Genomic DNA, 288,358 nt, shown 5'->3' on the forward strand with positions numbered 1-288,358 from the left:
AGGAGCATTATAAAAACAAAGTATGTCACCGAGTCACATAAGGAGATATTAGGTTAGTGGTCAAAGAGGTAGATTTTAAGGTGTACCTCAAAAGAAAAAAAATTAAAGGAAAAGATAATCAATTGCCCGCCTGATTTGGATTTAGGCTCTAAATGAGGAAAATTCCTCCCACTGACAATTTTAGTGAAAAAGTAACCAAGAGCCATGCTGTGAAGGCAGCCCACGTCACAGGGGAAGATGCATTGTCAGTCAATTTAACGTCAGAGTCTACAACTCGGGGGCAAAGTCTCAGGACAAGGGGCTGGCCATTCAGGATTGAGATGAGAATAAATCTCTTCACTTAGAGGGTTGTGAATCTTTGGAATTCTCTACCCCAGAGAGCTGTTGTTGCTCAGCCATTGAGTATACTCAGGACTGAGATTGACATTTTTGTTGGGGGGGGAGGGGAGGGGGAAGGTACTAATTGAATCAAGGGATATGGGATAAGGCGGGAAAGTGGAGTTGATACAAAAATTGAGACACGATCTTACTGAATGCCAGAGCTGGCATGATGGGTGGTTTATCCTCCACCTGCTCCTATTTCTTATACAGCAAAAGTTGCATTTGAGTTGTTTTAGTGACTAAAAAATCTATTTGTAAACAATGTGCCACATCCTTCTTAACCAATTAGAGAGGGAGAGAATTTGAAAGCAGAGCAATTGCCTCCCCCAAAACTGACAGATTGACCTGTTCCCACCATTGCCATGGCCACTGAAATCTTTCCCTGGATGAAAGGAGCCCAAATTAATAGGCCCATTTTTATAGATTACTTTTTCACTAGAATTGTCATTGCAAAGTATTAGGGTTTATTTTTATTCATTCAATGTGGGCATTGCTGGCCTAGGCCAGCACTTATTACCCTTGAGAGCATTTTGTTTGAGAGTCATCATATGTCCTTTGCCAAAGGACATTAGTGAACCAGCTGGGTTCTTAACAACAACCATTTCAAGGTTATCATAATTCCAGATATTTATTAAATTCAAATTCCACCACCTACCACAGTGGGACTTGAACCTGGGTCCCCAGAGCATTACCCTAGGTCTCTAGATTACCAGGCCAGTGACAGTACCACTACACCACCACCTCCCCATATGGAACTATACAAATAGCACCTCACATAATGATGATGTAAGAGAATATGTGACTGAGAGAGAAAGGGGTTGCAGAGTGTTTATGGCTCCAGCAGTGCAACACTTAGTCACGTATAGCTGTACATAGTTCAGTTGTATAAAATAAAGCACTTGTTTGAACTTACCAACATCTCAGTATCATCCTGAAGCTAGGCTAACCAACATGCATACGCTTTAATGTCCTCAGACATTTCCCATCCAATGAATCGTGTCTGAGGTGTACTAACTGTTGTTTTTCAGACAATTGCTGGAGCCAGTTTTCACAAAGCAAAAATCCCACGAACAACAGGAAGAGTGGCCGAATAATCTATTTTGATCTTGGTGGTTCAGGGAATAATTTTGGGTAAGAGAGAGAGATGGAGAGACAGACAGAGAGAGAGGGAGACAGCAGGTTAACGCATAATAATTCAAGTGAAACAGTGTTACAGGAAGTTAAAATGAACCAATGCCTCCAACCATACCAGCTGGTCAGAACTTCCACTGACAATAAAACACAGAAAAAATAAATAGCTTGTAACATTTTTAATTTTAGGCATATTCTTTTTAATAATGAAGCTGTGGCTCATCAGTAGGATGTAACCGACGGCATCTGTTACACTGCAAGATAATCGGTCCTCCATCAAGTGGTCTATCCTCAATTGCAATTTTTCCTGTTCACTCTTGGGATGTAGGAGTCCAGCATTTATTGTCCAAACCCTAATTTTCCTTGAACCGCACAGTTTGATGCAACTGAGGGCCATTTCAGAGAGCTGTTAAGAATCAACTGCATTGCTGTTGGTCTGGAGTTACATATAGGCCAGAGGAGGTGAGGATGGCAGATTTCCTCATCTGAAGGACATTAATGACCCAGATGAATTTTTAGGACAATCTGGTGCTTTCAGGGGCTGATATTTAACAGAGGCGATGGGGGTCTCGCCCACCAGCTGGAGAGCCAGTGAGACCCCGACATCACCTCTTTTTGGAAAGGCCCACCAATCAGGCCATGATCATTATTAATGGTAAAAATATTTTATTCCATATTTTTAAAATAATTAAATTCTCCCTCATACAACAGTGTAAATAATGAGCACCTCCCAAGTTCCATACCACTTGAGATTCCTACTGCGAGGCATCAAATAAAACAGCAGATAGAGAAACAGACAGTACAATTTACAATATTTCCAGCATGGTGGACAGTAATTAAGTATTTCTTATTTCAAATCAATAGACTTATTATTGATTAGATACAGCTATGAATATTCCAGTCACATATACAGGATAGATGCATCTCGAAACATTGATCTTCAATGCTCGTCATTTACCATCAAGCATAAACTGTATTAAACAGATCAACAAATGCTCATTACTCACTCTCAACTCAATGTGACCTCCCTATCAAAATCTATCCAAAAATAAGAATCCCTTTTTTTTGCCAACCAAAATGAAAAGAGTAATAATGTAGTGGAAGAGCAAAGAATTATAGATAAACAGTTCGAATTAAGGACAAGCTGATGGTCTTATCAATCAGTCAAAATGTTTTTTCTCATTTACTTCTACAGCCATTATAACTGAAGATTACAGAGTATGCCTGCAAATAATACACACAAGTGGTCCATAGCTACATTGATGGATAGGTTATTAAACAATTTCACATAATTTAGACAGCAAGGCAACATATTATAATCAGAACACACTATAATTTAGATGGACATGTTTGTTTGCTTGGGGAGATATGTTGCTGTAGCTACACCACATTTTCAATTAAAAATTGCTGCTCTTAACGACAATTTAATTGTATTCTTCCCGTATAGATGTGGTTGTAAACTGATTGACTCGGGGAAAATAAAGCACAACATATGTTGCTGATTTATCAGAAATAATTTAATATCCCATTACAAAGAGATTAAAATTATTTTTTCAATAAACGTGGGGAAAGGTAAACTAACTCTCTCTCATATTCAATGTCCAAGAGGGTAGATTATTGTAGAATAATTGTTTGATTAAATTATAGAACATCTTATGATTAAACTTGTACTCAGTAGAAGTGCGACTTGGATCACTGGACAGAATCTTCCGTTCTGGAGTTCATGTTCAGTGGTGGGCAAGGGAATAGGATTGATTCCCAGTGGGAGGTGGGATGGCTGACCACGTGTGATCTTGCGCTGGTTGGGTCATTGTCTATGCATCCGTGTGGAGCACGGGGAATCTCGTGGTGGGGTGGGCAGGAAGTCACCGTTCCTACTGTTGCCTTTTGGGGGCAAAGGTCTGGGCACCATATTTAAAGGGAACCCGGACAGCCGTTCACTCACTGAGGCCAGGAGCTTCAATCTGACTGTCCTTAATATCCCAGAGAAGAAAACAATGTGCAGCCTCACGATTCAGCAAAGCCTCCCTGGAAACTCTCCTCTAGGCCATCCCAGGAAGTCAAGAGGTCCTGTTTCCCCAGGATGGCAGCAGGTGGCTCTCCTGTCTGATCATGACAACTTGGACAGAGGTCACAGTGGAGGTTAGCGCCCATGGGGCCAAGCACAGAAATGGCCAGCAGTGTCGGAAGAGGGTGAATGATCTGCTGCGCACCACCAGGATAAGTGCACCATTTACTCTCACTGCAAGCTGACACTCATAAGGACGTCAGGCAGTCTAAGTGTGTGAGTGCATAGGGATGTCACACAGGAGTTTGGGTTGCAGCACTCACCAGCAGATGGAACATCTGCAATGAATGTGTGCCAGCCACTTTATATTCTCAATCTTATATCAGTTGCAAGCCATTCTGCTTCTTGATCACTTACTGGGGAGGGCTCAGCAGCTGTCATAGGCATGCATGTTCCTGAACTGCTCATGCAACCATTGGATGACAATCAATCCTTCTGTCTTTCTGTAGGACAAGAGCAACAACAACAAGCAGGAGCACTCCCAAACTGGAGGCGGAATTCCAGACATTCGAGTCTTCACCCCTTTTGGGGAGCAGGCCCCCAAGATAGCGGGACAGGAGCAGGACTGTGCCTATGCTGAAGGTGAGATGGGATTCCACCAGGAAGCCACTGAGGATACCTCCAGTCTGCAGTTGTCAGCTGCACCCACAGACTAACACATTGGCCTGAATCTTACGCTTGTTGGGTGCAAGCAATTAGTGGGCCCGGAAGTGGATGTGAAATGCACTTCCAGTCGCGATCAGCATTACCTTCAACTGTAGGGCAGTCCTTACTCCCCCCCACCCAGCAACGTGCCTCAACCCCAGGGCAGCCCTTGCCCCCACCCCCAAGTCTCCTCAACCTTGAAGCCCAACAGACGACCTAGGCGAGCGCTGTGCAACGTTACTGTCAAGTACCGCTGAGTTCCCCTCGAAGTGCAGCCCATCGAGTGCACGCTTTATATATGCTTTTGTGAAATATGTCAGCGCGATTGTGTGGGCAGATGATCCAGCCGGGCCGGGTGGGTGATTGGGAATGATTCCGGTGGGCTGGCCTTATAATGATATGCTGATGTATTACAATAAGGTTCCCGACATCCGATGGCCGGGGACGCGGTCCACCATCGACGGGCTGACTGGACGATCGCGGACTGGTTTCACAACATCGTGAAACCAATTTCTGGCCTTCTCACCATATTGTCCTCTCATGCCGCCAAGCATGCCCAACACCAGCGGGCACGGACGATTCCGCCCTAGATTTGACTTCCATCTGTCAGCAACAGCCTGGAAAAATCGTGTTCACAATGTGAAAATACTCCCAGGAAGGGGAAAGTCAGAAATAAACCTGAAACAGGTTTCCTGTTGGCATTGTTCTTACAAAACCCATTGCTTTCCGATACAGAACTATCACTTTAACAATCTACTTAATTTCCACTACCCATTACCTTTTCAGGAATTGGCACCACATTTATGAAGAATGATCATTGAAACTAAGTTATCTGTCTTCAAGGTATGTAAAGATTTTTTAATTTAAAAATTCTAACCTTGACAGTAGATGATCAATCATGATTGGATTCCATTATCGAGCTCAATATTATTGTCCCTTAATACTCAATGTTCAGTTTTCACATTCTTGAAAAAATATTTCTGAATTTCACTAACTACTCCTCTGTTTATAAAGTGTTAGGAAAAGGTATGTGATTGCTTGAGACATCCAAGGGGTGTTCCATCTCGTCTTTGATGTCTAAGCAATGCCCAGTTCCATCAGCTTCATTTGGATTGTTCCTTTAGAGATATTTATGTCTGTTCTAGGAGTTAATGCCCAGGATTTCCCGATCGGTGAGCGGGGGATGGGGCCCGCTCGCCAACGCGTAAAATGATGTGGGGTGACTTTGGGTGGAACTCCCAATGTCACTGCGCCCCATTTAAATTTTCAGGTAGGCGGGGGTTCAGCAGAATCAGCTGTGCGCCCGTCAACCTGTCAATGGCCAATTGAAGCCATTAACGAAGTCATTAAAGTCATTAGCGGACCTGCCCGTCCAACCTTAAGGTTAGCAGGCAGGCTAGGAGCCCTGGCGGGAATTAGAAAAAGCATGAAACCTCATCCACGGGCGGGATGAGGTTTCGTGTAGGTTTTTAAAAATGTAATGAAAGTTTGATTAAAAAAGGACATGTCCCAACTCATGTGACAGTGTCACATGAAGGGACATGTCAGGGAAATTTTATTTTTGTACATTGACCATTTTTGAATTTGGCGCCAATCTCCCTGGGGCAGCGCTTAGCCTCGGAGAGATCCATGTGCTCTTTCATGCGCATGCGCGAAAGAGCACACTCTCAGCTCAGGGAATCCACCTCCCCCCCCCGCCCCCCGTCTGCACAGGGAGTGCATAGGCTTAATTGGCCCGCCCATGTAAAATGGCGGAGCGCCCCCAATCAGGGGCACCGATCAGAGGCGCAACTTCACGTGCCCGCTCTTAAACTTCCCTCCAACGAGGGGAAAATTCTGCTCAATGATCCTGTTCACAAGATCTGGAGCCTGTTCACTATTCTCTCAGGTTCCTGGCCCTACAAAACCCATTATTTTCTGATAAAGAACTATCCCTTTAACTATCTTCACAGTACCAAATTATTACTTAATTTTCCACTTATTGTGCATTTTAATTAAAACAGTTTTTGCTACTTCCTTGATGTCTCTTGCAGTTGACTTTCCCATTTTTCTCTTTTTTTTGCATTCTCTAATACTGGATTTCTTTTTGTCTTTATCTTGATTTTATCCCTTTCAATTCTTTCCATAATTTAAAAAAAAGTTTCCATTTTGCATCTCTTGACCTGACAATTCAGCTATTTAGATATTAATTTCTTACTTCTGCCTACAGTGTATTTTAACTTCAAACCTTTAATTTTTCCTTGAAACATGTATTTTCACTCTATGTTATTAAAATAACATAGCTTTCTGATAGTTGATTAATAGTTGATTAACATTTAGGTGCCCTCCTATAGGAAGCATGACAAAGGTCATGGAGAGTGTACAGAACAGATTTTCTGAGATGACACAAGGGATGTAAAAGAAATAAATACTTGCATTTATGTAGCACCTTTCACGACCAGCAGATGTCTCGACGTGCTTTACAGCCAATGAAGTAATTTAGAAATGTAGGCCGGGGTTTTCCAGCTCCCCTGTGGCGGGTTCCCCCGTGGTGGGGTCAACGAGCCATTGAAATCTCCATTCGACATCGGCGGAAACAGAAGCTGGGGTGAGGGGCTGGAAAATTCCGGCCGTAGCCTCTGTTGGAATGTAGGAAATGTGGCATCTAACTCTCACCAACAGCAATATGATAGTGACCAGATCTGGTTTTTTGGGTGCTGTTATTTGAGGGATAACATTGGCCAGGACATTGGGGACCACTACCCCCCCCTGCTCTTCTTCAAAATAGTACCGTGGAATCTTTTGAATCCACTAGAACAGGCCTCAATTCAAGGCCCCATCCGAAAGGCAGCACCCCTGTCAATCCAGTGCCCCTCAGTACCACACTGGAGTGTCAGCCTTGATTTTTGTGCTCAAGCCCTGTGATTCAGAGGTAAGTGCGCTACCAACTCAGCCATGGCTGACAGGCAGCTGAGGGTAAGACAAAAGAAACTGGTGGTCATCAGAACTGAGAAAGTGAAGAGGAAGTGTGATATAGCTCTATCACATTTCAGCATCCAAAATATTAAGAGTTTGAGCAGTCAGCAGGGAAAATTATCTTCTACTGGTTGGTGAATTGGTAGCCAGAGGGCAGAAATTTTAGATCATTATACTGAAAGAATAAACTGAGATGATTTTTATGCTGAATCTTGTTCAGACAAAATACCCTATCAGAAACAGTGGTGGAAGCAGAATCCATTGTAGTTTTTTTAAAAAGGGAAATACCTTCTCCAGGACAATTAGGGACGGACAACAAATGCTGACTATCCCAGTGACACCCGCATCCCGTAAACTAATAAAAATAATTTTATAAGATATGAAGAAAAGATCGTGGAGCACTAACTACTATGTGGCTTGATGGGTCAGATGATTTCCTTCTGCACTGTCAAACTCTATGATTTTATAAATAAAGCATTCTTCTTTCCTCTATAATGCTTCTTCAGTTACATCACAAATCATGAGAACAACATCCCACTGGTTCACAATGATCCCCTGGTCCAGGGCTTAACATCAAATGAGTATACTTGATGAAGTGAATTTCCTGTTGGCTTGTCCATGTGTGAAACAATCTAATTTAAAGTGCAAAACTCATTTAAAAAATGCAAATATTTTTAATTTAAAAATTCTAACCAATTATCTTAATTTGAAACTGAATTATCATTATTGCAGACAGATCCCAATCTGCTATTATTTCATTACAAATTACCATCTGCTATCAGTTTATTAAAAATTGCAAACTAGATGTTGGTACTGTAGAGTCAGAATGTTGTCCTGTTAGCTCTTGGCCCAAATTAAAGAGCAGATTAGAACAAAGGGATAAACGGTTATTCTCTCTGAATGATGTTCTAATTAAAATGAGCCTTGTCAGTCTCAGCCCGGTGTCCAGCAGATAGATATCATAGAAAATACTAGATAATTTTAATGAACAGAACTCCCTATAACTCTGCACTATTCATCAACCTTGCTCAGAAAAACTGAGTGTAATTACCAGTTTGACCCACAAGGGGACTTTAGCATAAAAGTAAGGATGCTATGCTTCAGTTATATAGGGCATTGGTGAGACCACAGCTCAAATCTTGTGTGCAGTTTTGGTCTCCTTACTTAAGGAAGGATATAAATGCATTGGAGGCGATTCAGAGAATGTTTACTAGATTGATACCTGGAAGGAGTGGGTTGTCTTATGAAGAAAAGTTGGACAGACTGGGCTTGTTTCCACTGGAGTTTAGAAGAGTGAGCGGTGACATGATTGAAGATCCTGAACGGTATTGACAAGGTGGATGTGGAAAGGATATTTCCTCTTGTGGATGAGTCCAGAACTTGGGAGCACTGTTTTAAAATTAGGGGTCACCTTTCTAGGGCAGAGATGAGGAGAGATTTTTTCTCTCTGCGGGTTGTGCAACTTTGGAATTCTCTGCCTCAGAAGGTGGTGAAGGTGGAGTCATTGAATATTTTTAAGGCAGAGGTAGACAGATTCTTGTTAGGCAAGGAAATCAAAGGTTATTGGAGATAGATGGGGATGTGGAACTCGAAACACAAACACATCAGCCATGATCTTATTGAATGGCGGAGCAGGCTCAAGGGGCCAAATGCTCCTATTTCGTATGTTTGTATGTTCAGTGTGTGTGCTGGGTATCACGCCTGTTTGTTATTTTCAGGTGAAGGAGATAGTGTGAACAATCAAATCTATCGCAGAAGTAAATATAGAATTGCGTTTGGCCAATGTAGCAACAGAGAGATATTGGATTATTTAGAAAAGTTCAAACGCAGAGGTAATAATGATTAGCGAATCAGGTTCTCCAGACCATGTGCCAGCCTGTGTGACCCAGTGACTAGTTTGCTTGGTTATTTAGCCAGTACAATTCCTCCAAGTCTTTTTCTATCGGCAGCAACCGCAAGAATAATAAATGAGACAAGGGGCGGAACTTTCCGTGCCTGCTGGCGGTAGGTGTGTTCAGCGGCGTGAGCAGTCAATATGGCGAGAAGCCCAAAAATCGTTTTCACAACATCATGAAACGAGTTTGCAATCATCCGCTCTGCCCATCAATGGTGGCGCCCGTTTCCCGGCGTTGGATGTTGGGAACTTCATTGTAATACATCTGCATACCATTATAAGCCCAGCTCGCCGTAATCACCCCCTCACAAATAAAGAAGTGTACTAACTTGTTCTGCTTCAGGGTTTTAATTGAGACCTGCAGCTATGCCGTATCTTAAAAATCTTCCCTTCCAAAGACTCCAATTGTCTGGGACATGGGTGAATGCCAGTGGAGCTGAAAGTGTGGAATTGCAATCCATTTGTGATGATTTTAAGAAGCGTGTGTAGATCTTTAAGAATAGACAAGCTTCCAAGATGGAGGTGTTGGTTTTACAGTGCTTGCTGGTTTATGGTGAGCTTTTCAAAATGGTGGCAGCGCACTTCTGCCTGCAGGAGAAAGGACGGTGATGGCGATGGAGGTCGGCTTAATTAATATGCCAGTATCACGTCATGCGTTGGCTATCTTGGAAAAGAACTGCGGGCTTGCCACTTCCGAACCTGGATGGCCGCGAGGTACCCAGAGAGGATGAAATGAATTATTAATGATGACTTTTCTTTTCCTTCGAGACCCGGACTCTGGAATTGGGTTTAACAATGAGTTGCTTTCAAATGGCACTTATGACTGAACAACTTAAAGGGGTTTCTCAGGGCCAGCTGGCCTGGAATTTAATTTTTTTTATCTCAGCCTTGCAGACTGTGACTGCAGCTTGCTGAGGCTGGACTTCCAAGGGGAAGGCAATGGCATCTTCTGCATGAGTAAAACCTCGCACTTTCTTGTCTACTTCCAGGCTCTTCTGTCTCTGGAGCTTATTCTTTCCGGTGAATTTTCTCTGAGTCTGTAGCTTTAGTTAGGAGTTAGGCTCAGTGCAGAACCTGTTGAAGGTGTCCATTTTCATAATTTCTCAGCATTCTTGTGAGGATGGGGGTTTTTTGCCCGAGGCTGCCACCATGAAGAATCCTGCTTGAGACACCGTGAAGTAGACTTCCAGTCTGGAGTATGTTAACAACAAGTCTTTATTAACAATTCCTAACTATATACATACTTACGGGTAGAAGGTACAAGTATGGAGCTGACCCCATTCTAGGTCTTAACCCGTCTTCAGACTGACCCTGGCTCTGGGTCAGGTGTATTCTTACATCACTGTGTGGGCAGTACTGTACTCAGTCCCATATTAACCCTTTATGTATCAGACCCTTCTTCTACAGGCATGTCTTCAGTTCATGAGAAAAAGAAGGCGTGGCTTTGTTCTATTGCACTTCACCACAAGGCCTCCTGACTCAGCTCTTCACTGGATTCTAGCCATGGTCAGGACAGGAAGATCCTAAGACTCCAGTGTAAAAGTGTAAGCGGACAGTTTTAAGTGGGGCCAGCGGTGTGTTCCAACACTGACCGTGAGATCTGGGCGACTAATTCTGAGAATGTAATCCCATAGCATTGCGCTGGAGTGTTTGCCTTGTTCATCTATTCAAATCCCAGAGTGGGACTTGAACCCACAACGTTCTTGACATATGGGCAAAATTGCTATCCAATGGGGCAAAGCCAGCACTTTGCAGGTGTGGTATCACCCATTCCATTGGTGTAATTAGATCAGGTTGGCAAGTTGTTGATGTAAGAACATAAGAACATAGGACTTAGGAGCGGGAGTAGGCCATTCGGCCCTTCAGCTTGCTCCACCATTCAATAATATCACGGCTGATCTGGCTGTGGTCTCAACTCCACTTTCTTGTCTGCCTCCATGACCCTTGGCTCCATTGTCTATCAACAATCTGTCTTGCCTTGATTAAATTCAATGATCCAGCTTCCACTGCTATCTGAGGAAGAGGCTTCCACAGATCAATGACCCAAATTTCTCCTCATCTCAGTCTTAAAAGGGAGACCTCTTATTCTTAAACTGTGTCCCCCTAGTTCTAGTCTCCCCCACAATGTTCTCCCGGGTATCTACCCTAACAAATCCTCTCAGGAGCATGTTTCAATAAGATCACCTCTCATTCTTCTAAACTCCAATGGGTATAGGCCCAACCTGTTCAATCTTTCCTCAGAAGATAAGCCCCTCGTTCCAGGAACGAGTCGAGTAAACCTTCTCTGCACTGCTTCTAATTGAATTATATCTTTTTTTTTTAAATAAGGAGACCAAAACTGTACACAGTACTTCAGATGTGGTCTCACCAATGCCTTGTAAAACTGCAGTAAAGCTTCCCTACTTTTATATTCCAAATGTATTCACATGACCACTCCCAAAACACTCTATCAAGGCTCACAAATGATTGATAGTCATCTGTGTAGGGTTAGAGAGGATAAACAAAACCATAGCCCTAATTGGGAGTTGACGCCTTGAGGAAGAGTGTGGAAAATGTAGTTCAAAGGACGAAAATAAAATGTTCCATTCTCAACATTGACATTCCACAAAAAGTCAGGCAAATTAACTTAAAAACATGTAAATCCTTCAAAGAAACAAATTTCACCACATATTCAATCTCTTGGATCTCAATCCAACAGACGCTGTTGGATCGCATTTAAATTGTAGCTCATGGACTGCCAACATTCAAAAGGGAGGCTCACCACTGCCTTCTCAAGGGCAAGTAGGGGTGGGTCATAAATGCTGGTCTAGCCACATCCTGTGAAATAAAAAACAAGTGCAGTTGTTTATCAATACGTTATCTATCTGTAATTTGAAGTTTTCTTCACTGACAAGTACGTATGTCGGTTATTAAATTACAAAGGTCTGAATAATAAAAAAGCCTAAAGGATTATATTCATTCTATTGTTGCCATTTCAATAGTTCTTTTTGGTGCTTTGACATTACATCACACGTCTCCCAAGTTCTGCTGTTTCTATACTTCAGGTTGTATTACATTGAACTTACTTAACAGCTTGAAGATTAATATTTGACATTTGAATGAGTCTTTTGCTCATGAAGTAAAATAACAGAAGCTTACCACAGCTTACTTCTAAACATTCTTTTAATTTTCATGTGTGTATAAATATTTCAACAAATGTATGAATTAGGCCTTAAATTTAAACTCATTTTGAAATGGAATTTTAAAAACGCTGTACTTCATAAGTGAGAAATAACATAGAATGCATCTTTAATGGCTTGTAATTATGGCTTGAGGGGGGTGGTAACATGGTATTATATGGGACATAAAGAGTATTTATGGTACGTCGTGCCTTTACTTTGAATGCAGTATTTTGTCTCTGCACAACCTTGCATTACCGATCCTTCTGCTTATCCTTTGATCTCACTAGGGCTCTTACTCTGGATGGAACAGAAAAAAGGAAACAGTGGCTCCAAAATTTACAATAATTGCGGCCTAAAATTAATTAATTGAACTGTTGGCCAAAACGAATTAAAATAGTTATTACACAAACCATCTAACCAACCCTTTTGGGCATGTTGGTGCCATATTAATTGAAGTAATTAGGCGAGATCAGCTATTCTGTGGCCTGAAGGGTGTCCTGCTAGCGTTTGATCATCATTTTCAGTGTTGATGTCTCTTAATGATAGTGAAGAAAGTTTAAGATTTTTGCGGTCATACAAAAAAATGAATTTTTCAATCATGCCTCTTTGGTGTACGTGCAGAATTATACCCATTTTTCACAATGATGTTTTAAAATATTAAATTAGTTTTCCACAGGAATTAGCATTTTAAAGATCAACAAAATGGATGAAGTCTTTCATTATCAAGTCTAACATGATAGTACAATACTAATTGTCACTGAGGATGAGCTGAAAGATTGCTAATCATTTTGTTAGATTGTTTTCTTTTTGTTTGAACAGAGCTGAACTAGTGTCACAGATTCTTGGCAGCTTAAGCAAATTGCTTTAGAGTTTTCAATTCTACCCCAGAAGGCAGTTTGAGAATAGATGGTATCATTACCTCGGTGTCAAAAGTTTGCAGATTCAAGCGTTAATTGGACTTAAGCACATAATCTCAGTTGAGTGCTGCATTGGTGGTGGGAGTGGGGGTTGGGTCTAGGTGTGGAGTCTTTTAGCTTACAACACCACCAATTTATATGGCGCCTTTAACATTAATATGTTCCGACTTCTCAGGTAAAGTTCAATATTGATTAGATTTGATGTCAGACTCTTCCAGGTTAAGATGTTTTGTGTGTGTTCCTCCCTCAAACATTACCACCAAAAAATAGATTAATTAGTCATACATCTGATTTGTTTCTGGTGAGATTTTGCCGTGTTAACATAGCTGTCTGCGTAACAGTGACTACACTTCAGAAAGTAATTCATTTTGTGACATCCTGAGGACTTGAAAGACATTATCTAACTGCAAGCTCATTCTTCTTTTTGTGCCCAGGACCAGTTTGCTTTTTAGGCGTTGGTGACCTTACCAAAACAGCTTACGTGCTGACAAGTGGCAGCAATGTGTTTAGACTGCTATCTCTGATCCTCCATGTTCTTTTTTCTTCCTGCCTCTGATTCATGGTGACCTGTTGTGCTATCTCCCTATCCTAGCACTACGTCAATACACTATATCTTATACACCATATCACCACTTTAATGAAATGTGTTTTGAGACAGTCACTTCTTTATTGTTTTCAGCTTAGTGAGCAATATGACTGAGACTGTGGTATTCCAAACGTTGTATAAAGAGGAATTATCTTGTGTTAGCTCTTATAACAGCATATTTATTCAAGAATTCACTTGGAATGTATTCTAATAATGCTAACAAAGTATTAGGAAAATGTGGAGCGAATCTATGGGGGAAGTTTTATTCCTCTGCTGTCCAGTTGGGAATGGGATGGGCATGCAGATAGAAAAGCAAATACAAAGAATTAATGCCCCACTCCTGCTTGATTTACTATCTTTGGGCACCTTACTGGGCAGCCTCCAGGACATGTGATTTTGCCTTCTCCACAGCCACCCACCTGCCTGCCTCCCACTGCCTGTTTCGGGCAGGCAGCTGGCCTGCAGAATGCAATTGGAGCCCAGGAGTGAAAATAGCTCGGGACTCAAACAGACACGGTCTGGTGGATTTGAGGCCCACCCTGCACACCCACCCAAAACTGCTCCTCATTAAAATCGTCCTCCCCAATCCCCCCCCACAAGAATATCGGAAATGTTGGCTGTGAGGAAATAAAATGTAATAAACTGGATGCAGACAGGCAAAGAGAATTTGTAAGAATTTAGCTTAATGGGCATCCACCGCCCATGTCTTTATTTCATACCCCGGCCGTTCCATCAACTCTTAATGATCTTAAACCAGCTCTTTTTGATGAAGCTTCACACAGTCCTCAGAAATCCACAGCTGAACATCTTTAATGAACCTGCCAGCTTTGGAACTTCAACGGGGATTCCAGTATCTCAGACGGCCTTCCTATCAGGCAGCCAATTCTGTGTTTCTCTTTCGTCTTGCAGCCTTGCATTTGAGTCTCAAAACCTTTCACAGTATGTAATATAGGCAGTCTAAATCTGGTTATCTGGACTGAGCTTAAACTTCCTTGAAAGCCTGTCTTTGCAAGCATTCTGCAACAGGGTAGTTCACCTCCTGAAGCTCGTTAATATGCTTCACAATAGTGTTAGGCACAAGTGAAGCCTTTCATCCTTAAGACTGAAAACACAGAATTCCTGATTAAACTGGTCTACATGTGGTCTGATGGAATCTTTTCTGCTGTGACCACAAAGTTCAAATGTTGGAGCAAGTGCTTTGGGAAGTCTGAGTATCTATGCCAAGATCTCAGTTAATGGCAGCAGCAGCAGAGTTCTGATGGACCAATTATGTTAAGCTCTTGAGTGCTCCATTTGTTGCCTAGAAGCAGATCTGACAGTGTGTAAGAAATGTTATTGTTTGAATGCTAAAAACAACACTCTTTCCACACTGCCCTTTAACCCTTTGAGTATTGAAGATTTCCATGTCAAACTAATACAATAAGATTAAAGCATTCCAGTTTATTATGAATTGTACACAATTTATATTTTAGTTCCTCAATATAGAAAGTCCTGATGGACATTAACACTGCTATGAAATGAACTTCTTGTCTTATTAGCAGTAGTTTAAATCAGATATGGAACCAGAATTTATATTAAATAGTAACATCTAACCTGTCAAGAACCTCCTCTCAATGAAAATAACGGCTGTTGAGGTGTATAGTTCATATTACCAGGCTGAATCACTTCATGAATTTCTGCTATCATGAAGTGAAAACCAATTTGTAGCAAAGCACATTCCATTCAAGAAAATAATAGTTCTCTGAGATAATTTTAGCTAGGTATTTTACGCTGTTGCATAATGCTGGCTTTTCCAGTGACACTGAATGAATTGAAAAAAGGAAGCTACAGACATTGCCCACACCAAATTCTGTGACATTTGTAATGCTACATTCATGTGTGAGAATTTATTATAGTAGGCCTTTCCAATGTACACTTCATAACAGTATAACCTTGGTACTGAGTTTGCACCATGCATTTTAAGTAAAGATATTTCTTTGTTGGTACATCAGTATAAAAATCCTAGCAAACATACTCTTATGGAATGAGTGAGAGCTCAGGAGCACCATGATAGTATGTTTTTTTGCAGGACCATTTTGACAAACGTGAAGTGTGTCACATGGCCTAGGAGCAGGCTCTTGCTACTTGAATTTCTCTTCTTCAGAACCTCTGTAATAAAGACAATCTAATACTTAAAATAAATAAAAGCAAAATACTGCAGAAGCTGGAAATCTGAAACAAAAACAAAAATAGCTGGAAAAACTCAGATTCTGATGAAGAGTCATACGGACTCGAAACGTTAACTGTATTGCTCTCCGCAGATGCTGTCGGACCTGCTGAGTTTTTCCAGCTATTTTTGTTTTTGTTACTGCAAATAAATACACAGGAAAAGTCAATCATATGAAACCACTTAAAGCCTAGCTCCGAGATTTAGGCTGATCCTTGTTTACAAGAATCACAGTCAGCTACTAGCACTTTAACAGAATGAATCCACCACATGGTATCCTCACACGGTGATACGGCATAATGTATATCGTTCAACTCTTTAGGTTTTTCTCAAAGCCAACATTTAAGGGGAAAAAACAGAATTATTTACAAACTGTATAAATCTTTGCCTTTTATAGTGGAAACATGTTTTCAGAATCACTATCAACATCCTGGGGGGTTACCATTGACCAGAAACTGAACAACAAGTATAATTACTACATTCCTCCCCTTTAACTTTTCTGTACATTTTGTATTTACAAAGATATTTATCTCATGACATTACAATATTTACACAGGTCATGAACTTGCAAGTTCAGTCTTTCCGTGTGGAATGTCGCAGCTCCACAACTTCTGATTCTTTACCAGGAAACACATTAACATCAGGTACCTCATTAGGCACATGCAGTTCAGTGTCTTCCACTCTGACAAAGACATCGGGTATGTCTGTCCTTGATTAAGCAGTTTCAACAGGAACCACAGGTTCAGTAATGGTTACAGGTGGAACATTATTCTGTCGGGGTATCTCCCTTTCTCTTAAATGATCCACATGCTCACGGGTGATCCAGCCCTCCACTTCCACGTCGTCTGACAATGGTCTCGTCACAGAGCTTCTTTTACCAGGTAACCACTTCAGTCTGCCACCAAAATTCTTTACATATACTGCTTCTCCAACAGTAAATTGTCACTCATGACTATGCAAATCATGAGTCACGTTTTGGTTCCCCCTTGACTTTTCTCCACCTTCCCCTCCAAATTGGGAAGTATCAGGCTTAGTCTTGTTCGAATATGGTGCCTTGGTAAAAAGATAGAGGCATTTTTGGAACTCTTGGGTAAGCAAATGATACAAAGTGGTACTTGTACATCTGGAATGACTTGTGACTGACCAGTGTTCATGTATGGTAATTCTAGTAGTTTCAAGTGAACAAATGGCACAGTCATGGGTTGCCTCTGATCCAGAGTTCTAGAATGATTCACAAAATCAGGGGCAAAAGGGACAGAAGTCTGTTCAGGCTTATTAATGGATGGAACCTTGAACCTTGAGTTCAGGTCCAGCACATTTATCATAATGGCTTATCTGAGGTACCAAGTGCTGCTCAGATAGGTGCTTTGTTATAGTAGAAACAAGAGACCATCCTTTTTACAACTGATACTCCTCTAATTGCTTCCTATTTCTTCCACTGATTTTTTAATAATTCTTCTCCAGGGTGTTCACTGTTGTTGTATCAGTTCCTTCAGATGGCTTTGCCTGTGGATGAATTCCTCTTGTAACCTGTATGTTGCAACAAGGTCCTCCCTCTGTCTATACAGCTGTTGCTGCAAATCTTTCAAATGTTTTTGTTAAACCCAAATACCTCCTGATGAAGCACGCAATCTTTCTTAATCCCTCAAAGTTTCAGTATGTTTTGTCAAGGGTTGTGGAAAGCATCAAGTGTTTCAAAGCTCCCCCAGAAATTTCCGATGTTCCCAGCTGTCCTCCTTGGGACTTTGATTGATCCAGCAATATCTCCATGAACCTTGTGTCAGCCCTTGCTGGGGCTCAACTATACAGAAGTCCGAATGCAAGGTTCTGATACTTCTGGATCATTCACTTCAAGTACACTATAGGGGATTGCATGTCTTTCAGATTTTGATGAATCACGTTGTCTATTGCTTACATTGTACACAACAGACTGGTTTTGATTAAGATCGTCAGGGTCTCTAGAACTACTTAATCAATCAACAGGTATTCTGGTTATTTGTCGTTGTGCCATTGCATTCTCAGCAGTGGCAGCATGTTGCTGGGAAGTTTTGAGCAATGCTGAATCCAACACAGTATGAGTTGTTAAAAGTTGGTGCCTTATCAGTAATTCTGCATCCTCTTTCTATGTGTCTTCTTCTTTCTATCGTTGAATTTAGTCTCTGTCTTCTTTTTGCCCTCATTGTCAGCCAGACTTCTCTCAGATGCCATCTCAACTTGTCTTAGTTCAGTGGTTGAGCTACCCATGACCTCATTATCTGCTCACATCTTGGAAAGTTCTACGACTTTTGCTTTCAAAGCCTCTTTAGCTTCATTCAGCTGATTCTTCAGCTCTTCTGCCTCCTTCTTGTATCTGTTGGCTTCCTCCTGGAAACTTGAACATTGCTGCATCTTCTCTGTCAACTGATTCTTCAGTTTGTTCAGAGTGATGCTAAATTCTTCCTGTTTCTCTTCATAGTTTTTCAGAGGCACAAACATTGACCTGAGGGATCTTTGTAGTGTGTGAAGGTCTTTCAACAGGTTTTCCTTTTCTCAGTGTGAAGTTCACTCACTTTATCTTGAACTCTGTCATTCAGCAGAGTCCCCTTGGGTTTCTTCTGCTGTTCTTCCATGTCGTTGTTTAAGACAGTCTTCATTTTTTCAGGTTGCTGAATGGCTTACACACTCCTTTTTCATCCAGCTCTAGTCCTTGAACTCCCCAGGCTCTTTCTGAAGTACCTTGCCTTGTTCCTTTTTCAACTCAGGAACTCTTCCTGTTACCTTTTGAAATCTCACTGACCAATTAAGGTTAATTTCCCTCAACCAATTTCAACCTAGAAGGCTTGGTCCTCTACCTTCTAATACCATCACAGGTAGTTGTGCTGTTTGGTGCCAAAATGAACTGTTACCCTGGTGATACCTTTTACCTAGATTTCTTCGCTGTGTATGTTTTCAACTTGGCAAATGTTTGTTCCAAATTTTATTGTTGGTCACCTTTATTTAAATATCTGAAAGAGTGTTCTCCTATTAGAGTGGTAGAAGCACCCATGTTTACTTCCATTTTTAATGGTTTACCATTCACTTGCATTGTGAAAATAATTGGCTTTGTCTTCCCATCTTTCATGTTGTATAATGAATAAATGTAAGAATTGGTTGTTTCTGGCTCTTCTACACTATAGACTTCATTGGACTTCAATTGTTGCCTGGAAGCCTATTTAAATCTTGCTTTGCAATGTTTCAATATATGTCCACTTCTGTGACAGTAATAACACTCTACCTTTATAAATTGCCAATCATTAGGAGAATGATAGTTTCCAAGTCGATAAAAATTAGTTTTCAATTTTGCTGCTAAGCTGTTTCCTCTAAATTTTCAGTTAGCGGGGGTTGTTTCCCGTTTTGCAGTGGAGTCCCGTCTTTTTGCGCCACTTTCAACTGACTGTTCCTGCCCAACTAGAAGAACGGTGCCATTTTGCGCCACTTGACTAATTTGTGAATCCCTTACAGCCAGTCCATCGCAAGCACTATTTCTAACGCCTTCTTAAAATCAAGATCCACGTCAGCCAGCAACCTTCACTGAATAGCACCCTCCTGCACACCACGTACCAAATGATCCCTGGGCATGTCATTCAAGGTTTCACCAAAATCACAATATTCCATTAGTTATTTTAATTTTGCCGCATAGATAGCAGTGGTCTCTCCTGGGACTCTGTTCTGTGAATTGAACCTGAGCCTTTGCATTGTGACTGAGGGCTTGGGTTGGAAATGTCCCTTAACGAGGTCTACTAATTCACTCGAGGTCTTCAAATTTGGGGCACTGGGGGCCGTCAAGCTTCGAATTAAACTGTAGGTTTTGCTCCCACAAATACTCAGGAGAATCACTCTCCTCTTTTCCTCCCCTGTGATTTTGTTGGCTTGAAAGAAGAATGCAAGACGTTTGTGGCTGGTTCAAAGGGATCGATTCGGTCAAACTGTGGCATCCCGGATGAGTATATCTTCCTTTCTTTTTAATTATCTTAGATACTCACAATCACTGGGCGAGGTACAGCACCGGATCTGATCTATCCTTGTTGCCAATTTGTTATAGAGTTGATTTTACAGGCAACTTTTCTTAGTGGACATATTTAACTATATTTACAAGATAACAGCAGCAACTGCATCTGCGCATCAAACTCTATAACTAAAGTTAGCCTCGTCTAGAGGTTCCCCGTGCTGCTAACTCATTGGTTTTCACAGATCATGTGATCTTACAACACGGGGTTATTCTTAAAGCTAAAGTCCTACGTTTATCAAAACTATAATTACTTGTAGAAGAAATACTATATACTGCATCACAGCTATTACTATATTTTAATAGGATCATTTATGGATTTACATCAGCTCACAGCTGAGGCACGCAGATGTTGAAGAAGTATTACAGACAACTGCATACAAAGAGTGCGCCTAGCTTTTGTAACATATATTATCGGAGAAAAATGAGATATGTTTTGTAAATAAATCAACTGCACTCACTGACAGAAGAAAGGTAATTCATCCAGAACTTATGCTGGGGGTACAGCTCTGCAGGTGCTCCCGGCCTTTCAGTATTTCCCGTGGGTGGCCAGTCTTTGCATGACTGCCTTATAGTGAAGTGTCTTACTTTGCTCTACAGCTCCTGTCTCTCAGGATATGACTGTACACTGCTGGTGGTCATGGAGAAACTGATAAGAATGAACCCCTTCCCTTGCTGGGTTGCACACCAGCATCTTTGGAAGCTTTAAAGCACTAAAATTCTGAGTGGCAGGAATTTATAAAACAAATATTATAGATTCTATTATTGAACCATGAAATATATTCTTATTGCCTCTTGCTGAAGCTTTATGTTTTTAGACATTTTGTTGAGTTGAGTACTTGGTCATTAGAATGATTGGAACTGAAAAGTAAGCCAAGTTGAAGTATATTATTTTACATGATTAATCTTATTGAATACATTTGTAGATGCTGAAAGAATATTGAAAATTGTAAATACAAGGATTTGTCACAATAGTCAGGGTGGAGAAAAGTAGCATTAGCTTATTTGGTCTTTGGCATATTTGCTGCAATCCTGAAATAATGGGCTGAATTCTTACCCCCACCGGGGCCAGGGCATGAACAGAGGAATGGCACATGGGTTCTTGTGCCTCCGGCCTCTATGCCAGCTCCTCATCTACCCCCTTGCCCTCCCTCCCTGCCCCTTTCCCTCCCTTCCTCTTCCCCCTTTCCCCTCTTCCCTCCACCCCATGGAAGGTAAAATTCTTGAAACATCAGATTTACTCAAATGATTGGCAACACCTCAGTGTGTGGCAAGATGAGATATATTTAGAATGTAAAGGAGAGTGAGAAACTACCATCAGGAAGCTGGCTCCCTGTAATAAGTCTTTCTGTACCCCTTGTTATATGACCTGTAATTCCATGATTATCATTTTGTTTTTTGAGTAGATCTCTTAAGAAATAAAATGAGTGCCTTGTTACCTAAGGGCTTAAGAAAAATAGAAATTCTAGAAACATGCGTGAGACCTTCAAGTCAAACAAGTTTATCCCTTCTGAGAGATCGTAACCCCATGAGCCCCCTTCTCCTTCTCTAGAATTGCATCTAATTGCCTCTATTTATGCTATCTGCTTCAGTGGCCATCCCTGGTAACTTATTCCACAACTCTATTACTTTCTGTGCAAAAGAGTTTCACTTTACTTCCCTTCTTATTCCTAACTTCTTAATGTTTAACTTGAATCCCCTGGTATTTGAACCATTGCTGCAGTGCACAATTTGCCTGCATCTCTCAGATAACATTATAAATTTCAATTAGGGAACCTCAAAGCCTCCTCTCTTCCAAAGAGAACAAACCTAACGGATCTGTCCTTATAGGTTAAATTTCTGGAATATTTTTTTGTTGCTTGCCTCTGTGCCTTCTCAGCAGCAATAAAAAGCCTTTCATGTAATAGGTGCCTGGAACTGCCACAATATTCCCAATAGTGCGTGCTCAATGCTTCATACATCATGTCATTGCTCTTTTCATTTGTTTTGGATACAAAGGATGATTTTAAGTGTCTCACCCAAACAATGTAAATGAAATCTTCCAAAATCAGTACATTAAGTATTGACCATTTTGATTATACTTTATTTTATAGGTTTATTTATTTCTGACTTTTGAAAAAAGCTGCAACTGATTACAGACAGTTGTCCAAATGGCTATTTTAATTTACTTTCCTGTATTAAAAAAGGCTATTGTGCTTGTTTCTGTTGGAATGGTGTTGATTACAGAACATGCCTGTCAAAGAAGTATGTAAAGAGAAAAAGATTAGTGAAGACAAATGTAAGTCCCTTACAGTCCAAAATGAGAGAATTTATAATAGGGAACAAGGAAATAGTGGAGCAATTAAACAACGGCTTTAGTTCTGTCTTCACGGAGGAAACACAAATAACTTCCTAGAAATACTAGGGAACCAAGGGTCTAGTGAGAAGGAGGAATTGAAGGAAATTAGTATTACTATAAAAATAGTGCTGGAGAAATTAATGGGACTGTAAGCCAATAAATCCCCAGGGGCCAATAAGCTATATCCCAGGGTACTACAGGAGGTGGCCATGGAAATAATGGATGTGTTGGTTGTCATCAGGAGCAGGGATGTCTTGCTGCAATTATACAGGGCCTTGGTGAGACACACCTGGAATACAGTGTGCAGTTTTGGTCTCCTTATCTGAGAAAGGATGTTCTTGCTATAGAGAGAGTGCAGTGAAGGTTTACCAGACTGATACCTGGGATGGCGGGACTGACATATGAGGAGAGGATTAGGATTATATTTGCTGGAGTTCAGAAGAATGAGGGGGGATCTCATAGAAACCTATGAAATTCTAACAGGACTAGACAGGGTAGATGCAGGAAGGATGTTCCCGATGGTGGGGGAGTCCAGAACCAGGGGTCACAGTCTGATGATACGGGGTAGACCATTTAGGACTGAGGTGAGGAGAAATTTCTTCACCCAGAGAGTGGTGAGCCTGTGGAATTCGCTACCACAGAAAGTAGTTGAGGCCAAAACATTGTATGTTTTCAAGAAGGAGTTAGATATAACTCTTGGGGCGAAAGGGATCAAAGGATATGGGGAGAAAGCGGGAGCAGGCTATTGAGCTGGATGATCATCCATGATTATAATGAATGGCAGAGCAGGCTTGAAGGGCCAAATGGCCTGCTCCTGCTCCTATTTTCTATATATCTATATGTATCTATCTTCCAAAATCTGTGGATTCTGGAACAGTCTGGGCAGATTGGAGGGTGGCAACTGTAACCCCGCTATTTAAAAAAATGAGGGAGGGAGAAAACAGGAACAGGAAAAACAGGGAAACAGACCAGTTAGTCTAACATCAGTAGTGGGAAATAAAAACAGAAAATGCTGGAAAAAACTCAGCAGGTCCGGCAGCATCTGTGGGCAGAGAAACGGAGTTAATGTCTCGAGTCCAAATGACTCTTCTTCAGAGCTAAAGAGAAGCAGAAATGTGATGGATTTTATACTGTTTACGAGGGGTTAGAGCAGATGGAATGAGATAGAAGGACGGGGATAGGTGACAGCTAAGGAGAGATTGACAAAGATGTCATAGACACAAGACAAAGGGAGTGTTAATGGTAGTGGTAAAGAATAAAGAAGGTGCTGATAGTGGCATAAGGTTCTTATTCTGTGAAAACACACCATAGAAACAAGTGACAGATGGCCCTGTGGGAGAGAGAAGGGTTTGGGGAAAATGGATAAAAAATGAACAAATAAATAAAAGAATAAAATAAAGAAAATTATAAATAAATAAGAATAAATAAATAAATATTGGATTAAAAAAGGTGTGAAGATGGAGGAGAGTGTTCATGGTCTGAAGTTGTTGAACTCAATGTTAAGTTTGGAAGGCTGTAAAGTGCCTAATTGGAAGATGAGGTGCTGTTCCTCCAGTTTGTATTGGGCTTCACTGGAACATTAGTCTTAGGATATGGGGCAGGCCATTCAGGACTGAGATGAGGAAAAACTTCTTCACTCAGAGGGTGGTCAATCAGTGGAATTCTCTACCACAGAAGGCTGTGGAGGCAGGGTCATTGAATATATTTAAGAAAGAAATAGATAGATTTCTGGACTCTAAAGATGTTAAATGGTATGCGGAGAGAGCAGGAGTATAGCGTTAAGATAGAGGATCAGCCATGATCATATTGAATGGTGGAGCAGGCTTGAAGGGCCAAATGATCCACCCTCGCTTCTATTTTCTATGTTTCTTTGTAGTCCTCTGTATGTTAACAGCAAGCCTTTATTAATTGCTTGTAACTATATACAAATATACAGTAAAGGGTACAGTCAAGGAGCTATCTCCATGTCCAGGTCTTAACACAACTCTGCTGAACAACACACTGACCCTCAGTCTAGCTCATGTGCCCTCTTACATCACTGTGTGGACAGTACTGTACTCAGTCCCACATTAACCCTGTATATACCAGACCCTTATACTACAGTCTCCTGGACAGAAAATGGCCAAATTTTCAGGTCACTAATAGCAAGACTAGCTTTTTAATTCCAGATTTATTAATTGAATTTAAATTCCAGCATGGTGGGATTTGAACTCGTGTCACCATAAGGGATAAGTTTGTTCTTAAAGATGAATCTGTTTATTAAATAAACACTGCATTAAGTGGAATTCATGCAATTATGGTAGCACATTTAAAAAGTATATCTGTAGTGGGGGTTCTGCTTGTATTCCAAGAATCGTGTGTGTGAAAGGACCAAAGAGCTTCTGTAACATCTTTGCATTCAAGAAGTAGGCTGTTCTAATATTGGCAACACCATCCCACTTATAGATTTAATTAGTGAAGAATATGAAAAATTTTGACTTTGTTGCTCAATTGCAAGATTGAACTCTGTCCCTTGTAATAAAAAATAGATATTTGGGAAATTCTAGAAATGATGGATCTCTGACCTGTGGATGACTAGAAGAGAGAAATTGGTCAGATTTGCTGCTGTTGACTTCTAATTAGTGGTGCTAGTGGGAGGTGTTTGTGTGTTTGAATATTAATTGATTAAAGGGCTGGGATGCTCCCCAATGGACAAACACAGTGATATTCAGGAGGTGTCAGCATTGACTCAGTTGGTAGTGCTCTCGCTCTGAGTCAGAAGGTTGTGGTTTCAAAAACCCAACCTAGAGACTTGGGCATAGGATCAAGGTGTTAACCTTCGTGCAGTACTGCTGGAGAGCAGCACTGTTGGAGATACCGTGTTTGGATGAAACATTAAACTGAAGTCCTGTCTGTCCCGAGGTTGTGAAAAGTGTTAACTATAAAGACAAGTCTCCTCCTCTACTTTGTTGCGACTCAAAAATGAAGAATGGCTACTTGCTGGGTAAAGAACCACAGTGCCGACCCACACCTTCTTTAATGAGAAGTCAATTAAGAGAGGGAGAACGAAAGTGATATTTTAATAGTTTTGCATCAATGATTACCTTGGAAAGGAACCAAATCAGCATGAAGTTGGAAAATAAAAATGCCTAAACCACAGGCTTTTCACTGTCATGAGCCAACACGAAATGCTATTGTTCTTGCAAACTATGCCTAACTTTTCCTTTAAAGCTACAGGCTGGAACATCTCATCACTGCATTCAACTAGTGAGATTCATCTAACTAGACCAAGAAAGATGGTGAAAGCTAAATCATTCACTGTTCATTTACTAAGTGTGGAATGATCTATTTCTAACAGCTGCCTTTATTTAATTTTAATGTGTTGAGTCCCTGTATTACTCCCATGCCATCCAATGTTGTAATTGTTATTGTACATTGAAAGGAAGCAACAAAAATAATGTTTTCCAATCTGAATAGGAATTCTTTTGGGACTAATGTGAACATGAATGAAGATGAATGAAGTTATTATCAAACTAACACCATTTAATATCATCCAGATGCAAGTTGATTTTGTAATATTAATTGGTGTACACTCCAGAGTATATCACAGTGGCTCATTGACAGTAAAGAGTGCACTAAAACAATCTTCTGTTTCAGAGGGGAAAATGCAACCCGTACTTCAGAGATGAAGAAATTTCAGGTCAGTTACTGCTGTCTGCAGGCAATAATTTATATAGCCCTGACTCCTTCTCTGAGAACATTAGCACCATGGACTTCCAGTGGATTTGTCCATGATGATGCTTGGCAAAGCACTGCGGTGGTTTGCCGTTGCCTTCTGCAGTATGGGTGACCAGGAAATTCTCCCACTCTTACCGCCTGCCATCAAGCATATTGGAAGGATTTACAGGCTGAGAATCAACCTGTTTGGTCACATTGGGCAGGATTTTCAGCTTGGTGCGCAAGCATGTGCCCCACACGCCCAAGCGTGAAATAACGTGCGATGATGTCAGGCGAGTGTCCCGATGTCATCGCGCACTCACGTGATATTTCGGTCGGCAGGTGCATGCGAGAGTCGGCAGCGCGCCTACTGACAATTAAGAGGCCTATTAAGGCCCATGAGCTGGCAATTATGTTGAATTTTTCACTGCCTGCCCAACCTTACGGTTGGCGGGCGGGCAAATTGGCTAGGCGGCCTTTGCATTTTTTGCGAAACCTCACCCACGGGAGGGATGAGGTTTCCAACAGTGAATAAAAAAAAACAATAAAAACATTTTTAAACTCATTTTCAACATGTCCCTGTTCAAGTGACAGAGTCACGTGTGGAGACATGTTTCCCTTATCTTTCAAATCTTTATTTTTAATTTTTAAATCCTTCAGCTCCCTGAGGCAGCTCTGTGCCTTCAGGGAGCTTTCAATGAGCGCACTCACGCCCATGTGCAAACTTCAGCGCTCGCACTCCTCCCGCCCCCACCCTGGCAGCGTTGAGGTTATCAGCGCGCGTTTCATGGCCAGCCGATCGGGGGCATCGGACCGTTTCTTGGCCTCTCCCCGGCCCGCCCACCGCGCCAGCCCAACAAGGGGAAATCCTCCCCATTATGAACTCACCTTCCATGCCCATCAAGTCCTGAGGTGGGGCTTGAACCTGAGCTTCTGGCATAAAGGTAGGGATGCCACCCACTGCACCACAAGATCGCCTATAGCTCTGAATACATTTTAAAATGGCTGAGACCACTTTAGCTGGGGATATTTGGATACTAAGAAGTAAGTGATCAATTTAGGGGATGGGGAAGTGAAAGACATGGTCAAAGAGTTAGGGATGGATTTTGTTGACCCTCACCCTTGGGGAAGTGCCCAGTCCTGGATTGCTGAGTCTCCACTCCTTTTAGTATTGCCTCAGGACTTCTGAGCCATTCCTGGGAAACAGCATCAATGAGAGACAGATTGGGGTGGGGGTAGGGAGGGGGAGAGCTTGGCCTGTTGTAGGCATAATCAGGTTGGATGCACTTTCCCATTTCTAATGGAACATTGGCTAGTTGTCCCAGCACAAAGCTTTCCAGAAAATATGGCACTGTGGTCTACCCTCGCCGACCGGCATGTCGAAGCAGTCCTGACAACAAGGCAAAGCCTTTGTTCTTCACCACACATCTACCCTGACCCAGGATGATTCAGTCAATTTGGTATCTTTTGGTTGCCAATAGGTGGCATTTAATGGCCCAGATCAGAAAATCCCAACAATTCAGGAGCTGGACCAGGTAACTGTCTGCTGTCCAACACCAGGATGGCAGGAGAAGAAACTGAAAAATCTGCCCCGGGTTTTGGGTTTTGGGGAACCTTTTAAGTCAAGGGCGGTAACAAAGTGGTTTAGAGGACACTGTAAGGGGAGGAACATAATGGTGGTGGAGAAACTGGCAAGGGGACAACTTGTGTGAGGGAAGGGGATCCATTTTCCCACATGAATGGTGTTTGCAGAATTCCTGTTCACAGTCAGGTTTATGTAATGCTCACTGCGATTATGTTGGACAGTGCTTGTGTAGGAAGGTAGTGTATAGGCATCAACAGAGTGTGAAAGGTGGTCATGTTTTGCTGATTCAATGTTTGGAGATTGTGGGTCATTTGCCAAAGCTCTCACTCTGCCAGCCTGTCATTAGCTTATTTTTTTTGCCATCATATTTTCTTATCCATCTCTAAAATTCTTGCATCTCATCCTGAGGAAATTCTGAATCTCAGGCTAAGCCCACAGAGATTCCCAGTTGTGCTAGTGGCTGTTAAGAGTTTCATCGCTGGTCTAATGTATTCCTTAATCAATCTGAAATGAAGCTGTTAAACTTGATTTTAATCGAAATTGATGTCTACTGACATCATTTGCCCAAATAAACCTGCAACAAAACACTGGCATTGACTTCATTTCCCATGGTTCTCCCCTGGAGGACAACCTTCTATTGAGCACAGCAAACAGCCTTGACACAATGACAGCACCATAACACCAACTGAGGTCCAATCATTTCTTGGTCTGAAAAAGTCTCTCAGATAGTGGGTGCACTTCAATGCTTGTTCAAATATTGTATCCAGATATCCAATATTGTGTCCAAAGGAAATGGGCAAATTGTGGATTGTGCTGAGCAACAAAAATGTCAATAGACAGGGAGTCAAAAAAAATCTTGGACACACTAATTGTTTAACATAAAAGTTTAAAGTTCACTCTAACCTTGTTTTAAATGTATCAGCACCTACACTGTGACCATAGCGAAGCAATAAAGATTCATGATATATATCACCAACAACAGATGTATTGTTTGACATCTATCAGAAAACTGGAATATCATACAGTAAAACAGATGTTTTCTTCGCACTTCATTACCACATCAAAGGCCTAATGTTTTCTGTTCTCAGACTAATTGAAGCAGCACTCGATCTGCAGGTGGGATTAAATGATGTGATATTCTTCTGACCTTTCTGCTCCTTCAACTATCTGGCTCTTTTCACTGAGAACCACATTACACAGAGGAAAAATCAGCAGAGTGTTCACACACCGGCTAGCAAACAAATGTCAACTTAACTTTTGAGCTCGGACTCTTAATTGCAGAACTTCCTTTGTGGGCCAATGTTTGTAATTTTCCAATAAGATATTACAACCCAGCAGAGTATCAATATGTTATCCTAGGATTCATAGTTTTGTAATTTTACTGTGAATGATGTTTGGTGAATTACAAGGTAGTTGCAGTATTGAGACATGTGCATCTTTAAACTGCTGACTGAATCCAGGAATGGATATCACGGAATGATGCATACAGCACAGAAGGAGGCTATTTGGCCCATTATGCCTGTCTCAGATATAATGTGTGATTATATTTCCACCATTATATTATTGCTTATCAAGGTGAGGATGCTAGTGCTTGAGGTAATTTTTACTTCTGGTGATAGGGGATCGACTGCCTATTATATGCCCCACCCCATTGACTCCAATGAAATGGAATCAGGGAGCGTGTTTCATGAGTGGCTGATCTGCTATTGCTATTTCTGCCATCACATAAGTGAAGATTTCCTTTCTCGCTTCAGGCAGCAATATGCAGTTAAGTGCCTTCCGCTCAAGGAATAGTGCAGCCAGTTGCAGAGTAGAACTCCTCCTGTCCTGCCTCACCAGTGTGCTTAATTAGCCCCAGCATTAGTACAGAACCTCTGCTGCGCCATAGTAACATTTTCTTCAGCTACAGCAGTCATCCTGTGTGAAATTGCCAATTCCTTTTCAGTTTAGCAGTCAAAAGTTGTGTGCTATGAGGTCTTGTCTGAAATTAATTTATTGTAGAAATCTTACAACTTCAAAATAATTCCTAAATTGTAATCATGGGTGGGCACTTCCTACATCCACATATCCAAGATATAAACTTTTGGTGAAGAATACTCGCAATGCATTGGATACAGAAACAGGCCATTGAACCAAACCAGTCCATACCACCTTTTATCCTCCACTCGAGCCTCCTCCCATCTTTCTTCATCTAAATCTATCATCATAACTCTCTATTCTCTTCTCCCTCATATGCTTGCCTTGTTTCCCCTTAAATGTGTCTACACTTTTCACTTCAACCACTCCCTGTGGTAATGAGTTTCACATTCTCACCACACTCTGGGTAAAGGAGTTTCTCCTGAATTCCCTATTGGATTTCTTGGTGACTGTCTCATATCGATGGCCTCTAGTTATGGCTTTCCCCACAAGAGGAAACATTCTCTCTGTATCCACTCTATCAAAACGTTTCATAATTTTGAACTCCTCTGTTAGGTTACCCTTCAGTCTTCTTTATTCAAGAGAGAAGAGGCCCAGCCTGTCAATCCTTTCCTGATGTGTAAACCGGCACATTTCTGGTATCATCCTTGTAAGTCTTCTTGCAGCCTCTCCAGTGCCTCTGTATCCTTTTTACAAAATGGCGACCAGAACTGCATGCTGTACTCTAGGTATGCATTTCCCACAGAGAGAATGGCTATGTAGCATTTAAGCATTTTTCTTCCTTTTGTCTATATATCTCTTTTCTATCATCTGTTTATTATATTTTTCAGTCTATTTTCACACCTGAACCGAAGCCTGCTGTTGAAATTTGTGAGCGAGTTCTCCTCCCTTGTGTTGCTGGGACAAGAGAAAATGAGAGATAGCTACGGAGACAGGATTATCCCAGTACTTATAATGGTAGTAAATGTCTCGATTAAAACTATAGGGCTTTTATTTATGTTGTGAATGCTGAGGTAGTTCTACTGGTGAACAAAGCAAGAGAAATCCTGGCAGTCACTTGTAAAGTTTCACCATGATTGCAATTACCTACATAACAGTGACTATACTTCAAAAAGAATTTAATTGAATATGAGGTATTGGGAGGCCTCTTGTAGAAGTGATACATTTAACAGAGCTTTTTTGAAGTAACAAATTGGGTAGATAATGGTAGATGCAAGAGATACAGTGTGCTTGGATCTTTAGAAGGCATTTGGTTGTTTCACAAGAGGTGTTTTAGAAAAAGATCAGGCATCTTGGAAATTTAGAAAGCTGGTTAATGGGTCAGAAACAGGAATGAGGGTAAGTGGGTATTGAAAGTGGTGTAGCTCAGATCTCAGTGTTTTCAGCAAATATCGAAAGATTGCACTTGAGCCTTAGCATAGTCTTGAAATTTGGTGCTGAGGGAATGTTTGAGGGGCAGCATTGCTTCTTTTGAAAGAAAATTAGATAACTATTTGAAACCGAGCGAGAAGCAATGAAATGCAATAGGGAGAGTGTGAAGAAGCAGAATGAGTTATGGATTCCTCTAGCAAAGAGCTGGCAAAGACATGATGGGCTGAATGGCCTCCATCTGTACTGTTAATGTTTTTTTGCGATGTGACATCTTATTGACAAAGTTGGGTTGATAAAATCCTCAAACAGACACGGGTAAGCTTCCTGCCCTGCAGCTGCTCTCTACTGCTGACCTCCTTGGGGGGTCTGGTATTAGGGCAGGGCCAAGTATTTCAAATGCTTCCATTGTCAATATGGTCATATCTTGGGCATCTTAGAGGGAGGCAGTGGAGGGGTTGGATATAGGAGGATGCGGTACCATTTGACCACTTGTGAATGCCACTGGTGGCTTCTCACCAAAGCTTCCTGCCCTCCGAGTGATTAATTAACTTTCATCGTAGGAGAGTTGATGCACAAACTGTTCCTACCAGACCTTGTCCATGCAAACCTCAGGTCACCCATGTCTTCTTCTCTACCCCAAGATTTGTGGTGATAAATAATTTCTTGAAACTGTATCACCCACCCCAACTCTAATTATTTCATTACACATGCTGCTGGTATACTACTACTGGCTCAGAATCTTCTCTGCCACATTTAACATGAAATACAAACTTCAGCAGGGCCTTGTGTGTCCACATTTCTGAGAGATTTTTTGGTGAACAATATGAACAGCAACTGTGTCTGAAATACTCTTCTTTGAAGCGTGGCGTAGAACTGGGAACACACGTTTTAACTACACGAGACTCAAAAAGGTGAGATTGCAGCCTGTAACAAAGTAAAAATTACCATGAGTTGGAATTTGTGTTTCTCAGTGGGGTGGAGGTGGGGGAATGGAAACTGATTGGTCAGCTCACGCCCGCCCCCACTGTGTCACCTCGTCCAATCAAGCATCGAATTGCCAATTAGTGGCCGCCCAGTGGGAAAGAGGCCAATTAGAGGAGCAAAAGCGGGCTCCGTGCCCAAACAGGAGTCTAGGCCGGACGTCATCCAGTCACGGGGTATTGCCGCAAACAGGAAGTTGGCCAGAATTGTAAAGGCCCCCTGCTCTCCAAATCAGACTTGATTTTTTTACTGAAGGCTCAAAAGAAATGAATGATTTGAGAAAACATACAGATGCTGCCACCTTCCCCGGCAGATTCTGCTGTTACCTTCAACCACGCTCCTGGTGGCAAGCCTTTTCTTCCACCCTTGTGCCGCATCATCATCCCCGGCATCATTTAAATATTCAGCCTCGGGCTCTCAGCTGCACCTGGCAGGAACCATTGCCTGGCCGGTGGGCAGGGGGAAGGATTCAGGGGGGAGGATTTCAGCCCAGTCACATAGGTGATGTGTGTGTGTCAGGGGGCTTCAGAGGTTTGTGATCGTGGAAGGGGCAGAAATCGAGGCCCAGGCTTTTCCTGCAGTAAAACTTCTAAAAATAAGTTATTGTTACCTTGGCAACCCCTCCTGACCTTGGATCCCAGCAAGTTTTAACTGGCTGACACACGCCTCAGGTTCAAATTTCAGATTGGGGAGCACCTGCAGCTCCGTTAGGATACATTCAGCCTAGGGTTAGAGAGAAGCAATGGAGCTCACTTCCCCTTCCTGCGAAGGAGCCTCGGCCAAAGGCAAGGCAGTGAGAGAATGAGCGGAGACAAGCTCAGCACCAGCACTCAGCAGCAGCAGCGTCACACAGCTGAGGTGACCACCTCCAGCTCAGAATCATAAAAGAATGATTACAGCACAGAAGGAAGCCATTTGGACCATCGTGTCTGTGCTGGCTCTGTGCAAGAGCCCAGTGCCACACCCCCTGTCTTTTCCCCGTAGCCCTGCCAATTTTCCTTTTCAGATAATAATCTAATTCCATTTTGAAAGCCATGACTGAACCTGCCTCCACCACACTCTCATTCCAGTTCAGTACATTCCAGATCCTAGCCACTCGCTGCGTAAAGAAGTTTTTCCTCATGTCACCATCGCTGCTTTTGCCTGTAACCTTAAATTGGTGTCCCCTGGTTCTCGATCCTACCACCAATCAGAATATTTTCTCCCTTTCTACTCCATCCAAACCCCTCATGATTTTGAATCCTGTTATCAAATCTTCTCTCAACCTTCTCTGCTCCAAGGAGAACAGTCCCAGCTTCTCCCATTCATCTATGTAACTAAAGTTCCTCATTCCTGGAACCATTCTAGTGAATCTTTTCTGCACCCTCTCCTTCACATCCTTCCTAAAGTGTTGCTACCCTTTGCCATCTACTTTGTGCTGACCGGCATCAACATGGACAGTGGACTACAACCTGATGAGCTCCTGGGTAAGTGAGCAGGGTAGTGGTTGGGGAGCGATGGGGATTTGGAAGCCAAGCCTCATTATGCATTCTTGGCCGAGAGCCCGGAATTCCATTAGGGTACTGAAACACCTGAGCCTCGGGGAAAACATTGCTTGATTGACAACTCTGGCTCTCTGATCTCTTCTGTCAATTTCACAATGTTTATTTACACAAGATAAAGAGGTTTCAAGTGCTTGCAGTTTCAGTATTGATACTTTAAAGGGTCCAGGTGATTGACACTTTTATTGGCCTGTAGTAAAATGTTTTTTTTTAAGAAGGTGGAAAGTTGTCAATGAATGACAGCTTTTTAATTTTTTTTACACACATCCTATTGTCACTATATGGTTCATTGGTTCTATAAAGTGTATAGTTGGCGAACGGGCATGGAAGTGCCATACCTTGGCATGAGGGGTCATACGGGTAAGTGGGGAGGCATGCGTTGGCATGGATGGGGCACAGGGAGCGTGTGGGGTGAGGGGGTGTGTGGGGTGAGGGCTAGAGGGCCTTATTCTTTCCATTATGACTGGGGCGAAGTTCCAAAGCACTGAGCCTTTTGAATAGCCTGCGTTAGCGCTGAGCCTCTTCTCCTGGGTCGAATGGCCCGACTGCAGCCTGCACCCGCCATCTCACAATGAAAATCATTTCTTTCCTGGCACTTTCTCCCAAAGCGGGAAGGCCAAGCCCGGAATTTTCCCAACTCCTACTACCCACCTCGAGGACGAAAATCCAGCCCAAGGAGCTAAATGGCATGCTCCCATTCAAGATTTCCTACTGAGATTCACCAAGGATGAAGTTATTGAAATGGATGCCAGTTACACAGTGTCTCATGTCTCCAACTTATACCTGATGTCACCTCAGATCCCTAATGGGCTAGAGAGTGAATGAGATCTATGGATTCGGAACGTTCTAGACTGGTCCATGCAGAGTTGGCACAAGTTGGCTGGGTGGTAGTAAGTGGCATTTTAACTGCTCAGGGCTTCACTCCTGGTAGCTATTGGTCAATTCTTACCGGAAAGCCCATGTTTAGAGGATGTAGGGTGAGCACAGGATTGGCTGAAGTTGTGACGCCTTTCGTGACTGAATAGGCCACCAGCAATCACGTGTTAGCCAAGAAGATTAGGTACTGAGGTAAGATATCAGACAGGATGTAACAATCCATGGAACAGCATTAATGCCAAGGCAAAGACAGAAAGTTGTCTTAAAATGCTCCAGTAGCTCCTGCCCACATAAACCAGTATTAATCAGTTGACATCCTACACAAATAAGTTGTGCTGTACAAGTAACAAAGTCTTAAGTTTAATTATCCAGTGTACGACAGGTTAGAACTAATTAGATTGTTCAGTTTTGCCTTAGACACCGAGACAAATATATAGATTGTGGTATGTATCCACTGTATTTTCAGACATACCAGGATGTTCCTCTTAGTTAATGTTGCCATTCAGACTGAGCAAGATGCTAAACTAATAACTTGGAATGTCAGGCTGGATATTGTCTCCTATCTCTCAGAGGATCTCCCTGGTGATGCAGTATAAAAGTTACAAATCCTTTTGGGAGTGCAATCATCAGTTGGTGTCACTAGTGTCTTGTGCATGGAACTTAATTCTTTAATTGAGCGGGTTATTATCCAGGAACACCCCTCCCACTGTCTCCAGAATTTCCCCCAGCCCATCCATTCAAGTGTCCCTTCATTTATTTTCTCAGAATTGGTCACCCTGCAGTGGCACCAAGATGCCGAGAATGAATTCTTAAAAGTAACTTAGAATGTGTACACTACCACATGATGCAGGAAAACACACAACAAGTCTCACTGACAGTCCCATCAGTCTCACCTGAGTAAGCTGATGCCAGTTTGCAGTCAGTCCACCAGCCCATTGTCAACCAAGCCAAATATCTCTCAGGCCTGCTGCAAGTTTCTGCCTGCTCCCAGCCAGTTGACTGAGCTGCAGAATGCACCTCCCCTTTGTAGAATAATGGGTGAATAGTTATAGTAATGAGTTAGTGATGTATATCATGATGTAACAGTGACATCAGCAGTCATGTATAAGAGACTAGAAAGAAAGATAGAATAGTCTATACAAGAGAGAGATGTGCTTACCCCGAAGAAAGTACTGTAGTGTAAATAAAGGAGTTTTTGAAGAAACCTACTTGAGTTAAACCTTGGTTACTTATAGGTAATGTGTAGTAACTATGATTATATTTGATGTGTAGTATACCTTTAAGAAGGATGTATAATAGAAGATCACATGATCTTGTTTAACCAATGGTAGAGTAGCGTGGGCTTACTCTGTAGTCAGTTGGAAGTCTGTAGTCTATAAGTGGGCAGCAGAAGTATGTAGGTAGAGTTTGGTGTAAAAATTGAAACTAATGCATCTACTATTTCAGCAGCTATTTCTTTTAAGACTCTAGGATGAAGCACACAGTTGTAGCTGCTGAGTATCATGTAAATAAACAGTATGTGTTTCACCTAAGTCGTGTCCGCAGAACTACTCCAACTCGGCAACAAGTGTGATTCACAAGTTACCATAATTTGCCAAATACTCCAAAACATAGTGGGAAACCTTCCCAATCTAGATCAGCCCATAAGTTACCTGAAGAGAAACCAAATAGTATTCATAATGGAAACCAAACCACAAACCACCCTTTAAGAGGTGCTGGCTAGCTTTAAATGGTGCTGGACTCGCTCGAATGTTGCCCCAACCAGCACTGCATTTAGCACTGGGTTGCATGTCACAATCATGGAAATGAGGATGCAGCAGGAAGATTGTGAACTGCCTGCATTACTTTCAACAGGCACAGGTTAACCATCTATTATGATCCCTGCACCCATTATGGTGCCTTATCAAATTTTTAGCCCTTGGTGCATAACCATGTATGCATTAGATCCACCCTTGGCTTGTGTCTCCTCACCTGCACAGGAATTGTAGCACTCTCACACCATGCGTATTAAGATACAGAGACATTATAAAACAGTCCATTCAGCCCAACCTTTCAGCTTCAGTATATACTCCCCACATGAGCAAATTATTTTAACCACATTTACTCACTCTGTTCCCTTATCCCTTCAAACTGTTTTTCTTTCATCCACCTATCCGATCTAATCTTGAATGTTGATCCAGTTTCTGACTAAAAGGTACAAAGTGTAATCAAAAATGCTAATGGGACGTTGGCCTTTATTTCAAAGTGGTTGAAATACAAACGTGAGGAAATGATGCTTCAGTTGCACAGAGTTTTAATCAGATCCCATCTGGTGCACAGAGTTTTAATCAGATCCCAAATCAGATCCCATCTGGAATACTGCAGTCAGTATCCAGGCACCACTTCACAGGAAGGATATACTAGCATTGGATTCACCAGAATGATACCAGGACTTGAAATGTAGCTTGTATTTCCTTAAGTTTAGAAGGTTGAGAGGTGACCTAATTGAGGTGTTTAAAATGCTAAAGGGATTTGACAGCTTAAGTACAGAGAAACTGACCCGATTTTAACTGCTCTGTATTTTTTCATACAACAGGTCATTAAAAAGCCTGAACTCTCTCTCGCGAAAGACTGTGAATGTTGAACCAATTGAAAACTGAAGCAGGTTAGACAGCACTCATCCCCAAAATCATTTGACTCTGAAATTCCAGTCAGCGGTGATGACTGGCGCTGACAGCAATTGAAACTGCGGCCTTACCCTTTTACAATAAGGGCACAACCATCCGTGAGTGAAACTACGAGAAGTAGTTGTGAGGTGCTGAAGCGCTGAGGCCATGTCTCCTTTGATGGCAGCAGCACAAGGAATCCCCTTTAAGGTATAGAAGTGTTATGGTCCATTTTTAAAAGTTTTGAAATGAATTAAAATATACTTAGAATGAAATAACTGGTAAAGTACATTTTACAGTTTTATAAGTGTAGCCTACAAGATAAGGTACAGATCTAGATTTTTAAAAACACTTTTTAATTGCTTTTGTATATTTTCAGTTTAGGCAGCTCCTGAGAATCATAGAATTATTACAGCACAGAAGGAGGCCATTCGGCCTGTCATGTCTGTGCTGGCTCTCTGAATGAGCAATGCGCCTAGTGCCATTCCCCCCCGCCTTCTCCCCATAACCATGCGCATTCTTCCTTCTCAGATAATAATCCAATTCCTTCTTGAATGTCTCAGTTGAATCTGCCTCCAGCACACTCTCAGGCAGTACATTCCAAATCCTAACCATTCGTTGTGTGAATAAGTTTCTCCTCATGTCGCTATTACTTCTTTTGCCAATTACCATAAATCTGTGCCCTCTTGTTCTCAATACTTCCATTAGTAGGAACAGTTTCTCTCTATCTGTCCAGGCTCCCCATGATTTTGAACACCTCTATCAAATCTCTTCTCAACCTCCTCTTCTCCAAGGAAATCAATCCTAACTTCTCCAATCTATCTACATAACTGAGGTTCCTCATCCCTGGAACCATTCTTGTGAGTATTTTCCGCACTCTCTCCAATACCTTTGTACCTTTCCTAAAGAGTGGCGCCCACAACTGGAGGCAACACTCCAGTTCAGGTCGGACCAGTGTCTTATACAAGTTTAGCATAACCTCCTTGCTCTTGTACTCTATGCCCCTGTTAATAAAGCCCAGGATACTGTACGCTTCATGGTAGCAGTTCTGAGGTCAAGTTGATTATTGGGGGATTAGAGGGTTCTTGGATACATTCCAGCTTTAAATGGTTTTATAAATATTGAGCTGAGTTTACACAGCTAATGGTATTAGTGAAATTTTTTCTTTGAGGGATTAAAGGGCTCTGGGATGCATTCCAGCTTTTCTAATAAGTCTTGTGAATAATGTTTATAAAATGGTTAATGGTTGGAGGTGGGTAGGAGATTGGAGGTGGGTGGGGTATGGGGAGGCATGCGGGGGGTGGATGGAGAGGGAGGGTGGGATGGAGGAGGGCAGGTGGAGAGGTGGTGGAGAAATGGGTGAGGTGCAGGGAGGGTGGTGAGGGGGTTTAGGTTGGAAGGGGAGTTAATTGTTCAGCAAATTTATTTTTAAATGCATATTAAAGCATTTTCGATACAACTTCTGTTGTTGAGCACTTTCAACCCAGGTCCCACACCTGTGATTAACAGGCATGTATAACCTGGAGTAAATTTCTGGGCAAGCTCAGGTCATCTACTCTACAATGGCTGGGTCAGTGTCGGAGGCATCCACACAGAGTCCTTGGCAGTGTATCTCTGCCCAGTGGAAATGTGAAATTCCCGGGTAAGTGCTGTGCATGTGTGCTCGTCAGGACTTCCTCTGGATCTCAATGTACAAAGGCAGAGACCGTTGAGATATTCACCACTAATTCCTTCAGAAGATCCGGGCCAGTTTCTTAGCTTACCCAACAACAATGGCCACGTGAGCAAGACAATGGATGGCACCATTGCTCAGTGGGTAACGTTCTTGCCTCTGAATTGGAAGGCTTTGGGTTCAAGTCACATTCTAGAGACCTGAGCACAAAAATCCAGGCTGACACTCCAATGCAGTACTGAGGGAGTGCTGCATTGTTAGGGGTGCCATCTCTTAGATGGACATGAAAGATCCCCAGGGCACTGTTTTGAAGGAGAGCATTCTGTTGGCAAATATATATTCTGCAATCAATCTCACTAAAAGAAATGAACATCTGCTCATTATCACATTGCTGTTTGTGAGTTCTTGCTGTGTACAAATTGGCTGCTGCATTTTCTACATTCCAAAAGCATTTTCTTGGTTATAAATTGCTTGGGAAGTCCTGAGGCTGTGAAAGGAGCTGCATAAAATGCAATTCTTTTATTCTTTCACCTAGGGAGCCGCATCATAGCATGAAATCAATATCTTGTTACCAATGCAGCACTTTACAAAATGGTTACATCTTAAAATGTCTCTTTTAACTTCGCTTTAACAGAATGTCCTGGATAGGGGGGATGGTGATCATACTAACTCTGCTCAGAGACAGGACCCTGTGATCTGTAACTGAAACCTACTGAAAATCAAGTGACAGGTTTCACACCTGGGACAGCTATTTTGCGAAAGACAGAGGCACGGAGCCACAGCGGCATGGAAGGAGAGAGAGAGATAGAAGCAGCTGCTGCTGTGAAGAGCAGAGAAGAAAACAGTTTTTGTGCCAGCAATCAAGCTGGATGCTGGTGGAACCTGGTTCCCTGTTTGAAGAGAAAGAACTTTTGGAGATTTAAGAAATGATGAGTCGCAGAAGTGGGCCTTGCTGGTAGAAATCGGTTTGAGGATGCCCAGAAAGCTAAGTGGAATAATTTTCAAAGGGCACAAGAAGATTCAACCTGGCATGACAGGGAGAATGGGGCCTGTGGAAAAGCTGGGAGGAACTTGGAATTTAATTTTGTGTTGCTACCCATCTGCTGGAAGCGTGTTGTGAAGTAAAAATGTGTCATCTGGCATATTTTGATTCAGTTAGGTGGTGAATACAAAAGTACTTTTGCTTTAGTTGGGTGCATTAGTTGCCTGTTAATTAATGTTGATTTTAATTTATTTGTTACAGTAAAAGTCTTAAAAGGTGAAATCTTGTCCTTTGGTTTTTTTTTCCATTGGTCACTGGGGAATTCATCTCATTTAAAGTTATCCATCTCTATGGGGATTATAACAATCTCCAGAAGAAAATTGATGTTAAAAAAAAGGATAAAGAAATGGCCTTCTTTCAGCATCATTATGTTGTTAGTATGGGTGGAAACCTGCCGGCTACAGTGGCGGCTTTTCATGCCGTATCATTACAAACCCACCGTATTAATTATGCATTCCCGGGAAACACGCCGTTTCCATGGTGGGCGGGCTCTCATTCGCCCACTGCTCCATCACAGCGGATGCAACATTTAAAAGTGCCGCCATGCGCACACCTCTCAGTGCTTCCAGCCCAGGACTGCCAAGTGGAAGATAGGATAACTCCGAAAGACAAAAAGACTGCAGCCCCCCTGCTTCAATGTCACATCCCTTGAGCACCTTTTGAATGCCGTGGAGGCCTGCCGTGATGTCCTCTACCCCTGCTCTGGCTGCAGGATGGGCAGCGGCATCACCAATCCAGCACGGGAGGGGGTGGCAGCAGTGGTCAGCGCCAATCCCGTGCAAAAGAGGACAGCCACCCATTGCTGCTGCTGGATGAATGGTCTCATCTGTTCCACCAGAGTAACTCACTCTTCTCATCACTCTCAACTCACACACTCACAAACCCATCACACACCCACAGGGATCTCACACCTCAAGGGACAACATCACTAACTCTCACACACACCCTCACATCTCCATCAGGCTCATATACTCTGGAGCTCATGTCCTCATCCCATCCATGGCTCCGCTCACCACACAAACATTCCACTCAGTGTCATGTGTCCTCTCACACCCTCTCCATCTGTTTTCATGCAGGAGAAGCCTGCTCACAACAGCAGGGAGAGGTCCTAGACCGGGAGTGGAATGGCCCACATTAGGCTCCTCACTTTGAGGAATGTGCCATCGCACTGACTAGTGAGGATGTGGATCAAGCCTGCGATGACAATGGTGGCAAGGATCCTGCACCACATCATCCCTCTCTCAACACAACTGTGAGTGCTCTCTCTCCTGCTTTTGATTCTGCTGCCATGCACTAATTACCTCTAATCTGGTTCACAGGGAGCTCTGCCAAGTGACCAACATCCTCAGCCAGCCAGTCCCTCAGCTCCATCCAGTTCCTCACCTCCAGCCAAGAGGACACCTCCTCCATTGAAGAGCTGGAAATAAGCAGCCTGGAAGACCCGTCACAGCGCTTACCCACACCCTCCACCAGCGCAGAGACACACACCTCAGTGGGACCTAGATCTAGAGCAGGCTCAGGTTCACAATCTGGTGGTCACCACACGGACACGTGTCTGCAGCAGGAGGAGGCAGGTTCAGCCAAGCTCCTCGGTACTCGGAGGACTGCTGGGGAAGCGGCACCTGTGAGGTCCGAGTCAGATGTCAAGCCTCTAGATCTGGCCTTCCAGCTCATCGTGGAGAGTCAGCAGAAGGCAGGCGAATATCACACAGAGTGGCACACGAGTCAGAACAGTGCTTCTGCCTGCTCTCTGATGAAGTGGTGCCCATATATGTGCATGTGGAGGTCTTCAAGGGGAAGATGGCAGACACCATGGAGACTCTGGTCCAGCAGAAGATGGAGATGTGTGCAGGCCTCCACTCCATCGCGGAGCCATGGGTGAGTTCCTGCAGTGGCAGCATGAGAGGGAAATGATGTCCCTCCTGATGCTCCTTCCCCTCAAGGAGTCAGGCCAGGGCCCTCAGGCACCTGAAGGGAGGAGGAGCGGCAGCTGGACACCCCTGGGTCATCCACTCAGGAATCTCAGAGGCTGTCCTCTCCCTCCGAGTCCATTTTGCCTGTGACTCCCTCAATCTCGTCGTCTGTCACTGCAGAGGGAGCAGCTGGCCAACGAGTGATTCTGGAGGGATAAGTGTGTGTATGGCAGGGCCTTTCAGAGCCTCGTGCAAGCACTCTCCCACACACACGGATCCTTCATGTATCACACTCACCTCAATGTCCTGAGCATTTTGAATGTTGTCTGCTGGGGTTCACTTTCAGTTTTCCACCTGAACTGACCTGCATCTCCGCCCACCCAATGATCGCACTCCCATGCTGCACCTGATCTCGCCCACCATGACTGTCATTTCACTTTCAATTTAGACAGCATGGTCTTGATTCGGTTTTCTGTGCACTCTCCCATCTTTTCCCCTCCCTCAGTTATCCCTTTCCTTTCTCCCATCACAGTTTACCCCTGGCAACATCTTTCACCTCCCCTCCGTGACCTACCAGACATAGCCCTTTTCCCAGGGATGTCCAGGTCAACATGCATGTTCCCTTCCTTCCTGAAAATCCCACCCCCATCCATCTTCACATCCCCGACCTCCTCCTTCCCACCCCCAGGGTCCGTGTTTGCCTCCAAGTCTCCACCAACCACCCTTGCCATCCCTTTTACCGCTACTGTTGAACCCTCACCCTCCCACCCTACTGCCTCACTCTGCCCTCGGCCATTCTCACCATTCCGTCGTTCCATGCCCACCCAGAGCCCTCCCTTGCACGTCCACCTGGACACCACCCCCTCTGGACCCCTTCACCCCTTGGAACCCCTTCCCCTCTTTGGAGCCCCTTCCCCTCCCTGGGACTCCCCCCGCTTGGCCCTCCCCACCCCGCCCCGGACTCCACCCCTGCTTAGTTCTTCCCCCTTCCTGACTCCCTCAGACACCCTTACTTCATCCACCACCCTTAGTCCTTCCCCCCTCCCGACATTTACCTCAAGCATTACTTCTTCCTCCATCATTACTCCTTCCCCCTTCCTGACTCTTCAGACACCCTTACTTCTTCCCTCAGCCTTATTCCCTCCCCTCTCTGCACTCCTTCCCCCCTCCAAACTCCTTCCTTTACACCTTCCGCCCCCTTATACCTACCTCCCCAGTTACCGTCTTCTTCCCGTTACCCCTCCTCCTTCCCCCACATCAACCTCCCCAACCCTGACACCTTCATTTCCCCCCACAACTTGACACCTTCATTAGTCCCCTCCCATCTTCTCCCCCCTCCCAACCTCACCCCATCCAGACACCTTCATTCCCCCTCCCAACCTCACCCCATCCCGACACCTTCATTCCCCCCCGCCTCTCAAGCTCACCCCACCTTGATATATTCGTTACTCCCCTCCCAACCTCACCCCATCTGACACCCCTTCCTCTCCCAGTCGATCCATGACCTTCCTCTCCCACCCCCGGTATGTCCTTCTCTCTCAAACACAGCTGGACCTTGCTCTCCACCCCTTCAACCTTCCTCTCCACCCCTTCGACCTTCCTCCCCACCCCCTCGGCCTTCCTCCCCACCCCCTCGGCCTTCCTCCCCACCCCCTCAGCCATCATCCATTGTGAGCAGATCCTCAAAGGTGACTTTCCACCTTCCATGAGCTGCTTTGCAGCAGAGCCAAGTCCATAGTTACACAATATAATCAATTATGATGAATTTAATACCATTCTGCATTACTGCCTTCGAAACAGATGCTTTCAGTTGACAATCACTTCCGCACAAAGTTATAAGAGAACTGAATCTTCATAAACTGTCTCCACTGTCTCCAAAATATTATTATGCCATTGAAATATTTTGCCGGTCTTACTCAAATACTATTCCAATGCAGGTTTTTGGCTGGATTAACTATTTCTAGATGTTTGTACAAGCAACAAGAATTTAGTGAACTTACTTTTGGAACATTCAGCACTTAAAGTGGAACCATGAATTGGAGTTTGATTTGCAGTGTTTCTGCTCTGCCATTTGATTAAAGGAGAGCCCAATCTTTTTAAAGGAAAGTTATACATTTGCATAGTTTCGTCAACCCAGTGCCGGAGTTCAGGGCCTCTGAGTTGGGGAGGCATTCAGTCCTGTGCTTCTCTCCAGTTAAGGGTAAGGCAAGGGACCAGTTGTAATCCTGTTCTATGCAAAAATGCTAAATATAGGGTAGTACTGTAACAGAAGAGGCAAGGGAGAATTGGGGCTCCCTTTCGATAGATTTGCTGCAGTTCTCAAACATATAACACTGCAGTTTTCAATGAGTGCAGTTTTCTCTTTTTGTTTGCCTATTAACTTCAGTGCAGGCAAATTTCACAATAGTTATGGTCCCAGGTGGGACACATTATGCAGTGCACCAGACTGCAAAAGTATTTTGCAACCCAGTATGCTAGTTAATATGGCCCACCTGTGTCCAGTTTCACTGGAAAACCTACACACCAATTAAGTCAGTAAAAACGTCAGCACCCATGCATTGAGAAGTATGGGGATGATACCAGCTGGACTTCTCCACTCTGTAGCTCCAAGCGAAGGATTACTAATGAAATGAAACATTTTTACAACAGGACTGAGTTTCCATTTAAATTTATTAAACTCTATTCATTGATTTTGATTTAAATGTTTATTAGAATTTATGGCAGCTTTAAAGCCGCCCACGGTTGTATTAATGAGCTCACGAAAGAGTAAGGGAAATCATTTGCCCTTAGAGGCTCAGTTATGTATATTTGTCTGTATTCATTTACACATTTACATTTGTTGCTGTCTTACAACATTTTATGACTGAGGCATGTGAGTAATTTGCGAACTGAACACAATTTGAGACATTAGGGTTAGAGATCAATTTCCAGAACTCACATCAATCAGTTCAAAAACTCTGGTTCCACTATTTTGGGGAATGTAAAATTCTGCCTCCCCTCCCCAGTTTTGGGACAATGTTGGCTCACACAGTTACAGAATATGAACGGATTAAATCTGTGTTCCAGCAGCTTTATGTATGAGATCGAAGAAACAATTCACCATCAGGTTAATTGTCAATCCCTTTGTAATAAAGTCAGATAGCTCACTGGTTGAAACTCAGCCATACCTCTCCAGTGATGCCTGAACTTAACAATTCAAATAATGCAAAGCTGTGCAAAAACTAACTACATGGCCCTGTACACTACATCTCCAATTTAAATACTGAATACTACATATGCATCTTCTACACAGGTATAGCCAATATCATTTGATGGTGTCCACTAGCCTTAGATGAAGCTTTCTCTGAGATTCCAAATCATTGCATTTGCATTCACTAATATATTTTTTGAGACAATGCAATCCACTGCTTGGTGCTGGACATTTATTACTGAGGGTAGGTAGTTCATAGTGTTTACCAGTATAGAATATACTCTACAAAAACAAAATAGGCATGTACATTGTGACATTACACCAGTTAGAGGCTCACATGTTTGGGAAACTTTTTGAAACCACCTGGATGTTCAGAAGTGCTATCGGTCCCTGGCTTGTTGGGTATGGAAAAGCACTAAGTCAGGAATATCAATACATTGAAAATAAGATTGAAAAACTAGATAACACACAAATGGAGATACAGTAATATTAAAAAAACACTAAAGATGGCAATGCCAATAAAATAAATGCAAAAGAACAGAGCACAAAACACACTCAGTAAAAAGATGGTGATATTGTTAAAGGTATAATACATCAAGTTTTACAGCAAAGATCATTGCCACCTTATTCACCTACTGAACAATTTTGGTGGTCTGTTAAAGATTAAATTATTAAAAGAATGAAATATGAATTATGATCCATATCATTCAGTAATGAATGCTGCCTTTTAGTCTGAAGAAGGAGTATGTTAAGGAGCTTTTTCATCCATGGTGGTGCGAAGGGAGGTTGAGGGGGCACAAAAGGTTAGCATCAGAACACTGAAAGCTGTGGGAGGGCTGGACAGTTGTAGCGGTTTTATGGAGCTTGACTATCGAGACATTTGAAGGTGAGAATGAGAACCTTAGGTTTAAAGCTTTAGGAAACAGGGAGTCAGGTCAATGGAGGTCAGTGAAGACTGGTGTGATGGTTGAGTGGGCTTGGTGCAGGACAGGATACGGCTGGTTGAGTTTTGACAAGTTGGAGTTTATGGAAGGTGAAAGGTGAGAGGTCAGCATAGAAGACATGGGAGAAATTAAGTCTAAAGATGAGCAGAGTGGGGTGTAATATTTGCACATACCAGACATATCAAGGCTGTTTTAACTTTTAGCAATGGTGGGAAATGGGTGGTCACAAATCAGTTACCTATTATACACTCTGTCTGGTTTTCCTTTCTAAAAGAAACTAATTGTGTGCCTTTCTTCCACTCTTTCTCTGTCTGCCTCATTGTTGTTAGAAATTAAGACTTTTTGACTCTAACTCATCAGACAGGAGACTCATGCAATGCTAACTTTACATCCCATTGAATATTGCTCTCCCTTGACTTCATTGAAAATAAAATCTGGGTGGGGACATGAAACCACTGTTTCCTAATGGGCAGGTTAGGGTAAAATCTCCCCCTCCCCTCCACCCTCGCCTCACAAGTGCAAGTGATTAACATTGACCTTATCCGTCAACAAAAACATGTTGGCTTCAAAATTAAAAATGTTGCAGCCGGATTTTCACTACCAAGGCATGTAACTCGAGTCCCATTAGATGCAATTTTTGGTCCAGGGTGCCAGGATCAAGACAGGCCTGCCAACTCCGGAAGCAGATCATAGGTGATCACAGCGGTGGGAGAGTGCTGAGGGGGCAGGTTAGAAGGCCTGCTTCAGTTCTCTGGGATATTATCCCAGTTGCCATGCTACCTCAATGCCAACTCATTCTGCCAACCACCCTCCATGCCATCTCCATAGCCACTCACCCAGTATCCACCATAGGCATACCTCAGGAGCCATGTAGAAATGAAAAAATAAACTTTGAACAATCTAATACAGCTCTCACTCCTACACACTTGACAGTGAAAAACTCCCATTTGTGAACTCCATTCAAAGATTTTAAATCTCAAGCGGTAATCCCTTATAAAAACTTCTAGAAAGTTTTTCTAGAAACTTCCATTCTGATCCAATGTCAAGACAGCTAATCCTTTAATAGCATCTTTAAACTGTCAACCAAACTGTGAACTCAGAAGCCCCTGATGAGATAATTGTAGCTTTTGAAATGCAGCCAAGCATTCATAATGACATAATAATAGCCCGTGGGAAATGTCAACAAAGACATCTATTGGAACTGCATGAACAGATGGTAATTCTTTTTTAACCTACACCAGATGGCCTGTCAATCAAACAAGCAGGGTTTTCTTTTAACTCGCATTGACAGCATAAGCCTTTTTCACCATGTTTAAAGTGTGGGGGATTTAAAGGACTTCAGATAACAACACTTGGACGGACCTTATTCACCCTTCAAGAGGTTTTATATCTACTCCATCAATTCGTGACTCCCATGCTGCAGGTTAAGGCCATTGGACCAGTCAAAATAGGGTCTGTTTGAACTCAGCACTGAGTTTGGGTTTCCCGTCCATGTGATTCACCCCGCTCCCTTCCTCCCAATGGCAAAAATTCGATCTATTGGAAATGGGGCGGGACTTCCACATCTGGGTCCTGCCCACCATTTTTAAAGGTCCACAGTCCTCTGAACTCCTTGAAAATCCAGCCCACTCTCTCCTCTTGAACCCCAATTATCTCCCTCAGCTTGTAAAGTTTATAGAAAATAAAACCAAAGATACAATAGCTATATCATCAAAAGATAGTTTCTTTTCTCTCTCACTCACACAGCCTGTTTTATCATTTTTAAACTCAATGGCTGGGATTTTCTGGCCCCGCTTTGGTGGGGCCTGCTGCGGGGGATTTGGTGGGGCCTGCTGCGGGGGATTTGGTGGGGCCTGCTGCGGGGGATTTGGTGGGGCCTGCTGCGGGGGATTTGGTGGGGCCTGCTGCGGGGGATTTGGTGGCTCAGCCAAAAGTCCATCGACTTCCGGCGGGACCAGATGATCCCAGGGCCTGGCGGGGACAGGGGCGGAAAATCCAGTCCCATACACATTTGACTGCAATAATACTTTGAAAATTCATCCACTTGCTTTTCAAATATTTTGTGATATTGGGGGTCAGGGGGGAAGAAAGAAGACATAAAATATCCCCCAGCACTACCTCAAAGGAGAGCAGGAGAGTTATCCCCTGTATCCTGGCTAGTATTTATCCCTCAAATAACATCATGTCTGGTCCACATTACCACATTGCTGCTTGTGGGAATGTGCAAATTGGCTACAGTATTCCCTACATTATGGCTACACTGCCACAGCGATCAGTGCTGGGGCCTCAACTTTTTACAATTTATATAAATGACTTGAAGGGGCCGAAGGAATGGTGGCTAAATTTGCTGATGACACAAAGATAGGTAGGAAAGTAAATTGTGAAGAGGATGTAAGGAGGCTACAAAATGACATAGATAGGTTAAGTGAGTGGGCAAAGGTCTGGCAAATGGAGTATAATGTGGGCAAATGTGAAATTGTTCATTCTGGCAGGAAGAATAAAAAAGCTTATTATCTAAATGAGAGATTGCAGAGCTCTGAAATTCAGAGGGATCTGGGTGTCCTAGTGCATGAATCACAAAAGTATGCAGGGACAGCAAGTAATTAAGAAAACTAATAGAATGTTATCATTTATTGTGAGGGGAATTGATTACAAAAGTAGGGAGGTTATGCTTCAGTTGTACAGGGCACTAGTGAGAACATGCCTGGAGTACTGTGTACAGTACTGATCTCCTTACTTAAAGAAAGATGTAAATGAGTTAGCAGTTCAGAGAAGGTTCACTAGACTAATACCAGGAATGGGTGGGATGTCTTATGAGGAAAGGCTGGACAGGTTAGGTTTGTATCCACTGGAATTTAGAAGAGTAAGAGGTGACTTAATTGAAACCTTTAAGATCCTGAGGGGCCTTGACAGGGTGGATTTGGAGAGGATGTTTCCTCTTGTGGGAGAATCTAGAACTAGGGGTCACTGTTTAAAAATAAGGGGTTGCTCATTTAAGACAGAGATGAGGAGAATTTTTTTTTCTCTCAGAGGGCTGAGTCTTTGGAACTCTCTTCCTCAAAAGGTGTTGGAAGCAGAGTCTTTGAATATTTTTAAGGCAGAGGTAAATAGATTTTTGATTAACAAGGGGGTGAAAGGTTATCGGGGGTAGGCAGGAATGTGGGGTTGAGGTTACATTCAGATCAGCCATGATCTTATTGAGGCTCGAAGGGCCAAGTGGCCTACTCCTGCTCCTAATTCGTATGTTCGTACACATGAGATTACTTCATTAACTGTAAAGTACTTTGATATAATCTGAGTTTGTGCCAGTCTTTTTAATCTTTATCGCAAAGAAAGCTAAAGAACAAATCCCATCTACACACCTATTGAACAGTACTGAGACATCCTTGGAGCAAATGCTCAGACCACACAGTCCAAATTCATAGACCAGGATTTTATGGACCCTCCCACCCGGCAGGATTTTACAGCCCTGTTGAACTTAATGGGGATTTAAGTAGTTTGCTGCATCCACAGGGGAGAGATATGCTGCACTGGGGCTGTAAAACCCTGGCCATAGAGTTATAGCACATCACAAAACTATTGGCCTCAAAATTGTTTTCTGGTTGTCCTGCCAACTTGAACTGGCCACAGAAAATGATCCCTAAACCACAATGGGTGGCACACCTGGCTTTGGGCCTCAGGCCTCATCTATATGAGTCTGGTGCAATTTACATGAATTGGATTTGCCTTTGACTATCAGGTATGTCTCAAGATAGGGGGCCAGAAGCATGGTGGGATGGTGGTGCAGTTGTACTGTCTTTGGGCTAGTAATTCAGAGGCCCGGGCTAATACTGCTGGGACATGGGTTCAAATCCCACCACAGTAGCTGGTGGAATTTAAATTCAATTAATAACTCTGGAATATTAGAGACTAGTCTCAGTAATGGTGCTCAAGAAATTAATTTTGATTGTTGTAAAACCCCCCCTGGTTCATTAATGTCCTTCAGGGAAGGAAATCTGCTGTCCTTACCTGGCCCGGCCTACATGTGACTCCAGACCCAATGTGATTGACTCTTAATTGCCCTCAGTTCAAAGGCAATCAGGGATGGGTAAAAATACTGGCTTTGCCAGCGGTCCCCACATCCCATGAAAGAATAAAGGAGTCTGGCAGAGAGGAGGACAGCGCGATTCTTCTGCACTTTTGTGGGTCTGCTTCTCCTGCTTCCTGGATCCATATTCAGGGAAGTGTTTTGGTGGCACCCTCAAACATTCCCTTGATGTATTGCATATTAAATTGCATGTAGACATGATTTCCCTGAACGTAGCCAGCCTGGCACCAGCAGCATCAGAGCAAAGCAATTTTGGGAAGGGGATCAGAAACAGGTATAATGCCTCTTATTTGCAAGGAGTCCAACACCTGTTTCAGGCACAGGCTTTGGATGTTGGATTTGCGTTCACCAATATGGCAGCAGATTATCATATCATTCCAAACCCAGATTTATGGGAGGCGCTGAGGCCTTCAAGTTAAATCTTTCATGAAGCCGTTAAAAGGCACAAAAGACAATTCAATGAATAAATACATTCACCTTACTGTTGAATGTTTAACTATTTGAATATTTTAAATTTTGTTTAAACTATTATTTTGGACATTGGGCACCAATTGTTGAGGGGATAAGGGCAAATGAAAATATATATTCAGAAAGCATGTGGAATAATTTGTGATAATTCAGTGGTTAGATTGCATAATCAGAGTGATGAGTTTATTTGGGCAAAATCTACTATAAATGTGGACATAGGAATTCTTAAATGGTTAACCATGAGACAGAAAGTGTGACCAAAATGTTACGACGACACATCAAGATAGGAAATGCACTCAAATGTAAATTTTTAAACGTATTAGAAGTTTTTCAGAGAATTTAAAGGACTATCCGAGGGAGAAGAGAGAAATAGAAAGGCTTCCCTTGAGATTGTATTATTAGAATTCAAACCTCCCAAACCCACAGCTGCTACCACCTAGAAGAAGGGAAGAAGACATGAGAACACCACCACCTGAAAATTCCCCTCCAAACCACTCACCATCCTGACTTGGAAATATATCGCCATTCCTTCACTGTCGCTGGGTCAAATCCTGGAACTCCCTCCGTAACAGCACTGTGGATGTACCTACACCACATGGACTGCAGCGGTTCAAGAAAGCAGCTCACCACCACTTTCTCAAGGGCAATTAGGGATAGGCAATAAATGCTGGCCTAGCCAGTAATGCCCACAGCCCATGAATGAAGAAAAAGAATGAATGTTCTTGACTTTAATGAGGGACCCAAATTGTTTTCTGACTGGCAATTGTGAAAAAGAATACATAGTATGACTTGTTCATCCCTCAGTTCTCGTAACTAAGAAACTTCCTTCCTTGTAGCAGGAACATTCCGAAATTCAGGAATGCGAATCTAAAACTAGGACAACAGGTCTAGATTCAAATTCAGTCGCAATATTTGGAGAGTTTGTATAGCTTGTTGACATCAGACAGAGTTCCTCCAACATGAGGGGGGTTGACATTACAGCCATTTTTAGTTTAGCTGCTTTATGGTGCCTTTTGTTTCCTCAACAATTTATGCATTATGAGTCAAAATCTTCACGATGGTTTATCAGAGCTGGGTTATACAAGTTTCCCATTGAAACCGCTTCACTCACTAATTAAAAAAAGACTTTGCTTTAATAGGGATCACCTCCAGTGAGTTCCAAGGCCACTTAAGATAAAACTAGACAAAATCCTTTTTTCCACTGGAATGTTCTGTGGAAATGTGCTGATGTACAACATACGGTGCTGCAAAACATGAAAATAATTTCACAACCCCCATGTTCACTCTGCCCAGATTGGTGCTTCCCCACAGGCTGGGAGGGAAGGTTAATGCCTAAGTCATGCTGGTCACTTTTAAACACTTCCCAACAGCTTGCTGATGTTCAGGGGCTTGGGAGATGGAAATACTAATGCTTATAGACAACTGAACAGAATAAAGAGTGCAAACTTTACATTTTAAATATAAAATGTAACACATACTTTAAACATGTTTGTTACAATTAAATTTGGATGTTTAGTGTTTTGATCATGCTAGTTTAATGTAATAAACAGTGAAATATAATTGCAGTTTTTTAGTACAACATTACCACCAAGTGGCCATTAACAGTATTGCTACAACAAATTAAAATATACATATAAGTAATTTATATTAAGATATGGCAGAGTAGGTTGTGTATCTGGTGTTTGTGGACAGTGAGACTGTCCCGAGTGAACACATCTGCAGTCAATGTCTCCACCTCACAGTGTTTGAGCAGAGTGCAGGTTGGAGACACTCTGACACATAAGGGAGGGGGAGCACTATCTGCACAGTTTGTTCCAGACTTCAGTGACATCTTGTACAGAGGTGCAGGTTCAAAATGAGAATGGCATGACTGACATTAGATTCACCCTGACCAGACCTGCACTGTGCCAGGCAGGAAGATCTCTGACAGCCTCGCGCTGCTCAGGGATACGATTGCCTATGTACAGGACAGGGGTGTGGATACCTGCCTCATCAGCTTGGATCAGGAGAAGGCCTTTGACAGAATATCGCACACCTACATGGTGGATGTGCTCTCCCAAATGGGGTTTGGGGAGGGAATTCGAAATTGGATCCAACTGCTCTACACTAACATCAGTAGCGCAGTCTCAATCAATGGGTGGGAAACAGATAGCTTTCCGATTAAATCTGGAGTCAGGCAGGGCTGTCCTCTCTCGCCTGTTCTTTTCGTGTGTTGCATAGAACCCTTCGCCGAGTCCATCAGGAAGGATCCGGGCATAAGAGGAGTGATGATCCCAGGCAGTGGAGGCACTCAGGTAAAAGCCTCCCTGTACATGGATGATGTCGCCGTCTTCTGCTCGGATCCGCTGTCGGTGCGCAGACTGATCCACATCTGCGACCAGTTCGAACTGGCCTCGGGAGCCAAGGTAAATCGTGGGAAGAGCAAGGCCATGTTCTTTGGGAACTGGGCTGACCGATCCTTTGTGCCCTTCACTGTCAAAGCTGACGGCCTGAAGGTGCTGGGGATATGGTTCGGAGGGACCAGGGCATGCGTTAGAAACTGGAAGGAGCGAGTGTGTCTATGGTGAAAAGGAAACTGGGCATGTGGGAGCGACGCTCCCTCTCCATTGCGGGTAAGAACCTGGTCATCAGGTGTGAGGCACTCTCGCTGTTGCTGTACGTGGCGCAGGTCTGGCCCATTCCACACTCCTGCGTGGTGGCAATCATTCGAGCCATCTTCCGCTTTATCTGGAGGTCAAAAATGGATCGTGTCCGCAGGGACACGATGTACAAGCCTCTAGATAAAGGGGGAAAAAACGTGCCCAACATCGCCCTCATACTGATGGCCACCTTTGTGTGTGGCTGCATCAAGCGGTGCGTAGACCCTCAGTACGCAAACACCAAGTGTCACTACGTGCTGAGGTTCTACCTGTCCCCAGTGTTGCGAAGGATGGGTCTGGCCACGCTGCCGCGGAACGCTCCAAGTAGTTGGACCGTGCCGTACCACCTGTCCCTCGTGGAAAAATTTATGCAGAAAAACACCTTTGACCACAAGTCCATCAGGCAGTGGTCAGCACGTAACGTCTTAGAGGCCCTGAGGGAAAAGGAGAGGGTGGATCCTGTGGGATGGTTCCCCGAGCAGACTGTCAAAGTCATTTGGCAGAATGCCTCATCGCCAGAACTTTCCAACAAGCACCAAGACGTGGCTTGGCTGGTGGTGAGAAAGGCCCTCCCTGTCAGATCCTTCCTACACGCCAGGAGTCTCACCCCCTCTGCACGTTGCCCTCGAGGTGGCTGTGGTGGGGAAGAGACCGTTGTTCACCTCCTTGTGGATTGTGCCTTTGCAAAGAAGGTCTGGAGAGAGATGCAGTGGTTGCTGTCGAGGTTCATCCCGAGCAGTTCTGTGACACAGGACTCTGTGCTCTACGGGCTGTTCCCAGGGACACACACCGAGACAAACATCAACTGCAGCTGGAGGATCATCAACTCGGTGAAAGACGCGCTTTGGTCTGCCCGAAACTTGTTGGTCTTCCAGCACAAAGAGTTGTCCCCGACCGAGTGTTGCGGACTGGCACAATCCAAAGTCCAGGACTACGTGCTGAGGGACGCACTAAAGCTTGGGGCAGCTGCCGCAAAGGCACAATGGGGAAGGGTCGCTGTCTAGGACCTTTCTGCCACAGCGCACCGAGGGGCTGGGAACTGTTTAAACCCCCTCGGGCTGTACAGCTCAAAATGAAAGGCTGTAAATGACTGTAATATTGTTTGTACTGATGCACCTGGTGATACATTTTGTAAAAGTTGAACCGGATTGTACCCTTGTAATGGTGTTTTTGAAATGGTTTGGAATGTGGTTCAAGATATTTTATGAATAAAGTATATTTTTGCAAAAAAAAAGGCATGACTGACATTATACAGAGTATGGGGAACCAGGTGAGATTGGGAACAAAGAACCACAGAAACTGATCCTATCCTAGGTACAATGTACTTAGTACCTGTGAGGATAAAGATAAAAACTGTTGAAAGGACAGCCAAAATACAGACAATGGCATCTTCGAGCAGGTGGGTGTCCAAAGGGGTGAGAGGAAGGATGAGGGGAAGGATAATGTTGTAGTTGGAGGGAATTCAAGAATTAGAGGAACTGATAGCATCCTTAGTAAGAAGAATCAAGTCCTTCATGAGTTGTTGTCTACCTGGTGCCAGGGTGAGGGACACAGCAAACTAACTTGAAAGGATTTGGAGAGGGAGGGAGGGAGGGAGGGGGAGGGTCCATCCAGTCATTGTGGTCTATGTTGGGGCCAACAACATAGGGAAAAGTAGGTGTGAGGTCATGTTTGGATAGCACCAGGAATTCGGAGCTAAATTAAAGTACAGTATCTTGAGGGTAATATTCTCTGGATTATTACCTAAGTCACATGCAAACTGGCATAGAGATAAACAGATTTGGGAGTTAAACACGTGGCTGAAGGAGAGATGTGGGAAAGAGGGGTTTCATTTCATGGAAAACAAGCACCAAACACAAAGGAATTGTACCGTTGGGATGGGCTTCACCTGAACTGGGCTGAGACCAGAGTCCCAACAGAAAGGATAAGTAGGGCAGTCAGAAGGATTTTAAAACTGCTAAGTGGAGGGGGAGGGGATATTAATAATTGCTAAAAAAAATGAAACGGAAGCGATTAGAGTATCGGTCAGAAATTGTGCTTTAGGCAACACAGGTAAAAGAAAAACTAAAAGATATAAAGTATTTAAAAGAAGAGAGAGGAATAAGAAATTTGTGAGTAAAACATTGGAGCAGAAATCCAGATTAGGGTGTGTGACACAAATAAGCATCCTTTCAACAAACATTCGGAGTGTAAGGAACAAATTAAATTGCAGACGCAAATTCAACTTGGAGGGAATGACATGGTAGTCATTATGAAGCAATAGCTGCAAAACTGTTAGGGTTAGAGACTAAATATACCAGATCTACAGGAAAGAGAGGCAAAATGGTACAGGGGAAGGAGTAGCTTTAGTGACTAAGCATGGAGGAACGTTGATGAGAGGTAAGAATTCAGTGGAGACATTATGGGAAGAATTAAGAAATAGAAAGGATTTAAGACAGTGTTGTTTAAGTGGTAGATTGTATAAATGCAAAGATTAGACAAGCATGTAGCAAAGGAAGAGTGGTTTTAATGGGAGATTTTAACTAGCATCTAGATTGGGATAAGCAGACTCTAAAGGCACTGTGTGTCCTTGAGTGTGCCCAGGGTAATTTTCTGCAGCAGTATGTTCTAGACCCAACAAGGGGGCAGGCCATATTAGATTTAGCATGAGTAATGAGTTAGGTACGGTTAACAGCCAAACAGTACATGAACATGTATCAAGTAGCAATTATAGCCGAATCTTCCAGTCTCTGGAATGCCGGAGACTGGACACACAACTGAAGCAACGGACCTTGCAGAAGTCCTGATGCGCAGACCTATGTGGGGTTGCTGAGGAAGTTTAAACTTCCAATGGGCAATTCCCCTGTTCCCTGGGACCTTCTATAAATGGACTTCGGACAGTTCCGGTGTACTTACCTGGATAATTACCCAAGAAATGTTAGACAGAAAAATCCTAGTCTAACATCTGGGTAACTCTCAACTAACCTCCCAATCACCTCCCGCCCTGAACCCTGACATCCCCCTGACCAATTGACAAGCCCACCTCAACTACCCACCTGGCCACCCAACTACCCACTGACCCGACCCAACTACCCCCAACTTGACCTGATTACTCCCTACCAGATCCAGCCCGACTACCCCCCAACCCGACTACCCCTCTGACCACCCGACTATGTCCTACCCGACCCAACCCAACTACACCCGTGACCAGACATGACTAACCTCGACCACCACCCCCAATCTGACCAACTCTCTAACCATCCAACTACCACCCTGACCACTCGACAATCTCCTACCCAACCCAACCACACCCTCGACCAGACATGACTAACCTCGACTACCTAACCCTCCCACCTGACTAACCGTCCCACCCAACTAACCCCTGATCACCCAATAACCCCCCGAGACAACCACCAACTAACCCTTCAACCACCTATCCTCCTGACCAGACCTGACTACCCCTCCCAACCACCTGAATACCCCCTGATCCAACCAATTCCCCAACCCCACTACCCACTCACCCACCCACCTATTCACTTCACCCAACCTACTCACCCATTCATTAACATTCAAAGGCTGGACCATACAACAGTTAGCACTGTAAAAAGGGGGCATGTCCTGTCTTCCTCCAACCCTACTCCACTCTGACAGATTCCTTGAGGGACGCTATGCTGCACAATTCTACAACAGCCAGGATCAGAAGATCTCAGAAGACATGCATAGCAGTGTTGAGCCAGTGGGAATTTTCGAGGATCTGCAGCGATCTGCTCATTATTGCCATTGCTTGGAAGATTTGGGCAAATATGATCAAGTTCAATGTAGAGTTTGAAAGAGAGTAACACAGAATAGCTATCAGATTTAGGTGAGGCTGATTCAAATGGGATGAGACAGAGACTTCACAGGAAACTGGGCAAATCTGTTCATGGGTAAAATGACAGAACATAAGTGAGAGTTGTTGAAAAGAAATTGTGAAAGAGAACCAGCTTATACACCTTAGGGGCAAGAACTCTTATTTGCCAAAAAAGACAGCCATTGACAACTAAAGAGTTAAGAACAACATGAAACTAAAAGAAAAACATTAAAAAATACAAAAAATAGCACAGATCCTGGCAAATGGGAGAGATATAAAGATATAAAAGAGCAGCAACGGTTGACTAAGCAATAGTAAGATCTACAAAAAGGAAATATGGAAACATGCAATGGTTATCAAAAGTCAACACAGAAGTTATAATTACATTAGGAAGAAGGTGGTGATCAGGAACAATAGGGCCCCCTCGAAAACTGAGAACAATGATATTGGCAATAAAAATAAGGAAATGCAGACATGCTGAATAATTACTTTGTGTCAGTATTTGGAGGACGAGGTCAGCATGCCAGGCATTCCAAGGAAACTAATATTGAATCAGTGACAGGGACTCATCAAATTGACAGAAGCAAAGTAATGAAGAAATTAATGGGTCTGTAATGAAGGATAGGGTGGCTGAACACCTTTAAAATGCTCAGCATGGATTTGTAAAGGCTAAGTCACGCCTTGTGAATCTGATTATATTTTTTAAAGAGATGACTAAAGTATTGGATAGGGAAATGTCTATGGGTGTTATATATATGTGGATTTTCAGAAACTATTTGATAAAGATCTTCATAAGAGACCATTAGCGAAAGTTGAACATCACGGAATTTAAAAAATAAAATTTGGATACGATACAAAACTTAGGAAAGGAGTGGATAGTGATGGTAATAGTTTTGGTATCAGGATAACATGGGCACATAGCTGGATGGTGAAAGAGGCAGATGTAGTTCAAAACTGAGAAGTATGAAGTGATGCACTCTAAGAGAATCAATGTGGCAGTGGTTCTAAAACTGGAGTCCGCAGAGATCTTTCAGGGTCTATTAGTCAGGGTTGGTGGGTGACCAACCAGGGAACAAGATGATGCTAGTAAAACAAGGCTGGAAGGGTGCTGTACCCTGTACCTCACCAGCACTACTGCACCCCCACCACATCCCCAATGTGCTCCTGCTTTCTCCCTGCTCACCCAGCACTTTCTTTGTGCTCTGATCTTTCAGGGCTGCTGCTTCCTCTGTGCTCCTGCCAGGGGTAGGCAGCCTCTGTAGTGAGAATAAGGCACATCCAACTGATATCTGCAAATAAGTATCCGTTTTCTTAGAAGCATTATTAAAACACTCTTTACATGCAGCATTTTTATGAGCATTACGTAGTATTATAATTTAGCCTGGGGTGATCTGTGATTATTAATCCGTTTGAAAAGAGGTCTTTCAACCAAAAATGCTTGAGAAGCACTGTAATTAAGGAAGACAGTACACTATAAATGCCATAATTTTGAAAAAGTTATGAATAGAGACCTTAGTGTCTATGTAAACACAAGTTCTTAAAAGCAGTAGAACAAGTTGATAAAATGGTTAGAAGAACATTTGGGTTGCTTGGGTTTATAAATAGAGGAATAGAATATAAAAGCAGACAGATCATGCCCAAACTTATAAAGCATTGGTTAGGTCTCAGCAGGGAGAATATTGTGGATTCTTCTGGGCACCAAACTTTAGGAAAAATGTAAAGGCCTTTAAAAAGGTACAGAGGAGGTCCCTCTGGTGAGTGGGTCATTAATTCAAGGTCATAGATTTAAAATCATGAGCAAAAATCTAGGGGGAAGAGGTGAAGAATTTTTTCAGTCCACATTCAATGGGTTATCTGCGAGTTCTGAAACCTCCAAAAAGATGCCATCGCCGACTACATCTTCCTCTCTCCTCCCATTTCAGTATTCTGATGGGGCCAGACCCTCCTTGACACACTGGTCCACACCGCAATCATTTCAGCATCCCCTCCCCTTCCCGTGACATTTCCATGCAAGTGCAGGAAGTGCAACGTCTGCCTTTTACCTCCTCCTCCTCCTCACTGTCCAAGACCTCAATCACTTCTTCCAGGTGAAACAGGGATTTACATGCACTTTTTTCAATTTAGTGTACTGCATTTGTTGCTTACGATGTTAGTCTCCTCTGCGTGGAGAAGATCAAACACAGGTTAGGTGACCACTTGGCGGAACAACTTCGCTCAATCTGCAAGATTGACCCTGAGCTTCAGGTGGCCTGTCATTTTAAATCTTTGTTCTTGACCTCCTACCTTATTCTTCATGCAGCAGTGCCCCAAGTTTAAACTAGGCCAGGGATCTGCAACCTGCGGCTCCAGAGCCACATGCAGCTCATTAAAGACTCATGCGGCTTCCAACCTTATCAAACAAATTCATTTTGATGTTAATTAAATAGCTTATTTTATTAAACTTTTATTAACATTATACTTGTAAGGAAGTATCATTCAATTAACGACGTTTTTGTAAACAACTTTAAAACGTTGCTTTTTGACTAATTTTTTGAAGGTTTGCCTTGTTAATGCAGTTGGTGACTTCTGAGTCAGGCACTTTATAGCCTTTCAGAATCAACATCAAGTTCAGTAATTTCAGCTCATAACCTTTACCCATTTTGTTCTTTTAGTGCTTTGTTTTTTTTTTGTTGTTTCTGGACAGCAGCAATTGATGATTCTGCTATTTACATTTACACCTTCTCTGGATGCATCTTTTGTTTACTTGTTCCATCACCTGGTAATAAACTCTACTGCGGAGTGGTGGTGAAAGCAGGAGAGAAGAACCCTGGCTCAAGAACCCCATTTCCTTATGACAACTCTTGTCCTCTCTGCTCTCTGAGGGTCCAGGACTGACCCGAGGACAAACAGATCATGAAGCCTGGCAGGCACTAACCCTGTTTTGAGGGACTGGCAACAACATTCCCGCACCATTTCTTTTTGCCTTATATTATTTCTTTTGTCTCTCATGCTCCCACTCTATCACAGACTTCTCCTTTTGTTCTTTCCCAGCTTTGTTTAAAAACTGTTACACCTTGAATTACTCCCAGTTCTGATGAAGGGGCATTGGCCTGAAACATTAACTCTGTTTTTCTCTCTTTACAGGTGCTGCCAGACCTCCTGGGTATTGACAGCACTTTATTTTTATTCCAGATTTCCAGCATCCAGAGTATTTTGCTTGTTTGTAAATTAATAAGTACCTCTCTTGGGTACATTTTACTTTATCATTTATCCTCGTGCTACTTGTGGGAACTTGTGTGTAAAATTGGATGCAGTTCCTTACACTGCAAGAGTGACGAGACTTCAAAAGTTATGTCACTAATGGAAGTGCTTTGAGTCAAAGTCATAGTGTCATTTTGGCACAGATCATCATCATTTGGCCTATTGAGTCCATGTTGGCTCTCTGTAGAGCAATTCAGTCAGTCCCATTCCCCTATACCCATAGCCCTGCAAGTTTATTTCCCTCGTGCCCATCCAATTTCCTTTGGAAATCATTAATTGTCTCCACTTCTACCACCCTCGGAGGTAGAGAGCTCGACCCTTGGAGGCAGAGCGCTCTAGGTCACTACTATTCGCTGTAATAAAGTTCTTCCTCACATTCCCCCACCTCCTCTCACAGCTCTTGCCCAAAACTTTAATTGTGTCCCCTAGTCCTTGTGCCATCAACTAACGGGAACAGCTTTTCTTTGTCTACCTTAACCAAACCTGTCATAATCTTATGCACCTCTATCAAATTTCACCTCAATCTCCTTTGTTCCAAGGAGAACAACCCCAGCATCTCCAACCTAACCTTGCTGCTAAAATCCCTCATCCCTGGAACCATGCTGGTAAGCCTCCTCTGCAACCTCTTAAGGGCCCTCTCATCCTTCCAAAAGCGTGGTAATTGGAACAAGACACAATACTCTGGTTATGACCTAACCAGAGTTTTATAAAGGTTTGGCATAACTTACTTGTTTTTGTACTAGTACTTCTATTTATGAAACCAAAGATCTTCATATACTTTGTTAACTATTCTCTCAATATGTCTACCAACTTCAAAGGTCTATGCACATGCACTTTCACGTCTCTCTGTCACTGCACATGCTTTAGAACTGAGCTATTAAGTCTATTTGCCTCTCCTTGGTGAAAACTTCTTCCAAAATACATCACCTCATACTTCTACGACTTGTCTGCCCATTCTGCTAGCCTATCTGCCCAGTTGCAGTTGATTGGTATCACCCTCACTGTCTGCCACACCTCCAAGTTTGGTATTATTGGCAAATTTTGAAATCTTACTCTGTATTCAATATCCAAGTTATTTATATATATCAAAAAAGTGATCCTAGCAGCGACCCTTGGGAAACACCACTTTCTACAATCCTCCTTTCTGAAAAACCACCATTTACCATGACTTGCTGCTTTCTGTCCTGAAGCAAGTTTTTATCCAAGCTGACACTGATGCTCTTTCTCCATGAGCTTCAATTTCGTTGACTAGCCTTTTATGTGGCACTTTGTCAAATGCTTTCTTAAAATCCATTTGGATAACATCCATTGCATTCCCTTCATAAACATTGTCATTACTTCATCAAAAAATTCAACTGGATAGTCAAGCACAATCTGCCTTTTACAAATCTGTGCTGGCTCTCCTTAATTTACTCAAACTCTCCAAGTGCCCGTTGATTTCTTTCCGCTGATTATTATTTTTAAACCCTTCCCCACACTGACTTAAACTGACCGGCCTGTAATTATTAGGAATGTCCTTACACCCTTTCTTGAAAAAGGGTGTCACATTTACCACTCTCCGATTCTTTGGTACTTCCCCTTACATCCTGCCTATCAATTTTCACCCCATGCATTACCTCTACCATCACCGCTTCTACCAATATATTGTCAGCATCCTCTTTCTTCGTGACCACAGATACAAAGCACTTAAGTGTTCTTGCACTGTGCCTCTAAAGCATTTATCACATTCTTTTAATACTCCACACCCCACCTCCTGTTACCTGCTTACTATTTACATGCTGAGTCAGTGAAAGAAACTCTATAATAGTTCTCAGTTTGATGTTACATATCTGGTCCTTAGTCTTAGACATTTCTGACTTCCAGATCATGTTAAACTTTATATGGTCTGTGGACACTGTTCCCCAGCGACACTATGACTTCCTGATCTTATATACTTCTGAGTTTTCAGTCGTTAACTAATACCGGGTGAAGATGAGCTTTGCCTCTTGTAGTTTTGATTGAAAAATTGATGTTGCGTATAATTTGATTGTTCCATTCCTTATAGGTCACCTCCCTGCCTCAATTTTTTTCACCTTTTCCTGAACTCATGCTACTGTATGGTTCCATAAGTGCATGTAGTCTAGTACCTCAACACATGGTCACTTTTCACAGGCAATGCGCACTGGCAGACCTTATCCTCACCAATAGTGCATACAGAGATCAGCATAGAATGGGGAATGGGACCGTGATGCTAATAAAGCTCAATTGTACGCAATGTACCTTCTGAACCATCAGGCAAGTGCATTTCCTCATGTCTACAGTATTGAATTATTTCCTTCCCATTCTCATTAAAGTTACTTCAAATTAAAAAGGCCAAATGTTAAAGCTTGGAAAGAAAGCCAAACTGTTGGCGAAATAAATGACCTGTAACTGTTAGCAGCAGGATTCAAAATATTTTTTAATTTAGAAAAATCAACAGTATATATGTTGTGCATTTAAAATCTAACCAGAAACGTTTGTCCCAAGCAAAGTGTACATAGTGTTAAAAGATTCAGGAAAAGATAAACTTCGATCTTTAATTTCAGTCCTCTCACGCACCTCCCCAAAAGATTTTTCATTATCTTGCACAATAATCTGCGACTGATTCTGCATACCTTTAAGTAAAGCAGGAGGGGTGGACAGAGAAGAAGGGATCCATTGGCCATATGACCGACCACAGAAACTACTAATGATACTTAGTGACTAATGCCGAATAGTGTAATAAAAAGTTGCCTACAGAGGTGAAAAGTTGCTGCCTAAACTACAATACCCCATTGCAATGAGTTCCCTACTTATTTGTCAGCAATGACACCAAAGTTGGTCACAAAGCCAGGATTTAAGCAATAATCCCCTGTCAACTACTGTGATTCTTTTTCCTTTTCTATAACATTTTCTATTTCTAACAGTACTTAAACAATATTTTAATACACTACATAAATGTATCACTTTGGTGTCATATTGCAAAATTTGTTGTCACAGCCACTATTTGCTTAGGATCATAAGTACAGTTTGCTTTAACTGACAAGGCAACGTTTTAGTTTAATATTTTGTCCTCATATACCTTAGATAGCTTTGTTACCCAAAACATTATTTGAACAAATGATTAAGACTGTTTTCTGTTGCAAAATCCCAGAGAAAAACGAGCCGCTGCAAATATTACCCTACTCCCATATTGTGCTTTCCATGACATTTTCAAAAGATTAGATAACATTTAAAAATCAAATTCAACTTCCTTCATACAGTAAGTATTTTTGTCAGTGTAATCATGCAAGTATCGATTTTCTGGACATTCAAGGAAGAGTTTATCCAGAAAACTTCATGTAATGACTAAACACCGAAAAAAATACCAAGGACTCCTTTGTTGCTATTTCCAGATGAAACAGTAATTCTTCTATATGTTTAGATTCTTGGTATTTTAAACATTACAACTTTCAGTTGATTAATAAAAAAGTTCCATAGTTCCATGCTCGCCTTATTTTTCCTCAAGAGGTCCATTGACTGCAAATGAAAAAAAGACAATTAACATTTGCACATTAACAGCTTTTTTCCATTATCTGCACTCTGTTGATAACTAGTTTATTCTGAAGTATTATAAATCTATTAGAATTAAGTTCAATAAAAGTGTTGCATCCTAAATCCAGTCAGTTTGGAAAGAAAAAGAAACAATTTGCCAAACAGTTTTGCATAATTCCTATTTCCATCCACACAATGACTACAAGTTTATTAATTACTGTACGTACCACGCAAAATAATGGTTTTATACATGAACACAGAATGAAATCTCAATGAATCGGTCTTCGCTGGTTTGAGTTTTTCTGATGTTTGAAAAATATTAGCAGTACTATTTAAACTTAAACGCTCAATGAAATTAAGCCAAAACACAAAAGGTTAAAAATTGCACATTAAGCTTTGATTCTATTCCTTGCCTTATACCCCGATCCAGTAAAAGCTCAATGTTCTGTATTAAATTAAAATGATGAGTTTAAGACTACTGTAGAAATGCTAACACTGGACTGACTATTGGCGATAAGGATCTCGATCAAAATGCTTATTTAAAAAAAATACTATGCTCAGTTGCACTGAAACAACTGCTGGAGTTCATCAGAATGAATGAGCTTTTGCTGTACCTTTACGCAATTTTACATCTTTCTAAGGCTGAAAAGCGAGATTTCTCCAGTCATTCCATATAACTCAGTATTCCTACACTCGGGGGTTCAGTCAACAAAAGAACATAATAGGATCAGGGGAAGGACAGACAACACCTCGAGCTTGCTCCGGCAATCAATAAGGTCATGGCTAATCTTTAACCTCAACTCCACTTTCCCTCTTTCCCAAAAATCTATCCATTTCAGCCTTGAGTATACACAAAGACTGAGCCTCCACAGCTCTGCCGGGTAAAGAATTCTAAACGTTCACAACTCTTAGTAAAGGAATGCCTCTCATTTCAGTCCAAATGTTCATTCCGAGACTAGGACACCAGGTCTCGATTCTCCAGCTAGGAGAACCTCTCAGCATCTAACCTGTCAAGCCCTCTCAGAATCTTATACGATTTAATGAGATCCCCTATTATTCTAAACTCCAAGGAATATAGGTCCATTCTACTCAACCTCATCACAGGCCGACCCACTCAGCCCAGGAATCAATCTAGTGAACCTTTGCTGCATTGTCTCCAAGGTAAGTATATCCTTCCTTAGATACGGAGATCCAAATTGTAAACAGTTTTCCAGGTGTGGGCTCACCAAAGCTGAGTTCAATTGTAGCAACACTTCTTTCCTCTGGTACTCCAACCCCTTGCAAAAAAGGCCAACATGCTATTTGCCTTCCTAATTGCTTTCTGCACCTAGATGCTAACCTTCTGTGTTTCTTGTATGAGAACACCCAAATCTCTCTGCACACCAACAGTCAAAAGTTTCTCATTATTTAAAAATAAAAATTGGATTTTCTATTCCTCTACCAAAGTGAATAACTTCACATTTCCCAAATTACACTCCATTTACATAGAGGTGTCATACCATCAATTGACTGCAGCATGACATAGATAGATAGTACATGGGGCAGATGGAAGTTAATAGAGAAATCGGACATAATACATTTTGGCAGAAGGGAATGGGGAGAGGCAACATAGACTTATTGACAAAGTTCTAAAGACTGCAGGCACAAAGACACCTAGGGGTTCATGTGCTTAGACCTTTGAAGGTGGGTGGACCTACTGAGAGAGTAATTAGAAAAGCATATGGGCCTCATAAATAGAGGTATTGAGCACAAAAGCAGGGAAGTGATGCTGAGTTTTTATAAAACTCCAGCTAGGGCACAACCAGAGAACTGCATCCAGTTCTAGTCATCACACTTTGGGAAAGATATGATGGTCCTTGAAAGGGTGCAAAGGAGATTTAACAGAATGGCTGCAGGGATGAGGAACGTTAGCTACAAGGTTAGGCTGGAGAAACTGAAGCAATGGAGGTTGAGGTAACATTTGATAGAGGTTTATAAAATTATGATAGGTTTAGGCACGGTAGACAAAAGAAAAGCTGTTCCCATTAGCTGATGGTCCAAGGACTAGGGGACACAGATTTAAGGTTTTGGGTAAGATAATACAGGGGAGATGTGAGGAAGAATTTTTTTACCCAGCAAGTTTTAATGATCTGGAATTTGCTGTCTACAAGGGTGGTGGAAGCAGGGATGTTCAATAATTTCAAAAGAAAATTGGATGGGCAATTGAGAGTAATAAACTTGCAGGACTAAGGGGCTAGAGTAGGGAAATAGGACTGGATGGATTCCTCTATGGAGAGCAGGCAATGATCTGATGGGCCAAATGGCTTCCTTTAGCATCATTATGACTCTATGATCTGCCACATTATTGTCCACTTACTTAACCTGTCTATATCCTTTTGCAGACTTTTTTTCCTCCACCCTGCTTACTGTCCTGTCTAGCCTTTGTATCAGCAGCAGACATGGATACATTACTCTTGGTCCCTTATCCGAGTCATAATATAGATTGTAAATAGTTGAGGACCCAGCATTTATCTTTGTGGCACCCCACTAGTTACATCTTGCCAACTTGATGATGCCTCTTTTATCCCTGCTCTGTTTTCCGCCGTTAACCGATTCTCTATCCATTAACCTCAACCTCGTGTCCTTATCTTGTGTAATAACCATCTATACAATGAGACTTACATGTACTTTAGTGCCTGTAAAGTAGGAATGGTGTATTGGTTTGTAATTTTAACTCAGCTTTATCCTTCTATTAAATGCCCATTCAGCGCTTCCCTGTTCCATGTTGAATTTGTTTATTTTTGTTACTACACAATTATTACATGTTTGAATGTTTTTAACCTGATTACTTAGCCTTTAATGAACTTTTCAATGTAAGTTACACTGCAATTCAGCCTTCGGGCTGTGCAAGTGTTTCTTGAGCAAAATACCATAATAATCTGGCACCTTACAAACACTTTTTGGAAATCCCAATATATTACATTCACTAGTTCACCTCCATTTACCCAGCTGGTTACATCTTTAAAACTAATAAAATTTGTGAAGCACAATTTCCCTTTCATAAAGCCATATTAACTCAGAAAATCATAATATGATTAGGCAGAGTGCCTTATAATATCTTCATAATGGATTCAGGCATTTTCCCAAAGATATAGTTCCCTATTTTTTCTCTCCTTCCATTCTTGACTAGCAGTGCTATATTTGCTACTTTCCAATCTGCTGGGACTGTTCTAGGATTGAGGGAATTTTGGATGATCACAAACAATCACTATCTCTGCAGCTATCCCTTTTCAAACTCTAGAATGTAAGCCATTAAGTCCTGGGGATCTGTCAGCTTTTAGTCCCATTCGTTTTCCTACTTTTGTTATCAACCTCTGGTTCCCCACTATTTTTGGGATGCTTTTTATATCTTCGACTGTGAAGACAGGTGTTAAATACTTGTGTAGTGTCTCTGTCATTTCCTTATTCTCACACTAGCTTTTCTCTGGTTCATTTCCAAGATTTTAAATGTCTTTGTAACAAAACCTAGGATTAGTACCCTGTAGGTGCAGTATGACTTGTGCACTGTACAGTTTAAGTAATAACTTCACCTGACGTGCATGCTTGTTTTGTCTAAAAGTTCAGCATACTATTTGCTCTATCATATAGTCAAAAGGATAGATGGTCACAGGACTGTAAATGTACTGAAACTGTAGCTGGCATTCTGTCCATAATACTTTGTGACATAACCTTCTGTGACAGGGCTATCTAAAGCACAGATAAGTTCGCAGCTCAGAATTCACATACAAGGGTATAAAAAGTGGTACAGTGTTCTGAGGGAATAGAGAGAAGTCTCCTCTTGTATTCTTCTCTGCTTGGTCCTCAGCCCAACCCTCACTGCCATTCCCTCCATTTTTTTATTCAACCAAAAGTGTTAATTTTATTATAAAATTATGTGCAACAGTCCGATTATACACATATGTTTAACATGGATTTTTTGATGATTTATTTTGTTACACAATACTGATTGAGATATCTTGTTCTCTATAAACCAACAAGTCATATTTCCACTTCTAACCCTTACCCTCTCTCGTGATTCAGCAAAACACAGGAGCTCCACCTGATAAATGTAACAGGCGTGTTAATTTATCAGGAAACTAAGCAGAATAGATTGTGTGCTGAAATGTCAACATTAACCGCAGCAGAAAATAAAGTGACTATCGAAAACTACTGAAAACAGAGAGATGTTATAAAATTTGAGATTGCAAATAATTGATCTAGTGACACAAGGACTTTATTAAGCACAATAATTTATGCTTATCTTATTGCTCCTTACTGCAGGTTTCACTTTCAAAACTGCTTTAGGTGGACTGGATTCAAATTTAAATGGAAATTTAAACAAGACCACATGAACAAAGCTACTTTTCTTCAGGCATTTATGGAGCTGTTAAAAACTGAATCGGTCACAACACACGTACCCATGGGAACAAACTTCAACGAGCTGCTGAATATTCAGAAACGTGACTGGCCTTGCTTGGGCCCGTCATTGAGGAACTCGTGACCAAGTCCATTCCCACACTTTCCACAAGAAATCTGAAATAAAGAGATTTTACAAGTGTTTGACTTAGGCACCTAATACCAACAGAAACACAGGAAATAATCTTACATTTTCAATTTAATACCACATTTGACTTCCTACCTTTAGGGCATTTCTATCTTCCTTTCTCTTCGATAGGCTGTCTGGATGAATAGTTCGAGTAAAAGCAGGCCATGGTGAGGAATGGTTGTATTTAGCTTGGCTGGAAAACAATTCATGTCCACACTTTGAACAGACGTATATCCCTATGTTGAAAAGAAACAATGTTTGCAAAACATTGTAAGACAAAATAACACGGTCAGTTTTTCCTGCATCCTAATGCACACTTACACATTTTTACATTTGCAGTATAAAGTTTAACCAGGCCAAATCTCCTTCAAGATTTCCCCTACCCTAGCTCAAAACTTGCATCTTTCTCTAGTTTCTCCCCTCCTGCCCTCCCCGAGATCAACTTGCTCATGAGACCCACCTTTTGCTCCCTCAACCCTATTCCAACTAAACTGCTGATCGCTCAAAGATTCCCAGTTAAAGTGTTTCACTGCTACTTCTTTCAACTTAGCATATTGTATTCGTTGCTCACAACATGGTCTCCCCTACATTGCGGGGGGACTAAACGCAGATTGACTGATCACTTTACCTCTAGTCTTGCAAGACCCTGAGCTTCCAGTTGCTTGTCATTTAAATCTCTGTTCCACTTCCATTATGACTTCTCTCTTCCTCAGCTTCCTGCTACTAATGCAACTCAATGGAAGCCTGAGGAATGGTATGTCAGGCACAGTAGCATCGCAGTTCTGCTGCTGCACTAGTAATGCAGAGGCCTGGATTAATGGTCCAAAGACATGAATTCAAATCCCACCACAGCAGCTGTGGAATTTAAATTAAATTAATTACATAAATTTGGAATAAAAAGCTACACGACTCCAGAGCCTTGCTGCATTCCAAAGGGAGCATTCCCTCCGTGACTGCCTGGTCCACTCAATAACTCCGTCCCCTTCCCATGGCACCTTCCCATGCAAGTGCAGGAGGTGCAAACCTCCCTTTTACCTCCTCACTGCCCACATGCCAATAGACTCCTTTCAACTAAACTGGGATTTACCTGTACTTCCTTCAATTTACCATTCCTAACAACGTGGTCTCCTCTATACTGGGAAACTAAACAAAGATCGGGTGGTCGATTTGTGGGATTGGGGAATAGGGACTTGGGGATAGGGAATGAGGATTTTGGACAGGGGGATTGGGAATGATGATTTGAGACAGGGGGGTTGGGAATGAGGAGTTGGGAAGAGAGGGATCGAGAATTGGCAATGAGGATTTGGGACAAGGGGGTTGGGATTTGGGAATGAGGATGGGGGATTGGGGAATGAGGAATTGGGAATAAGGGCAGAGGGATTTGGGATGGGGGATTGGAAATAAGGATTCGGAAGAGGGAATTGGGGTTAAGGACGCGGGATTAATAATAAGGATTTGGGACAGGGGAGCCAGGAGCAAGGACGGGGGGGACCGGGAGCAAGGACGGGGGGGACTGGGAGCAAGGATTTGGGACGGGGGATTGGGAAGAAGGATTTGGGAAAAGTGGATTGGCAATGAGGATTTGGGACGGGGGATTGGGAAGAAGGATATGGGACGGGGGATTGGGAAGAAGGATATGGGACGGGGGATTGGGAAGAAGGATATGGGACGGGGGATTGGGAAGAAGGATATGGGACGGGGGATTGGGAAGAAGGATATGGGACGGGGGATTGGGAAGAAGGATATGGGACGGGGGATTGGGAAGAAGGATATGGGACGGGGGATTGGGAAGAAGGATTTGGGACAGGGGTGGTGTTGGGGACTGGATGGGGTGGGGGGGGGGGAGTTGGGGATTTGGGGCGGGGGGGGCGGGTGGTTGAGGATTTGGGGCGGGGGGGGTTGGGGATTTGGGACTGGGGGGTGGTGTTGGGGATTTGGGACGGGAGGGGGGGGTGTTGGGATTTGGGACGGGGGGGTGGTGTTGGGGATTTGGGACGGGAGGGGGGGTGGTGTTGGGGATTTGGGACGGGGGGGGTGGTGTTGGGGATTTGGGACGGGGGGGTGGTGTTGGGGATTTGGGACGGGGGGGTGGTGTTGGGGATTTGGGACGGGGGGGGGGGTGTTGGGGATTTGGGACGGGGGGGTGGTGTTGGGGATTTGGGACGGGGGGGTGGTGTTGGGGATTTGGGACGGGGGGGTGGTGTTGGGGATTTGGGACGGGGGGGGGGTGGTGTTGGGGATTTGGGACGGGGGGGGTGTTGGGGATTTGGGGCGGGGGTTGGGGATTTGGGGCGGGGCGGGGGGAAAGGGGTTAAGGGGGTTGAGGGGGGGAGGGGGTTGAGGGGGGGAGGGGGTTGAGGGGGGAGGGGGTTGGGGGGGGAGGGGGTTGAGGGGGGGGTGGTTGAGTGGTGGGGGAGGGGGTTGAGTGGTGGGGGGTGGTGGTTGAGGGGGGGGTGGTTGGGGGGTCGGGATTTCGGGCTCCGGGACTCCGAGTTTTTACCGGTCGGTCCAGATTCCGCCACTTCCACCAAACTCGACTTTTCCCCAAAACTCAAACCCGTTTTTAGAAAGAAAAGTGAAGTTAAAACCAAATCTCGTTCATTCCCAGGACAGCGATATCCAAACTCACCCACTTCAAAGTGATCTTTATAAACCTCTCCGCCGAAAAAGGAGCAAAACGCCATCGTCCACCTCCCTGTGAGAATAAAAGGCAGTTAGAATGGGCGCATGCGCCGGAGGCCGGAGGCCGGCGTGACCGGGCCAGCTGCAGCTACGGGGGGAGGCCTGGCGAGGGCGATATTGAGCCAGGAGTAGGAGAAGCTGAAGTAGCAGCTGATAAATAGCAAAATGCACATTTTTGCAAGTTTTCTTTCCTCTTTCAAAACATTTGTTCTTAGGATGACAGTTAAGACTTAGCAAGTGCCCATATAACAATTTGCATTTAAATACTACCTTTAAAGCAATAAAATATCACAAGACGTCTCAGCATCAGCAGAAGGAATTTGAAAGCAAACCACAAATGGAGATGTTAGAACAGATGAACAAAAGTTTGGGTAAAGATGTAGGTTTTAAAGAGCATCTTAAAGAAAATTGAAGAGGTGATAGATGTTCTGAGCTTCGGGTCCAGGAGGCTGAAGATTTTGCAGCTAATGTTTGAGTGATTAAAATCAGGAATGCTCGGTCAAGAGGCCAGAGTTCGAGGAGTGCAGACATCTCGGAGGGTTGTAGGGCTGGAGAAGATTACAGAGATAGGGAGGAGCGAGGCCATAGTGGGAATTGGAAGCAAAGATGATGGTTTTAAAATCAAGGTATTGCTGGACCGGCAGCCAATGTAAGTCAGTGAGCACCAGGATAATGGGTGAATGCTGGGACTATGTGCAAGTAAGGTCGCTGCACACAGCAGAGTTTTGGGTGAGTTCGAGTTTATGGAGAGTGGGAAATGGGAGGCTGGTCAGAAGAGTATTGGAATACTCAGATCTAGTGGTAACAAAGGCATGGATGAAGGTTCCAGCAGCAGATGAGCTGAGATGGAGCAAGTCGGGTGGTTATGGAGGTAGGAAGCCTTAGTGAAGAGCAGGAAGCGCATCTCAGGGTCAAGTATGACACCGAGATTGCAAACAGTCTGGTTCAGCCTCAGACAGTTGCCATGCAGGAAGAGGGATGGAGTCAGTGGCTAGGGAGTGATGTTTGCAATGGGGACCAAAGGCAATGGCTTCAGTCTTTAGCTGAAGGAAATTTCTGCTCATCCAGTACTGGATATTGTTATAGGGTGTCAGATACAGTTCGGTAGGTCTGAAGAAGCCTTCATAGTCACACGTAGCTGTAAATCTTTAATGACTCTTGGAACTATTTACAAATATACAGTAAAGGGTACAATTAGGAACTGTCTCCATGCTGGCTGGTACACATGGCTCTGTCCAACACTAGACTCACCCCGGGTGTGGGTCATGTGCTCCCTTACATCACTATGTCATACAAGCAGTCTGGTAACTTAGACACAGTGGAGGGGTTGCAAGAGGTGGTGGTGAATTAACTGGGGTGTCACCAGTGTACATGTGGAAACTGTTGCTGTGTTTTCAGATGATGTCACCAAGGGGCAGCATGTCTTTGAGTAAAATTAGGTGGCCAAAGATAAGTCCTTGGTAGTCACCAGAAGTAATGATGCGGGAGCAGGAAGCGAGAGTAATCCTCTGGCTATGATCAGATAGATAAAAATGGAACCAAGTGAAAGCGGCCCCAACCAGCTGGACAACTAACAAGAAGCATTGAAGGAGGATAGTGGGGTCAACCATGTCAAAGGCTGCTGACAGGTCGAGAAGGACAGGGAGGGACAATCTATCCTTGTCACAGACACTTGTGACTTTGTTAAGAGCTGTTTCGGCAGATTTATGATTGGAGGGATTCAAACATGGAGTTCTGTGAGAAATGGACATGGAAAAGATACAAATGTTAAATGTATATTCTGTATATACATGTATGGATCCACTGAAGTACTCTTGAATTCAGATCACTGAGATTTTTGGCATCAAACAGCAAAATGAGAATTAAGAGAAACAAACAGAAAATGCTGTAAATACTTTCAGATTTCCAGCATCTGGAGTGTTTTGCTTTGGTTTTTGCATGAATTAGGGGATGTTGGCCCGAGAACCCACAAATTAAATGTTTGCAACATATCAAAAACCACCACAAGGGGACTCTAAATTAAAACTCAGACCTTTCTCTGCTGAGAATTTTCTTATACCTTCCTCAGAATTTGGCATTGAGGAAGCTGATAACTGAGGTTACACTATCGAGAGGATAGGTTAAGCTATTTTAAGCCTAATGACCTTTTCTTACCATTCTTTTTGTGTGTTCCTAGAATTAGGAAAGATTAACTACTTCAAATTGCAATTGGTTGAAGGCCATCCAACCATTTACTGAGATGGCATCAAACTGCCCCTCCCCCCACCACCCTCATGACGTCTCTCTCCAAGGACAAGAACAGCAATCCTATGGGAACACCATAATTTACAATTAATCGTTGTTCCTTCACTGTCGCTGGGTAAGTATTCTGGGATGTCCTCTCTAGTGGCGGGTACCAGAAGGTCAAAACAAAGACTCACCACCACATTCCAAGGGCAATAAATGAGATTTTGTCATTATTACCCACACCCCAAGAACAAATTGTTACAAACTTCCTCAGTAAACTCTGTTTAAGCCTGAAGAATAACAAGGTGCCAAGGCAGTGCACGGTCTGTTTTGATAGAATAAAGCTTCATGGTTTTTGGTGGCGACGTCTATTGATATTTCTGATTTATACAATTTACTGGGTGAGTAGTACAGGCAGCAAATGATTAATAGTCACTGACTGACTCCATTAGATGTGTATAATCTTCTGGTTGAAGAGTATTAGCTGTGGCTCCGTTGGCAGCACCAATGCCTCCAAGTCATGGGGACTTGAGCACAAAATCCAGGATGAATCTCCAGTGCAATACCAAGGGAGTGCTGCACTGTTGAAGGTACCGTCTTTTGTTAAACTTAGGCCCCCCATCTGCCTGCTCAGGTGGATATAAAAGATCCCATGGCACTGTTTTGAAAAAGAGCTGGGGAGTTCTCCCCTGTGCCCTGGTCAATATTTACCCTTCAATCAGCATCACAAAAAGCAATTTTTAAAGAAATCTTTCATGGGATGTGGGTACCACTGGCATTTGTTGCCTATTCCTAATTGCCCCTAAACTGAGCAGCTTGCTCAGCCATTTCAGAGGGCAGTTACGGGTCAACCACATTACTATGGGTCTGGAGTCACATGTAGGCCAGACCAGGTAAAGATGGCAGATTTCCTTCCCTAAATGGCATTAGTGAATCAGATGGATTTTTACAACAATCAATGATAGTTTTACAGTCACCATTACTGAGACTAGCTTTCAATTCCAGATTTTATTAATTGAATTTAAACTCCACTAACTGCTGTGGTGGAGATTTAAACCTATATCCCCACAGCGTTAGCCTAGGCCTCTGGATTACTAGACCAGAAGCTTTACCACAACGCCACAGTCTGGTCAATATCACATTATTGTTTGTGGGAGCTTGCTGTCCGCAAATTGGCTGCCATGTTTTCTACATTACAACAGTGGCTGCACTTCGAAACTGAGTTCATTGACTGGAAAAGGCTATGAGACGTTCGGTGGTCCTGAAAAATTGCTATGTAAATGTAAGTATTTCTTTCAGCAGTATTGACAGCTTAACTGAAATATTGAAGGGTAGCACAGACCTAGCCTTTACAGACAAAACTTGGGTCTTAAATGAGTTTAGTTTATTTGCATAGTCCATGATGACTGAAGCACCTTCTTTTAACCCATGGGTTTCCCAGTGTCATCAATCCAGATAAAAGAAATCTAACAGAGCTCCCTCTCTCTTCAGGTACCATGTCCTGAAGAGGGCATTGGCGACCATGGACTTTCATTGGGTTGGTCCATGCTGGTGCTTGACAAGGTACTGCAATGACTTGCTGTTGCCTTCTGCAGGTTCTAGCGGACTAGGAAACTCTCCTGCTCTTACCACCTGCCATAGGCATATTGGAAGGATTTATGAGTTGATCATCAATCTGTCTGGCCACATCGCAAACACACCTTCCATGGCCTTCAAATTGCAGAGTGGGGCTCCAACCAGGAGCTTCTGGCTCAGAGGTAGGGACACGACCCACTGCATCAGAAAACACCTTTTCTCTATTTGTCCATGGAACGTGGGCGTCGCTGGCTGGGCCACCATTTATTGCCCATCCCTAATTACCCTTGAGAAAGTGGTGATGAGCTGCCTTCTTGAACCGCTGCAGTCCATGTGGTGTAGGTACACCCATAGTGCTGTTAGGAAGGGAGTTCCAGGATTTTGACCCATCAAAAGTGAAGGAACGGTAATATATTTCCAAGTCAGGATGGTGAGTGGCTTGGAAGGGAACTTCCAGGTGGTGGTGTTCCCATCTGTCTGCTGCCCTTGTCCTTCTAGATGGTAGCAGTTGTGGGTTTAGAAGGTGCTGCCTAAGAGGCTTGGTGAGTTGCTGCAGTGCATCTTGTAGATGGTACACACTGCTGCCACTGTTCGTCGGTGATGGAGGGAGTGAATGTTTGTGGATGTAGTGCCAGTCAAGCGGGCTGTTTTGTCCTGGACGGTGGCCAGCTTCTTGAGTGTTGTGGGAGCTGCACTCATCCAAGCAAGTGGGGAGTATTCCAGCACACTCCTGGCTTGTGCCTTGTAGATGGTGGACGGGCTTTGGGGAGTCAGGAGGTGAGTTATTTGCCACAGGATTCCTAGCCTCTGACCTGCTCTTGTAGCCACAGTATTTATATGTCAATGGTAACCCCCAGGATGTTGTTGTGGGGGATTCAGTGATGGAAATGCCATTGAATGTCAAGGAGCAATGGCTTGATTCTCTCTTGTTGGAGATGGTCATTGCCTGGCACTTGTGTGGCACGAACATCACTTGCCACTTGTCAGCCCAAACCTGGATATTGTCCAGGTCTTGCTGCATATGGACATGGACTGTTTCAGTATCTGAGGATTCGTGAATGGTGCTGAACATTGTGCAATCATCAGTGAACATCCCCACTTCTGACTTTATGATGGAAGGAAGGTCATTGATGAAGCAGCTGAAGATGGCTGGGCCAAGGACACTACCCTGAGGAACTCCTGCAGTGATTCCCTGGAGCCGAGATGATTGACCTTCAACAATCACAACCTTTGTGCTAGGTATGACTCCAACCAGTGGAGAGTTTTCCCCTGATTCCCATTGACTCCAGTTTTGCTAGGGCTCCTTGATGCCACACTCGGTCAGATGCTGCCTTGATGTCAAGGGCAGTCACTCTCACCTCACCTTGCCCTTAACAGAACTGGGAGTTATAAATATAAAATAGTCATTAATAAATCCAATGGGGAATTGAAGAGAAGCTTCTTTATCCACACAATGGTGAGAATTTGAAACTTGCAATCATAAGAAGTAGTTCAGGCGGATAGAATGATAGGATGGTAACAGCACAGAAGGAGGCTATTTGGCCCACCTTGTTTGTGCCAGAATAACAGATGAATTTAAGGGGGCGCTAGATAAGAACAGGAGGGAAACAGGAAATGAAGTATATGTTGATGGGACTTGATAAGGAAGGGTGGGTGGAGACTTTCGTAAAGCATAAATGGACAAGGGCAGGTTGGCCGGAATGGGCTTTGTAACAGAGTTATAATCAATCAAACCCAAATCACAAAAAGACAAAGGAAATTTATTAAATTGAATGCTAGTTTCCCTATATCCACTACCCAATCCAGGCATTAGAGGCCTCCCAGGGCCTCCAGCATACAAGACTTGTATTTATATAGTGCCTTTCACAACATCAGGATGGCCAAAATGCCTTACAGCCAGTGAAAAGTAGTCCCTGTGGGAAATGGGGCAACCAGTTTACACACAGCAAACTCCCACAAACCAGTAAAATCCGAGCTCCAGGGCGTTGTATCTGTGCCGTAACCCAAAAAAGCGCTGGGGAACTCCCGACCCCCGGAGGTTCCCAGGTAAGGTTTGCATGGCAATTGCCTGGGAAGCGCAAACTTCCCCTGAGCAATTGCCCTATGCTGGGAACCATGTGAAAATGCGATTTAAATTGCAAACTTTTGATGGTTCTGGCTGGGTTACATCAATTGTCACCCAAAAAAGTTAGAAGAATTAAAACCACTTCTAACTTCTAGGTAACTATTGTACAGACCCACATAAACCCCCATGGGACTCCTACCAGATCCCCAAACCCCTACGTGACTCCCTCCAACCCCTGACTACATTCCCATGGGGACTCCCCACCCCCATGTAGGCTCCCCCAACCCCCATGGGATTCTCCACTCATGAGATTTCCCCCCAACATGTTCCCCTTTCCCACAGGATTCCCACCCCTCAATGGACTCTCTCTCCCCTCTCCACTACGGGACATTTCCTGCTCTCCCCGCTCCCGATCAGGACTTCCCCACCACCCACCAAGGCCCAACTCCCAACTTTCACAGTACCTCCCAGCGAGGCTCGAGCCAACCCAACACCTTTCCCCAAGCCCCGACCCGAATCGCCCCTCATCCCTAGGCCCACCCCGAGGCCTGACCCGACCCTCCACCCCCGAGGCCCGACGAGACCTGATTACCCCCAACCCCCTAAGGCCGGGCCAGACTACCCCCCACAAGGACTGAACTACCCCCCCACAAGGCCCGATCAAACACCTCCAATGCACAACCCAACCTGACCACCCCCCTCTCCCTCCAAAATCCCCCCACCACCCTAAATCCTACCCACTTACTTTATACACTTACCTGTTCCCTGGCCTGTCGCAGACCTTTAAACGTGACTGGACCTTTATCTTACCTAGCTTATGGCAGCTAGTGCTGTAAAAAATGGGGCGTTGCCTCCTTACATCCGACTGAGCGGCCCTTTGACTCTATGCCCTGGGGACACGCTGAACTGCCCGCATCTCGCCCGGCCTGAGTCAGAAGGTCAAGCGAGATAGGATTGAAAAAAGTTTCAGGTAAGAAAGTAGGAGCAGAGTGGCAATCCGACTCTGACTGTCACCCCGTGGAATTTCAGGCCCAATGTGCTTTTGGTTAATTATTGGCCCGGACACCTGCTCCTTTTTTGAATATTGTAATGGGATCTTTTAAATCCACCTGACAGAGCACCTCTGGCTCAGTATTACACTGGAGAATCCGTTTAGATTTTTGTGCTTAAAGTCTCTGAAGCAGGATATGAACCCACAACTTTCTGGCACAGAGGTGAGAGTGCTACCAACTGAGAGGCTGGCAATTAGGGTGACCTCCATGAACCATACGTTAACCTGGAATGTGGGGGAGCATCTTGACCAGGCCCAGCAGCAATGTGACTGCAGCATAGTGGTGAGCTTTTGCTCATGCAATGATATTTCAATCCAAATATCTTTGTTTGCTTCTTTGCTTTCAACTTTGCAATCAAATGATGCTAATAAGGACAGGCAACAATAGTGAAATATAATTCTACACATGAACAAGCAAAACACCACTTAGCTTCTTTAACTGCTCTTTGTGGATTCATAATCTAAGACCTGGTTGCAGTCTTGCTTCTATTTTTGAATCTGTTCCACCTTCTTTGTCTTTTCATATGTCCTGCGATAAAATATTAAATTAATTAAATGCTTAATTATTGACCTGTGTTAGGTGACAAAATATGCAAGTGGGAATTCCAACTCTTGAGTGGAAAGATGCTCATGAGCTGCAGCTGTTAGTCTGAAGCATTTTATTAACTGGGCCTCATTAACATTTCATCTGTCAACTATGTAGTATGGTGTTGAATCCCATTTGGTGGGTCTTAATGATGTTTTTGTAATCTGAAATAGGTTTATCCCCTGCCCAGTGTGTATTTATTAACTGCAAGAACTCTGAACATGCACAGCAAAGGGTTTAAGCTAAGAGCTGTCTCCATGCTTGCTTGTGCACATGGCTCTGTCCAACATTAGAATGACCGCTTGGTGCAGGTCATCTGTTCCCTTACATCACTGTGTGGGCAGTAATATACTCAGTCCCACATTAACTCTCAAGTGCCAGGCCCTTATACTACACCTCCTCCAAGTCTTTATCCAATGCATTTTAAGTTATTCTGTTTTATCCCATTTATTTACAGCATTATTACTATACCACTTGCCCCTTCAAGCCTCTGAGTTCAGAGGTGGTCTGGAGGCCTTAACCCTTCCACATCTTGTTCACCCTACTATTGGAGGAGTGGCAGACTCTGTCATTGTGGGTAAGCTCCGTTGATTTGGAGGCTGTTCTGTTATCCGGGTATCTTTTCATCCTCTTTGTTCTATCCCTTGGTATTGAAATGTTCTTTGTCGATTCGGCAGTTATGGTGATGGATGGTTGTTGTTCCATTGGGCTGGACGAATGCTGAGCTCATCTCCATGTTGTTTTTCCCTTTTTGTTTCATCATGTGGGTCACCGTGATGTCCTCTGTGACAGAAGATGTCCATTCTCGCTATGAGGATGTGTTTTCTTAGTAATCTCACTTTTGGGTTTGGCCTTGTGATGTAATGCGGCAATGGACACCTGCTACTTGGTTCCAGCATCGTCTGTGGCTCTGTCATACTGGCCGGGAGTTGCAGTGTTTGCTCTGTGGTCAAGGTGTTGACCTCATCAACAGTCATCAGAGCCGGAGGCTGAGGCTCTTCTGGTTGTTGTTGCTCTCTTGTCTGTCCTCCACTGGAGGCGTCGTGGTAACCATCAGAGTGGTTGGGTGCACTTACCAATGAGGGCTTTCCTGCACCTGTAATGAAAATGTACAAAACTGCTCTGCAAAGAGAGAAGACGGTTCAGAGCTGAAGTCCCAGTCAGGACACTCTTTCTTGTCTGAATTCTCAGGAACTTGCAGTTCCATACAACTTATGACAGTGATTGTCTTGACACCTTCTGCCATTTTGAGGAGATTCAGGGCTACACAGGCATCTCTGCTCATGAGAAAATTTCTGGTTATGAATAACGTACATCAGCTTGAAGATTTGCTTGCTGCCACACCTTAGCAGTTCCAGAATCACGGCTATGACTGGAAGTCAGGTTCCTCCAGCCCATAAAATGGTGTGTCTGTTGTTCGAAGCCAGAGGTCTCTCAGTCATGGTTCTTTGTCCGATAGGACTGTAACACTGGCTCCCGTATCCAATTTAAAGTTTGTGAGATGGCCATTAACCAAAATGTCCACATTCAGAAACAAATATCTAGGATCTTTGACCTCACCCAGGAAGCATGGCTGTGTATCCTCTTGGTGTGCAGTCTCGACCTCATGAATCATCTTTGAGTCTTCTGTGTGTTTAGATTTTTGGCCTTGCACAGTCTGCCAAAGTGTCCAATTCTGTTACATTGGAAGCATTGGGCTGAAATTGCAGGACATTGATCTCGCCTGTGGGGGTGCTTTGCTCCACAGAACTGGCATGGTCGGTCTACTGGGCAGTTAGGGTACTGCTTCCTTTGACTCGGTGTGTCCCTGTTTCTGTGTTGTTTAACTAACTGCATTGTGGGGCTTTCTCTGTACCACGATTTACTTTCTCCTTTTAAAATAGACCTGTGCTCCACACAGAGTTCAGACTGCCTAACAACCTGGGTTGTTTGCTCAAGGGTTAGATCTTCCTTCACTTGCAGCATGTCTGAGAGTGCGTCATCCGCTACTCCTACAACTATTTTATCCCTGATAAATTCAGATTTTAGGTCTCTGTATTTACAATGTTCAGCCATCCTGTACAGGTCATTAATGAATGAGTCAACAGGCTGCTGGTCAGACTTATTCTTTTTTTTTCCTGGATTTTGTTGCTTCTTAGGTTAAAATAAACATTGAATGATTTTAGTACTTCTCCAAATTTACCAGATGAATCGTTGATTCCTTGTCTAGCAGTAATGTCATCTGCTATTGGACCTACCAAATAAAGCAGTGTGTTAACTTGTTCAGCTTCTGTCTCTTTATCCAGACCTGAAGCAATCATGTACCTAAGGAATCTTTTTCTCCAAAGTCCACAATTATACGATTGATCTGGAGGAGTGGATTTCTGATCTGTGTTTAAAAAATTTCAAAGTGTAGGCTCACCTTTAAGAAGTTGCTAGAGTTCAAGTTGGTGCCACTGTTTGTTTGACGACAAAGGGTTTTCCTGCGCTTGCAGGTTTTGGCGAGCTCCTGTTACAATGGTGCTCAGGCTAAGCCTTGGAAAAAATTTTAAACGATGGCTATTTGGATCGACAAGCTGCAGACTTCTCCATTTCAGCGCTGTGCTTTAGGGTCACAAAAGCTACAAACTCTGAACTTTGCTGGTCTTTAAAGCTGATTCTTTAGTCATGATTCTTCTAAATTAATTAATTTTTTTTTTCCTCTAGCTCAGACACGATTTGCACAAGTGCGGTAGCAGGTGGGAGAAAGGACGTTTTACCAGCCGGCCGCAATGATGGGTTTTCAAGCCGTATTGTCCCAATCCCGCCTCATTAATCGTTGTTCCCGGGGAACATGCCATTTCACTGGTAGGCGACCTCCAACTCGCCTGCCACGCCGTCACCTCGCCACTTCATCACGCCGGGTGCCATATTTAAAGTGCAGCCGCACACACACCTCTCAGTGCTTCCAGCTCAGGAGGGCACCAGTGAAGACATGGCTCCAAAAGCCAAGAAGAGTACAGCCTCCCCCCACCACCCCCGATTCAGTGATGCATCCCTGGGGCACCTTTTGGACACCGTTGGAAGCCTGCCACAATGTCCTTTACCCCCTCTCTGGCTGCAGGAGGCCCACCAGTGTCACCACTCTGGTTTGGGAGATGGTGGCAGAGGTGGTCAGTGCCAATGCTACACAGAAGAGATTTGCCATCCAGTGCAGAAAGAGGATGAATGATCTCATTCATGCTGCCAGGGTAAGGCAACCATCTCATCACTTTAAACCTACACTCACAAGGCCATCACACATCCACTGGCATCTCACTCACTGCCAGCTCAAGGGACATCACCACTCACTCTCACACACACACCCTCACAACTCCATCTGGCCTCATCTCCTCTGGAGACTGCCTCCTCAGCCCTCACCCTCTTGAGGCCACTTGCATAGATCAACATGTGCCCCCACACACACCCTGGGATACCCCACTTCCCCAGCAATGCCCTAGCCCTGCAGCCTCTTCCCTTGCCTGAGGCCACTCCTCCCCCTTCCCCAAGCAAGACACAGCCCTGCAGCCGTTGAAAAGTCACCCCCACCTTACGGCTGGCCTCGTAAGTAGAGACCTGCCCATGAGCCCCGCTAAAAGTGATGTGGTGCTGCCTGTGAAGCCTGGCTCTGATGACCGCCAGTGCTGCCCGAAGCAAGGTGGGCAAACAAACCTCGAAGTCCTGAGTGAAGTGCAGCTAACCAGGGGCACATCGCTTATGTACAGTTGTGAAACACGTCGGCGTGCTGCTTGGGTGATCCAGCGGTGGGGGGTGGTGATTCCAGTGAGCTGGGCTTATAATGATATGCAGATGTATTGCAATGAGGTTCCCGATGTCCAATGGCAGGAAACGCAGCCTGCCATTGACGGCTCTGTTGACGACATGGTGGGCTGTATCATGCACGTCTGATGACAGCACACTAAGCAGAGAAAAATTACAGAGCTTTTCTGGAGCATATCCCAGCATTTTTCAATGCAAAACTCTGGCCTTTTATAAGGTCAAGCCATTGTAGGGTATGAAGAAATTGCATAAAGATTTTTGCACACATTTAGTGTTTAACTGTGTTTTCATGCAGCATTTGAATCTGTTGGTTTTGACATAGACTGTATTTGTAGGCATATTGGGTCATATAGAGATACATTCATGTGGGAATGGGGCCTTCTCAGCTCTCATGAAGCTCTACTTGACACATATAGGTGGGCAGATCCCCTGGGATTCGACTTATTAGGTTTTACTGTACTTCCTTTTCTACAAATTGTTTACCTTTTAATTTATATTTTGCATTTCCTTCCTTCAACATTATCTTTTCTCTTTTTTTAGTTTTTAAAAACATGCATCTTCTTGTTCAATTCTTGGAGTCACCAAATCCCTTATTTGATTCAGCAGCCATTTTTTTAAACTCATCTCTAGAAGAGCATTAGACATTTTTCTACATTAACCGTGCTGCTTTTGATATTGTTGTCCCTAAAGACACAGAAGAGTGAAAAGATATGAAGAACTGGAGGTCTGATACAGATGACCCATTTTCCTTCTGCTCATCCCCATAATCCTAGTTAAAAGCTAGCTTGCAGCAGTTATATCACTTCAGTTAAAGTGAAAACCATGCCATGATTGATGCCATCTCGTGAGGCACAACCAATACAAAATGTGATCCTTGAGGCCTTTTCAGACCTTGCTTTGATGTTGTGTAACACATTTTCTTCTTCCTGGCCATCCCAGCATAGATTTTCAGTACATGTTTGATACGTGCCCAATTTCCTGTACCAAAAAGAAAATAAAGACAGATTTGCATTTGTACAGCACTTTTCATGATGACTGGATGTTTCAAAATGCTTTACAGTCAATTAAGTACTCTTTGAAGTTTAGTTTACAACTACTGTTGTAGTGCAGGAAATGAGACAGCCAATTTTGTGCACAGCAAGCTCCCATAAACAGCAATGTGATAATAACCAGATAACCTGTCTTCGTAAAGCTGATTGAGGGATAAATATTGGCCAGGACATTGGGAATAGCATCCTGCTGCTCCTCTTCAAAATAGTGCCCTGGAATCTTTTACACCCACCAGAGCAAGTAGATGACATGTTGGTTTGACATCTTGTCCAGAAGATGGCATCTCCAACAGTGTAGCAAACCCCCACTGCTGCATTGGAGTGACAGCCTTGATTGTTGCACTCAAGCCCTGAAGTGAGTCTTGAACCTGGAATCTTATGACTCAGAGGCAAGAGTGTTACCAACTGAGACAATCACAAGAAGTGCCCATTCTAGGGAATCACAGCTGGCAGCTTGGATACTGTTTCACTAAATGTGAAACATCTTTATTAAATCTCAAAGAAGCAATAGTACATGTTCACAATGACACTGTTCGCTCAGGAATGCTGTGAGCAAGGGTCTGTCTCAGGTGGTCAGTCCTTCAACAGATCCCCCAGCGTGACTACCGAATGGTTCACCAGGACATTTGACTGACTGTAGTAACAATGTCCTTGAGCGCTGTGTTTTCATACACTTTCCTGACCCTGGCCCTTGGCATATAAAGTAATGCCTTAAATTGGATCGTCTGATTGGATGGAGGAAAGGATGGAAATTAGAAATTGGTGACCCATTTCACTGTTGAATGTGGACTGTAAATTCTGTCCAAGGTCATTGCCAATTGGGTCAGATCTGCTCTGGAGTTGATAATCCACCCTGACCAGACCTGCACTGTACCAGGCAGGATGATCTCTGACAACCTTGCACGACTCAAGGATACAATTGCCTATAAACGGGACTGGGTCTGGACCAGGAGAAGGCCTTTGATGGAGTATCGCACACCTACATGGTGGATGTTCTCTCCAAAATGGGGTTTGGGGAAGGAATCCGCAACTGGACCCAACTGCTCTACACAAACACCTGTAGCGCTGTTTCAATCAATGGGTGGGAATTAGAAACTTTTCCAATTAAATCTGGAGTCAGGCAGGGCTGCCCTCTCTCCCCTGTCCTGTTCATGTCTTGTATAGAACCCTTTGCTGAGTCCATCACGAAGGATTCAGGCATAAGATGAGTGTTGATCCCAGGCAGTGGGGGCACTCAGGTCAAAGCCTCCCTGTACATGGACGATGTCACCGTCTTCTGCTCAGAGCCACTGACAGTGCACAGGCTGATCAACATCTACGACCAGTTCGAACTGGCCTCGGGTACCGTAGTAATTGAAGGTATAGCCTCTCCTACTGCCTATCAGGGATCATGTGATTGTCCTTGGAGGCTCCGATCAATGCGCCCTAAGCGCAGGTAATCTGGGGGGTAGGGGGGCGTTGGGCTTTCTTGTCAAGGACCTGGTTCAAGCGTGTAGCATCTGAAAAGCTCTCTGTAAAGTGTTATCTGTCTCTAGTTGAAACCTATCCACTACGAATGTACAAACATACGAACATACGAACAAGGTGCAGGAATAGGCCATTCAGCCCCTCGAGCCTGCTCCGTCATTTAATAAGATCATGGCTGATCTGATAATAACCTGAAATCTGCATCCCACCTACCCCCCGATAAGCTATCACCCCCTTGCTTACCAAGAATCTATCCACCTCTGCCTTAAAAATATTCAAAGATTCTGCTTACACTGCCTTTTGAGGAAGAGAGTTCCAGAGACTCACAACCCTCTGAGTGAAAAAATTTCACCTCATCTCTGTTCTAAATGGGCGACCCCTTATTTTTAAACAGTGACCCCTAGTTCTAGATTCTTCCACAAGAGGAAACATCCTCTCCACATCCACCTTATCAAGACCCCTCAGGATCTTAAAGCTTTCAATCAAGTTGCCTCTTAATCTTCTAAACTCCAGCGGATACAAGCCTAGCCTGTCCAACCTTTTCTCATAAGACAACCCACCCATTCCCAGTCTGGTAAACCTTCTCTGAACTGCTTCCAACACATTTACATCCTTCCTTAAATAAGGTGACCAATACGCTACACAGTACTCCAAATGTAGTCTCACTCATGTCTTGTACAACTGAAGAATTCTCTCTCTACTTTTGTATTCAACCCCCTCACAATAAATGATAAGATTCTATTAGCTCTCTTAGTTACTTGCTGTACTTGTGCACTAGCCTTTTGTGATTCATGCACTAGGACACCCAGATCCCTCTGCATCTCAGAGGTCTGCAAACTCTCACCATTTAGATTAAATGCTTCTCTTTTATTCTTCCTGCCAAAATGGACAATTTCACATTTTCCCACATTATACTCCATCTGCCAGATCTTTGCCCATTCATTTCACCAATCTATATCTGCTTGTAGCCTCCTTATGTCTCCTTCACAACTTACTTTCCTACCTATCTTTGTGTCATCAGCAAATTTAGCAAGCATCCCTTCAATCCATTCATCCAAGTCATTTATATAAATTGTAAACAGTTGAGTTCCCAGCACTGATCCCTATGGCACACTACTCATTACATCTTGCCAACTTGAAAAAGACCCATTTATGCCCACTCTCTGTTCCCCGTTAGCTAGCCAATCTTCTATCCATCCCAATAAGTTATCCACTATACCATAAGCTTTTATTTTCCGCAATAACCTTTGATGTGACACTTTATCAAATGCCTTCTGGAAATCTAAGTACAGCACATCCACCGATTCCCCTTTATCCACAGCACATGTTACTTCCTCAAAGAACTCCAATAAGTTGGTTAAACATGATTTCCCTTTCGCAAAACCATGTTGACTCTGCCTGATGACCTTGAGCTTATCCAAGTGCCCTGCTAAATGTTCCCTACGACAGATGTTAAGCTAACTGGCCTGTAGTTTCCCACTTTCTGTCTCCCTCGCTTTTTGAATAATGGAATTACATTTGTTATCTTCCAATCTAATGGGACCTTCCCCAAATTTAGGGAGTTTTGGAAAATTAAAACCAATGCATCAACTATCTCACCAGAAACTTCTTTTAGGCTCTAGGATGAAGTCCATCAGGACCCAGCTCTTGTCAGCCCGCAGATCCAACAATTTACTCAGTACCATTTCTCTGGTGACTGTAATTTTCCTGGCTTCCTTCCGCACTTCCATTTCCTGGTTTATAGCTGCTTCTGGGATGTTACTTGTATCCTCTGTAGTGAAAACTAAAGCAAAATACGTGTTCAATTCATCTGCCATCTCCTTGTTTTCCATCATCAATTCTCCAGATTCACTTTCTATAGGACTCCTTCCTTTTTTAAATGTTTATAAAAACTCTTACTATCTGTTTTTATATTTCTGACTAGCTTTCTCTCATGCTCTAATCTTTCCCCTCCTTAATTAGTCTTTTAGTCATTCTTTGCTGTTCCTTATATTCTGTCCAATCTTCTGACCTTCCACCTATCTTTGCACAATTGTATGCTTTTTCTTTAAGTTTGATACTATCTTTAACCTTTTTAGTTAACCATGTCTGGTGTGTCCATCTCTTAGACTTTTTCTTATTTGTTGGAATATATCTATTCTGCGCATTCTGAAATATCCCTTTAAATGTCTGCCACTGCATCTCTATTGACCTATCCCTTAACCTAATTTGCCAATTGATTTTAGCCAGCTCAACTTTCATGCCCTCTTAATTGCCCTTATTTAAGTTTAAAAACTTAGGGCAGAAATTTTCGCTTGGCAGGCAGGCGCGCATCTGACCCACTCAAGGGTGAAATGACGCATGTTGACATTGGCTGAGTGTGCCGATGTCAACGTGCAGTTGCGCAATAGTTTGGTCGGCGGACATACACCAGAGTCAGCAGCGTGCCCGCTGACAATTAAAAGACCTGTTAAGGCCATTAAATAATCAATTAAATTAATTTTTTCGCTGCCCATCCAATCTAATGGTTGGCGGGAAGGCAAAAAGGCCAAGCGGCCTTCGCATTTTTATGGAAACCTCATCCACGGGCGGGATGTGGTTTCCAAAAGCAAATAATAATAAAACCAAGTTTTAAAATTTAACTAATAACATGCCCCTGCTCATGTGACAAAGTGGGCATGTTTCATTATATTTTTATTTTAAAATTTTTTTTTCCATATCTCTACATCTCCCTGATGCAGCTCCGTGCCCCAGGGAGATTATGCAGCACTCACTCACATGCACGTGCGAAGTTCATGCTCAGCCTTCTCGCTCTCCTCCCCCCACCTGCACAGGCAGTGCTGCCGCTCGTGTTTCACGCTGGGCGGGCCATAATTGGTCGGCTTCCCGACTGCCCCCGCCCTCCCCCACCAAGCACCCCCACCAAGGGCAAAATTCTGCTTGAGTCTCAGACCCGCTCCTCTCTCCCTCAAACTGAATGTAAAATTCAATCATATTATAGTTGCTGCTGCCTAGGGGCGCCTTCACTGAGATCATTAATTAATCCCATCTCATTGCACAATACCAGATCTAGTATAGCCTGCTCTCTGGTTGGCTCCAGAACATGCTGCTCTGAGAAACTATCCTGAAAACATTCAATGTACTCCTCATCTAGGCTATTTTTGCCCATCTGACTTCTCTAATCTATATGTAAATTAAAATCTCCCGTGATTATCGCCATGCCTTGCAGACAAGCTCCAATTATTCCTTCCTTTATGCTCAACCCTACCATGTGGTTACTGTTAGGCCTGTACAAGTCCCACAAGTGACTTCTTGCCTTTATCATTTCTCACCTGTACCCAAACCACTCCCACATCCTAGTTTCCTGAACTTAGGTCACCGCTCTCTGTTGTGCTAATACCATCATTAACTAACAGAGTCACCCCTTCATCTTTTCCTCGCTTCCTGTCCTTCCCAAATACCCTGTACCCTTCAATATTCAGGTCCCAATCCTTGTCCTCCTGCAGCCATGTCTCCGTAATGGCTATCAAATTGTAATTATTTATTTCTATGTGCGCTCTCAGTTCATCAAGTACGTCAAGTCATTATAGGTGCCAAGGTAAATCGTGGCAAGAGCGAGACCATGTTCTTTGGGAACTGGGCTGACTGATCCTTTGTCCCTTTCACCATTAGGTCAGACTGCCTGAAGGTGCTCAGGATATGGTTCGGAGGGACCAGGGCATGTGTTAGAAAGTGGAAGGAGTGAGTTGCTATGGTAAAATAAACTGGACATGTGGGAGCGACACTCCCTCTCCATTGCGGGTAAGAACCTGGTCATCAGATGTGAGGCACTCTCGCAGGTCTGGCCCATCCCTCACTCCTGCGCAGTGGCGATCACCCAAGCCACCTTCTGCTTTATCTGGAGGTTAAAAATGGATCATGTTCGCAGGGACACAATGTACAAACCTCTAGATAAAGGGGGAAAAAACATTCCCAAGATCGCCCTCATCCTGATGGCCACCTTTGTGTGTGGCAGGGTCAAGTTGTGCAGAGATCCTCAGTACGCAAACACCAAGTGTTACTACGTGCTGAGGTTCTACCTGTCCCTGGTGTTGTGAAGGGTGGGTCTGGCCGCGCTGCCACGCAACGCTCCAAGTAGTTGGACCGTGCTGGCATACCTATTCTTTGTGGAAATATTCATGCAGGGAATCACCTTTGACCACAAGTCCATTAGGCAGTGGTCGGCACATAACATCCTAGAGGCCCTGCGGGAAAAGAAGATGGTGAATCCTGTGAGATGGTTCCCTAAGTAGATTGTCAAAGTCATTTGGCAGAACGCCTCATCACCAGAAGTTTCAAACAAGCACCAAGACATAGCTTGGCTGGTGGTGAGAAAGGCCCTCCCCGTCAGATCCTTCCAACACGCCAGGCATCTCACTCCCCTCTGCACATTGCCCTAGAGGTGACTGTTGTGGGGAACAGGCTGTTGGTCACCTCCTTGTGGATTGTGCCATTGCAAAGATGGCCTGGAGAGAGATGCAACGGTTTTTGTCAAGGCTCATCCCGAGTAGTTCTGTGACACAGGACTCTGTGCTCTACAGGCTGTTCCCAGGGACACACACCGAGACAAACATCAACTGCAGCTGGACGATCATCAACTCAGTGAAAGATGCTCTTTGTCTGCCTGAAATTTGTTGGTCTTCCAGTGTAAAGAGTTGTCCCTGACTGAGTGTTGCAGACTGGCACATTCCAAGGTCCAGGACTACGTGCTGAGGGATGCGCTAAAGTTTGGGGCAGCCGCTGTGGAGGCGCAATGGGGAAAGGTCGCTGTCTAAGACCTTCCTGCCACAGTGCACCGAGGGGCTGGGAATTGTATAGACCTCGGGCTGTATGATTCACATCGAATGTATACAGAGAATATTACATGTATCATAATTGTATTGAAGCACCTCAGAGTGCAACATGATCTATGTAGACAACTTAAATACCATTGCACTGTCTGTGATGGTAATTTTGAAATGTTCTTTCAGATATTTTATGCATAAAGTATACTTTTGCAAAAAAAAATTAATCCCACTCTCGCCATCCAGAACCACCCGCATGTGGTCATATCCTGCCCTCAGCAGAGGAGTGTCTCCAGGTGCATGCCAACAATGGGTGTGATTACAGTATCTTGGGGCAGGGACAAGGTCATCCACACATTCCCGAGTGGCCATTGTCAAGTTCAGTTTCTGGACACAAAGTGCCTGTGGCAAACCACCACCTCGGGGACATGCCCTTACATGTCTGTGTGTGTCTAGTGTGTGTCTGTTTAATTGAAACTTGGCTTTTTTTTTAAAAGTTCTATATGAGCCTCAGTGATGATGTCTCTGGTCAAAATTCTTCTTCCATAGCTCCATCTTCGTACCACCATGAGATAAACTCTGCCCACAGGACTCCACCATAACCAGCTTACATTCATTAATGTGAAAGAAATAAAAGCACAGTGACATGATTAAAAGCGATTAATACAATACGAAGATAAATAATTAATTGGATTACATAGAGAACAGATTGGCTACCATCTTTTGTAGCACCTTGCAGATCTGAGTTGCAGGCTGTGATCGGTGAAGATACAGATCCAGAATCCAGTGAAATGCTGGGAGCTGGGCCTGGCCTGCAATTATTGCCATTTCTCAGGATCAGGAGCATGTGTCAGATATCTGGTCTTCTCCTCAAACCACTATGCAGGTAACATACTGGATGACCTTTATCCTCTGTCCAGTCATTTCAAGGCCACTGTTCAATATTTGGATTATAATTTGAGGCCTAAAAACTTTTATGGGATATTTCAAAGTTTCAGATTTTTGAGGGTTCTTGTCTGCTAAATTGGCTGTTTCAATTTTCTTTTCCTTTACTCTTTCGTGGGATGTGGGCGTTGCTGGCAAAGCCAGCATTTGCTGCCCATCCCTAATTGCCCTTGTTGGGGGATTTCTCAATTACACTTCTTGGGATCTATTAATTTGCTGAGGGCTTCCTGTCGAATTAGTGTGGCCTAGAGAAAACAAGAGAAAGTTATGAGACCCCGGCTGGAGGCGATGACACAGTTGATTTTATTATCGTTGCAACGAGAGATGTGGGCTACACCAGAGTCACATCTAACGAATACAAGCATGTATCCAGTTTTTATAGTTAAGACAGATTCATTCATTGTTATGGCTACCAATACAGCGGAGATAGTAAATAATACGCAGAGATTGCTTCCCATTTCATAGTAACGATTATACACAGTCAAGTTCATGTTACAATGCAGCCGGAGGTAAACTCTGATAAGAATTGATAGCCTGTTAACGATCGGAGGTGAACTCCGATGAATATTGATAGTCTACTATTGTCTACTTACAGACGTCCATCTCTCTTTATCTGCCCTCTCGTAACAAGGTTATGGGTGTTCACAATACCCAGACGATTCCGATTATTTTAAACACGCAAAAACACATACAACCCACGTCAACATCCGTCCCTATCTTACACAGATTTACATTATTAATTAGCTCAGCCTATTACCTTTGTTCTCAACTGACCCAGGTTGGCTCACGAGCAGCAGGGGTCCGAGCACCGGCACCAAGGAGTTGTCCCTACATACCTTTTCGCCTGTCAGGGGGGACCACCACACAGCCAAGGAACCAAGTCTACTGCATTCGCTGCTCCCAATGCGGTCTCCTCTACATTGGAGAGACCAAACGCAGACACCTTCGGTCTGTCCACAAGCATGACCCAGACCTCCCTGGCGCTTGCCATTTCAGCACACCACCCTGCTCTCATGCCCACATGTTCATCCTTGGCCTGCTGCATTGTTCCAGTGAAGCTCAATGCAAACTAGAGGAACAGCACCTCATCTTCCAACTAGGTACTTTACAGTCTTCCGGACTTAATATTGAGTTCAACAATTTTAGATCATGAACTCTCTCCTCCATCCCCACCCCCTTTCCGATCCCCCTTTTTCCAATAATTTATTTTTTTACAACTATTTTTTTTCTTTTCCCTCCTATTTTTAAATTTATTTTGATCTATTGTTTCATCTCCACCTTTTAGCCCATTTCGATCCCTTCCCCCCACCCCACCCGCACTAGGCCCATCTGCCACTAGCTTGTCCTGCTTGCTTCCCTCAATGTCCCCATTAGCACATCCTTTAGATAATATCACCATCGTCAACACCCCTTTGTACTTTTGTCTATGACATCTTTGGCAGTCTCTTCTCGGCCTCCACCTATCACTGGCCCCCTATTGAGCTCTCCTGTCCCACCCCCTTGTACCAGCTTATATTTCATCTCATTTCTATATGTCTTAGTTCTGATGAAGGGTCATACGGACTCGAAACATCAACTGTATCCCTCTCTGCAGATGCTGTCAGACCTGCTGAGTTTTTCCAGGTATTTTTGTTTTTGTGCCAAGGAACCATGTTCCCTGACTGAAAATTCCCCACAACACCCTTCATCTGAAGGGCATCTAAGAGTCAACCATATTGCTTTGAATCTGGAGTCACATATTGGCCAGACCGGGTAAGGATGGAAGATTTCCTTCCCTAAAGGGGATTAGTGAACCAGAATAGTCTTTATGACAATCAATGATAGTGTCATGGGCCCGAATTTTATGGCCCCATTGCGGTGGGGACAGGGCCGTAAAATACGGTGGGCCATTCCAAACTCCACTGACTTCAGCGGGAACGTAAAATCCAGCCCATGGTCACCGTTACCAAGACTAACTTCACATAATTGAATTCAAATTCCACCTGCTGCCACAGTGGACTTGAACCTATGTCCCCAGAGCATTAGCCTCTGGATTACTAGTCCAGTGATATTACCACTATGCCACCACCTCCCCCATAATTAAAAGATTTTAAAAGAGAAAAGTTAAGCTGATTGGATTGGAACATCAACTCAGTTTAATATTTAGACAAGCCAGCCAGGAATCTTAATCAAGATGCCTTTTAGAATTCATTGGTGACAGAGGCATGAAAAAGCGGAGTAATCTAGTAGTAATTGAAATTAAGCCCTTATAATAGGAGGCTTAGTAAAGTGTTTGTTGAAGTGTGGCGACATTTTGAGGGTCTTATAGATTTTGCTATCTAGTCAACTGAATTTTTTTCTTTAATACATCATCTCAATCAATAAACTAAAGAAATGTTAAATTCCAGTAAATGGGCTTGTGACTTTCAAAAAATAAAAACAAAATTGGCAACACACAGTGGCATTAGAAATCAGAAAATGAATGTTGGTGATTAGAGGCTGGTAATTACTGTTGGTGATTATTGCAAGCTTAATGAGTTTGCATGGCATTGTGCTGTCTGCTATTTTAACATACATTGATGCATCCAATGAAATATCAAGTAAAAAAATGTCTTATGGTCTCATTATGTTGTTTCTCTGGTTTAATTCATTTTCAATCCATTTTGGAAATGTGCCTCCTGTTCCATAGCTTGTGGACTAATCATTTGTGTGGAACAGTACCAAAAGTCTTGCTGATATCTAAATCTACCAGAGTTACAGAATGTTGCTAATTAACAAAGTAGATGAACTCCAGTAAATTTGGGAAGCAATTCCTAAATCCATGCTGACTCTCTTTCCCAAGCACACCAATCTAGGTGTTTCATTCGTTGATCCAGGTTTTTCATTATCCCCTCTTTCCAATCCTTTAACCATTATAGAAGTTAGGGACAAGGTGCTGTATTCCCTGAGCAATTTTTATGCCCCATTATAAAGATTGATGCGACATTGGCTACATTTCAATCAATCCAGGCATTATTTCCAAGTCTAATGAATTTCACTAACTTTGGTATCTCGTCTTCCTCACCCCAATCATTCAATCCCTTATCTTTTAGTACTTCCCTCTCACCAAACACATAGGACTGAATTTTACGCTCCCCCACTGGAGAGTTTTCAGGCAGGGTGTCGTAAAATTACCCTGATGGCTTTCCCACTGCCCTCCCATCCACCCCAAACTGTCCACAATTTTACTTTGGGACAGGCGAGGTCTAGGCCACTCACCTGCCCTTGCCCCAGTTGAGGCCCCTAAGGGCAATTAATGACCACTTAAGGGCTGTTTCCCACCTGGCCTCAATTTTTAGGCTGGTAGGAGGAGTTTAGAAGCAGGGCGGGTGAGGGAAGCCCAAAACCCCAAAACCCCAAAACTCCAAAACACCAAGACCCTGCTCAAGCTTCAGACAGGAAATAGTGGAGCACTTCCTTCAACGCTTCCTTTCCCCATCGGGCACCCCCCTTCCCCAAAAGGTCTGCCATCCGCAGGTGCTCACTACCTCCCAGCCTCTTCATCAAGAGCCCCACCCCACTCACCCCACGCCACCACGCCATGGTCATCTTTGGGATTACTCAATGGCCCCACCCATTCATTTTTCATTTGCTTGCTCCAAACATTTTTAGAATCATAGAATCATATAGCACAAAGGGAGGCCTTTCAGCCTATCACACCTGGGAAGACTCTTTGGTAGAACTATTCAATGAGTCTCACCCATTTGCTCCTTCTCTACTGCCCTTATCTTCCTTTCAAGTATTTATCCAATACTCTTTTGAAAGTTTTTATTGAATGTGCTTCCACCACCCTTTCACACAGCACATTCCAGAGCACAACACCCTGTGTTAAAAAAAATGTTTTTCCTCATCTCACGTTTGGTTCTTTTGCCAATCGCCTTAACTCCATGTCCCCTGGTTACCAACCATTCTGCCAATGGATACAATTTATCTTTATTTACTCTTATCAAACTGTTCATAATTTTGAACACCTTTATCAAATCACCTCTTAATCTTCTCTGCTCTAAGGAGAACAACCCCAGCTTCTCCAGTCTCGCCACATAACTCAATCCCACATACCATTCTAGTAAATCTCTCCTGCACTCTCTTACTCTCTTCAGGCTCTTGTCATCCTGCTGCCTAAAGTGTGGTGCCAAAATTTGAGCTCTGGCTGAGGCCTAACCAACATTTTATAAAGGTTTAGCTTCATGATAATGATCAGCCATGATCTAGTTGAATGACAGAGCAGGCTCGAGGGGCTGAATGGTGTACTCCTGCTCCTATCTTCCTATTTTTTTCCCTATAGCTTCCTTGCTTTTGTACTCTATTCCTCTTTTAATAAACCCAATTATTTCATACGCTTTTTAACAGTCTTCTCAACTTGTCTGCCACATTCAACAGTGTGACCCTGGTCCTCCTGTTCCTGAACTCACTTTAAAATTGTACCATTTGGTTTTTCTTGCATTTCCCCATGTTTCCAACCAAAATATATCATGTCACATTTCTCTGCATTAAATTTGCATAACTATTTTAAACTTGATATTATGATCACTCTTCCCCAATTGCTCTCCTGCCAAAATATTGTCCACTTGCCCCACTTCATTCCACAGATTATGACCCGGCACCATCTCCTTCCTCATTGGATTGGCGTAAAACTTCACCTGGGAGACACAGATTACCCAAAAAAGGTGGTCAAAAAGCGGAGTATTAAGAAGCAACAGTTTAGGTATGGTACATAGCTAAATAGACAGATCAGGCGCACAACCCATAACAGGTGAGAATGGGAGTATACCAGTCCTAGATAGATTGAATGTATAGATGATGCAGAGTGAGTGCTGATCTCCGTAGCTGGTGGTGGCAGTTTCTCCTGCTTATCTCTTGCTATCAACATCTAGCTTCAGTAGACTATCAGCTAGATAAGCGGGTATGAGGCCCCATCTTAACAGGCCAGGAATGTTCTACGCTAGGGTCTCTGCCTGGGTGAGCGAGTGTGAGAGAGAGAGAGCGAGTGTGAGAGAGAGAGAGCGAGAGGGAGAGAGAAACCTGATGCTAAGAAGCCACAGTCCCAGCATTTCTTCTACAACTATTATTTCTAGTAAATCCATAATATTCTCAGAGCTACCATTTCTTATATTGGGAACTACTGATCAAGAAAGTTCTCTTGTACAGAATTCAGGAATTCCTCTGCCTCTTTCCCCTTTACACTTTTACTATCCCAGTCTATACTAGGATAATTGAAGTCCCTCATAACAATATTCTATAGTTCCTGCGCCTTTCTGTCAATTGGCCTCCAGGTTCCTCACACCCCTTCCACCCTGGACTTGATTGGGGGGTGGGGTGGTGAAGGAGAGTCAGGAAGGTATTTTATGTGGCCTGTAAGAGCGGGAAACATGGTGTGCAGGCTAACTGAATTGGGCAGGAGCCTGTATTTCCATTTCCCAACGGTGGGGTGGGGTGCAGAGCTTAAGCCAGCCTGTGGCGGGTTCCCACAAGTATTACATTTGTATGACAAGAATACACATTATCTGAAAACTTTTTGTAATTATGTCCTAATCTTCAAGATTAAGTCAATGACGCACAGGAATCTCGTGACACCCGAGTCACGTCCGTTTAAAGACGGCGTGTTCCAGTCGGCTTTGTGCAGTCGTGTCTGAGGAGAGTGGTTCTCTTTGTTGAAATCTTTGGCACAAGGAAGGGTAGCAGGAGAATGACAACTTGCTTGGAGGCTCGGGACTGAGGAATCTAAGGGAGGACAGAGGGTGTGGTTGAGACATGGAAGAGTGGAAGAGGGAAGCATCTGGTGTCCTGAGTGTGGTGGGATGGGGGTGGTGGGGGGGGGGGGGGTGATGGTGGTGGCAATCAGTCAAGGTAAGAAAGTGAGAGTCTAAAGGGCGGGGTCAGTACTGTCCACATGTGGGTCCATCTCAGTTGTGCTGCCAGAGGGAACATTCACAGTTACGAGTGGGGTGGGGAACATCGGTTTGGCAGGAATGCTGGTCCAGCCTGAGGTTGGGATAATCAAAGGTCTCTTAGGGTGGGTCACAGGATCTAACAAAAACTCTAAGGATGATGTGGGGAGGGTCTAGTTTCAGAGTGAGGATGTCTACAGTGATGGGTATAGGCTCCAGGGGGGAGAGAGATGGCATTTCTAATTGGAGGCTGACAGAGTCCAGCAAAATGGGAGGAAGCTGGAGGGTTATAAAGAGAAGGTGCAAATGATGCTGGGAGTGACAAGAGTGAAGGTGACAGGAGCAGGGTGGAGGGTAAAGGGTTCTATCGCAAACCTTACAATGATCATCTCCGCAATGTCTACAAAATCATGTGCGGTTCCAGGATTGGATATTGAAGTAGGAGGAGCCTAGTGGGGTGGAGTTTTGGTTGTGGATAATGGAAGGAGTTGAAAATCTCACTGCTGATCAGCTCTCTAGGTGAAATCCACAGGACACACGTGTTTTCATCTCACTGTCTGTCTTCATCACAAAGTTCAATAGCTGGAACATCTAAGGATCTCATACACCCAATATTCCTGCACCCTCAGGAGCAGGAGGAGAGGATGCGACAAAGGAGGGCTCTTGCCATTCAACAACTGAAGCAGCAATGCCAGCAGCAGAAGGCACCAGAGGAGAAGACTGTTCAGCATGCAGCCATCCAGGGAAGGCATTGTGGAAGATGGGCACCAGTGCATCACCGTGTCCTCAGGACAAGATCTAACTACTTGTGGATGTTGGAGATGCAATGCCAGAGATGACTGAGGCTGTCGCAGGAAGAGGTCACTGAATGTGGGATTGTATAGCAACAGCTGCCACCAAGTGGATTTAGGGGGAACCCCATGCCAGTGGCCCACAAGGTGACTGTGGTGCTCAATTTTTTCACCACTGATGTTTTCCAGGGATTCAGGGACAACATGTGTGGTGTACCACAGGTTGCCACATCCAGGTGCATAAAGGAGGTTGCTAATGCCCTCTTCCAGCATACAAATTAACTCATCAGTTACTCCATAAATGAGGATAGCCAAGCGACAAGGGCATTGGGCTTTGCAGCCATCACCCATTTTCATCGAGTGCAAGGGATCATCGACTGCTCTCAGGTGGCCATTAGATCTCCCTAGGACCAGCCAGCAGCATTTGTGAATCGCAAGGGCTTTCACTCGTTGAACGTGCAACTGATCTGTGACCTCAAGCATTCGTGTCCTGTACCTATCCATTTTCGTTTCCCAGGGAGCTCTCATGACTTCTACATTTTGTACAGCTCTCAGGTCCCAGAGACTTTGAGACACCAGCCTAGGTTGGTGGCTGGATCTTTGGTGACAAGGGCTATCCTCTCCGACCTTGGTTAATGACACCACTGAGGCATCCCCACAGCGCAGAGGAAGAGCACTACAATCAAACTCACACCTCCACCAGAGCCGCCATCCTTGCACAAAGCATTGGCTTGTTGAAAATGTGCTTCCACTGCCTTGACCTGTCTGGAGGGGCTCACGAATAGCCATGGTTGCTGTCCAGTGCACAACATGGCCACATAATGTGGAGAATTGTTGCAACGTGAAGAGGAGAAGGAGCAGCACTCCTTCTCAGGTTGAATTGGATGGGCCTGAGGATGAGGCCATGAAAGTGCATTAACCCTTATAGGATGCCAGGGCCATGGAGAGAAGTGCACGGAATACCAGGGACAACCTAATATACACCAGATTCACCCAAGAGTGAGGCACCTAAATTCCCATGGTCCCATCACCAGAACTTCATTACCTGCTTGAAATGCAGAACAACCACTGCTAACCTTCCCAGCAGAGCTACCTCTGAGCGTGCATCTTCTGCCACCTAGAAGAAGGGAACAGGACTTTGTCACATGCATTCCCTAATAAATACTGGTCCTGACAACATCTGTGATGCATTTGGACATACATCAATCAGCCTACCATGAACAGGAAATCAGATCCCGCACCATCCTTTCAGGGCTTTGAGTTCACGTACAACATTTCGATCATCGCCAATGAGAATGATCTCGGACAATGATGTTTATAATGCATAGAAGAAAAGGCAACCTGAGCCAGCATGTTCAGCCACGTTGCACAGAGTGAGTAGTACAACACTGGACACTAACAGGAACATTCAATAAAGGGTGAACAAAAAAAAACACAACATTGCTTCTTCCACAATAAAGGAAATGTCCCTGATCCCCTGTAACCATCCATGCATGCCAACTAAGAAGTGTGCCAGTACACTTAGCTCCGTGACTAAGCTTGTCTCAACAAATGAGAATGATACACGCATGGATAACATGAAACCAATGCAATGTGACTTATTTACAAGTGAAATTTAAATTTGAAAAAACACCCTTACCACCCTTATGCTCTCAGTAAGTCTTAAGTTTTTTTTTATACCCACTATGTCTTAGTTGCAACCCCGACATCAGCGGCTGAAGTGGAGGCAGTCTGCTCGTGTGCTGAGCCGTTGCCTTGGATGACTGCGGCAGGCGTCCTCTGGAGGCCCAAGGCCTTGAGGACTTCGACCTACTGAGGATCTCCTAAACTGGTGCAAGGGCATTGTCATTGGCCTTGCCCACTGGAGTCAATGGGGTCGACGGTAGAGGGGATGAAGAGATGCCTGTCACCCTGGGGTGCCCTGAGAGGAAGGATCTGGGACAGCTGGCACACAGTCCTCTTCCATCTGTGTGTGCACAATAGCACCTTCCTGTCTCCTTGTGGGGATGGGCCTTGCCCTGCACAAATATCCCCTCCACCTCATCAACCACTATTGCACTGAGCCCATGACTACAGTGATGGAATGCAGGTCAGAGTGCATATGGATCAAATGCTTCCGCATTCTTTCATCCTCTTCCCACATCTAGTGGTGCATGAGGCAGACAAAGCACATGCTTACATTTGTTTCCATAGCTAGTTTTCCCTGGAACAAGTCTTTAGTCTGTCACCAGAGCGCCATTCCACATCAAGTGTGGCTGATCAGGAAACCCTCCCACCCTTACCACCTGACACAAGCATACTGGAAGGATTTACGGGTTGATACTCAAATGGTTTGGCCACACCATGAACACACCTTCCGTGGCCATCGAGTCCTGGGGTGGGACTTGAACCCGGACTTCCTGGCTCAGAGGGCAGGGACACTACCCATTACACCACAAAACCTCCCACCCCCCAATTACTTCCATATATTTATAATACATATTAAATCTAATTCAAGTATGTGCATATATTTGTGTGAACTGTATTCTGCCAATTTTAGGTCCTTACAGTTAAATAAAAGGTTAACAATGAAGATATAGGATGAGGATAATTCAGAAGAGATTTGAAGTATGAATACTAATATATTTGCTTCAGTAAAAAATGCAGTTGAAAATCATTAATAATTAACAGGCTTACATTGCATTGCTGTCCTCATTGTTTCGTTTGATGAATTGTTGATTTCTATGGTGCAACCGATCAAGCAACTCGCTGTTCTCAGGCAGATAGAAGTAACATTTCTCATCCAGAAAATGGCCTGGAAATTCAACACAACCACATGCACTTTTAGCTGCTAAACTGACCAGCTAAACCTCCCAGTTTGCCAGCAGGAAGCATGCGCTCATTGTAAGTCCGATTGCCTGAAACAACCATCATCTGTGCTAATTTATTCAAAGATATGCAGGAAACACAATAGATCTAATTTTCATTCTGTTGTAGAGGTGGGATAGGTGGTGGGCAGGTTGGCAATTTCCTGCCAGCCAGCGTGCCACTTTGCTAACATGTGCCCACCATTTTGGAACAGGCTGGGTTGCGGAGTGATGTATACCCACCCAACCAGCAACTCTGTGAAGTTCTTGGGAGAGAAACAGTTATATATTTAGCCAGAGACATTTAGAATTAGGACTGCACAAGCTATTAAACATGGATCCTTTATTATCTCTTCCCAGCAGACTCCCTCTGCTGGTACATATGTGTATGGTGTCCTTAAGTGGACAAAATGCACAATGCAATTTTCAATACCTACAATTAGGCCACCTAAAGGATCTAATAAGGCCACTCTGCTGACAGCTGCAACAGTTTAAAATATTGGTGAACTGCATTATTCAATAGCCGAGCTGGCTGATCAGTAAGACATAAAATGGTAAAATCCCCAATTTAGAACCCTGCTGTCTGTTTGCATGTTCTCCAGGATGAAGTTAGCCTCTAGGCATAAATATTTTGAATTGATATCAGCAGCAAGGCACCCTGCATGCTGCCAGCAACTACTGGAAAATTGCAGAAGATACCTCTGCCACATTCCAGTACTCACCAACGACAAGTGAGGGATACCCTACAGCTGGTTCATACTCGGAGTATTTAGCCCTCAATGTCATGTCAATGTTTGAGCAGTAGTCTGCACAGAGGGCCAATTTTGATTTTGTCTCCGTAAAGTTTACTGGCCTCAGGGATTTCCCATTACAATACTTTAATCAATCAATTGTTAAAACTGCTTGTCAGCAGTCCTCTGCCATTCTGCAAAGTTGCTGACAAGCAGTTTAAAACATCTGAGCAACACTGAGCAATGTTCCGCTGTGTTTGGGTAGACAGCTGTCCCTGTCATGTTCAGAATTATAATGTGACCAATTTGTACTGATTATTACAGCTAGCTGGGAAAGTGCAGCTTTGAATGCCATGCAATGCTGGAATATAAAACTTGATTGTGGCATTCAATAATGACCACAAGCAGAGAGCACTACAAGAACAATGGACTGTATGACTGCTGGTAAAACAAATACATTTACTCCAACCTCTGATCCATTTCACAAATATGAGGTTTACCTCTCCTTTGATAATCTAGTGACACTTCATATGCATAAAACAGAATGAAATGATATTGGGTTTATTACAATGAAGTGCAGCATCTCAATCACTCAATAGTTTATTATCCCGCAGCGCACTAACATCTGTCATGAAAACCACATTATGATTGACATTTAGGATAAAGGGTTACAAGGTCAGTGGGTATGTCATTCTTCCACCAGACTGACCACATTGCAACAATGATGTCCTCAATCTATGCCTTCAACTATATTTGTATGGAACCCATTGACTTCTTTGCCATTAAGATTGAGACCATGCAATCAGCTGCCTCTGCTGTATCCCTCCCTTCCACTAGCCCACTGGGCCAAACTTCTAGTTATGTACCCCCTGTCCTAGCCCTGAACTCTTATCTTTCTCTTATCCTTTCTTATCTGCTCTAATGCCCTCTCTGATCTCACCTCGTGCCCGAGGCCTACCTCCTGCTATTCCCACTAAACTGCTGAAGACCCAACTTTCCCTCCTGGTCCCGATGTTAGCTGATATTGTTCACAGTTCCCTCTCTTCAGGTGTTGTCACTCTCTCTTTTAAATCTGCCATTATCACCCTTCTCCACAAAAAAACCAACCCTTAACGCCACCGTCTTCACAAACTACCACCTCATCTCCAACTACCTTTTCCTCTCCCAAGTCCTTGAACATGTTGTCACTTCCCAAATCCACTTCCATCTTTCCCAGAACTCCACATTTAAAACCTTGAATCAGGTTTTCACCCTTGCCTACTGAAAGAGTTCTTTTCAAAGTCACAAATTACATTTTATCTGACTGTGACAAAGATAAACTTTCCCTCCTCATTCTTCCTGACCTGTCTGCAGCCTTTGACATGGCTGACCACACCATCCTCCTCCAACACTTCTCCACTGTTGTCCAGCTGGGTGGGAATGCTCTGACCTGTTTCCATTCTTATCTTTTTGTTCATAGCCAAAAAAAATCACTTGGGATGGAATCTCTCCCTGCTCCCACACTGCTACCTCTGGTATCCCTCAAGGATCTACCCTTGGCCCCCTCCTATTTTTCAGCTACATATTGCCCCTTGGTGACATCATCGAAAGCACAGTATTAACTTTCACATGTATGTTGATGGCACCCAGCTCTACCTCACCACCACCTTTCTCGACTCATCACTGTTGCTAAATTATCAGACTGCTTATCCGACATCCAGTGCTGGATGAACAGAAATTTCCTCCAATTAAATATTGGGAAGACTGAAGCCATTATTTTTGGTCCGTACTACAAACTCCATTCCCTAACTACCGAATCTATCCCTCTCCCTGGCAACAGCCTGAGATTAAGCCAGTCTGTTTGTAACCTTGGTGTCACATTTGATCCTGAGATGACCTTCTGACCTCATATTCACACCATCACATACACCACCTATTTCCATCTCCACAACATCGCCTGACTTCACCCCTGTCTCAACCTATCTGCTGCTGAAACCCTCATTCATGCTTTCATTACGTTTAGACTTGACTATTCCAACACACTCCTGAGTGGTCTCCCACATTCTACGCTCCATAAACTTGACATCATCCAAAATTCTGCTGCCGTGCCTTAACTCGAGCAATTCCCGTTCCCCTATCTCCCCTGTGTTCGCTGAGCTACATTGGCTCCCAATCAAGAAACAGCTTAATTTGAAATTTCTCATGCTTGTTTTCAAATCCCTCCATGGCTTCACTCCTTTCTATCTCTGTAATCTCCTCCAATCCCATAAACCTCTGAAGTATCAGCGCCCATTTAATTATAGCCGCTTATGCGTCCTTTTAATCACTCCACCATTGGTGGCCGTGCCTTCAGCTGCCTAGGCCCTAAGCTCTGGAATTCCCTCCCTAAACCTCTCCATCTCCCAACCTCATGTTCCTTCTTTAAGATACTCCTTAAAACCCACCTCTTTGACAAAGCTTTTGGTCATCTGACCTAATATCTCCTTATGTGGCTCGGTGTCATACTTTGTTTTACAATGCTCCTGTGAAGCCCCTTGGGACATTTCATTACAGTACATTAAAGGCGCTTTATAAATATAAGTTGTTGTTGTAATCCTTCGGGACTTACAGGATGGGGGAGCAAGCTCGTTGCTGATTATGCAATCTAATTAGCCTCATTAGTGACATAAAAATAAATGGAGTTGGTTCTTATCTATTTGGAGTTGGTTTCCAGGACCCAGAGCTATACTATCCCCTGCTTATCAGGTGGTAGTAGGCAAGAGTTGGATGGGGGGGGCGCTGGGTGGCTGCAAAACTTTTGGCTCCAATTGCGGTTGTTTTTCCTGAGTTTCTGGGACTGCATCTTCCAGCAGTTTAGGATGGGAAGTAGCAGCAACAAAAGAAAACTATGACCATAGCTTTGAGATATTCCAAACTTCCTTTTTATTGTAAATGCAGGTAAGTGGTCTTTGCTGCTAACTACCTCCAGCTTCCCAACTTCATTTGGTCTCAGATGAATTGGCACGTTGGGCAATTTACACCAGTCACGGTGGAGCATGTCGGCTGCAGAATTTGTTTAAAAGCTAATGTAGCTATTAAAGAACATTTAAAAAAAATGAATGCCGTCTCTATTATCCTTCTAAATAAGCATAATCTCACTTTGTTTCGCTCTCTGGAGTTTGCAAGCTGTTTGCAAATAAGTCACCAGTTGGCTTGGGCATGGCAGTGGGTTGACATCATCCCCTGACATCACGCAGCAGGATATATTCTCACTGGAGGGCTTGCCAAATGCAGCAGGCTTAACAACATGAACACTTCAAATCTGGATAGCAGCTCAGATTCAGAATAGATGCTGGCTAAGCAGGGCTCGGGCAAAGGATAATCACATGTGTGCTGTCTCCAGCTACAGCTGCTGCTGTCTGATCCGCAAGACAGGGAGGACAGCATTGGAGGGGGGGTGGGGGGTGGTGGGGGTGGTGGGAATTTCTTTTGTGGCGTATTATGAGTTAGGTCCAGTCCCCACGTAGATTGTGCTATTTCACATTACAGAAAGACTTGAGCAGAAACAAAACAAAGGAGGTCAAGAACATGCCACCAACCGTTGGGGATAGGTGAAGAATCTGTCCTCACAAAGGAATAAGATGCCAAAGCTGACTTGTTAGCAGGAAATTTACGGTGGAACATTGGGTCAAAGTCAAACAATGCAGTAGGAGAATTTTGCAGCTCCGAGATATTTTTCATGTGTGAAAGAATGGACCCCAGTGCTGCTGTTCTCTTAATAAACTGGTAAGCTCCATTTTTTTTTAAAGCTAGCTTTTCTGTTCAGTTACCGATATTCATACAGGGTAGTCGATACAACATAATTAAGAATTAAGTACAGGAAACTCATAGAGTTTTTGCACTGCGTGAAGAAAAATACAACTGTTTAACTCAGTGACATTTTGAAAAGAACCTGGGATGAATCTGTATAACAGGAAGGTCTTAAATCTCAATTCAATTATTCTCTTGTTCTCCTGCATTAAAAGCCAACAGGCAGTGTTGTTACAACCTGACATTTGATGACTTCTTGAACACTGCTGTTGGCACACAGATTTTTAAAAGTCTGCATTATCTACCTCACAGGTCAATCATTTTCTATTTGATGGTTAATTGTTTAGATAATTATTTCTACCTGTGACTTAAATCCTCCATTCGCTGCACATTTTGTTTTGCAATGGGGAAACACTGTTAACCCTACAATTACTGAGAGGCTGTATCAGAGTATAATGTTAGAACAGCTTTTTGTTCACATAAAAGTGATTTTGTAATGCGGAATCGAAGTAGGGAGATGTATTTCTTAATTCACAGCATGTTTTGGAATAAGATAAAAGGTTTGGAACTATAATCGATCCGAAATTAGCAGAGAAATGATAGTGCAGTTTTCATAGTTAAATCAACAAGGGATTTGAAATGTAACTTCAGTCACTGAAAGGTTTGCCATCCAATTTTTATGAAGGAAAACTCACGTTTCCAGATAGGAGATTTGTTCACAAGTGCGGAAAAACCTAAGGTTAATCTGGAAATGGTGATTTATTCCATGCGTGATAATTATTCTGAGCACCCAAAATGGCTAGAAACATTACAGCAGATTGAGTATGTTCTGACGCAGTTTGTCATTTGTCAGATTGGAAAATAAGCATATTCAAAATACAGATAGATTTCTCTTTGCTCACATCAGGCGTGTGGATTTGCATACAAAAGCAAAATACTGCAGCTGTTGGAAGTCTGCAATAAAAACAGAAAAAGCTGGAAAAACTCAGCAGGTCTGGCAGCACCTGTGTGAGAGAGAAACAGAGTTAACACTTCAGTCGATATCGTTCACCTGTGTGCTCTGTGCACACACATGTACATCTGCTAATGGAGGTGACCAGAATTTAATTGCTTTGCTAGATGGTTAATTCCGATGGAGACAGACACCCTGATTCATGCAAAGACCTGACTAATTATCCTGCTGGATGGTTCTTCAGGAACTTACTAATCACACACGTCTTGCTTTACATGGCACTGCACAGAAGAAGCATGTCCTGCTGACCATCGGCCATGAGCCTGGCTGGTTTTGCTTGCCAGGATGCTGCTGTTCATATTACAGCTACCTGGAAAAGACTGTGTGGTTATCTCTTTACTGGATCTGTGCCAACAGGGAGCTCGATTCTGAGCTCCTCACCTTCTGGAAGGACACCTGCTGCTAAGATCCACTCCAAGGTCACCTTTGGCTCAGTGGGATCTTTTCCTTTGAGCCAAAAGTTTGTGTGTTCAAGAATATTTGGTACGTAATCCAGGCTGGCCCCCTCAGTGCAGCACTGTTGGAGATGCTGTTTGTTGGAAGAGCTGTTAAATCAAGGCTCTCACAAGCGGATGCAAAAAAATCCTACAGAACAATCCAAAGAAGCAGGAGAGTTCAGCTGGTGTCCGGGCCAACATGTACCTCTCAACCAATATCATGATAACAGGTTATCTGGGTCATTAGGCCTATTAGTGTTGTCAGGACCTTGCTGTGTGCAAATTGGCATTTCCCTTTATTCCAACATTGACTGCACTTCAAAAAGTAACAGATTGGCTGTGAAATCTTTGCAATGTTGTGACAGTCACTATTTAACTGCAAGTTTTTTATTTCCGCTTACAGGGCTGGCACATAACTAGTCAGCTGTAGTCTCGAGGCTGCAGATGATGGGGATGGGGGGGTGGTGGTGGGGGGGGGGGGGGGGGGGGGGGGGGGGGAGGTGGGTGTTGGGGGTGGTTTGGGGATCCCATTACTTTTATTTGTTACTTTTTAATTTCCTGGCCTTTCAGGTGATTTACGTTCAGTCCGTTCTCTTCTTCTGAATAGAGCAGTGTATATATCTAATTATCAAATCAGTGGAGTCATCCTAGGCTTCTCCTCGTTCTCAAGATAAAGCAGTAAGCTGTTTCAAGAATAATGCCTTTGAATATGGTTCAAAAATTTCAAAGTCCAGCAATGAGGATCTTTTTAAAATTCATTCTATTGTGATCATTCTATGACAGTACAGAATCGATGCGTAATTTAGCAATACTTTTCGTTATCTACAGTTTATACTCTTTCTGTTTAAATTAAACTTAGCCACTCCTAAATGCAATTGCTGATCACTAAAAGAAATTAAACTATACTTAATCACAAGCAGAAAAAAAACTCAAAAGGAAACCCTGACATAATAAGCATAACATTACAGTTCCCTAACCCTGGGTTAGGTAAGCAGGTTATTAAACTAAAAACAGAAAATGCTGGAAAAACTCAGCAGGTCTGGTAGTATCTGTGGAGAGAGAAACAGGGTTAATGTTTCGAGTCCAAATAACTCTCTTCAGAGCTGAAGAGAAGTAGAAATGTCATGGAGTTTATACTGTGTACGAGAGGGTGGAGCAGGTAGAACAAGATAGAAGGTCAGGGACAGGTGATAGCTAAGGGGAGAGTGACAAAGATGTCATGGACACAGGACAAAGGGAGTGGTAATGGTAGCGGTAAAGAGTAAAGAAGATGCTGATAGTGGCATAAAAGTAAGATAGCAGAAGATGCTAATAGTAGAACAAGGGTCAGCATTCTGTGAAAACACAACATAAAAACATGTGATAGATGGCCCTGTGGGGGGAGGGAGGTTTGGGGAAAAGGTTAAAAATGTGATGGATTTTATACTGTTTACGAGGGGGTGGAGCAGGTAGAACAGGATAGAAGGTCAGGGACAGGTGACAGCTAAGGGGAGATTGACAAAGATGTCATGGACACAAGACAAAGGGAGTAGTAATGGTAGCGGTAAAGAGTAAAGAAGGTGCTGATAGTGGCATAAAGGTAAGATAGCAGAAGATGCTAATAGCAGACCAAGGGTCAGCATTCTGTGAAAACACAATATAAAAACATGTGATAGATGGCCCTGTGGGGGGAAAGGTTAAAAAAATGAACAAATCATTAAATATAAAAAAATTAAAATAAATAAAAATTAAAAAATAAATAAAGTGGATTTTAAAATGGAGTCAAGATGGAGGAGAGAATTCATGGTCTGTAGTTGGACAGGGCTGAGGGCCCTGTCAACCACAGTGGCAGGTCGGTGGGGTGGGGGGAACATCGGTTAAGGAAAAAGAAAGATATGACCGTTATTAAACTGTTTGGCTTGACAGCATACATGTACAGTATTGATGAGGGAAGAATTTGATCTAAATGAGACCATGGGGTAGCATTTTCCAACAGGACTTCCCACATAATCAAAGTTCCCTCATCATCATACCAATCCTAAAACATCATTGCCAGATTCTGTCATCCCTTTGAAATCAAGCCCTGAGAATATATGTTAAAGGATAATTTAGTATAAGCTTGAAAACTGAGATGTCCTTTTAAGGGGCAGTGAGGATATCATAGAATCATATACCTGTTTTCAAAAATCCTAGCAACTAATTCCAAAAAGTGTAGACCCCAATCTTAACTCTGGGTCAGTTTTGGTCTGTGAGTTGATTCCTGGACCAAATTATGCATTAGTGAACCATGTGGGTTTTTAATGACAATCAGCAATGGTTGTATGGTTATCATTAAACTTTTAATACCAGATTTTTATTGGATTCATTTTTCACCATCCTCCATGGTGGGATTTGAACTCAGGTCCCCAGAGAATTACCCTGGGTCTCCAGAATATGAGTCCAGTGATAATGCCACTATGCCATCACCTTGCCCCAATGCTGCTATAACACAGAATTAAAAGCCACTTTGAGAAATGTGTTGCCCTGAATGATGCCTGACAGCCGCTGGCCATCACATCCATTTTGTATGTGTTGGCTGCAAGTATATCTATCTCAATGAGTTGTTCAACACAAAATGTACTTTGTATATTTGTTAACATTAACAGACTGATAGGAGATTTGTTCACAAGTGTGGAAAAACCTAAGGTTAATCTGGAAATGGTGATTTATTCCATGTGTGATAATTATTCTGAGCACTCAAGATGGCTAGAAACATTACAACAGATTGAGTATGTTCTGACGCAGTTTGTCATTTGTCAGATTGGATAATAAACATATTCAAAATACAGATAGATTTCTCTTTGCTCACATCAGGCGTGTGGATTTGCATACAAAAGCAAAATACTGCAGCTGTTGGAAGTCTGCAATAAAAACAGAAAAAGCTGGAAAAACTCAGCAGGTCTGGCAGCACCTGTGTGAGAGAGAAACAGAGTTAACACTTCAGTCGATATCGTTCATCTGTGTGCTCTGTGCACACATATGTACATCTGCTAACAGAGGTGACCAGAACTTAATTGCTTTGCTAGATGGTTAACTCCTATGGAGACAGACACCCTGATTCATGCAAAGACCTGACTAATTATCCTGCTGGATGGTTCTTCAGGAACTTACTAATCACACATGTCTTGCTTTACATGGCACTGCACAGAAGAAGCATGTCCTGCTGACCATCGGCCATGAAGCCTGGCTGGTTTTGCTTGCCAAGATGCTGCTGTTCATATTACAGTTACCTGGAAAAGACTGTTCCCGATGGACAAGTCAAAGTGGCATTTATAATTATCTATCTTTTAGAATCTGACATCCCTTGGTTACTGTTTTTACCACAGCTACAATAAACATAATACTGCCTTTCGCTGAAAGCTACTTTGATTGCTTTCCAAATTGCAAAATCACATTGCATGTTAAGTCATTTAAGTGAGAGGTAATTTTTTTTTGTTTATTCATGGGATGCAGGCATCACAGGTTAGGTCAGCATTTATTGCCCATGTTCAGAGGGCATTTTTTTTAAGAGTCAACCACATTGCTGTGGGTCTGGAATCACATGTCGAGCAGACCAGGTAAGGATGGCAGATTTCCTTCTCCAAAGAGTTGTTCAACACAAAATGCACTTTGTACATTTGTTAACATTTAAGTTAAATAAATGCATGAGGGAGAAAGGAATAGGAGGATGTCCTGATTCACATAGGGGAGGTAGGGTGGGAGGAGGCTTGTGTGGAACATAAGTGCCAGCTTATATTAGTTGGGCTGAGTGGCCTATTTGTATGATGTAAATTCTATGGAAGGAATTTTTTGCTTTTTGTGGGGGGCGGGGGCACTACATTTGGTGTGCCGGGAAAAGGCAGGTTCCCACCAGCAGGAAATTAGTTTGGAATTTTGTTCTCCTGACTTTGGTGGGGGGGCGGGGGGGGGGGGTTAAAGGTGGCTCGGGTTTCCTGCTGATCTATGTTCCAACTTTGTGTTCATTTGCGTTTCATGATTGCTCATTAAAAGGCCAACTCACCGGAATAACGTTCCCCCTCCAAGTTAAGTTCCCAGCCAGCAGGTAATTAGAATGGTCTGTTTCCCAACTCTTCATACGCAGCGTGTACGTGGCAAGCTTCACTTCATCAACAACTTCGAGGTACGGGGACTCTGTTTTCAATTACCTTTAAGAGCATTGCAGCAGGATTTCGGATGCTTGTATCACAAGCTCCGCCAAGGCTGGGCAGGGGAGGCAGGCTTACAGTGGAAGGGTGGGGAGGGGGGCCAGGGAAGGGGGTGTCCGGGGAAGGTCGAGGGTGTCCAGGGAAGGTGGGTGTCGTGTTCGGGGAAGGGAGGTTGTCCGGGGAAGATGGGGGGGTGTGTCTGGAGAAGGTGGGGGAGTGGTGTCTGGGGAACATGAAGGCATGTCTGGAGAAGATGGGGGGGTGTCCGTGGAAGGGGGGGAATGCCTTCGATGCTGGCGTCAGTGGTTTCGACGGTGAGGGGAGAACTCAGGGTACTGGTAGTTGAAGGAAACAGTCACAGTCAGAGGGGGGTAGTGGGATGTGGAAAAGTGGCAGGTCCAGGGTGAGATTCTGGTAGGTGAAGGCCACATCAGGTGAGTCATGCAGCGGGACAAAACAGGTGGCTTGGAGAATGGGAGGGGGCATGGTCAGGGTGGGCATGGGGACAGTAATGGGTGTCAGCTCTGAGGGGGGGAAAGGCATGTGGAGGTGGATTGTGATAGGGTGCACGGTAATGGGGGAGGTTCAAGGATGACAGAGGGAAGAGGAATGGTGATATTGGGTGCATCTATGGTGATGGGGGGAAGTTGTTGGATGATGGGGGAGGGTAGAAGATGGTGGAGCATGTCTGAATAGTTATGCGCACCATTTTCTCAAGGCTGGTCTTAACAACATAGTTGCTCTGTATGTGTGAATCCTCCAAGTGGGAGGAGGGTCTTTTCGGGTGGGTGGTGTTCAAGGTCAGTCCAAGCGGCCGATTAAAGGGGTACCTAATAATTACGAGGCAAGTGGATATCAAAGATGCTGAGTTGTGTTCTCCTTTCTGTGGTGAAGCTCACACGGCAGCGGGTGTGTTCCCCACTCGGGTCTCATAACATCGAGATCCCAGCAAGGAATGGGCTGTGGTCAGAGACAGGGATGAAGGGAGGGAGGAAGGTGGATGTCTCCAACAGGCATGGCTAGTGAATGGCAGCCATCTCGCAACTCCAAACTGCCATCCTCCTGGGTGGATGGCCATGGCTGACAAGGGATCATGCAGTTAGTCTTCAAGGCAATGATCTCTCTATAGAGTTTCAGGGGTGGTGGAAACAAGAGGCAAAGTGTACCCATGAGGCTTCTTGCACTTGGCTCTCATCACCCTGGTCAAAGAGCAATGTCTCCCTACGCATTCATGTATGAATGGGAGGAATGCCCATTTCTGGACCTCCAGGATGTCTTTCACCTGGAAGGGGTGGGGCGGGGATGCCAGGTAAAGGGTTTAGCACTGGTCCACTGGCTTTGAGATGGAGGGAAACCTGTAATGGACATGCAAATCAAATTTGTCACTTCAATTCGTTCACACATCCACTGAGGCGTCAATGATGCAGGCTGCAGGCAGCCTTGCCTTGGTAGTGGCTCTCATCCAGATGAGGAGATGGATGACACATCAGAAGTTGACATAGGGCCAAGAGGAGCCAGGGCCTGAGCAATAAGGGGCTTCTATAAGCTCAAGAGACTGGCGAACATGCGCCACAGCAATTGCAAGCATTGGCCTGACCATGGGTGTATTGCAGGTGATGTTTTTATCTAGGGATGAGCAAAAATCAATGCTAGAGACGCCCTTGTAAGTCCCGGAATGCGGTTGCTCACATCTGGCAGCTTCTCCAGTATGAGCTGCAAACGCAAGGAGGAGTAATGTGGAGCTCCTGGCCTGCAGTGAGTGAATGGCTGTCCAGGTGCCGTTCAACTATGGCACCTGGACATTTAACCCCCACGAGGTAATGGCGGGGCGGGTGACTTCCTGCCTGCCCCACAACAACATTCGCCAAGCTCCTCGCTGATGCATAATTAATGAGCTTAAACGCAGAAGGTCACGTGTGTTCACCCTCCCCAGCCTCAGCGGGAATCACGCCGACTTTCCTGCCCACCACTGCACTTAGTTTCCAGAATAGAAAATTTTGTCCTATGTAACCCTCTGTTTCTGTGCAACATTGGGTTTCATATCCATTTGAAAAAACAAATCTTGAATTTCACAACAAATTGAGACTTTCAAGAGCCTCCTGGGCTCTCTACTTGGAATTAGATCAGAAAATATCTACAAACCTCACAAAGAGCTGGTAAATGCGTACCTCTTACATCATATACAGCATATGTATAGCACATTTAACAACCTTTTGATACCAAATAATTCATGTTAAATAGATTATTAATAAAAGGTTAAAAGTGAATCACTGATTATCTTTGGGTGCCAGTTTAATGGAACATTTTAAGATGCTATTATTATTGTTGCAGTTAGTGGTTGTCAGCAGTCAGTGCATTGCATGACTGGTTTATGAGATGTCATTGTGGAAAGTCAAGAATAAAACCAAAGCTGTAAAGACAGTTATTGAGCTTTTAAAAGATAAACCATCTGCTTGAAAAGGGAAGTGACTCTGCAACCGCTCCTTTCTTATCATCTCCTCCTACAACAAAACTCTGACAATTGACATTCTTCTTGATGGACTCACCCATTTCAACATGTCTTCTAACATGCTGGGTTTGTTTGTAGAATTGGACACAGTTACTGGATAAGAACTGCGGCAAAGGTGGCTGGATGGTGTACCAGTCAAGCCATACAGGTAAATTGCTACTTCACAACGCAGTTGAAAATTTCTATCGACAGCAGTAAAACTTACATTCAAAACCTTGACAGAATCATCATTCCTACTGTAGTCTGCTAATTATCCCCTAAATTAGCAGTGAATTGTCCCTCATGCTCTGCCCACATCCCACTCAGTCAACTAAAGCAGCTATTTGTGGAAAGGGGAAACATCAAGGGAGGGTGAGGGCCAAATAACTAAATTAAAAGGGAATTTTTAATAATTGTTCCTTCAGGCATTCAAAGTTATAAGAGCACAAAGAGGAATTGAGGTGTGAGTGAATGCTTTGCAAACATTATTTTACACAATACTGTATACACTCTAAGTAAGGAAGAACCTGCCACAATTCCATGACAACACAAAGCACTTCAAAGATAATGCATTTTTGAAGTGTTGTAATGCAGGGAAAGCCAGCAGCCTATTTGCACACAGATAGATCCCACAAGCAACAATGAAATAATCTGTTTTAGCGGAGCTGGCTGTGATAAATGTTAACCAGGACACTGAGAGAACTCTCTTGCCCTTCTTTGAATAGTGCCATGGGATCTTCTGAAATTTCACAGACTCATCCCATCTTAATCTCACCTAAAGTGCAGTATATCTGACAGTATAGTATTCCCTTAAGACTGCACTGAAGTATCAGTCTGATTATGTGCTTAAGCCCTAAAGTGAGGCTTAGACCTCTGACCTGTGTCAGAGGCACTGGAACTACCACTGAGACACGGCTAGTGAGACTGAACAAAGAACATCATTTTTAAAACTCTAACTCTAAGCACATGTTTTTATAACATATTCCAAAATTTTGAAATGGTTTGGACCCCTCAAAACAACATATTATTGCCATTCCTGTTTTCTGTCGATTGCATTAACTCTGTCACAGGGCTACGTTGACCATAAACCTTTGCCATCACAGAATCGACTCCAGCTGGAGTAGGTGAGGTTGTGAATAGTAATAACATTTTTCTAGCAAACACCAGTGCTGATCTGTGATTGGCCAAAGCAAGCTTGTGCGAACTAACAACATGTACCCCCTCTGCTTTTCCTGTCACAACACGAAAGCTGAATGAGCAGTCCCACGCAGGCACCTTTCAGCATTTCTTAAAATATAATCTGATTCCACTGCTGCACTTAGGATGGCCAACAGGCTCAATATAGTAAAATTGCCCTATACTGTGGTCAGTTACATTTATAAATAAAATATAGTCAGTCTTAGCTGTGGCTTTGTTGGTAATATTCTCACCTTTGAGTCAGAAGGTTCTACTATCAGAGGTGTTGTCTCCCATTAAACAGAGGCCCTGCCTAGCCTTTCAGGCGGATGTAAAAGATCCCACAAAATTACTCGAAGAAGAGCAGGGGACCTCTCCATCTTGTTCAGCCCAATATTTACCCCTCACCCAACATCACTGAAAAACAGATTGGCATTTATCAAATTGTTGTTTGTGGGATCTTGCTGTGCACAAACTGGCTGATATAATATTTTTTTTTCTATATTACAACAGTGACTACACTTCATTGGCTGTAAAGCACTTTGAGATCTCATGAGGTCTTTGTATGGTGTTATGCAAGGGTATAAGAAAACACAAATAGGTTACCCATGTGTAGCTAGGAACCTCACTGTCCCTGTGCTTGCTGTTTTCAAGCTTTATTGAGTATAACATACTGTTCAGTTTCTGTGAACCTGGCTGTGAATTAATTTTATTGTACCTAGTAGCTTCAAGCAGCTCATTGGGACTCAACTCTCAACCATCTGGTCAGGCCATGCACTCTAGCCAACAAGCAAAATGTGTAGCAAATGTTGAATAACTCTTCTACTATCATAATAGGACAATGGGGCGCTGCCACTGACCTTTCTAATGGCAGTGATATTTATGAATAGCCAGTGCTCACAGCAAGTCAGACGATATACTGTTTAATAATAACGATAGCATCATATCATATAATGCACAATGAATTATTCTGTTGTTAAATTGGAGTTGTGATAAAGCTCCCCTGTTTTTTTAAGGCTTCAAAGACTAATTGGTGCAAGGAAACACCACTTCAGGTCAGCCAGAGATTAATTGCTTTTTTGTGAGGTCAGTTTACAAATTAGAGAGTGCTTGTGAATTTCTGGCTCTGGTTCAGAAAAGAAACAACACTAAATGATTCTGTTTGTCTTTTGGCTGTACTTTGGACATTTTGATCATTGTAACATCAGAAGTGTGATAAATGCTCTCAAAGCTTTTATATATGTTAATCTACAGAATCAGGAAATACTGAAAATAAAACAGAGAGGAATATGTCTTATTTGTCATCCCTTCATAGAGGTGATTTACTGACAATGATACACATCCAGTTCACTAACTATCAATTCCAACCAGTATAGTTGTCCAATTCATATGCCAAAGTCAAAGCAAAATACTGAAGAAATTGGAAATCTGAAATAAAAACAGGAAATGCGAGAAACACTCAGCAGGCCAGGCAACATCTGGGAAAAAGAAAGAGTTACTGTCCTAGGTCAATGACCTTTCATCAGAACCCAGTTCAAACCATATAAGTTTTCCTTCATTTCTCCTTTTCATCAAGATGTAACTAAAATCAAATGCAACACACAATCCCTAATCCATTGCCTGATGAACATACTTCAAGCACTCACTTCCTGCAGCACGGAGGCACAGTGGCAGCAGTGTATACCATGTACAAAACGCACTGCAGCAACTCACCAAGGCTCCTTCAACAGCGGCTACCAAACCCCTGACCTCTACCACCTAGAAGGAGGACAATAGGTGTGTGGGAACATCAACACTTGCAAGTTCCCCTGCAATGACACACATTCCTGACAACGAAGGGCAGCAGGCACATGGGAACACCATCACCTACAAGTTCCTCTCCAAGTCGCTCACCATCGTGACTTGGAGCTATATCGCCGTTCCTTCACTGTCGCTGGGTCAAAATTCTAGAACTCCCTTCCTAACAGCACTGTGGGTGCATCTGCATGGACCACAGTTGTTCCGGATGGTGGGTCACCACCACCTTCTCAAGGCAATTAGGAATGAGCAACTAATCTTAGCCTTGCCAGTGATGCTCACATTCCATTAAAGAAATTCCATTAAAACAAATATCTGCATTCAACACTTGTAGTGCAGCCTTTCTTTCAGTCTTGCCAGAGTGGGTACCAGTTACACAATTAGCCTTAATATAATCTGGGAAGTGAGATTCTGCCTGTTTTAAAGCTGAAAAGATAGCTTGTACCAGCACCACAAACAATAAAACTTGGGGCCTCATTTAGTTGATACTTTTCTCCATGTCTTTCATTTGAAGCAGCCAATATTCCACATCATTTTAAATGAACATTCGAACATATGAATTAGGGGCAGGAGTAGGCCATTTGGTCCCTTCGAGCCTGCTCCAGCATTTAATAAGAACGTGGTTTATCTGACTGTGGCCTCAACTCCACATCCTGCCTATCCCAATACACTTTGACTTCCTTGTTAGTCAAGAATTTATCCACCTCTGCCTTAAAAATATTCATTGACCCTTCTTCCACAGCTCTGCAGAAGAGAGTTTCAAAGATTCACGACCTTCTGAGAGAAAAAATTTCTCCTCATCTCCAATCTGAATGGAAGACACCTTATTTTTCAACTCCATCCCCTATTTCTAGTCTCTCCCACACGGGAAGAAACATCCTTTCAGCACCTACCCTGTCAAGACCCCTCAGGATCTTATATGTTTCAATAAGATCACCTCTCATTCTCCTAAACTCCAATGGGGATATAGGCCCAGCCTGTCCAATCTTTCCTCATAAGAAACATCCCCCGCACCTCCGCCCTGCCCCGCAGCCCCCCCCCCCCACCCCCCCCAGCGCCCCCAATCCCAGGAATCAATTGAGTGAGCCTTCTCTGAACTGCTTCTAATGCATTTATATCCTTTCTTAAATAAGGAGACCAAATCTGTACACAGTTCTCCAGATGTGGTCTCACAAATATCTTATTCAACTGTAGCAAAACATCCCTACTTTTACATTCCAATCCACTTGCAATAAACAACAACAATGCATTTGCCTTTCTAATCACTTGCTGTATTTGCATAGCAACCTTTTGTGATTCATGTACCAGGACACCCAGATCCCTCTGTACCTCAGAGTTCTGAAGTCTTTCTCTATTTAAGTAGAATGCTGCTTTTCTATTCTCCCTGCCAAAGTGGGTAAGTTCACATTTTTCCACATTATACTCCATTAGCCAAATTTTTGCCCACTCACTTAACCTACCAATATCCCTTTACAGACTCCTTATGTCCTCTTCACAACTTGCTTTCCTACCTATCTTTGTGTCATCAGCAAATTTAGCAATCATACATTCAATACACAATTTCTTCTCCTCTCAGCTCCTTCTGCTTTTGATTGGGAAAGTGGAAACCCTCCTACCTCCTCCTATGTCACATTTGGTGAGATATTAAGAGGGCAGAAAGGACACAGTCACACACCCTCCCAATGCCATCTCCATCACAGCGTATCATACTAAGTTCCGACATGTAAACACAGCAAAATTTCAACATAGTTTAAGCTTCTAATTAATGGTCAGATTCATTACTCCCAACCTATTATGATCCCTTCTAATCTATTGAGAGGTATTCAATTATTTATGGTTGATTAAAGCCCTGCAGAGCTAAGTGCTTCTGATAATGATATAAAGCTGGCAAGCACACATCATAATTAGTTGACTGCTTACTGCTTCAGGATGAGAAAGCAAATGTTGTCAACATTCTAAAACATTGCTCTTTTGTTTCTTTTATTCCTGAGGAATAGTTTTAGCTTTTACCCTAAATCTTCTTCTTAGGCAGTCCCTTGGGACTTGTTTCCACACTAAAGAAGTTCTCAGGTGACTGAAGAGTCCAATGCACGACCTAGGGTCTCTGTCACAGGTGGGGCAGACAGTGGTAGGGGGAATGGGTGGGTGAGGTGCCCAGGTTGCCACGCACTCCTTTCACCATAGATGCTTGGCTTCAGCTAGCCCTTGCCAATGAGGCTCGAGGTGCTTAGCTCCTTCCCGGGTGCTTTCCCTCCACTTTGGACAGTCTTGGGCGAAGGATTCCCAGATGTTGGTGGGGATACTCTTTCGAGTTATCAACAGTCACAGATTGCAACTCTTTTGAGTACAATCACAGTTCTTGGTTTCCAGAAGTGGGACATGAACCCACAACCCTCTGATTCAAAGGCGAGGGTGCTATGAACTGAGCCATAGCTGACACCTCCAATGTTGGTGGGGATGTTGCACTTTTTCAAGGAGGCTTTTGAGGGTGTCCTTGAAGCGTTTCCTCTGCCATCCTGGGGCTTGTTTGCCGTGTTGAAGCTCCGAGTAGAGCACTTGTTTCGGTGCCTCATGTCAGGCATGCAGACGAGGTGGCCCACCCAGTGGAGCTGGTTGAGTGTGGGCAATGCTTCCATGCTGGGGATGTTGGCCTGAGTGAGAACACTGATGTTAGTGTGCCTATCCTGCCAATGGGTTTGCAGGATCTTGCAGAGGCAGCACTGGTGGTACTTTTCCAGGGTTTTGAGGTGCCTGCTGTACATAGTCCACGTGTCTGAATCACACAGTATCACTACTGCTCTGTAGATCATGAGCTTTGGGCTGAGTTTGAGGTCCTTAAACACTCTCCTACTCTGGTGCTAAAAACAAAGACGGAACAGGCTGGAACTCTTTCTCCTAGACGGTGAGGGGCCATCCCCACCCAGCCGTCTTTTAAATATTATGGACAATTTCTCAGATGAGAAGAACAACAGTATTAGCAGCAGCAAGGTAGAGTATGAAAGTCTTCCCGAGATCGCTTCTACCTCCATCCATATGATTGCCGGCGCAGTGGCCAGTGTCCTGGAGCACTGTGTGATGTACCTGATTGACTGTGTCAAGGTATCCTCACTTGCAAAAGACATTGGCAGCCATTTTGTTACTGAGGACAACCTTCTTAAAGCAGATCATTTACTAATGTGTAATTGTCTTGACAACTAAAATCGAGACTCATACCTTAGTGTTCATACAAAAGGAACATTGATGGCATACAATAACTGCACTGATGGTTTAGGTGAGCATCTTAAATTACACTTTATTGAAGGGCTGAGTATGAAAACAGACTTCTTTCCCCTTGGCCACAATTCTCATCATTCTCCCCTTCCCTATTAGCCATTGGTCTGGATGGCACACATGCTGGCAATAGTCCAAGTCAATAAAGCTGTTGACCCTACTGTGACTTTCACAGTTATAGATGAATGTCATATTCAAATACAATTGCTGAACCTACTTGAACCAGAGTTTGGCTTTAAGGGTTCAGTTTATATATACACATGGGATCTAGTTCAGAATTGGCCACAGTGAAGCAAGGCTAATCTTTATAGCGATGGTTTGATGGATTTGACCCAGGTTTGGTTTGTGTTCAGGAAACTGTGTGCTCATTTTTAGTCAACAGGAAATTGCAACAATTGCTGCTAATTCAGCAATTAGCTCCCCATGCTGCAGCACAGCAAGTTAATGGGAATTAAAATCGTGAGAGACACACACAGACTGACACACTGTCACCTGTTTTTAAAACTCTTTAATGGGTTGCAGCATCGCCGGCAAGACCAACATCTATTGCTCATTGCTAATTGCCCTTCCAAAGATGGTGAGCAGTCTTCTTGAACCTCTGCAGTCTGTGTGGTGTGGGTACCCCCACAGAGCTAAGGTAAGGAGTTCCAGGGCTTTGATCCAGTGACAGTGAAAGAATGATTATATAGTTCCAGTTCCTTGGGTAGTGATGGACTGCTGCCCTTATCCTTCCAGGTGGTAAAGGTCACAGGTTTGGAAAGTGCTATCTAATGAGTCTGGGTGAGTTGCTGCAATGCATCTTGTAGATCGTACACACTGCTGCCACATTATATCGGTGGTGGAGGTAGTGAATACTCAAGGTGCGAGTGGGATGCTGAGCAAGCGCGCTGCTTTGTCTTGGGTGGCATTGATCTCCTTGAGTGTTGTTGGAGCTGCATTCATCCAGGCAAGTGGAGAGTATCCCATCACACTCTTGACTTGTGCTTTATAAATGGTGAACAGGCTTTGCGGAGTCAGGAGGTGAGCTGCAGAATTCCCTGCCTCTGACCTGTTCTCATAGCCATTGTATTTATATGGCTAGTCCAGTTCAGTTTCTGGTCAATGATGACCCCCAGGATGTTGATAGTAGGGGAGTGGGCAATGTTAATGCTATTGAATGTCAAGGGGAGATGGTTAGAATCTCTCTTTTTGGAAGCTAATGCTGCCTGGCACTTGTGTGGTATGAATTTTACTTGAAACCTGTCAACCCAAACCTGAATGTTGTCCAGGTCATGTTGCATATGGACACAGAGTGCTTCAGTATCTGAGGAGTCATGAGTAGTACTGAACAATGTGCAATCATCAGTGAACATCCTCACCTCTGACCTTATGATGGAAGGAAGGTCATTGATGAAGCAACTGAAAATGGTTGGGCCTCAGACACTATCCTGAGGAACTCCTGCAGTGATGTCATGGAACTGAGATGATTGACCTCCAACAGCCACAAACATCTTCCTTAGCGCTAAATATGACTCCAACAAGTGGAGAGTTTTCCTTTTGATTCCCATTGGCTTCAGCTTTACACAAAGTCAAGATCTAGTCCTATGAGTGTAAAGGTAAACCTTGTTCATTCCTTGATGTCATCTATTGCAGAAGGTTGACTGCCATGGATCTCCACCTCTGTCTGTTCTGTGCTGCACATTCCGTACAGGTCAATCCAGCCCATTATATCTGTCATCCATTTTCTCCTTTGCTTCCCAGTCCTATGTTTTCCATTGATCTTTCCTTCCAATAATTGTCTCTATCTATGTCTGCTCTAATGATTTGACCAAAATATTGCATCTTTCTCTCTTTGATGTTTTGCACTTATTTCCTAATTTCTCCAGTCATTTCCAACATTTCCTCATTAGCCCTTCTGTATGTGTAGGATATGCAGAACTTCCTTTTTTACCTAAAGGTAAAACCTAAATTTACCAAAATTTACCTAAAATTCACCATTTTCTAATACTGATTCATATAGATCTCATTGTATCTACAATGGTAAACTATTCAAACAGAATGTTTTCTAGTAACTTGTTAGCAGCCACTTATTGTTTTTATCATTGAAAACACTTGTTAGCAGAGAAAAAAAATCATCTTCCTAATTAACCATCAATGGAAGCTAATTAATTTAAACCTAATTATCCTTTATTTAAGTTTAAACAGTGGCTGAATGCCAAGGAGTTGGAGGAAGTTTTCGAACACTTTCCCGTTTCAGTCATCCAGGGGGTGATTTTAACCCAAGCACCCAGGTCAGCTGGACTGTTAAAATTCTACCTTTACCCAGTGAAATCTTGCCCTCTTCTACATTAACCCCCTCTTCCAAGAATGTGGCAAAAGTATCTCCCTTAAGCCAGCAGGGTACTTAAAATATGCAGCTTGAGGTATGACACCACCAACAGTGTCAGAGCTTGATTAAAGTACTAGTAGGCTAATGGGTTTGGGTCAATGTGAAACCATTTCTCCATTGATTAGGTGCAGTCCTGATGCATATTGATGAGAAAGCAACAGTGTAACGTAAGAGCCAGAAATTAAGTTTACCTCAAAAGGGCACAAAAGTCAGAAGGTACAAAACCTGTTGGGTGCTCAAAAAATCTTTGAGTAATTTTTGTATTCAAGAAATACAAACACTCATGCCCATGCTCCCCAACATTAAAACTTAGGCAGCTGCGTACATGCACAGAACTGTTTCTCCACTGGGCAGAATGCAAGGCAAAGTGAACTTGGCAACCAGTATAATTTGGGTCTGTCAGCAGTCCAGTATAACAGTATTCAAAATGCAGAGTAAACTGTTATTACTTGATCCAACCAGTGCCTCCACCCAACCTCAGGAGAGAACTTCCTACAGCCCCAAATATCCTAATTTCCTCTCATGGAATAGTTTGCAGTGTAGTTTTGCATCCATTCGGAACTACGTTGATGTTGTCTACAATTGTCTCAAACACAACTTGTACATCTAACAAGAAGGGAATCTTTCATTCCACGTGCCTGTGCTGAATTGAAACCCAATGCCTTAGTGTTGAATGAGCAATGTGCTAACTGGCTGCAAAATGCAGTGCCCTTCCATCAACAGTTCAGTCTGTGTGGGTGATCACTCCGGCTGCCTGCCCAGGTGCCCCTGGAGAAGGAGAGTGTGACGCCTGCTTGAGGTCTTCTGCCATCCGTAGACACCACTGATGCAGTAAACACTGGAAATAATATTAGGTTTATAAACCTTTGTTTTGTTTTAAAGAGGTTCTTTATTAGTTGTCCCTCTAAAAAGGGGGCTCTTTTGTGTGATTATTGTTTTATGATACTGGGACAACCCAGTGTCTCATAGAATCATAGAGTCATGGAGTTGTACAGCACAGAAACAGGCCCTTTGGCCCATCATGTCTATGCCGGCCATCAAGCACCTATCTATTCTAATCCCATTTTCCAACATTTGGTCCGTAGCCCTGTATGCTATGGTGTTTCAAGTGCTCATCTAAATAATTCTTAAATGTTATGAGGGTCCCTGCCTCTACCACCCCCTCAGTCTCCTTAGTGGTTTAATTAGAAAAGTTACCCTGTGGCCCAATTGCCTCATTTAAAATTGTGGATTTGAGTTTGAGGTGAATTGCAGTTGTAAGACGTACACAAAACAGGCCCCAGATGTTTAGTTGAAAAAATATGCAACTACTTTGAGTATGGATACTAGAAGTTCCGTTGTGATTATTTTCTGGAGAATCCCAGATACCATCCCAAGCATGCAGACAGACTGCATCAGTTCAAGACGGCAGTCCGCCACCACCATCTCAAGGGCAATTAGGAATGGGCAACAAATGCTGGCCTAGCCAGCGATGCTCATATCCTGTGGAAGAATTTTTTAAAAATTGGAGCACTCTTCAGTAATTGGATTTGGGGCTCATATCCAATGCAAGACAGGTGAATGCTCAAACCATACCAAAGACTGCAATCAATGTGAAATAGAAAATATTTCATGGGCTGGATTTTCTGGTTGGCAGGTTGAGGGGGTGGGGGGGCAAAGTGGGTCCGGGTGTGGGTGGTTGCAGACCCGATCGCCGTTCGCGATCGGGTCCACGCCGCCATTTTATGCAGGTGGCCCAATTAAGGCCCACCCAGCGTACATCATGTCTCCCGTGCATAGCGGGAGCAGGCAGGCAGCAGCGGGCGCGCTCAGGTCGACAGGTCCAATGGCGACCCAGTGGCCTGTATAAAGGAAGACCCTGGCAGCCTCGGAAAAGCTGCTCACAATGGCTGGGTGAAGGGCTCTGCAGAGGGGCAGTGAAGTTACTGCAAGTCCGGAGGGTAGGCCATCGGGGCAGGCCAGGCCAGAGGGTAGGGCGGGCGTCAGTGTGCCCCTCGTTTCTCGGATGACTGCCTTGCTGCCCTCCTTGAGGAGGTTGCAGCACGGTGGGAGATGCTGGTTCCCCAGGACAGGAGGAGGAGGCCCAAACGTGCCTGGGAGGAGGTGGTGAGCTCCCGCGATGTGGTGCGGCGCACATGGATCCAGTGTCGCAAGCGCTTCAACGGCTTGTTGCGCTCTGGCAGGGTGAGTACCATTTTGGCATTGGTCATTTAACCCAGCAAGTCAGTTTACCCCCTTTCTGCACCACCCCCCCGTCAAGTCTGAGTGCAGTGACTGCATTTAATCATTGACGGCATGTGTCCTTTGCTGGGTGGGCCAGCAGATATTGTCCATGCCGTGGTCACCCTGAGAGGGTGGTGAAGAGATGGGTTCTGCCCCCGCAACATGTGTTACATTGAGTCCCACACAGGGAAACCTGGAGGAGCTGTACCTAGGTGCAGTGCTTGAACTGCAGGACAAGTCCAATCAGGGTGATGACATGCTGGGAGAGGAGCTTCAAGGTGACGTGGCAACGAATCATCTGCTGTCCCTACGCTCCATGTGATTGCACCCCCTTGCTATGGAAGGATATACTGTTCGGTGCCTAATGTGATGTAGGCAGCATGTGTCCAAGAGCGGGGTGGGGGGGTTGGTGGGGGGAACAGGCTTAGCATCTTTGTGCGAGTGTTCGGCGGCAGCGGGGAGAGGAGGCTCTGGAGGCCTGATACATCCCACTCTGGTTGGGGTGGGACGTGCGCGAAGAGAGTCCATGTGCAATTTGCACTAATCTATGCTTGTCTCTCATTTTCAGGAGAAGAATGCTCATAACGTGTCAGAGCATGTGAGGACTGGCGGCGGCCAGGCGCAGTTAGCCATTCTCAGCTGGTTCGAGCAGTGGGCCCTGGATTTGGAGAGGCGTCATGCACCCAGGTCCAATGGTGTCGGTGATGCTGGGGCTCCACGGCTAGGAATTTATGCCCAGCAGTGAGGTCAGCATTGTTCTCCCAACAGCCATAGCACTGCTGAATGTTAATTGTTTTAATTTTGCAACATGGCTTGACCATTGCTTATGGAAAGATGAGCGCATAATGATCCGGGGGACAGGGATGCACTTTGTCATTGTCTCCACATTAACTGATCCACTGTCCTTGTTGTTCCTTTCAGCATCAGCGGAGCAGGGCCAGGAGGAGGAGCAGCAGAGGCCCCCTCTCACACCTGAGGGCCCTGAAGTCTCACCAACGTCACACCATCTCTGCCAGGCAGGCACCAGCACAGATACTAGCACCTCTGTGGGAACTCAAACATCGGCTAATGTCCTGGGGCACAGTGGTGAGGACACTTCACACTCGCTGAAGGAGCTGGCAGAGATAGAGAGTGCCCATGGTGCCAGCAGTTGGAGGACTGCAGGGGTCCAGGCACATGCTCAGTCGGTGCCTGATGATGTGCCTCTGGAGTCGTCCACAATGCAGCAGGGGCATGAAATGCGGCCGGGTGTGCGGGAGCATCTGGGGGAGATACATGAGGCTATGCTTGGCTTGGTCTCCGTGGTGGATGACTCAACGCGGATGATCGCCGAAGCAATGAGCCTCATGTCCGAGCGACATGTGTCCTCCATGGAGAGAGCAGCGACTTTCGTGGAGAGGCTACACCAGGAGACCCATCAGGGCTTCCTGGGGATGCGCTCTGACCAACAAGCCCTCACATCGGCATTGACCTCATCTGGTCAGTGCCAGTGTGGGAGATGGTGTGGGCACCAAGTTTCTCAGCTTGGTGCCCATCCATCCATGGTGAGCAGGGAGGTCCAAAGCAATCTCACGTCGGTGCAGCAGCTGCCTGTTGTCTCTGCAATCTCCTCTCAGGGCGCTCCGGATGAGGGCGGCAGCTCCTCCGCCCCTCTCCCAGTGACCGTAGCATCCAGTGAGGCTGCGCCGACGGGGGTGATGTCAGCTGTGGATCTGGCAGATCCCTCCCAGGCAGGACCAGCACAGGCTCCACGGGCCAGAGGACAACTGCCAAGGTCATCGAGGCCAACAGGACAGCAGAGTCAGCAGGCTGTCTCAGATGCCACTCCCAGAGATGGGGCAGCGCCAAGACATAGCACCCAGAAACATAAACATAAGGCACCTTAGGCACACCACGGGTTTATCACTGGTGCTTTTGTGCTGGCCTGAGATGAGGTCTTTATGATTTGTTTTGAATTGAAACACCCTTGTCATTTTGTTTCGTTAAGTTTCTTTGCCTGTGATATTAAATTCAGACATGTGACCATGGCTGAAGATGCCTATTTTCTTCTGCATGTGTATGGTTTCCAAAAATGTTAGGAGTGCTTTGTGGGAATTCAGCTTTATTAATAAGGCCTTTAGTTACTATTCCTAACCTGGAAGATTTGGCACATAGGTATCGAGTATGGAGCCTGCAGCCCAGGCTTGTCCAGGAGGTCCATCTGTGGTGTGCTAGCTGAAGGTTCATTGGATTAAAGCCTCCCGGGTGTCCCTGCCTCCCTGGAGTGTGCCCAGGTCAGTGTCTACCCCCTCAGCATTTCCCTGTGCGTGCTCATCCTTGGACTCACTGCTGGACTCATCATGTGCAGCCACAGCCATTGCGTCGACGTCTTCATCGTCCACTGCGTCCCCCCATTTCCAGCGCAAGATTGTGGAGAGTGCAGCATGCAACCACTATCACCGAGAAACAATCTGGGGGGTACTGGAGTGCGCCCCCTGAGCGGTCCAGACATCAGAAGCGCATCTTGAAAAGACCGATGGTTCTCTCCGCCACAGCCCTTGTGGAGGTGTGGCTCCTATTGTATCGCTGCTCAGCTTCTGTTCTTGGATGGCGGAGAGGCATCATGAGCCACCTTTTGAGGGGATGGCCCTTATCACCCAGCAGCCATCCATCAAGCCGGGCCGGAGCACTGAAGAGCCCCAGCACCTGGGAGTGTCTGAGGATGTAGGCGTCGTGGGAGCTGCCTGGGTACCTTGCACAGACTTGTAGAATCTGCATCCTGTGATCACACACTATCTGCACGTTCATGGAGTGGAAGCCCTTCCTGTTGATGAAGGCACCGGGCTCACCTGCTGGTGCCTTGATGGCCACGTGTGTACAGTCTATAGCACCCTGGACACGGGGGAAGCCAGCAATGGCCGTGAAGCCTCTGGCTCGCTGTGTCTGGCTGGCCTGATCCCAACGGAAGTGGATGAAGGTCAATGCCCGTCTGAACAGAGCGTCTGTGACCTGCTTGACACAAGTGTGGATAGCTGATTGGGAGACACCACAAAGATCACCCACCGACCCCTGGAAGGAGCCAGAAGCATAGAAGTTGAGGGCAGCTGTGACCTTTAGAGCCGCTGGCATGGGGTGTCCACCCACACAGTTAGCAGAGATCTCAGGCCCAATCATCTGACAGATATAGTTGACTGTCTCCTTTGAGGGACGACGCCTCCTTTGGCACTGCACCTCAGACATATTGAGGTAGCTGCTTCACCGCCTGTATACCCTGGCAGCAGGATAGTGGCGCCTTCTCCGGCCCCTTCCACCTTGGTCCACTTCTTGGCCCTGCACCCCTTATGCCTGCTCCTGTCCTCCCAAAGCTGGCTCCCCTGGAGACTGAATGTGCACTCCTGGCCTCCTCCCCCTTCTAGCCCTCCCTTCCTCCTCAGAGGAGGCACCTCCAGTGGAGAGTTCAGCTCCCATTCCCAGGCAATGGGAAGGCTTCCTGAAACCTGCAGACCCAAAAATATTCCTCACTGCAGAGTGCTGACCTGAGGGTTAAGAGTCCAGACAAAGCAGCTGGTATGCATTTTGAGGTATTGCAGATCACACAGGCAAGTTTCAATAACTTTGAAAAATCAATATTTGACAGAGCACACTCGTGACCCCAGTGAGCCCTCTCATCCCGCCCGTGGATGAAGGTTATACAAACGTGTCCTACCCGCCTGCCCGTTGCACCCGTGTGCCAAACTGAAGATTGCACGGGTGCTGAAAAATCGGCGTCGATTGGTGAGTCAAGGGCCTTAAGTGGCTCGTTAATTAATGGCGGGCGCGCAGCGGACATCATCGCACACCCGCCCAATGAAATATCGCGATGGCGCGCGGTGATGTCAGGATGCTCGCCCAATGTCACTGCGCGTCATTTTACGCATGGACATGCGGGGCCCACACACACGCCAGCAGGAATATTCTGCTCCATCCCTCAGCAATGTCACCTCATGATGTAATAAGTGAATACACACACACACACACACACACACATAGACACACACACTTACAAACACAGCAACTGAGCTCTATTGCTCACATTAAAAGGCCACTAAAAATAGCTTCTTGCTAAGCTGTCATCTTTCAATGTCATGTGAACTCGATCATATTGCAAAATCAATGCTCCTTTCATTAAGCCAAAATACAAGCTTGGGAGGTTTCAATCTCTGTGACTAAGTGGGTTTTGTAGCCGATAAGATTGAATCCAATGCAATCTATTGCAAAAAGGTTGCTGTTAATAGCTTTGCATATGGCCAGGTGGGATTACATAATTCAAAGTAAAAAGAATGAACATTTGGTAGAATCTTAACTACAAATGAAATGCAGTATAATAATTATTTTAAATTTCTTTGGAAATGCTTTCCCTAATTTATAATGCTACATTGGACAGTCTTTGCAAAATAAACAACAATTTTAATTACAGGTTAGAGTTGGGGAGGCCTGAAAACAGGCAAGGCCATTGTGATGTGCAATTAACGTGCGTCCATTGCTTCTGATGCAGACAGCATGCAAACTTCATGCTGTGCCCTCATTCGCATGATTACAGCGTGCAGCCAGTGCTAAGCGCAGTGTTGACAGGCTGCATGCTCGAGCAGGTGACACAAAGTCGTTGACAACTGGCATGAGATCAAGCTTGCCTTCACTGCTTAGCCAGCCTGCACCTCTTAAAGGGGAGCTGCATTTTGACTGGAGCAAATGCTGGAAGTCATGCTAGAATGGAGTTTGACTTGGGAAAGATGCCAGGATGGCACAATATGGTACAGAGTGGGCTCCAAAGTCCTCCGATGTAGCACTGGAAGCCTTACTGCAGGCGGCAGGCAGGAGGAGAGAGATTGTTTGTTTATTAACAGGGGATCAGGAGGCCCTCCAAACAGACACTGTGAAAGTGAGTGGGACCAGGTTTGTAGGAGTGCAGGACTTATAACCTGGATGCAGTGCTGCAAGAAGTCCAATGACCTCATATGAGTGGTCAAATTTAGTGAGTGCATCTTCAAATACCATATCCTATCAACTGCACCATTAGCTTCACATTCTCCTCAATGCATACTCTCCTCCTGTTCCTGTTTCTTATGAACCTCTTGGCTTTCTCTACCCCCAGCCCCCACCCCACTCCCTGCACCACAACCCTACCCTTGTACCTTTCAGATACCCAAGAACTGCTGCCTGGCCAGGAACTGCAGGAGCAAGAAATGAAAGGGGAAGAAGAGATTGATGATGATGAAACAATGTCTGTAAAGCTTGCACTTGCATCACTCACCTACCAACGTTCTCTATCAATCACAATATGTGCTTAAAACTCATTTCAGCGTCTCACACTTAGCACTGCTGCAAGTCTCACACCCACACCTCACAGCTTGCATATACTGTCAGCTATTCAACTGCAACAGCCACATCACCCAAATATATTGCACCACACTTACTGACACACTTCCCTCTCTGTATTACATGACAAGATGATGCACACATGCAGGTAGTAGCATAGCCTCACACCGATGGAGAAGAGGGTACTCACTATCATTGGAGCAGCCATAATTGAGGCTGTGGTCATCAGTGAAGTCGAAAGTGTCAAATGTTCATACCTAATCCACCTTCTCATTACCCCCTCATTCCACAATCTCTTCTGATATACAAGATGCAGGTGCTTTAAGCGTGCAAGTACAGCAAATAATAGGAATGTTGGCCTTTATTGCAAGAGGGATGGAATATAAAGCAGGGAAGTTTTGCTACAACTGCATAGGGCCTTGGTGAGACCGCACCTGTTGTAGTGACCCTGATCACAGTCCACCTCCACTCTCAAGTAAAGTATTGTAAGGGTGACCAATTTTACATTGTTCTTGTTTTATTGTCTTAATAAACAATTTCTCCAGTAAAATTTTCTTTAAATTTATTAAAAACATAGCTTTCATTGCCTTTGATCCTTTCTACATGTCAAATTTTAAGATGGCTGGAACATATCTGATGACTTCCATTGTATGCTTGTTGCTTGCGAGGTTTTGTGGGAACATAACCCGCGCGAATGGCAGGACTTTACTGTACTGGTATTGACTTGCAGGGAAATGGCAGGATGAAGATCAAAAGGCACAAGAGTGAGGTAAGGAATGGTGATTCAACATGACAAGCAGAAATGGTCCTTTGGAAACAAATACAAGTGCCCGGCTGAAATTACGCGGCAGCACAGTTCATTGCATTGTAGGCAAAGTACAAAAGAGAAGAAAGAGCCATAACCGAGCACTCAAGCTTAATAATCAGCCCAGCACCAGTCAGAGTATTTGTCAAAGAGCTGAATAAAAATAAAGCCAAGGAGATTATCCCAGATTTATTGAAGCAAGCTGTCACAAAACAGGCCGAAAGAACAGAAGACTCAACTAAAATAGATACAATACAATGAAAGAGAAGCAACGAGAAAAAAAGCACAACTTAGGGCAATGGCTAGAAAAATATGCAGGTATTTACTATTTACCAGAGTAGAAATCATTTCAATCCTGTTGGAATTAAATGTGAAATAAAACGGTTTTTCCAGTCAGAAAAATTACATTTTCTAATTAAATGAAATGTTTAATATTTTGAAGTAAGAAATGCATATAATGAAGTATATTCTGCTCCATCCACTAACTTCAGTGAAAAAGAAGCACATGTGAGTATGAAGTCTGCTTCCACAACACTTCCAGGCAGCATTCCAGATCACGACAATTCACCGCGTAAAACAAATTCTCGTCAGCCCTCCCTGGTTCTTTTGTTAAAGTATTCTCTGTTTACCTGACCCTTCTGCCATCTGAAACAGTTTCTTCCTATCTACCCAATCAAAACTCTTCAGTGTTGATTCCCTGCATTACTCATGTATGTGGAGGCAAACACAACCATGTGAGCCTGCGTTATTTACCATTCTTGCATAGACAATAATAAATGGTCAGCGAGGGAATGCTGCAAATGTTGGTTTGAGGTCATTCATCGATTTTTAAAAATTATTTATTAATTTATTATGGACTTATTTAGACATACTGTACAGGAAGCATCTTCCCTCAATTCTGTTGATGTACAGTAGCTGACAGCACCTAGGTATGAGGCAACTATATTAATAGGGAGGCCATTGGCAACAGAGAACAATGGGCTTCTAATGTAACAATAGCAAGTGTGCAATGGATATCTGACCGAGTGTTGCTGACTAGCAGATTCCAAGATCCAGGACTACCTGGAAGGACACACTGAAACTTGGGATAGCTGCCACAAAGGCCCTGTGGGGAAAGACCACAGTCTAAGGTTCCCTCTATAGTAGACCTAGGGGCTGGAACCTGTGTAAAACCCCTTGGCTCTATGCACCCGGGAATTGAAATATAGATGTATATTGTAAACATGGACTGCAGCAGTTCAAGGATGCAGCTCACCATCACCTTCTCAAGGGCAACTAAGGATGGGCAATAAATGCTGGCCCAGCCAGCGAAGCCCACGTCCTGTGAATGAATAAAAAAAAACCTATGATTGTAAGTGTTGTGAGGCACCTCAGAATGCCACATATAGTATGGAAAGAAATTGAACTATATTGCACTTGAAGTAGTGTCAAATTTGAACTGTTATATAAAGCACTTTTAAAAATTTTATGGAAAAAAATTCAGATGGAAATGCCCAATTGCAAAAATATAATCTGCACAGTTTAACAATCCAATGTGTAGATTGGGGATAATTCCTGAAGTCTGTAATGGTGTTGGATCGTTGTCGGATTGAGACTAATGCCCAGTTCTTGGTGGCATTCTGATTTCATTTGCTGGGTTCAGAGTCAGGGTCACTTGTATATTGAGCATGGGCACTGGGCCTGGCACACCTCCCTCAGGTGAGGGGCATGTAATTGCTCTGGCAGTGGGCTGCAGTTTAGGGTAGAAATTGAAAAAAAAATGTGCAAGGTCTTTTTAAATTGTTTCTTTGCGTAACGCAACTGTGATCAAAAGACATGCGATAGTGGCACAAAGGCTGAATGTTTGGAGCATCAAGCATCTGGACTTAGTTCTATTTCTTAATCAGAATACAGGAAAAGAGCCAATAGGCCATATTTTACGGTAAGTTTTGAAATGAAACGGAAATGAGAAGGACACCAGAGTGTTTAATTTTGGTTGCCCCTCCCCACCCCACTCTATAACAACAGTGGATACCAGGGGCTCATAAACATCCCTTTTGTCTACTGTAGCTAGGGTGCAAATGATGGGGAATATGTTGTGTGGCATCATCCTGTTATTTGCCCCCATTACCACACACTGTTTGGGTGGATAGCATTCTATGCCCACTCTCACTCCTGGCACTCAAGCCCTGCAAATGGCAGAAGGTAGTGAGGACTCGGTGGATTGATTTCCCTTCCATGACTGTACAGGTTATGTCAGGTTTGGCCCAAAAATCTTTTGTAAATAGGTTAGGAGTTGACGACTTGATGGAGTGACTGATTGGGTGAATGGGCATGGAAGTCCCATAGCTTGTCATGGGGCATGATGGGCTTTAGGGGCTGGGAAGGAGCATACCTTTTCATGGGGGCATGAGGGTTCATAGGGGGAGGGTGGGGGACATACCTTGGCATAAGGTGCATGAGGGGCCATAGGGGTGAGACAAGGGCAAGAGATGGCATGGATGTGGCATGGAGAGTGTGTGGGGGCTGAAGGGGAGGCATCTGGCTGCCTGTGGCTACCTCCGAACTCTTTCCCAGGTCGTTTGGCCTGACTGCAGCCTGCCCCAGCCCCTGCCACAATGAAAATCCCAACTTTGCCGGCACTTTCTCCCGAGGTGGGCGGGCTGAGCCGGGAATTTTCCCAACTCCGACTACCCGCCTTGAGGATGAAAATCCAGCCCAAATGTGTCGCCTGGGTTTACTTTTACTTCTTTCAATTCAGTATACTGTATGCACTGCTCACGATGTGGTCACCTCTACATTGGGAAAACCAAATTTTATAATGGAAAAAACAATCATGATTCAAAGTTGTTTGAAGTCACTTAGAAATATGATAAGATAGCAATGGGCCCCCTGCCCATCCAACAGATCTAAGGAAATTGAAAGTTAACCCAGAAAACAGTGAATAAAAGTTCACAAAACATTCTCTGCCATATCCACGATAGGCAGTAATAACATGGATTTAGAGCAGCTTGATCTTAGGTAATAAATTAAATCTCACTGACATGAATTGCTGCATAGGAAGTTGGCAAGCAACAACATTAGTGAAATATCTCTTGTAATGCTTTGTTGCAAAATAGAAGAAAAAAAATCAACAGTGAAGAAAAGTACAATTAACTTGGTGAGTTGTTTACATTGGGAGCATTGTTAAAAATTAGATTCATGCAGGCTTTCTTACAGAATGTTAATAACTCTATGGCTTCCACTGGCTTTTGGTACAATACACAGGATCTCAGGGACACTTTCTGAACATTTGTGTGTGTCAAAGTGACAGCATTAAACAAGGAACAGTACAAACTAAATTGACCATACTATTGAACTCATTTTATAATTGATTGGCCGGGATCAACAATTCCTCATAATTTTTATCATACCACTTAAATTGAAATTAAATCTGTTAAATGGGCTGTTGCTTGATTGTGTTCATTATTGTCCCTTTCCGTCAATGCTGCTGATTGCTGCGCATCTTCCTGCAACTGGGAAGATACCCAAGCCTTTTTTTATGTTTCTCTCTTCTTCTCCTCTTTTGTTCACATCCTTTAAACTAACCTGAGACCCGTCTCCATAAAATGAGAAGTGCTATAGATTTATGAGTTATTTCATCAAGTCTACAGGAAGCCGGTGTGTCAAAAGGTGAAGCAAACAATATGTCAGTTCTCTTGAGGTAATACCGATGATACTTCCAACTGATAGCTCAGCTAGAAACTGGCAAAGCATATCAGATGCATTTGAAAGTCTAATATACTCAAAAAAGACAAAAGAGCTACTAAAACCAACATATGATAATTGTACATGTTATATGTCTGAGTAAACGGGTTGATGATTACCAAATGTGAAGTTCAATTATTTTAATTATCTAGAAAACAAAATCAATCTTTTAAAATTTGTTGTCGGGATGTGAGCATTGCTGCCAGCATTTAATGCCCATTCCTAGCTGCCCCTCGAGAAGGTGGTGAAGAGCCTTCTTCTTGAATTAATGCCATCCGTTTGGGTGAATCAACTCCCACTATACTGTTGGCTACATGGGGAGCTCCAGGATTTGGATCCAGGGATGATGAATGAACTGCAGTACATGGCCCAGTCAGGATGGCATGTGACTTGGAGAGAAACATGGAGTTGTGCACATGAAAAGGTTGTTCTCGTCCTTCAAGATTGTGGATACGCTGTCAAAAATTATATCTTATAGTTGTCTGGTAATACAGAATTTCTGAGTATTGCTGAAAAAAGACATTTTGTCAAAGATTTTTGTCTTGCACTCATCAGGACAATCACAAGAATACCAATGTCAGGGAAGCAACAACTTTATACTGTATGAGCAGAGTGTGCTGATTGGTTGGCAAGTGGACTCTGACTGGTAGAGGTGTTGCAATGGAGAATGCACCAGTTAATGGTGGCTAACAGTTAACTGCCAAGCTTCGTCAATTTTATTTTTCAGAAATCCTATCTTAATTCTGCAATTTATGGTTTTGATTGAGCCCATTACTAACCGCCCATAAAATGTCAATCATGCCATTGAAAATAAGTTCATAAACTTAGTGCATTAGCTCAGTTTTAATCTCAAAACCATTTCCTATAGTTTTTGATAAAGTATTGACTGGGGCACTATATGTTTTCATACTGTAACTAACATCAAGTAATGATTAAGACCCTTTTGCTCAATGTTACACCTCATAGAGCTTTGTGTTACACCGCGTTGGGATGTCAAGTTTTCTAGTACAACTAAGATTCAAATTTAAATTGAACAATTGGAATTCAATAACAGAATGACAAGCCTCAGATATTATCTTTTTGGTAATATGATAAGTTGGCGAGGTCATTTGGTTCTAATCCTCTGACTGCACTGTAAAAAAAAAATCACTTTTATTTCAGACATATTCCAAATCAAGAAATCTGACTAAAGCTCCTTTATAATATTGTAATTTTAGTTGCTATTTTCCAGCAGCAGAAATTTCCAACAGTACCTGTTCTAATTGAGGCTGACATTTGGAAGAAGTGTTGAATTAAGCCAAATAGAAAGACCAGACTTTGACGGTTTATAATACTGAAGCTACACTTCAAGTGAGTCATTTGTTTGTAAATGTTTATACTTCATTTTGATATCATCATCATCACAGGCTAATCAAACTCGGAGGTTCCTGTTATACCTACTATCTATTGTGGAGGTATTGGCCTAGTGGTAGTGTCAATAGACCTGTAATTCCAGAGGCCCAGGCTAATGCTCTGGTAATATGGGTTCAAATCCTACCATAGAAGCTAGCAAAATTTGAATTCAATTAATAAAATCTAGAATTGAAAGCTAGTCTCAGCAACAGTGACCATGAAATAATCATCAGTTGTTGTAAAAACCTATCTGCCCTTTAGGGAAGGTAATCTGCCATCCTTACCTGGTCTGGTCTACATGTGACTTCAGAAATGTGGTTAACTCTTAATTTCCCTCTGAAATGACCTAGCCAGCCACTCAGTTAGAAGGAAATTAGGGACAGGCAACAAATGCTGGCCTTGCCAGTGATGCTCACATCCCATGAAAGAATAAAAAAGAATTCCCAACTTTGACCTTATTTGCCATTACAAGTTCAAGATATGTTGACATCTTGCTACTGTAGAAACACTCTCTTCTAGTGAGATTTTATACCTGTCCATGAAAATGCAGAGCAGTCTCTCCCGTGACTACAAACATTATAATGTGCAGCAGACTGTGTGGGCTAAAAAAAGAAAAAGAAAGACTTGCATTTATATAATGCTTTTCACAGCCAGCAGACTTCACATAAGAGCTTTGCAGCCAATGAAGTCTGTTTCAAAGGGTAGTCACTGTTGTAATGTAGGAAATATGGTAGCCAATTTGCACACAGCAAGCTTCTACAAACAGCAATGTTATAATGACCAGCTAATCTGCTTTTGTGATGTTTATTGAGGGATAAATATTGGCCAGGATACTGGAGACAACTCCCCTGCTCTTCTTCAAAATAGCATTCTTTAACACCCCCCCAAGTAGGCAGGTGGGCCTCAGTTTAATGACTCATTTGAAAATTGGCACCTTTGACAATGTTGTACTCCTTCGGTACTGCACTGTTAGCCTTGGTTTTTGCGTTCAAGCCCTGGAATCGAACTTGAATCCTTGTGACTCAGAAGCAAGAGTGATCCTAACTCAGCAAGACTGACAAGTTTTCTCGATTTTTAAAAAAATCATTCACGGGACGTGGCCAGCATTTGTTGTCCATCCCTAATTGCTCTTGAATTGAGTGGCTTGCTAGGCCATTTCAGAGGACAATTAAGATTCAACTACATTAATGTGAATCTGGAGTCACATGTAGGTCAAACCAGGTAAGGATGGCAGGTTTCCTTCCCTAAAGGGCATCAGTGAACAAGATGGGTTTTTACAACAATTGATGATAGTTTCATGGTCACCATTACTGAGGTTAGCTTTCACTTCCAGAATTATTAATTGAATTTAAATTCTACCAGCTGCTATGGTGGGATTTGAACCCATGCCCCCAGAGCATTAGCCTGGGCCTCTGGATTACTAGTCCAGAGACATTACCACCACACCACACTACCACTGCCTCCCCCACAAATATAACAAATGATAAGAGACCTGGGGATGACTCAGAGCAAGGTCCTTTCAAAAATTTGACAGATCGTAAAGTTGGATCCACCTTAAGTTAAGGCAATATATCATGTGTAGTAATGAATTATTTACCAAATAAAACAGCCAATGCACCAATATTTCCAATCTTGCAGCAATAATCAATGGTATCAATCTTTGCTTGCTGATTATAAAATGAGTTGGGTTAGTTGAAAATGGTTTATGACATCAATTAATTCAGAAGTTTCCATACTGTAAAGTTTTCTCAATAATGCCTTTCATTACCGAATAAATTGCTGAATAAATACTAATTAGAGTGAAAATATCCACAAGTGTACAACTTCAAGGCTAGAATTTTTCCCTCGTCAGGCAGGCTCGGCGGGAGTTGGCAGGGGCAGTCGGGAAGCCAATCGCCGCCCATGATTGGCTCCGCTCCACGCTTTCACACTGGGGGGGGCAATTAAGGCCCGCCCTTCATGAATTCCAAGCGGCAGCGCTCAGCACTACCTGTGCGGGCAGGGGGAGGAGGGAGAGCGGGCCTGGCGTGCAGTTCACGCATGCGCGTGAAAGAGCGCTTCAACCTCCCCGAGGCACGGAGCTGCCTCAGGGAGATTGAAACGCTTTTTTAAAAAATTACTAAAGACAGTGAAAATTTTTCAAAATCATGTCCCCTCATGTGACTCTGTCACATGAGCTGGGACATGTTTTTGATTCAAAAATAAAGTTTTTAGTTAATGTTTATTTGCTTTTGGAAACCTCATCCCGCTCATGGATGAGGTTTCCTAAAAAAGGTAAAGGCCGCTTGGCCTTTTCGCCTGCCCGCCAACCGGGACAGGCAGCGTTAATTTGATTTTAATTAGATAGTTAATGGCCTTAATAGGCCTTTCAATTATTGTGCGTGCTTGCCAAATGAAATATCGCAAGAGTGTGCGATGACGTCAGGACGCACGCCTGACATTATCGCGCGTAATATTACAATCGGGCGTGTCGGGCACGCAACCGCATGCCGAACGTAAAATTCTGCCCTAAGAGTTAAGTAAATGTACATAATAAAGAAACAGTTTGAAAATGCTGCATTCCAATTGGCTGAATGTGATATGTTGACATTTGTTATTTTATATTATTCGTAAAGAGTTAGGAACTAATTGTTATGCGAATGTACATGCAGGGTACCGCATTTAATGCTGCACAGCAATCACTCCCCAAAGCCTGTCCACCCTCTACAAGGCACAAGTCAGGAACGTGATGGAATACTCCCCACTTGCCTGGATGAGGGCAGCTCCAACAACACTCAAGAAGCTTGAGACTGTCCAGGACAAAGCAGCCCACTTGATTGGCACCACATCCACAAACATTCACTCCCTCCACCACCGACGCACAGTGGCAGCAGTGTGTACCATCTACAAGATGCACTGCAGGAATTCACTAAGGCTCCTTAGGCAGCACCTTCCAAACCCATGAACACTACCATCTAGAAGGACAAGGGCAGCAGACAGATGGGAACACAACCACTTGGAAGTTCCCCTCCAAGTCACTCACCATCCTGACTTGGAAATATATCACTTCACTGTTGCTGGGTCAAAATCCTGGAACTCCCTTCCTAACAGCACTGTGGGTGTACCTACACCACATGGACTGCAGTGGTTCAAGAAGGCAGCTCACCACCACCTTCTCAAGGGCAGTTAGGGATAGGCAATAAAAGCTGAAGTCGCCAGCGAAGCCCACATCCTGCAAATGAATTTTTAAAAAGGTGCTGAGCAACAATGTATCAGTCTACCAGCCACATGAAGAACTGTAAGAAACAGACTTGATGAAACTCCAGCATTTTGAGTCTAAATGCATGACAATTCCAAATTCTGGAAACTAGGAGACATGACAACATTTATTTAAGAAGCCCCTACTGAGTTGCTGATTTCAAACAGATGGGTTGGGGGTGGTGGAGGATGGTTAAAGCATTAAAATTCAGACCTGTATTTAACCTTCCCACTTCTGATTTTATGAAGGCAGGAATGTGTGTAGGTCACAACCTGTACCAAGCTGGAGGGTGCACTTTGAATATGTTAATGAGGCTGCGAGGCTCATCATTCATCTTTTCAAATTTAACTGCCATCGGCCAAGTTCCTTGAGCCTCACCCCTGCCCCCGAGACCACTGATTCCCACCATCCAAGGCCCTGAACCTTGCCCCCAGGTTTCTGATCCCCCTCCCACCTCAACTACCATCACAGGCCTGTCATCTCTGCCCCAGGTCTCAATCTCTCCATGCAGGCCTCAAATCACCCCTAGGCCTCATATTCATCTCCAGGTTGCTAGGGGCTGGTCGGCCCCTGGGATTGCCTCCCCTCATCGAGTCCCCCAGGACCATCTCCCTTCCCCCCACTCTGGAATCAGCACCCTTGCCTCGCTGGGATCGAACACCCTCAAAACCTACTGCTCCACTCCACCACAAGTGCCTCCACCATGAGTGCATCCCACACAATAAATAACTTGGAAGGGCCTTAATTGTTATGTAAAGGAATACAACTGTCTATTTATACCAGCAGCATTCCATAAGTAGTATGGAGATGAATGATCAGTTGTCTTGTTACTTTCTTTGTGGTGTAGTGCCTGAGGGAAGTGTTGTTCAATGAATCCAGTTTCCAGTCTTCTACAAATACTCCTATGTGATTTTAAACTGAAGCCCTGATGAGTGGTTCAGATCTTATGGCCTGGATTTTCACCACATCAGGTTGACTCGGGAGGGTCTCATTTAAAAGTAATGGGCAGGTCCCAATTCGGGATGCCCAACCCCATTCCCGGGCTATGTGATTCTTGAGAGTGCCTTTAATGGTGCAGGCTGCTTCCTATCAGAAGCCCGCAACCGGCAATCTTGACCTGGTTGGCTGCATTGCCGAAATAGGCATGTCCTACTCCTCCGCAATTTTCATAAAGTCGGGCCAGGTTTTTAAAGAGTCGTGGTTCATGGTCTCTCAGAGAAGTCATGAACCCTAGTGTGCATGAGGAGACCTTTTAAAAGATAAGTGCAAAAGGTCCACCTCATTCCCCCATATGCCCAGTTATGCCCCCCACCCATCCCCTCAGGCCCCTCATGCCCTACATGGCAAGCTCTACTCTTTCACCCACTCCCTATGTCCCCTCATGCACCCTTTGCCAAGCTCTGGCACTTCCATGCCCATTGACCCACCGTACACTTTCTACTACCAATGAAAACGACAGTGTAAAAGTGGGATGCCTAAAAAAATCTGAAAAAATGTAACCCATTGATTTCTTTCCCCTATGAAAAAATTCCGTGGATGGCAAGATAATAAAAGTGTCAATCATCTAGGCTCTTTGAAGTTTCACAAACCACATACACTTGAGAACACTCACTTATGTCAATTCAAATTGAGTGCAGAGATCAGAGAGCTGGAGCTGTCAATCAAACAATGTTTCCTCTGGGGAACAAGTATACTGCTTTTCTAATAGATGTCTGGGCTCTCATTGTTGTTTGTGAAACTTTAAAGAGCCTGGATGGTTGACACTTTTATTAGCTTACCGTTCAAACTTTTTTCCATAGGAGAAAGTGACCAATGGATTACATTTTTCCAGAGCATTTCTTTTAGGCATCCCACTTTACACTATGGTGTTCATTGGTTGTAGAAAGTATACAGTGGGTCAATGGGAATGGAAGTGCCAGAGCTTGGCATAGCGAGCATGAGGCGACATAGAGGGTGGGTGGAAGGGCAGAGCCTGGCATAGGGTCATGAGGGGCCTGGATGGGGCATATGGAGTGTTTGGAGGGTGAAGGGGGTGTGAGGGGTGAGGGCTGAAGGGCCTTTCTGTTGTTATTATAACCGGGACGAAGTCCCACAGCACCGAGGTGGGCCTTTTAAACAGCTCACCTCCGCACATGGCAGCCCCTGTGGCAGCCTCCACACTTCTTCCCAGGTTGGCTGGACCAACTTCAGCCCCCACCCATGCCCGAACAATGAAGATTCCGCCTTGGCGGGCACTTTCTCCAGAGGCAGACAGGCCGAGCCTAGCAGTTTCCCCACCCCGGCTACCTGCCTGGAGGATGTAAATCTCGGCCTATAGGTCATATCGATGAGGCATCAATTCTGACAATGCAGTACTTCTGGGGTTTCAGACTAGACAATGAATTCAGAACTAATTGTGTGATTAAATTCACAACTTTCTGGGCCAGAAATGGGGGCACAGGCGATTATACTAACTTACACAAACATTCACTGTGCTGCCAAAGCAGTAGCACACGCTCTTCACTGATCAAGTTCCATCTTGAAATTAATTACAACACAAAATCCTTATGCAATTTTGAATCCTAAAGTAATTAATTCTTCTATTCGTTCTATTAACAAAAATGTAATAAAGTTGCCCCTTCTGACAATTTACATCTAATTAATCTTCTAACTGTATTAAATCACTAAAATCTCCATGTATATAGGTGCCACTCCATATGTGGAATGTTTTTTCAGCAAACCATAACTGAATTAAATTGATTTAACCAGAATAATCAGGTAATGTTGAAAAATATTCATCTTTGGAAGGATATATAAATGTTGGAACTCAGTAAAAAACAAATATAGAAAATAATGTATTGACTTCGAATGCCTAGGTTATTCCTAGCTATCATTTCAACATTTAAATGATTGTCATCTAATTACTAATCTAGGTCACTTAATTTATTTCACGATCTGTCATATTATTATTCAATCACAGCTTTCATAAGTTGGCATGTGTGTGCGAACTAGATTCGAACATAATGAGGCTAATTCATCAAAAACAATACATTGTTTCTTCACCTTGTGTAAATAATATGGCCATTTTATGTTGTCACAGTTACAATAACTGCCATGTCTGATCTTGCAATAATATCATCCACTATTGATAATTGTCACATGTTCTAAAACAATGATTATTCAGTGATTATTTCCAGTCTTTTCTTGGTGCTGCAAATGTCTGAAAGTGAATAATGCAATCACTACTGATTGATACATAATTTCTGTAAACCTGATGCAGTGTTCACAAAAGACACATGAGGCTGACGTAACCTGAAATAGATAGATTTCTAGACTCAAAAGACATCAATAGGCATGGGGAAGAATGGGAGTATGGCGTTGAGATAGAGGGTCAGCCAAGATCATATTGAATGGTGGAGCAGGCTCGAAGGGCTGAATGACCTACTCCCGCTCCTATTTTCTGTTTCCACATAACCTTCCATGAATTTAATACAAAATAGCTCATTGCAAATGGACCACTAGGGAGAATAACATTTGACTGAAGCACAAAATATTCTGCAGTTATTCAATCTTTAATATGTTTATATACAAAACCACTTTACAATGTCAATTAGGGTGAAGTTTAATGGCCTCTCTCACTGGAAGCAGGCTGGTGGGTGTCGGGGGGACTGTACGATCGGGTAGCAAGGTTCAGGGTGGAGAGTCCAGCACCTTCCTGATTCTGCCTGCTGAAATCACAGGTGGGGAGGGTCAAGGTCATCCTTCCTGCCCCTCGGCCAATTGAGACCCTTAAGTGGCCAATTCAGGGTCACTTCATGGTCTTATCCCATTCTACTAGCAGTGAGAGGACCCACACCACATGATATATCCTGGCAGCCTGCCTGCAGGCAGAGGGGGGGGAGGCCCTCCTTTTTGGGCACCCATGCCCCGCGGAGAGCCCAACCCGCAGCAAGGGCTGCCCCTGCGGGAGGACCACCTCCCTGAGCCTCCAGCACTGCTCCTGGTCCAGGGCCTCCTGCAGACCCGGTAGTAGTCACAGTTCCTAGTGACGCCGCCGACATTGAAGAGCTGTTGGCCCTCCAACTAGCTGGCAGCTCTCAGAGGTAGGCTCATCATCCTCAAAGGCCCAGGAACACAAATGGCTGACAGTAGCCTGGTGGCCATTTAATTTCTGATTGGCTCCTGGAAATGGCTGTGCCATGGTTGCCGCCAACTGCAGCCATTAAATTCATCCCTTGATATTTGGGACATTTTAGATACATCATGAATTTCGCTTCAAACTTGTTTCTCTGGAGCATTTTTGGTTTTTGTTTAAATTTGATTTGGAAATGAACGGAGGGCCGATTCACCCAATGACTCTGAAGTAGGGTCATACAGACTCGAAACGTTAACTGTTTCCCTCCCCACAGATGCTGTCAGACGTGCTAAGTTTTTCCAGTGTTTCCTGCTTTTATTTCAGATTTCCAGCATCCCCAGTATTTTGCTTTTATATTTGGATGGTTCCGACTGTGTTACATCAATAGTTACCCAGAAAAAGCTAGAAGAATTAAAGCCACTTCTAGTTCTGGTTAACTATTGTACTGACCTTCCGTAAGTGCCCACGGGACTACCCTCCCCTCCCCCGAGTCCCCAGGGGCCTCCCCCCACCCCACAACTACCCCCCCAATGGGACTCCCACTCCCACCCTCCACAGGATTCCCCCCCCCAACACTCGAACCCCCAGGGAAGTCCACTACAGAACTCCTCCTGCCCTCCTGGGACTCCCCCAAATCCCCAACTACACCCCATCCCAGGCCCGACCTGACCCTCCCCCCAGCTGACTACCTGACCTTCCCCCGCCAACTGCCCGACCCTTCTCCCATGACTGCCTGACACCCGCAACTGTCCGACACCATCCCCCAACTGTCCAAGCCCCTCTCCCAAGACTGTTTGACCCTTCCCTCCCAAATTCTAACCACTTAACTGACAAATCTACCTTCTCCCTGGCTTGAAAATGGCTCGACCTTTAAACTCACCCGATTTATAGTAGCTGGTGCCGTAAAAAAGGGGGCGTAACCTCCTTCCATCCGATTCAGCAGCGTTCAACTGGAGACCTCAGGAGTGCGCTGCCCTGCACAGTTCTTGCCCGGCCTGAGTTGGAAGGTCGGGTGAGACGGCATCAAGAAGATTTCTAGGTAAGAAAGTAAGAGCGGAGAGACAATCCTACTCTGATTGCTACTCTGCAGAAGTTAAGGCCCAACAGGAGCTATCACTTGAACCAGGGCAACAGCAAAACTTGACAGACTATGCTCAACCTGTTACTTGCCCTTTGGCATCTTGGTACTAATTCTCCAAATCCCTATGAGTCTGAACACGTCTAACTTATTGTGAAATGCAAGCCGATGTTGGTTTCCTGAAACACACAACAGAGTGGAGGAATGAGAGCTCCAGGGACAGGGGTACATATAGACTTTTAAGTATGGAAATGCAGGTTGCAAAGGTCATAAAAGGGCAAATAGGATTTTGGATTTGTCTAGTTGCCTTGTAAGTAAAAATTCAGCTGAAGAGAATCAAGAAGGTGAAAGAAAAATACTGATGTGGATAAACGAATGTATAGAAAACTAAGCAATGTGCTAAGAAGAGAGACATGGGATATCAAATAGAAGAGCAAGGTAGTGATGTTCAATTTGTGCAAGACATTGGTTAGACCATAGTTTAGATACCATATGCAATTCTGGGCCCGCCATTATAGGGACATTATTAAAGCCACGATAAAGGTTTCATGCCCTTCCGGGACTCCCCCAAATCCCCAATTACATCCCATCCCAGGCCCGACCTGACCCAAAGGAAAATTTACTAGGGCGACACTAGGGATGAAAGTTCATGTGAATCAAAGCTCAAAAAATTGAGTCTTTTTGACTAAAACTGTGAAGATTAATGATAAATGGGAACATAGGGACAGGGGTAATTTTATTCAGCCCCTTGAGCCTGTTCTGCCATCAACATGGTCACACCTGATCCAATCGTAAGGGTTTTCAAAATTATGACAAGATTTGAGAGGGTAAATAATGAAAGACTGTTCCCAGTGGTTAGTTAAGGCGACAAATCAAGACTACCTCGACAAGCACAAAGGTGGGTGGGGGAGGGGATGTCACTTTTTTTCCACATTAGCGGTTATAAGAATGTTGAATGTTTTATCACAAATGAGACAGAGAGAATATAAAGTCATTTAAAAGAGAATTGGGCAAGCCTATGAAGAAAGGCACAAAGAAATGGAATTAGATGCGGCTTCAGTTGAAAGGCTAGCACAGGAATAAAGTGCACAACCAGCCACCTCCGTGCTATCATTTCTATGATTCTAACAATAATGGTTATTATGCTAATTTACTTTTAATTGGTCAAGCCTATGATGTGATCTCTGAAACAAAATATACTGATACTCTTTTCATCAATTTTCTCATTAACAATGTTATTAGAATCACTATTTACAAGAGCTGATGTGGAGCTATTGCACTTTACTGACAGCAGGCACTGGATGCACACAGTATGTGTTCAATGACTGCAGATGCCATTTGCTTTCTCTTTGTGTGTGCTGATTGGGAGGCATTTTACATGTTAGCTCATCCCCAATGAATTCAGCTGCTTTTTATACAAACCAAGTCAATACCCAGCAGGGACAGATATTCAAAGAAAATAGTCACTCTTGATTAGTGTGCATGGAGCAAAACCCAATAGCAGCAACTCACAAACATTCATGACTAATGTAATCATAATACTCCCCCTGTACTGCTTTACTCGTTCTCTTGCATTCTGTGTGTAGTCCCTTAGCTGGTGATTTATTTCAATATACTTCCTTTACACTGTTCCCTTTCAACAGAGGCAGGTGAAACATTCCAATTATTCAAAGCTGCCTGTGGGAATAATTGATTGAAATTTTTATTGGATACTTGATTGGATAATTAACCGGGAAACAGCCATTGCTCAGGCAGAACATCTCGTCTCTGAGTCAGAAAGTTCTGATAAAAGCAAAAAACTGCGGATGCTGGAAATCCAAAACAAAAATAAAAATACCTGGAAAAACTCAGTAGGTCTGACAGCATCTGCGGAGAAGAACACAGTTAACGTTTCGAGTCCGTATGACTCTTCAACAGTAAGTTCTGAGTTTGGTTCGGTTCCACGGCTGTTAATTTCTGATGCCAAACTTGCCTTGTGATTCATCTTACCTACACCACTGTAGTTCAAAAATATTGATCCTCAGCTTGGTCTTACATTCCTGAAAGCTGATTAAATGTCCCATGGTTTGTGTTGCAACAAAGGGTTGTTAGTCAAGCAGCAAATACTTCCTTGTGACTCTGGCTGAGTGGATTCAAACCATAGGCTTTGATGCATATTGCGTAATAAGACTATGGTTCTTATATAACTGTTACACAGGATTACATTAAATGGTAAGAAAGAAAAGTACACGCAAATAATCCAACCTGGTTCTTAGACCCTGGTGTGATTTGGGCTGCCAATTTGGCAGTGAACTGCTGACCTAGCCTGAGAAAGCTCAAACATTTGGAAGGAAACAGACTCTATCTGTATATTATTTGGCCACCTTAGGCTGTACACTCACCTACCTGTTCTTAACTTCTAACATGAAACTGCTGCATCATTCTAACTCTCTAGTTGACTGCTAATGTCATGGCCCCAACTCTTATCTTGGCTGGAGGCGGCCCATGTATCTCTGAGGAATGTGTTATCAAAAAATCATTAGCTATTTTATTACTCTCAAATCCTTCAAGCAAGCAGTTTCCACTGTTGTGTATGTGGTTCTCCAGGCAACCAGCTATCTTGTCTAGGTAAGCGTCTCCTCTTGACCCACGAGTTACAGCTGAGAGAACTTCCTTTGTTCACCACAGCAACAGAGACAAGTTTCAAACCCCACCCCATTACTTCATATTCCCTGGCTGAAACGTTGATGCAAAGCCATCAGGTTTATTTGACCATTTTAAACCACTCTATGGACGTAACGTAATCCAGCCCATTGTAGCGGAAACCATGGTGGAAGACGTCCCATTCAGCCTCCGGGCTGTGGCAAAACCTCCCTCAATTAAATTGAAGGGTGGAAGGGGCTGATGTGGGATTCTGTAATGAGCCAACTGACACCCACCTCTGGTTGGCAGCTCAAGGTGGGCGGGACTTGCACTGTCAGGGTCCTGAATTCTGGGGAAGGCCTGACGGTGGCCATAAAAGTGCCCAAAGCGGATTTATAACACTGTCGGGCCTTCTCCATGGAACTGATGTGGGTTCCCTGCCAGTTCTCCAACTGATGGGTGAGACCTCCACTGGGCTGATTAAATCCCACCCTAAAATATTCTAACATGTTCTACATGGAAGATTTGGTGTAGCAGTAATGTTGATGGACTAGCGATCTAGGCTAATTCTCTGGGGACATGGGTTTAAATCCCACTATGGCAGCTGGTGAAATTTAAATTCAATTGGAATCTGGAATTGAAAGCTGGTCTTAGTAATGGTGACCATAAAGCCATCACCAATTGTAGTAAAAACCCATCTGAATCACTAATGTCCTTTAGGGAAGGGAATCTGTTATCCTTACCTGATCTTGCCTACATTTGACTTCAGACCCTCAGTATTTTGGTTGACTCTTAACTGCCCTCTGAAATGTCCTATTGAGCCATTCAGTTAAAGGGCAATTAGGGATGGGCAACAAACGCTGGCTTTGCCAATGAAGTCCACATCCCATGAAAGAATTTTTAAAAAATTCCTACTAAACAACTACCACAAAGATATTTCTACATATTTAAGTTCCTAATAATTTTTCCTGTCAGAACCTAAGGAGAAATGTCCACTGGGTTATCTTTAGCTCCAAATTCCTAATATGAGGTAAGATGACATGAAATTATTCTATACAAGCTTTTTGCTACTGAACACATTTGAATTGTCCTCACACAGTGGGAATGAAACAGATGAACAGTTGAAATGGAGGGGTTCATTTTATGCTCTGTTCTTGCCAATCTCTGATTTTGGGGCTGGATTTGGTGGCAAATGAGTCTCCTGTCGGATTCCTACCTAAATGCCAATTGGGGGCCTTTGTTGTCAAAAGGATCCTGATGGCATTTTAACTGGAGCTTGAGTGCAGAAACAGCCATGGCTTTTCCACAAGTATGAAATAGGATGGCAAAGACCCTCAGCATAAGTATAAAAGTTACCTTTATTAAGCCAAAAGGAGCAGAAACACTGCCCCAGGCCTCACAAGCAAAGTCGTAGCCTTCACTGCCCCAGATTCCCTGTTCCCTCCCACAAGACCCTCCCGAAGTCACCCTATCAGCCACTTAATTGCAAGCTGACTGGGGTCTAAAGGATGTCTCCTCTTTGCTGCTGGCATCTGTTAAGTGCCCTTTTCCAGGAAGGAAATGGATCAACTGCGTTTAAATGCGACCCTGAAGTTAAAATGCCCCAGAGTTGCAGGCGATGGAAACATTCACCTCTCTTTTCTGATATTTCTGAGGGCGACCATAGAGACTGAGGATGGATTTGGTAGAGTGACAAAGAAATAAAGCTATAAATTATCCAGATTGTTCAAGGCATAAATCATGCAGACAGAAATTTTAAGCAAGTCAATTTTGAGATTGATATTTGAGTGCAAAATCACTACAATCTTTCCAATTGTATTGCTTTTTACAAATTCAAAGTTGCAGTCACGTTATCGAAGCCTCTAAAACAAAAATGTTGAATTATGAACTGCATTTGGAGAATTCATCACATGCCAGCATGGGATCATCGTCAAGATGTAGGCAAGTGCATGGTACAAAAGACTCAGGTCAGAGTGACTGATTCTGCAGATTGAAGTGAGTGATTATAGTAATTGTTCCATTTTCTTTTGCAGAAACTTTGATCTATCTTCAGGTTGCGAACGATGGCGGATTTCAGAGGTGAGGAACAGGATCATGGCATGGTGTCTGCCCCTTCCTGCTCTCCACCAGCACCGAATGTGCCAGAAAAGATGTACGAGCAGCACAAGCAGCCTATTGTTTCCCAGGGTAAAGGTATAGTCATCCAATTAACTTCTCCAGCAAGAAGTGGGGACTGGGAGAGTTCAGAAGGAAATGAACTGATCTGTTCGATGGCTATCGGGGATGATGGAATAACTACGACAGTGGATAAGGAAGAGAATGTTCCCTATTCTGAGGAATGCTTAAACTTACCAGCTTCATCCCTGCCTTCCTCCCCTTCTATTTCTGGATTTTTAGGTGAATTCTTTTTACCAACAGTGTCCTCCCCTTTATCATCTTCAGTAAACTCCTGTAGCTCTTCAGAAACAATGCCTTTGATTAGCCTAGTTAAATCCCTGTCCACAGAAATCGAATCCAGAGAAACATCTTCCCTGCGGCCAAAGCCATTGTTAAACCTGGTTAAGTCTATCTCCACTGAAATTTCACGCCATGAGCCTGAAGTTACACAGTCAAAATCAGACTCCAAGCTAAACCTGTACCTTTGGCGCCAGTTCACTCAGCCCAAGGGAAGAAATGGAGATTCCAAAACAGCTCCACCGTCACCACTGCTTTCACCCACGGAGAGCAAAATTAGTTTCTTCAAAGTTCCTGAAGTAGAAGCCAAGCTGGAAGACACGAAAAGAAAGTTCTCAGAAGCTATACAAGAACCACTGAATATGCTAAGCAAGATAATTGGAGATGAAAGTAGTGGAAGCCCCAAATCTAAGGCATCACAGTTAAATACTTGTAGCACTGATTCCTTCTGTCCCTCTGGGTCTGAAGACTGCAGCAATGATATGTGTAGTAAAAACAAAAGGTCTGGGTTTGATAAGTTCAGAATGGAAATACTTAAATCAGAAAAGAGAGAGAGTGATAGACCATCTAACACAGAGACTTCTCCTGGAAGACATGCAAAAGGAAAGCAGAAGAAACAATGTCTGTCCTTTACACAGGGTTATGGGGACAACAACAGCCCAAGGTATGAGATCTGTTCGGATGGAGATGTGCTACAGATTGTAGAAACAAAGCCCAATGAAGACAGTATATTGTACAGACAAGAAGCCATGTACTCCTACTCCAGTCGAGCCTTGACTCCACCACAACCTTCTCCAAAAGTGCCAAGTAAAACTCTGATGTGTTTTGTCACTCTTGCCTATAGCTATTTTGTATTACCATTGCCATCATTCTTCTCTGGACTCTGCCTCGGACTTGCCTGTGGATTTCTGATAGGCCTGCTAATCATCTCACTGCAGACACCGAGGTTCTCACAACCCATCCATGTAATCCACCTGGGTAATGAAAATCTGCAATCGGATAACATAATTAGGGAACCCAAGGATCCTGAAATTGTGAAGGTAAAGTGTCGCAATTCTTATATTACAGACTTAATACTTTACAAACAGACCTCTGAAGTGTTATGGTTGGATTTTACCCATTTTCTTCTTTGGGTAAACACCATTTAGTTAGGCTTGACAATTCAATCACAATATCGTGAGAATTTATTTCATTAAAGGCAGTAATAAAGCATTTTTGAAGCATTTTTCCTCTCTACTGTAGAAATACTGTAAGGGGGTTGGTTAGCTCAGTTGGCTACAGTGTCGTGCAGAATAACACCAACGGCACAGGTTCCTGTACTGGATGAGATGGTTCTTGGGAGTTGCCTCCTTGCCTTGCCCCATAGTAATATGATAGCTTGAACCATGATTAGCATTCCTTAGATAACAAGTGTTACTGAGAGAGTTACTGTACATAAACTGGAAGATAATGCCAAAGGAAAAAATGTTCTGCTATTGACATTTTTATTATTGTAGGTGTTTTCTTATATAAAATTATATATTTATTTAATTTCATTTCTTTTCCTATGTCCAAAAATAATTACCTGTCAGTGGGGTCTGAAATATTCAAGCTATGAAAAGGGCATCAGTACCAAAAGTTAGTGATGTGCAGTAAGTTGCAATCAAAATGCTACCGTTGACTGCTTTATTGACAGACTCTATCATAAATTCAGACACTTCTTGCCTTATTCTTACAAATGTAGACCCGAAGCATTCAGGTACAACTTACTGTATATGAGGCGAGTTCTCTTCAGGGTCAGTGCACAACTCGTGTTTAATGCAGCAGCAAGCTCCTTTAAATCAAGCGTATAACACCAAAAGTGATCCCTCTGCTGTTCTTTTAATCTGGATGGTGGGGTGGGTGGGGGGGGGGGGTGCATATTCATTAACAAGAATGGCACAAGAGAGTTCAACGGAGGGACAGGCCACACAGTGACCAAAATAATTTCTTCTTAGTTCAATTCAGTTATTTTACTTTTGAACAAAGAGTGAGGTTGTTGCATCAAGACACAAGGAAATAGCTGTCAAATGTATTCTGGGTATTCCTCTCACTCTTTGATCTGGAAGAAATACAGGTTGAGTATAGAAAGTATTATCATGCTGCAAGAGTCACTGGAAGTTTACAGCATAGAAGAAGGACATTCAGCCCATCATATATGTGTTAGATCTTTGCTAGAGTAATCTGGATCGACCCCACCTTCTCCCTCTAGTTTTATACCTTCTTGTGATTTAAATATGCATTCAGTTTCCCCTTAAAATAAGCAATGCGCTCTACCTGTTAATTCCTGTGGATAAGCACACCCTGTGAGCAGCTAAGCATGCTCCTTTCAGCGAAATCATTGAATCTTCAGCAATTGGCAGACAGGAAGTGGCTTCTGGTGCCTGACACTCAAGTTTGTGTAGGAAGAAGGTTTCGGTAGTTCCTGCAGTTGGAGGGAGTCTGGGGCAGGGAGGGCCTATATTTTCCTTATGGGGCCTGAAGGAGAACCAACTGCTACTCCTAAAGTTAAAAATATAAACTGAATTTGGAAGGCCTCTTCAAATTCCCAATTCCTTTCACCTGCTGGGGTAGATGCACCAGCCTACCTGTACAGGCCGAGTCACTGCCCAGGCCTAGTGACATCATCGGCCCTCGATTAGCATTTGTGAATGAGAACCCCACTAGCTTCGGGGAACTATCTTAGCTGTCTATCTAGAAGCCTCACTTAAAATTGGAAAAGGTAATATTCAGGCGACATTCCAGCTGGTTAGTAACCTTGAGCATTTTAATTGCGCAGCCACCTGCCAGGCAGCTGGGGTTAAAACCTGTCCTTCCCCAGCCCTTACTGAAATCATCCAGGCACAGCACTAAATTGACAAATGTTAAAACATTTAGCCTTATTTTTAGGAGTCTAAAGTATCATGTTTTGAATCCTTGTTGCTTGTAGTTCTACATTCCAATTGTTAATACTTTAAACTTTGATCTTGTTCGCTAGGAAGGCCATGTTAACAGTTCAATCTTTGCTTTCAGTCAGTTATGCAGTTATAGGGTCAGAAGTGCATGTGATCAGTGAGTTTACCCACATATTTATACATTGGCAATTATTTATAGAGAAAATGACAAACCAAGTGCAGTTTAAAATGCTTTGCTTTGTAGCCCTGCCTTTGGTTTACATGCTCCATGCGTTAGAAGCGATGCAAAACTGGATTGTTTTCTCAGTCAGGTAGATTTAGCTAATTCACTGCAATGCTCTAAGGTGAAGGCATAGATACTTAAGGCACTGATCTGTACTGTCTATGCTGGTTTCATGGATTTAACCCAGAGATCCAACCCAACCTATATTAGGACACTAATCACTGTATTAGGCACAGATATAGTATTTTCTTTACTCTCTATTGTGGGCAAGAGTCAAGATTAGCTCTCCACATAGGAAAACCCACATACCGAGAATTGTAGGGAATCCTGAGTCTCAAATATCTGCCATGACTGCTCTCTTCAGCCAAGCAAACTGAGCTTACTGTTTGCATAGTTGCAAATGACATGCAGAGGAATTTGGTTATGCAGCAATTTTAGTACTGGATTCCCCCCACCACCGCCCCAGTCCATGTAACCCTGGGCTGTCTGCCACAGTTAGAATGAGGTTTATCAGCTCCTGTCTGGGTGAATTAAATGAACCTGAGTGCAACTGTGTTGCTATTCAACCAGGAGAGCCGTATAGCCTCCAGTGAACGTCACTGTCAGTGCCTGGGGTGTCAACAATGAAGCAAACTGAGGAATGAGATTTGTGATTAACAAGAGTGGTACAGATTGCAAATCCCCTTTAAAGAAGTGTAGCTGGGGATTCTTTTTAAGGATGGCTTACATCAGGATATGTTAGACCAAAATATGAGTCCTTTCTAACACTCCAACCAAGGTTAACAGGTCATTCAGCAGCATCATTAGGTTTTTAAATATTGGGTTGATGAGGAAGAGTCATTTACCCCAGTGTTTGCAGGATATCGTTTTAGAAACTCATTGACAAGTGGCCCAGAACTCTGCTCTGCATAGTGTAGCCAGAGCTCCAGAGGCAGGTGGCAATGTTAGGGGAGAGCACTAAGCAGGGGAACTGGTCAGCCCCTGTGGGCCCCTCCCTGCAGTGAGTAGTGTCTTTCACAAGTTGAGGGGTGGTGCCAGAGGGCATGAGGAGAGAGAGAAAGCAGCCAGGACAGGGTCAGGACTTGTGAGTAGCAATATGGCAGGAGCCCATGGCAGCTTGAAACCCCTGAAGGTGGCTAAAGAGCCAGGAAGGGGAATTGGGACCTAATCAGTCTGACTGGCAGCACCCCTGGGCCTGAGAAGCCTCATGGAGAGAGAAGGGAACAGAGCTGGCAGCAGGGCAAGGTAACACGCCTGGTAAGTGCTGCGCTGAGGAGCTGAGGCCCCGAGTTGAACAGGGATCTGGAGCATCAGCAGTGACCATTCTCTGTAAATAGTTGTTTCTTGGAGTTAGGCTTCCCCTTCACAGTTTATACAGTTTTGATGCCAGTGGAATAAAGGAACCTTGTTCTTTTTTAACCAGCATGTGCTTAAGTCATAAGTAACATGATATTGAGATGCACTAGTGCAGTGATTAGACATAGCTTCATTAACCAAAATTTCCCACCTCAGCTAAGCTGTCAAAGGGTACTGCTGGGTGAAGTTTGAGCTCTTTCCAATAGTAAGAGTTGGAAAATTGGAAGGAGCATCAATCTTGGCTATTCTTATTGAACTGTCATAATGGAGGCTTGGGCCAAGCCACCTGGACATGTCTGGGCAACATGGCAAAATGGAATTAAAAAATGATTCATTTCGGATCCCTGATGAAATTGATCCCAACTGTGGCAAAAAGGCCAGAGATTCAGGCGCATAATGAACTGGAAGAATAAGATGGGACACAGAAGGTTGAAGGATGAAAGAAAATAATGAAAGTTCAAAAAAATAGAAAATGCGGCTGTATAAAAGAATTCAGAGCATTGAGCGAAGAAGTTATCTTCCAAGCACACTAATTTATCTATGCTTTGTAAAAATGTAAGTGTTGTACACTGTCTGTTGGTTCACAAGAGAGCAGACAGGAAGCTGCTGTAATGTGAAACTAATTGCAAAAGCTTGTAACATCACTGCAAAAATTATTTTCTGATTCCAGCTAATTGGGCTCAGTACCTGGAGCAGATTAAATGTCAAAGATCAGAAGGAGAGAATATATGGGAGCTCTGCATCTCGGTGCAAACCAATTCGTAATTAAAAAAAGAAATGAATTTTCACAATTGTAACTGCGTCATGAGGTGTCAAATATCTGTAGCAGTAACAGTGGGAGTCTTCCTTATACCGAACTTTCTCATATATATGTGTTCATGTGTCTAATGATGAAGCTGGATAGTTAAAACGTTTGAAATGTTAATACTGTTCATTTTCAATCATCTGATGAGTGAGGACAATGGACTGGATTTTCATCCTCGAGGCAGGTAGCAGGAGTTGGGAAAAATCCCGACTCGGCCCACCCACCTCGGTAGAAAGTGCCCGCAAGGACGTGATTTTCATTGTTGGGGTAGAGCGCTGGCTGCAGTCAGGCCAGCCAACCCGGGAGAAAGTTTGGAGGCAGCCACAGGGGCTGCCAGGTGTGGAAACGGTTAAAAGTGTGTTGGTGCAGTGGGACTTCATCCCAGTTATGTTAAAAACAGGAAGGCCCTCTGACCCTCAACCATCACACTACCTTATCCCCTACACACACTCTCCATGCCCCATTCATGCCCCCCATCTACTCCCTGTGGCTCTTCATGCTCCCTAAGCCAAGCCATATCCCTGATCAACTCCTATGGCCCTAAAGCCCCCATGCCAAGGTATGGCACATCCAAGCCCATTCGCCATACATACACTGTATAGAACCAATGAACCCTATGGTGACAATAGAATGTGTAAAAAAAAAAGCTTTAAAAAATAGTAATTCATTGATAACTTTCCACTTTCTTAGAAAATTCTTTTACTACAGCTCAATAAAAGTATCAATCATTCAGACCCTTCAAAGTAACCATTGCTGAAACTGTAAGCACTGAGGGTAGTTAAGAGGCAACCAAATTGCTCTAGGTCTGGAGTCACATGCAGGCCAGACCAGCAGATTTCCTTCCCTAAAGAGCATCTATGAACCAGATCAGTCTTTATGACAATCAATGATAGTTTCATGGTCACCATTACTGAGACTACCTTTCATTTCCAGATTTATTAATTGAACTTAAATTTTGTTATGATGTGGCAGATGATGTGTGCCAGGTGGACCAAATCCACAAGGAAAACTTGGCTACGCTATCACAACAGTTTTGCAATTTGTATTTATTACGAGAAGATGTGTGCACTGAATTTAGACGTAATGAGTCCACTATGACCTTTGGAGATTTAAAAAAATTAAATTAAAATATTTATTAATGAAAGAAAAGATTTCAAGCACATACATAAGACTAAAATTACTTGCTACTGTAACAAATCCTAAAATTCCTAATTAACCTGACTCCCCCTTTAAGGCAACAGCCCAAAATAAATTTTAAATTAAAATAAAACAAGCCAGCAAGTTACCACAGTACCCACTTGACAGAAGAATTCCAAAAGCTTGTCTCCAACTTTAGTTACTGGATACAGCAGACGTTTGCAAACATGGCTGGGGGCTTCCCAAAGCTGTTTCATACACTCCTGTTAGATCTTACATGGCCCCCCAACATAGCCTTTCATTCTCCTTTATATATGTTTTCTCTCTTTAACATGTAAATTCCATTGTTCCATATGTCTTTGGAACTTTACCTTTCCCATAATATAAAAATCTTTCATGTTGTCAATATTGTCAGTAACCTTTGTGGAAAATAAACATACTGCTTGGCCTTGCTTATCTGGCTAGTTGTAAACACCCTAACATCCCTTTAAAATCCAAATAACCCTTTCAAAACTTATCAAAAAATGCAAATTTCCTTCATACTTTAGTAATACCCCATCCATGTTTTCTCATTAGCATTTCAACTACATTCTACTCCTAACTTCTTTTGATAATTTCAAGCTTGCAGTCTACCTGGCTCCAAATATAATTAAATCACACAAACAGAACCATCTACACTTACACCCATAAACCTACTTTACAATAAACCAGAATAATTTTATGAAAATTATTATACTTGCATAACAATTCCAGTAGCTACCATGATGGGATTTGAACCCATGTCCCCAGAGCATTAGCCTGGGATGCTGGATTACTAGTCCAGTGACAGAACCACTAAGCCACCATATCCCCCAGATCAATCAAGCAATGTTTTCCCTAGGGCTCAGGTGTTTCAACAGGCTAATGGATTTCTGGGCTCTCAGCCAAGAATACATAATGAGGCCATAAGAGGTGTGTGGGGGGCATACCCTGGTATAGGGGTATGAGGGGCCATTAGGGATAGGTGAAGGACATGCCTTGACATGTGGGCATGAGGGGCCATAGAATGTGCGTGGGGACATAACTTGGCATGGGACACATGAGGAGCCATAGGAGCTGGGTGGGGATCATACCTTGGCATAGGGTTTGTAAGGAAGAGCTTTTGAACTAGCCTGTCTAAAGGTTCCCCCATGTAGACTATGGAGCCCACAGATATCAAGGCCCCCTCCCCTGGAAAGCATCTGAGAAGCAGTGCCTATGCAGCTGGAAGCCTCTCCACAGGGTGCAGTGGGGGCACATTGTGGGAAAGTGGACAACAATTGGCCTGTTAATTACCTAAATTGGCTGCCCGCCTCCAGTTGATGGGTGGCCGTACCACTGACTTTCCCGCCACTGGGAAAATGGCCTGTCACTGGGACTCTGCCTGGCACCCCTCCTATTGAGGATCCCAGGTATTTAACCAGACCAACCCCTCCCAGCTTGCTGGTAAAATCTCGGCCATTGTGTCCGCAAAGGGGAGGGAGGCTCTCACATGCTGAGGAGACAGTGAGGAGAAGTAAATGCAGAGGTCACTGCCAGTAATGTAGCTCCAAGAACGTGAATGCTGTGCAGGAAGAAATTCAAAGATCTGATATGAGTTGTCAAGGAGTGTGAGTTTAATCTTCAAATGGCATATCCTACCAACTGTACCACAGCCTCATGCACTGCTCAATTTATCACACCCTTATTACCCACCTACCACCAATCTCTATCACTGAGATGCTGCCCGGGAAGATGGTAGTGGCTGCATGATCCAGAAACGTGCTGTTATCTCTCAGTATTCCAACATCCCCTCACACACCGTCACTGTCTTTGCTGTTGCCTGTCAGATGGCTGCAGCCCAGGCTGAAATGGTGCGGTCTGAACTTGGGCACTCTCCAGTTCCAGGGCTGCTCAATTTTGCCCCCCAAAGGCACCTGTAGTCACCTCAGTTGAGAGTCAGCAGCCTTCCACCACCAAGGCTACAGGGACTGGACAGACTATAAAGGTTAAGAGCCTCGGTCACCTTGACAACCTCAGGCAATGCTGTCCTTGCTCTCCCCTGAGATTGCAGTTGTGGCTACAGCTGTTGACAGTTTTCAGACATAGCCTCTTCTGGGAAACAAAGATGTCTCAAGCATTGATCCTTTCTGAAGTTGCTGTAAAAAAAATTGTCCCCTAAAGACTGTGGGCAGATATAGGGTTGCCAATTGTGGTTAAATGTATTCCTGGATTTTTCATCACATGACTTGCTGCCACACTCTAGCCATTAGTCGGCCAACACATTCATCCTTGACGCACTTCCTTCCTACACCAATTGGAAAGCAAAAAAAACGCATTACCCAATTGGATGATACTCGACTGTCAGCCAAATAGCCTTTTTTATCCCATTTTCAATATTTTTATATTTGATAAAGGGAAATGTTCAAAGAAAATGACAAAAAAACTATATTTTTTAATGTTCCAATTAATTTTCTCCAGGGTTGCACACAGCAGTGCCCTGGAGATTGATCTTCAATCCCTAGGGACTCCAGGTCAACCCTGGAGGGTTGGCAACTCTAAGTGGATATAGCCTTTTGCTGAGAGCCTTTCTCCTCCTTCACTCCTTCCTCTTGTCAAGTTCTCCATGACTTTTCTTCATTCCCCCAGCCATATCCAGAGGAACCTCTACCAGACCAAACATATCTTCTTTCAGCACAAGATACTTCAAGATCAACCAGACCACTCCCTGTTGAATATTCAAACTTTAGATAAGTATAGGAAAGCTCCAAAAACATGGACTATTGCACCGGGAGAAATAATCCAGCGCCCAATATCCAAGTGGTTCATGATCCCAGTGAATAGTGCTATTGGTGAGTGAGGGGTAGGGGGGTCGTGCCCTTTATGCTGTTTACTCACATCTTCAACTGAATGAGGCTAAAACAAGGCATTGTCTGGAGTGTGTGGTTTGAAAACGGTAATGCTGGCATCGAATCAGCATTACACACTTACTAATGTTATAATCTGCCTGTTCTGGATGCTGCCAGCAGTCGACAGTCTTGTGCACGCAAACCACTTTTACCAAGATGGCATTGATGTGTTTCCTGATGGAAGTGTGCGTTTGCATCTCGTACCCTACATTTGATTATTAGAAGGCCTTGTAGCCCCTAAACTGTGGCTAAATTTAGCACCAATGTTTTCAAAACTTAAGGGCAATGGGGTAGTGTGCCACCAATGGTGTTTTCAAGCTTTTTATTTGCAAACGTTCCTTCAGGGAAGTCAGTCTGCTACCTCTGCTTGGTCTGAACTGCATTTTACTCCAGTCCCAAGCTATGTAATTGGGGGGGTGGGTGTGGTTGGGGGTGGTGGGGGGAGGCGTGGAGAAATCCTTCAGCCCCTTAGCCTGGCAGAGCGAACATTCGCCCCTTCTAGAGCTAACGTGACTTTTGCTCCATTGAATGGGCTGCGTGGGGAAAAATCAGCTCTATCATGTTATTGCCCAGGCAGAGTTGAATGTTCCCCATTGTCACTAAAGCCACTCTAATGTGACCTTGCAAGCTTGTTGTAAACACAATCCTTGATATTTTTCCCTCCTAATTACCTGTAACTGTAAACTGTAGTTCTTGTGGAATCTACCATTAATGTAGCACTGCACTGGGGACTGTCGCTCTGTTGCTCTGTCGAGTCTCCAATTACAGGTGGTCATTCTCCATGATCCAGACTTGGCTGGCTAGCTAACTCCAGCAATAATGTCTGCCATTAGCAGCAAAGTGGCTCCTTTTGTCCCCAAAGCAAACATTAGCATCCTCTCCCCTCCAATAACACAAAATTATTCAACCCAAACACTATTAATTCAGAATTTTTATTTAATGGTTTACAAAAACAGCATTATTTTCCCCTGCTGCCTACATATTACAGTTGTAAATTTTCTACCTGTGCGTCGTGTGACACAGCTTGCCATAGCACTCTCCAGGTGCTCTAGCTCCAAAAGGGCTGTGTGAAAGCCAAAACTTCCTTTTGGCATCTCCAACATGCACAGAATTTGTTTATAGTCATATTGGGAGTCTGTGTGTAAAACCCAGACGAAATGTTCAAGGTAGGCCAGAGTAGGGGGAACAGGCATTTCTATTCTTTAAAGATCAACTGTCAAGTTTAAGCTTGGTGATTATCTTACAGAACAATATCATTCTTTTATTGTGCCATAAATATTATTCTTAGCTGTAATCTGTGTGAAGAAGGACAATGGTAGCCACACAATATATGAAACACCTCAGGAGCAGAAGGTTGTGGGTTCAAGTCCCACTTAAGCACAAAGATCTAGGCTGACCCTCCAGTACAATACTCAGGGAGTGCTGCACTGTCGAAGGTACCATTTTCAAATTAGCTGTTAAACTGACACCCTGTCCGTTCTCTCAGGCAAGTGATCCCAGGACACTGTTTTGAGGAGGACCATAGGGGATTATTTCCAGTGTCCTCCTGGCCAATAATACCTCAATCAATAGCACTAAAAACAGATGAACTATTCATTATCACATTGCTCTTTGTGGAAGCTTGCTGTGTAGCAATTTGACACTGTGATTCCTACATTACAACAGAGACCATCCAGGCATATTTAGCCATAGTGCATGAGGGGCCATAGGCATGTCTCTCTGTTCACTGCAATTCTGCATTCCGTGGTCATTCTTCCCTCCGTCGGTTGCTGATATTGTTGATCCATCCAGTCGGTCTCTGATCTGGCCTGTTCTTTCCTGATGTTTCACCTTCTACTGTCGCCAACACCAGACTCTCACCCCACCTTTTCCAGTGGTCAGACTTTCTCCATTTCTGCTTCTTCACTTTAACCCACAAGATGCTGGGAATCCCAAATTGCCTGTGGACAAATCCATTGGTTCTCCAGTCTGTCTGGTTGATTCGAAAGGCCCTTCGCCAGAACCTTGTTCCAAAAGCTGTAATCCTCTTCTTGGGGGTCCAGCTCTCACACACAAAGTGCAATGCTCCACACCAGGGATTTTGCAAGTTGTTTTATCAAGTTCAGGCTGATGTTAGATGCCCTCCATAGTTCATTCAGCTGATGTCATTAGCATTCCAGAACTTGTGACCACCACCACTGGCCCCAAGATGTTCTGGGGGAACAGAGCTGACTTCTCTCATGACCTTTTCTCCTATGGCATTGGAATGCTGTGGTGAAAGCAGACACCCTCCTCTGACTCCTTCCCCAAAACTGAATGGCTCTGCCTTGTCACCAAGTACATGCACCACATCTTTTGCCAATTTGTAAACTCTTTGAATATACCCACTATTGTTTAGAAGAATGGCAGGTGATCTTATTGAAAAATATCCTGAAGGGACTTGACAGGTGGATGCTAAGAGGATGTTTCCCCTTGTGGGGAAGTCTAGAACTAGGATACACCGTTTAAAAATTAGGGGTCTCCCATAAGACTGAGATGAGGAGAAATATTTTCTCTCAGAGGGTTGTTGGCCTGTGGAATTCTCTTCCCTAGAGGGCGGTGGCAGGGGATGTCCTCTCAGTCCATGCGGCATTAGATCCTCCTGCAGAATGTAGCAGGTACGAGCCACCACATCTCTGGACAAGCGTAGATGTGCACAACATTATCTCTCAGTCATCTCCAGATAGGAACGGTGTCTTTGGCAGACCACACATGCCCCTCCAACAGATGATGGCAGGTCGGCAGGACGTGGGTACTATGCATAGCCCTATAGCATTGCCCACAGAGCCCCAGGACTTCCTTTAATCTCTCACCCTGACCTCTTGGCATCAGTCCGGGGACTATGACTGCCTTTCATTCAGCTTCTCAATGAATGACCACAAGACTGTTCCCCTACCCACCCCCCCACCTCCCATGAGTTTCTGTGCAACCCTCCCCTCTTTTGCAACATTAACTCTCACCCCCACCTTCATGCTCTAGAGTCTGCGTGCATCCCCTCAACGTCATGCAAATTGAATCCCATTCACCCTTTTCTGTGTCTACATTCTACTGTTCCAGGTCAGGCTCCAGCTTATCACCTCCAATCTTCCCTCTGCCTGCCATCTTTCCTCCGAACCCCCTTCACCCTCATGTCTCTACCGTCTCACCAGCACCATCCCCCAGTCACCATGCTGGTCTCTGTTTTAGAATGCAGCCCTGCCAGACACATGCAGTACCCAATGCTGTCCTGCTGGACTAGCGTGGCAGCCACCCTGAGCAGCCCAGCTCCACATCCAAGGCAGCCATGGTGAGCAGCCCCACCTTACACCCCCAGCAGTGTGGGCTGATACTGGTATCACTGAGGAACTGGAGCAGCGCTGTTGCAGGTAGGCTTTGAATGTTGCACTCACCTCAAAGTCACAAGTGAGTTGAGGGTGGACTGTTGCACGCCAGTTATATCTGGTTGTGATTTAGACTGGTCTAATTTCCTGCTGGCGCGGCATTGTAATTGGGAGGGGGAAAGTGATTCTGGTGAGTTGCGTTTTACGAGTATTCGCGACATACTAATGCATGCAAATGGCCTTCCTGACGTGGATCAATGGGAAAGCCGACCCGCCATCATCCCGCCATGGAAATGGCAAGGGGAAATTTCCGACTTACTTTCCCACCGGCAGGAATCCAACTTTTGGCCTTTCACTGAATTTTCCACTCCTGCCCATAACGGAACCTGCCGCTAGCAGGACTGGAAAATTCCACCCAAAGGTCTTTGTGAAGTCTACAAGGAGTACCCACAATTCCTTGTCACTTTGCTCTTACTTCTCGATTATTTTGCACAGCACAAAAATGATATCTGATGCTCCTTTCCCGTGGTTTAACGGAACTGTTCCTTGCTTATTCCTGGTGTGATGAAGTATGAGAGCCTTTGATCATATCTTGGGACACTTTTGAGGCATGATTTATCAGGCTAATTGTTCCTTGCTTTGAGCAGTCTTAGGTGTCAAGAACTTTTGGCAGTGTCACCAGCTCTGAAACTAGCCAAACGTCTGGCCAAATCCCACTTCAGAATAACCGGTCAATGATTTCTTTCATGTCTCTGCTCCTCCAACCTTCAGCAGGTATGTCACGATCAGCTTGTCCCCTTGTCATCCGGTTTCTTAACTGCATGCTCAATGTCACTAAGCAGCATTTCTAATTCCTTCTCCTCCCTGGCTACTTCCTGCACTCAGATCTGGTCTGTACTGTTTAATAGGTGGATATACAATTACTGAGTCAGGCTGCAGAAGACATTCTGTGAATCATAACTGTTTTATTCCTAAACTATAATTCAGTAGAAATACCAGTTGCTGCTCTTCCCTCCTGATCCTTTCCCTGTCCAGAAACAAAAGCCCCCTTACTGGGAAAAACCCAGCTCTTAAGTTAAAGGCTTCAATGAGCGTCACCTGCTCTCAATTCTCTCTGAAGCTGGTCCTGGTTTACTCTTAAAGGGACTTGCATTTCTAAATTGTCACATACAGGTGGGCACAGTATTGCTGCCACTGTTCCTTTACCTGATCAACCTCACAGATCATATTTTTTAAATATTCGTTCATGGGGTGTGGGCGTCACTGGCTAGGCCAGAATTTATTGCCCATCCCTAATTGCCCTTGAGAAGGCAGTGGTGAGCTGCCTTCTTGAACCTCTGCAGTTCATGTGGTGTAGGTACACCCACAGTGCTGTTAGGGAGGGAGTTCCAGGATTTTGACACTGCGACAGTGAAGGAATGGTGATATATTTCCAAGTCAAGATGGTGAGTAACTTGGAGAGGAACTTTCAGGTGGTGGTGTTCCCATCTGTCTGCTGCCCTTGTCCTCAATGGTAGTGGTTGTGGATTTGGAAAGTGCTGTCTAAGGAACCTTGGTGAGTTTCTGCAGCGCATCTTGTAGATGATACATGCTGTGCGTTGGTGGAGGGAGAGAATGTTTGTGGAAGGGGTGCCAATCAAGTGAGCTGCTTTGTCTTGGAGGGTGTCAAGCTTCTTGAGTGTTTTTGAAGCTGCACTCATCCAGACAAGTGGAGAGTATTCCATCACACTCCTGACTTGTGCCTTGTAGATGGTGGACAGGCTTTGGGAAGTCAGGAGGTGAGTTATTTGTCGCAGGATTCTTAGCCTCTGACTTGCTCTTGTAGCCACAGTATTTATATGGCTAGCCCAGTTCAGTGTCTGGTCAATGATAACCCCCAGGATGTTGATAGTGGGGGATTCAGTGATGGTAATGCCATTGAACATCAAGGGGTGATGGTTAGATTCTCTCCTGTTGGAGATGGTCATTGCCTGACACTTGTGTGGCCTGAAGGTTACTTGTCACTTGTCAGCCCAAGCCTGGATATTGTCCAGGTCTTGCTGCATTTGGACATGAGCTGCTTTAGTATCTGAGGAGTCGTGAATGATGCTGAACATTGTGCAATCATCAATGAACATCCACTCTTCTGACCTTATGATGGAAGGAAGGTCATTGATGAAGCAGCTGAAGATGGTTGGGCCTAAGACACTACCCTGAGGAACTCCTGCAGTATTGTCCTGAAACTGAGATGATTGACCTCCAACAACCACAACCATCTTCCTTTGTGCTAGGTATGACTCCAACCAGTGGAGAGATTTCCCCAACTCCCATTGACTCCAGTTTTGCTAGGATTCCTTGTTGCCACACTTGGTCAAATGCTACTTTGATGTCAAGGGCAGTCACTCACCTCACCTTGGGAGTTCAGCTCTTTTGCCCATGTTTGGACCAAGGCTGTAATATTCCTGGACATCTGCCCCTTTTATACCAATGCTAACTGTTACAGTTAACAGAGCTGTGCCAACCTTGTATACTTCTTTAGACTGCCCTTTATGACCTGCATCTTCTGCTGCCTGTGCCTTTTCTTTGAGCCAGCTCCTTTTGGCTGCCCTGCAAGTGTTTTTTCACTTTCTTGCAGAGATTTTTGTAATCCATTCCTTGATGGCCCATCTGCTTTGCACATCAGCACTCCTCTATCAGCTTCAGACATTTGGCTGTTCTCCAAGGCTTCTTGCCAGTCTCAGCTTTTGGGCATGCTTCATTCAATGCAGTTTTTATAGCAGATGAAAACCTTTCTAAAGTTGGTTCTACTTATCTGTTTGAAACCATCTCCCACTGTAAAACTCGTTCACATACCACTGGAGTCCTAGTGTGAACAATCTACCTGCCATTTGGGAGAGCTTCTTTAGACATGTTTCTGTCTCCACCACATGCCCTTAACCTTGGCCCATACAAGCTGATGGTCAGACCCACAACTTGTGCTAGTCAGGACTCTGGAATCAATACATTCTGCCCTGTTATGTGTTCTCATAAAAATATAATTAATCATATTTCTGTACTGTCCACTGAATGACATCCACATGTAGTGTTCTTTTTCACAATGCTGAAAACATGTACAACAGGTTTGTAGTCAGTTAGCCAATCCATCAACTTTTCTCCTCTGTGTCATTTCATTCACCCAAGCTGAATTTTCCATTGCACTAATGTGTTGCCTTCCTTCCTATTTTCGCATTAAAGTCTCCCATCAATCTCTCATGTTTGGAGATGGCTATTCTTTGCAAGACTGCATACACCTTCTCAACATCTTCTTCAGAAGATTTCACAGTTGGCATATATACTTGGATGAGGTTCACTACTCTTGGTTTAGCCTTAATTCGCATCATGAACTCTCTATTGTTAACTGGCTGCACAGGCATTTTTTTTATTCATTCATAGGATGCTGGCTAGGCCAGCATTTATTGCCCATCCCTAATTGCCCTCGAGAAGGTGGTGGTGAGCTGCCTTCTTGGACCACTGCAGACCATGTGGTGTAGATACACACACAGCGCTGTTAGGAAGGGAGTTCCAGGATTTTGACGCAGCGACAGTGAAGGAACAGCGATATATTTCCAAATCAAGATGGTGAGCAGCTTGGAGGGGAACTTGTAGGTGGTGGTGTTCCCATGTGTCTGCTGCCCTTGTCCTTTTAGATGGTAGCAGTCGTGGATTTAGAAGGTTCTGCCTAAGGAGCCTTGGTGAGTTCCTGCAGTGCTTCTTGTAGATGGTGCACACTGCTGCTACTGTTTGTTGGTGGTGGAGGGAATGTATGTTTGTGGAAGAGGTGCCAATCAAGTGGGTTCCTTTGTCCTGGATGCTGAGCGTTGTTGGAGCTGCACTCATCCAGGCAAGTGGAGAGTATTTCATCGCACTCCTGATTTGTGCCTTGTAGATGGTGGACTGGCTTTGGGGAGTCAGCATGATAGCACCCCACAGCTTTGGGAACACCAGAATTCCCAAACCATATCGGTGACCTTCGCCAGCAGAATAGTACAGGTTCCTTCAGTTACCCTGAACCTGGTTATCTAGTCTCAGCAATGCCCAGCACAGCAATGTTGAGTCTTTTGCATCCTACCTGGGTTTCTCAAGCTTGGTCCTTTGTTCTAACTTTTCAGATTCCTATGTTCAGGAGTCTGTGGCTGTCCCGGTTGACTTGACATCTGTCAGAGTCTGACCTACCTTGAGGGTTTGGGATCAGCCTCATTATTTACGCATCCATTGTCCCATGCCAGGTCAGGCCCTTCCTCAGTTGCATTTAGGGTTCCACCATCCCTGGGGGCCCTAGTCAATGGCAACCCACGAGTGTCTTCCTGACTTTGTACTTACACTTCATAGGGAGAGACAAATAATTATAGCTTGAGGGGCACCACTTCGCATCAAGCATGGCACCTCTAAAGTGCTAAAGTACTGCTCTACCCTTGCCACAGGCATGGGCTCCTGCACCTTCACTGCCATTAGAGTCTCAGTTGTACCCCCCATCAGCTTCACCACTGGAGATTTCAAGCACTTGTGAGGTAGGTGTCCCCATCAGCACTCGGGTACTCTCACATAGTTTGGCCAGTGGGTCGACACTGTTGCCCAGCATGTGGTCACTGCCTTGCCCTAGCAGCTACATGCAGCATACATGAGAGTTAAGTGCTGACGCATGTCGGTGGCAGTACCAGTCACCCAGATCAAAAACCCAGGTGTGACCACTGCTCTACCAAAGGTACTTATTTCATTAGCTGTAAAGCACTTTGGGAAGTTCTGGGGTTATGAAAGGTGCTATATAAATGCATGTTGCCCATTTGGAAGCTTTGCTTTCTACCTTGAGAAGGAAACTTTGCATTTAGTCGGTAGATTATGTATGGTTGACTTAACAGATAGTGGATACTTGAGCCAATCATGGTTTTTCTGCTTCACTGAGGTGTGGTGTTTCTGAAGTGTGCCACCTTTATAAAATATAGACATGTGCTAGCTACCAGAATTCTGCTGATATGAATTATGCTGGAAGCTAGTATACAACAATCAAGCCTTGAACATAAAACATCAGGATACCATTAAAGGAAAAAAGAACTTCTATTTCTAAACAACAAACACACCCTCAGGATTTCTCAGGGTGCTTTGAAAACAATGCAATTCTTCTGATTGGAGCTGCATATGTAAATAAACATGGAAGCCAGTTTGTAACCATCCAGCTCATATATTTTTGATAGTGTGTGACAGAGGAGAATGTTTGCCAAAGCATGGGAAAACCAGTTAGGCCACAGGGAGAATGCTTTGCTGTTCTTCAATTAAGTCCAATCTTTCACATTCATTAGACTAGGCAGCAAGGCCTCAGTTTAATATCTCATTTTAAAGTATTTTTAATTTATTCTTTCACAGGATTTTTTTTTTTATTCATTCATGGGATGTGGATGTTGCTGGCTAGGCCAGCATTTATTGCCCATCCCTAGTTGCCCTTGAGAAGGTGGTGGTGAGCTGCCTTCTTGAACCGCTGCAATCCACGTGGTTGTAGATACACCCGCAATGTTGTTAGGGAGGGAGTTCCAGGATTTTGACCCAGTGACTGTGAAGGAATGACGATATATTTCCAAGTCAGGATGATGAGGCTTGGAGGGGAACTTCCAGGTGGTGGTGTTCCCATGTGTCTGATGCCCTTGTTATTCTAGGTAGTAGAGGTCATGGGTTTGGAAGGTGCTGATGAAGAAGCCTCATTGGTGAATGGCTGCAGTGCATCTTGTAAGTGGAACACACTACCTTCGCTGTGTGTTGGTGGTGGAAGAGGTGAATGTTTAAGGTGGTGGATGGGGTGCCAATCAAACGGGTTACTTTGTCCTAGATTGTGTCAAGTTTATTGACTGTTGTTGGAGCTGGATTAATCCAGGAAAGCGGAGAGTATTCCATCATACTCCTTAATTGTGCCTGGTATAGGTGGACAGGCTTTGGGGAGTCAGGAGATGAGTAACTCACTGTAGAACCTTGCTCGTCCTGCTTTCTACCCTTAATGTCACCATTAGCACATTTCTTAGCTAATATCACCACCGTCAACGCCTCTTTGTCCTTTTGTCTATGACATCTTTTGGCAATCTCCACCTCTCACTGGCCCTCTATCCAGCTCTACCTCTCCCCACGCCCCCCCCCCCCCCCCCCCGCCTCCCTTAAACCAGCTTATATTTCACCTCTTTTCTATTTTTCCTTAGTTCTGTTGAAGAGTCATACGGACTCGAAATGTTAACTGTGTTCCTCTCCGCAGATGCTATCAGACCTGCTGAGTTTTTCCAGGTATTTTTGTTTTTGTTTTGGATTTCCAGCATCCACAGTTTTTTGCTTATATCCATATTGGCTTTGTGCAAGAGCACCTCAGCTAGTCTTATTCCCCCACTGTTTTCCCATATCCCTGTAATATTTTTCTTTCAGGTGCTATCGAATTCCCTTGTGAAAGCCACAATTGAATCTGCTCTTACTCTGTCCAAACCCCTTATGATTTTGAATACCCCTCAGTCACATCTCCTCTCAACCTTCTCTTCTCTAAGGAGAAAAGCTGCAGCTTCTCCAATCAATCCATATGGTTACCCCCATCCATCCCTCATCCCCTGGAACACTTCTCATAAGTCTTTTCTGCACCCTCTCCAAAAACTTCACATTCTTTTTAAAGTGCACTGCCCAGAATTAGTCACAATACTCCAGTTGAGGCTGAACTAATGTTTTATAAAGGTTCACCAAAACTTCCTTGCTTTTGTACTCCATGCCTCAATTTATAAAGACTAGGATCCTGTAAGCCTTTTTAACCACTTTCACAACCTGTCCTGCCACCTTCAATGATTTGTGTACAAATACCCACAGGTCCCTCTGCTCCTGCACCCCCCTTTAGAATTGTATTTCCCCCCTTCGTTCTTCCTACCAAAATGTATCACTTCAGAAAATTCAGACTTCTCCGCATGAAATTTCACCTGCCATGTGCCTGCCAATTCCACCAGCCTGTCTGTGTTCTCTTGAGGTCTTTCGCTAGCCTCCTCACAATTACCAATACTTACAAGTATTGTAGCATCTTCCAATTTTGAAATTGTAACCTGTAAACCCAAGTCTGGTCATTAATATAAATTAAGAAAAACAGTGGTTCCAGTACCAACCGCTGGGGAAACTCCACTATATACCTTCTTCCAGTCCAAAAAACAATTGTTCACTGCTACTCTGTGTTCCTTATCACTCAGCTAACTTCACATCCATGCTGTCACTGTCCCTTTTATTCCATGGGTTTTAACTTTGCTGACCAGCCTGTTATGTGGCACTTTATCAAATGTCTTCTGGAAATCCATATGCACCACATCAACTGTATTTCCTTCATCAACACTCTCTGTTATCTCATCAAAAAAAAAGTTAGTTAAATAAAATCTCTCAATTGCTGTATGAATCAATCCACATCAATAATTAATCCACACTTGTCCAAGTGACTGTTAATTTTGTACCATATTATCGTTTCTAAAAGGTTCCTCACCATTGAGGTTAAACGGACTGGCCTGTAGTTGCAGACCTTATCTTTACATCCATTTTTTGAACAGGGTTGTAATATTTGCAATTCTGCCAATCCTATTTGTTGAAGAACGTGCACTGGCACATTGCTGATTTGCACTATTTTCTGAACAATTTGGTATCATTTTTGTGCATAAAACCAAAACATTTTAAGTCGGTAAACAAAAGTTTGAACTGTGAGATTTACTAATCGTCAAATTATGGTTCAGCCTTCCTTAGCTCCTAGATCACTTCAGCTGTAATAATCCACTCCGGTGTCTGATGCTGTCTGAGAATGGTGCAAGTTAACCTGAAGCAGATCTCAAACAGCACTTAATTCTGCATCATGATCTTAATCCAAGTCTCTCCCTCGAGACATTGGATTCAGCACATCCCGAGAGAAGTGGTCAGGTGCTCTGAAAGCAGAATGCAATTACTTGGAAGGAGGCTTAAGAATGGTATAACTTTAATGAATCAAGGGTTGCAATTCCAATGTTTTATCTTTCTTTTTCCTTCACTTTGCACAAATGAAAGAGTTTATTCATGAGTATAAAGTTCAGCCATCGCACATCCACAATCAGCCATTCCACTGGGAAGATGTTTAATTTGTGACATTGTGATTTGTAGTCCTGCCTGGGGGTGGGGCATCAGGACATTGGAACAGCTACTCCAGTGGTATTAAACAAAAGGGGGAGACAAAATATCCTTGGACTTTAAGGCTCTGCCCCACCATAATTCCAATGAGAGTCCAGCAGAAGAGCTGGTGGCTTAGACCTGGAATCAGATTAATGGTTCCCAGTTTTAAGATGAAGACTCCTCTGGCCTTTGTTTGTGGTGGAACCTCTGCCTGCACATTCTGGAGCTGAGAGAAAAATTGCCATTTATTGTTGTGGGGCACACCAGGAGTGTCCAGTGTGACAGCTGTGACCTGACTCCCAAAGAGGACTGCTCAATTTGTTTCATGAATTCTTCCCGTACAAAAGAGATCATTAAAGGTTTGTTGTGCTTCCCTCTCAGAACTGGGCCTGACTCATGTCTCGGCCTGGGCACTAGGGTGGCAATTTTCAGCCTCTTATGCCAGGTCTAGTGCCTGAAATGCACCTTCAAGTCACAGACACCCACCTCTGGTCTTTAAATTGTCACCTCCTCTTAACCCCACATTCTTTTGAAGCAGTAGAGGTTACCAATGGGAAGGATCCTAGTGTAAATGCTGAGATCATTGATCCACAGATTTTTGGGGCTGAGTTCTCCCCAGTTGTCAGTTGGTGGAAGTCTGCAATTGCGTCTTACAAATCAAATAGGCCCTAGGCTCTCTTGCAAGTCACAACTCCAGGCAAATTGATCTCAGCTGAGATTGCATTATGGAGTGTCCTTACTGGCTTCAGCATCAACGAATTAGGAAGGGAGAGAAAAATTAGTCATTGTTGCTGATCATGATCAAGTGAGTCCTTTGGAAAATTCTTATGTGTGAATGCCAAGTGGAGTGAGGAACGGACCCAGTCTGTCATATTCGCTAAGTCCAAGAGCTTATTAACATTCAGGGCTGAAGTTTGATTTTGAGCTGGAGCAGAGCACAATCAGAGTGGTCAAAGAAAGACGGGCTTGCATTTATATAGAGTGTTTCATGACCACAGGACATCCCAAAGTACTTTGCAGCCAATTAAGTAGTTTTGATGCAAGGTCACTGTCATAACGCCGGTAAAGTGTCAGCTGATTTGCACACAGCAAGATCCCACAAAGAGTAATGAGTTAACAACCAGATAAGCTGCTGTGTAAATGTTGATTGAGGGATAAATGTTGGCCAGGCCACCAACCAAATTTCTCTAGTTCTTCTTGAAACAGTGCCTTAGGACTATTTACGTCCACCAGAGAACTCAGATGGGGTCTCTCCAGCGTTTTCTGTTTTTGTTTCAGATTTCCAGCATCTGCAGTATTTTGCTTTTAACCCAGCTGGGGCCTTGGATTAAAGTCACATCTGAAATTATGGCATGTCTGACAATATAGCACTTCCTCACTGTTAGCCTGGGTTTTGTGCTTAAGGGGGTAATTTTAACATATTGACCCACAGGAAGCAGGGGTCTGATAGAGCACAGGGAAGTGCAAAGATGAGATTCCCCAGCATGCGTGTGACATCACTGACAGGTTCTCCAGCCCGAAGCCAGCCTGACTGACAGGTTTGACTTCCAATCAGGTGGGGAGTAATGTAGAGGAGGCCCCGGGATTGGGTGGGGCACCTCATTGAGGGAGGGGGGGCAGGGAGAGAGGAGTTGTTGATGCTGTGACAGCGATTCAATCCTGGGGTGTGGTGGTGATCTAGGGGCCCTAGGAGAGTCTGATCACCTCAGTGGAAGCACAGAGTCTTGATCAGAGGCCTCAGGTGAAGGTGTCCAATCATGTAGGGGTTGGCCGGGCAGGCACATGGGATCCAGCAGGTAGGCTCATCTCCTGATCCAGTAACCCCCCATCTCGGTTTAGATGGCAGGCTTCCCATCCTGCCTCTGCTAAAATCGGAAGTAGACGAGTTGGAGTTAGGATTCACACTTTTTACTCCCACCCACCCACCCAACTTCCCTGCTTTTTGGATTTAAAATTCCCACTTGTGTCTTTGGAATGGGATCATGAGCACCAAACCATCTGGCTCAAAGGCAAGCACCTGCTGCTGAGCTAAAGCTGACACCAGAAAGTGTCAGCTCACATTGCCAATGTTCAGTATGTTAGTAATATTATTGCAACCATGTTCTGATCATTACATTCTGCCCATCTCTTTAGTTAATAATCATTATGTTATATTTAAATACAAACATGTTCTGTTATGAATTCAGAGAAGCAGAAACTAAAAGTTGCTGCCTCCATCACCTGTGCAGCTTCCTTATTAACACCTTAGCAAGTATCAAACCGAAATATTGCCGCATTGAATTTTTCTTGCCTACATTTGCGGTAATAACATTAGTAAAGCACTTTGATCCATGTACAGCCCTACAATACTATGACACAAATCTGAGTGATGTCAATCCTATAGGCTTCAGTCAGGATAACTTAATGCCGCAATATCAGTTTTACTCACCTGGACCCAAAAAACTGCATATGAGCCTTCAGTTCAGTAAAAATGTATCTTACAGGCAAAACATAGGAATTGATTTGATTATGCCTATGGGCCACATATACCTATAAAGAGTTGCCTTGCTTCATCTCAGATGAGGAGTAATTTCTTCACCCAGAGAGTGGTGGGCCTGTGGAATTCGTTACCACAGAAAGCAGTTGAGGCCAAAACATTGTATGTTTTCAAGAAGGAGTTAGATATAGCTCTTGGGGCGAAAGGGATCAAAGGGTGCAGGCTATTGAGTTGGATGGTCAGCCATGATCATAATGAATGGCAGAGCAGGCTCGAAGGGCCGAATGGCCTACTCCTGCTCCTAGTTTCTATCTAGCTCAGGAGCCAACTTTGTGCAGCATAGGGATGGACAACTTCTTGCAGATTTCACACTATGTATGGGTTTTGTCTGCTACAATAACAGGCGAGAATGGTGTTACATTTTCCCATCTTTCTCTCTTCTGTATTACAGGGCTGGATGAATGAAATCTATAACTATGACCCTGAGACCTACCATCCATCACTGACCTTTTCAGTCTATGTGACACTAGAGGGTACTGCACTGAAACTCTCATACCCACGGAGCAACATCTCCCGGCGTGCAACCTTTGATGAAGGCAGACATGATGTGGTATTCATCAGCCATCGATCCTGTGACCTAGCTGACAGCAAGGTGGGTGAGAACATTCTATGGAAAGCTCTGAACCTTCCTTGATCTCAGATAAAAGCAAAATGCTGCGGATGCTGGAAATCTGAAACAAAAACCGAAAATGCTGGGAAAACTCAGCAGATCTGACAGCATCTGTGAGAAAAAAAGGTTTTTTTTTCTCTCCACAGATGCTGTTAGACCTGCTGAGTTTTTCCAGCATTTTCTGTTTTTGTTTCCTTGATCTCATCCCATCAAAATGAGAGCCTCCATATCCCTAAAAGCCTGGTGCATATCTGATTCTTTTCTTGCAGCCTATCTTCAGCACTTGTTGAAGAACACAAAATACATTACGACTTGCATTTATAGAAGATGGAATTGGAAGTGTTACATTGAATGTGCATCACAGAAACAGGCTGCTCGGCCTAACTGCTCCATGCCACTGTTTGTGGTCCACATGAACTGCCTCTCACGCCTCTCCCGCTAACCCTATTGGCAAAACTCTTTCCCCTTTGTCCCTCATGCATTTATCTCCCTAAACCTCGGCACATTTCCACCCCTTCCTATTCTTTAAGATGCTCCTTTAAACCTACTTCTCTGACCAAGCTTTTGGTCATCTGTCCGAATGTTTCCTATGTGGCTCGGTGTCAAATGTCAAAGGTAAATCTGCAGTGAGTTCTTATGATCTTGAACGCAATGCTTGAAAGGGTGGCAGAAGCAGATTCAACAGTAACTTTCAAAGGCTGTTGGATGCATACTTGAAAAGGAACTGCTTCTGAGCTATGGAGTGTGGAGTGAGAGTATTGGAGTGGGACTACTTGGACAGTTCTTTCAAAAAGCATGATAGGGTAATTATGGAGAAAATAGTTTCATTTGTGAGGGGAACGATTACTAGGGGCTATGAAGAGAAGGTAGTCACGGATAAATTCAGGAAAAATACCTTTACCCCAAGGGTGGTAAGACTGCAGAACATGTACCACAAGGAAGAGAAAAAGTTTCAGGGCTGGGGGAGAAAGTGAGGGAGTAGGACTAGGTGAGCTGCAACTTGCAGGGAGTTGACATGGATACGACAGGTAAAATTGCCTCCTACTTTACTGTGACCATTCTATCTAGCTTCTGCTGAAATGAATCTATGCTATTTGCTTCAACTGCTCCTTTGGGCGGAATTTTACGCCCCCTCCCGCTGGCGGGATTTTCCATTCCCAACGAAGTCAATGGATTTTTGATTCATAGAGACATAGAGGTCTACAGCACAGGAAAAGGCCCTTCGGCCCGTCGAGTCTGCACCAGTCAAGCAAGTACCGAACTATTCTAATCCTATTTTCCAGCACTAGGCCCATAGCCTTGTATTCTATGGCATCATAAGTGCACATCCAAATACTTCTTAAACGTTATGAGGGTTTCTGTCTTTACCACCCTTTCAAGCAGTGAATTCCAGATTCCCACCACCCTCTGGGTGAAAAAGTTCTTCCTTACATCCCCTCTAAATCTCTTGCCCCTTACCTTAAATCTATGACCCCTGGTTATTGATCCCTCCACCAAAGGGAAAAGTTCCTTCCTGTCTACCCTATCTATGCCCCTCATAATTTTATACACCTCAACCATTTCCCACCTCAATCTCCTCTGCTCCAGGGAAAAAAACTCCAGTCTATCCAATCTCTCCTCATACCTAAAACTCTCCAGCCCAGGCAACATCCTGGTAAATCTCCTCTGCACTCTCTCTAGTGCAATCACATCCTTCCTATAATGTGGATTCCAGAACTGGACACAATACTCTAGCTGTGGCCTAACCAGTGTTTTATACAGTTCCAGCATATCCTCCCCGCTCTTATATTCTATGCCTCGGCTAATAAAGGCAAGTATCCCATATGCCTTCTCAACTACCTTATCTACCTCTCCCGCTTCCTTAAGGGACCGATGGACATGCACACCAAGGTCCCTCTAATCCTCGGCACTTCCCAGGGTCCTGCCATTCATCATGTATTCCCGTGCCTTGTTTGTCCTGCCCAAGTGCATCATCTCACACTTATCCGGATTAAACTCCATTTGCCACTGATCAGCCCATCTGACCAGCCCATCTATATCCACCTGTAATCTAAGGCTATCCTCCTCACTATTTGCCACCCCACCAATTTACTGATCAACCCTCCTACATTCAAGTCTAAATTGTTTATATAAACAAACAACAAGGGACCCAACACCAATCCCTGTGGAAACCCACTGGACACAGGCATCCAGTCACAAAAATGCCCCTCGACCATCACCTTCTGCTTCCTACCACGCAGCCAATTCTGGATCTAATTTGCCAAATTGCCTTGGATCACATGGGCTCTTACCTTCGTTATCAGCCTCCCATGCAGTACCTTATCAAAAGCCTCGCTGAAGTCCAAGTAGACTACGTCAAATGCATTGCCCTCATCTACACACCTGGTCATCGCTTTGAAAAATTCAATCAAATTGGTCAGATATGACCTCCCCTTAACAAAGCCATGCTAACTGTCCTTGATTAATCCCTGCCTCTCCAAGTGTAGATTAATTCTGTCCCTCAGAATTGCTTCCAATAGTTTCCCCGCCACTGAGGTTAGACTGACTGGCCTGTAGTTCCCTGGTTTATCCCTTCCCTCCTTCTTGAATAACGGTACCACATCAGCTGTCCTCCAGTCCTCTGGCACCTCTCCTGTGGCCAGAGAGGTATTGAAAATTATTGCCAGCGCCCCTGCTATCTCATCCCTTGCCTTACTCAACAGCCTGGGATACATTTCATCTGGGCCGGGAGAGTTATGTACTTTTAAGCCTGCCAAACTGCTTAGAACCTCCTCCCTTTCTATGCTAATTTATTTAATTATATCACAGTCCTTCTGCCTGATTTCCATACCCATGTTGTCCCTTTCACTTGTGAACACCGACACAATTTATTTAGAACCCTACCTACGTCTTCTGGCTTCACACACAAATTACCACTATGGTCCTTAATGGGCCCTACTCTTCCCCTAGTTATCCTCTTACTCTTAATGTACTTGTAAAATAACTTTGGATTTTCCTTTATTTTACCTGCCAATGTTTTTTCATGTCCCCTTTTTGCTCTCCTAATTTCCTTTTTAAGTTCCCCCCTACACATTCTATACTCCTCTCGGGCTTCTGATGTTTTGAGCCCTCAAGTATCTGCCATAAGCCTCCCTTTTTCTCTTTATCCAATCCTGTATATCCCTCGACATCCAGGGTTTCCTGGATTTGTTGGTCCCATCCTTTATCTTTACTGGAATATGTTGGCCCTGTACTCTCCCTATTTCCTTCTTGAATGAGTCTCACTGCTCTGACACGGATTTACCTAAAAGTAGCTGCTCCCAGTCCACTCTGGCCAAATCATATCTGATCTTATTGAAATCGGCCTTCCCCCAATTTAGAACTCTGATTCCTGGCCCATCCTTGTCCTTTTCCATAACAACCTTGAATCTAACGGAGTTATGATCATTATCTGCAAAATGCTTCCTCACTGATACCTCTGTCACTTGCCCAGCTTCATTCCCTAAAATTAAGTCCAGGACCGCCCCCTCTCTTGTAGGACCTGCTACGTTCTGGCTTAAAAAGCTCTCCTGGATGCATTTTAAGAATTGCGCTCCCTCTAAACCTATCACACTATGACTAACCTAATTAATGTTAGGGAAGTTGAAATCCCCCACAATTAATACCCTATTATTTTTACACTTCTCTGAAATTTGCCTACATATCTGCTCTTCTATTTCTCTCTGACTGTTTGGGGACCTATAGTACACTCCCAGCAATGTGATTGCTCCTTTTTTGTTTTTCAGTTCTACCCATATGGCTTCATTTGAGGAGCCTTCTAAGATGTCATCCCTCCTTACTGCTGCAATTGATTCCTTGATCAATATTGCAATACCCGCTCCTCTTTTACCTCCTTCCCTGTCTCGCCTGCAGACCCTATATCCTGGAATATTGAGCTGCCGATCCTGCCCATCTCTCAACCATGTCTCTGTGACATGGCATCTGCAATGGCATCATACTTCCATATGTTAATTTTTGCCCTCAACACATCTGCCTTATTCATCAGATTTCTTGCATTAAAATAAATACCATCCAACCTTGCCAAACTCCCTTGTGCCTTAACTGGCCTATAATTTCTATGCCTTCCACACTCACTTGCTCTCTCTTCTAATTATGGCTGTGCATCTCCCCCTGCTGAACCTCCTCTCAGGATCCCATCCCCCTGCCAAGTTAGTTTAAACCCTCCCCAACAACACTAGCAAACCTCCCCACAAGGATGTTGGTCCCATTCTAGTTCAGGTGCAACCCGTCTGCCTTGTACAGTGCCTTACAACCCACCACCCCCAGAAACGGTCCCAATGTCTCAGAAATCTAAAGCCCTCCCTCCTACACCATCTCTCCAGCCACACATTCACCTGGACTAACCACCTATTTCTATACTCACTAGCACGTGGCACCGGAAGTAATCCAGAGATTACTACATTTGAGATCCTGTTTTTTAATCTGCTTCCTAGCTCCCTAAATTCTGCTTGCAGGACCTCAGCCCTCTTTCTACCTATGTCATTGGTATTAATATGTGCCACGTTCTCTGTCTGTTTGCCCTCCCCCTTTAGAATGCCCTGCAGCTGTTCAGTGACAAATTGACCCTGGCACCAGGGAGGCAACATACCATCCTGGAGTCACGTCTATGGCTACAGAAATGCCTGTCTGTTCCCCTTACTATCACGCCTCCTACCACTATTGCTCTTCCCCTCTTTTTCCTCCCGCCATGTAGCTGAGCCACTCATGGTGCCATGAGCGTGGCTGCACTCCCCAGAGGAACTGTCACTCTCACCGTTTTCCAACACAGAAAAATGGTTCACAAGCGAGATGCACCTTGGGGATTTCCTGACTATCTTGCTTCTAAATGATGGTCACCCATTCCCTCTCTGTTTGCACTTCCGTAAGCTGTGGGGTGACCACGTCTAAAAACGCGCTATCCACGAAACTCTCAGCCTTGCTGGTGCACCTCAGTGACTCCAGCTGCCGCTCAAGCTCCGAAACTCGGAGCTCAAATAGCTGCAGCTGGTGGCACTTCCTGCACACATGGTCGGTCAGAGCACAAGGAGCGTCTAGGACTTCCCACATGTTGCAGGCAGTACATAACACGGGACTGAGCTGTCCTGCCATGCCTCTAATTGAAAAAAAAAACTTTAAGTTAAATACAGTAAAAAAAACATTTAATTATTTGTGTACTTTAAATAAAAACTAGAACTCCTACCTTTCCTTAACTTAATCTATTTTAAACTGGAGAAAAACTGGAGAAAAAACTGGAGAAAAACACTTACCCACTACTCACCAATCAGCTCTCACCTTTGTGCTGACTTTTTGAAGCTTCCCCCACTCGTGCTGGTTCTGATCTCTCCGCCGCTCTCTCGCGCTGTCTTGTGATGTCACTCTTGTTATTTTCAACAAGAACTGACTGCAGGACACTCTTCCCAGACTCGTTTGAATGGCTTGCTACATTTTACAGCCCCGCCCACACCGTGACAGGGCCATCAAATTCCACCCCTTGTCTTTACAAGTTTTACATTCTAATCACTCTCTGGATAAATAGGTTTCTCCTGCATTCCCTTTTGGATTCATCAGTGATCATCTTGTATTTGTGGTCCCTAGTTTTGGACTCTCCCACAAGGGGTTAGGACAATGGGAACTTCTTTATGTCTACCCTATCAAGCTCTTTCATAGCCCTTTCATTTCTAACAGGTGGCCCCTTAGCCAGAGAAAAGAGCCCAAGCCTATTCAATCTTTCTTGACAGTTGTAACATCTACATCCTGCCTCTATATCCATGTTATAACATGAAGACCAGAACAGTGCACAGTTCAGAAAGCACATTTCCCATTACTAATGGGTTTGGTTAATTTGCCAGAGCAATGGAGTGGGCATTGGATTTAGACCATGGTTTCCTGCATTGCAACAGTGAGTACACTTCGAAAGTACTTCACTGGCTGTAAAGTGCTTTGGGACATCCTGAGGCCATGAGAGGCACTATCCAAATGTAATTTTTCTTTTTCCTTTTTACTATGGACCGTTATGCTTACTGGCCTCAAAGGTGAAAAGATCTCCCAAGTCCTTAATTCCGTGAATGGTGTTGAAACCTGTTGGATCTTGGCACACAGCAGTGTAGTGGAGAGTCCACCATTGTCCCAACCATTTGTTGCGTATGTTGGGAGAGGCTGCATAGAATCTGCAGATGTGTCTGATGCTTGGCTCACTTCCTTCCCTTCATTGCGGGACCCCTGAGATCATCATCCAATTGTTCTGTACCAGGTGCTGACATGCTGTACACCCCTATCCAGCCACATGAGGCTCCATGTCTACATGTGCCTCTTCTAATATCCTTGTGTTTTGTGCCTCACTCTTTGGGTCAGTTCCACATTTTACACTATCCGTAATCCCCCACCCCCCCTTGAACAAGTGGCACTGGGTTGTTGAGAGAATAATGGGGCAGTCTATACCATCAGTACTCCCAGCAGGGCAGTGTGTGTGATCAGTACTCCCAGAGGGGCAGTGTGTGTGATCAGTACTCCCAGAGGGGCAGTGTGTGCCATCAGTACTCCCAGAGGGGCAGTGTGTGCCATCAGTACTCCCAGAGGGGCAGTGTGTGTGATCAGTACTCCCAGAGGGGCAGTGTGTGCCATCAGTACTCCCAAAGGGGCAGTGTGCGCCATCAGTACTCCCAGAGGGGCAGTGTGTGTAATCAGTACACCCAGAGGTGCAGTGTGTGCCATCAGTACACCCAGAGGGGCAGTGTGTGTCATCATTACTCTCAGAGGGGCAGTGTGTGTCATCAGTACACCCAGAGGGGCAGTGTGTGCCATCAGTACTCCCAAAGGGGCAGTGTGCGCCATCAGTACTCCCAGAGGGGCAGTGTGTGTAATCAGTACACCCAGAGGGGCAGTGTGTGCCATCAGTACACCCAGAGGGGCAGTGTGTGTCATCAGTACTCTCAGAGGGGCAGTGTGTGTCATCAGTACACCCAGAGGGGCAGTGTGTGCCATCAGTACTCCCAGAGGGGCAGTGTGTATCATCAGTACTCCCAGAGGGGCAGTGTGTGTCATCAGTACTCCCAGAGGGGCAGTGTGTGCCATCAGTACTCCCAGAGGGGCAGTGTGTACCATCAGTACTCCCAGAGGGGCAGTGTGTGTCATCAGTACTCCCAGAGGGGCAGTGTGTGCCATCAGTACTCCCAGAGGGGCAGTGTATGTCATCAGTGCTCCCAGAGGGGCAGTGTGTGTCATCAGTACTCCCAGAGGGGCAGTGTGTGTCATCAGTGCTCCCAGAGGGGCAGTGTGTGTCATCAGTGCTCCCAGAGGGGCAGTGTGTGTCATCAGTACTCCCAGAGGGGCAGTGTGTCTCATCAGTACTCATAGAGGTAGGGGGGACTCCAGAGTCTAGTTCTGCAGCCTTCAACTGAATGGTGTCCTGGGGAAACAGTTAATCTGGTTGGCCTCCGGCAGCATCAGCAATTTGGTGGATGGCTTATGAGGAAACTGGTGGTGAATTCATAGAAAAATTAAGTAAGAAAAGGTATATGTTCTCACAAACCTACTGAAGGCAGATAACTTGCAAATTTCCTATACCAGCTGCCAGGCTAGAGGTGTTGCTAATTTTTTTGTCTTAATCTCCTCTTCATGTTGTGCCAAACATTGGACTTTTGCACGTCCTCCCCTAGTGGTCTGGCACTTACTGGCATTGTGAGCGGTCTGGAAGAATTCATATCGTTAATTAGTCTGCAGCCCCCTGCAGTCACAGTCACTTAGGATTCAATGAATGGATGATAGCAATGGTAGACATAAAGGAGCAAGGACCGAGGATTGGAAGCTTCAATGTCCCCGTGTGCATTATGCGTGGTAAGACACATGACATGATTAATGTTATGTAGTATTGCTTCTAGGACAAGGAACATGGTTCTGTGTGAAACCCCAAAGGGCACAACATAGCTATTGTGCTAGGGAATAGCCACGTGTTTCTCTATAGTTCAGTTAACCGTCCTGCTGTTCATCTGAAAAAACTCTTACCTTTGCTGACCTGGTGATGCTATCAAGCTTCTTTTGGCACTGCAATGGGATCCTTGGAGTTCTGGATGTTCCACTGCCAGCCCAGTCAACTCCTTCCCCCCGGTCTGTGCTGCTGAGTGTGAAGGTTGGTACCACAGCTATTGCATCCCCGCTGCTCTTTAATTTGGAACAGCAGCACTTCCGCATCAGCCTCAGACACATTAAAGGTTACACCAGTCATTTCAGTGCCTATTCCAGGAATCTTCTCAGACTTTGAACAGCTTTCAATTATTTAAATGCGAAATTATGCTTGTCCTGCCCACTTCCTGCAAGGATACATTCCTCAGAGAATGTGATAAGTTTAGTTTGCTGCCACTGGCAATGTGTGAACTGTGTATGACAAGCTGGCTATGTGCAGCTCCAACAACACTCCAGAAGCTCAACACCATCCAGGACAAAGCAGCCCAATTGATTGGCACCCCATCCACCACCTTCATTCACTCCCTTCACCACCAATGCACAGTAGCAGCAGTGTGTGCCATCTACAAGATGCACTGCAGGAACTCACCAAGGCTCCTTAGATAGCAAATTCCAAACCCATGACCTCTACCATCTAGAAGGACAAGAGCAGCAGATACATGGGAACACCGTCACATGCAAGTTTCCCTTCAAACCATTCACCATCCTGACTTGGAACTATATCATCATTCCTTCAATGTCACTGGGTCAAAATCCTGGAACTCCCTTCCTAATGCACAATGGGTATACCTACACCACATGGGCCCCTGCAGTTCAAGAAGGCAACTCACCACCACCTTCCTAAGGGCAATTAGGGATGGGAAATAAATGCTGGTGTAGCCAGTGACGATCAAATCTCATTAACGAATAAACAGAAAACTGGCGCAATAACTAGAAGGACAAGGGCAGCAGACACATGGGAACACCGCCACCTGGAAATTCCCGTCCAAGTCACTCACCATCCTGACTTGGGAATATATCGCCGTTCCTTCACTCTGGCTGGGTCAAAATCCTGGAACTTTCTTCCTAACTGCACTGTGGGTGTACCTACACCACAAGGACTGCAGCGGCTCAAGAAGGCAGCTCACCACCACCTTCTAAAGGGCAACTAGGGATGGGCAATAAATGCTGGCCTAGCCAGCAAAGCCCACATCCCGTGAATGAATTTTTAAAAAAATTTTAAAATACAACATTAAGCACGATGTAAAAGCAACTTAGAGGACATGAGCATGGATGTTATTCACCTCAAGTAAAGCTAGGAAAGACAGCTTTACTTTCTGTGTGATCGATATGAGGAATCAATGTCTGCTGCCCACTCCCAATAAAAGCAGCTAGTGCCATGTAGATCAACTCCTGTAACAAAGAGCTGGCTGAATGTATGCTTAGGAAGAACACTGAGAGCCATGAGGAAACACCCAATAGAGATGGGGAACAATTATCATGTAGAATAGCATTGATGCCTTTAAGGAAAAACTAAATAAGTACATGAGGGACAAAGGAATAGGAGACAAGATGAGATGAAGCAGGGAAGGGGCTTATTTGAAGCATTAACATGGCCATGGACAAGTTGTGCCAGTTGGCTTGTTTCTGTGCTTTGAATTCTATGTAAGATGAGAGCACTGAAATAATTGGCATGATTCTGAAGTTTTGTTTCATTTATCTTGAAGGGTGGAGAGAAAGTTTGCCAAACGTTTCTTCAGGAAATGAAACGATTTGAGCAGAGTGAATGATGGTGGCAGAGGAATGGGCTTGATGAACTAAATGGTCTTTTGTATGTGCTTGCGCATTTTTAAAACTTCTTATTTTTTTCTGCAGGTTTTTCTTGTCCCACCAGGCCTGGCAAAGAAAAGGATGTGGAATAAGAAGTATCCCATCTGCATTTTCCTCAGAGAGACTGCAACCCACAAGTTCAAATGCTCGGGAGACAGAGAGTTGAAGACAGACATGGACACTGAAGAGCAAAGGGAGAGGTCAGAAATCACAAAACAAGCCCCGACACCAGAGGTCCTCCTCAGACATCCTGTGGAAGGTGGGGAAAATGCACTCTTTCTTTTTGGAAGAACAGGAAGGGAAAAAGAAGAATGGTTTAGATATTTCCTGCTGGCTTCCAGAATGCAGTCAGAGGACACACAGAACCTCAGCAGGGATGGAGGAAAAGCTGGTAATAAAACTTGTATTGATGCTGATCTGAGCAGTAACAGGAATTCCTGATCAGACCACACCTGGAGTAACCATGAAAACCTGGGCACCACACCTTAGGATGGATATATTGTTCTTGGAGGGACTGCCACATAGATTTGAATTTAACCAGTATTATAATTATGATAAACTTCAGTAAAGTGTACTAATGCATAAGTCACACCCATAATTTGATGCTCGCCCCATCCATAAAGACCTCTCAGGCCTGTTAAAATTATGAAGTTTATAAGATTGTTATGTTTTGAAGCTGTGTGTTTAATTTAAGGTAAAACGGAAGAGGTCAGATTACCTGTTCTGAAGTCTGCTTGACAACAGGCCTGGGGCAGTTAAAGATCAAATGAAGGCCCATATTGTGATATTGGGGTGATGGTATAAGGTGTTGGAAACAATGGCAGCAGTCTCTGAATTCACAATGAGTAGACTCAGAGTCTTCCAAAGTCCCAGAAAGGTGTTGAAAGTATTGGGTTGTAAACAATTGTGCTGTAAATTTTGCATTTACTTCTAAGATGAAAGCGAGCTGGGGTCAAATATATCTCATCAGCATTTCTACCAAGCAAAAAGGTTAATGTGTTTCATGTTCCCATGGGGTAGAGTGCAGAGGAAGCATATTTGAGATCAGGTTACAGGCTTCCCTAGAAATCAATGAATTTCACAGACAGACAGCAGTTTTGTGGGGTTAGCATAAGAAAGAGTCTGCTTGGCTTTGCAAACTAGCAAAGCCAGATGCCAGTGGGAGACAGTTGAAGAGATGCATCCCACAGCCATCTAAGGATTCCAGGAGATTTGTCCTGGTGTAGCCAGAGGGTGAGAATCATCAGTACAGGCACTGGCATTGGATTTAAGAAACTCCCTGAAATCTAAGGGAAGCATCAGGAGGCAGTCACTCAAAGTTAATACTCAGCAAAACATGAAAATGCAAACGCATTGGAAGCTGGGAATAACTGTGGACTATTTGCTATAAGGACTGTAATTCTGTGGAGAGTGCAGTGCGTGATAAGTATAAAAGGGGAATGTTCCTTTCTGTATTTAAAGAATAAGCTGTCTACAAATCTGGTGTTTACTGAATAGTGTTTTAGTCATTTGTTACAGCAAAAGTTTTAAAACTTTTTACAACAGGGAAGTGGCTGGTGAGTGGGTCAAGCCAAATTGTTCTTGCAGAGAGCCAGCATAGACTTGATTGGCCAAATAGTCTCCTTCTGTACTCTAACCATTCCATGATTCTATGATTCAATGTCATTCTTTCCATGGTTAACTGCAAGTTCAACTTTCTTTTCAAACATCACTAGTCTCTCCAGGGATCGTAACAAATTGGGGGCTCTTGCAGAACTTTGAATCCACAGGCTGAGACAAGTACATTGGGTTTGGCCAGAGTTTAAACAAACAAGATTTCACAGCAAGTTCTGCTGTGTTTATTGAAAAGTTAAAGTGGCTTTGTCCATTGCTTAAGCTCCTGTTGAAAGAGAGGACTTGTCTTTGGGCACCTTGCAACAGTTAACAAAGGTTAACTTGAAGACGATAGCAGAGAAGTTGGAAATAGAGTTAGTAGTAGGTGCTAAGAACATGTAGATAGTTGAGGTATTGGCTCAACATTTGAACCTTGAGGAAGAAAATAGTAATCCAGACAAAACACAGATTGAGTTGGTTAGGATTCGGTTACAAATGAAGCAAGTAGAATTGGAAAGAGGTAGAGAAAAGCAAAAAGCTGAGTTTGAGAAAGAAAGGAAAATGCAAAAACTTAAATAGAATGGCGAATGAAAAAAAGGGAAAGCCTTGAATTGCAAAGAGAGAGGGATTGCGGAAAATTGGAACTGGACAGAGAAAGGCTTTGATTGTAAGAACATGTTGCAGCAGAAAAATTTGACAATGGGTCAGGTTTAAATCCGGTTTTCATTTGGCAAGGAATATTTGCCTAGTGTCTAAATTCAGTGAGGAAGGAATTAAAGTGTATTTCATCTCATTTGAGAAAATTGCTGCGAAGTTAAAATGGCCACAAGAAATTTGAACAATTTTATTACAAAGTGTTTGGGTAGTAAAAGCATTGGAGGTTTATTCGACTCTTTCTGATGAACCATCTGCAGACTATGATACAGTTAAGACTGCTGTGCTTAATGCATCCAAAATGGTTCCATAAATTTAGAGATAAAAATATAGAAACTTAAGGAAGAAACAGAATCAGGCTTTCATGGAAATTGTGGAAAAAGAGATTATCTTTGATCAATGGTATAGGGCCATGAAGATTGAGCAAGATTTTGAAAACCTTAGAGAGGTATTGTTACTGGAAGAACACCTTTAGGAATTAAGTCCCAGCTAGAAGACGGAAAATGGTTATAGGGGAGACAGTCTCTAGTTGAAGAGACGCATCCACAGCCATCTAAAATTTCCGGGAGATTCATTCCAGTGTGGCCTGAGGGGAGGAATCATTGGGGTAGGTTTTAGGTTGGATTTAGGAAATTCTCCAAATACTAAGGGAAGCATCTGGAGGCAGTCACTCAAAGATACTACTGGGTGAAACAGGAAAATGGGGACCCGTTGGAAGCTGGGAATAAGTGTGGACTGTTTGCTTTTAAGGACTGTAATTCAGTAGAGAGTACGATGTGTGATAAGTGTAAAAGGGGAACACTCCTCTCTGTAGTTTAAAGTGTAAGTTGCTTACGAAAAAAAAATAGTGTTTAGTGATTAGTGTTTTTAGTCATTTGTTACAGTAGAAGTTTTAAAATGTGAAATCTTAATGTGTCATTCATTCAGCTGTTAACTAGAAGTTTAAATTTCTTTTTAAATGTTATCGGACTCTACAGGGATCGTAGCACACCTCTATGTTTAGCAGATAGACAAACATGCAAAGCTGCAGATTGAATATTAGTATTTACAGTACTTAAAACTGCTTCAAAGTTAAATATTTGATACATTTTGGTCATATTATAGTGTAAAATACTCTGAGATAAAAATATTGTTGAAGTTTAAAGTTGCAGCCAGGTATTGGACAATCCCTGCAGAAGGGCTGGTGTTTGGAGCCATGGCAACAGCCTGTGGCCTAGTGCAAAAATGCGACTAACTGAAGCAGCAAGGTAAATACTGTGAGGAAAATAGGAACAAGAAGACATTGCCTTAATCCCTAAAGACTTAAAAATTTACATTTTTTGAGGGCAGTTAGTCATAATTACTAGAGGAGAATGTTTCCAATGCCTTTACAATTATATTTTGCTTGGTTGATAATGTAGCTCTGAATATTTTATTTATCATAAGGAAAGTAAGAGGTTATAAGCAGTCAGTACATCTAGAGAAGATCTTCCTTTCTGGCACTCCTGATGCACACCAGTTAGGCAATTTTGACTTTAGAAAATGTTCCTTTGACTTCAATAAAAATGAGTATCGGGAGAGCTGGTTTACTCCCAAAATTAAAATGACACCATAAGACTGCAACTTGGGAAACTGAGCAACTTGAAGCTTATTGTTTTTGTCCGCTTAAACTTTCCAATTTATCTTACAGATCTTACACAGAATCCTGGCTCCAGCCCATTGGGGAGATTGGTTTACAGCAACAGCAGCAGCAGAGACAGTACAGAAGACCTGTCTTCTCTTTTTAAAACCAAGGACTTGGCTGGTAACATCAGGCAAAAGATTCAGCTGGATTACAACACATACATGTCGAAGTTCACTGTCTCTGACAACTCCAGCCCTTTGCTGAGCCCCGAGCACAGCACCACCAGCAGCCCCACCAAAAACCAGGTAAGGTAAACTAAACTACTGGATACATGGGCTTGTGAAGAAGCTAAGCAATCAACATATTAATAACAGGCCCATTAAGTTCTGTAAGCCAAGAGACAATGGGAAGTACTTTTTCACCTCACTGCTGTGCCAGTGTGATATTTCAGATCCTGTCACAATGGCCCTTGTCAGAAGGTCTGCCAAATTATTGTCAAGTGACTTTTGTACAAAACAAGTCTGCATGTTGATTATAAATGTCACTCATTTCTATATCAAGAAAATTAAAACAAGCATTTGCAGTGATAGTTTAAAATCTTCTAAAGCATATTCCCCTCATCCACATTCCTCCCTATATTTTATTGTCCACAAGCACCAGGAATTTTTATATTGCTGCTTTAGCCTTAATTTCATTGTAAATAAACCTTAAGACATGTTTAAAATGTTTGTAAGAGATACATATACGTGTGCCGTTTTGTTAGCGGATGTACCTGTTTATGCATTCAAGTTATTTTTCTCTTCCTCCTTGCATGGATCTTCCCAGGTCTTATACCAATTGCAGGAGAGAAGGCATTAATGGCTTTAAACCTGCTTTTAGCTCTTGACTGATCATCTTCTTAAGCCAGCCACTAGAAGAAGTTAACTCACTCTTCTATTTTCCCTTGCTCAATAGAAATATCCCCTGTTTCTATGCAGATCACCCAAAACAATGGAGTGAAATTTAATGCCCGCCCCACCCCACCCCCAAAACCGATAGGTTTGAGGTCAGGTGGGGTGGCAAACTTTTAAAATCCTCAGCACAATCCCAATCTGCCCCCAACCCACTCACATCTGGTGGATCAGAGACAGGCAGTCAACCTGCTCCCATGAGGCATGTTGGCAGATTTTAACAAGGCTGTCAACCTTGGACTTAACCTGTTTCAGATGTCTCGGGAAACCTGACAGCTAAAGGGAGGTTAGGACAAATTTGGGAAGAAGGTAATTGCCTTTCCAGCACTGCTTGTGGGCCAGGAGGATCATGAGTGCTTTCTCCCAGGCCCCCAAGCTTATTTTCTTCCCTTGGATCAGACCTCCCTTCATCAAATCCCCACCACCACTCCCTGCCCCCAAACCACACAGAGATCAACCTTCTGAGCACACATCACTGTCTATGTCCTAATCTCTAGAATTTCCTCCATAATCCTCGCCGCCTCTCTATCTCTCTCTTCTCCTTTGAGTTATTTTTTAAAAACACCTCTTTGACCAAGTTATCAGTCACCAGCTCTATTGTCTCTTTCTTTGGCTTGATGCCAACTTGTTTGTCAGATGATGCTCTTATGAAGCACGTTTGGATGCCGTTGTTGGATGCTCAATATAAAGACAACCAGTTACTGTTGCTGTAGAGGGACTCGTAGACTGATCTGACCTACCACAAAATGAATGCTGCTTCTATGGCCTTTTAGTATCTTTATGCAAGCCAATGAGCAGTTAATCTTTATGCCAGGAGGGTCAGGGAGATATTATGGGTTACCATAATCTCTACAATGAGAGGAGTCCACTTAAACTCAACTGTCCTCAGTATCCCATTGGATGCCAACCCAGGGTTCAGAGCTGGAGTTCCAGGTTCCAGTCTCCAATGAATGGGACTATATGGAGTGGGTTCAAACCCTGAACCTTCTTCTCACTAAGAAAGAATAGCTGAGTTCAAATATCAATAATAATGCTGTCTGATATGCAGGATTCACTTTAATATTAGAGGTACCAGACCATGAAAGCTAATAATGTCATTATTAGTTCCTTTTTTCTAAGACTACTGCAGGTTGCTAGGTTTTTTGGATTATTGCCTAGCAACCACTGGAAAATGATAATAAAGCACTCTGAAGCAAGCTCAAGAGAATTAATTGTAGTAAACCAATGATGAGAAGTACAATTAGCTTGAGGCAATCATGGGCTAATAATCTACTATGCTCCAAACATAGCACCTTATTAAGAGAGACCTTTTAATATAGTGCACATCTGGGAATGTAGGAGGATAGGAACAGAAGTAGACCATTCGCCCCTTGAAAAACCTGCCGTCATATTCCAAATGCATTTGGTTAACAGAAATCTATCAATCTCAGATTTAAAATTAACAATTGAATGAACATCAACTGCTGTTTGCAGAGGAAAGTTTCAATCTTCCACCACCCTTTGTGTGTAGAAGCATTGCCTAACTTCACTTCTGAAAGGTCTGTCTCTACTTTTTAAGCCAAGTGCCCTGGTCCTAGATTCCTCCAATAGCAGATATTGTTTTTCTCCATCTATCTTATCCACCATCATGTCTTAAAAACTTAATTCAAATCACACATCTTCTAAATTCTAGGGAATACAACCATAATTTGTGTAGTTGCTCCTTATAGTTTAATCCTTGGAGTCCACGTATCATTCTGGTGAATCTATGCTGCATTCCCTTGAAGGAGAATATATCCTCCCTTGCTCAGAACTGAACAAAGTACATCAGGTGTGGTCTAACCAGGAATTGGTATCACTAAAGCATGACTTCTATCTCCTTGTATTCTAATTCTTAAAATATAAAGATTAACCTTCCATTAGCCTTTTTGATTATTCTCTGTACCTGTTGATGACATTTTAATGATCTATGTACATATGGACACCTAAGGCCAGAGCCTTCTGCCCCCACAGGAGGTGAGGAAGGAGGTGGGCGGATCTGAGAATTTGGCAGGTTGGTGTTGGGACCGATACCTGATGCCTTCCCACCTCCACAGGGAGTAAGTTTTGGGCAGGAAGTCCCATGGTCCACCTTCCCACACCACCTCCACTTGAGGCCTTGAGTAGCCAGTTAACCATCAGTTATGGGTCTCTTCCCACTTCCGCTGCAACCTTCCCAGTTCCAGACGGGCCTGTCGATATGCGGCCTGTGCGACTGTTAAAACTGCGGATTGCATGTCAGCTGGAGGAGAGGTTGGTGTCTTGATCTGCTCTAATCTGTGCATGATCGAGGGCATGGACTTGGGGCAGGGGGGTGGCCACTGACAGTCACCCCCTGCTCTTGCTACTGACCCCCATAGACCTCCACTCTCCTCGTGATCCCCACCCCATGAGATCACCCTAACAGCACTTACCATTTCCCTTGGTCGCTCCGCAATCCTGGGATTCCAGGGGAATGTTGTTCCAGTAGCAACCACGGCTTCCTTCGTGGCACAGCCGAGTGCAAGAGCCGCCAGCCTCTGATTGGCCAGTAGCTCTTGGTACACAGGAAGTTGTCCTCTGGCACCTTCAGTCTGGAGGAAGGCCCACCTCAGAGTCAGTGCCGGTGAATTGCCACTTTTTCAAGCAGCGAGTGAGACAGCCGCCGAGAACAGAAGATTCCGCCCTAAGTCTGTGTGGACCTCCATTGCTCCTAAGTTTTATCATTTAAAAAGTACCCTCTTCTACTCTTTTTAGGTCTGAAGTGGATGGCTACCACACCCCTCCCCACCCCCACACTGTGGCATTTGACTACATTACCACAGGTTTTGTCCATTCTCTTAATCTATTAATATCTCTTTGTAATTTTATGCTTCCATCTACACTGTTTACAATGCCACTATCTTTGTGCCACCAGAAACTTGGTCACGTGACTCTCTATCCCATCATCTAAGTCATTAATAAATACAGTGAATAGTTGAGGCCCCAACACAAATTCAAGTGGGACATGATCAGTCACATGTTGTCAATTAGAGAACCTGCCCTTTGTCCCTGATCTTGTTTTCAGACAGATTTCTAACCAGGTCAATAATTTGCTGTCAATTCCATGAACTTCAACTTTAGCTAACAGTCTCTTATGAGGGACCTTATCAAATGACTTCTAAAAATCTATATGAATAAAATCCACAGACATTCCCTTGCCCATTACTTTAGTCACTTCTTCAAAAAGTCAATCCAGTTCATTGGACATGATGTACCCTTTACAAATCTGTGCTGGCTCTCCCTGATCAATTGAAAATTACAGACTCCAATAATTTCCCTGCAACAGTTATTAGGCTAACTGATCTATCCTTCTCTCAATTTTTTAGAACAGTGAAGTGACATGTCTAAGTCTATAAGGAACAGTTCTTGAATCCATCGAGCCTCTCTGGGACCTCTCTTTTAACTCTAGTGCTTTACTTATTTTGTAACTGGAATACGTTGAATTTGGTTCAGGTAGTTTTTCATTTCCAACAGCACAGGTATGAAGGGGAGATTCCAAATTGCAGCAGTTATGGTCACCACGCCAGGACCTTTGGTCACCTGGAGATGAATGAGGACAACAAAAGAAAGCATGATACCACTAGGCCAGCATTGACATTGATACAATGTTAGCTGTATAATAGTGAATAGTATAACAGGGCAGATAAACTACATAAAACAGTTAGAATGTAAAATGGCAAGAAAGAAAGCTTTGACCAAGCAAGGGCACTTCAAACATTAAACCAATTCAATGGAATGGATCAGCTTGCATGATCTTAGGCTTCCTCCAAGTTACTTAATCTTTAAGCAGAGGGATCAGGTATCCCATTTAAAACTTGGAGAAGAAGAATGAATTTGCTATAAGACAGGAAGGGAAATAATGCCAAACCAGAAGCTGTACTGAGTGGACTGTCCTGGGGATTGCTGCTGTTGCCAATCTATGTAAGCAACTTGGCTTCAGAAATGCAATGTGTTTCAATTTCAATCAATTTGGCAGATCAGTGAAGGGATGCAGCTAAATCTGATGAAGCAGCCAAGAAACTACAGCGAAATCTAATTCGCATTATAACAGATAAGGCATCCAATATAGATAAGTACAAGCGTAAGTGGACAATGAAATGCTTACTATACTTCCTCAATAATATGAGGCTGGTTAGGGAAGGAACTGGAAGAGTTCTAGGGACTTTTGTTCTGCAATCTTCTTCTTCAGTCCTCTGCCCAAGGCAGGTCTGACCCACAGTGCCATAACCTCCACCATGGGTGGGGCAAGGAAGCAGATCCCAAATCCACCCCAGCCGGAATGGGGATTAGACCCCATGCCATTGGCACCAATCTGTTCCATACCAGCCGTCTGGCAAACTGAGCCAGCCAGCCTCCCTCACCCCGAAGGAGTCCAAGTTGCTGTGGCAACATACACTTTTACTGATCAACACTCTCTTTACATACAGTACAAATTGTTGTTTTTCCCTTATATTGGTATTCTTGCAAAGTGTCCTGATGAGTGCAAGACAAAAAGCTTTGACATGTCTCATTTTTCATTTATGTAATGCCTTTAAGTACTAAAATACCCCAAGGTATTTCACAGAAGTGTTATCAGCAAGCAGTTGACACCAAGCTGCGTAAGGAAATATCAGGATAAGTGACCAAAACCTTGGTCAGACAGGTAGGTTTGATGGAGAGTCTTAAAGGAGGGAAGAGAGGCAAATAGGTTTAGGGAAGGAGTTAGCCTAGGGCCAAGATTGCTGAAGTTAATGGAGGACAAAGCAAATCTGAAGTGTGCAACAGTCCAGAATTGGAGGGAGATAGATTTTTCAGAGGGCCATAGCATTGGAGGAGGTTACAGAGATAGGAAGGGGTGTGGCCATGAAGTGATTTGAGCACAAGGAACATGGTACAGTGGAAACATTGAAGTCTTTGAGGTGATACAGTGAAGAACCACAAGACTGATGTCTTGTGTCAGAGAAACTGAGCAATGATTAGGAAACATTTCTGAGGCTTCCCTCTATCACTGAAAGTGTGATGGAGCTGTACTTGCTGCTGTCATTCTCCAGTGGTCCTGACCCTATCCCAATCGGAAGAGCTGGCGTTATTTGTATACAAGTGTGAGCGCCTGCACTATTTCCATCATTAATGGGGTTTCCACACTGGCAGGAACTTAGAATTTATTAGTGACCCCTTATCACAACATTACAGGGCTGAACCCTCTGGCTAAATAACTTTCAAATCAAGGGTTACGGGGAGACAGGCAGGAAAGTGCTGCTAAGGCCACAATCAGATCAGCCATGATCTCATTGAATGGAGGAGCAGGTTCAATGGGCCGAATGGCCTACCCTGCTTCTATTTCTTATGATCTTATGAAAATAGATTTTAAAATGTACATATTTGAAGTTCCTGTTTTCTAAACATCAATCAATCATTCCGAAGTATCACTTTCATTAAACATAATAAGGAATTGCAGGTGAATCCATGCTACTTGATTTAATTTCCCATCTATAATGATTTCTCAGAACTGTACAGTATCTAACTCTGACCTAACAAATATTTTGTACATGGTGGATGAGATGGCACTAGTTTACAGGGCAGCAGTTTTAGTTCCCCCTCTGTGGCAATGGACAGCCATTGCCCATACTAAAAACAGAGAAAACGTCCAGGAATGGATTCTCCCTCTCAGGGTGGAGTGCAGGTGAGGCCAGAGTTCATCCACCCCTTTTCCTCCACCCACTAACTCCCAACCCTGGCCCAGGGGCCAGTGAGGATGTCCACCATTATGAGGGAGATTCCCAGTCACGCACCCAGGGAGGTTCCAATGCAGCAGCAGAAGAGGTGGTCAGTCATTTAAAAGAACCTTGCTGTGCACAAATTGGTTGCTGTGATTCCTACATTACAACAATGTGCATGAAAAGAATTTAATTGGCTGTAAAGGTGTTCCAAGGTTGTGAATGACACTATAATAAATGCAAGTTCTTACCTTACATATATGTAAGTGAATATATATATGATATATATATCACACAAACTCTTCAACAATTTATTACACATTAACAGCAAGTATTGGCCAGCCTCTCTTTTCCCATATTCTATACTACCTATCAATAGAGCTATATTCTATCTAGGGCAGATATTATAAATCAGGCTGAAGGCTAGGAGATGGCTAATCACCCATTACAATATGAAACAGTTTGCCATTTCACAGATTTTCACCTCAGAGCACTTCAGAATCGTTGATATTCCTTAGCTTGAAAGCAATGCCAGCGAGAACTTTGACTTCATTTATTTTGACCATCATATTAATTTTTAAATCCTGTGAACAAATTATAGTTTTATCTACAACTCCTCTCAAAATTCAGAGACATCAGCCATAGATGTGGGATTGTAGCCTCATTACAGAAATGTTGAAAAATGCCAGCTTCATCTCAGATTGAAGAATAATGATCCTGTTGAATTTTATTTGCCTCATGATTTAAATGCACGTTTCCAATATGCTAAACTGCATCCCATTCACTTCCATTCTGCAGAGTTCCTAAGAACATCTATCGTGAAACATAAATTGTTCCCATTCACATTTAGCACAATTGAAATATGACAAACTGTTGCTGAACTCTATCTAGGGACATTAATACATTTTAAAAGCATAATTGATTTTGTGTCAAATAAACTTTATGGGACGTGTGATTTTTTAAAAATTATGTTGAAATGCCAAATGAATGGTTAAAGAGGTCCTGGCAAAAAGCTTTTGTAATTATCCATTTTCAACTCTGTGAATAGAAATCTTGATCCCAACATACATTTTCTTGTCAAGTTAATAACAAGGATCCAGCTGTGCTTTAATTTTGCTCCTTGTCTGGGAAATTACTTATGCTGCAAAGTACAGGAGGAAAACCTTCCCTGGAACAGAGCAGAGAGCAGATGCACCAGAAAGATTTGAGGACTGCCCTGCAAATAATAAAATACAAGCTGAGAAGAATTACAGGAGGTGATGGTAAAAGTAAGAGGTCCAGGCTCTTCTTCTTCTTGAGTTCCCTCAGCTCCGACCCACAGCACCACCAGCTCCACCACAGGCAGGGCAAAGGAGGCAGGTCCTGAATCCATCCTAGCCAAAACAGAGATCAAGCCCCATGCTGCTGGCAACAATCTGATCCACACTGGCTGTCCAGCCAACTGGACCCTGAGTTGCTGTGACAACATACACTTTTACATGCATGTTGCAGCATAGAGCTATGGATTGTGATTCCAATTTCTTTCCATCACATGGTTGGCCAGGAATCTCTCCCACTCTTACCACCTGCCATTGGTGTGTGTTGGAAAGATTTATGAGTTGATACTCAACCTGTTTAGCCATGTTATGAACGCACCTTCCTCAGACATCAAGTCCTGGAGTGGGACTTGAACCCCGAGCTTCTAGCTCAGAGGCAGGGACACTGCCCACTGCACCACAAGACTCTGTAGAAATTAGATTAATTTTATGAAATATATTGGAATTCTGTGTAGGCTTACTATTTTAATCCAAACTAAATTTAAGTGTCTTCAATGCGTAGAAATCAGAGTGAACATTTTACTTGTAATTATCCTTCTAAATCAGGTACACAACTCTCTTTAACTGGCTGCAAGAACTTGCAAGATTTTTCAAAAGTGATAAACTATACAAACTTGTAGTAAAAAAAATGATGAGCACATATTGTGTGGGAGGACGCTGATATACTTTTGATTGTAGTTGAATTAAATAATGGGTCAACGAATTGATCCCATATTTGGCCTCCACAATAAAATGATTGAGTTTATATCATAGTTGGATATTAGTAGCTGATATAATAAACCCCCTCTTTTATAAGCTGAACTGCGGCACCTGAAATTTCATTATATGTTGGAGCTGATAATGTGCTATTTAATGCCTGCAGCTGTGTTTTTGGATGCTGAGGCTTGCTGTGCATTCCTTTTGCACAGCATCTAAAACCTGGTAGGGGGACACTTGCAACACTGAGAGGGGCTCATTAATGTCAAGTAAAAAATATTCATTAGGCCTTGGCCCTATTTTGAGTTCTCGGTGCTTGATAAGCATTCAGATCACTAAGCACCCCCTGCACAGCATGTTTCTGCAGCCTGGCTAGGCACATTTTCTTTAAAGGTTGAAATTTGGTAGTTGCAAAAAGGAGCCCCAGTTTGATTCAGTGACTTGTTTTGGCTTGACCTGCTGTATTTTATTGCCAGGTTGTTTGAGCCGAGTTTCAGCTCCATTTCCAAGTTTTTAAAATTAATTCATGGGATGTGGGCATTGCTGGCTGGGCCAGCATTTATTGCCCATCCCTAATTGCCCTCGAGAAGGTGGTGGTGAGCTGCCTTCTTGAACTGCTGCAATCCATGTGGTGTAAATACACCCAAAGTGCTGTTAGGAAGGGAGTTCCAAGATTTTGACCCAGTGACAGTGAAGGAACGGCGATATATTTCCAAGTCAGGATAGTGCATGGCTTGGAGGGGAACTTCCAGGTGGTGGTGTTCCCATGTGTCCTTGTCCTTCTAGATGGTAGAGGTCATGGGTTTGAAAAGTGCTATTGAAGGAGCCTTGGTGAGTTGCTGCAGTGCATTGTGTAGATGGTACATACTGCTGTCATTGTGCGCAGTGGTGGAGGAAGTGGATGTTGGAGGTGGTGGATAGGTTGAGAATTAAGAGAGCTGCTTTGCCCTGGATGGTGTTGAGTTTCTTGAGTGTTGTTGAAGCTGCACTCATCCAGGCAAATGGAAAGTATTCCATTGTTACTCCTGACTTGTGCCTTGTAGATGGCGGGCAGGCTTTGGGGATTCAGGAGGTGAGTTACTCTCCTCAGGATTCCTAGCCTCTGACCTGCTCTTGTAGCTGCAGTATTTATTTGACTGGCGCAATTCAGTTTCTGGTCAATGAAAGCATGGCAGCAGTGAGTGGCAGCCAAGATGACGACCGCCATGCAATTCTTCATCATGTGATCTTTCCAAATGAAAGATATTTTTCAAAAGCCCCTGTACTTATAAGGAATCCCATAAAGTATTTTTTTTAAATGAATGACATGATAAATGGTCAGTGTTTGTTAAACTCTGTTAAAGCTGTTGTTGAGGTAGGTGGGAAAGGAAACACACTTAAGGCTAGTGGACATTGTCTCTGCAATTTGTCAATGCCTTGTATAGATAACTAATGTCTTTTCTTTTGGGTGAATTACTTCATTCATTCCCATATGGAAGCTCCAACAACACTCAAGAAGCTTGACACCATCCAGGACAAAGCAGTCCACTTGATTGGCACCCCTTCCACAAACATTCACTCCCTCCAACACCGACAAACAGTGGCAGCAGTGTGTACCATCTACAAGATGCACTGCAGGAGCTCATCAAGGCTCCTTCAACAGCGCCCTCCAAACTCATGACCACTGCCATGCAGAAGGACAAGGGCAGCAGATACATGGGAACGCCACTACCTGGAAATTCCCCTCCAAGCCATTAACCATCCTGACTTGGAAATATATTGCCGTTCATTCACTGTTGCTGGGTCAAAATCCTGGAACTCCCTTCCTAACAGCACTGTGGGTGTACCTACACCACAGGGACTGCAGCGGTTCAAGAAGGCAGCTCACCGACACCTTCTCAAGGCAATTAGGGATGGGCAATAAATGCTGACCTAGCCAGCGATGCCCATATCCCATGAATGAATGAAAAAAATCAGGCAGCCTGAGGATCCCTCTGCCCTTGGACTGCCTGGTTGGAATCTCAAAGTAAAGGGAATTATTGATGGCACTCATATGTTGTTCTCCTTAAAGCAGAAAAGGTTGGGACAAGATTTGATGGAAGTGTTTAAAATCATGAGTAATGAATGTGAAACCATGAGTAGATAGAGAGAAACTGTTCCCATTGGTGAAAGGGCTGAGGACCAGTGAACAATGATTGAAGGAGATTGGCAAAAGAATCAACAGCAACATGAAGAAAAACTATTCTATGCAATGACTGATCAGGGTGTGGAACGCACTGTGGTGGAGGCAGAGTCAATCACGGCTTCCAAAAGGGAATTGAATAAGCATCAGAAGAGAAAAAAAATTTCAGGGTTATTGGAAAGGATAGGGGATTGGGACTAGCAGAGTTGCTTGCGCAGAAAGCTGGCATGTATAAAATGGGCTGAATAATGTTCTTCTGTTGCTATAAACGTTCTATGATTCTGTTTGAACACCTCATCCCAGGGGGTGTCTCTTTATGAACAGAAAATGCTTCCACTATATCAGTGGACAGTGAGTATGTGACCACAGGAAGAAAACCATGCACATTGATGCTGGCCACCCGCCACAGTTCATTGATTTTACAGGAATCAGTGACACCCCATTGAGGTGAGAGGAAGACTGAAGGATGCTTGCTTGTAGAAAAAAGCTAATGGCACCCTCAGATCAAACCTGAAGGAAGCTGCTTGAATCTCCACAGAGGATATGTTTTGGATGCTTACATAATGCTCCTGATTTACTGATAAATCTGGCAGCTCCCATGTACAGACTGGCCAAGATCCCCAGGTTTACTACGGTCTGCTACACCTTACAGAAATTAGCCTGGCACAAGATCATTTTCCTAGACTGGAGAGCTAAGCTTGAATGGAAGAGGGAAAGGGAACCAAAAAGCAGAGGAATTTATACCATACAGGATCAGTAAGGACCTGCCCTTATGAAGCGACTCATTTATCCTGGGCAAAGGTGAGTTATTTGGCTGTTACGCACAAGATGTGCATTTAGAAACGTTGAATGTGACTTTCTCCCTATTTATTTAGACCAAATAAGGTGATATCAGGCTGAAATCATTTTTGAAGCATTTATGTCGATTTTGGGTCTGAGGGCCGTCGGATGTGATTTTCTGAGCAAGCCTCAATTTAGGCAGCCAGTGCTTCTGCCCAAAGTAGCAGAATCCTCATGAAAGTATTGAAACCAGGGCCCTAACATGCATTTCGGTCCTTGCTGCAATTTTAGTCTTCCAATGGGTATCAGATGACCAAGCCAGTGGACACCTGTCCATCGATGTCCAATTAATTGAGCATTGACCAGCCGGCGTGAAATCACGGGTGGCGGTCCAAACCCCGGCCGATCCCCAGCCGATCCCGGGCCCGCCGATCCCGCCCGCCTGCCTGCCGACCTAAAAATCCTGCCCCAAGGATCTGAGACCTACTGAGAATGTAGGAGTCATGGACACTCCCTGGGAATCGTGCGCAGACCTGCAGGATGTGTTTGTGGTGGTCGCACACCAGCACATTAAGCAAGTGGAAGCCCTTGCGGTTGGCATAGTTGACCACTTGTTGCCACAGAGATCTAAGCGCCACGTGAGTGCAGTTGATGGCACCCTGCACCTGTGGGAAACCTGAGATCTGCGCAAATCCCAGCGCTCTTGCTTCCGGGCTTTCCCGATCCTGGGCGAAAGGCACAAAGTTTTGTGCCTTTGCAAATATGGCATCTGTGACCTCCTGGATGCACTTGAGCATGGAGGCTTGCAAGATCCCATACAGGTCACCTATGAAGCCCTGGAAGGAGCCACTGGCGTAAAAATTGAGCGTCGCAGTCACTTTCATAGCCACGGGCAGTGCATGCCCTCCATGTCCACATGGCGCCAAATCCTTCAGCACGTGACATATGTGACCAACGAGTTCCCTGGACATGCGCAGTCTTCAGCAACACTGGTTCTCAGTCATCTGCAGGAATGACAAGCGCCATCTATAAACCCTGGGTCTAGTGAGGCACCGACCCACGATGGCTCACTGTGGCTCTTCAGTGGAGTGCACAGGAGCCCCAGCCACCCCTTCTTCTTGAGGGTGCTGCTCCTCCCTCTGCCCAGCCATATACCTCCTACACTCCCTTCTCCTTTGTCTCTGCTCTCTGTATGCTATGAGATATACAGCTAGTTCACCAGGCTCCATGCTCCTGATATACTCCTCCTGCAGGGTGAAAGAGAGAGACATATGGGTTAGCATGGGTGTACTAAGAACCTCTCTTAGTTAAGTCTGAAGGCCCCTTTAGGCATAAAAGAGGGTGCTGGCCACCACTTGGATGACCAAAGTTTAGTGCACTGCATGGCTGTCCGAAACCACAGGCACCTCTGCTCCACTCCATTGACCATTTGACAGCAGCTTTGCCCACTGGACTGCATGCTGTGCTTTCAGCTCAGGCGCAGGCATTCTCCTAACCCGCACTGCAAGGCTGCACTGTTAGCTTGAACCATGGGGGAGACTGGTCCAAACCAGGATGATGACATTGCAAGGGACTGTGAGCGCCTCCACCAGTTAATCCTCCATGGCCAGCTTTAGCAAGGAGATTGCACAACGTGCCCAGTCATCCAACTGTTCTGCAGTCCACTATAATGCTCATTAGTTTGCAGTCTGTGTCTGAGGGGTGAAAAGCACTAGAACACTTGGTAGCACTTTCAGGCCTCTGCATTGCTTAAGTGGGCAGATAAGCTAGAGGCCTGACTCCACGCATGTCAATGAGGCTGCGTCTGAACTGTTTCAGCTGCAGAAGAATGCTCACTTAATACAAGGTTTCACTGATGCGTAGCCACTTCTCTCCCCACACGTGCTTGTGCACTATCATCAGACCTTGCTGCCTTGCACACCCCTCCCCCCTACCCTCGCCCAACCACAGGGCAGTCCTTGCCCTGGCACTGCACAGTTAGCCAGTCAGAAAAAAGCGACTTGCCTGTGCGCGGCGCCTCTTCCTTGAAGTCGAACGTGCGACCCTCATGAGTGCTGCACAACATTAGTGTACACTTACCTCCAAATTCCCTCAAAGTGCAGCTTGCACACCTTTTAAATGCTGTTGTGAAGCACGTCGGTGTGCAATCCCAACAACGTGCCCGGATGATCCAATATGCAGAGATGATTCCGGCGGGCAGGCAGGATGATGAGATGCAAATGCATTGAAATTAGGTTCCTGACGTTGGACAGCAGGAAAGGCAGCCCACCCATTGACGGGCGGAGTGGATGATCGCAAACTGGTTTCACAATGGTGTAAAACCAATTTTTGGCCTTCACGCCATATTGTCCACTCACGCCCACCATAATGCCTGACGCCAAGAGCAGTAAAGTAAGTTCTCATTCAAGACACCTTATCTAAGTATCTCTACTATCTGCACACATATCCACAACCCTCACAAAATGTTCTCCAGCTTTGCCTTCAGCTGATTTGAATTGAACTGCTGAGCTTTGCTACTACCTGAATGTTCATTATTCTCAAATGAACTCTCATGGCACCTCACACTTCGAGTTGAGAAAAATCTATGAACTTTTGTAGTGTGTGGAGCGGGAGTGCCACGTTTAATTTGACCCCCCACCCCCCGTGTTTCCCCTTTATCACAATGCACAATTTGTGCCTTCATGTGCTCCATCTAAATGCTTCCACCGTGAGAGGAAAAGTAAGGAATATGGTAACGGCCTGGGGATGACGGGACCATTAATGGCAATGAAAGTATAAACATGATATGTGCTGTGTGCTGTCAGGTATAATTGCCGTTATTTAGGTGTGATGTGGAGGTCTTGTGGCGCAGTGGTAGTGTCCGTAGCTCTGGGCTAGAAGCTCTGGGTTTACCACGCTAGGACCTGTTGGCCATGCAAGGAGCATTGATGACACAGTTCAACAGGCTGATAATCAGCCTTGGAATCCTTCCACCACTATTCCCCAAAGGGAAAGTGTGTGTGAAGATACGCTATATAAAACAAATGAGGTGCAATGGCAGTTGTGACATCCTAGTTACTAATATTCAGGGATTCAAGGGGAGTGACAGATACGGCTGGTATTGACAGTACATTTCCACTAATATCACAGCTGCTCCTGACATGAAAGGACTGATTTTAACTCTTTAGCAGGAAATTAGGCTAGTAAGTTTGTTGGCTGGTCTGTGAATGACAGGTATAATTGCCGGGAACTGAGTTTAATGGTCAAGCTTCACTATTATTCTATGGGATGGACTCCTGCCCGAAGTTAAGGCAAAATAATAAGGCTGGCGGGCGTGCGTGGGATCTTGGGTGGCAGAAATTCATGCTAGTGGTTCCCCGTCTGAGGTAAATGGTTAGGAGCGTGGATTCAGAGGTAAGTCCAGTCAGAGGGCAGAGGCCTGGGCGGGAGAGGAGAAGAGGAGAGAGGAGGTTTGATAGAGATGTTCAAAATCATGAAGGGTTTGGACAGAGTTGATAAGGAGAAACTGTTCCCATTGGCAAAAGGATCCATAACCAAGGACACTGACAGGTGAATGGTGTGATGGCATGGCTGATGGTAAATGTCGAGCTGAACAAATTCCAGAGGGAAACTTGAAACAGCTGCCAAAATGGTTTTTGCAATTTGTTTGGTATGAGGGGAGGTTCTGAAATCAGGAAATGATGTCCCTGACTACTCGTGATGATTTTATAGTAGACTAAACATTTATTAAAAGAATAAAGCAAAAAAAAAGAAACATAATTACACTTCAACACAAGAAGGGCTTCACACAGTAAACAGTACTTTAAAACAGTTCCACAAGATCTTAACTACCCTCAGAGCTAACCATCGCCTTTTCTGTTCAACAACTATCCTTATAGATTTAAAAATCTATAGAATTCCAGTAATTTTTACAACGCATTGCCTTTTTCCCTTGGGGTGTCCTTTGAGACTGACAGCACTCGGTTCTCCCATCTGGCCTTGTTCACACTGTCTTCTGGGAGTTCTGACCAGCTACCCTGCTGTCTTCTGGGGATCTAAGTAGCTACCCCCACCTAGGCTTCAGTATTTTCTTAAATGTGTTCCTTCCCTTTGATCTCTCTGTTGTCTCAACCAGTCTCTTCAGAAATGCTTTCTTCCCAGAATTGATTAGATGCTTCTTTACTTTAGCGCTTAGGTTTAAAAAAAAGTAAACTTACCCTATTTTTACCTTATTTACTTTTACCTTATTTACAACCTGCATGTATCCCCCTTTGAACTAAAACAACTTAATTCAAAACCACGCCAGTTATTGATTTATGTAAAACTCTGACTGAAGTTCCTCTTGGTTCATTAACATATCAAAACCACTTCTTACTGTTGGTTTTAGACTCTTGTGGTCACTCTGGCTCTTACTCCAATTACCAGATTTACAAATCCCTAACAGCCTGTCTTCCAGTCCATAAGAAATATGACAGGGTTAATAATGGAAGGAAAATATTGCAATTTCTTGTTTTCTTGACAATGGCAAAAGTAACAATGGAGATATGGAGAAAAACATTTTTACGCAACAAGTGGTTAGGATCTGGAATCTGCAATGGATGTGGTGGAGGTAGATTCAATCATGGCTTTCTAAAGGGAATTGGATAATTATCTGAATGAAAAAAAAAGAGAGGCCACAGGGAAAGGAGATGGGGGTGTTGTTGTAGAACCGGCTGAGTAGCTCTTACAGAGAGCAGGCATGGACAGAACGGGCTGAATGGCCTCCCTCTGTGCTGTTAGCACTTTAAGCTTCTAGGAGTCACACAATATTTCCTCTTGAGAGTCCAAAGAAGCAATCCTGCTTCCCGCGTCCAGGAGGAAACTACAAATTAAACAAATTTCTCTTGCTGGGTTCCTCTTGTGCCAGTTCCTGTTCCTGGTGTTGCGATACAATGACATGTACCTTAAAGGAGGTGCATCTTAAACTGCTGTCAATCACTACTACCACTGACACAGGGTATGATGCAGTCATTCCACGACTGATGGTCAGCCTGCAAGCAACAGGGTAGAGATTGGATGTACTATACTTAGCCTCCTAGTTAACTTTATCTGTATACAGTCTTATGTTCAAATAAAAAAAAACCTTATTGTTTCACCAACCCTTGACTATGATTGGTACGTTTACATCAAAGGAAAAAAGAACATAACACCTGGCAGGTTTGGCGGGCGAGGAAGATACGAGAGCTTCCCCAGAGGCCTGGGGTTAATATTGTCGGCAGTTCCCAATTACATAATCCAGACCTGATTTGCATATTTAAACAAGGGTCCTGCTGCTTTGCATGGCTGTCCTTGGCGTGTACAATTTAAAATGGCAGTTAGCAGGATCAGAATGGAGACCAGTGGGTAAGTCTCCTACTCCATTTTACCTGAGCCTCATGCCCAGTTTCTGCTGGGTGGATAAGTTAAAATCCACACACCCCGCCCTCAGTTTAAAGCTACTCTGTGCCAACTATTCCTTAGTGATAAACCACACTGCCGTACATAATGTACAAGTCACTCACAAACAAACCAGCCTATTGTATGTAGCTTGCACTGTCCTCCATATTTTTCTGCTTTTGTGGTCCTGTTAGTCCTATTTGACAAGCTCCTGTTTGACTTCCATGCTTTCCCTCTGTCTCCCAGGTGCCTGGTGATGCTCGAGTCAATGTGGAAGCCCAAGTGTCCTGGATAAATGCAATGATTGGCCGGATCTTCTGGGACTTCTTACGGGAAAAGTACTGGGCGGATCAAGTTGCTTGCAAAGTTCAGAAGAAGCTGAGCAAAATTAGGGTGAGCTGAGTGAATGTTCAGAATTGTTCCATTCAGGAAAGATGATACAAACATAATGGCAATGATGGACAGGAAGAGACCCAGTCTCACACAACTGCGATGCCTTGTGCATCACAGTATAGACAATTCCCACCCCACCTTAAAGCCATCTCATGGGAGAGGTGAAGGAAACAGATAAAAATCCAGGACAATTAGGAGGGGAAAAAAGTGGAAAACTCCTCTTTAATCCACCTTAAGCAATCAAAACGATTCCAGGAGACCACTCTAACCCTGATCAATATTATACTGTTGCCTTTTCTGATCACTGCCCCTTGCTGGAAGTATACATCTATGTACAATGGGTAAGTAGGTTTAGGAGTGATGCTACTCATGGGCAAATAGTTTACCGGCGTTCGCTGTCAAGGTTCATAGATGGACAATGGCTAGTGATACAACTGTCCCTGGGAGCATGTGACATCCTTGGGAAAAGGATCCCAGTGAGGATTAAACGTCTTCAGGAAAAGATGACAAGAAAGAGTTAGGGAAAGCATGAGTATAATCTGAAACACTTCAATAAGTGATCAAAACCACTTTAGCTATACTGCTTTGTAAGTCACAGTCAACGGATCCAGCACTCAATAAGCTTACATTGGTTCTCTCACGTTCATTAACCCATTATTGAAGATGTTGTCCTGCTTCATCTATGGTAAGTGCAACAGTTTCTGTCTGTGGTGACACCTGCCACTCTCTGAAAACTATATATTAATAACAGAAGCATGGGAGTGATTTTAAAGGTGCAATTATATTTGAGGTTCAGATTAAAGTTAAAAGCTGCTAAAGTCTTACTCTGTAGCTCATTGTTTCATTTGTATCCTTCAATCAGACTGCTGCCTTGGAATTGCTTCCTGGTTATTCAGTGTTCTGAGTCCAGTCCAGTCATTACCTCCAGCCCGACCATGCAGACAAACTGCAGGAAATAACCTTCCAGCGTAAAATGTCCACTCTACTGAGCATATTCAAAGGCCATCCCAGACTAATCTGTTTCTAGCACTTTCAGCTCAGACAGAGGGAAGATGGTAATTATTGTCCGCTGCCAGTGAACCATACTATGATACAGTGGTGTATATAGCTGAAATTGTCATTTCTATTCACTAATTTACATTGTCCCTTGGCTCAGCACTGAATTTCAAATTCTCATCCTTGTTTTCAAATCCCTCCATGGCCTTGCACCAGCCCTTCCACTCTGTCTCTAAAACCTCCTCCAGACCTATACCCCTCCAAGATCTCTGGGATCCTCAAATTCTGGCTACCTGTGCATTCCCCACTTACTTATATCTCACCCTTGGCAGTCATCCTTCAGTTGCCTAGGCCCTAGGTTCTGGAATTCCCTTCTAAACCTCTTCACCTCTCTCTCCTCCTTTAAGATACCCTGTAGTATATTGTAATGTAATAAATTGTTCTAATATCTCCTTATGCAGCTCAGTGTCAACTTTTGTCTGATAATGGGCATGATTTTCCAGCCCCAACACTGGCGAGCATCGTTGTGAGTGGGGTGGAAAACTTTGGAGAGCTGTTAAAAGTTAACAGCTCTCCAAATAATCCTGCCCTACCTGTGACGATGCCCACCGATGGCTGGACCGGAAAATCCCAACCAATGCTCCTGTGAAGCACCTTGGCGCATTTAAGTCGCTATAAGAATGCAAGTTGTTGACGATAAATTTAAAATTTAGATGATCACAGGCTATAGTATATCAATTATGTCTAATGTTATTTAAAGAAGGCAGACAAGTTAATAAGTGGTTCTATTGTCTTATGTTAGCTGCCATACTTTATGAATGAGCTCACACTCACTGAATTGGACATGGGGACATTACTACCTGTGGTCATCCGTGCTTCCAGCCCATCTGTCAATCAAAAAGGTGAGTAGTTCAAGCTACTCAGAATTTCCTGGCAGGTAACATGTTTCTCATTATCATAGAACTGCTTGGTCATATGCGGGAACATAATTAGAGTACTGAACATTTCAGTGTTTTTAAACAGCAAAATTTTGCTTATAAATAAAATTAAATACTTATTTCCTCTAAGTTGAAGTCAGTTGCATAAAATAATTTATGTATTATCTCTTCAAAAGGACAGAAACCTGAAGTTTGCAGTAATAATATGCTCGCTGTTTTATGGTCTTGATTCTCAGACTTCATGGTCTATATGTATATGTCATGTTTTCCTGGACTTTCGGCTGCTATTCATGATTGTGAAGGGTCTGATGTGTATGCTTAAAGATTAGTGGGAGGAATTTGCATTAACATAACAGAGCTTGCAGCATTCCAAGGAGATGTGTGGCACCTCCTCACACACACACACACATACATGCGCACACACACACACACACACACACACGCTTACACATGCTCACACACACATACACACACACACACGCATGCACACACACATACACATACACACACACATACACATACATGCGCGCGCACACACACACACACGCTCACACATGCTCACACACACATACACACACACACACACACACATACACATACACACACACACAGGCGCACACTACCCTGCTGTGTGAACCTCCAGCTGTCGCTCAGCTTGTAGATACATTAAGCCATGCCAGGAATAAGAACATAAGAAATGGGAGCAGGAGTAGGCCATTTGGCCCCTCAAACCTGTCCCGCCATTCAATAAGACCATGGATGATCTGCCCCAGGCCTCAACTCCTCTTTCATGCCAGCTCCTCATAGCCCTCAACTCCCCCATATTTCAAAAATCTATCTATCTCCTCTTTAAATACTTTCAGTGATCTAGTCTCCACAACTCTCTGGAGTAGAGAATTCCAGACATTCACTAAACTCTGAGAGAAGAAATTCCTTCACATCTCAGTTTTAAATGAATGTCCCCTTATTCTGTAACTATGTCCCCTAGTTCAAGATTCCCACACTAGTGGAAACATCTTCTCAACATCTACCCTGTCAGGAATGTCACCACTTCGATCCATACACGGCTCCTGTTTAGCTGATCTCAGTCAAGACACTGATGGTGCCACTTAAATTAGCCTCTGTACCACTGGGGGATAAGGAGGGCGGGGAAGATTAGCTTGGATTCCCAAATCTGGACTGAATGCAGTGACCTTGGCTGGAAAGTGCAGATGTGTAGATGTAGAATGAGTGAGGGAGACAGCTGTGAGAGTTCCCCTGATGGGTTTGTCCATTGAAGGTTACCGTTTAGTCTCCCACATGGCCAAAATAAATCAAAGAAGAGCAGCTTCACATTCCAACAAATAGTTGAAGAGGAGGAGGGAAAGAAAAATAAACTTAATTGTGAAATGCGCTTGCCCAATAGAATTTAAATGCTATACAGAGGTTTTAAGCATAACAATGTCCTCCTCTTTGTTCCCTAAATGTTCTCCCATTTGGAAGATTTATTTCTATTTTACCATCAAAGAATATTCCATTCCTAGATATCTCTGTCAATTTAGTAAATGTACTAAAACTTCATTCCATCAATTGAGCAGTTGCGAGAATTAGACTCAAACAATCCATTCACCTGTAACTGAGCTGTGTTAGTGGAGTGGAAAGTAAGGGCTGAATTGAACATTTCTGGGAATATTGTTAGCCTCTTAGTGCTTAAAGAACACAACATAGACTGAATTTGGGGAAAGAGGATCAATGCAAAATATGCAGACTTTTTGAAGCTAGTCCATTTATATATTTAGGCCACAGATATCCCTCGGCATGGTAAGTGCCTACTCTCTCCTGTGAGATTCAGGATTGTGCCAATGTGAGATGAGTGATGTGAATAAAGATTGGGGTTGACTTTAACTGTCCCCGTCAAGAGTGAAACCAGTGGCTGACCTCCTGTAGCCTCATTCCCATCCAATGGGAACAGTTAAGATCGAATGCAGGATTTTGCATATAGTATAGACACCTTGGGCCCTGGTTCTTCACCTCGATTTTACATTAAAAATATTAAACAAACATACTTCATGATGTTTTCCCACGTCTAGAAAATAATAATGTCGTGCTTTGCCTTTCCTTCCATGTATGATATAAAATCAGTAGCCAATCAGCCAATACAACTGAGTTTGTATAATAAAAAGTTTACATTGCATTCTACAATATGTTAAAAAAATTGTACCTCTCTGCGCAGTTCCTGTCAACTGTTTTATTATAAAATTCTGCTATGCACATTTATAATGGAATCTGTCTATGTAAACATGTCATGCTGTAATGGCATCTTCCACCCAGTGGAGGTGCTGCAGTGCTACCACTGGAGGAGGATGTAAGAACAGCATGGTAAGTTTACATAGGCAGTTTGCATGACACCGTGGCCGGGATTTTCTGGTCCCGCCAGCCCGCCGAGTATCAATGGACATTTTGCCGGTCCGCCAAATTTTCCATCCTATCCGCGGTGGGTCTCACCACGGGCGGGTCCCGGAAAATCCCGGCCGGTGTCTCCTTCCAATGCAAAATGGCCATCGGAGCATGTGCACTGGTCCACACAGATGTCACTCTGTTCAGTCAGAAAGCAGTTAACGTCTTGAACACACAGGATATAATTCTGCTACGAGATGTTCCAGGCAAACAAGATGTTGGGCCATAATATATTTAGTATTGAGTGATTGGGACAGACTTGGTTCATAATCTAACTAAAATCAGAAAAGGAGAAATATAACACAAATACTAAGTTCCTGTGAGCGGAATTTTTCCTGCCCGCTGGTGTTGGGCGTGTTGGGCGGCGTGAGCGGACAATATGGTGAGAAGGCCAGAGATTGGTTTCTCGACGTCGTGAAACCAGTTTACGATCGTCCGCTCCACACGTCAATGGCAGCGTTTCCCACCATCGGACGTGGGGAACCTCATTGTAATCTACATTTCATTATAAGGCCAGCCCGCTGGAATCAGTCCTCCCCAACCCCCCGCCTCAACTGGATCATTCCACCCACATCAGCGGGGAAACATGTCGGTGCAGAACACGTCTTGACAAATGTGACGTGCAGAGGATGGGACTTAATCTCAGGTCCTTGCTCACATCGTGGACATCCAAGGAGCAGAAGATTCTGGAGCCCAACAGCAACAGGAATCTGGAGGAACGTCCATGGCACGCTGGGTGGATTCTCATGGACGTGGCTATGCCGCGAAGCAGCTCACGGAAGGTGGAAAGTCACTGTTGAGGGACTGCTCACAATGGATGATGGACGAGGGCGTGGAGAGGAAGGTCTAGGATCAGCTGGGAGAGGAAGAAGTGTCGGGGGGTGAGGTAGGGAGGGGGGAGCAAGGTGTCGGGGGGTGAGGTAGGGAGTGGGGGAACGAAGGTGTAGGGGGGAGGTTGGGAGGGGGAAAAGGACTATTGGGGGAGGACGGAGTAACGGGGGAGAAGACGGTCCTTAGAGTGGTAGGTGTAAGGGGGGGTGGAACGTGTAAGGGAAGGAGTTTGGGGGGAGAAGGAGTGCAGAGACAGGAAGGAGTCCATAGGGAGGAAGGAGTCCGGGGGTAGGAAGAAATGCGGAGAGGGGAAGGAGTAAGGCTGGAGGAAGAAGTGAGGGTGCCTGAAGGAGTCAGGAAGGGAGAAGAACCAAGGAGTAAGGGTGGAGGGGTAGTCTGGGGTGTGGGGAAGGAGTCCGAGGGCGGAGGCATGGAAGGGGTTCCAGGGGAATAAGGAGTTTCAAGGGGGGAAGGAGTCCAGGGGATGGGGGGAGAGGTGGGGGGGGGATGTCCAGGTGAATGTGCAAGGGAGGGCTCTGATGGGTTCATGGCTGCCCCCCGGGGAGCAAATTGAGTGTGGATGTGGTAAGAGGGAATGGTGAGAATGACCGAGGGCAGAGTGAAGCGGTATGGTGGGGGGGTGAGGGTGTATTGGTAGAAGGGACATCGAGGGTGGTTGATGGGCTCAGAGGCAGACACAGACCCTGGGGGTGGGAAGGAGGAGGCTGGCGAGGTTAATGTAGATGAGGATGAGATTTTCGGGAAGGAAGGGAACGTGCACATTCACCTGGACATCCCTAAAAGAAAAGGGTTGTGGCTGGTAGGTCACAGAGGGGAGGTGGAAGGTGATGCCAGGAGGGTCAACTGTGATGGGGGAAAGTAAATAGGTGACTGAGGGAGGGGAAAGGACAGGGACCTGAAGACAAATGTTAGACGCAGCATGCTTGCCAAATCGAAAATGAAATGAGAGTCGTGGTGGGCGAGATCAGGTGCTGCTTGGGAGTGAGATCAGTGGGTGGGCAGAGATGCAGGTCGGCTCAGACTGACAACTGAAAGTGAACCCCAGCAGGCAGCACTCAAAATGCTCAGGACATTGAGGTGAGTGCGACGTGGGAAGGATCCATGTGTGTGGGAGAGTGCTTGCATGAGACTCCAAAAGGCCCTGCCACACACACACTTCTCCCTCCAGAATCACTCATGGGCCAGCTGCGGGCAGCTGAACTGCTAGTTGAAGGGGATGCAGTGGAGGGGTCTGCGAAGCCTGTCAATGAAGCTGAAAGACAACATTACGCATTATTCAGTGAAAGTGAATATATTTTCAGATTGTAAAATGACAAAATGTGTTCACCCGTGCAACCAACTGTGATCAGAATTTCTGAACTTTTGAACGTCTTAGACTTCAAGATGCTGCCCTGACATCCACAGCAGGGGTGGAGACAGCCTGTGCAATGGTTGGCCCTGTTGCCTATGATGCCTTCTGCATGGGCCCTCTGCAGAGCTGAGGCCTTGGGGGAACTCCTTCCTCCCTCTGAACTCCTTCCCTTCTCTGCACTCCTTCCTCCTTCTGACCCCTGTGGGCCAGCTGCTCCCTCTGCAATGACAGAGGACAAGATTGAGGGAGTCACAGGTAAAGAGGACTCGGAGGGAGTGGTCAGCCTCTGAGATTCCTGAGTGGATGACCCAGGGGTGTCCAGCTGCCCCTCCTTCTCCCTTTGGGTGTCTGAGGGCCCCGGCTCCTTGAGGGGGAGGAGCACCTGGATGGACCTCAAGGTGCCTCGATTCCCTCTCACGTTGCCATTGCAGGAACTCACCCATGGCTACCGCGATGGAGTGGAGGTCTGTGCGTATCTCTGCATTCTGCTGGACCAGGGTCTCCATGGCATCCACCACCCTTCCCATGGAGATCTCCATATGTGCCCATGCGGGCACCACTTCATCAGAGAGCAGGCAGAGGCACTCCTCTGACTCATTTGCCACTCTCAACAGCTCTGTGTGATGTTCTCCTGCCTTCTGCTGACTCTCCACGATGAGCTGGAAGGCCGAATCCAGAGACTCATCATCTGACTTGGACCTCACAGATCCCTCTTCCCCAGCAGTCCTCCGAGTGCCAGGGAGCTCGGCTGAACCTGCCTCCTCCTGCTGCGGACATATGTCCATGCGGTGACCACCAAATTGTGAACCTGAGCCTGCTCTAGATCTAGGTTCCACCGAGGTGTGTGTCTTTGTGCTGGTGCAGGGTGTGGGTAAGCGCTGTGATGGGTCTTCCAGGCTGCTTATTTCCAGCTCTTCAATGGAGGAGCTGTCCTCTTGGCTGGAGGTGAGGATGTGGATGGAGCTGAGGGACTGGCTGGCTGAGGATGTTGGTCACTTGGCAGAGCTCCCTGTGAACCAAATTAGAGATAATTAGTGCATGGGAGCAGAGTCCAAAGCAGGAGAGAGAGCACTCACAGCTGTGTTGAGAGAGGGATGATGTGGTGCAGGATCCTCACATGGGTGTTCACCGCTGACTTCATCGGCGCCACAGGCACGGTCCACGTCCTCACCAGTCAGCGCAATGGCATATTCCTCAAAGTGAGTGAAGGGATTAATATGGGCTACTCCGCCCCTGGTCTTGGATCTCTCCCTGCTGTTGTGAGCCAGCTCCTTCTGCATGAAAACAGATGGAGAGAGTGTGAGCAGGACACATGACACTGCGTGGAATGTTTGTGTGGTGAGCGGAACCATGGACAGGATGAGGACACGAGCTCCAGAGGGTATGAGCCTGATGGAGATGTGAGAGTGTGTGTGAGAGTTAGTGGTGTTGTCCCTTGAGGTGTGAGATCCCTGTGGGTGTGTGATGGGTTTGTGAGTGTGTGGATTGAGGGTGATGAGAAGACTGAGTTACCCTGGCAGAACGGATGAGATCATTCATCCTGTAGCAGCACTGGGGGCTGTCCTCTTTTGCAGGGCGTAGGCGCTGACCATCACTGCCACCACTTCCCATGCTGGATTGGTGATGTTGCTGGCCCTCCTGTGGCCAGAGTGGGGGTAGAGGACATCACGGTGGGCCTCCACTGCGTCCAAAAGGCGCTCGAGGGACGTGTCTTTAAACCGGGGGGCTGCAGTCTTCTTGCCTTTTGGGGCCATGTCCTCTGTGCAGCAGTCCTGGGCTGGAAGCACTGAGAGGTCTGCACGCAGCTGCACTTTAAGTATAGTGCCAGCATGAGGAAGCGGTGAGATGACGGCATGACAAGCAAATGATAGCCCACCCGCCATCAAAATGGCATGTTTCCTGGGAATGCATGATTAATGAGGCGGGATTAGGACGATACAGTGTGAACAGTTGTCATTGCGGTCAGTGGGAAAAACATTCTTTTTCCCGCCCGCTGCAGCACTTAGTGCAAACCTGGAATGATTCTGCCCTATAAGTGTAAATTTAACGGGATGAGTTACAGTGTGTTTACAAACCTATAGGGAATGACTGTGAATTTAAATGTATCAATGCCACAGCTTTAAACACTGTGGGTCCCCTTCACCCCATGTCCACTAACATCCAACTCTGCCTGCCCGCTCGCCCACTCCAGGCTTGGAAACTTTGCACCCAGACCTGTGCTAAAATAGGAAACATGGCAGAGAAACACTCGAGCTGCGCATGTGTGGTGTAGGCAGCAAACGCAGCCTTTCCATAATAAATGTGGTCATAAGAATTTGCATGCATTCTCAGAAGTTACTTACCCCCTTCCTCCTTTGCCATCCTGAGGAATGTGACTGCCTAGCCCAAAGCATTCCCAAATGTGTAAATTATGTGTTAGGTTGAAAGGCACAACCTTTCTAAAACTGCATCATCTGCAGATTACTTTTATTGATGTGATTTCAGTTTTGGTCAGGCTAGGGAGCGGTAATTCCTGGTCACAATGTATTTTTGTATATGTTCTTTCACAGGATTTGGGCTTCGCTGGCTAGGCCAGCATTTATTCCCCATCCCTAATTGCCCTTGAGAAGGTGGTGGTGATCTGCCTTCATGAACTACAGTCCCTGTGGTGTAGGTACACCCACAGTGCTGTTAGAGAGGGAGTTCCAAGCAAGTGGGGAATATTCCATCACACTCCTGACTTGTGCCTTGTAGATGGTGGACAGGCTTTGGGGAGTCAGGAATGAGTTACTCACTGCAGAATTCCCAGCTGCTGAGCTGCTCTTGTAGCCACAGTATTTATATGGCTGGTCCATTTCGGCTTCTGGTCAATGGCAACCCCCAGGATGTTGATAGTGGGGGATTCAGCAATGGTAATGTCATTCAATGTCAAGAGGAAATGTTTAGATTCTCTCTTGTTGGAGATGGTCATTGCCTGGTACCTGTGTGGCATGAATATTACTTGCCTGAGCTTAATGGCTGGATACTCAAGGCTATTCTCTTTCATGTAAGCTACTGTTACAGCAAAGTTAGTGGTACCATATGGTGATAACACCAAGCACTATTAGAGTTGGCAGATAGTGAGCCTGGTCTTACCTGTGTAGCACAGACACAAGTACATATAAAAGAAATGTTACGTTAAAGATAAATTTATTTTCACACGGACAATAATCTTGCGACTTCTTTGCAAGCCTGTCACTGAGCTCCTATGATTTTAATTTTATTGACAAATTGAGTGGGACTCATAACAAGTGGACAAAAGTCTCGCCAAACAGGCCAAGGTACCCAACAGCTCAGAAATGAGTAAGATCTGCAAAGCAGTGGAGACAAGAAGTGACCTTAATGTGCCTAATTATTCACCAAGAGGCAATGGAAACATCAGCAGGCCGGCTAATGAGATGACATCTCACATGGCAGTAAATTAGGATTGCCAATTCTCCAGGATTGTCCTGGAGACTCTAGGAATTAAAGATTCATCTCCAGGGCACTAATGTGAGCAACCCAAAAGACTCAAAGAGGCTTTCAAAAAACTAACTTTTTTATTTTATTGAACATTTTTGTTTGTTGGTTGTAAAAATTTTGGAAAAGGTTGACAATCAAAAATTCTCCAATTGAATGAATGGAGGAGGTTGGTGCTCTGTGAGTGAGGGTGGAGTTATCAGACAACCAATGGTGGGGACAAGGCCATTGGAGGAAGAAGGTTATGTGATGAAACCTCCAGGAATACATTCGAGTTGGCAACCCTAATTCTGGAGGACATTTGAAGGACCCATCATGGAGGTTCCGCCATAACAGGAGAAACTCAAGAGAATGGGTTCGTTATGGAAGGACTGACTGTGTGTGTCTCTGGCTCTGTCCTTTCACAGGGCTGTGGGTCGATTTGGAGATTGCGTACAATGGGACATTGCAGATGACACTGGAAACCAAAATGAACCTGTACAAGTTGGGGAAAGAGTCGGCGCCAGAGGGGGTCAGACTGACTGACACAAGGGCAGAGGGGTAAGCAGACTCTGTATTTTATACCTTCCTGACTAGGAAACCCAAGGAGTTGAAAGCTGCTATAATGTGACAGAAAGTATGCAAGCTTAGAACTCTTATTTGATATACAAAATATGACTATTATTTGCTGAAAATGTTAGAAATGCTCAGCAGGTCTGGCAGCGCCTGTGGAGAGAGAAACAGAGTTATTGGCCTAAATTTTCCGGTACCTCCTGCCACAGGAATCAGAGCGGCTGGGACGGATAATTTGACGGGCCAGCAAATTGTCTGTGGTGGGACCGGAAAATCCCACCCAATGTTTCAGGTTGATGGCCTTTCGTCAGAAGTTTTAATGAGAAACCATTGACCTGGAAAGGGTAATTTGGTCTCTCTCCACAGATATTGCCAATCCTGCCGAGTATTTCCAACATTTCCTGTTTTTATTTCGGATTTCCAGCATCTTTAGTATTTAGCTTTTGTAAGTCTATTATTTGAATGATCTTTTCAGACTCCCCCACCCCAGTAGCCCCCTGGTTTTCCCCAACCCCTGATGGACATCAGCCTTGCCTGATGTCTGCCAGTACAGCTCTGTGTCCGCTCGGCGGATCTTACCTTTGACCCCAAGTCAGATAGATTGTGGGCTTCTCATATAATTTCCCACTACGCTGCATGAAGTGCTCCCTGTCCCCTTCCTTTCATGTGCACGCCATCCAACAGTCTTGAGTGATATAAAAATATGTGTGTTTTATTCTTTGGGTAGGAAGTATTTCTGTGTCACCAGGCCATTAGATTGTAACAGTTTCAGGCAGGAGAAGAACTTCAGTGCATCTAGCCAGTATGCACATTTCTTGAACATTACTGAAAGAAGACATTTTGTTGCACATTTGCATGTACTGGAAGCTACATATATTAATACACAGGGCCCTGTTCTTTGCAGACAGAAAGAATATATACACACATTGCACTTGTTTCAGCTAAACAAAATAAGTGATAGCCATTCGCTGGTTCATTCCTCAGGGCAATGCCTTTGACAATCATAGTCAAGCTGCCTGGTTTAAATTTCAAGCAATGCTTGGCAGTTAACTGTCAGTCACCATTAACTGGTGAATTCTGCATGGCAACTCCTCTACCAATCAGAATCCACTTGCCAACCAATCAGCACTCTCCTCTCATACAAAATAAAGTTGTTGCGTCCCCTAACTTTGATCTTCTTGAGATTGTCCTGATGAGTGCAAGACGAAAAGCTTTGACAAAATGTCTTCTTTCAGCAATGCTCAAGTTCTGTGCTACCAAACAACTATAGGCACATTACTAATAACCCTCTGTTTCATTTGCTGGAAGGAACCTGCTAAGTTCCTTCCTGAAAACCAATCAGATTTCTTGTTCTTCCACCTGTTTTAGAAATCTGTTCCACATATGTCACCCTCATGGTAAAAGTGTTATCTCCTATTCTCTTTTGTTGCTTTTAATTTGTAAATATGATCCCTCATGTCTGGATCCTGTACACAGCAGTAAAGCTAACTTGGATCTAATCTGTCCAAATCTTTTATAATCTTAAATACTTTTTTTCACATCCTCTCCTGGTCTTCTCTTTTCAAGGGAGAAAAGACCCAGGGTGAATAATCTTTCCTAGGGTTGCCAACCCTCCAGGATTGGCCTGGAGTCTCCAGGAATTTGAAGATCAATCTCCAGGACACTGCTGTGTTGCAACCCTGGAGAGAAATCATCGTGGCATTAAAACGATTTTTTTTTTAATTGTCACTTTATTTGAACATTTCTCTTTCCCAGATATAAAAATATTGAAAATGGGAAATAAAAAGGCTGTTTGGCTGACAGTCAAGCATCGCCCAATTGGGTAATGAGTGATTTTGCTTTCCACTTGGCATAGGAAGGCAGTGTGTCACAATGATGGATTTGTTGGCTGATTAATGGCTGGAGGGTGGGGGCAAGTCATGTGATGAAACCTCCAGGAATCCATTTAATCACAGTTGACAATCCTAGTCTTTCCTCAAAAGCTTTCCCCTTAAGTGCTGGTATTAACTGTGCAGACCTTCTTTGTACCCCAGTTCCTCTAATAACTGAATCTTTTTTCTGGAATAGGGAGACTAAAACTGCACCACAGTTCTCTAGATGTGGGCTCACCAGGGCCATGTACAGGTTTCAAGTATCCCCTTTTGATTTATGTGTTATACCCCACGTTATGTGTCTCAAGTTTTGCTTTACGTTATTTTCATTTATTGCATAAATAGAATATTACTTAAAGGTGCTTCTTGGAAGTGAAACAAAAGATCTGCTGTAGTCGTCTGACTGGTCATAAATGAAATGCTTTTGATAACGATGGAGGGAAAATTCATGTGAAACCCGATTTAATTTTATTCACCTTTCCCTCCCTAGAAGCACTTTGGGAGGATCTAAATCAGAAAATAACTTAAAATGCAAATGTCCAGTCGAGAAAGAGCTTCTTTATACTACTAAAGAGCTGCAACACACTCATCAAAGACTGTATAAAATGGACAAGGAGCATGATGAACCATCAGGAAACTCTGACGGGTCAAATGTTTTTTCTGCCAGATGTGGAGCCCTTGACCAAAAACTGCTGAACATTTCTGATCCTGGTTCCTGTTCATGCTCAATCTCTCTTGTACACACAAACACACCTTCTAGTAATAATCTTTTCCATGAGCTCCTGCCATTCACATCCAAGGAAAATTACCTTCTCCATTGCACGTTCATGCCCGGATGTGTCCACACATGTTTGCCCCGAGGCATTGAATTTTCACACAGTTCTCAGTCTGTCCTGCTGAGGCTGTTCTGAGAAAGCAGGAGGTGTGTCGTTGTTGAAGAATCAGGCAGAAAGGTGAGGATGCCAGGCGAGTGGTGGAGTGAAGCTCCCCCCACAGTTGTACAGCTGGCCAATTCTTCCCCAAACACCCACAGTTCTTCCAGCGTACTCCTGTTGGAATTTCAGTGGGAGCCCAGCAAAAGGGACATAGGTTAGGCTGGGACCAGGATAAGCTGGGTACTACCTTAAGTTGGGAATTCCAGATTGGCTTCTGCTGATGGGGCAGAACCTCCGCTTGCCCAAAACATGCGTATCCATGTAGGAAGAGAGGGGCAAGGACTCCCCACATTCAAAATTCCCTGGATTCCTGGTCCATTCCTGGTGGGAGCAAACAGCATACCATGCTGCCAAATGGCGGATGTATGACCATGGGGTATTGTTGCTGAAGGAGTGCCTATCAATTATTTTTGAACAAGATGGAATTTGGCAGCCTTTCTGGCACACTGGCATTCTCTGCCAGGATTCCCAGCCATGATGGACATCCTATTTGCACTCCTAGTGGCATGGGGGCATGTGCCATTGGCTGAATAATGGTGAAACATCCCTCATGGGCACAGTTTTGAAGTAATTATTAAAGGAAGCAAAGGTGATATGAGGTCAAACTTTTTTCACACAGCAAGTGGTTAGGGTCTGGAATGCAGTGCCTGAGAGTGTGGTGGAGGCAGGATCAATCGAAACATTCAAAAGGGAATTAGACTGTTATCTGAAAAGGAAGAATGTGCAGGGTTACAGGGAGAGGGAGGGGGAATGGCACTATAAGTTGCTCATTCAGAGAACCAGTGCAGACACGATGGGCCAAATGGCCTCATTCTGCACCTTAACAATTCAGTGATATGTCTTTGGGAAGCCCAACAGGACCCAGTGGCAGAGGTTCTCCAGTGATCACATGCCAACCCTTACAGTGAAATCCAGCCTTGTGGATTTAGGGCTAAGATATTTGTGTTGTTCTAGTCCAAATTTAAAGTTGCAAACACTTATATGAGCTCTTGTTTCTGGTAAGCTTCCAAAAGTATAAAAAATCCTACAAAAGCATATAGAGGCTGATCAATCTGCATTACTGTGTCTAAATAATATATTATTATATAATCAATTCTCCTGAAATGGGAACACTCTTGTCTTCTAACACTGCATATCCTAAGGGTTCTTCCTGTCTTTAAATGTGAGAGAATGGTTGTAGTGGGCAGAAGAATATGTCTCATGGGTATATTATTTTGTTTCTGCCAGTTTTACTGTGACACCACAATGTAGATGCTTTTCCCAATCTTATGCATTTATATCCAAAACAATCCATTTGTTTCATCCAGATGTCAAGCTGTGGTAGTAATGTGACATGATTAAAACTGGACAGATTAAGGTAGCAGGGCTCACTCTGAATCACTGTTCATTTGTCCATATCCAGGTCATGCTGGAAGCTGAATATCACTGAGTGCCTTCTCCAATCTCCGCTTTGTTACTGTGACAGTGCCATTCGGAAAGTCTGCTGGCTGACCTGACAGCCCCTGTGACCTTTATGCAAAGTTCTAAATTAGTAATAGCTAATCAGGATTGTCCACATCTGGTTTATAGATATTGTTTTTCCAGCTCTTTAATTCTCTAATTACATCCTCTTTGTGAAGATGTATGAAGTGATTTAAGCGAATCGAAGTGATTTCTTTTCAAAACATTATGTGTTTCAGATGTGAATCAGGTCAGCTGTAGAAACTGGTGTGAATTGATCTGTGAGTTTATTTTAGGATCACAAATCAGAGAACGCCTTTTTGCAAAGGAGGTCTAGTTAATCTTCTACCCTCCCCCCACCACCCTCCACCACCCTCCCCAATTGCTGCCAATCATTACCCTCCCTCCCAATCACTGCCCCCCTCCACCCCTTTTTCCAGTTGCTCCTTTCTTAGTCTCATTTAGTCTCATGAGGCCCAATTAAGCAACAAATCCTCTTCATCAGAAAGCTGCCTGGGGCTGCCCATTAGGCGTCCACAACGACAATGAGGCCTGAGGCCCACCACTACTGCACCTGAGGCCTATGTGGGCTCAGGGATTGACCCCCCACCACACCACCCCACCCCAACCCCTCCGCCCTCGCCTGCTGCCTCCACCACACACCAATTTGTAGGCATGCTCAAATTTCCAAGCCACAAGCCTTTTCTTATTCCATGCTTTCTGATGAATAGGTAGAAAATTAGGCATCAATGACCTACAGGGACCTTTTTACTTCCACTTATGAGGATCAATTTTCCGGCTTTACAATACTAGCAGGAAGATTCACACAGTTGTCCCACATGGTCATCAGGATGAATGGGTGAAAAGTCATGGGGAAGGTGGTTTCCAGATGTGAGGCCTGTGGAAAAGGCTCTGCTAGATGCTGTGAGTTCAGAAAAACACTATCATTATATCATAAAGAGACTGGGGGAAATTGGGTAGGGTTGGTAATTGGACAAGAGGATCACATTGCGCGACTCCTGTGCTCTTTCATGGAGATTCGGGCAGCATGCAAACTTTGTGCTGTCCTGCTAATTGAAATGATAGTGACATGCTGCCCAGTGGTAAGCATACTGCTGAGTGACTGTACAACTCTGCAGAGGAACCAAGTTTGTGTTGAGGCCAGCAGCAGTTGAGCCAACCTGTGCTCCTTAAAATCAGCTTGCGTCACTTAAAAGCAAAGTGCATTCTGGCTGCAGCAGGTGCTGGAAGTGGCTGGGGAAGTGTTTGTGAGCAGAAAGACTGGTGGATATGCCACAACAATCCCAACACTGTGCTGCAGGTTCTCCGATCCAGTGATGGGGGCCTTGGGTGCAGGAGGAGAGAGGTCCTTTTCTCTCAGAGGGACAGGAAATCCTCCACAGACACTATGACAGCAGTGGCAATGTCTACCATCATGGCCAGCAATCCTAGCTCCAAGGACCTGGTGGCAGTTCTGCAATCAGTTCAATGGCCCCATATAAGCGGTCAAGGTTCCTGCATGCACCTTCAACTACCATATTCTTACAACTGAACCACCAGCCTCAGATACTGCTCCAATCATCACACCCACTTCACTCATCTACCAACATTCTCTATCAATCACAACACATACACAATGTTCGTAGCCTCACCTCACCTTCAAACACTTACCACTGCTGCAAGCCTCATACTCATTGCACAGCTTTCAACTATTCAACTATTAACAGGAACATCACCCAAACACACCACACACCCTCACTGACAATCTTCTCTCTCTTGCAGGACAAGGTGGCTCATAACCACAGGCGGCACCACCTAACCAGTGGGGGTCAGGCACAGTCACACGTCCTTGCCTCGATGGATGAGATGGTACTGGCCATTATTGAAGCGACCATGGCTGGGAGTGTGGCCAGTGGTGGAGCTGAAACCAGAGAGGATGATGTTATGTTCTGACCAAATCTATGTTCTCACATCCCTCACCCCCCTCATTCCACACTCTGGGTGGAATTTTCCCAGAATTGCACTAACTGAGGTAGTGAGTGGGTAAAATGGTGTCCTACCCGTCGACAAAAATGGCAGGTTTTCATGCTGTGTCTTCCCGAACTCCCGGGAAACATGCCATTTCCATGGCGGGTGGGTGGGCTCTCATTCGCCCGCTGGCCGTCACCCCGCTGTTACATCACGCCGACTGCCATCTTTAAAAGGCAGCTGCTAGCAAAGCGCTCATCACCACCAGCTCACCACCGCTGTCTGGGAGACATGGCCAGCAAAGGCAAAAAGATTGTAGCACCCCACCCCCCCACCCACCCCCCCACCCCCCCACCCACCCCCCCACCCCCCCTCCCCCCCACCCCCCCACCCCCGCTTCAACGATGGGTTCCTTAAGTGGCTGCTGGATGCCATGGAGGCCCAACGGGATTTGCTCTACCCCTGCTGTGGCCGCAGGATGGGTAGCAATGTCACCAATCTGGCTTGGGAGGCAGTGGCAGCGGTGGTTTGCGCAAACCCCCTGCAGAGGAGGACAGCCACCCAGTGCCACAAAAGGATGAATGATCTCCTCTGTTCCACCAGGGTAAGTCACTCTATTCATCACCCAACTCACACACTCACAAACCCATCACACACTCACAGGGCCCTCACTCACTGGCAGTGCAAGGGACATCACCATTCACTGTTTCACACGCACCATAATTGTCCTCATCCCATCCATGGGACCACTCACCACCCACACAGGCCAAGCATACTTATCATCTGGCCCGGGAGGCATCCTGATACACTCTCCCCATCTCCATCCATGCAGGACAAACTGGCTCACAACAGGAGGGAAAGGTCACATATAGGTGAAGGGATGCCGGAATTCAAAGTTCCGACAGAATTTGAAAACGGAGCCATCCAGCTGGCCGGTGATGACTGGGACCGGTCCTGTGCTGATGATGAGGTCGGCGCTGCTCTACCAAGTGAGCATCAGATGCATCTAAAGTTTCATGGTTGTGTCACTGAGATGGCCCTGATCATGGAGTGCAAGCGAGCTGACCTCGGCCAGACAGGAGTCAGACATTCTCAGAGGCAATGTGAAGATCTACGGAGTGTCCTCACCGCATGTCATCATCATCCTCCTGCGATCGAGCAACTATTAGGGCCTCCGCTGCATCTCCATGACAGGAGCATTCTCTCATAGGGTATTGGCACTGAGATAAGCCAGACTGGAGTCAAACGTTCCCAACTGTGATGTAAGGATCTACAGGGACACCTCACTGCATGTTGTCATCATCCTCCGCAAATCTGGCGCAAAGCTATGAGGGCCTCCTGAGTACGCCTGCTTCGTCTAGCCAGTGCAAGATCCCTGACATCGTCACCACCAATGGCTGGTCCACTCTCACAGTGGACCAGCCATCTGTACTCTAATGGATTGATTACTAGTATTAATGATGGGGCTACCTTTGGGTACACGCAATGGCTCAAAGGACCCTGCTGTCCTCTCTCTGGGCAGCAGCATTTGTCCTCCCACCCCTGTCATTCTGCAGTGCTCCTGGCGTTGTTCTCAGCCAGGCAGCCTGGACTGCTACCCCACCATAGCCACTTGATACAGCCCAAAGCTGGGCCCTCTAACAGCAACCTGCAAAGCCACCTTCAGTCTCCCCACTGAAAGCCTTCCAGCAGCCATGCTGCAACCACTGAGATATCATTGTATAAAAGCACTAAGTAGCAAAGCTAGCCAGAAGATAGGTATTAAGGGAGTGCACAAGGGTGATTTTGTATGTAATATTGAAGAATTTGTTACGAAAAGTTGGTTTAGAATGGTTTCTGGGTTGCAGAGTGGCATCATGAACCAGGTATAAAGTGGTTATCCCTCTGGTTTGAAAAGGTGGCTCAAATGCTGAAGGAACAGAGAACTGCCACAGAATGAAAGCATGGTGATTGCTGTCAGGATAGGGGGAATTCAGTAGCATGATGTGGTGAGCACGGTCACATGCCAACTACACATTCAGGGACTGATAACCTTTGCAGTTCAGGTACTCTCAGCGTTGTGATCCAGCACCCAGAGAGCTAGGAGTGGGCATTCAATGGTACCCTGCCCATTATCCTGGCAAACCTATGTGTGCACTCAATCTCTGGTCAGAGAAAACACAGTGAGCTCCCTTATCCTAGTGCAAAGAACACCTCTCTGTTGCAGCAGTGGATGCCGAACTGGGAGATGGTGCAAACGTCACCTGCTCCAGTCTGGAAGGATGCAGACACAAAGAAATTCTGGGCCATGGTCTCCTTCACAGCCACTAGCAGTGCCATCCTCCCCCTGCACTGTTGCTGGAGGACTGATTGCAAGAACTGGTAGAGTTCTGTGAGTTCTGGCTTAGGAAGAGGTAAGAGAAATGCTCCTAGAAGACCTCAGGTTGATAAAACCTCCAACTGAGAGCCCTTCTCCCCCTCCTCCTCCTCCCTCTGTGACCACTTGACCTCTTTTCTTTGCTTCCTCTGCCTCATCTCCCTTTCATGCTGTAGCCCAAGGGGAATTACAACTGTAACACCCAAGATAATGAGCAAATGGTCTGACCAGAACTCTTGGGGTCACAACCAAGGTCTTCTCCAGGTGTAGTATCACTCCCTGCAGATTTCTCCAACACTAACCAGCTCTGCAAACCACCACCATGCACTTCTACAAACTGAGTCAATAATTAATTAATTAATAATTTATCCACGACTAACCTGTTACAGTAGTTGTTGATGATCCCTTTAAGCAGTGCTGGCCGGGAAGGAGGTGTCCTACCTGCTGTGGATCACCTGCTCATCTGTGCAAGGTTAATAGAGGAGCTGGAGTTGTGGGGTCAAAAATGGCAGTGCTGGCATCAAATTGGCATTAAGCTCTGACTAACGCCAAGGTCTACCTCCTCTGTGTACTTCTGGCCCATGCTCCTAACTTCTGCGCTAATGCCCTTACCAAGTTGGCATCTGACTGGCCACACCAGAAGTGCATGCCTAGCACGGATTCCATGTGGATACTAAATCAGTGCCCGTCACACCAAAACCATGGGCACTATGCAGTTCAATTTTGTGGCAAGGATAAATAAGGGATACAGCTATTTTATAAAAACTATTTTTACCCTCACACTTACATTTTATTCTTTTCTTTCAGGCTAAAGCCTAAAGTTTTAACCGGTAATTATATTAACAACAGGTTAAAACGACAGCAATCAAACAATCATACAGAGTCAAAAATCATAGAGTCACATATTTATCAATGATCTAATAAACTAGCTGTGACAAGAAGTCATATTTTATGAAAAAGAGAAGACAGAATGACTAGTGAGCAGCTTTTAAATCTATTTCACTGCCCAATTACAATGAGTGCTTTTTTGCAAATAGCTGTACTGTACTTTTTAAATTTCATTTTAAATTTCATGGGTGTCCACCTTCATTCATACATTGTGCTGGGTTACACTTTTAAGCTGTTCACAATAGGAGGCAGACAGTCTGTCATGGGCATCCGACGCAATGTGCTTTACCAATGGGAAAGTACCGCACAATGAGAATTCCAATGTTGGGAATTAAGCAGAGTTGAGGAGAAATTTCATTGTTCTTCCTGCCCATGGTCCTCCAAAGCAACTCTTTGCAAATAACCACATTCTTGAAGCTCAGACCTTCCGACCATCGTTCCTCACATCTTTGTGATCACAAGAAACTCCTTGTGCTCAGGTATAAATGCAGGAAAGAGCAGTAAGATGTGATTGGCATATTTAGGGCAGCTGAAGGTTCTGGGGAGTCAATTAATGAGAACAACTGACACAATCAGAGCTCATTATCACAATCTCTGGCAGTCATCCTGTCGCCCGTTCAGTTTAGCTGATGACTACAACAACGCTTCCTGCAGGAGTTAAGGGAAGAAATTGAGTGCGAGAACAGCTAATAAGTATCATACTGATGGATTTCATCCCTTTGAGTGTGAAATTTGCTTTTTTGCTTAAAGATTGATATGTTAATTCTTACCTACTCCTTCCTGCAGGTGTAAGCACCGGACATTTGTGCTGGCAGATAGCGATGAGGAATCTTCAAGTGCTGGATCTTCAGATGAAGAGGAAGTGCCTTCAGCAGAGCCACAGCAAGGGATGATTGGCGAGAAACTTGGTCTAACTGGTGCAGAGGGGTAAAAGGGAACTTTTTTTCATTAGAAGCTGTTGAAGGACTGCTGCTAGTGTGTCACAGTGAGCTGGCAGATAGTCTTCATCCAGGATAGTTCATCTTTTATGTTTTGTTTTAAAAAGGCATCAATTATAACTTTAAAAAAATAGAATCGTTTAGTTTTGAAAGAGCTATTTTATGGAGGTTCAGACCTGTATGAAAGCCGTTACAACCACAAACCCCTTTGTGGTAGATTATATTTATATTTTCAAATGATGTCATAATCTCAGACACTTAGACCATTACATGTAATAGAGCAGCAGGAAAAAAATAACTGACCTAACAGAAGCAGTAAAGGTCTGACTGTAGAGCCTTATAAATAATAACATACATTATTAACTATGTATGTTGTTGATGAGAATGTATTTACAATCATGATATACCCTTATGGTTAAAATGATTATGTAAATAGCTTCAGCCCCACACTTGTGAACCTCTCGACTGTGTCATCGCTCAGTAATCTTTCCCCTCATCTGCCCAGTATTCTCGATTTTCAACAGTATGAAATATAACTGTGTAAGTACAGAGCACTCAAGTGTATAGGCACCATACTAGCTGGAACATCTGATTCTGTGATTAAACTGCTTCATAATGGGAACAATTTGCTTATCATAAGCCTTCTCGTTCAAAAACCAATGGCAACCAGACAACAAGCTCTCGTCTTTCATTCGACATTCATTATTATTGCTGGGAAGGGAAGTCACACCAAGCAGGTCACAGCTTGATTTGACCTGAGGGAAGATTAATGACGGTTGGTGGGGGGTGTGGGGTGGGGACAGGGAAACGTCTCATGAGAGATTATAAGAGAGCAAATAAAACCTCATGACATTTTTAAAACAAAACTCCCTTGTTCTTACAGGTTTGCTGCAGGAGGCAGCACCAGCAGAAAGATTCTTCGGTTTGTGGATAAGATTGCCAAATCAAAATACTTTCAAAAAGCCACAGAGAATGAGTTCATCAAGAAGAAAATAGAGGAAGTGTCAAACACTCCACTACTACTGACTGTAGAGGTTCAGGAGCTAGCAGGAGTGCTGGCTGTCAACATTCCACCTCCTCCTACTGACCGAATATGGTTCGTCCATTTCTGTTGCTTGAAAGTGAACCGTTCCAATGCTCACTGGTCTGGAGGAGTGAGCAGAATCTTTGTTTAGCAAAATAATAATTCACACCCATGAATAACAGCCAGTTATGCATCAGTTGGTGACTGGCTGAGCATACAAGAGCCAATCAGGAACCACCCCTGCCACTCAGTTGCTGCCCTTACTAATGCCTGTCAGTCAGCTAGCCCAGTCTGCTGCCACCCATGTCAAAGTGATGCAGCCTAAAACTGCATCCAGAGCTACTCAAGGTCCTTTCTCCAAGACTGTCCTCAGTCTCACCCACGATAGTCAGCAGCCATACTGCAGCCACTGGAGCAGCAAGCATAGGAGCACTAGACCAGGCAAAGGAGGAAGACAGAAACTAAGGGAATGTGCAACTTCAACAACAACAATTTATATTTATATAGTGCCTTTAACACAGTCAAATATCCCAAGGTGCTTCACAGGAGCATTGTATGAGAAAGTATGACACTGAGCCACACAAGGAGATATTAGGTCAGATGACCAAAAGCTTGGTCAAAAATGTAGATTTTAAGGAGTGTCTTAAAGGAAGGAAGTGAGGTAGGGAGGTGGAGAGGCTGTAGGGAGGATACTTCAGAGCTTAGGGCCTAGGCAACTGAAGGCACGGCCACCAATGGTGGAGCAATTAAAAATGGGGTTACGCAAGAGGCCAGAGTTAGAGGACTGTAGATATTTCAGATGGTTGATTAATTTCAGAGGAGATTACAGAGCTATGGAGGGACAAGGCTATGAAGGGATTTGAAAACAAGGATGAGGATTTTATACTAAGATAAAAAGCAAAAAACTGCAGATGTTGGAAATCCAAAACAAAAACAAAAATACCTGGAAAAACTCAGCAGGTCTGGCAGCATCTGCGGAGAGGAGCACAGTTACCATTTCGTGTCCGCATGACTCTTCAACAGAACTAAGAAATGTCTACTGCATTCGTTGCTCCCAATGCGGTTTCCTCTGCATTGGAGAGACCAAACGCAGACTGGGTGACCGCTTTGCAGAACACCTTCGGTCTGTCCGCAAGCATTACCCAGACCTCCCTGTCGCTTGCCATTTCAACACTCCACCCTGCTCTCATGCCCACGTGTCCATCCTTGGCCTGCTGCATTGTTCCAGTGAAGTTCAATGCAAACTGGAGGAACAGCACCTCATCTTCCGACTAGGCATTTTACAGCCTTCCAGACTGAATATTGAGTTCAACAATTTTAGGTCATTAACTCTCTCCTCCATCCCTACCCCCTTTCTGATTTTTCTCCCTCCTTTTTGTTTTTTCCAATAATTTATATAGATTTTTCTTTTCCCACCTATTTCCATTATTTTTAAATGCATTTCCATCCATTGTTTTATCTCTACCTTTTAGCCTTTTTCGATTCCTTCACCCCACCCCACCCCCACTAGGGTATCTGTACCTTGCTCGTCCTGCTTTCTACCCTTAATTAGCACATTCCTGTAGATAATATCACCACCTTCAACACCTCTTTGTCCTTTTGTCTGTGACATCTTTTGGTTATCTCCAAAAAATTGGCCCTCTATCCAGCTCTTCTTGTCACCACCCCCCCACCCCTTAAACCAGCTTATATTTCACCTCTTTTCTATTTTTTCTTAGTTCTGTTGAAGAGTCGTGCAGACTCGAAACGTTAACTGTGCTCCTCTCCGCAGATGCTGCCAGATCTGCTGAGTTTTTCCAGGTACTTTTGTTTTTGTTGAGGATTTTATAATCAAGACATTACTTGACCGGGAGCCAGTGCAGGTCAGTGAACATGGGTGATAAGGTAACAGGACTTGCTGCAAGTTGAGACACAGGCAGCAGGATTTTGGATGACCTCAAGTTTATGGAGCCTAGAATGTAGGAGACCAGCCACAAGTGCATTGGAATAGTTGAGCCTAGAAGTAACAAAGGCACAAATAAGAGTTTCAGTCGCAGATGAGCAGAGACAAGGTGATATTACAGAGATGCAAATAGGCAGTCTTAATGTTGACGAGAATGTGAAGTCAGAAGCTCATCTCAGGATCAAATGTGAAACCAAGGTTGCAAACAGACCGGCTTAATCTCAGGGAGAGGGATAGAGTTGGTAGGCAGGGAGCGATATTTGGAGCAGGGACCAAAAACAATGTCTTCAGTGTTCCTAATATTTAATTGGAGGAAATTTCTGCACATCCAGAACTGGATGTTGGACAAACAGTCTGCTAATTTAGCAACAATGGGTAATTAGTTAAATTTTATATGAAGTATCGGATGGTTTGATTTATAAAGTTAGTTTGGAATATTTGTTTAATGGTGACTTTTATTTTATTGACGTGGCCAAGAGGAGACTGCAATGACCAGTAACATAGGGAAAGTAAAATGAGAGACTGCTGTCGAAAAGGAATTAGGGGGTTGCATTCATTGGTACTGCAGTCAGATGAGCTGATCGGGGACAGCCCAACCAGGAAGGATTTGTTGGTTACCAACTCCTCCTTTACCTCCTGTTCTACCTCAGCTGCTCGCCATATACTTGGTGGCTGTACCCTTACAATGGTGAGGTTGTCCAGGATACAGTACATGGTGACACATTGTGACTCGTGCTCTGGTGAGTACTGCAGGGCTCCTCCAGAATAATTCAGTGCACAAAAGCTTTGCTTAGGCACCTTCATGGTCTGCTCAATAACATTAATTGTGGCAACATGACTTTCGTTAGATACAAGCTGCTCACATGTGGGTGGGTCACAAATCAGAGTCATGACCAATATTTTTTTTTAGTTCTTTCATGGGATGTGGGTGTCGCTGGCAAGACCAGCAACGAATTGTTGCCCATCCCTAATTTACCCTTGAACTGAGTGGCTTGCTGAGCCATTTCAGAGGGCAGTTAAGAGTTAACCACATTGCTGTGGGTCTGGAGTCACATATAGGCCCGATGGCAGATTTCCTTCCCTAAAGGACATTAGTGAACCAGATGGGTTTTTAAAACAATCAGTGATAGTTCTATGGTCACTATTACTGAGACTAGCCTGCAATTCCAGATTTATTAATTGAATTTAAATTCCACCAGCTGCCCTGGCAGGATTTGAACCCTAATGAGCATTAGTCTGGGCCTTAGGATTACTAGTCCAGTGATATTACCACTATGCTACCATCTCTCCATGTTCATGTCACCAGTGGATAGCTCTTATCACCCAGTAGCCATCCCATGTTGGCTCAAATGCAGTGGGTACAGTCGACCACCACAGAATGAAGCCATCAAGCCTGCTGCTAGATTACTGGGCATTCCCCTGCATGATGGGCTGAGTTTAGTCACACGCCAGCTAGACATTGAGGGAATGGAGTCCCTCTGCAGTACACCTTAGAGTTTATCTGGGCTGCCTGCAAAGCGACATGTGTGCAGTCAGTGCCGCCCTGCACCATAGGGAAGACTGCAAGCCTGGAGAAGCTGTGTACTTACTCTGCAAGTTTCTCTCCGGCAATAGATGGTGACTTTTTTTCTTTTTAACTCTTTTGTGGAATGTGGGCATTGCTGGCTAGGCAAGTATTTATTACCCATCCCTAATTGCCCTTGAGAAGCTGGTGGTGAGCTGCCTTCTTGAACCTTGTAGGTACACCCACAGTGCTGTTAGGAAGGAAGTTTCAGGATTTTGACCCAGTGAAGGAACGGCAATATATTTCCAAGACAGGATGGCGAGTAACTTGGAGGGGAACTTGCAGGTGGTGGTGTTCCCATACATCTGCTGCCTTTGTCCTTCTAGGCGGTAGAGGGCATGGGTTTGGCTGACTTGCCAGCAGAATCCAGTCAATCCTTAACAGTCCGAATTAAAACTTCTTTATCAGCATTCGCATTCTCTTTACCACTGATCTCATTATTAATATTGTAACAGCCCAGTCCTGTCACATAGCCTTGTTTCATATCTGTTATTGTCCAAGTGAATTGTAGCACCTTGTATGGTTTTTTTTGGTGAGCTGGGTGTCTGACAGGCAGAGAAAGGCATCCCCATGTTTCATCTATCCAAGCCAAGCTAGCTGGGAAATCTACACATGCTGAATTTGTTTGGCCAGTATGGATGCCGTCCACTTTCCCCATAGGGACACAAGCTCAGGCAGTTCGGCAAAGCCAAGGTTTTAGGACTGTAAGATGTGTGCAGGAGTACTGGTTGGATTTTATCAGCCAAAACCAACCAATAATCAGTTCAGAGTATTGGTGAGCTTCCCATTGAGTAGGCAGCTAGGAAAACCCTACTCATTGTCAGGTTATCTGAATATCTGGAACCATGTAGGAAGAACCCCAGCTCCAGTGACAGATCAACTCGACCAGATTCTAGTTATATCCTATAGGTTGGCTGGTCAATCACCAACAGGCCCCTGGTTTACTGTGAACCTACATGCTACAGATAATGGATTATCAGGTGTACCACTGAGAGGTGACTTGGTTCCATGGCTAGGTGTGTCATCTTGGAACTGCCTCAACCCACAAAGCACCCACTGTAGCAACAGGTTGGCCATTAGACAACTGCCAAGCACATGTTTGAGTGCTCACCCTTTATCAAACAGGTAAGGGGAGTTCCCAACACATCTGAAACTACACGAATGATGTTTTCCAACCACCCAGAAGTAGCATTGGATGCTGCAAGTGGCAGCTCCCCAAATGAGTGAGAAAATCACCCTTGCATCCCAGTTGTGCTTTAAGGCCCCAGTTTTACTGGGCCTGGGGAGGTCTGTAAATCATTAAGTATCTTTAATAGAAAGTGAATGTGACTGGGAACCAGCTGCAGCTCCCTTGCATTACCAATCGATATGCCTACAGCTACTGTGTGCACTCAAATGGAATGGGTGAAATAAATTGAAATGTACTGACCTTGCAAACGAATAAAGCACCAAAGAGACTTCAAAGTGTAGTGCCCACATTTATCAAGTCAAGGATATAGGTTAAAAAGCAACCATCAGGCTTGTATCTGGAGCTTCAGAAATGAAACAATTAGTGAAAAGGAAATAAGCATGGTCATTAAAATTGGAGAAATTACACTTAAAGTACTATAAAGAGCTTCAATTTATTTTCAAGTTAGTCTGAATTTATGAACCTTGTCAAATTATTAAATGTCAAAAATGTATATTTACATTTACATTTAAATACAGTATAGCCATTCACAGAATGAGAAAAGCTGGCAAAATCATTTTTTTCTTTCAAAATATTCTCCCCAGGTTCGTGCTAGCACATAGTTTCATTGCCTCCAACCCACTGTTACAATCCAAGGCTCTTCTCAATTCCTCTTATTCATGTTAACTCTTAAAGGAGGTGCAGGAACAGAGGGACCTCAGTGTATATGTACATAAGCATTTGAAGATGGCAGGGCATGTTGAGAGGGCAGCTAATAAAGTATATAGCATATTAGGCTTTATTAATAGGGGCATTGAGTACAAGAGTAAGGAGGTCATGTTGAACTTGTATAAAACACTAGTTAGGCCTCATTTGGAGTACTGCATCTGGTTCTGGGTGTCATACTTGAGGAAGGATGTGAAGGCTTTGGAGAGAATACAGAGGAGATTCACAAGAATAATTCCAGGGATGAAGAACTGCAGCTATGAGGATAGATTGGAGACGTTAGGACTGTTTTCCTTGGAGAAAAGAAGGCTGAGAGGAGACTTGATAGAGATATTCAAGCTCCTGAGGGATAGGGACAGGATAAATAGTGAGAAACTGTTCCCACTCAAGAGAACATCGAGAACTAGAGGGCACAGATTCAAAATAATTGGCAAAAGGAGTAATAGTGGTGTGAGGAAAAATTTTTTCACCCAAAGGGTGGTTGGAGTCTGGAACGAACTTCCTGAGTGGGTGGTGGGCAGGTTCGATTGAAACATTCAAAAGGGAATTAGATTGCTATCTGAAGAGAAAGAATGTGCAAGGTTACAGGGATAAGGTCGGGGAGTGTGGCTAGGTAGAATGCTTTTTCAGAGAACCAGTGCAGACTTGTTGGGCCGAATGGCCTCCTTCTGCACTGTAAAGATTCTGTGATTCTGATGTTCAAAGCAAAATTGGCCAAAAAATGCAGGCTTTGATAGAGATGCCCTCATTCTGAAAATTAATGTATTAAAAAAAGTACCGCTAAGGTGTACATTAGAGATCATACAGCCACTAACTGTTCTCTGGATTTCTCCAGTGGAAACCATGACATTGACAGGCCTTATGGAATCTATTAGTCAGATTTATTGCAAGAAGTAAAATTATACAGAAGCAATAATGAATCAGCAGCTAGAATGCAACATGCACCGTATTTAAAAATATTTGCTTCAAAACAATAAAAACTCTGAGCAGTTCTTTTTCTTTCACTGCAAAGCCAGAATTTGTTGCCTTAATTGTACTTGATCTGAGTGGCTTGCTTGGTCATTTCAGATGGCTGTTAAGAGTCAACCACATACATTGCTGTACAGTCACATGTAGGCCAGAGCAGGGGCATCAATGAACTGGATGTTTCTTTTTTACAACAACTGATAACAGCTTCATAGCCACCATTACTGATACCTAGCTTTATGTTCCAGATTTTTACTAATTGAACTTAAATTCCACCTGCTACCATGGTGGGATTTGATCCCATTTCCCCTGGAGGTATTAGCCTGCGTTTCTGAATTATTAGTCTAATGACAATACCACTATGCCACCATCTCACTACTATCTTTCACATTTGAATCCATGATAACAAGCTTAAATGTGACACAGGCTTCCTGTCAGCTTTTAACACATTTGGTGGCACGCCAAGGTAGAAAAACTGAAGAACAGAAAACAATATTTCTCACGTAGATTGGATGTCCAAGCTTCAAAAGGAACTACTTTTAAAACATTCTTCCCAATTAATCAAATCTGATCTACCTAAACTATTTCCTGCAGTGACAGATTAGAACCACAACCTCCTTCAGTATTCAGTTTTGTTAAACAAGAGTTGTTGCAACAAGATTCAGATCCTAGGCAGTGCATTTATCTAACTACTTATTACTCAGGAATTAATCACATATTTTTAACAATGTAGCTAACAGGGACAATTAAATACATCATTGATATGCAATCCTTCCAGACAAAAGTGTGTATTATGTTTTGCCTGCTGACTCTCAAGATAATACTATTGCACTATAAGGGCCATCATGTTCAACCTGTCTTCATTCACCTTCCAAATATGCAGAAATTCCATGAGTTACTTAATAGTGAGCTTGAATCATGGGATGCTGAGGCTAATTGTGCTACCCATACTCTCATCCCATAACCATGGGAAACAAACCTAAGCAACCTGGTCTGTTGGCAAAGTGCCACATGTGGCAGCTTTTCATTAACTATAAGCCATTTGACAGCCAGGCGCTCTGTACCTGATGCTGTCTAATTCTAAAGTGGGAGAAGCGTGAGTGCTGAAGTGTGCGCATGTACGGGGTTACACTCAGTGAAAGCTCTCTGAAAGTACAGAGCTGCCTCAGGGAGCTGAAAATTTTTAGCATTAAAACTAAAGATTTCAAAAATAAGGAAAACATGTCCCCTCATGTAACTCCTGTCACATGAGCAGGGACATGTTAAAAATGAGTTTTAAAAATTGTTATTGTTTTTTTTATTTACTATCCGATACCCCATCCCACCCGTGGATGGAGAGGCAGAGAAAAATTCAATTTAATTAATTGATTCAAGGCCTTAATAGGCCTCTTAATTGTCGGAGGGCGTGCTGCCGCACTCTCGCTCGCACCTGCCGAGTGAAATATCGCAAGAGTGCGCGATGACGTCAGGAGACTCGGCCGATGTCATTGCACATTATTTCACTCCTGTTCGGGGCGGGCGCATGCCCGCCCATGGGGCGAAAAATTCTGCCCTATGTATATTTTTACTGCTGTTTCCTAATCATTCCTTGAATTTTGATCCACTACAACTATTGCACAGCTTTCCCTCTGTGTCTTCTGTACCTAAGCACAAAGTGAGCCAGAGCCCTTATTGCATTAATAATAATTTTATGTCTTTTGATTGTGAGTTTAGTTGTGAGGTTCTGAAGTTATTCTTAGTACAAGTGAATCTGCTTATTCTTTAAAAAGTGAAATCCTTTTCGTCAAGGGGTTGAACAGTTTTATTACTGAAACAGGAGCCCAGTCGTAGCCTTTGTTTTACTGCATCTGATCAGAGTGAAAGATCCGCTCCTTTAAGAACGAGTTGGTTTTATTGAAAAAGGGTACAAGCTGGACTAACAGGTATAGCAAAATTCAAGCATTTGAGAATTAGCCGTTTATCTGTATACAAGATATGAGGGACACCACTTTTGGAGAATAAAAACGTTTCCATATGTCTTATTAGTAATGAAATAACAGTACAAAAATAATTGAGGTTGAAAATGACTGTCTTTACATAGGCAATGTAACTGCATTCGAAAACAAGAATGTCAGAACAGGTTGAGTAGTTTAATGGGAAAGGAGGCTATGAATACTATGTGTGTTTTCTGTAATTAGGTACAGCTTCCGGACTCCTCCTCGACTCGAATTTAAGGTACGACCCAAGCTGGGTGAACGGGAAGTAACCTTCACACATGTGACTGAGTGGATTGAGAAGAAATTGCAGCATGAATTTCAGGTGGGAAGGAATTGCAAGGCATTTCTGTCTGTTAACAGGAACCTGATGTTTTAACAGTCTGAGGGCTGAGGTGACGTTTAAAATCATTTATTCTTTAGAATTTGGCAGCAGGAAGGAGCCGGATTCAGCCCATAACGTTAATGCCAATTCTCTGAAAAAATAATCTATTTAGTTCTGTTTCTCTGCTCTTTCTCCAAACTCTTTTAATTACTTGTTCCTTTTCAGATTATTATCTACTTCTCTTTCAAATCCATTCTTCTGCCTTCAGTACAGTTTGGTAGTATTTTTTATTCATTCATGGGGTGTGGGCGTCACTGGCTAGGCCAGCATTTGTTATCCATCCCTAATTGCCCTTGAGAAGGTGGTGGTGAGCTGCCTTCTTGAACTGCTGCAGTCCCTGTGGTGTAGGTACACCCACAGTGCTATTAGGGTAGTTGTGCAATCCCTGTCCCAACAACCGTCTCTGAGAAAAAATTCTCCTAGCTGCTTAATTTTGCTCTTTTGATGATGATGCTAAGTTTTGCCCTTTGTATTGGTTGACACGTCTGTACAGAAAGTTGTCGTCGGCTGCCACTCAATTCGAGGATGACGTCTACTCAGGGTTGTGAGTTTCTGCCACGGGTCTTCATGTGACCGAATAGGTCAATTCTTGACCTGAGATCTTTGGGTACATGGGGCAGGATGTCCCACAAGGTGGTGGGATCCTGAGTGCAGGATTTGCTTCCTGTTCTTTCCCTCTCTGCTGTCGCTGTGCCTCAGTCATTAAGACGTTGGGCCTCAACACGTGATGCAGCTTGATGGACATGTTGTCGCCATTCTGAGCGATTAGTAGAAAGCTCCTCAATGTCAGTGCTGTCATTCATCAAGGAGAGCTTCAGAGTGTCTTTAAGTGCTCTTTCCCTGGAATTCTGGCCATTTAAGAGTTGAGAAAACAGGACCTGGTGGGGGAGCAGATTTTCTGTCATCTGGACCATCAAAGTTGACATTACAGGAGTTCTGCAGGAGTGGAAAGTGCACTGCACATAGTGAGACAAGTTAAACCCTTTACATAGGAAAAAACAGGTCACTCAGCCCAAACAATCAGTCTTGGTGTTTAATTTCCGGGAGAGCAAATAGACCTAATCACATGTACTCACCCTGCTCCCATCTTACATTATTCCTTACATCCACTGATTCAATCTAATTTTGAATGATGACTTATCTTACAGAAGGGAAAGGGATAATTGAAAGATAGGCTATGATGGACCAAAGATCTTGTCATGCCTGAGATACTTTACTATGGTATTATGTAGTAATAGGCACGTCCCATGAATTAAAGTTTGTTTTCTGTAATCCTAATCCAGTGAATGTTTTTAATTACAGAAAGTTTTTGTGATGCCAAATATGGACGATGTCTATATTCCCATCATGCACTCTGGCCTCAATAAACCAGACCAATCCAAGCAATCTCCAGGGGAAGTCACTGCAGAAGCATCCTTTGATTCTACAGACAGATTCTAAGAACTGGTTCTTGGAAATGGCAAGAAAGTTTCGGGAATGGTGATTTTATTTTTCTACTGAAGTCTGCCAAGAAAAGTCGTTTTTTTTCCCCGCTGCCCACTATGCTTGCAAAGTACAAATGGAGCACCAAATCTGACCAAACAGGCTCCTTTTTGAATTTCTGCCATCTTTGGTACATGTTCTTTGGTAGCTATGTATGTGTGAATGGTTCCTTCATATGTAACATTCAGAATGTATTGTGAGGCACTAAATAGAGAGTTAGTACTTGCAGCATCCGAGTTTATTCCAGAGGATTTCCATTGTGTATTTTCCTACCTGAAATGTATCCCTTTCCTTCCCTCTGCTCCTGACAGTGGTGATTTATGCAGGGCATCGAGTACCATGGATACCAGGAGCCCTACAGTTTTTATCTCAGGTGTCCGTTTTTTCTTGTGTCACATCGAATATTGATATAAAAGCAAAATACTGCAGATGCTGGAAATCTGAAATAAAAACCGAAGGTGCAGGTAAAGCAGGTTTGGCAGCATTGAAAGTTCTTTCACAGATTGGCTCCCACGCTGCCTACATTACAACTGTGACTACGCTTCAAAGTTACTTCATTTGCATGAAACGTTTTGGGACACCTTGAGGGTGTGAAAGGTAATTGCAAGTGTTTCTTTTTAACTTAACCATGAAGAGTTTCATAACTTCTGTATTCACCCAACACATACACCTACCCACCCACACACACTGTCCAAGAGAGGTGACAGGATGCCAGTCAACCCTCAATTGCTTATCCTCCCTTGACCCAGAGGTTTTTTAGTCACCATTCAGGAATTGGTGCCAATTGTTGCTATTTTTAGTTAGCACAGTCTCAATGTATTTAGCCTCTGATGGGTGATTTTAAATGCTTTCAAGGGAAAGAAAAGGATAAGAATTATTACTTAAAATCTATAAACTTATTTGCAATTTTTAATGATTTAATGCTAAATTTATAGATCTCGAAGGAGTTTATCTTGAATCCTTCTCCAGAACAAAAATAAACCTTTTCCAGAACATTCTCCATCCTTCTCCAGAACAAAAATAAACCTTCGCTTCTCCTGTTCCTTATGCTTTAACTCTTCGTGCCCAGTTTCTGATGGGTGGAATCAATTTACCCACTTTGTCTGCTGAGTTCTGATTTTAAAATACCTGGGTTTTTCAGGTCTACAAGATCGCTGCGCAAGTCAGGCCTAGCGAGTGGTCAGTGGGTGGCCCAGCTAGGAAAACAGGGAAGGAAACAGTGTAAAGCCAAGCTGCCTTGAGGAAGCCTGCTGGGCCCAAAGTATGTGTTGGAATGGGGAAGAACAGGGCTACTGGGGCAGTGTATAAGCTAAGTTTTAAACTTTCCTTTGTGGGACCAGGAGGATTATGAGTACTCCTCTGGGTCCCACAAGGGAAGTATAGGCTTCTCCTGTGTGGACTCGGCAACCCCGCCACCAAACTCCACTACCCCTTCATCACGTCCCAAAGCACTGATTGCTCCAGAACACCCAGCCTCCTCCATTTCAGCACTTATTTGGACTCAGAGGCGCTTAATGGTATGCTAATTGTACTATTAAGGTTAAGGATATACAGGTGGAGGGCATTGATTGATTCAGTACCTTGAGCACATGTAAAGACAGTCTGCCTTCCACGACCGGTTGGCACCACAGGGGGCTGGAATGCATCATCAGCCCCAGGAACACCATTCTAATTTAATTTTCTAAGTTTCCTTTGAAGTTTTGTTTTTGTTACATTGCCCCATCAGGGGCTGTCACCCCATTAATTTTCTATTTTATTGATTTATCATTTTGTTTTAAAAGAGCATACTAAGAGAGACTGCCTTCCACAACTGGTGGGCACCGCGGAGGCTGGAGTTCATCATCAGCCCCGGAACAACCGTTTTAATTTAATCAGCTAAGTTTCCTTTTATTTTTGTTACAGTGCCCCATAAAGGCCCGTCACCCCTTTTATCAGTTCATTTTTATTGATTTATTGGTTTTCAAAAAGAACATTTAAAGAGACACTTATCAGTCCCAGAAACAACATTTTAATTTAATTATATAAGATAACTTTGAAGTTTTATCTTTTATTACAGTGCCCCTTTAATTTGCTAAATAGCCTATTTTATTTTATCGGTATACTCAAGAGTATAAAGAGAGACTTAAGCAAATTCCCACACCAACCCGGACTCCCTGAATGGAATGGCTCATTAGTTAATTGGGTTAATTGTTCTGGGATACTGCATGTTGGTTAGTGGAGGGAGGCAGACATTTGTAATGTAGCATTCTGTAAATAAATCTGGTATTAAGTAAAAGATTGGCGTCTGGTTTCCTACGTTACCATCTGACTTCAGAATGAATTAACAGAGGCCACCTCCAGGCAACTCAGCTTTTCACGGTTTCCCTCCTTTATTTCCCTGCTGTTTGCCACTAAATTCAGCTGGGCCATCCACTGCTACTCCCAGACGGTCTGACCACTTGCTAGGCCTCTTCTCAGGCCAGGAGTTGAAATTCCCACCCAAACTCCAGTCTCATTTTCCTCCTCATGATATTTGTGATGCAAAATGAAGCATAATTTTTAGATTGGGCATCTGAGTGCCCAAGATGCATGGAAACCTACGAATATGCTTAAGAGCCTCAAAGTTGCTGAGCAATCCACTTAAATTGGCTGATAATGGAGGGAACTCTCCCTCTGTCTCCAAACAAATGCAGTCAACTTACTGAAGCCCAGAGAACTTTAGGACAAGTTGATAAGAGACTAGGTTGAAAGAACATCAAGCATTCATGTAGATTCTGATGGCGCTTAAACAACATAAATCCCACAGTTTACCAGTAAAAAGATTATCTTCCAGCATTATCTGCAGCCAAGTGATCTGAATCCTCCCACCAGGATCTGTGGATTGCAGGCGCAGTATGGAAGGGTGTCATCAAATTTTTGTCAAATTCGGCTGCAAAAGCTATTCTGCGCTCCCATCTCCACCCCACCCCCACAACCCACCCCACCCCCTGTGGACTGAAAGATCTGCTTTGGTGCACACATTTCTATTTCATCGCAGAAATAAAAACACACTGGCAGCAGGAATTTACCAGAACGCAGACTTAGTAAAGTGATTTATGCTTTGTTGAAATGGAATAGCCCAAGTTCAGATGAGCTTAGTGGTGGGATTTGTGCTCATTCTAAGCCACCGTACATATTCATCAAGAACGCCTGCATGATAAATGACCTGCCAGAAAGTCAGAGTGCAGGGGCTATTTTTAAAATGATTGTCTACCCTAAATATTCATGTAACTATTTATAATACTTTATTGGACAGCTTCTTCTGTTACAAAGGATAGAAATGTGATATTGTAAACCCTTTGCATTTTTGGTACAAACTGAAAACACTTTCCCTCTTTTGTTGATGCATGTCACAGTATTTGTACAATGAAATGTTTTGCCTATTTATCATGTCTTCTTTATTGAAATATGAGAATAACAAGCCACCGTGTTAAGTGCAATAATCCTGATTAAGTCACTGGTACAGTAATAGCATTTTTTAAAGAATTCTCTTCGTATTAGTGGTCTACCGCCAAAAGACATTTGTGTAAGGAAAGATGGTTGACAGGCGTGCATGTTTTTTTTTAAATAAAACGAAAAGTTATTTGTGCAAACTATGTATTTCAAAAGGTTCATTGTGTGATACTAGAGTAAACTTATTTACTGGTGCTACTGATGCCTAGGAAATCTTGCAGTTCTGTGTGTTCTCTCCCTGTGTGAATCTGTTGATATCGTTAAGCATATGGCACAGGCAATGGTTCATTCTGGGTTTATTTCTATCTATCTATCCTCTATTATGGTAGTATTTTATAGGTGGAAAAAATCCTTTATCAGATGCACAGGAGTGTTACCTAGGAACCCCTAGGTAGCAGCGATCACAATGGGCAGGATTTTTTGCCTGTCGGGTGGGCCGGTCAGGAGTGGGAGCGGGTGGGCCCGGGTCTGATCGCCGCCCGCGATCGGCTGCGCGCCGCCATTTTACATGGGCGGGCAAATTAAGGCCCACCCAGTGTGATGCTCGGCTGGTAACACTTAGCGCTACCTGTGCGGGCAGGGGGAGGAGGGAGAGTTGGGACCTGTGCATGCGCACGAAAGAGCGCAGAAATCTCCCTGAGGCATGGAACTGCCTCAGGGAGATTAAGTTCATTTTGAAATTTTTTAATTAAGAGAGATAAAAATTATTTAGGCATTTCCCCTCATGTGACAGTGCCACATGAGCTGGGACATGTTTACGAATTGTGAAAAAAAAAATTCATTTATTCAATAAAACCTTCAGGAAACCTCATCCCGCCTGTGGATGAGGTTTCCGAAAAAATGCAAAGGCCACTTGGGCTCTTCGCTTGCCCGCCAACCTTAAAGTTGAACGGGCAGCCCCGTTAATTATCTAAATTAGTTTCCTAATGGCCTTAACAGGCCTTTGACAGTTTGGCGGGCGCATAGTTGCCTCTGGCGCCCGCCTGCCGAACGAAAGATCTAAATGATGCGCAGTGACGTCAGGACGCACATCAGACATCACCACATGTTATTTTACACTTCAGTGTGCTGAGCCCACCCCCGCATGCTGACATCAAAATTCTGGCCAATTTGATTGAATTTTACATCCAGTTTGAAAGGGAGTTGAGTGGGTCTAAGACCAGTATTTTGAACTTAAATAAGGACAACTATGTGGGCATGAAGGCTGAACTAGCTGAAGTCAACTGGGATACCAGGCTAGGGGATAGATCAATACAGGAGCAGTGGCAGACATATAAAAGGATTTTTCAGAATACTCCGAATAAGTATATTCATACCACAAAGAAAAATTCTGAATGGAGGACTCACCATCTGTGGTTAACTAAAGAATTTAAGGAAAGCATCAAACTTAAGGAAAAAACATATAACTGCGCATAGATGAGTGGCAGGTCAGATGATTGGTCAGAATATGAAGAACAGCAGAGAATGACTACAACGTAGATCAGGAGAAAGGAATTAGAGTATGAGAGGAAGCTAGCTAGAAATATAAAAATGAGTTTCTACAGGTATTTAAAAAGGAAAAAAGTAAGGAAAATGAGTGTTGGTCCTCTAGAGAGTGACAGTGGGGAGTTAATAGTGGATAATAAGGAAATGGTGGATGAAATGAACAAATATTTTACTTCTGTCTTCACTATAGAGGATACAAATAACACTCCAATAATAGCTGTAAATCAGGAGGTGGAAGGGAGAAAGGAACTTGGTGAAATTACAATCACTAGGGAAGCGGTACTGAGTAAACTGATGGAGCTATGGGCTGACAAGTCTTTGGGTCCTGATGGGCTTCATCCTAGGATCTTAATAAAGGTGGCAAATGAGGTAGTAGGCATGTTGGTGTTAATTTTCCAAAATTCACTAGATTCTAGAAAGGTTCCATCAGACTGGAAAGTAGCAAATATAACTCCTCTATTCAGGAAGGGAGGGAGGCAGGAAACTATAGGCCAGCTAACTTGATGTCTGTCCCGGGGAAGATGTTAGAATCAATCATTAAGGAGGTTATAGCTGGACACTTAGGAAAACTCAAGGTAATTGGGAAGAGTTAGCATAGTTTTGTGAAAGGGAAATCATGTTTAACCAATTTATTGGAGTTCTTTGAAGGAGTAACATGCACCGTGGATAGAGGGAAGCCTGTAGATGTACTGTACTTGGGTTTCAGGAAGGTATTTGATAAGGTGCCACATCAAAGGTTATTGCGGAAAATAAAAGCTCATGGTGTAGGGTGTAACATATTAGCATGGATAGAAGATTGGCTGGCTGGCAGAAAACAGAGTGTATGTATAAATGGGTCTTTTCCTGATTAGCAGGATGTAACGAGTGCAGTCCCGCAGGGGCCTATGCTGGAACCTCAACTTTTTACAATCTATATCAATGACGTGGATAAGGGAAGCAGAGGCATGGTAGCTAAATTTGCAGATGACACAAAGATAGGTAGGAAAGTGTGTTATGAAGAGGGCATAAGAAGGTTGCAGATGGGTATAGATAGATTGAATGAGTGGGCAAAAATCTGGCAGATGGAATATAATGTGGGAAAATTTGAAGTTGTTCACTTTGGCAGGGAGAATAAAAAGTAGAGTATTACTTAAATGGAGAATGGCTACAGAATTCTGAGGTGTAGGGGGACCAAGGTGTTCTATTGCATGAGTCGCAAAAAGTTAGTACACAGGTACAGCAAGTAATTAAGAAGGCTAATGGGATGTTATCCTTTATTACAAGAGGAATTGAACATAAAGGTAAGGATGTTATGTTTCAGTTATACAGGGCATTGGTGAGACCACATCTTGAATATTGTGTGCAGTTTTAGTCTTCTTATTTAAAGAAGGATGTAAATGCATAGAACGTGATTCAGAGGATGTTTACTAGGTTGATATCTGGAATGAGAGGGTTGTCTAATGAGAAAAGGTTAGACAGACTGGGCTTGTTTCCACTGGAGTTTAGAAGAATGTGGGGTGACTTCATTGAAGTATGTAAGATCCTGAATGGTCTCGTCAAGGTGGACATGGAAAGGATGTTGCCTCTTGTAGTGAGTCCAGAACTAAGGGGCACTGTTTTAAAATTAGGGACCAGCCTTCTAGGGCACAGATAAGGAGAATTTTTGTCTCTCAGAGGGTCGTGCGACTTTGGAACTCTCTGCCTCAGAAGGCAGTGGAGGCGGGTCATCGAATATTTTTAAGGCAGAGGTAGATAGATTCTTGTTAGGCAAGGGATTCAAAGATTATCGGAGGTAGATGGGAATGTGGAACTCAAAACACAAACAGATCAGCCATGATCTTATTAAATGGTGGAACAGGCTTGAGTGGCATAATGGCCTACTCCTGCTCCTATTTTGTATGTTCGAATGAGTTACAATGAAATTTATTGGAAACGTTTAATTAAACTGATTCATTTCATAGGAGTATAGGAGTTGCTAGACAAAATAAAAAGACCAAGTTCATTTTGGTTGCCACTTCCACTAATGGGGAGCTTTGTGGGATCCATAGTTCCAAAGTCACTTGTTGCTCCAAAGAACGCTACCACATGTCATGATTCAAATTACTCATATGCTGTATCCCAAAATGTTCTTGGAGGTGAAGTTGCTCATTAACCATGCTGGTTTATAAATCGATTTCACTCAAATTGAACAAATATGTGGGAGATTAAATTTCATAGATTTGGAGTTCCCTCAAGCAATAATACAGACAGGAAAAGAAACTGAACAGCCCTCCTCATACACTGCAGCCTGGGGTACAGTGAAGCTGAGTACCAACTGTGGACTGGAGTATGTACCAAAGTTTACCTGACATGGGGACCTATGTATTGTGTCTCTCTGCTGTCCATCAAGATCTTTGCCATCTTGGGAGCTATTCAGGAGATCCCTACAATTTGGAAGCAATAAGCTGCTCCTATGGGACTTCAGTGCAAAATATCTCCATCCAGTCCATTAAAACCTCATTGGATATAACTCAGGATCTGGGTTTCAGTGATCTAAAACCCACAACGTCCATTTATGACAAAAGCAACTTCAAATCCCAAAACATATTTGGCCAGGCTAATGTAACACAAGAGTCGGTGGGGAGGGGTTGACCAGTCTTACGAAATCCCTTGGTGTTATTCCAACCATCCACAATATAAGACTGGGATTACAACCTGACTCAATGGGCTGTCTTATTTAGCAGAAAACATCACCCGCCTAACTTCTGCAAAACCGCTGATGACGAGAGCTGGTCAGTAAACCTCTGATTCGTAGGAGCAGCAAAACCAGCAAGCGGATGATAAAGGATCCTGGTGTAGAGCTGCTGTCATACCCTGACACATCACTAAGCTGATTCAGTCAAAAAGAAAGGCTGAGGAGATATATCATTTAACCATGGCTCATGGAGACAAAAGCATTAATTGACTGCCAGCAACTCCACAAAAACCAATACTGAAAAGCACTGGGACCTTCTCTTCAAAAATGTAGAAGAAGGACAAATCCTAAATAAGTCTGATATTCGTTATGGTGCTGTGTAAATGCAAGGTAGTGTTGTTGTACAAAGCCAGAGAAACAGCTCAAAGCCTGAGGGAAAAAAATTGCACAGTGAAACTGTGCTACAGGAGAAAGACAGATTTGGAGAAACTAGAGTTCAGAGAACCTAAGTCCGAGCAGGAGTTGGCCACTCGGCCCCTCAAGCCTGCTCTGCTATTCAATGAGATCATGGCTGATCTGACTGTAACTTCCCACCTATCCCCAATAGCCTTCCACCCACTTGTTCATCAAGAATCTCTCTACCTCCACCCGAAAAACATTCAAGGGCTCTGCCTCCACTGCCTTTTGAGGAAGAGAGTTCCATAGACTCACTACCCTCTGAGAGAAAAAAATCTTCTCATCTCGGTCTTAAGTGGGCAACACCTTATTAAACAGCGACTCTTTGGAATCACCTCTCCACATTCCACACCAATCTGATCACACAGAATGTTACAGTGATTGGAAAGAGAAAATGGATCATAACATCCATATACCCAGAGGGCTCACAATTGGCCCATCCTGGCTGATGCCCCACCGGTATCATCCATGTGTGATGCCCAAGACAAGCTTTGTCCAGGACATTTTGCTTTCTGCAGGTCTTGATTGGCTTTGCCTTCAGCTCCAATTTTCTGGGGTTTTTTATGGTTCTCTACATACACAGAACAATGAAAATGGATAGGCATTGCAGGAGGTGCCATATTGGCAAATGCAGCTTTGTTGGCAGTTGGTTAAAACAGCCATTAGGCCCTTTACATACATAAGTATGAAGTCTAAGGGATGTTTTAAGCACCTTTGTGAAAACTGCCTTTGATTGAAAGGAGCAAGAGCTGGGGGCTAAACATTAAATGCCTCCCAAAGGTACATTATGTAAAATTTTAAAGATGTTTTTGTCAGGCCAAAAGGAACAGGGGTGCTGCCTTGACTCTACAATCCTTACATTTGCCCGTATCCTTCTTTGTTGCTGCTCCAAACTCTCTCCTGAGCCTCACCATCAGCCTCTGTTGATGCAACCTGATATTATACTTAATGAGCTGCCTGTGGGGGCACGACAGGCACCAGCAAAACATATTAATGAGGCCCGAGAATCAACTTAGGGATGGTCTTGGGCCTCCCAATTGGGGCCATCCAATGTTTGTGGACTTGAAAAGGGGCCATATCCGATTTCCACTCAACCATCCCTATCCCCACACATTATCAGCTGTCTATATCTGTAAAGAGACACATCTTGGGATGTCATGTACATTACGATAGCTACATGCTGCTGTTGTTGTGCAGTGTAGGAGTCCCAAGGGTAAGTGAGTACTTGAAGTGATGTTATATAATTAATGCACCATCAGTTGTGTGCTGTTCTATTTCTTGTGGGACTAACTTTACATTTTGAGCTCATTCTGGAGGAGATCTAATGGCCCAACATTTTAGCCCCATAATGTACTACTCAAGAATTGACTGAATTCTAAAAAGTGCCCATTCTACCTCAAATTACCTCAAAATATCTCAAAAATTTGAATAATGGGTTAAGTAAGATGTTTCACACTGCTACTATGCAGTGGAAACACAAGTGGTATTTTCCACTAACAGGATGCTGCTGTCAGCACAAAAAGGCACTCTGCCTACCACACAATTGAGCAACATTGTGTATGAATTTCAGTGCTGGTGCAATGCCAGGTATGTAAACTGTACATCTCAATGATTGGCTGATTGAATCAAACAACATGTTCCTTCGTCTGTTTGTAATAGGCATAGTACAGAGTGTACTCAACCAGCCCACATTTGCAAAACTCAAAATGAAACATCTACTGTTAGATGTGATTCCGCAATTGGGAAGCACTTGCTGAACAATCCTGAGTGTGCCAATAGCTACACTAACAACCAATTTAAGATAATCAGTTGAGCTTGTAACATGGCTTGTTTACATTTGCTAGAAGTAATATACATTCATAAACAGAGAACCGTTTGACAATATTAGAAATGCAGGTCCCTTTAAGAGTGAACCAGGACAAGCTTCAGAGTGAATTGAGAGCAGGTGATGCTCATTGAAGCCTGTGCTTGAGAGCTGGGTTTTTCTCCAGTAAGGGGGTTTTTGCTTCTGGACAGGGAAAGGATCAGAAGGGTAGAGTGGAAACTGGTATTTGTACTGAACTATAGTTTAACAATAAAACAGTTATGATTCACAGAATGTCTTCTGCTGCCTGATTCAGTAAATGGATATCCACCTATTAAACACTGTTCCCTGCAAACAAAAGGAATATGTTCAAGCCTTGTGCCTTTTTTGAATTATCCAGAAGTATGGGGAGCCTATAGTTCCCTGTTGCTTTCTCTATGGTAATGCCTTGGCCAATCAGAGTTGACTTGCCAATCAATCAGCACTGTTTTCTTCTTTAGTATAAATTGTTGTGATCATTTGAAATTTGGCATTCTTGCATTTGTCCTGATGAGTGCAAGTCGAAAAGCTTCAGCAACATGTCTCTCTTTTCAGCAATATTCAAAACCCTGTTACCTAAAGTTTCTTTCAGCTTTAAAATTGCTCACTTTATGTCATATGATTAACTATTACAGAAAGTAGGACAAATGGGACATTGAATAATTCATCAATGACGTTATTGGCTGAATGAAATCTCATTTTGTTTAATTTTCATGTAAAAGTTCTGCTGTCACATATGAATGAGTAAAGACAGTAACAAGTCACTTTAAAAAACAGAAATTGAGCATCAAACAATTTTTTATTATCAGCTTGCTAAGTAACTCAGTGACAGACACAGTCCTTCACATCTGTAGCTGTTAAGAATCAATCGGGACTCTGGCCTTCCCTTGTATCAGATCTTTCTTGAGTGGCCCCTGAATGAAGAGAATAATGATAGAATTTAAAATGATTTTTGTCCTATCCTGACCTCCAATGTACACCATTAACTTATCTTCACGCCTATAGCATTTCATACAGGTACGGGGCTGAATTTTCGCTTGGAAATAGGAAACAGGAGTGGGGACATAAGATCGTAAGAAATAGGGGCAGGAGTAGGCCATTTGGCCCATCGAGCTTGCTCCGCCATTCAACAAGATCAAGGCTGATCTGATGGCCTTAACTCCACTTCCCTGCCTGCCCCGTTCCCAGGTCTCAGCCTATCCCGTGGGAAAACAATCACTGACCTGGGATTTTCCAGGAGAAAACAGTCACTGACCTGGGATTTTCTGACCTGGGATTTTCCATTGGAAAACAGTCACTGACCTAACAGTCACTGACCTGGGATTTTCCATGGGAAAACAGCCACTGACCTGGGATTTCCCAGGAAAAAATAGTCACTGACCTGGGATTTTCTGACCTGGGATTTCCCAGGAGAAAACAGTCACTGACCTGGGATTTTCTGACCTGGGATTTTCCATGGGAAAACAGTCACTGACCTGGGATTTTCTGACCTGGGATTTTCCATGGGAAAACAGTCACTGACCTGGGATTTTCTGACCCGGGATTTCCCAGGAGAAAACAGTACCTGACCTGGGATTTTGACCGGGGCACCCTCTTACTTAATGGGGACAGGTTCCTTGTCCAGCTAAGGGCAGTAGGCAGGTTCCCAAAGCTGGAGGGTCAATCAGAGGCCTTTCAGTTCGAGAGGAGCAGCAGACTGCAGTAAGTAACTGAGAGTCTGCTTCATCATGGAGGAGCCCACCAATCAATCATTCTAAAACTTTAAATAAAACACAGGCACCAGCCAGGTCAGTAATGTTGGGGTGGGGGACGGTGGGGTGGGGGGTTGGGGAGTAGAATCCCTCTACAAGGTGGGCTTTGGTTGCACCCTCATCCAGGCAGGCAGGAATGGTGTGTAGGCCTGGCTGGGGCACAGACACCCCCCCCTCCGCCACAGAGTGCCCGCCCAATGAATGTAAAATCCTGCCCCACCATTTTTTTTTGCTTTGCTCTACATCTCTGCTCCTATTAAACCACGCACCACCCTGTCACATTGGTTCAACTCTGCAGTTACTCACACATACTGGGTAGACTTTGTCAGACGGTGTAAAATGGGCAACAGCAGATTGACAGCTCTTTTCACATCTCTCCTGACCTCGATGGAAAATCAAGAGAGGGATGTAAAATGAGCTGCCAACTCACTATCAGCTGCTTTACACTATCACAAAGTGTCAAAATCTATCCCATGAAGTCCAAGCTATATTGCCAGGCATTTTTTGTAACCCTACCATGAAAGCTCTCTTCTCCTCAGCTGTCTGGAAGTGTCCGTAGCCAAATTTGGAAGTTGTGTCAATGAACTTGAGCTCAACTTTTTCAACAGCACGGCGTTTAGTGTGAATCAGAAGAGACTGTAAAAGAAGAGCAGATGGCAACCCTGAATATGCAGAATTATTATGTAACATGGTAGAATTTTGATTAGTGTTCACTGGAAATAATATACAATCAACCAAACTGTAATTTTCCGTGACCTTTTTTTCCCTCCTGTGCTTTACACAGATTTCCAGCCATGTAATTGCTGGGCTATTTTAACTGTCCTTGTGATGTTGATTTAGAGATTTCCATGTTGTCACCTTCAATGTTTCCATGGCAACCTCATGCTTTGTTCCAGGATATAAATTTGTTCCGTTTAAAAACACTGCCTTGTTTTACGCATGTAACAATGGAGTGCCTGAGGATCGAACACGGTGGGCGGCATGCAGGTGCTCATTTCACGCCAGAAGTGAACCACCCACCATATTGGTTACAGCTCCTTAATCCTTTGTGGGCACATTGAAACTTTCACATTTGCAAATTTGCCATTGTCCTTCCCCCAGCTTCATTTAAGTGCCAGCGGCGTAAGTGGCACAAGGATCTCACCTCAATTCAGATGCAATCCAACTGCAAGGCCACAGTTTCCAAGTGTCAAGTGAGGGGTTATTTTGATAATGATCATTCGCTGCTTAAGGATGGACAGAAAAATTCTCTAATGTAAAATATTTCAAATGAGCCAGCAAAGTTAGAAACGGTAACTCCCCCAACACATGGCCATCTTACAGAGGAGGACGCTGTACCTTTCTGAGTGCAAGGACACGCTTCTTTGATCCAACGACACAGCCTTTTACCATAACATAGTCATTGTTCACTTCACCATAATGTGGAAATCCACCCTAAAACAGAAGAAGAGATTGACTGTACCTTTTAACACCATAATCCAAGAATCGACAAGTAACAAGCCAAAATATTTGGACGTAATTAGATTGTGTAAGTGGTTGTAAACAGAACAGTTCATGAAATCTAAATTGCAACTGCCCATTGATTAAATTACATGTACAGTGAATGAATCTGTCACTCGGCAAAGCATAAGGTAACACAAATAGCCTGTTACAAACATGATTGACAAATAAAGGAATCAGCATTACATAGAATTTAGCATGAAAGATGCTTTCAGTTAGCTGAGCAGTTAGAAACTAACTGTATCTCTGAAATATTCACTCACACAACATTCCCATTAACCCATATTTCAATTATACTGCATCATGAGCACTTAACAATGGAATATTGGATCAGTAGGGCAGATTCTTATCTTTATCCTCCTCCCCAAACTGTTCTTTTTCTTTGTTACTGCAGTTTAGGAAATGCCGGCAAGCCAATATTTATTACCCATCCCTAAGTTGTGCGAAAGATATTGGGCAGAATTTTACAGCCCCATTGTGGTGGAGGCAGGATCGTAAAATATGGCCAACCGTTTAGAAGTCCATTGACTTCGGTGGGACCGTAAAATCCCGCCAACATAAAATTCCGCCCATTAAGAGGCAACCACATAGACTGGAACTTGAGTCACATGAAGGCCAGATCAAGCAGGAGTGGTAGGTTACCTCTTCTCTGAAGAACCTGAGTCAACCAGGTAGTGAGTTCCCAATCATTGTATTCTTGTGAAACAAAGGATGTGCTAAACAGAGGTAATGGTCCCCTTTGAGGGGAAGATGCTAAATCGAACAAGTGCAGTACATAAAGAGAGATGAGGGCAAAAAATTGAAAAACATCAGACTGGTCCAGTATATGGTGTCCCACTAGAGTTGGGACAGAATAGAGATAGCTTCACTTTGCAGCTATAGCTGAATTTATTTTTTTTGATTCTTTCATGGGCCAGCATTTGTTACCCAATCCTAATTGCCCTTGAGCTGTCTTCTTGAACGAAGGAACGGCGATATAGTTCCAAAAAACGAATATGTATCACTTGGAAGGGAACTTGCAGGTGGTGGTGTTCCCATGCAATTGCTGCTCTTGTCCTTCTGGATGGTAGAGGTGGCAGTTTGGAGGTGCTGTCAAAGGAGACTTGGTGAGTTGTTGCAGTGCATCTAGTGCGAGGTACACACTGTTGCTACTGTGCATCGGTAGTGGAGGGGGTGAAGGTTTAAGGTGATGGATGGGGTGCAATCAAGCAGGATGCTTTACTTGGGTGGTGTTGAGCTTCTTGAGTGTTGTGGGAGCTGCACTCATCCAGGCAAGTAGGGAGTATTCCATCACATTCCTGACTTGTGCCTTGTAGACAGTGAACAGGTTTTGGGGAGACAGGAGGTGAATTACTCACCACTGAATTCCCAGCCCCTGAACTCCTCTCATAGCCACAGTGTTTATATGGCTCATCCAGTTCAGTTTCTGGTCAATGGTAACCCCCCAGGATGGTGATGATGGAAATTCAGCTATGGTAGAGCTGTTGAAAGTCAAGTGGAGATGGTTAGACTCGGAAGTGCTTCATATTGGCACTGGTGCAAACAATAGAATCTTCTATTTTGCAGCATTGACACATCCAGTTGGAGAAAAGCAAGTCTCAGGTTAATTACTGTCAGTGATTAACAGATGGTATCCCTTACCATTATTTTAATGCAGACCACTTGGTTTACTGTTGAAAATAGTAAATTTTAAGCTATTACTTTGTGCATGCTTTTAGATTATTGTAATAACTTCAAATACAACATATACTGTTGGTTAACACATGCCTATGCATTAATATAATTGTATTGCTAGTGTCTAGGACCATGATATCTAATTGTCTAACTGGGATACATATTGTAACTTGATAAGTAAACTATGGATATCACTAACTGAAATCATACACCAGTACAAAGCAGGGACGCACACCGTGAGGTGATGGAACCATTAACAGCAAGATCACCATGGAACTGGTGGACAACCATTTATAGATGCCATCTTGTTGAGAAATAGCGGGTTCGAGTGAAAGAACTCAGAATGATGTATAAGGGGGGCAGTGACCATTTTACTAAACCTCTGAATAATTTATCTGCCATATTTGAACTGAGATTGTTCCAACTGACTCACCATCGGAGTGATGCTCTTATCAGTCATGTCGTAATGAGTGGAAGCGTTATTTTTCACTAATTTGCCATCTTCGATGTGGATACTTTGTCCAATGCGATATATCTGATCAGTACCAGAAAAAATCATTTAGGCAGTTCTTACAATTCACAATGTCCCTTCTAATCAGGCTGACATTCAGCACAGTGCTGAGAGATCTTTGCAGAAGCTGTCTTTAGAAGGAGGTATTCAACCAAGGCCCCATCTCTAAATCCTCCATCCTTGCATAATTAGCCATAGTCTACAAGGGACTGTATGCACTTCTCTCTGAATCAGAGAGGGAGAAGTGCACGAGGAGCACCACTCCACACCAAGAAATTTTAACCAGGATCTTAACACCTGCCATATGCGTGTTTGAAGATTGATTATCAAACTGTTTGGCTGCATCATGAATGCTCCTTCAGTGGCCAACAAGTCCTGGGGTGAGACGTGAACCCAGGGTTTGCTGGCTCAGAGGCAGGTCTGCTACCCACTGAGCCACAGGACCTCCATTCACCTTACTCTTTACATGGAGTTAAAGAGAGCCCCTGGCACAATTCAGAGAAGAGTAAGAAGGTCTCACCATATCCAGGTCAACATCTCTCCCTTAATAACACCACCCAAAACAATTGAACTGTCTCACTTGCTGTTTATGGATTTTGCTATGTACAAAATTGGCTGCCATGTTTGTCTACAGGTTAGTATTGCAAATAACTATTATTATTCACACTGTAACAAATGTATGCAGGCTTCATGGTAACTATGGATCGGCATTAAAAGAATTTTTGTTTTGCCTCAATTTATTTTTTAAGTCTTTGAGGGGGAAATAAGCATGTCTCAATAATTAGCATGAGAGCTAAGTTGGGCAACAGAAAGTATATTGACCTGAACTGCAGCCTAAACTTTATAAGGATCAGCTGGGCCACGACAGGACTTCACTCAAAGACAAAATAAAGAGACAATTTTAAACATGCAGCCAAACAAACTGTTTGAAAGTAAAACAACCATGGAGTTTTCCCAAAGGTGCCCATGGCCAGAACTTGCAGAAGATTCAACCAATGAGATTGTTTGACTATAAATTTGTACTTTGAATTATTGCACTAATGGAATGGAGGGTCAGGTTAACAAACTCAAGGCCAAATGATTTGGTCAGAGTTCAGTAATTGTGTAGAAGCTATATATCAGCCCAAAGCAATCAGTGCTCTGCTTTTACAAGATAGATTACAATTCCATGCATACCTCTACACTCAAATTGAGCCTATCATTACATGGGGCAACTGAATTTTATGGCACTTCTCAGAACTTAACATAGCAATAGAGTTGGAATAAGGCTCTAAGACACAGTGTGTTTGAACTATACCTTCTTATTGACCTCTGTACGGTGGAAATAACCCTTTTGCCCTGCACGAGCAATTGTAAACCCAACACGAGCTGGATGCCAGGCCCCAATGCAAGCGACCTTTCGCAGACCTTTGTGGGTCTTCCGCGGCAGCTTTTTGGTATGCCAGCGGGAGGTGACACCTGCAAATTAACAAGAAAAAAATGTAGTTGTTGGAGTTACATTTCCTTCGCTTGCTACTGTTGGAATATTTTGTACTAAATCTCCTAAATGTGTATCTGCTATTAAGTAAACTTGATAACTTACAATAATCTCCCAATTGTTGCATACAATAATTCTACATCCAATCCCGCCCACTCTTTTAAAAAGTCCAGCCATGTTTCTCTACGCTGCATACTCCTGCTTTTTTAAGTCCCGCACTTAGCCAATTAAAATCTGGAACTTTCCATGAATCCAATCTACTTCCCTGGTATTTCATCCTCAGTACGGGCATGTGGAGCATAAACACCAGCATAGTCCAGTTGGGCTGAATGGCCTGTTTCTGTGCTGTAAATTCCATGTAAATTTGGAAAACCAGTTTCAGACACTGTGTCATCCCTAACAGGACCACTGATTGAAGAATCAGGCATGGGAACCAACATGGCCAATTTGCACCATGTGGTTTTCCTGCTATTAAAATAACAATCAACACACACAGTTCAGAAAATGTGCAAGCTGACCTCAGGACTCCATTGTTTAATGGGTGTTTGTGTTGAATGAGACTCTGCCAAGCATGGAGTCATACGAACACAGGACTTAGGAGCAGCAGTAGGCCATTCAGCCCTTTGAGCCTGCTCCGCCATTCCATAAGATCATGGCTGATCTGGTTGTGGTCTCAACTCCACTTTCCTGTCTGGCCCCCATAAACCTTGACTCCCTTGTCTATCAAAAATCTGTCTAACTCTGTCTTGAATGAATTCAATGACCCAGCCTCCACTGCATTCTGGGGAAGAGATTTCCACATACTAACTTAGAGAGAAACAATTTCTCCTCATCTCCATCTTAAATGAAAGATCTCTTGTTCTTAAACTGTGTCTCTTGTTTCTAGTCTCTCCCGCAAGTGGAAACATCCTCCCGGTATCTATCCTATCAAATCCCCTTAGGATCTTATGTTTCAATAAGATCATCTCTCGTTCTCCTAAACTCCAATGGGTACAGGCCCAACCTATTCAACCTTTCTTCATAAGATAAGACAAATCTTTCAAGTTGTGACAGTATTCTCTAGACGTATCACTTCCTTGAATTTATGTTCTGCTGTTCGACTCATACACCCCACCACTCGACTAACGCTGATAACTGTTTGCATATAATATCATCACTTACAATCTCTGGTCAGTTATCAACCTTGGGCTTTTTCTCTTTATCCTCTTAATTCAAAGACATATTCCTCATTATGTAACCAATCTCAATATTTTTGGCATGATTGTTTACTTTACACTTCTGTGTGCGAAGAGTTTTAAATTTGAGGGGTATGATAACAAAAAGCACCAGCAGTAGGGCAGAATGAAGATACCAGGTGGTGGTAACATGCACACTTCTGACAATTCAGTTTGTGTATATTTTCCTGTAATCCCTTTAAGGGGTGATTAATGTCTGTTGCTGTCCTCTCCTAGTGGATATTAGAGGAATTATAGATTATTTAAACGGTTTTCTGATAGCAAGGTATCACGGTATCCCATTGTGACATATAAAAACAGATGCTTAGACCATTTCTCCGGCAGTTGATCCCAACAAAGTTAGGATGACCAGGGGGATCCACACTAAATTTCAGGCTTTGGCACATTCAGCCCTGCCTGATCACTCTTGCTGACTGAGCTGTTCAAAGGACAAACAAGTCCTTTCTCTCATAGTTGAGCTCATCTTCTTCCTCTGGTGGCTGCTCATTCTTCCGCCCCTGCCTGACCCATGTGTATACTTCTTTGCAGGGCAAATTTGTGCAAGACGCAAAAGGCTATAATAATTCTTTGAAACCTTACCTGAGTTGTCTATACTTCTGAATTGTGGCTTTAGAAAACCAATGGCTTTGGCGATGACCCAGGTGGAAGCTTATTCCACACTATCTCTTTGTGGGTCTTGTCTTGGATTACACAGCGCTTCATTAGCTATGGCGGCAGTGTATGTCCTAGGACTTTCAGCAAACACCCCTGCAATCTTCATAGTCCTTCAAATAACACTGACGCCCATTGACTGCTGTAGAATGGAAGAGCCACTGGAAGGTGCTGGATTAATGGGTACTCACATACAGAAGTTTGTTCTGGCCTCAGACCAACTAGATATTCATGGAGTGATAGTGTTCATGAATGGAGTAGTACAGGAGGTAGATATGTATACGGCCAAAGGCTTAAAGTCAATTACGTCTTGGTCTCTGGACAATCCTACCATACAGCAGGACCCCATCCTGCTTTTCAAAAGGGAATTGAGGAACCCACTGGCCAATAGTATAACCAATGTATGCATTGATGAGTGAGCCCTGATTTCACAAGATTGCTTAGAATAAGTCTGATATAAAAAAAATCGATGGAGCTATAACCTTCAGAACCATTGACCAAGTTATCCTGTCTTGGAACTGAAGTATGTGTTTGGATCCAGGAGTGTGCAGTGTTCTTCATGGCCTTCTTCTGGGATCTTAGGATCAACATTTTGTCTTTATTACTTGGCCATAAAATATTGCTGGACAACATGGAGAGGAGGATCAGACAGGGTAGACTAACACCCATAACAGGGCCTGGTAATAATGAAGTAAATTGAAGGAAAATTGGGCAGACTGTGACAGATTTACATTCTGCCTTGTTGGATTTTGAGTGTTGTGGCCAGGTGATGCTTTATACCCAGACACTGGGCTTTGGACAGGTCTACAACTAAACATGGATGGCAGCATAAAGGATGGGCCCTAATGAAACATCCAAGGTACAAACACATTTGTGTGGCATGTTCCCTCTGACCTTCCTCCTCCAGAACCTGCAAATAAAGTGACAGGCCCATAGAAATACCCATAACACACTAACACCATTAACTGGACAATTGGGCACAGATGACTGATACATACAGGCAATACAGCTTTAAGAAGCTGTCCAGAAGTCTCCAGGAAGTATCCTTAGCTTCATTTATCCAACAATGGCTGATAAAATAGTAACTTGCAAACAGTTATACCAAAACAGTCATCTTTAAGAGCAAGGGTCTCTCTTGCCTGGCATAAATAGCAATAGTCAGATACTCTCCTTGCATTATAGGGATTTGCATGGGAATCAGGATTTTCATGGACCTAGCGAATAATAGGTATCTAATCAACAGTGCTAACTTAATCTCTTAGGATTGCTGGTTGCCTACCACGTTATTATATGTTTGATCTGCAGTCTAAGCATCATTATTTTTATTTGTTCATGGGATGTGGGTGTCGCTGCCTAGGCCAGTATTTATTACCCATCCCTAATTGCCCTTGAGAAAGCAGTGGTTGTCGTGTTATTATAATATAATACCTTGGGCTTAATTACTATACTAGACACAAGGCATCAATCACTCATAAGGGATTGGGTGAACATGTTATGATTCATTTATTAAGACTAGGCGCATGAGAATAGTTATACATAGGTATAAAGCTTGAAGATGTCAGAGCTGTGTGTGTGTGTGCTCTGCTCAAAGCAAAAGTGAAACTAAGACTAGATCACATGACACATTCCCCGTCATGTGATATAATGCTGATATCCCTTAAAGGCATAATACAACAGTGGTGAACCACCTTTTTGAGCCGCTGCGGTCCATGTGGTGTAGGTACACCCACAGTACTGTTAGGGAGGGAGTTCCAGGATTTTGACCCAGCAACAGTGAAAGAACTGTGATATAATTCCAAGCCAAGGCGGTGTGTGGTTTGGAGGGGAGCTTGGAGGTGGTGGTGTTCCCATGCATCTACTGCTCTTGTCCTTTGAGGTGGTAGAGGTCACGGCTTTAGAAGGTGTTGTCGAAGGACCCTTGGTGAGTTACTTCCCCTCTATTATGTCACTTACTGTGCATAGTACATTTACTGGAATTTATTACCTTAATAATGTTTTAGCTCAACATAACATAATATCTGAATGAATGATGTCCTAAAGGACTCGTAGCCTTACTAATGTTAGGACATCTCTTTTGCAGCTAGAGTATCAGTGAATGTAGATGGCTCTGGATCCTGACTGTGGCTAGAAGATATTGTAGTGCTCTTGTAAACCTGTGCTCCCTTTGAACTTGGCTCCAATGAGAGTGTAGGATTGGTGAAAAATACTGTAAGTGGGAAAAAAACTTTACTTTTGCCAGTAATCTTTAAACATTTGAAAAATAAAGGCTGGGATTATCCGTGCTTCCGGTGTCAGGCGTGTTCAGTGGTGTGAGCAGACAATATGGCACAATCGGTTTTATGACAGCGTGAAGCCAGATTGCAATCATCTGCTCAGCCCGCCAATGGCGGGCCACATTCTCCGCTATCAGACGTCAGGAACCTCATTGTAATACATCAGCATATTATTATAAGGCCAGCCTGCCGCACTCATCCCACCTCCCCCGCTCCCACTGGATCGTCTGTCCCAATTGGTGGGAAAACATGCCAACGTGTTTCACAACAGCAAATCAGCGATGTGCACTTCGCTCTGGACTTCAAGGTTTGTTTGCCTACCTTGCTTCAGTGAGCACTCGCAGTCATCAGCGCCAGGCTTCACAGGCAGCACCACATCACTTTTAGGAGGGTTCACTGCAGGTCTCTGCCTACCAGGTCAACCATATGTGGATAACTTTTCAAAGGCTGCAGGACAATGTCTTGCTTGGGGAAGGGGGAGAAGTGGCCTCAGGCAAGGGAAGAGGCTGCAGGATTAGGGCTGTACTGGGGATGGTGGGCATCCCAGGGTGTGTGTGGGGGCACATGTTGATCTGTACAATTGGCCTCAAAATGGTGAGGGCTGAGGACACAGTCTCCAGAGGAGATGAGGTCAGATGGGCATGTGAGGGTGTGTGTGTGAGAATGGGTGGTGATGTCCCTTGAGCTGGCAGTGAGTGAGATGCCAGTGAATGTGTGATGGACTTGAGTGTGAGAGTTTAGAGTGATGACATGGTTGCCATACCCTGACTGCACGGATGAAATCATTCATCCTCTATCTGCAATGGATGGCCAACCTCTTCTGTGCAGCATTGGCACTGACCACCACTGCCACCGCCTGCCAAGCTGGATTGGTGATGCTGTTGCCCCTCCTCCGGCCAGAGTGGGGGTAGAGGACATCACAGTGGGCCTCCATGGTGTCCAAAAGGTGCTTGAGAGCTACAGTCTTCTTGCCTTTTGGGGCCATGTCTTCTTTGCTGCAGTCCTGGGCTGGAAGCACTGAGCGTGGCTGTACTTTAAATGTGGTGCCTGGCGTGATGAAGCGGCGAGGTGAAAAGTGCATGAATGAGAGCCCACCCGCCATGGAAACAGTGTGTTTCCCGGGAATGCATAAATAATGTGGCAGGTTTGGGATGATAGGGCATGAAAACCCGCCATTGCATCCGGCAGGTAAAACATTGTTATACCCACCTGCTACCGCACTTAGTGGAAATCTGGATGCCGCCCAAAGTATTTGAAATGGAATGGAGGCAATTGTTTTTCAATTTATATTTAAAGATCGGAGCCGAGTCCTGGAGAATTAACAAGTATCTGAGTTACCTTTGAATCCCTTTCCTTTGGTGACACCAATGACATCTACCATTTCATTTTGATAAAAGACGTTGTGCACTGAGATCTGTTTCTCCAGTTTCTCATGTGCCCAATCCACTTTTTCCGCAATAGTTCCTCCATTCAGTTGGATTTCCATGATATGGGCTTTTTTCTGTCGCAGAGGCAGCAGTCTCATCTATTGGGGGAAAAGAAACTGTTAAATGGTCAACTGACAACAGCACCGTGACCTAAATATTTAATTTGAGGGAAGTTTGTTTCTTATCCCCTCTAATTTGCCCCTCTGTGGTCAACCCTGCATTCAGCCTGGATATATCAGTTGACTAGGTTGTAATGTAAGGACCATGGTTGTCTTCAGTCTACCCTGCTGATCACTGCAATCTGCATAATGGCACATCCTGAAATTAGATGACCCTGTTTGGAAGAAAGACGCTGAATTTATGTAGCGCCTTTCACATCCCTTCACAGCCAATTAGGTGCAGACAAGCAAAACTAAGGGCAGAATTTTATGATCCTTATGGCATGATTGGGCCGTAAAATGCAGTGAGCCATTCAAAAGTCCATTGACTTTGGCGGAACTATAAAATCCCACTGGCGTAAAATTCCACTCTAAATGAACATTGAAGAAGAGAGGATCTGAGGTAGATCTGCAAATTGAATTTTCCCTAAAACCCGATTATATGAAATTCAGGGTAAATTAAGGGGCATATAGGGGGAATGAGGTGCAATGAGAAAGCCATTCGAGATAGCACAAGCTTTTGGACTGAACTTTTTAATTATCCCATATTTCCACCTTCAGTCTTAACCTCTCCACCATAAAAGAAAGGGGTTAGATTTATTCTACTTAAACTGGTTTAAGTAAAATAAACTCGGGGTTGTCCTGATGCTTCCAAGTTAAAGGTGTAGCTGGCTGATTTGGTTGTTCTTCTGGCGATAGTAGTGCTGGGCTGAATTTCTTTTACAAAGTCTCTGTCTGCATCAGGAGCAAACCTGGATGGTTACAGTCAGCAAACAGGGCTTTAAGTTTGCCGGGTGGGCTGGAGAGAGAGGGAGGCAGAAGGGACCCCATTTGGGTTTTCTTTCTCAGTGTCTCAGCTGCTTGTCCTCAGTTCTGAGAAAATATGTGCTTAAAACATACAAAGGGTTGGCATGTCATGTGACCTTCCTTCTCCAACTGTTGGGGGGATCCACATAAGGTCATTGTCCATGTATTCCAAGGGTAACTGTTGGCTTGTGTCTCAAAAGTTATCTTGCCAGGTCCCATTGCCCTAGTGATTAGTCTTAATGGACCCTTTCCAACCATTGAATATCTGAGGTGATTGCCTTAATGCCTTGTTAATAGGACAGAAGATGTGAGTCTTTCACATACCCCAGGAGGTCATTGTCTTTGGTGGGTTTTGCAGACAGGCTGTCTCCATTCCAATAAATTGAAAGGTGGAGTATATGGTAATGTAAATTGGGGTTGCCACCTTTGGCTGTGATCTCAAGTCCCCTTTAGTCTGTATTTTAAAAAGTCTGCTTTTTCAAAATGTTCAATTCATGTTTCCAGCTGATGGATTAAAAATCATTATTTGTCCTAATGCACATCTTCATGGCATTTTGCGCACCATCCTTTGAGCACTAGAAATAGGAGCAGTAACCACAACATTTGGCGAGGTAATGGCCTCAGCCATACCTTCCACCCAATCCCTTAATTCTCTCAGTATCTAAAAATCTATCAATCTCTGACTTGAATATATTCAATGGCTGAGCATCCCCAGGTTACTGCAGTAGAGAATTCAAAAGATTCATAATTCTTTGTAAGAAGAAATGTCTCCTCATCTCATCCTAAATGGCCAACCCCTTATTCTGAGTCTGTGACTTTTGGTTCTCAATTCCCTAGGTACCTTTCTCCCACTACTGTTTGATGCCCAGGTATTTTCACCCATGTGAAGTCCTTTAGGGTGTTTAATTATTTCAGAGTTGCTATACAAAAACAACCCGTTGCTGTTGTTACTATATGTAGCTATGCTCATGGGAAAAAGGGCATACGATTAATATGGATAAACCATTCTAATGCACAAGGAAGACACAAACATCAAAACTGAGTAAGTTACGCAATAAAAACTGGCTCTATCCCCTGTTCTATCGATAGGATGAAATACAACTTCAGTGAAAAATGTCAACAATGTTCGTAACATATGACATAATGCTGCAGACTAATTGTGGGATGTACAATAATGTCATAAATGCTTACATCAGATGTACTATATGTCCAACCTAATTCGACAGTTTCTGAAGTCCACAATGTGACCTGATTGTTACCCTGTCTGGCATCTCTCCTGAACATTAAAGCAATAATCCAGCAAAGCCTGGCACAACGACACATTTTTATCAATACATGCAGCGGGCAGATTTAGAACTGATCTAACTTTTATCTTTTAGACACTTAACAAAACCATATGTACCCTAGCGATGCAGGCAGGAAATCAAACAACCCCAATAGCAAATCAGTGCTTTTGTTAAGCTACACAATTTTCGAAATTTGTGCTGTTCAAAGATAAAATTTGTGAGCACAAATTCAGACTGAAAATGCCAATAAACAGTGATTGAATAGGATCACATTCACTTAGTGTCTGTACATAAAATGTGAGTGTTGGATTCTATTTTAAACTGCCTACAAGGAGTCAACATTTTAATCATTTTTGTACTCATTTGTAATTTTGCTAATGATAATGGTACTGATATTGATGTCAGCCAAACTTTAATGTTAGCACCCTTGCCACCCCACACCCACTCAGATCCTCATGCCACCCCATGCTGGCTCCATGCCCACTATGTATCCTCCATAGCCACTCACACAGTATCGACCATCTGCAGTCCTCACAAGACAATGGGAATTATTTTCAATACAGGTGTACTAAACTAAACCTGTGAAAATCTAATAAAACTCTCATTCAGAAGTCTGTCATATGAGATAAATCAAATGGTGTAAGTCCCATTTTCTTACAAATACTGTTGCTGGCATGAGAATGAAAAAACAAGGCCATCCCTGCAAAAAAAAAAACTGCACTGTAGAAAAAAATGTTTAATCCCTTAAGTGACCATTATGTTGTGTAAACAAACAAGTATGTACTCAGAAACCACAACAAAGACAGAATATGGTATTATAATTTCTTTAAACTATCAATCATTTCCCTGAGCAGCTATGTCACTAGTCCACCTGCTCAGTTCAGGCCATTCTCAAATTTTGGAACTCAGTCAAGCATTCATAATAGCCACAGCTATCAAAACAAACCATTACAGCTACAGGACCATGAAACTGAAAGAGCAGGTGGAATTATATTTTCCTGTCAAAGCAGATTCCCTGTCAATCCATGGAGGGGAGCAGGTGCTTAGATTTTTTTAAGGTTCAACAGCAGGGGATTTTTTTCAAAGTTAGAGCTGTCTGTACATTTGAATTGCAAAACCAAACATGACAGGAGGGTTTACCAACACATTTTTCCACATTTTTGAATACATTATGACACTTTCTCCAATGGAAAAAGTACTGCAATGCATGTCAACACTTGTACAATGTTGGTCAATTAGTGATCATTCTACCTTTGCAGGACAGAGTCCTATGATGAACCGATACATTAAAAAAGCATCTACATTACAATACAGCGTCTAATAGTGACAATTGAAGGTGGCAAAACATTTTACACATAGCTTTCAGAATGATCCTGACTCCCCAGCAAGCTTCCCCCAGTGGTCATGAACTCTCCAAAGAGATGCATTATTTTGGCTTCCAAAACCCACAACCGCACACGAAAATAGTATATGGGAAGAAGTACAATTTTCCTGTGGTCCTCACAACAGGGAGGCTGACCTTGGAAGAGGTGTGTGTGTGTGTGTGTGTGTTTTGCACCCAAGGCCTTCCCATGCAACCCATGAAAAGGCCACATGAAAATGGTGTGGTGTTGGAAAGGTACAGGAAATTGGTTCAGCCGCCAAAAAAGGCTATGTTCTGCGTTTTGCAAACTAATTCCCACCTCCATGAGGAGATGAAAATCCAGACTGTCTTCCCTCTCAGGTCAAAATCCCATGGCAGTATTTCAAGGAATAACAGGGCATTCTCCCAGGTGTCCTGGCCAATGTTTAGACTTCAACAAATGTCAATAAAGTAGTTTATCTGCCCATTGTCACATTGTTGTTTATGGGAGCTGGCGATGTGCAAATTGGTTGCCAAATTTCCTGCATTACAACAGTGACCACTCTTCAAATATACTTAACTGACTGTAAGTGTTTTGGAATGTCCTGAGATTGCAACAGGTGTTATATGAATGAAAGTATTTTTCTTTTAATTTTGAATGGCAATTGTTACATTTATGAATTGCACTAAATGTAGTAAAAACTTCTGGGTTTTTTTATTCTTTCATGGGACGTGGACGTCGCTGGTTGGGCCAGCATTTATTGCCCATCCCTAATTGCTCTTGCAAAGGTGGTGGTATAAGTATAATGTTCTCCGTTTCACTTCTTTACGAATTAATTTGTCAGTATCATACAGTTATTTCAAAATTTCACTATGCAATGATTCTTTTTAATACTGGAAAGATCATTCTATGGATCACTCATGGCTCAGATTCTGGTTCTGGATTGAAGCCTCCTGTCTCATTATGGGCCTCCAGCACAATGGTTGAGAAATATTAGCATTGGTTTGAAGCCTCAGTGAGAGGCTGAAGTGCACCGTAACAGTGCTTAGCCAAGTCACTAATTCAAACTTCTATCCTTCATATGTAACATGCTATTGCGGAGACTAGAACAAGGGGACACAGTTTGAGAATAAGAGATGTTTTAAGACTGAGATGAGGAGAAATGTTTTCTCTCAGAGGGTTGTTAGCCTGTGGAATTCTCTTCCCAGACAGCAGTGGAGTCTGGGTGATTGAATTTAATCAAAACAAAGTTAGACAGATTTTTGATGGACAAGGGATTCAAGGGTTATGGGAGGCAGACAGGAAAGAGGAGTTGAGACCATAACCAGGTCAGCTATGATCTTGTTGAATGGTGGAGCAGGCTCGAAGGCCTGGATGGCCTACTCCTGCTCCTAAGTCTTATATTCCTATGCAGGCAGTCAATAGAGCAGCACTGCATTGAAATCATGTTGGTACCTACTCTGCTTCCTGTTGTAGAATGCCCATATAATTGGCTAGACATGGGAAAGATAAATATGGAAAATGGAGAAACAAAACAGTTCCTACCTGAGTATGAACAATGACTCTGATGATCTGGCAATACTTCTTCATGACTTCAAAATCTTTTTCTAGCTGCTTTTTCCCCACTTCATCCTGCCATTTCTTGCAGTATTTAGTAAAGGCTTTCTTCTTGCTCTTACACCTAGTTGTATATGAAGGTATGAGACATGGGCTGTGGCATACAATACTGAACATATATTAATCATTCAGTTCAAAGCCAGGAGACCAAAAAAGTCCCACCAATATTTAGACCACAAGCCTGAATTTTCCAATTGGATTTTCTCAATTCATGAGCAGAAATCAAGTGGAATATTGGACGCAGTTTCTGCGATGCCCATTTTTGTATCTGCCCCAATTTCTGGCAGTGTTGTGACAGCATTTTATAGTTACATCTTATTTACTGTTAGACCTTTCACCCATTTAAAATGGACATCCATGGTTACTAGGTGTTCTGAAAAATGCAACGAAATAACCTAACTATCAAGAGTTAATTGATTTATGAGAGACAACTGCTGACCTGCTGTAAACTCATTATCAACCACTGATGACTTATTCTCTATAAAGATTCTGATTCATACTGGATAGAGTTTCATAGTTGCAAGCTGCCCTCTGGTGTCCTGCTTAAGTGGCCATTCTTCATGCAGGAACATGGCCAATTCAACTAAGTCCAATAATGTCACAGGTCGTGCTCAAATTTAACACAGACATGGGATCTTCCTGTTCTGCTTGGCTCAGTTGTAAAACTGAACAGTGAATTCATCTACCCTAGATCTTAGACGAGGTTCAGCTTTTACACTCGGGGTTATTCACTTTGGGCTTTCACAGAGATGATTGAGGTTTTTAAAATTAGCTTAGGGCTGGATGTTAATAATAGTGGGGCTTGCCTATGAATTACAGTAGATGTGGTAAGTAAGGGTTCACTACAGGCGGGCCAACTTTCATTTCTATTGCCTGAAATTAAAGGCATTCAAAATGGGGTTGGTAGCCTGGCCGTCAGAAAAGAGGCTGACAACATTTTGAAAGGGCAATCACTGGATGCCCAATGCATCCCACCCACCCACCCATCCCAACACCACCCCCGCAACCACCACCCTTGCCACCCCTATTCCCTCCCTGTCATAGGCTCCATTTTAGGATGGAATTAGATGGAGTGTGTACACTGTAACTACTTCCACTGGCGACTTAGCTGGAGACCCTGCCAAGGTTAAGTTTGGAATTACGTTAGTGGGTTCCAGAGTTACAGGAGGATCACATCCACACTTGACTAGCTGGCAGCCAGGATGACACAATATTGGGTGGTGCCAATACAGGAAGCTGCATTGGGACAGCCCTTCAAAGCCCCCCCTCCTCCACCCCGACCCACCACCCCATAACTCACCAGTCTGATGTTAATGAGATCTGTTCTCAAAAATCACAGCTGCGGGTATAGCCAGTCGGCCATCACTCCAGGCAACAGGCCAGGGGTAAAGGCAACAGGTGGATCAGGTGTGGGTACAGATGGCACACAATCAGCAGTGGATATAGGCAAAAGACAGTCTGCCAGTAGAAGTGGGGGTACAGGAAATTGGCAGTGGGTGGGCGACAGACAGGTGATCGACCAAGTTTAGAGACAGTCAATGGTTGCCCAAAAGTCAAAATCAACCCCTAGGTCTTTGAAAGAAATGTAACAAAGTTGGTGAGGAAGGTGACACGGTCTCCTGGAACCTGCTTGATTTTCACATGAAGTGTGAGGAACTTGCCAGAGGTTATCCTAAAAATGATTTTTTTTTCCTCTCTGGCTTTCTTTCCCCTTGAGTTAGCCCCTGTGGAATGGTTCACAAATTTTCATTGTCTAGTAGATGAGTTTTGATGGTCCCTTTCCTGGTCCTTTTTTTTTGAATATTCAATTTTGGATTCTATACATCTCACAAATGTCCTACCCAACTGTGAATGTGCAATAAAGTCAAGTCTCAATCAGCCATGATTTATTTGAATGGTGGAACAGACTTGAGCAGCTGAATGGCCTACCCTGCAGGTCTTCTTGATTCAGGTAGTCAGAAATAGAAAAAAATTGTTTCTATGAGGAGACATTAAACCCCTCTGTCTAGAAAGAAAAAGCAGATTGAAATTGTGGGGCATGGTGGAAAGGGAGTAAATCACACTGATATATTTAAAAAATTGAATGGCTTATTTATTCTTTCATGAGATATGTGCCTCGCTGGCAAGGCCAACATTCATTGCCTATCTCTAATTGCCCGTGAGCCAAGTGGCTTGCCACAACATTTACGACAACTGTTAAGCCTCAACCAAATTGCTGTGGGTCTGGAGTCACAGGTAGGTCAGACCAGGTAAGGATGGCAGATTTCCTTCCCTACAGGACATCAGTAAGCCAGGTGGGTTTTTACAACAATCAACAATGGTTTTATGGGCACTGTTACTGAGACTAGCTTTCATTTCCAGATTTATTAATTGAACTTAAATTCCACCAGCCATGGTGGGATTTGAAACCAGAGCATTAGCCTGGGCTTCAGGATTACTAACACAGTGACACCGTCTCCCACGAACATATAGAGAACAAAATATTACTGTTGTAGGAGCAAAGAGATAAATTTGAGTTATTGAAGATTAATTTTAAATTAGACACTAGAAAAATGTGAGTTTGACACCCTCACATTGAAGTCACACAGTCCTCCAGACCTCAAGTACAGTGTCTGGTTCTGGTCAACAATGTTCAAGGGAACCTCACAAGCTCTGGAATTGGTAGAGAGAAGGGCCTTGAGACTCTTTACCAAAGGTAGGCAAACATCTGGAATAATCTGCCAAGTGAGATGACAAGTGTTAAACACATTAGGGAGACTGAAAATGCAATTGGATGCTGGATCAGAAGAGTAACCAATTTTGATGGGCCAAATGTTCTCTTCTGATCCTTCACTTTTTGTATGTTTTCCTTGAAGCTTCTGTCCAAATGGGCTGCACCCACAGTGAGATGCAGCTTACCAAACCAGCAAGAGGCAAGAATATTTTCAGGCTGTCTCCTTTTGACCAGTCACCCACTCACATTTATCTCTACATGCAAATCAAGAAAGGAGCATTTGAAAAAAAGAGAAAAATTCTTATTACCAGTTCTTGTAGAAACGTCGCTTGCACTCATCACTTATATGTTCAGCAAAGATTGTCTTAAACGTCCGCGGTCCCTTTGGAGTCATCACATACCCAACAATCCCAACGACTATCAAAGGTGGAGTATCAATTATAGTAACCGCCTCCACGGCTTCTCGTTTTGAAATCTCTGTAATGTTATAATACCCAGCTTAAAACATGCTCTGTACCTCAAAACATAGCTCAGAGCAGATAGGAAGGTAGCTGCTTCACAAAATCATTTCACAGTTCAATTTTGGTTTGTTTGCAAATGCTTATCATTGTACCACTCAATGAGAAGAGTTGTTCAGCCCCAGTGGCCTAATGGATAAGGCACTGGCCTCCTAAGCCAGGGATTGTTGGTTCAAGTCCCATCTGGGGTGGAGTAAAGTTTGGTCCACAAACAAATGTCAATGAGAAGAGTACAGAAGAGGAAAGACTATTCCACCTATTAAACAAGGCTGTTTGTGGGACACTGTGATACACTAAATGCCTGCAGTATTTGACTGTGAAATATAGTGCCACTGAAAGTCCACAAGCTTCCCAACAGATTTGGAGTGGGTAGAGATTTGCACTGTTGGAAATTGGATGGGACATTTGTTGGAGGTATCACTGGGAGTTCCTCTGGGGTAGGTGGTTATTGCAGCCTGAAATCAGATATGGAGATGGTTTTGGGTGCAGGGCATAGCTCACAGAAATTCCCATGGGTGCCACATCCAGTGCCTGTACAATATTTAGGTACCCTACCTTTCATTGTTGAAGCTGGTTCCACGTAAGTGTTTCAGGCCAGGTTCCTGTGAAATCCGTCTTCTTAAAAAGGCCGATTTTAAATCAGCACCTTAGTATTCAGTAGGACTCCTCACCTTAGGCAGCTGTCCACCACCATATTTTCCAGACCCCCTCCCTCCTCCATCTCACCTAACTGATATCCCCGTTGCACTAATATTTCCAGGGGTTCAGACTCCCAGATATATTAGAAGTCCTGCTCTGCCATTGTTACATCAGTGGAGTGGGATTACAGGAGGCAGCTCCTCAAGGAAACTTATTGTAAATGAAGCACAAGGATGTTAGAAATTGTGTCAAAAACTGTTATTAACAGTGAAATGTAATGGTAAAACCCACGCCACACTAATAAAGATCAAAGTGAACAATAGCGGGAAGTCAGACAGCTGTTTGGCATTAGTGACCGACATTAAAAAAGAAAAAGAAAGAACTTCAACAGCAACTTGTATTTATGTGGCACCTTTAACTCCATAAAATGTCAAAAGATGCTTTGCAGGAGCATTATAAACAAAATCTGACACCAAGCCATATAAGGCGATATTATGGCAGATTGCCAAATGCCTCGAGGTAGGTGTAAGGAGCACATTAAAGGAGGAAAGAGAGGTAGCGAGGAGAAGAGGCTTAGGAAGGGAATGCCAGAGATTAGGACCCCTGTTGTACTTCGCAGTAATGCCATAGGATCTTTTGTGCCCACCTGAGATGGCAAACTGGGCCTTAAGGTTTAAAGTCACACCTGAAAAACAGCAACTCCGACAGTGCGGAACTCCTTCAGCCGGGTGCGCGTCAGCCTGGATTTTATGCTCATTTCTCTGGAGTGGGGCTTGAACACGCAACATTCAGTTGGTAGCACTCTCACCTCTGAGTCAGAACGTCGTGGATTCACAACCCACGTACTGCAGCGCTTCAAGCAATCTACACTGAGACTCCAGTGCAGTGCTGGACGAGCGCTGCACTTCGGAGGTGCCGTCTCGCAAGCAACAGGACAGTAAAATAATCCAAATCCTTACTCGTGCCAGGTCTTTGCATTTCCCGCAGGATGTGGGTCATGCCGGCTTTGTAGCCCAGGAAAGCTGTCAAATGCACAGGCTTGCTGGGATCATCCTTCGGCCAGGTTTTCACCTTCCCTCTATGTCTAGAACTTCTCTTGCGGGGGAGGAATCCCAGATGCCCATGTCGAGGGGCCGAAAACTTGCGATGTGACTGGAAACAGAAACACAGCTTAGTTTAATAAAAAAAACATGGCCACCGACACATATAATCTATGATTGAAGGTCCATGGTAGGAACATGCGTTTAAAGTTAGCTGGAAAAACTTTCACTAAGGATTACACAGTAACTGCAAAAAGTAAGAAGATATAAAATAGATATTCAGATTCAGCATTACTGCTAATCCAAGAAAGAAATTTTGTATTAAATCATAGAACTAATGCAGATAGCACGCGTACCATGCTGTGTACTGTGCACTAGCGAGCAGCTGAAAGAGATAGTTTCCAAGTGCTGAAATAAGCTCATCCTTAAGATGTTACTTAATATAAAGTCACAAATTTAGCTCCTGGCTCCATTAGCCTGTGGATTAATTTTAGGAGCAGGGTGGTTGCCTAAGTTTGACATCACAACAGTTGCAGACACTGAAAAGCTAGGTGTCACTGACGCTACTCGCTACATTACAAATGTTCACTTGCAACTTATCAAGATACTTATTTTTGTCCCTTTTCCCTCATGAGATTCATAACCACCTGAAAAAATAAAGTCAATTATAATAGTCAGATGACATGTGCACTGCCTCTCTAAATATCACTAAGCTTTAGGCCTGTTGAGTCATACCGAGCCACACACATATATTTTGAATAAATAAATGGAACTTATATTTATGACAGACTTCAAGTGCAAAAATTTGTGTTTATATAGTACCTTTAATATGGTTAAATGCTCCAAAGTGCTTTACAAGTCCATTAGTAAACACATTTTGACACCAAGATACATAAGGAAATACTTGGGAAGGTGACCAAATGCTTCATTAAAGAGGTAGGTTTTAAGGAGAATCTTAAACGAGAAGAGAGATTTGGAGAAGCAGAGAGATTTAGTGAGGGAACTCCAGAGCTAGTGTCTAGGCAGCTGAAGGCACGGCCACCAATGGTTAAGAGATGAAATTTGAGGATGTATAAGAAGCCAGAATTTGAGGAGCGCAGATATCTTGGAGCGTTTGATGGGCTGGAGGTGATTACAGAGGTAGAGAGATGTGAGTCAATGAGGTTTTTGAAAACAAGGATGAGAATTTTTAAAATTCCAGCAAAGTAGCAACATGACCAGAGCAGTAATAGGACATTGAATTACATTTTCACTTTCAAGCAATCTAATCAAGGGAACACAATGTTTTCATTCTGTGAACTGCACCAACTGGGTAGTTCTTTATTCTCCTGTGGGGGATTTACCATAACTCGTTGTCTAGGTATATACTCTCTCCCTTCATAATACAAACAAACAAAATTGACAGCAGACACCACCCCCCACTCCTCCTCCGGAACAACCCGCCGTCGCAAACATAAATCTCATTGGAGAGGCAAAAAAAAGGCCAGTAAGATAAAACAATATTTTCTAAAATTCCTCTCCGACTTCCTCAGGGAACGGAAACAATTCCAGGAGATCACACAAACCAAGGGCGGAGTTTTGAGATCGTCGGGCAGGCCCGGCAGGCAGGCCCAGGAGCAGCCAGGAAACAGTCTGCCGCCCGCAATCGGCCCCTGACCGCGGTTTCATGCTGGCGGGCCAATTAAGGCACTTCCGGCCTGAAACGTGGCTCCCCACCAGCCGGAAAGGGGTGGACGGGGGCCTGTCGGTCGCCGGGTCCAATGGCAACTCGACGGTCAGTTTAAAGATGGCCCAGGTGGCCCCTGGGGCACTGCCACAGAAGGACATGTATTCAGCGTTCCCAATGGAGTCAAGTGCGGCAGTAAATGCCAGGCAGGAGGGCAGGATGGGTGGGCACTCGGCCCCCCCGCTTGTCCGACGAGCGTTTCGCCATCCTCCTGGGGGAGGTGGCTGTCAGGAATGACCCCTTGTCCCCAGAAATGGGAGGAGGAGGCCACCGCACCTCACCAAGAGGGCATGGGAGGAGATGGCAGTGCTGGTGAGCAGCCATAGTGTGGTACGGTGCACATGGGTACAGTGCCGGAAGAGGTTCAATGACCTGCAGCGCTCAGGAAGGATGAGTACCGTGCTGGGCATGGGTCAGTTTGCAGCAGTATGAAGGTGTGGCCAACCTCCATGGACCTCAGGGATGCCAGAGTCTGAGTGCCAACTGTCAATGACGCCGGAGCTGGCCAAGTGGGTGAATCCTGGCTGCTTGGACTGAGTGCCTTGCGGCTCGAAGGCCATGACTCAGATGTGCCCTGGGAGTGTTCCTCAGCTGGGGTTGGCCAGGCTGCAATGGCGCTGCAGGTAAAGAGTGGACTAATCAATGCTCCTCTGTCCTTTCAGGAGAAGACAAGACACAGCCAGGCAGAGAGGGCACGCACAGACAGAGGGCAGCTCAACCTCCTGCTGCTCAGCAGGTTCAAGCAAGACGCCCTGGAGCTCGAAAGCAGGCGTGCTCCAGGTAGACGAAGGTAAGAGTGTAGTGTACAGAGGTGAGACTTTCAGATTGTGCAAACATTTTTGTGTAGTCTCTTCATTGATGGGAGCCTCAGACGTGGAGTCCCCATTGATCATTGAAAGATGATGGCACCATAATGCGGATCTCCATTGTCTCACCAGGGTACCTGGAATGCACAGTGACAGTGTGATGACTTTAACTAATGACATGTCCTTCTTCTCTCTTTTAGGTTCACCAGCAGGCGTTCACTCTGCAGACCCCAAAGGCCGCCCCTGATGCCAGAGGACCACCGGGCTTCACATGCACCTGCGTTACACCCGCTCTCTGCACCAGGCACCAGCGCAGATACTAGCACCTTGGTGGGCATCCGCTTGGTGGCTAGTATCTCGGTGCACAGCGGTGAGGGCACTTCACAGTCACTTGAGGTGCAGGCGGAGGCAGAGAGAGCCCAGGGTGCCAGCAGTCAGAGGACAGCTGGAGACCAGGACGATGCTTAGTCGAAGTCTGATGATGAACCTCTGGAGTCGTCAATTAGATGGCAGATGCTGGATGTCCAGTGGGATGTGTGGGAGGATCCTATGGAGATCCATGAGGGTCTGCGTGCCATTGTCTCCGTTATGGAGGAGTCCATGCAGAGCATGAGCACTGCGATGGCCCTCATTGCCCAGCACACTGTCTCCTCCATGGAGAGAGTGGCGACTCTCATGGAGGGGCAGCTCCAGGGACAGAATCAGGGGTTCCTGGGGTTGCGCTTGGACCTGCAAGCCCTCACACAGGCAATGACCTCAGGTAGTCAATGCCAGTTTGGGAGATTGATGAGGCACCTAGTAGCCCAGCTAGGTGCCCGTCCATCAATGGTAAGCAGGGAGGTCCAGAGAGACCTCATGTTGGCGCACAAGCTGCTTGTCATCTCTGTGGCTCCTCTCAGGGTGCTCTGGATGACGGCAGAAGCTCCTCCGCCCCTGGCATGGGATGTCCACCCACACAGTCAGAGCTGATCTCAGGCCCAATCCTCTGACAGATGAACGTCACAGTCTCCCTTGAGAGGCAGAGCCTCCTTCGGCATTGCACCCCAGAATTATTGAGATAGCTGCATCGCCACCTGTAAACCCTGGCAGAAGGATAATCTGAAGATCACAGCGGCCCTCAATTTCTATGCCCCCGGCTCTTTCCAGGGGTCAGTGGGGGATCTATGTGAAGTCTCCCAATCAGCTATCCACAAGTTGCATCAAGCTGGTGACAGAAGCTCTGCTCAGGCGGGTACTGACCTTTATTCTTTACCGTATGGACGAGGCCAGCAGGGCTGAGCATACCAGAGGCTTTGCAGCGATTGTTGGGATCCCCCGCATCCAGGGTGCAATCGACTGCACACATGTGGCCATCAGAATTGATGAGCTGGTGTCCGAGCTCCGGACACTGCGGCACATCCGGGAGGGGGAGAGTTACCTAGACGCTTTGTTTCAGGAGGCGGTCACACCAGGTAGATTAAATACCTCAAATTCGGTCAGTGGTCAGGGTCAGCAGGGTGTGACTGCAAGTGAGGCAGGTAGAGGGATCCTGTATTCAGGAACAGAGGAGCCTCAGCTCTTGACCTTGTCCAACAGGTACGAGGGTCTTGCTCCCTGTGTGGATGAGGAACAGGGCTGTAGGGAGGATGAGCCAGCTGACCGCGGCACCGTGGCACAGGAGGCCATTCAAGAGGGGGGAGCAAAAAGACAAGTGGTGGTTGTAGGGGATTCTATAATTAGGGGAATTGATAGCATCCTTTGTAAGCAGAATCGAGAGTCCCGCATGGTATGTTGCCTGCCCGGTGCCAGGGTGAGGGACATCTCTGACCGGCTTGAAAGGATATTTGAGAAGGGGGGAGGATCCAGTTGTTGTGGTCCATGTTGGGACAAATAACATAGGTAAGACTAGGAAAGAGGACCTGTTTGGGGATTATCAGGAACTAGGAACTAAATTAAAGAACAGGTCCTCAAGGGTTATAATCTCCAGATTACTACCCGAGCCACGTGCAAATTGGCATAGGGACACGAGAATAAGGGAAGTAAACACATGGCTAAAGGAGTGGTGCGGGAAAGAGGGGTTCCATTTCGTGGGGCACTGACATCAGTATTGGAACAGGAGGGATCTGAACCGTTGGGACAGTCTCCACCTGAACCGATCTGGGACCAATGTTCTACCGAAAAGGGTAAATAGGGTGGTCAACAGGACTTTAAACTAGAAAGTGGGGGGGGAAGGGAAGGGTAAAACTTCAAGAAGTATGACTAATGGGAAACAAAGCAGCAGGTTAGCATGTGGGGGGGTGGATTCAACTTCATGGAAAATTATGAAAAAACTGAAAAGAAAGGAGAGCCCAGGAGAGGCTATTAAAGTCCCCAGAACACAAAATAGGACAGAGTGTTTGGAAAGGGCTAGGAATCTAACTTCAAGCACATCAGATAAAGGAATGACAACGAGAAGGGGGACGGGAAATACAGGACTGAAGGTGTTGTATCTGAATGCACACAGTATACGAAATAAGGTAAATGAGCTTGTGGCGCAGATTGAAATTGGCAGGTATGATGTGGTGGGCATCACGGAGACATGGCTGCAAGGGGATCAGGACTGGGAGCTAAATATCCAAGGATATACATCCTATCGAAAAGATAGGCAGGTTGGCAGAGGGGGTGGGATTGCTTTGTTAGTAAGAAATGAAATTGAATCGATAGCAAGAAACGATGTAGGGTCAGATGATGTAGAATCTGTGTGGGTAGAGTTGAGGAATCACAAAGGTAAAAAAAACCATAATGGGAGTTATGTACAGGCCTCCGAATAGTAGTCAGGATGTGGGGCACAAGATACACCAGGAGATAGAAAAGGCGTGTAAGAAAGGCAAGGTTACAGTGATCATGGGGGATTTCAATATGCAGGTGGACTGGGAAAATCAGGTTGGTAGTGGATCCCAAGAAAAGGAATTTGTGGAATGTCTACAAGATGACTTTTTGGAGCAGCTTGTGGTGGAGCCCACTAGGGAACAGGCAATTCTAGATTTAGTGATGTGTAATGAGGCAGATTTGATAAGGGAGCTTAAGGTGAAAGAACCCTTAGGAAGAAGTGACCATAATATGTTAGAATTTACCCTGCAATTTGAGAGGAAAAAGCTGGAATCAGATGTAACGTTATTACAGTTGAATAAAGGCAACTACAGAGGCATGAGGGAGGAGCTGGCCAGAATTGATTGGGAGATGAGCCTAGCAGGAAAGACAGTGGAACAGCAATGGCAGGAGTTTCTGGGAGTAATTTGGGAGACACAGCAAAAATTCATCCCTAGGAAGAAGAAGCATATTAAAGGGAGGACGAGGCAACCATGACTGACAAGGGAAGTCAGGGACAGTATAAAAGCTAAAGAGAAAGCATACAATGCAGCGAAGAGCAGTGGGAAACCAGGGGATTGGGAAGCCTACAAAGACCAGCAGAGGACAACTAATAAAGAAATAAGGAGGGAGAAGATTAAATATGAGGGTAAACTAGCCAGTAATATAAAAGAAGATTGCAAGAGTTTTTTTAGATGTATAAAGGGTAAGAGAGAGGCAAAAGTGGACATTGGGCCACTGGAAAATGACGCTGGAGAAGTAGTAGTGAGGAACAAAGAAATGGCGGAGGAACTGAATAGGTACTTTGCATCAGTCTTCACGGTGGAAGACACGAGTAACATCCCCAGAGTTTAAGAGAGTCGGGGGGGCAGAGGTGAGTATGGTGGCCATTACCAAGGAGAAGGTGCTAGGAAAACTGAAATGTCTGAAGGTGGATAAATCACCTGGACCAGATGGATTACACCCCAGAGTTCTGAAGGAGATAGCTGAAGAGATAGTGGAGGCGTTAGTGGTGATCTTTCAGGAATCACTGGAGTCAGGGATGGTCCCAGAGGGCTGGAAAATCGCTAATGTAACCCCCCTGTTTAAGAAGGGAGTGAGGCAAAAGACAGGAAATTACAGGCCAATTATTAGATTTTAGAGTCCATTATTAAGGATAAGATTTCAGAATACTTGGAAGTGCATGGTAAAATAGGGCAAACTCAGCATGGTTTCATCAAGGGGAGGTCATGCCTGACAAATCTGTTAGAATTCTTTGAGGGTAACGAGTAGGTTAGACAAAGGAGAGCCAATGGATGTTATCTACTTGGACTTCCAGAAGGCCTTTGACAAGGTGCCGCATAGGAGGCTGCTCAGTAAGATAAGAGCCCATGGTGTTAGAGGCAAGGTACTAGCATGGATAGAGCATTGGCTGTCTGGCAGGAGGCAGAGAATGGGGATAAGGGGGTCCTTCCCAGGATGGCGGCCGGTGACTAGTGGAGTTCCGCAGGGGTCAGTGTTGGGACCACAACTTTTCACTTTATACATTAATGATCTAGATGAAGGAACTGAGGGCATTCTGGCTAAGTTTGCAGATGATACTGAGATAGGTGGAGGGACAAGTAGTATTGAGGAGGCGGGGAGGCTGCAGAAGGATTTAGACAGGTTAGGAGAATGGGCAAAGAAGTGGCAGATGGAATACAACATGGGGAAGTGTGAGGTCATGCACTTTGGTAGGAAGAATAGAGGCATAGACTATTTTCTAAATTTGGAGAGAATTCAGAAATCTGGAGTGCTAAGGGACTTGGGAGTCCTAGTCCAGGATTCTCTTCAGGCTAACTTGCAGGTTGAGTCGGTAGTTAGGAAGGCAAAAGCAATGTTGGCATTTATTTCGAGAGGACTAGAATATAAAAGCAGGGATGTGCTGCTGAGGCTTTATAAGGCTCTGGTCAGACCACATTTAGAATATCGTGAGCAATTTTGGGTCCCGTATCTCAGGAGGATGTGCTGGCCCTGGAGAGGGTCCAGAGGAGGTTCACGAGAATGAACCCAGGAATGAAAGGCTTAACATACGAGGAATGTTTGAGGACTCTGGGTTTAAACTCAATGGAGTTTAGAAGGATGAGGGGGGATCTGATTGAAACTTACAAAATACTGAAAGGCCTGGATAGAGTGGACGAGGGGAAGATGTTTCCATTAGTAGGAGAGACTAGGACCCGAGGGCACAGCCTCAGAGTAAAGGGAAGACCTTTTAGAACAGAGATGAGGCAAAACTTCTTTAGCCAGAGAGTGGTGAATCTATGGAATTCATTGCCACAGAAGGCTGTGGAGGCCAGGTCATTGAGTGTATTTAAGACCGAGATAGATAGGTTTTTGATTGGTAAGGGGATCAAAGGTTACGGGGAGAAGGCGGGAGAATGGGGTTGAGAAACTTATCAGCCATGATTGAATGGCGGAGCAGACTCGATGGGCCGAATGGCCTAATTTCTGCTCCTATGTCTTATGGTCTTATGATCAAAGCGCCAGCGGATCAGCCAGGAGCCTTTGTCAACAGGAAGGGATTCCACTCCATGAACGTGCAGATAGTGTGAGATCACAGGATGCATATTCTGCAAATGTGTGCAAGGTATCCAGGCATCTCCCATGACGCTTACATCCTGAGACACTCCCAGGTGTCTTCCGTGGCCCCTTCTGCCTTGGACTGGCCCTGCATGCTGGCCCTGTGCCCCTTGTGCCTGCACCTTTCCTCCCATGGGTCCCTCCCCTGGAAGCTGTACAGGGACACCTGCCTCCTCTCCCTTCTGCCCCTCTGTTCCTCCTCAGAGGAGGTGCTACCAGCGGAGACCACAAACCCCATTACCAGGGTAAGGGAAGATCTGTCCGATACCTGGAAGGGTCCACATGATCTGAATCCTCTGGGGGCCTTGCAGAAACCAGTGATTCCTGAAATGAAGCCTGGAAATGCTAACAATGAAGCCCCAAACAGAGGTGAAGCTGCCAAGTACCAATAAGTCACCAGCAGCAAACTCTCTCTAAAACTCCTCACTACTCACACTGGCAATGCTGCTGATCCTTTTTATCCCGCCCGTGGGTGAGGGTTTTGAAATTGTCGGCTGGCCGCCTGCCCTTTTGTCCGAGTGACGAGCGCTCGTCGCACGCACAATGAAAAATCGCTGTCATTTGGACTGTTAATGGCCTTTGGTGGCCTGTTAATTAATGACGGGCGTGGCTCCAGCACCCGTGTGCGCCAGCGAGTGAAATATCGCGCGAGTGCGCGATGATGTCGGTACGCTCGACCAACATCATCGCATGCTATTTTACGCCCAATCGGTTTGGGCATTTGCCTGCCGCAGGACATAAAATTCTGCCCGAAGAGTTTTATATAAAGAGAGTTACCCACTTCTCATCACTGCTATATGACAGCTCTGTTATAACTGCCTTTTGTTTCTTAGCCTTCCAACCAAGAACAATCTCTATTTCTTTTCAGTTCTGATGATGCGGATTACATCTAAAATATTAATTTGTCTTTTTCCTCCAAGAACACTAACGAACTGCCAAGTGTTTCAGGCATTTTGTTGATGAGGGAAAAAACTTGTCTCATTCTCGCATGTTCTGCAGGAATGCATAAACTCAAAACTTTGACAGTCTCATCTACAATTGTCTGTCTCATGCTGAGAGATGTTACATGGCAGCCAATTTGTGTACAGCAAGGTCCCATTGGCAGCAATGTGGTAATACCAGATAACCTGTTTTTTAAAGCATTGGTTCAGTGATAAATAATGGACAGGACACGATAACTACCTTGCTCTTCAAAATAGTGCCATAGCATCTTTCACATGCACCCAAGAGAGTTTATAGATGGGGTCTTGGTTTACATGTACCTCTGTAAGGCCAAAATAGCAAGTGCTGCCTTTGTCAAGTGTGAAACTAATGCACTGCTTTCAATAATAGAAAATTTGAGCACAAATTCTAGGTTGACAGTTCAATGCTGTACTGAGGGGACATTATATTGTCAGAGGTGGAGTTTCTGATGAGAGGTAAACCAAGATCCCGTCTTCTCTCTTGGGTGGACATGAAAGATACCATGGGGAAATATTTTGAAGAGCAGGGGAGATTTTTTTTATTCTTTCATGCGACCTGGGCGTCCCTAGTAAAGCCAGCATTTGCTGCCCATCCCTAATTGCCCTTGAACTGAGTGGCTTACTAGGCCATTTCAGAACGCAGTTAAGAGTCAACCACGTTGCTGTGGATCTGGAGTCACATGTAGGCCAGACCAGCTAAAAAGAGGAGATTTCCTTCCCTAAAGGGCATTAGTGAACCAGATGAGTTTTTATGACAAACACTGATAGTTTCATGGTCGCCATTACTGAGACTAGCTTTCAATTGCTGATTTTATTAAAAATAAAAATTATCTCTGGTTCCCTGGCCATTATTTATCACTCAATCAGTGCTTTAAAAAACAGAATATCTGGTATTATCACATTGCTGAGCAAAAATTGGCTGCTTCCTTCATTACAACAGTGACTACACTTCAAAAGTACTTCATTGGCTTGTGAAGCACTTTGGGACGTGCTGAGTCCATGAAAGATGCTATATAAAAGGAAGAAAGACTTGCATTTCGATAGATATGCAAAAGTGAATTCCTTAAATCTTTATTAAAAAAAATGAATAACTGCAAACTGACCATGGGCTGGGATTTTCCAGTCCCACCCACCGTGGGAATGGTCACGGGCGGGACGGAGAATTTGACGGAGCAACAAAAGGTCTGTTGACTTCAAGTGGGAATTTCCAGTCCTGCAGCGGGTGGGACTGGAAAATCCCACCCGATGTTCTTAAAGATGATTCAAATAATATCATGAATCAAAAATAGTCTGTTTCTGGGAATTTCCTGATTCTTTTGTACAGCAGAAGAATGGCAAAAACAATCTTGCTGTCGTTTTAAGGCAGAAGTAACGAATAGGATTGTAAAGCTGCAGATCCTTCAGAACTTTGTGGAGATGTGGGGCCACCTGCCAGAGGATGAGGCAAGTGTTCTCCCTCATCGTCAAAATGCCTGAAATACTTGGCAGTTCAGCCATACTCGTGGAGGAAAAAGACAAATTCGTATTTTAGATGTAACCCCCAAAGAAGTAGAGATAATCAATGTCTAAAAAGATGCTAACAAAGAGGAGAGAAAAATATATGGTGGTAGAATGATCTGTAAAGTGTTTAGCAGGAAAATAAAAATTAATGAAATGGCTATGGTGATATTTGAGATAATGGGATGAAGCATAAAATAAATGAAAGACATTTAAGAGATATGGAGAACATAAGAATGGTTTAGTTGATTGCGCAATACAACAGGATCCCCACACCAAGCTCCAACTTATCTGCCCCCTATCCTCAGAAACACCGACACGTCCAATCTCACATCACGCCAGGGACACTCAGCTCCTGACCTCCTTACAGCCTTGGTTCAAACATGGACAAAAGAGCTGAACTCCGGTGGTGAGGTGAGAGTGACTCCCCCTGACACCAAGGCAGCATTTGACTGAGTGTGGTACCAAGGAGCCCTCGCAAAACTGGAATCAATGGGAATCAGGGGGATAACTCTCTGCTGGTTGGAGTCACACCTAGCACAAAGGAAGGTGGTTGTGGTTGTTGGAGATCAATCATCTCAGTTCCAGGACATCACTGCAGGAGTTCCTCAGGGTTGTGACAGTGACCTCTTTTTGTCAGAGGATCGGGACTGAGATCAGCTCCGACTGTATGGGTGGACACCCCATGCCAGTGGCTCTGAAGGTCACAGTGGCCCTCAACTTCTATGCCTCCGGCTCTTTCCAGGGCTCAGTGGGGGATCTTTGTGGAGTCTCCCAATCAACTGTCCATAGTTGCATCAAACTAGTGACAGACGCTCTGTTCAGGTGTGCATTGACTTTCATTCACTACCGCACAGACAAGGCCAGCCAGGCGGAGTGAGCCAGACGCTTTGCAGCGATTGCTGGGTTCCCCTGTGTCCTGCGTGCCATCGACTGCACACATGCGGCCATCGAGGTGCCAGCAGGTCAGCTGGGTGCCTTCGGCAGCCGAAAGGGCTTCCACTCCATGGGCGGGATATTCTGCACCCGCCCGCCGCCGGGATCTTCCGGTCCCGCCACAAGTCAATGGACGTCTGGCTGGGGCATCGCCTCACCCGCAGCGGGTCCTGCCCGTGACAGGGCCGGAAAATCCCGGCCCATGAATGTGCAGTTAGTGTGTGATCACAAAGTGCAGATTCTGCAAGTCTGTGCCCTGGCAGCTCCCATGACGCTTACATCCTGAGACACTCCCAGGTGCCGGGGGTCTTCAGTGCTCCAGCCCGACTGGATGGATGGCTGCTGGGTGACAAGGCCTATCCCATAAAAAGGTGGCTCATGACGCCTCTCCGCCACCCAAGAACAGAAGCTGAGCAGTGTTAAAATAGGAGTCGCGCCTCCACAAGGGTGGTGGTAAAGAGAACCATCAGTCTTCTCAAGATGCGCTTCCAATGTCTGGACCATTCAGGGGGCGCACTGCAACACCCCCAGAGCTGGTGTCACTGATAGTGGTGGCATGCTGCACTCTCCACAATCTGGCGCTGGAAAGGGGGGATGCAGCGGAGGAAGAATATCTTGACGCAGTTACACAGGCCACAGATGATGAGTCCAGTAGTGAGTCCAAGGACAAGCATGGTCAAGAGAATGCTGAGGGCATGGACCCTGACCTGGGTAATCTCCAGGGAGGTAGGGACACAAGGGACATTTTGATCTAATGCTCCTTCAGCTAGCCTACCAAGTAAGAACCACCACCACATGCGAGGGCTGCAGGCTCCATAATCGATCCCTGACAGCACCAGTTCCTTGGTCAACAATATACACTCTGTGCCTTTGCAATAAAGCTTCAGGAGACACACGTCCATCATTACGTAATGGCCTGCCAGCACCTACAGAACAAATGAAGCATAGAGAGGCCAATAGCACAAAATAAAATCTCATTTAATTGTGAATGTGAAACATAGCTGAAATGAACATTAACCGGTGTTCTTAATCACTTAAAAAAGTTAATGCAAAATGGGGCAATAAAATGTCATCCGTGATAAGCCCATGTTGTGCTTAAGGTGCTTTACATTTATGTTTGCGGGTGCTATGTCTAGGTACTCCCCCCTCGCTGGCACCGGCATTGGAGATGGCCTGCTATCTCTGCTATCCTGTTGGCCTTGATGACTTTGGCGGTCGTCCTCTGGCCCGTGGAGCCTGTGTGTTGGCCCCGCCTGGGAGGGAGCGGCCAGTGCCACGGCTGGCATCTCCCCAGTCCCCACAGCCTCATCAGATACCATGGTCACTGGCAGAGGGGCGGAGGAGCTGCTGCCGTCATCCGGAGCGCCCTGAGAGGAGCCCGCAGAGACGACAGGCAGCTTGTGCAGCAACATGAGGTCACTTTGGACATCCCTGCTCACCATTGATGGACGGGCACCTAGCTGGGATACTGGGTGCCCAATCCACCTCCCACACTGACACTGAACAGCTGAGGTCATTGCAGGTGTGAGGGCTTGCAGGTCCGAGTGCATCCCCAGCAACCCCTGACTGTGTCCCTGGAGTAGCCTCCACATGAGAGTCGCCACTCTCTCCATGGAGGAGGCATTGTGTTCAGCCATGAGGGTCAACGCAGTGGTCATGCTCCACAGGGACTCCTCCCAACAGAGATCATGTATCTCTGCCAGATCCTCCCGCACACCCCTCTGGACTTCCAGCATTTGTTGCCTAATGGACGATTCCAAAGGCCCATCATCAGCCATTGACTGAGCACTGTCCTGGTCTCCAGGTGTTCTCTGACTGCCGGCACCCTGGGCACTCTCTGCCTCTGCCTGCACTTCATGCGAGAGTGAAGTTCCCTCACCAATGTGCACCGAGATACTAGATCTTATGCCCACCGAGGTACTGGTATCTTCACGGGTGCCTACTTCAGAGATTGGGTGTGATGCTGGTGCGTGGGGAGCATGGTGGTCCTCAGGGGTCAGGGGTGGCTCTTCAGGGTCCTCATTGCGTGCATCTGCTGGTGAGCCTAAAAGGGAGAAGAAGGTCATGTCATTAGTTTAAGTCATGACACTGTCACTGTGCATGCCAGGCACCCTGATGAGACAATAGATATCTGCATCATGGTGCCCTCGTCTTTCGATTATCGATGGGGTCTCCAGTTTCAAGGCTCACATCAACATTGTGACTACACTACAATAATTGCAAATGCCGACATTCTCACTCAGTGCACTGCAGTCCAACCTTCATCTGGCACCCAACCTCACCGCGGCTGGTTGACCGAGGTGCATGCCGCCTCTCGAGCTCTAGTGCCTCCTGCTCATAGCGCGTCAGGATTGGGAGCTGTAGGGGTCCCCCGCCAGTTCGCAACCTCTCAATATTGTTATGGGATGTCTTCTCCTGAAAGAATAGAGGGGCATTGATTAGTCAACTCTCTACCTGCAGCGCCATTGCAGCCTGGCCAACCCCAGCTGAGGAACACCAGGCAGTGCTCAGCCAATTTGTGGCCCTTGAGCTGCAATGCACTCAGTCCAAGCAGCCAGGGCTCACCCGCATGGTCAGCTCCCACTCACACACCCCTCCACAGTGGGGAAGCCACCCCTTCATTGTTCTGCACACTGACCCATGCCAACACGGTACTCACCCTCCCCAATCGCAGCAGATCATTGAAGCGCTTCCGGCACTGCACCCATGTGTGCCTCACCACACTGTGGCTGTTCACTCTGGATGCTGCTTCCTCCCAGGCCTTTTTGGTGAGGTGCGGGGGCCTCCTACTCCCGTCTCTGCGGACAAGGGTTTCCCTCCTGGCTTCCACCTCCTCCAGGAGGGTAACGAGGCACTCATCGGAGAAATGCAGGGCCGATGGCTCCGCCGAACTGCCCTCCTGTCTGCCATGTCTAACTGCATTGAAATCCATCGAGGCTTCAGCATCCTTCCATGGCAGCCTTCCAGGAGCTGCCTGGGCCACTTTTGAATCGGCCACCAGATTGCCATTGGACCCAGCAGACATCATGCCCCGCCCGCCCCTTCTCGGAGCTTCCCCAGCAACCTTTCACGCTGGGCGGGCCTTAATTGGCTCACCAGCATGAAATTGTGGTACTGTGCTGATCGCACGAGGTGGTTGGCTTTCCAACCACCCCTGCCGAGGCCACCCGCCAAGGGCAAAATTCCACCCATTAATAAATAAAGGGCTTTTTTTCCCGAGAGTGGTGACCATAATGCCAACATAAACGATTTTTAGATTCTGAGAAAGGTATTTTTCAAAAGAATGTTAAGAACAATGGGTTTAAAGATAAATGGGGAGAAAATATATTTAAGGAAAAATTGAAAGCTGTATGAGGTGTTTGGCCATGTGAGATCTTGAAGGGTGGGCTCTGCGAAGACAAACCTGTGAAAAGCAACCTTTATCCACCCCAAAGAAGGGCTTGCTTGTTCCAGGAAGTAAGGCTTTGTTTAAAGCCTTGGGTTTCCATTGTCCAGTGAGAGGGAGAGAGAAGTTTGTGAGATACCTCCCTTATCGCAACAGTAGATGCCTTTAAGTAATATTACTGGATGTTTTATAGATTAAGAATCTATTGGGATTATTGCCTGAAAAAGGGTGTTTATTTGTGAGCCTAGCTAAGTAGAAATCTTTTGGGAAATGTTATAAGACTAACTTCAACTGTGTAACTGTAATCTTGGGTGTTTAAGTTTTCTTTTGTTTGTTAATAAATGTTTTAATATTAATATTTAAGATCTCCAAAAGTAACAGTGAAATCTTTACTTCTGACTTCAGTGCACATACCTTCTCATAATAAAATACAAATATTAAATTGTTGTGATAGCTTGGCCAAGCTTCCCTTTGGGATTTGGTCAGCCTGGCAATTACCACCTGCTATATCATAACAACATGGACTGCAGCGGTTCAAGAAGGCAGCTCACCATCACCTTCTCAAGGGCAATTAGGAACGGCCAATAAATGCTGGCCTAGCCAGCAATGCCCACATCCCGTAAACGAATAAAAAGAAAACATCGCCAGTATCTTCTGCCATAAAGGAAGTATACAGCCAGGAAGCTGCAATGGCCTATGGAAGGTGCTGCTCCTCATTCTTGTGTTGAACTTGATTAGCACAGTGTAAGAGGCCAAATGCAGAGATAGAGGAATATGTGAGACAGGGAATTGCAGTGGCAAATAACAGGGTGCATTGGGTTCCATTTGAAAGAAAGTGTTTGGAAAAGCCACTTTGGCTGTCCTTTCCCTGGCAAGGGTGCAACATCCTGTCCATTTAGCTCATCCCTCCCAACGCTGTACATGGCTTCAAGTTTCCCTTCCAAGTGAGAAACTAGTTACAATGTACTTATTCCAGCCATGAATACTGCATTCACTGTTCAGAATGTGGTCTTCTCTACATTTATGGTTTTCAATCCAGCAAGATCTTTTGCAAGTCTCCAGCTATTGTAGATTAATTTCTTAAGCACAGCTATGGGCAACTCAGGAGAAAATCATTAGCAGCATTAAAAATAATTGTTTTTTTTTTGCATTTTCTTTGAAGACTTTTGCTTAATAATTATTAAACATTATACAAATATTGGAGGTGGGAAAGTAAGGGCTGTTTCACTGGGCTGAGTTGTAGAGTGTCATGTGATGAAATCTCCGGGAATAGGCCAACCAGAGTTGACAATCTGGAATTAGGGAAAGCAAAAGCAGATTAGTATAGTATAATGGTCTGGAACATATAGGGTTAGTGTGGGACTGACTACAGCAGCGCCCACACACTGATATAAGAGAGCACATGACCCACACCCAGGGTTGGTCTATGTTGGACAGAGCCATGTGTACCAGCCAGCATGGAGACAGCTCCTAGCTTGTACCCTTTACTGTAACAACAAAATCAATACTTACAGTTAACTTACGTACGACTGTGAAGACTTCTTCAGACCTACCAAACTGTAACCAAAACCCTACAACATGGTGGCAGCTTGTGGAAAAAGCCAAGACCTTGTAGAAAATGCAAGGAAATGTGAGGAACCTGTTTTTGGAAAATTTGAAGAGCATTGAATTTTGCACATTCTTCCTCCTGAGTTATTTTTTAAAATTTGCAATATTAATTAGGGCTGTGAACATGCCATTCTTCAAAAAACCCCGGGTCAAGATAGATGTCCGGGGGGAACAATGTTGAGGGAAGAGATACTTTGTATATTTAAGTTAACAAAGAACTGATGTTGCCAGGCTAAAGGCTCATGCTGATTGGTTAAAAACACCTGGCCCAAGAGAGGTATTCTTTGAACATCTTAGTCTTTACAACTCTCAGGCAGAGTGAATGTGGGTGTGCCTTAGAAGCAGGATGCAAGAAAAAGGCTCTCTCTTTCCCTCTCTCTCTGCCCCGCCTTTGTGTTAAACTTTCCTCAGAAACATCTCATCAGGATAGCTCATCTGTTTTTTTTGAAAGTCTACAAAGTTGTAATAAATAAGTCATCAAGGACAGTTTCACCAAAAAAAAATCTGCCTGAAGGAACTTCCAGATCAACTGTGACCAGAATTCTGTTAGATCAACAGCGTCAAGATCGTTTCAACTTTTATCTTTTTAAAAGAAACTTTCCCATGCTCCAGCCTCTGCAGGGGACTGTGATTGTTTTGTGTTTGTGTGTGTGTATTGGGGTTCGAATATCTGTTTTTTTTTAAAAAGGGGAAAAAATCATTACACTTCTAAACCACAATTTATATGTTAACCAGATCATTAACTAGTTTTTAAAAAGTAGTTTATTTCATAATAAATCAATTTTTTTGTGTTTATTGAAAAAAGCCTGGTTAGAGTCTTTCTATGCTGGGAATAACAGTATCAAAGGTAAACAAATGGGCAGTTTTGTGGGTGAATCAAACATTTAAACTATTATTGCAAGCTGTGGAGGAGTGGGGTTAGAATAAACTGCGCACTCCTCCCATCTCAGTCCATAACAAGAGAAAGACTAAAATGTTGGAAAATTGAGGAAAAAATTCAGCAAAGCAGTCTGACCTGAAAAGATGCTCCAGAAGCAGGTACGAAGAGGGAAAATCACCAGAAATTTAAAATTCCTTAATGCAACAGAAGACTCCATTGAATATCCTTTGCAAGGCCAGCTTCTAATCCCTGAGTGCAGAGTCTGCTGTCTAAGCAGGGGTGAGCTAAATCTTTTAAAACTCCAGGCTACATTGCGTCCTTAAATCTTTAAATAATTTAAAGAAGCGCACTTTGTAAAACCCTGTCACTGAAACCCGCTCCGCACAACCCCTCCCCACTCCCTGGGGAGAAAATTCTCCCCTTTGTGTTCCGTCGGGTTTCGGTACCAGCGTAGTAGGTGAACTCCAGTTACTGCAACTAGACTCAATAATATCATTTTGAAGCATGAATTCGATTTCTTTCTGTACTTGTGATAACTTTGCCAGATTTAATCTATAAGGATGTTGCCTAATCGAAGATGAAACTTCTACAATACACCATGTATAGCTAAATTTGTCCTTCCCATCTTATCCCACAAATATCTTTGTGTGACTGCAATAGCTTCTCGAAATCACTTTGACACTTGTCTGGAAGGTAACTCAATATTACATTTAAAGTTTCAAGTAACCCCTCATTATCCAGTTTGATTAGAGGAAAATCAGTTTCAGGATCCTGCATTTCTACTGCTTTCACATAATCTACCATCATTAACATGTCCTTTTGGTCCTCTTCCCTGTCAGATACTTTTTAAGCATATTTATATGACTCACACTCTGCTTCTTCTTTCTGGAGTATTTGTTAAATAATTCACTCCACTCAGTTTCTTTTCAATCCTGTAAGGCCCACTAAACCTTGCCTTTAATGAGTCACCTAGTACTGGTGACTCTCACACAGAACAAGCACTTTCTCCCCAGTAACAAAACTACGAGCTACAGCTTTCCTGTCTGCCTTCACTTTCATCACTTGCTGTGATATCTTTAAATGTTCCCTCACCAACTCACATGCTCTGACCCATCTCTCTCTGAAGTTTGATACGTAATCCAGGAGAATAATTTCTGAATTTTGACCCACCAATTTCTCATCAATCAATTTCAGTGGTCCTCTCACTCATGACCATAAACTAACTCAAAAGAGCTAAAACCAGTCAATGCATTAGGAGCGTCGCTAATAGAAAATAACAAGAATGGAATTCCCCTATCCTAATCCTGTGGATAATCCAGACTGTACGTCCTCATCATAGTTTTTAGAGTTTGATGCCATTTTTCCAAAGCCCCTTTCCAAAGCTGTTGATGAGGGCAATGCATTTGACGTAGTCTACTTGGACTTCAGCAAGGCTTTTGATAAGGTCCTGCATGGGAGACTGATAACGAAGGTAAGACCCCATGGGATCCAAGGCAATTTCGCAAATTGGATCCAAATTTGGCTGAGTGGCAGGAAGCAGAGGGTAAGGGTTGAGGGGTGTTTTTGTGACTGGATGCCTGTGTCCAGTGGGGTTCCAAAGGGATCGGCGTTGGGTCCATTGCTGTTTATGATATATATATAAACGATTTAGACTTGAATGTAGGAGGGTTATCAGCAAGTTCGCGGATGACACGAAAATTGGTGGGGTGATAAATACTGAGGAGGATAGCCTTAGATTGTAGGAGGATATAGAAGGGCTGATCAGTGGCAAATGGAATTTAATCCAGATAAGTGTGAGGTGATGCACTTGGGCAGGACAAACAAGACACAGGAATACACCATGAATGGTAGGACCCTGGGAAGTACCGAGGATCAGAGGGACCTTGGTGTGCATGTCCACCAGTCCCTTAAGGTAGCGGGACAGGTAGATAAGGTGGTTAAGAAGGCATATGAGGTACTTGCCTTTATTAGCTGTTGCATAGAATATAAGAGCAGGGGGTCATGCTGGAACTGTATAAAATGCTGGTTAGGCCACAGCTAGAGTATTGCGTGCAGTTCTGGAATCTGCATTATAAGAAAGATGTGATTGCACTAGAGAGAGTGCAGAGGAGATTTACCAGGATGTTGCCTGGGCTGGAGAGCTTTAGTTATGAAGAGAGATTGGATAGGCTGGGATTATTTTCCCTCGAGCAAAAGAGATTGAGGGGGACATGATTGATGTGTATAAAATTATGAGGGGCATTGATAGGGTAGACAGGAAGGAACTTTTTCTCTTGGTGGAAGGGTCAATAACTAGGGGGCATAGATTTAAGGTAAGGGGCAGGAGGTTTAGAAGGGATGTGAGGAAGAATTTTTTCACCCAGAGGATGGTGGGAATCTGAAACTCTCTGCCTGAAAGGGTGGTAGAGGCAGAAACCCTCATAACACTTAAGAAGTATTCGGATGTGCACTTGCAATGCCATGGCATACAAGGCTATGGGCCTAGTGCTGTAAAATGGGATTAGAATATTTAGGTACTTGTTTGATTGGCACAGACTGGATGGGCCAAAGGGCCTTTTTCGGTGCTGTAGACCTCTATGTCTCTAAGACTCTGTAAATTGTTTTATCCCCAAACTGTTTATTATTTCCTTAAATAGCTGTGACATGAAATTTGAACCCTGACCTGATTGTATTTCTTTTGGTAAACCATCTCTTGTAAAAAATGTAGGTAATTCTTCCACAATTTTCTTTGTTGTAATATTTCTCAAAGGTTTTGTTTCAGGAAACCTGGTAGACACATCCATTATTGTCAGTAAGTACTGACTTCCACTTTTAGTCTTAGGGAGGGGTCCTACACAACAATCATGACCCTAGTAAAAGGTTCTTCAAATGCTGGAATGGGAACTAGAGGTGCTGCCTTAATCACTGCTTGTGGTTTCCCTATCATCTGGCATGTGTGACTTGGTCTACAGAATTTGACAACATCCCTATGCGATCCCAGGCCAAAATAAAATTGTTTTTGTGTCTTTGCCTGTGTCTTTCTAATTCCTAAATGTCCCCCCATTGGAATTTCATGACCTATTCTCAGAATCTCATTTCTACATCCAAATGGTAGTACAATCTAATGCACCTCCCTTCAGCTTTCATCTACTGAAGCATGATAAGGCCTCTATTTTCTCATTAAAACATTACACTTAAGGTAATAACATTCTGGAAAACATTTTTCCTCTGTTTCTGAGTAAGCTGTCTGATATAAATGTTGTATTTGTGATTTCTTTTTCTGTAACTCCACTAACCTCCTTGAGTTAAACACTTCAGCTGAATTGTCCTCTGTTCTTTCCTCCTGAATAATGTTATCAAACACAGTGTTAGCTA

General features: G+C 44.0%; 3 protein-coding genes and 1 non-coding gene across 8 annotated transcripts in view; 2 read left to right on the forward strand and 2 right to left on the reverse strand.

The window, feature by feature from the left end:
* Positions 1–62,361: 62,361 nt before the first annotated feature.
* On the reverse strand, positions 62,362–70,793 carry LOC144690823 (methionine-R-sulfoxide reductase B1-like). 2 transcript variants are annotated; one of them, XM_078558660.1, is made up of 4 exons: positions 70,667–70,793; positions 68,131–68,273; positions 67,910–68,024; positions 62,362–63,458 (listed from the first exon to the last, which is right to left on the reverse strand). In XM_078558660.1, the coding sequence occupies exons 1-4, from the start codon at positions 70,719–70,721 to the stop codon at positions 63,433–63,435; spliced, it is 339 nt and encodes a 112-aa protein (XP_078414786.1). In that variant the 5' UTR covers positions 70,722–70,793; the 3' UTR covers positions 62,362–63,432. The 2 variants fall into 2 exon arrangements, with proteins under 2 accessions (XP_078414786.1, XP_078414787.1); XM_078558661.1 differs by lacking the exon at positions 67,910–68,024.
* Positions 70,794–104,039: 33,246 nt separating this feature from the next.
* On the forward strand, positions 104,040–238,860 carry tex2l (testis expressed 2, like). Of its 3 annotated transcripts, none has more exons than XM_078558666.1 (12): positions 104,040–104,280; positions 147,581–149,041; positions 171,745–171,945; positions 181,795–182,140; positions 185,666–185,904; positions 202,878–203,024; positions 204,823–204,922; positions 213,482–213,614; positions 223,871–224,011; positions 224,906–225,118; positions 233,590–233,710; positions 235,073–238,860. In XM_078558666.1, exons 2-12 carry the CDS (start codon positions 147,611–147,613, stop codon positions 235,208–235,210), a joined length of 3,210 nt encoding a protein of 1,069 aa, XP_078414792.1. In that variant the 5' UTR covers positions 104,040–104,280; positions 147,581–147,610; the 3' UTR covers positions 235,211–238,860. The 3 variants fall into 3 exon arrangements, with proteins under 3 accessions (XP_078414792.1, XP_078414793.1, XP_078414794.1); XM_078558667.1 differs by having other exon boundaries at positions 181,795–182,008; XM_078558668.1 differs by lacking the exons at positions 224,906–225,118; positions 233,590–233,710; positions 235,073–238,860 and having other exon boundaries at positions 223,871–224,153.
* A 7,080-nt stretch (positions 238,861–245,940) lies between these two features.
* LOC144690831 (large ribosomal subunit protein uL3-like) overlaps positions 245,941–288,358 on the reverse strand; it is a 46,891-nt gene continuing 4,473 nt past the window's right edge. Inside the window, exons 1-10 of one of the 2 annotated variants that reach the window (XM_078558670.1) lie at positions 268,137–268,194; positions 267,700–267,892; positions 265,892–266,060; positions 262,799–262,934; positions 257,571–257,757; positions 251,894–252,054; positions 250,519–250,620; positions 248,250–248,345; positions 247,428–247,547; positions 245,941–246,074 (exon numbers count right to left, since the gene is read on the reverse strand). In XM_078558670.1, the coding sequence (XP_078414796.1) occupies positions 246,018–246,074; positions 247,428–247,547; positions 248,250–248,345; positions 250,519–250,620; positions 251,894–252,054; positions 257,571–257,757; positions 262,799–262,934; positions 265,892–266,060; positions 267,700–267,892; positions 268,137–268,139 (1,224 nt within the window). In that variant the 5' untranslated portion in view covers positions 268,140–268,194 and the 3' untranslated portion in view covers positions 245,941–246,017. Of the gene's footprint in view, positions 246,075–247,427; positions 247,548–248,249; positions 248,346–250,518; positions 250,621–251,893; positions 252,055–257,570; positions 257,758–262,798; positions 262,935–265,891; positions 266,061–267,699; positions 267,893–268,136; positions 268,195–288,358 lie in introns of those variants that run through there. The other variant, XM_078558669.1, reaches the window with a different exon arrangement.
* Positions 266,220–266,292, forward strand: trnar-ccu (transfer RNA arginine (anticodon CCU)). Its single transcript has one exon. It is a non-coding gene; the product is annotated as a tRNA-Arg (tRNA).

The sequence above is a fragment of the Cetorhinus maximus genome, chromosome 15 (genome assembly GCF_964194155.1).
Source record: "Cetorhinus maximus chromosome 15, sCetMax3.hap1.1, whole genome shotgun sequence".
Taxonomy (NCBI): domain Eukaryota; kingdom Metazoa; phylum Chordata; class Chondrichthyes; order Lamniformes; family Cetorhinidae; genus Cetorhinus; species Cetorhinus maximus.

What these genes read in the sequence shown, in the direction of transcription:
- LOC144690823 (XM_078558661.1), bottom strand. Translation starts at nt 70,721, where the DNA reads ATGGCGTTTTGCTCCTTTTTCGGCGGAGAGGTTTATAAAGATCACTTT. An exon ending in TAAAGATCACTTTGAAGTGG is followed by an intron (nt 68,274 to 70,666) that starts GTGAGTTTGGAT and finishes TTTTCAACATAG; the next exon opens with GGATATACGTCTGTTCAAAG. An exon ending in AAGATAGAAATGCCCTAAAG is followed by an intron (nt 63,459 to 68,130) that starts GTAGGAAGTCAA and finishes TTTCATTTGCAG; the next exon opens with TCAATGGACCTCTTGAGGAA.
- tex2l (XM_078558666.1), top strand. Translation starts at nt 147,611, where the DNA reads ATGGCGGATTTCAGAGGTGAGGAACAGGATCATGGCATGGTGTCTGCC. An exon ending in CAGGGATGGAGGAAAAGCTG is followed by an intron (nt 182,141 to 185,665) that starts GTAATAAAACTT and finishes TTTATCTTACAG; the next exon opens with ATCTTACACAGAATCCTGGC. An exon ending in AATTGCAGCATGAATTTCAG is followed by an intron (nt 233,711 to 235,072) that starts GTGGGAAGGAAT and finishes TTTTAATTACAG; the next exon opens with AAAGTTTTTGTGATGCCAAA.